The sequence below is a fragment of the Lepus europaeus genome, chromosome 12 (assembly GCF_033115175.1).
Source record: "Lepus europaeus isolate LE1 chromosome 12, mLepTim1.pri, whole genome shotgun sequence".
NCBI lineage: Eukaryota > Metazoa > Chordata > Mammalia > Lagomorpha > Leporidae > Lepus > Lepus europaeus.
Window position 1 is genome coordinate 4244423 of NC_084838.1, and position 219930 is coordinate 4464352.

The 219930-nt window shown below is 56.9% G+C and overlaps 4 protein-coding genes across 5 annotated transcripts; 2 read left to right on the top strand and 2 right to left on the bottom strand.

Annotated features, from left to right (window-relative positions):
* Positions 1–44734: 44734 nt before the first annotated feature.
* FIBCD1 (fibrinogen C domain containing 1) lies at positions 44735–66503 on the top strand. The gene is made up of 7 exons (XM_062206883.1): positions 44735–44806; positions 51212–51691; positions 54450–54609; positions 54936–55072; positions 63248–63344; positions 65845–66024; positions 66244–66503. The coding sequence occupies exons 1-7, from the start codon at positions 44735–44737 to the stop codon at positions 66501–66503; spliced, it is 1386 nt and encodes a 461-aa protein (XP_062062867.1).
* A 1634-nt stretch (positions 66504–68137) lies between these two features.
* On the top strand, positions 68138–72433 carry QRFP (pyroglutamylated RFamide peptide). The gene is made up of 2 exons (XM_062208440.1): positions 68138–68269; positions 72038–72433. The coding sequence occupies exons 1-2, from the start codon at positions 68138–68140 to the stop codon at positions 72431–72433; spliced, it is 528 nt and encodes a 175-aa protein (XP_062064424.1).
* A 5058-nt stretch (positions 72434–77491) lies between these two features.
* ABL1 (ABL proto-oncogene 1, non-receptor tyrosine kinase) lies at positions 77492–216612 on the bottom strand. 2 transcript variants are annotated; one of them, XM_062207366.1, is made up of 11 exons: positions 216374–216612; positions 103258–103431; positions 102783–103078; positions 95912–96184; positions 90686–90770; positions 89019–89196; positions 86897–87081; positions 84202–84354; positions 82372–82461; positions 81932–82096; positions 77492–80508 (listed from the first exon to the last, which is right to left on the bottom strand). In XM_062207366.1, exons 1-11 carry the CDS (start codon positions 216507–216509, stop codon positions 78806–78808), a joined length of 3438 nt encoding a protein of 1145 aa, XP_062063350.1. In that variant the 5' UTR covers positions 216510–216612; the 3' UTR covers positions 77492–78805. The 2 variants fall into 2 exon arrangements, with proteins under 2 accessions (XP_062063350.1, XP_062063351.1); XM_062207367.1 differs by lacking the exon at positions 216374–216612 and adding an exon at positions 120237–120370.
* Positions 216613–216995: 383 nt separating this feature from the next.
* Positions 216996–217449, bottom strand: LOC133771464 (uncharacterized). The gene has a single exon (XM_062207369.1). It carries the CDS (start codon positions 217092–217094, stop codon positions 216996–216998), a length of 99 nt encoding a protein of 32 aa, XP_062063353.1. The 5' UTR covers positions 217095–217449.
* Between the last annotated feature and the right edge of the window lie 2481 nt (positions 217450–219930).

Here is a 219930-nt window from a genome sequence, read left to right on the forward strand (position 1 = left end):
GGAGGGGAGGGGGAGGGGGAGGGGGAGAGGGAGAGGGAGAGGGAGATCTTCCGTCTGCTGGTTCACTCCTAATGGCCACAGCAGCTAGGTCCAGGCTGGGCTGGGAGGCAGGGACTCAAACACTGGAAACACCGGCCCTGCTCCCAGCAGCTTCTGCAGGGAGCCAGGTGGGCTGGGGAGCGGCCAGGGCTGGGACAGGCACTCTGATATGGGTGGGACGCTGACGCCCCCGGAGCACCACCAGGCGGCCCCTGGGGCTTCTTCCTCACAGTTTTCTTTTACAATCAAGGACACAATTACAGGGGGCTGGAGACGTGGCCCAGCAGGGGAAGCTGCCACCTGCAACACCAGCATCCATGTAGTCACAGGGTTCGAGTCCCGGCTGCTCCACTTCTGATCCAGCTCCTTGTTAATGCACCTGGGAAAGCAGTGGAGGATGGCCAAGTCTTTGGGTCCCTGCACCCATGTTGGAGATCTGGATAAAGCTCCTGGCTCCTGGCTCCTGGCTTCTGCCTGGACCAGCCCTGGCCATTTTGGGAGTGAACCCACCGGATGGAAGATCTTGCTCTCTGTGTGTCTCTCTTTCAAATAAATAAATCTTTTTAAAAAGCTTTTAATTAAGTGATTTCATTTATTTGAAAATCAGAGAGAGAGAGAGAGAGAGACTATCTCTCGTCCACTTTTTCACTCCCTAATATTCACAACAGGCAGGGCTGGGCCTGGCTGAAGCCAGGAGCCAGGAACTCCATCCAGGTCTCCTGTGTGAGTGACAGGGACCCAGGCACTTGGGGCACGGCGCGTCAGCAGGAAGCTGGAGTGAGAAGTGGAGCCAGGACTCGGATGCTGGGTCCCAAGTGATGTTTCCTCAATCACGGAGCCAAACACCTGCCCGTAACTTTTTAAAATTTTTTTTAAAAATTCATTTTATTTATTTGAAAGACAGAGTTACAGAAAGAGATAGAGATAGAGAGAGAGACTTCCATCTGCTGGTTCACTCCTCATATGGCCACAATGGCTGGAGCTGCGCTGATCCGAAGCCAGGAGCCAGGAGCTTCTTCCAGGTCTCCCACGCGGGTGCTGGGGCCCAAGCACTTGGGCCATCTTCTACTGCTTTCCCAGGCCACAGCAGAGAGCTAGATCGGAAGTGGAGCAGCTGGGACTAGAACCGGCACCCATATGGGATGCCGGCACTTCAGGCCAGGGCGTTAACCCACTGCACTATGGCGCCAGCCCTCATAATTTATTTTTAAAGTCAGAAGAAAAATAATGAACTGTTAGGTGAGAGGAGATGTCTCACTATATGACGTCAATCTATTTGCTGTATATTTGCCAGTGCCTTGTCCGACATAATTATTTAAAAGTTTTAGTTGTGGCAAGAGACATAAAATGTTCCGTCTTTGCCATTTTTAAGTTACAGCCCAGTAGTAGTCACCACACTCACGCTGTTGGGCAACCCTCACCGCCATCGGTCTCCAAGACCTTTCTGTCTTGCAAAACTGAAGTTCTGTGCCCACTAGGCCATCATTCTCCATACTCCCCCCAGTGAAATGTGATTTTAGTATTTTTATGAATAAAGGGGCCCACTAAGGGGAAAAATGCCTGGGCTCCAGGGAGCTCCTCATCGGCGCTCGACAGGGCCAGCTGGTGTGGCGGGAGCTGGGCAGGTGCCTCCCAGGACGCCTTCACCTGCGGTGAGCTCAGCCCGGGGCCGGGTGGGGGGGCTGTTTGAGAGCAGGGACTGTGGTGCGTGGTGGCTGTGGCTGAGTCGCCTGCTGCTGCGAAGACGGAAAACGAAAAGCACGGGGTGAGCAGCCACCAGGCCGAAGCCCAAGTCCAGAGAGAGACACCTGCAGGTCCTGTAGCCACGGGGATCTGATGGACGGCGCAGCAGGACCCAGGAAGATGCTCCTTGGAGGAGCCCAGGTGGGGCAGGGGTGGCCGTCTGCAAGGCTGTACAGACAACTTTGAATCCCGATTCCTTAAACCCCTAGGGCTGCAGCCAGGGGTCCTCCCCCCGCCCAACCCACCACCAGTGCTGGAAAAGTATGAGGAAGCCACAGATGGGCAGGGCCCGAATCAGACAACACCCACTGCTAAGGGCCCCACCTGCTGTCCCTGGGCCCCACCTGCTGCTCTGGGCCCCACCTGCAGTCCTGGGCCCCACCTGCTGCCCTGGGCCCCACCTGCTGCCCCTGGGCCACACCCGCTGCTCTGGGCCCCACCTGCTGCCCTGGGCCCCACCTGCTGTCCCTGGGCCCCACCTGCTGTCCCTGGGCCCACCTGCTGTCCCTGGGCCCCACCTGTTACCCTGGGCCCCACCTGCTGCCCTGGGCCCCACCTGCTGTCCCTGGGCCCCACCTGCTGCCCTGGGCCCCACCTGTTACCCTGGGCCCCACCTGCTGCCCTAGGCCCCACCTGCTGCCCTGGGCTCCACCTGCTGCCCTGGGTCCCACCTGTTACCCTGGGCCCCACCTGCTGCCCTGGGCCCCACCTGCTGCTCTGGGCCCCACCTGCTGCCCTGGGCCACACCCACTGCCCTGGGCCCCACCTGCTGCCCTGGGCCCCACCTGCTGCTCTGGGCCCCACCCACTGCCCTGGGCCACACCCACTGCCCTGGGCCCCACCTGCTGTCCTTGGGCCCCACCTGCTGCCCTGGGCCCCACCTGATGTCCCTGGGTCCCACCTGTTACCCTGGGCCCCACCTGCTGTCCCTGGGCCCCACCTGCTGTCCCCGGGCCCCACCCGCTGATCTCGGCCCCACCTGCTGCCCTGGGCCCACCTGCTGCCCTGGGCACCCACCTGCTGTCCCTGGGCCCACCTGCTGCCTCTGGGCACCCACCTGCTATCCCTGGGCCCCACCTGCTGCCCCTGGGCCCCACCCGCTGCCCTGGGCCCACCTGCTGTCCCTGGGCCCCACCTGCTGCTCTGGGCCCACCTGCTGCCCTGGGCTCCACCTGCTGCCCTGGGCCCCACCTGCTGCCTCTGGGCACCACCTGCTGTCCTGGCCCCTCCTGCTGTCCCTGGGCCCCACCTGCTGCCCTGGGCCCCACCTGTTACCCTGGACCCCACCTGTTACCCTGGGCTCCACCTGCTGCCCTGGGCCCCACCTGCTGCTCTGGGCCCACCTGCTGTCCCTGGGCCCCACCTGCTGCCCCTGGGCCACACCCGCTGCTCTGGGCCCCACCTGCTGCCCTGGGCCCCACCTGCTGTCCCTGGGCCCCACCTGCTGTCCCTGGGCCCACCTGCTGTCCCTGGGCCCCACCTGTTACCCTGGGCCCCACCTGCTGCCCTGGGCCCCACCTGCTGTCCCTGGGCCCCACCTGCTGCCCTGGGCCCCACCTGTTACCCTGGGCCCCACCTGCTGCCCTAGGCCCCACCTGCTGCCCTGGGCTCCACCTGCTGCCCTGGGTCCCACCTGTTACCCTGGGCCCCACCTGCTGCCCTGGGCCCCACCTGCTGCTCTGGGCCCCACCTGCTGCCCTGGGCCACACCCACTGCCCTGGGCCCCACCTGCTGCCCTGGGCCCCACCTGCTGCTCTGGGCCCCACCCGCTGCCCTGGGCCACACCCACTGCCCTGGGCCCCACCTGCTGTCCTTGGGCCCCACCTGCTGCCCTGGGCCCCACCTGATGTCCCTGGGTCCCACCTGTTACCCTGGGCCCCACCTGCTGTCCCTGGGCCCCACCTGCTGTCCCCGGGCCCCACCCGCTGATCTCGGCCCCACCTGCTGCCCTGGGCCCACCTGCTGCCCTGGGCACCCACCTGCTGTCCCTGGGCCCACCTGCTGCCTCTGGGCACCCACCTGCTATCCCTGGGCCCCACCTGCTGCCCCTGGGCCCCACCCGCTGCCCTGGGCCCACCTGCTGTCCCTGGGCCCCACCTGCTGCTCTGGGCCCACCTGCTGCCCTGGGCTCCACCTGCTGCCCTGGGCCCCACCTGCTGCCTCTGGGCACCACCTGCTGTCCTGGCCCCTCCTGCTGTCCCTGGGCCCCACCTGCTGCCCTGGGCCCCACCTGTTACCCTGGACCCCACCTGTTACCCTGGGCTCCACCTGCTGCCCTGGGCCCCACCTGCTGCTCTGGGCCCACCTGCTGTCCCTGGGCCCCACCTGCTGCCCCTGGGCCACACCCGCTGCTCTGGGCCCCACCTGCTGCCCTGGGCCCCACCTGCTGTCCCTGGGCCCCACCTGCTGTCCCTGGGCCCACCTGCTGTCCCTGGGCCCCACCTGTTACCCTGGGCCCCACCTGCTGCCCTGGGCCCCACCTGCTGTCCCTGGGCCCCACCTGCTGCCCTGGGCCCCACCTGTTACCCTGGGCCCCACCTGCTGCCCTAGGCCCCACCTGCTGCCCTGGGCTCCACCTGCTGCCCTGGGTCCCACCTGTTACCCTGGGCCCCACCTGCTGCCCTGGGCCCCACCTGCTGCTCTGGGCCCCACCTGCTGCCCTGGGCCACACCCACTGCCCTGGGCCCCACCTGCTGCCCTGGGCCCCACCTGCTGCTCTGGGCCCCACCCACTGCCCTGGGCCACACCCACTGCCCTGGGCCCCACCTGCTGTCCTTGGGCCCCACCTGCTGCCCTGGGCCCCACCTGATGTCCCTGGGTCCCACCTGTTACCCTGGGCCCCACCTGCTGTCCCTGGGCCCCACCTGCTGTCCCCGGGCCCCACCCGCTGATCTCGGCCCCACCTGCTGCCCTGGGCCCACCTGCTGCCCTGGGCACCCACCTGCTGTCCCTGGGCCCACCTGCTGCCTCTGGGCACCCACCTGCTATCCCTGGGCCCCACCTGCTGCCCCTGGGCCCCACCCGCTGCCCTGGGCCCACCTGCTGTCCCTGGGCCCCACCTGCTGCTCTGGGCCCACCTGCTGCCTCTGGGCACCACCTGCTGTCCTGGCCCCTCCTGCTGTCCCTGGGCCCCACCTGCTGCCCTGGGCCCCACCTGTTACCCTGGACCCCACCTGTTACCCTGGGCTCCACCTGCTGCCCTGGGCCCCACCTGCTGTCCTGGCCCCCACCTGTTACCCTGGGCCCCATCTGCTATCCCTGGGCCCCATCTGCTGCCCCTGGGCCCCACCTGCTGCCCTGGGCCCCACCTGTTACCCTGGGCCCACATGCTGTCCCTGGGCCCCACCTGCTGTCCCTGGGCCCCACCTGTTACTCTGGACCCCATCTGCTATCCCTGGACCCCACCTGCTGCCCTGGGCCCCACCTGCTGCCCCTAGGATCTGCCCCCTCCTCCCCTTTTGGCCAGAGGTGCACTGACAAGGGCTAATCCAACGTGGCCGGAAGGAGCGAGTGAGTTCCACCCCAGAGAAACGCACAGGCCTGGCTAAAGGTGCCAACTTTAAAGGACTCTGTGGCCAGGGCAGCCAACAAGGGCCCAACAGCTGTCCTCCACCAGGCCAGGCCCGGCACGCCCACCTCCGTCAGCCTGGGTCCTGATGGGAATACGCTCCTGCCAGTCAAGTGTCCTCGCATGAGATTGGCGGAGGCGAGCAGAGGCCGCCCTCCATCCCCCGTGCAGCCCTTGGTGCTGGCGGGAACTGTGCCTGGTGGCCAGCAGACGCTGACTCCTTTCTGGTCCTGGGATGCAGTCATGGCACTGGCATCCCAGAGCCTGCAGGGGTGGCTGGCTCGGGGGCGGTGGCAGCTGCCTGCGGGTCAGTGCTGTGGGGTCCTGGGTGGCAGCCCCCTGCCCCGCAGCCTGGAGCCCAGAGCGGAGTGAGTGCTCTGTGGCTAAGACAGGTCCTGCCTGCCTGCAGAGAGAAAGAAGCCCGCCTGAGGGCGTCACAAGTCTTGTTCTTACTGGGACGCCCCCTCCCAGCCCTCCCGGGGCTCCGGGTCAATGAGGGAGACGCCGCGTGCACGGACCCCAGTGAGCAGGCTGACGAGGTGCCGCAGCGCATGGGGCGGGGGGAGGGTCGGGTGGCTGAGCCCACCTGGAAACGGGCTGTGGACGTTCAGGCTGAACTGGGCAGAGTGAGCAGGGGAACCGGAGACTTAGGAGCACAGCTTGTGTGCAGGCCCAGAGCTGTGTGTGTGTGTGTGTGTGTGCATGCGGCATTGGGTGGGGGATTGGTCCTGGGGGTGCAGCCAGGGCCAGAGGGTGCAGGGTTTCAGGCACTTGGGTCTGTCCTCCTGTAGCGGGGCTGTGAGGGTTGGGGATGGGGACACGGACCCGGTGAGACCCGGTGAGCCTCGCCCAACTGTCCTCATGGCCAGCAGGGTTTAGGGAACGTTTATGGAGTGAGCAGGAGTCCCAGGGCTGCGCGGAGGCACGGCTCTTCCAAAAGGCACCAGCTAGGTGCCGGCCGGCCTCGCCCGGCGCGGGAGCAGCCCTCGAGAGAGGTCTCCACCCAGGCCCCTCTTCTGTCGGCCATCGGGGTTCTCCAACCTGCACTCCACGTCCAGCTGGGCGCCGTCACCCCCGACCCACCACCAGGTGGCGGCATTGGCCGCCACACGGGGACTGGCTCCTTGCGCCCCCTGCTGGCCGAGGTCTGTGCACCCACAAAGTCTAAAGACAACTCCCCAAAGCTGGGCGACAAAGGGACGGTGAGCACGGGGAATGAGACCCCAACGTGGGGTGCCCAGCAGCCCTCCCGGACGTCTCCCCCGACATGCCCTTGTTCCTGGAGTCCATGAGGAGGGCGCTGGCCGGGACCCTCTCCTGGGGGTCCGGCGCCCTCGCCCAGGCACACCGTCACCCGGGTTTCGGGTAGGGGGAGGAGCAGCGACCCCGGAGCTCCAGGCTGTGCGAGTGAGGGGTACGGCATTCGCTCCGGAGGGAGTGGAAAGGGTGCGGCTCGGCTGGCATGGAGCAGGTGTGTCCCGAGTGAGGAGCAACGGGTCGGCTCAGGCGAGGCCCGAGGTCGCCAGCAGGGGGCGCTGGAGAGGGCAGCAGGGCCGGGGTCCCAGGCCAGGATCTGCTGGCCTCGCAGCTGCGGTTGGGAGTCCCAGGCCATGGGCAGGGTGTGGTCAGAGGGGCCCTGGGGGAGTCTGCGCCGAGGACCTGGTGGGGGGGGGGATTGAGGGTATGGGCAGTAGCCCCCTCCCCGAAGCCCACCTCCCGAGGGTTAAATCCTTCCAGGCAGGAGGAGAGGGGAAAAGGCTGTTGTTCTGATTTGCTTAATGAACGTTAATTAAGGAGACAGAAGATAGCCGATCCCTCCAGGACAGAGATGAAAGGGCCATTAATTAAATCTGGGGAGATCCGGACTGGGGCGGCTGATCCCTCCTGACAGCTCTGGCCTGGGGGCGGGGGTGGGGGATGGTGCAAGGGGAGGGAGCAGCAGCCCCCGGCCAAGCCCCCGGCCCTGCCCCTGCAGCCCCGAGGAGCCGTGGGCTGGGCTGTCCCGGCTCCCCCTGTGGATAGCGAGGGTGCTGGTCTGGGGGTTTCTGATGGTGCCCTGGCCAGCTGTGGCCTCGGGCATCCCCTCTGTGAAGTAGGGACAAGTCGCCTGCCCTGGGGACAGGCTTCAAAGACAGGACTGGAGGGGTGGGGGGGCAGCCCCTCCCCCCATCACCCTGCAGCCAGGCCCAAGGCCCCTGCGCACCATCCTGCCACCCTGAGCAGGGACAAGGTGGCCCGTGTGATGCACACCTGCACAGGTAAGCATTACTGTTCTCCCCATACCACAGGTAGGCAAACTGAGGCTCAGCCAGAGCTAGGCCCTCTCCCGGACGGCCCTGCTGATCCACACAGAGCAGGACTGAAAGCCCGGGTGCCTGGGTCCGGAATCTGTGCTTCCCCCTTCACTCTCCACCCACCCACCCACCCACCCGTGCATTCACTCATCCCTCCAGGGGGCGTCCCCTCTGTCCCGCCCCAGGGCCACGGTGGCTCAGGAAGCCGTGAGCTGGCCTTTCTGGGGCTCCCTGGAGAATCTGAGAGACGGACAGTGGACGGACTGGGTGCTGACTCCCCGCAGCGGAAGCCACAGGCCAGGGTTCGAGCAGAACCAGGGGGAGGAGGGGGCACCCGGGCGGCCTCTCAGAGGAGGTGACAGCTGAGAGACGGCGTGGGAGCGGCGGGAGCGGGAGGGCTCAGGCTGATGGGAGCTGACAGGGCCCTCTGCTGTCCCCTCAGGGAGCCTCTCCCACCTGAGAATGATGAGCTCCGACAGCGGACTCAGCATGTCCGCCCGGCCCAGCAGAGGTGTCCAGCCCGAGCCTGGCCCCGGCTGGCCTGGGGGTCGGAGGGGTCGGAGGGGCCGGGGCTGGGCTGCCCAGGAGGTGCGTGGGGGTCTGGGCCCACATCTCCAGGGGGCTGGGGGCAGCTGGGGGCGGCATCCTGGGACGGGGCAGGTGGAACAGGTGGAGCAGGTGGCTGGGGCAGGTGGAAGCCGCGCTGACCAGGTAGAAGCGTGTGCCCCAGAGCACTGCAGGAGCTGGACTCTCCTCCTGGCTGCCCCCTCCCATGCTGTGTGTCCAGGGCCGAGTTCCTTTCCCTCTCTGGGCCACGGAGTCCCCTGGGCATGAGGAGGGCGGCAGAGGATGGCCTCTCTTCCCTGAGCCACTCCTGGGGGCCCCGACTGCCCCAGCCCCGGCCCCTGCTGAGTCCTGCTGCCACTTCCTCTGGGCCCCCCGGGCCGAGTGGGGTCCCCTGCGGGCCTGGCACAGTCCAAGTAATTGCGAGGTGCAGTGGTTGAAGCTGCTGCCGGCAACGCCAGCGTGCCCCAGGAGCCCTGGTTCTACCCCAGCTGCTCCGCTTCCGAGCCGGCGCCCTGCCAATGCGCCTGAGAAACAGCGGAAGATGACCAAGGCTTGGGCCCCTGCACCCACCTGGGAGACCCAGGCGGAGCTCCTGGCTCTTGGCTTTGGCCTGGCCCAGTCTTGGCCTCGGCAGCCATTTGGACAGTGAACCAGCAGGTGGAAGATCTCTCTCTCTCTCTCTCTCTCTCTCTCTCTCTCTCTCTCTCTGCCTTTCAAATAAAGAAAGAAAAGATGTTTTTAAAAGATTTTATTTGTTTTATTTGACAGGTAGAATTACAGACAGTGAGAGAGACAGAGAGAGGTCTTCCCTCCGCTGGTTCACTCCCCAGATGGCCACAACGGCCGGAGCTGCGTTGAGCGAAAGCCAGTCCCGGCTCCACTTCTGACTCCAGCTTCCTGCTGACGCGCCGTGCCCCAAGTGCCTGGGTCCTTGTCACTCACACAGGAGACCTGGATGGGTTCCTGGCTCCTGGCATCAGCCGGGCCCAGCCCTGCCTGTTGTGAATATTAGGGAGTGAAAAAGTGGACGAGAGATAGTCTCTCTCTCTCTCTCTCTCTCTCTCTCTCTCTCTGATTTTCAAATAAATGAAATCACTTAATTAAAAGCTTTTTAAAAAGATTTATTTATTTGAAAGAGAGACACACAGAGAGCAAGATCTTCCATCCGGTGGGTTCACTCCCAAAATGGCCAGGGCTGGTCCAGGCAGAAGCCAGGAGCCAGGAGCTTCTTCCAGGTCTCCCACGTGGGTGCAGGGGCCCAAGGACTTGGGCCATCCTCCACTGCTTTCCCAGGCCACAGCAGAGAGCTGGATCAGAAGAGGAGCAGCTGGGACTAGAACTGGTGCCCATATGGGATGCCGGCACTGCAGGCGGAGGATTAACCTAGTGTGCCAGAGTGCCGGCTCCAGAAAGATTTAAAAAGAAAGAGAGAGAGAGAGAGAGAGAGAGAGAGAGAGAGAAAGAAAGAAGATGCCAGGAGCCAGGTGTGCACAGACATGGCCCATGGTGCCCAGGCACTGCCCACACATGGCTGACAGGCCACGCCCCTGTCCCTCAGACCCAGTGGGGGCTCCAGGGTCACATACCCCACCCTGTGGGGAGGTTAGCACCCCCACAGCTTCCCTGTCTCTGACGGTAGGCAGGAGCAGGTCCGACCCCTCCCCTGGGCAGGTCTCAAATGCATGAAGAATGGGTGATCCGTGGGTGAAGGCATGGGATTTCGAATGAACGAGAAATGAAGGGAGGGCCCCTCCCCCCGGGCTCTCCCAGTGGGAGGCCATAGCTTATCCCCGCCGCCCCATTTCTCGGACCACGCCGGCCACCCTCTCCCCTTGCCCATGCCGTGGGCTCCAGCCACTCAGCCTCCGTCCCAAACACACTGTGCGTCCTCACCCTAGGCCCTGTGCACTGCTCCTCCCCCGTCCCAGTCCGACCGAGGGCCCCAGGTCCTCCCGCCTGGGCGTCTGGTCTGCCTCCGCCCTCAGACTGCGAGCTCCTGGAGGGAGGGGCCGAGCTGGCCTGCTGGGTCCCTCTGCCTCTGCTCTCGCAGACCCGGCCTTTGCCGGCCGCACTCAATTGCAGGAAAGCTTTCTTTAAGCAGTAATTTTGTGTCTGAGGTCTTTAGGCTGAGGACAAGGCAACAGCAACTTACAAGTCACCGCAGAGCCCCCCACGCCGCAGAGCCCCCCACGAAGGCACAGAAAAGCAACAAGGCACTGCAAGCTGCCTGGGGGGGGCGCTCCGGCCCCACCCGCCTCACCCCTGCAGAGACCCGCCCCTCCTACCCCAGCACCTGTGCACCTGCTGATCCCGTCCCTGTCCCCGAAGTGCTCTGCTGCCTCCTCTCCCCAGGCTGACTCCAGTTCCTCCTCTGGGCCTCAGGACAATGTCACTTCCTCCAGGAAGCCCTCCCTGAATGCCGTATCCCCCACGGCACAGGCTGACAGCTCCAGAGGACAAGGATCCTGGCGTTTCCTGCTGTGTCCCCAACATATATCCCAGGCGAGGTATACACTAGGTGCTAAATGAGTACTGGAGGGTGAAGGAGCAAGTGAGTGAGTGCAGGGGGGGTGGGGGACGGAAGCAGGGGCCTCCCCAGGCTGCCCCTTCAAGGGGGAGAAGACCAAGGGCAGGAAGGAGCCGCAAGCCCCTGGGGGAGGGAGGATCAGTGAGCCCCTCGCCCTTCACGTGGCTTTGTTTTGAAAACGTGAACTTTGCAAATGTCAGGGAGAGGCGGGATTCTCGGCCTGGGACCGCCAGGAGCTGATTAGCATGCCCGAGCCAGGCTAATGGGCTTCTGCACAAGCTGGGGAATTGATGCCACCCGCTGGGGCCGGTGCGGAAGGCGGGAGCTGCTCCAGGGTGCCCGGCCTGCTGGACGCACCTGGAGGTGGACGCCTGTGACTCCACGCGTGGCCGGGGGAGAACCATCTCGTTCACCCCGTGATCACGCCGGGAGACCCTTCATCCTGGTGCCCCTCCGGCCAGGCCCTGGTGGTCAGATGCATCCACAAGACAATCTCATCAGGGAGGGGCATTAGCTTCCTGCTACAGATGGGGAAACTGAGGCTCGGGCAGGACCTGAACCCAGCTCTTGGAGCGTCTCAGCCAGCTCCGAGCCCTGCCTCCCCACGTCTCCCAGTTCCCAGGACAAACCCCACTTGGGTCAGTCCCCAGCGCCAGCACCAGGGAGCCTTCCCTGGGCCAGCAGATCGGCAGCTCACCCGCGTCCGTGGCCCGCATGCGCACACGCTGCTCCCGCTGCCTGGCGCCCCCTCCCACTGCACCCCATCTTCCAGCTCTGACGTCAGCTAAGCTATCGTCTCCAGCCCACGGGAAGCGATTGTCTGCAGTGGGGGCGTGCTCTGTGGGTCACTGCCTCCCCCAGGTCTCGCTCAAGGAAGCCGCGGAGCTGCCACCTGTGCGGGCTGTGTGTGTACGCCGGTCGGGGTGTGTGCGCACATACGTGTGATGTGTGCGTGGTATAAAGGGACATGTGCATGCACACAGTGTGCGTGCGTGCGTGTGGCGGGGCGTGCATGTGTATGTGGCATGCATGTGCATGCATGTGGTGCATGTGTGTGGCATGTGTGTGCATGCATGTGGTGCATGTGTGTGGCATGTGTGCCCATGCACAAGTGGGCTGGGCATAGACCCCGCGCCAGCCTGCAGGGGGTGTGGCAGAGGCTGCGGCCTCGGCGTGGAGGGGTGGCCCTAAAGGAAAAGCGCTGTCCTCCTGTGTGGGTCCCCAGAGGCGCGCTGAGCAGAGCTGTGCATTTGCCGGGGGCCCCACAGGGACACGCAGGGTGCAGAGCGCACTCAGGTGGGGAACCCAGAATGGGCGGGGGGAGGCTCCAGGTGGGAGGAGACAGGCCCGTGGGTGCAGGGAGGGGGCCCGGGGTGTCCAGCTGTGTCCTCCCGTAGTCCAGAGTCCTGTTGCCCGCAGGGGCCGGTGCCGGGGGTCAGTGATGAGCTCAGGTGCCCACCGAGCCTTCCGGTCACCCGCAGAATTGGGCCCCGCTGGGGGCAGGGCTGCTGTCCACTGGCTCCCGGGGCACACGGCGCCTCGCCCAGCGAGGGCCAGCCAGCGTCTCCTGCAGCTGGCTGCCCACCAGTGCCCACGGGCCCCTCCCATCTCCAAAGCAGCCCCGGGAAGGACTGCCGCCCCCATTCCCAGGCGAAGGGGTGAGGCCCAGGGGAGGATGGCTCCCCACGGTCCCAGGTGAGTCGACCCGGAAGCAGAACCACTGCACCTGCCGCTGGGCAGGGAGCCAGGCGGGCAGCTGTCGGCCAGGTCTGCCTGTTGCCCACGGCAGAGTGGGGACTCCCTCCTGGGCCTTGGGCAGAGGGAAGCTTCGGGTCTCTGCCAGGGAGCGGCAGACCGGCGCAGGCTCGGGTCCCGAGTGGCGACCCCCCCAGCTCGGCGGCAGGCAGAGGGCGGCCAGGGCAGCCTGCCAAGAGAGGCCCTAAATAACAGGAAGTGACCGGCCCGTCTGCCGCTCGGCCCAGCCGGGGGCCAGGCTCGGGCTTCAGAACGCGTGATCGATGGGCTAATATGGGGCCGGAGACGCCGGGCTGGCAGCCCCAGGCTGGCCCGCCGGCTGCCATTTGCCCATATATTTATTTATTTATGCATTCTCCTCTATGGCCAAGGCCCAAAAACAATAAAAGAAATTGAATTGCATATCAGATGGGACATCAGAGGGAGATACGGCCATAAATCGCGCCGTATTTATTCCATAAATATCAGCACCTCCCGATAGCCAATGTCCGCTCCCACCGCGCTGGCTGCCAGCCCCTCCCCCACCCGACAAGCAGGCTGGGTCCCCAAAGTGAGCAACGGCGTCCTTGGGCCCCCTGCCCCACCGAGGCAGCAGCCGCTGGGTCGAGCCCCCGGCAGGCAAAGACAGCTGGCCTCCCACCTGCCCACCAGCCACACTCAGCCGCCCCGTTCTCTCTCTCTCTCTCTCTCTCTCTCTCTGCCACTTTGGGACAGGGTGGGGGGAGGTATAATTTACACTGAGTAAAATGTTCACTTTGAAAGTGTGCAGCCCAGTGAAATTGTTCATGTTACAAAGGTGTGAAAACACGCCCCGTAGAACAAGGCGAGGGCACCTCACCACCCCGGGAGCTGGCTCAGTCCCTCGCTGCCTTCTACGACCATAGCTCACTCAGGTGAATGACACCGTGTGCTCTGCGCATGTCCAGCGTCCACGTGGGCAAGTGCCCTCCATGTCCTGAGGCTGGGCTCTTTTTTCATGGCTGCATAGTACTCCACTGGGCGCCCGTTACCACTATGTGTAAACCTGTCTGGGAACGGAAGTGGGGGCCGTTTCTAATCCGGGCCGTTGTGGGCGGAGCTGCTGTGAGCGGCCTTGGGTGAGGATTTCCGTGGCAATGGGCACTCATTCCCCTTGAGTGCACACCTGGGAGTGGAGTTTAGACAGATGTCTAACTCCATCAGAAACCGCCACTCCTCCGCCAAGCTGGCTGCCCCCGGTCCACATCAACACGGGACACCATCTCGTACTTTCAGCCATGCCAGGGGCTGTGCACCGAGACCTCTTTGTGGGGGTAATCTACAATCCCGCCATCGGCTCTCACCTAGTGACTGCACGGGCTGCCCGCCTGGTCCCTGTCCCAGCAGCCGAGGGACCCCGCTGGCCCGTCTGTCACCCCAGAGGCTCCAGCCTCTGCGGCTTGCTCTCTGCTCACCCCGACCCCTGCCCACCGCCCGGGGCCTGGCTCCTGGCTCCCGTCCCTGGGATCAGCTCCCGAGCGCAGGGGTTGGATGTGTCCGTGGTGGCATCGCTGGGGCACCAGACTCAAGGCTCCATCACAGCTGAAAGAACAACCTTGTGCTGACAGGGGCTGAGCTTTTAAACGGAGGTGAAATTCACATGACATAAAATTAACCGTTTCAAAGAGCAGAGCGCCTGACATCCACTTCCTGAGTACCGCGCGGCGTCCCCAGTGACAGAGGCATTTTGCCATGGCCTCATCAGCCTCTGGTGTGACCTTCTACTCTCTTCCTCTCCCTCTCCCTCTCGCTCTCCCTTTCTCTCTCTCTCCCCCCTCCCTCTCCCTCTCTCACTCTCTCCTCTCTCTCCCTCTCTCCCTCTCCCTCTCTCCCTCTCCCTCTCTCCCTCCCTCTCTATCTCTCTCTCCCTCTCTCTCTCACTCCCTCTCCCTCTCTATCTCCCCCCTCCCTCTCCCTCTCTCTCTCTCTCCCTCTGTCTCTCCCTCTCTCCTTCTCCCTCTCTCCCTCTCCCTCTCTCCTCTCTCTCCCTCTCTCACTCCCTCTCTGTCTCTCTCTCCCCCCTCCCTCTCCCTCTCTGTCTCTCTCTCCCTCTCTCCTTCTCTCTCTCCCTCTCTCTCTAACAATGAAATATCTCAGAGTCCTTCACCTTCCGTGCAGCCCCAGGCTCACCGTGTCCTGGGCCTCTCTCCTGCAGGACGTTAAGGACAAAGGGACCACATGGAAGTGGAGCAGGGGGCTGGGAGCGGGGCGCTAGCTGGGCGGGCTGTCTGCCCCCTGCCGCTGCTCTGCCCGCACCACAGGGCCCCTGGCGGTGGTCCTGTCCTCAGCCCCTGGTGGTCCCCGGCCTCACCCTCACCCCCCCACCAGAATCTTCCTCTTCCTTGGGCTCCAGACTGGGGGAGGGGAAGACGACCCAAATTTATTTGGCAACAAAGAAAGAGCTGCCCTGATTGGGGGGGGGGGGGGCGGTAAGGAGGAACTCTACCTTGGGTGATGCCATCTCCCGCGTCTTTATATTCCGAAACGGATCGTTCTGGACGCGGGCAGAGGCCTGATTTAATATCCTCATGGAGAAGACTGCACCTGATCCAATTACCACGGGAATTTTGATACAGTCAGCAGTCAAGATGAACGATTCAGGGGCGCGCTCCGCGGGAGTAAACACACAGACTGCATTAGGAGAGTCTGCGGGGAGGAGTTAAGCGGCTCAGGTCGCCGCCAGGGCACCTGGGGCCAGGCCGGGGGTCCTGGGCCCCACCCTCCCACCCCCCTACACACCCAGGCCCCTGGCTCACCAGGGCGTCCTCACACTGTGACGGCGGCCACAGCCCTGCCTGGCCCTGGGATCGATGTCCAAGCCTCCTCCTGCCTCCCCTCCACACCCCTGTCCACGCCACCTCACTCAGTCTCTGTGCCAGGGCCCTCACCTGGGCGCCCGTGGCCCTGCTCTGCCCCCCACCACCCCGGCTCACGCTGTTGCCGCCCAGAGACCAGCGGCCCACGCACACCACGCCATGTCCCTTCCACACTCCGACTCCTTGGTCCCCTCCTGTTGTTCTTAGGATGACGTCCAAGGTCAGGATACACCTGGACGGCGCCTCCCAGCCTGGCCTGCCCACACCTGCCTCTCCCCACGGCACCCACCCAGCCCCTCCCCAGCCCTCCTGCCTCTGCTTTCACGGGGCCATTTTCCCGTCGCCACATTGTGCCCTCACCCCCCGCCTGCCAGACGCACGCACACGGGTGCTCCCGCTGTGGACAGCGGCCACCTCCAGGCCTCCCCAGACCAGGCCAGGCCTGCCGTGTGACCCCGCAAAGCCCCAGACTCCCTAGGCCCCAGGATGTGCGGAGCAGGACAGGCAGGTGGAGGCCCCCTCCCCAGGGGGTGGGAGGGCATGGGGGGAAGCCCGGTGAAGTGCACAGGTTCAGTAGCCACACCCTCTGTGGGCCAGGCCCCAGCTCCGCCCCCGGCAGCCCTGCGGCTCGGAGTTTCCACATCTGTGAAATGGGTCTTCAGGACGGTGACACAGGCGTCCCGGCGTGCAGCAAGTGGCCGGCGGAGCTCAGTCCTGCCTTGCTCTGCACCTTGGACACTTCCCGGAGGGGCTGGGCCTCCGTGTCCACGGGGAGGGCTCAGTGACCTGCGGACCAAAGTCCTCTTCCAAGACCCAGATGCTTCCCGCTGAAGCAGCCGTCAGCCTGTTAACCGTGAACCTGTGCCTGCCACGAGTCTGTGCCGTGGCAGGCTCACCTCTGGGGAGGGGCGTGGCAGGTGCAAGTTTGGTGTGGGGACAGGGATGTCACCTGGCTGCTCATTTGCTGCTCTCTGGGGTGGGCTCTGGTGCACGGAAAATAATTACTCAGTGATTCTGATTTTAAACTTGACATTTGAATCATGAAAGCTGCACTTTCCAGAAAAATGCTGTCCTGGGTGGGAATCGGGCTGGGTAGGTTGCCCGCGCCCCATATCGGAATGTCTGCGGTCAAGTCCCGCCCAGGGCTCCGGACCCCAGCTTCCTGCCAATACGGATCCTGGGAGGCGGCAGCGATGGCTCCGGTAACCGGGCTCCTGCTACCCACATGTTCCTGGCTTCTGGCTTCAGCCCGCCCCAACCCAGCCCCTCCTGTTGCAGGCATTTAGAAAGGACTGGCCTTGTGGTGCAGTGGGTTAAGCCATCGCCTCAGTGCCAGCATCCTATACGGGTGCCAGTTTGTGTCCCGGCTGCTCCACTTTCCGTCCAGCTCCCTGCTGATGGCCCAGGACAGCAGCAGAAGACGGCCCAAGTGCTTGAGCCCCTGCACCCACATGGGAGACCCAAATGGAGTCCCTGGCTCCTGGCTCTGGCCTGGGCCAGCCACAGCTCCTGCAGCCATCTGGGCAGTGAACTAGCAGGTGAAAGATCCCTCTGTCTCTCTATCTCCCTCTCCTCTGCTCTCTTTATGTAACTGCCTTTCAAACAAATAAATACATCTTTGAAAAAGAATGGCCCCAAACTTTACAAATGCTCAAGCCATCCAAAATGCACACACTTGCGACAAAAATATTAATAGTGTTGTTCTGATTCTCTTAAACATCTCCCTGGGGTGTGCATGAGACAGAGCAGCTAAAACAGCAGGTGGGACGCCCAGAGCCCTCACCAGAGCCCCTGGGTTTAGTCCTGGCTCTGCTCCCTGCCCCTGGGCACCCTGGGAGGCAGCAGGTGAGGGCTCATGCACCTGGGTCCCTGCCACCCACGCAGGTGACCCGGATGGAGTTCTAGGCTCCTGTCCTCAGCCTGGCCCAGTCCTGACAGCTGCAGGCCCATGAGAAATTCTCCACCCGCTCCCCCCAGCCTTTCAAATAAGTGAGACAGATAAACACGTCTTTAAAAACGAACCCACACAAATCTATGCTTAATTCTAAACATTCTGGAACTGAGAGGTGAAAACTTCCCGTAGAAGCGACTTGGCCACACCTGGCGGCGGGCCGAGTGGGACCCCCTCCTCCTGCCCACCCACCCCTGCGTGGGATGTGCAGCCCCACGGGGCGGCCAGGACGTGCCCGCAGCCCCCATTCTCCTCTCCGCTCACACCAGCCTGAAGCCCCGCACCAGGCCCGCCCCCATTGGATCCAGCTAATCTGTTTACCCGCACTGTTTCATATTCCCCGGCTCTGGCTCCGCTGGGGGCAGTGCCGCCGAAGGGCACTTAATGACAGGTGATTGCATTCCGTGTGGCACCCAGCGCTTGGTGACAGTGCTGAGGTCAGCCCAAGGACAGGAGGGGGCAGGGAAATGTGGCCCAGAAGGAGCATGCCCTGTCCCCCCCCCCCCCCCCCCCCCCGCCAAGCTCCCCTCTCTGAGCCTCACCCACTGAACAAACCAACCAAGAGCACGGCCTTCAGCGCTCCCCTCACGGCCACCCGTGGTGCAGCAGGCTATGCCGCCGCAGGCATCCCATGTGATCGCAGGTTCGAGTCCCGGTTGCTCCACTTCCCATCCAGCTCCCTGCTAATGCACCTGGGAAAGCCGTGGAAGATGGCCCAAGGGCTTGGGCCCCTGTGCCCACGTGGGAGACACAGATGCATTTGCTATTAGCCCAGCTGTTGCTGCCTTATGGGGAGTGAACCAGCGGATGGAAGATCTCTCTCTCTCTCTCTCCATCACTCTGCCTTTCAAATAAATAAATAGTCTCGGAAAAAGTGCAGTGAGCACTGGGGCAGGGATGGAGCCCTGCCATTCCTTTGCTGAGTGCTTCCTGCCTGTCAGGCTCCCCAGAGGGGCTGTCCCTGGCCACAGCAACCTCACGTTCAGTATCGGGGCTCAGAGAAGCCGAGTAACTCACCCAGAGTCACACAGCTTAGAAACAGCGGCTCCAGGATTTGCGCCGGGCTGATCGGACGCTGCAGCCTGGCATCTCAGCCCCTGAGCCGCCCTTCCCAGGGCCCTGGGCCCCCACCGTGGCCTGGGCCAGAGAAGCAGCCAGAGGCAGAGGCGGCAGTGTGATCGACTTTTCCACAGTGAAGGGGATCCCGTCCAGCTCCGAGTCACCCCCCGTGCAGTTTCCTTACATCAGGAGCCCGAGAGAATGGAACTGACCTGGAAGGTGGCCTCTCCTGACAGCCCACAGGTGCTCCTGGCCCCGAGGGAGGGCGGGGGGCTGGGGTCTCCCCCCAGTCCCCTCCTTTCCTGCCGCTGCAGGGAGGGGACGTTGCCTTAGTAACTGGGCTGAGCTGCCACAGCAGGCAGCATTTTCCTGGGAGTGACAGGTGCACCAAGGAGAGGCAGCGAGAGGGGGAGTGGGAGGCCCCAGCACTCGCCTCCCGTGAGGCCGCTGCGTCCACAGGAACCCTGGCTCTGAGACTCGCACGGCTAAACAGCGGCTCCCCCACAGGCCTGCGCTCCCCAGGGATGGCCCTCAGGGGACAAACCCCATCCCAGGCAGGGGCAGAGGCCTGGAGGGACCCAGCGCCTGACTGCGTCTCTCAGGGGGCCCGGGGAGGCTCCTGGGAGGTGGGCATAGCAGCGCGGTGGTCCACCTCTCCAGGGACCCCTCTGCTCTCTGGGTGGTCACCTCCTCTTCCCCGTCAGGAGCAGGGAGACGGTGAGCACCTTCTAGATGGTTCTCTGAGACTTACTGACAGCCCCAAGGGGCGGTGCTCCTGTGACCGGGGGTGGGGTGGGATGGCTCAGCTGAGAACCCCCAAAGCACCAGGCCGGGGAGGAGAGGGGGAACCTCCTTCCGTGTTTCCTCTGCTTTTTGTAACCTGCTCCCAGAACTGCACAGCCCTCTCCCCTGGCCCGGCCCTGAGCACACGCCCGAGTCCATCTATGGTTCCTTCAACTCGTTCCTCGTTTGCAGAGGTGGGAGCCCTGGGTGGGCGCGGGGCTGCCTGGTGGGCGCGAGCCTGGAGATGGCTTTGTGGTAGGTCAGGCCCGCGTCTCCAAAGTGACCACGTGAAAGCCCAAACCCCAAGGCTCCAAAGTCTGACCTGAGTGTCGAGGGGACCGTGTTGCAAGGCCAGAGCCACAGGCAGGCGTGGGTAGGTGAGCTGGGAGGGGCTGTGATGGCGCCGTCAGCCTCTGTCCCATGCCAAGGCCAGAAGCTGGGCTTTCGTTGCCCACGCTGCTGGCTGCAAAGCCTTTAGAAGCTGGTGGAGAGGTTGCCACGGTTGGAAAGGGATTCAAGGGGACCTAGCCGGGGACACCAAGGTCTCCCCAATACTTGCTCTGAGTTATTCACCTTGCAGGAGGTGGAGCCAGGATTCGAACCCAGCCCTCCCTTCTCCCCCACCCTCTCCCAAGCCCAAGCCGGGTCTCTGCTCTCACACCTGGGAGCCTGCTCTTCTCCATCCCTGCTCCCAACCGGGAGGCTGAGAGGCACAAGCTAGGGGCAGATGGACACATGTGTGCGCTGCGTGCTTTCATGATGCCACACTTCTCAAGCTCTGATGTGTGGTCTCACCATAGAAATACGGTCCGGCGTGTCTCACACGGTAGTGATGCAATGGGGCTTGTGGCTGGGTGCCGTGGGGGCAGCCCGAGGTGCACACAGAGTTCTGCAAACCCAGAGGATTTCCGTGTGCACAGGGAACCCCTGAGTCAGGAGGCACAGTAAACCAACAACCAACGAGTGAGCAGACGGAAAACGATCCCAGGGCCAGCGTGACCCAGGGAGCTAAGCTGCCACCTTCACGTAGCGCTGGCGGATCCCTATCAGGGCACCGGTTCAAGCCCCGGCTGCTCTGCTTCCAATCCAGCTCCCTGCTAATGTGCCTGGGAGGACAGAGGAGGACGGCCCACTCTGCCATCCACCTGAGAGACCCGGCTGGAGTTCCAGGCTCCCGGCTTGGGCTTGGATGAGCCCCAGCCATTGTGGCCATTTGGGGAGTGAACCACAGGACGGAAGTTCTCTTTCTCTCTGTCATTCTACCTATCAAATAAATGAAATTAATCTTTTTTTTTTTTTTTAAAAAGCACCTGTCAAGACAAAATACTGAATTATTAGGTAAATAAGTAAAATGATCCCATAACTGACATTACTGTCGGCAGGGATGTGGCAGGTGACGAGGGTGGGCCAGGGCCCAGATCACACTTCAGGGGCAGGGAGGGGCATGTGGGTCCAGCAGTGGGCGCCTGTCAATCACTGTCATGCCTACCCTGAGCACCAGCTCTACCTCCAGCCCCTCCCTGGCCGCAGCCCTCAGGACACCCCTGGGGCAGGGACACCTGGCGCCCCTCGGGTGGCTGTCACTCCCGGAGGCATGGCCACGTGACTCGCTGCAGCCTTAGCCCCTCTGAAGCTCCTGTTGGAACTTAATCCCAGGTCACGTGCTCATGGTGACTGGGGACAGGGCCAGACAGGGTCGTGAGGCTGGGGATGGTGCTAGTGACCCTTCAAGAAGCCACAGAGAGACCTGAGTGAGCAGGCCTGCTCTGTCTCGTCCGGACGTCCTCCCCAGCAGTCCCCACCAGCAAGAAGCCATCCCCAGAAACCACCCCTCTTCGTGACCTGAGTCTGCGGGTTTAGCGCACAGCGGTGGAACAGCCTCGGGCAGAGAGGAGGCCAGGCCGGCGGTGACCTTTCCAAGGTCACGCTGCTTGGATTGGGGTGGCAGGGACCTGGAGGCGTCTCCTGGCAGTCGTCCCACTTGGGCCACAGACTTGCGTCCACTCTCCTCCCCAGCTCCACACCCTGGCACCCTGCTATCCCGGGGACAATCAGCTTTCATAAAAAGCTAGTCTAGGGGCTGGGCGAAGCCTTCGCCTGAGACACTGGCATTCCATACGCACACCGGTTCAAATCCCAGCTGCTCCACTTCTGATCCAGCTCCCTGCTAATGCACCTGGGAAAGCAGTGGGAGATGGTCCAAGTGCTTGGACCCCTGCACCCACGTGGGAGACCCAGAAGAAGCTCCTGGCTTTGGGTGGGCCCAGCCCCGGCCATTGCAGCCATTTGAGAAGTTAACCAGTGGATGGAAGAGCTTTCTCTCTGTCTCTCTCTGCCTGTAATTCTGCTTCTCAAAGAAATAAATAAAATCTTTAAAAAAAACCAAACCTGTCTTATCTTTCTGCAGAAAGCAGCTGCAGTTTCAAGATCTCTCTCTCTCGGAACTCTGCCTTTAAATAAATAAATCTTTCATATGTGTGTGTACACATACGTACATATGTACATGTACATGTGTACATATGTACACATATGTGTCTGTGTATGTGTATGTGTACATATATGTGTACATATGTACATGTGTGTATTTGCATGTATATGTATGTATTGTGTGTACATATATGTATACATGCTCACATGTATGTAAGTATATGTGTGTGCACAGATATAGATATGTACAAAGACCAGTCCATCAATGAGTGTTTCTAGACCCTTGCTGCCTCTTTGTATTTTTTATTTTCATTTTTTTAAGGATTTATTTTATTTATTTGAAAGGCAGAGTTACATAGAGAGGTAAAGACAAAGAGAGAGGTCTTCCATCTGCTGGCTCACTCACTGGGTGCAGGGGCCCAAGCACTTGGGCCATCTTCAGTTGCTTTCCCGGCATTAGCAGAGGGCTGGATCGGGAGAGGAGCAGCCGGGACTTGAACTGGCGCCCCTATGGGATGCTGGTGCCGCAGGCCGGGGCTTTAACCCACTGAGCCCTGCGCCGGCCCCTTGCTGCGGCTTTCTGTGCCTGCAGGACTCTTGCCACCTTTTCTGCCGAGGGTGAGAAGCCCCTGGGAACTGGAGAGACGCACCTGCGCTGGATCGGGCGGTGGCGAAGCTGGGATCGCGGGGTTCCTGGCTGGGGCGAGCAGGGGAGCGAGGTCTGGCACAGGAAGCGGCTCATGCAAAGGCCTGGAAGGCAAGACACATGTTGTGTTCAGGGAAGGGGAGGGTCAGGCACAGTGGCCCCCAGGGGAGAGCCCGGGCTGTGTCCTGGAGGTGGAGGAGAGGCAGCCGGGTCCTCACTGAGGACCCCCAGCCCAGGTCTTTCCTCGCCCTGTTCCGGGCTGTAGAAGGTAGGAGTGGCCCCCCCCCCAAGTCCCTCAGGGGTCCCCTGCTGGGGCTGCAGCGGGGTGGTGAGGGGATGTTGAAAGCTGCAGGGGGCAGGACCTCCCAGGAGGGTGGGCAGCCAGGCTCTAAATAAAGGCCCCCCCTTTGCCGTGTCCGTCTCCACGGACCCGAAGCTCTGTTGCTTCAGTTTACCCCCGGGTGCACACAGACGCAGGTTACAGCTCCTCTTGCATACAGCACAGCTGAGGGGGGGTCCAGACCCAAGCGATTGCACCCAGGACCCTGGCCCCTCCCACCTCCTCCTGCAGCAAAGGCAAGACCCCCTCCACCCACCGCTGTTCTTACAGGCCGTGGACGCCCGCAGCGGGGCCTCAGGGCAGGCAGGTCTGGTGTGTGGGCAAGGCAGGTGTGGGTGCTGACCGGGCAGGCCCCTCTGGTTGGGCCCCAGCTGGCCGTGTGGCCCGGGCAGCCTGAGGCGCTGGCCACGGCCCCAGCCCATCTGCTGAGATTTCAAAGGCACATGTTCTGAGAAAGAGCGGGGCTTGCTAAGCCAGGCGATCAATATCCCATGGAAGGGGAGGGGGAGAGAGGCCGGGGAGACCCCGAGAGACTCTGGGATGGGCAGAGACAGCAGCACAGAGAGACTGGGAGTGAGGCGCTCGCACGGAGAGATGCACAGCCCAGAGAGAGGAGCGGAGAGATGCAGGCAGAGACACACAGAGGAAGGGGCAGGAGCAAGACAGACACAGAGGCAGGAAGTGCATCCTCCGGACACGCGGTGGGGAGGCAGACCAAGCGCAACCCCAGCCATTCAGAATCCAAGGAATGCTGGGCCGCCTCATTCCAGCTCACAGGGAGCCGTGGGCCTCAGCCCGTCAGGGATACGTGGGGTCCCCGCCACGTCCTCGTGCCCAGGACCCAGAAGAGCAGGCCTGGCCGGCGGCAGCACCAAAACCAGACATGCTGGGAGGGGCCGCACCCCCTGCAACCTGGTCCCTCCAGCCTCCTGCAGCCTGGGGCGGGGCCTCTGTGCAGTGTGTGCAAGGGGGAGGGGGCAGGTGGCCTGGAGGGTTGAAACACAAGAGACAGCAGCAGCTGCTCTTTCCAGAAGCTTCCACGTGCCCAGTCCACTCAGCAGCCCGTGACCACGCCTGCGGCAGGCACAGTCCCCACTTCAACAGGAAACAGCGGCCCACAGTCGTGGTCACACACTCACCACTGTCCTCTGAGATGGGGCTTGGACGTGGGCCTTTTCTATTGCTTCAACTTCATTTTTAAAAATTATTTATTTATTTATTTGAAAGGTGGAGTTACAGGGGCGAGGGTGGGTGGTCGTGGGGAGAGAGAGACAAATCTTCCATCTGCTGGTTCAGCCCCCAGATGGCTGCAAAGGCCAAGGCTGAGCCAGGCTGAAGCCAGGAGCCAGGGATTCCATCCGGGTCTCCCACGTGGGTGCAGGGGCCCAAGCACTGGGCCGTCCTCTGCTGCTTTCCCAGGCGCATCAGCAGGGAGCTGGATGGGAAGTGGAGCAGCCGGGACTCAAACCGGCGCCCATGTGGGAGCGCAATCCCAGCCTCCCACCCAGGTGGCAGGAACCCAGTTGTTTGAGCCGTCACCACTGCCCGCCGGTGCGCACGCTAGCAGGAAGCTGGAGTCAGGACCCTGAGCTGGGAATCAAACCGGGGCCATCGGACGTGGGTCGCACGCATCTTAACCACTGCTCACGCCTACTTCTCTTCAGTTTAGTTTTCGCCATCCTTCTGGGTGTGGGTGGCACCTCTGTGGTTTTCACCTCTAGCGCAAGGGGTCTTTGAAAAGTTCATAAAAATGCATATTAGGAAGAACTCTTCATGGAGGCAAAAAACACCTTTTCATTCCATTTCCTGGGAAGTTTTTATTCTTGAGGACTCGGCACGGTTGGATGGACAGCTGTGGACGCTCCCAGCTGCCCTGATGGTGGCTCCCCACCCCGCCCTCACCAGGTAACCAAGGATACAAGAGTCAGGCAATTTGGGCGAGAGGGGGTCTGGGTACATGGGAGAGGACGAGGAGCACTTTACTCGCTTGAGCTGGTTTTCCAGAGAATGTTCCAGAAAAGCTTGTCTTGCAACATTGTACTCAGAGGGTGCCAGGCAAAGCACAAAATATATTTTGGAGTGGTTGGGAGTGCAGAGGGAAAGAGAGAGAGAGAGAGAGAGAGAGAAATCTTTCATCTGCTGGTTCACTCCCCAAATAGCTGTAACGACCAGGGCTGGGCCAGGCTGAAACCAGGAGCAGGAGTTCCATCCGGGTCCCCCACAGTGTGGCAGGGGCCCACGCCCTTGGGCCATCTTCAGCTGCTTTCTCAGGCATGTCAGCAGGGAGCTGGATGGGAAGCGGAGCAGCCGGGACTCAAACAGGTGCCCACACGGGAGCAGGTGTCTGGGCCGGCAGCTTAGCCCGCTGCAGCCCAGAGCTGGCCCCTGAGTCTCTGTTGTTGAACGTACCGTGTAGGAGGCTGTGGCTCGGCAGGACGGCCGGTCCCGTTTCTGCGCCCAGGACGCGCCCCCGGCCCTGGCGGGGACAGCCCCGGCCATGTGCTTCTCAGGGAAGCAGTCTTTGGGGAATTCTCCCCGCTCGCTGTCGCCTTTGCCTGTGACAAGTAAATAAATCAAGCTCTCCTCTGAGCAACTCCCACTTGAGACTATTTGGCGACACCCCAAGTGAAGGGACTAACATTTAATTCTCACGCTGTCTTTTGAAGCCCTGTTGGTATCTGTTTTAGAAAGAAAACAGATGCCTGGAGCGAGGGCGGCCACCAGCAGCAGAGCCAGAGGGCCCCCAGGCAGTAAGACTGCTCCTCCCGGCCGTGGACACCTCTCACCTGTCACCTGCTCCCCATGGGTGGCGGCCAGAGGTGCACAGGTGTGCCCGGGTGTGTCTCAAGGTCACCACTCCTGGCCCAGGTCTGCGGGTTCCAGAGCTCTCTGCTGCCCTCTGTCAGCACGACACGGTGGCCCAGCAGTGGCCCACCGCGGCCCGCAGGCTGCGCCTCGATCCAGACGGTCCTGGTGCGGTTCAGGACGGAAGCACTGTGAAAAGAAATCCAAGGGGCGTTTGCAACGTCTAAAATGCTTCCTGTCTGGCCTCTCCGGTCCCTGATCCCCGCTTGGTATGGGTGCGGGCGGGGCGGGGGGTGCAGGGGCAGAGTTCCAGCTGTGCCTTGTCCAGGGGGCCTGGACGGGGTGGGGGACACACAGCCAGGCTGCCCCCAGCCCCAGCCCCTGCCATGGTCCCCAGTGCCCTGAGTTGGCTCTCTGCGGCTCAGCCCTCCCCATCCCAGGAGGAGGTGAAAAATACGACACCTCCAAGTGGGACATTAAAGTTTAATGGTGGCCGATGCATATTTAATGGGGCTTAACAAAGCCTCCTAAAAGATGTCCCAGACAGCCCCCGGGGGCGGGGGCAGGCCCGCCACAGCCCCCATCTGTCTGCCACAGCATCCCTGGGACAACTTGGCATTCCAAGCTCCTGCCAGAGCCGAGCGCGGGCCTGTGGTCTCCGAGGGAGCTGCCCTTTCATTATTAATATGACGGGAATGTCTGACGAGCCGGGGGGAGTCGTTGGGGCCGCCTGGCCCCCTGCGAGGAGCCCTCCCTTGGTGGGACGGCATGGGGAGGGTGACCCCAGTCCTGGGTCCCCCTCCAGCCCTCTGATCGCTGCTGGGGTCGGCCAGGGATGGAGGGGCGTGGGGGAGGGCTGGGCTCCTATCTCTCGCGGACTCCAAGACCGCGTCTGAGAACCAGAGCCCATAAATTCTTAGAATCCCGGCGACTTGGAAGGGCTGTCACTGAGTCCCAGTGGCCCAGGCCTGCCAGCTGAGAGCGCTGACAATGTCACATTAGCCACACGGGGCGCGTCTGGCTGCTCCTCCCAGCCGTGTCATCTTGGGGGGCCACTGTCTATTCTCACAGGCACCCTAGGTATTTCCGGGTCTCCCCCGGGGTTCCTCACTCCAGGGGCCACCCACAGAGGAAGCTCTGCAGGCCCCGGATGGCTCACTGTAGTCACCTACTGTGTACAGGTGACACACACCTGTGCCTACAGCCAGGCCATGCACCTGCCTCTCCCCAGCCCCCTGACTACCCTCGGGCCTCCTAGTCCAGTGTGCCCTGTGTGGGGCTTTGGACGTGCCCAAAGCCTGGTCATGGAGACGACACCTGTGCCAGTCCCAGCTGCCCCTCAGCTGTCCCCAGCCAAGGGAGCTGCCCATGTCCCTGGTCACCTCCAGCCCTGCTGGTGGCTTCCGGGCTCCCTCTGCAAAGAACCCAAAGCCCAGCCCCAGGGATCCCTCCTGGAGCAGCCACACCCTCTTCCCCTGCTGGCAGCAAGAGCCCCGCCCACTGGGACTCACAGGGTCTCCAGTGTGGAGCTGGGCTTCTCCGAGGGTCTGGGGTGAGGGATGTGCCCAGAGACTCAAAGCTGAGGGGCCAGCAGGCTCCACCCCCCCCTTCCCTAACCACTCCCAACCCAGAATGGCCCTGACATCAGAGGGGCTTGGTCGTGAGAGCTCCTCTGACCAATGGGGACAGCGGTGTGGTGCGTGCCCCCTTATCCATGGTCACGCCCCAGGCTAGGGGTACCCCGCCGTGGGCGGGGGAGGGGCGCAGTGTGTCACGTCCTGGCCTCAGCCCAGGAAGCAGCAGGTGTCCCAGCAGCCTGGACTACTCCCCAGCCCCCTGCCAGACGCCGCCCACCCACCCTCCGGAGATAAGACAAGGAAGCGTTTCCAAATTCCTTTGCCATTTGTTATCTCTCTCTCAAAAAAAAAAAAAAAAAAAAAAAATCAAGCTCGCACACATCCTGGGGTGCTCACGATGTCGGAGCCCCAGACTGTGGCTGGAGGTTCTCAGAGCTGAGAGTCCCTTCCCGCCTCTGCGGGTGGTGACAGCCCCAGGATCCAGCCCTGGGCACACCAGCCTCAGCCACCTTCCCCCGGGCCTTCCCACGGGTCCTGGGGGCTGGAAGAAGCGTCCAGGGCCAGGTCCCAAGCGCTGGCTTCTGCAGAGAGGGGTCCGAGGGCCCCCACTGCCCTTTCTCCAGCGAAGGCACCCAGGATGCTGGGCCTGGGAACTCTGCTGGGGGCAGGGTCACTGTGGCTGCCACAGCTCGCTCTTCCTCCCCTGGTCTCGGAGCCCCTGCTCCTGGAAGGACCTGGCTGGGCCCCCGGCAGGATGGCAAAGCTGAAGGTCCCTGGCCTCTCTCTCAGACCCCTTCCTCTTGAGCTTGGGCTAAGGACGGACTCTGCTTTCCGGGCACCTAAGCTAACAGGTGAGCCGCTCGTGGGCCACTCTGGCCACATAGGTCTGTTGTTCGGAACCTGATGGTCCTCTCCCCAGAACCCCCCAAAATGGACACAGCCAAGCCCCACTTCCCCTCCCATGCACTGTCATTGCTCCTGGAACCAGTGTCCCTCCCCAGCCCCCCCCCCCACTGCCCCCTGCCGAGCTCAAGGGGCAGGGGGCCCAGGCTCTGGGGCAAGACTGAGTGGGGGGGCTCCAGACCCCCCCCCTTGGGTCCCAGCAGGTGGCCCCTGCCTGGCTGCCTGGAGCCCTGGGGGTGGCATTAGCCGGCTTTTTCTATCCAGCTCCTTTGTGAGCCCTCTGGGCTCTGACGTTGCTAATTTATGGGGAAGGTAGGGAGGGCAGATTGGCAGGTGGGGCTGCCAGCCGCAAATCTGAGCCAAAAATAGGCACCTGCTTCGTAATCAGGCCCCACAGGGTGGGCCTGAGCCGGGTGGCTTTGGGAGCTGGGCCGGGAGTTTTAACTCCCGGCACCACTCAGGCCCTGGGATACGGCCTCATCTTGCTGCAGCTCATGGCCTCCCAAGGAGGCCTGCTTTCCGGCTCTGTCACTGTCCCCCTAGCTCAGAAAGGTGAAGCCAGGTGCCTGGGGTCAGTTAGTGAGCAACCAGGCTGGGGCTGGACCCACGCCGCCCGCCCAGCCAGCACTGTGTTAACCCCTCTGGGCACTGATGCAGGGCTGCCAAGTGGCCACTTCAGTTGGCATTGGTGATGAGGAGCCTGGCACCCCCCAGTCTCCCAGAGGTGACCCCCAGGCCACCCCACGCCCCTGCCCCGCCCGTCAGCACCAGCATCCGAGACACCTCACCTTTGCGAAGTGGCCTCAGGGCCCTTCTCTACTTTGGGGTCCTGAGACGCAGAGAGGGGACATGATGTGACAGAGGTCACCAAGTGCAGGTGAGGGGCCCTGGGCAGAGAGTCTGGGGTGCCCGACTTCCAGCCTGGTCCTCGTCCACCTGCCTGGGGCCGTGGTGCTGCAGGCTGGTGGCAGTGGGCATCGCGAAGAGGGGTGGCACCGTGGTGATGAAGACCCTCCCTGACCGTGACCCCTCAACCTCTCTGAGCCACGGCCAGGCAGTCCCGTGGTGTTGGGGAAGGAGGCCCCTGTCTGGGAGGAGAGGAGGCTGCTCACCCTTCCCCGAGCCCCTTGGAGCAACCACAGCTCTGCCCTCCGTGCCGGCGGGGACCGGACCCTCGGAGTCGGGGGCTGAGCTGCAGACCAGCCCAGCTGCCCAGAGGAGAAAGTGACCCCCACTCGGACCCCGCCGTCAACGTGGCGGCCAGGCCTCTGGGCAGGGGGATTCCGCCCGGGCTGCAGCCCCGCCCCAGCACCCAAGCCGTGGATAATGAGGGAAATCGAGAAAAACAAACCCAGATGCTTCTTGGAACATTTCTGGCACTCGAAAGCTGAGGAGTTTCATTCCAAATGCGCCGACTTCCGCTCCTGCTCTGCCGCCGTCCACTGCCCGCAGCAGGTACCCCCTCCCTGTGGGGGTCTCCATCGGCCAGCCTGGACCGTGGCCCATCACCCCCACCTGCCCGCTGCACACGGCTGCAATTCTCTGGCCAAGACCCAGGCTGCAGTCCCAGCCTCGGGCTCCCCAGGGAGCCATGCTCCTGGCCACTGGCTCTGGTCCAGTTCCCGGGGCCCACAGCCGACGGCCCCCTCTCCTCCGAGAGGCCGTGGCCTTTGCCAGCCCCTGGGGGCCTCCTCCAGAGGAAATGAGGCCCAGCTGTGCTCTGGGGAAGGTGACTCATGACGGGGCTCGCAGCACAGCAGGGAAGGGCTGGGCATTGGCGGGGAGGAGAGTCACTGCACCTGCCAACCAGCGCTGCGGGGGAGGAGGGCGGTGTGCAAAGGCTCAGGCTCCAGACCCCAGAGACCCCGGTGTCCCCGGCCCCCGCAGGCCTTTCCTTGACACCCGCCGGACATGTGCGGGGGCCCCCGTGGGCCTCAGTTTCCCATCTGGGCCCCGGGGAGGGTTGGGCTGGAAGGCCTCTAACAGCTCTCTGGGTCCTGGTGCTGCAGGATGCTAGGCAGCCCATCTCCATCAGGAAGGGGAAATAAAAGGGAAAAATAACACCCACCCCATCTAATCCTTTCCCGGCTTATACCACGCAGCTCAGCTCGCGCCGGCTCCTCTGGGGATGATGGAACTGTGAATTTAAATAGAGTTATGTTGAAAGAACATTAGCTAGTGCCGTCCCAGCAGGGGAAGTCCTGCCGAGCCGCAGAGGCAGGCGGGTGGTCGTGTGTGTGTGTTTGTGTGTGTGTGTGTGTGTGTGTGAGGCCAGCACCTTCGGACAATTACCAAGACGGCTGGGCCGGTCTCCCTCCTCACCCCACCCCTCCCGTGAGCGCCTTCGCAGCGCTGGGGCTGGCTGCGGAATGTCCCCGTGGCACCACTGTGCCAGCCGCAGCGAATGGGGACTCCTAACCAGCTTTCGGGGTGGCTCTCTGCCCCCTCCCCAGCGGGCACAGCCACCAGCCCGGGACAGGATTAGCACGGCTGTCTGCTCTGAGCTGAGGCTCGGATTTGGGGCTTGGGGCGGAACCGAGCTGGTGCTGCGGGCTGGGGCATCGCAGTCCTCAGCTGTTGGGGCCCACACTCCTGTCCCTCTCCAGCCTCAGACAGCTGCTCAGGGCATGGCGGTGTGCAGGGGGTGACTTACGAGGGCCAGCGGGGACTCGCAGGGGGACTGGGCTTAAGGGTGCATCCCCGGGGGCTCCCAACACCCTTACACTCGACAAGGGGGTGTGGTGAGCCCCCAAGGGGAGAGCCAGGAGCTGGGACTCTGTAGTGTTATGTCTGGATGGACAGGCCAGTGGGAGCTGGGCCCTGCCCAGGGCAGCTCCGTGCAGGGCTGTGGGAGGAGACGGGAACCACAGGGCAGGGGTCCAGAGCAGGTGCTCTGAGCCCTGTGCCTGGAGACTGTCATGGGAAGGTGGTGCCCCCGAGCGAAATCCGGGCCCTCCTGCAGCCCGCGGATGGGGAGGAAGGGAGGCTGTGTCCCTCCCAGGGGCTTCCTGGGCACCCACTGAGAGCTCCGCGCCACAGGAGTGCCCGCAATAAGCCTGCTCCTTCAGGGGCACAGCAGCCAGTGGCCTGGGGACAGGCTGGGCTCTCGTCTCCGCTTATCCCCGGGTTCAAACACAGTAGGCCAGCGCAGTGGCATTCGGCCTGATGGTTAAGATGCCTGCGTCCCACGTCGGAGAGCCTGGGTTTGGTTCCTGGCTCCAGGTTCTGACTCCAGCCTCCTGCTAGGGCGGACTTAGGGCGTCACTTAGTGGTGATGGCACAAATGATTGAGTTTTTGCCCACGCCGGGGTCCGGCCTCACTGTTGAGGGCATCTGGGGAGTGAGCCAATGGATGGAAGTGCGCGCACGCTCTCTCTCTCTCTCTCCCTCCCTGAATCTCTGAAAACCCCCCAAATCATAGCAGTAGTACAGTAGCCTCTTGGAGCAGGGGATGAGAGGAGTTGAAGCCTTGGGCAGGAGGCCAGGGGCGAGCAAGGGCATAGCGAACCAGGCCCAGGTCATGGCAGCTGCAGCAAGAACCCAGACATGGAGGAAGGCACTGAGGCATGGGGGGCTGCAGGGCTCCTGGGGAGGAGGCCTTGTGGGTAAGAGCCTGGGTAGGGACGGGAGACATGGCAAGTAGCAGGTGCACAGCAACAGGTATGCTTTGCACAGCACGGGTCTGGTGGGAGGCCAGGCCCTGAAGGGCTTTGCCTGCCGAGCAGAGGGGTTTGGGTTCCATCCTGTTGACAGTGGGGACCCTCTGGCTGCCGGAGAGCCAGGGCTGAACGAGAGAGCGGGAGGTGGGCAGCTGCTGGGGGAGACTGGGTGCTGGGTCCCTGTAATAAAACGACAGCACTCACCACTGATGGACGCCTGCTGGTGCCCAGCCCCAGGCTCTGTGCTTGTCCCTCGCCGCTCCTTGAGTCCTCTCCACACCCACTCTCGCTAGGGCGTCTTGGTCCCCGCCCTGGAATCTGGGCTCGATTCTGACCAACAGGTGCAGCGGGTTCAACCATTGTGCAGGGTGCCGGTGTCCCATGTCAGAGCATGGCTTGGGTCTCAGCAGCTCCACTTGCGATCCAGCTCCCTGCTAACGCACCTGGAAAAGCAACGGAAGCTGGCCCACGTGCTTGGGCCCCTGTCGCCCGCGTGGAGTTCCTGGCTCCTGCTTTCGACCTGGCCCAGGCCCGGTTGTCTCAACCACTTGGGGTGTGGACCAGCGGATGGAAGCTCTCTCTCTGTCTCTGTCTTTCTCTCTTCTGTTTGGCTCACTCTGCCTTTGAACAAAGAGATCCCAGCTGGCTGTCTTCGGGGTCGCTCCCACGGGGGGGCAGGAGCTGCCGAGTTGTTCGGATGCTCAAGCCACCCTAGAGAGGCATCCATGGAGCAGAACGGACGTAATAAGCATTTGCTGTTTCACTGGCTAGGTTTGGGGCGTGGCGTCGGTCGCAATCGTCCCCTTTGTCTCTATGCTCCCGTGGGTTCCGTGCAGCAAACCCGATCTGGGAGCCGTTCCTGGCAGGGGCCCGGCGGCAGCAGAGGAGCCCTGGCTGGAGCACCGGTCCCCAACAGAGGGCTCGGGGGCTGCGTCCACCTCTCCTGCTCCAAGAGCCGGGAGCTCTCCTCTCAGCTTGGGGGGCCGCCTTGTGCACCCAGGGGGCTACTCTGCAACGGGAAGGCCAGGAGTCTCATTCATTCATCCCGAACAAGGTCCTTCTGGGTGCCAGGAGCCACCAAGACCCCTCCAGGAAGAACCCCCAGCCCCGCAGCCTCAGTCCAGGAGCAGACCCCCTCTGCCAGGACTCGGGACTGGACAGGAGCTGCTGTGACCTCTCCTCCCACACACTGGGTGCAGAGACGGGCAGGCGGGGGCAGGGCGGAGGGAGCCAAGGCCGCCTGCTTCCCATGGACACTGGGCTGCAGACAGTGTGGGAAAGGAGGCGGGAGAATCGTGGCAAGGCTGGAGCCGGGCAAGGCAGTCCTGCCCTGCGACCCCGTAATTCTCTGGGAATCCACTCTAAGGAAATAATTAGCGAGGCCAACAGAACCCGGGTGAGGCTGCTCGCTGTGCATCAGCAACCAGACACGAGAAGTAGACATCCAAGAGTAGGGAGGCTTATAACCACCGTGTCCCTCCCTGGAGCTCTGCAGTCAGATGGAGCTCCAGGGGGCAGGTTCGAGTCCCGGCTGCTCCACTTCCGATCCAGCTCTCTGCTGTGGCCTGGGAAAGCAGTGGAAGATGGCCCAGGTGCTTGGGCCCCTGCACCCACATGGGAAACTGGAAAGAAACACCTGGCTCCTGGCTTCAGATTAGCCCAGCTCCAGCCATTGCGGTCATCTGGGGAGTGAACCAGCGAATGGAAGACCTCTCTCTCTCTGCCTCTCCTCTCTGTGTAACTCTGACTTTCAAATAAATAAATAAGTCTTAAAAAAAAAAAAAGACGTAGCTCCATCCCTCAGTTTCCCCACCTGTAACCTGGGCCAGCGCTGGGACCGAGCTGTGGACCACGGCAGGGACTGGACGGGTCAGCAGCCCGGCCCAGCTCCTGCTGAAGACACTGTCGGGTTCTGTCACTTGTATTACATAGGCTCGTGTTGAAAAGGGGTATTAGTGCTTCAAGATGTTTCTCTATTTTTTTAAAAAAAGATTTATTTATTTATTTATTTGAAAATCAGAGTAACATAGAAAGGAGAGGAGAGAAAGAGAGAGAGGGAGAGACAGAGAGACCTTCCATCTGCTGGTTCACTCCTCAGATGGCTACAATTGGCCAGTGCTGGGCCTGACCAAAACCAGGAGCCAGGAACTTCTGGGTCTCCTACGTGGGTCAGGGGCTCAAGCACTCGGGCCATCTTCTGCTGCTTTCCCAGGCCATAGCAGAGAGCTGGATCGGAAGTGGAGCAACCGGGGTCCAGCTGGCACTCATATGGGATGCCAGGGGTCACAGGCTGTGGCTTTACCCACGACGCCACAATGCCAGTCCATTAAAAAAAAGTCAACTTTTTTGTTATTTGAGAGAAAACAGACAGAGCTCTCCTGTGCTGATTCGCTCCCTAAATGCCCCTAAAGGCTGGGCCAGGGCCAGGAGTAGGGAGCACAGTCCAGGCCTCCAGTGTGGGCGGCAGGAACCCAGCTATCGGGGCCCCTCTGCTGCCCCCTAGCAGCATCCGCAGGAAGCTGGAGTCAGGACCAGAGCCGGGAGTGGGGCTCAGGCGCTCTGATGTGGGGGACGGCCATCTCAGCTGTCTCCCCCCAAGTATCTGATTTGTTTAAGGACTTGGGGACATCCCCACGGTCGAGTGACGACGCAAAGGTGTGTGTCGTAGGTGCCCCGTCTGGTGAACATAGCACCTGCCAGAAATCTGGGGAGGGCGGGGGGCAGGCCGCAGGCTCGCTTCCTTGCCACTCGTCCACTGATCAGTAGGTGCTACAAAGCACGGACGTGGGCAGGCTTCGTGTAGCAGGCAAGCTGCCGCCTGCAAGGCCAGCGTCCCACGTGAGCGCTGCTTCCGGTCCCCACTGCCCCGCTTTCCAACCCAGCTCCCTGCTAACGTGCATGGAAAATCAGGGGAAGAGGGCTCAAGTGCTCCGGCCCCTGCACCCACGTGGGAGACCCGGATGGAGTTCCAGGCTCATGGATCAGCCCCAGCCATTGCAGCCGTCTGGAGAGTGAACCGGAGGACGAAGGATCCTCTTTCTCCCTCTCTGTAACTCTGCCTTTCAAATACTGCATCTTAAACAAACAAACAAAGCCACCAAGCACCAGGGATGGGAGTCTGCTGATGGGCTGTGAGAAGGAGCAGGAGGTGGCATAAGCCTCCAGGCCCAGCTCAGGGATGTGAACGCGAGTGGCTGACGTGGAGGTGGCCCAGGAGTGGGGGAGGGCACGGGGGAGGGAGGGCAGCTCTGGGCACCTGCAGCACCCTTGGGGGGGTTCTTGGAAACAGCGTAGGCCCCCCACCCACAAAGGGTGTGAAACAGCTGGGTGTGCGTCCTCCAACTCTCTCAACTTCCGTCTGTCATTAGCCAAGGGCTGTCATTGGACTGCAGGTGTTGGACTGTTCTGGAAGGCTGAGTGCCACGCAGATAGCAATCTGACAGTGCACTGCACAGGTACACGGTACCCAGTGCCTCCCATCCCCAGGTGCCTCCCACAGACACTTCCAGGACCCCTTCCCAGCGCGTTGCCTGGGAAACAGACGATAGAGACAAGCAAATTCCCAAGGATTCACCTGTCCCCCACCCTCACCCACGGTTCCTGGCCGTGACGGGAAAAACCGGCGAGAAGAAGCACCCCAGGGTGGGAGCCACTACTGTTCTGGGCCCGGCAACACCAGGTGGTTTTTATAATTGGGGAAAACTTCCGAAATCTGGAACAGCTCAGCTGTTAGCAGACTGCAGCCGGGTGCTCCTGGCCTCCGCCCTCCCCACTGCCCCAGGAGGCCTGGGCGCTCCTGGCTCCACCCCTCCCTGCTGTCCCTGGAGGCCTGGGCACTCCTGGCTCCGCCCCTCCCTGCTGTCCCTGGAGGCCTGGGCACTCCTGGCTCCGCCCCTCCCCACTGCCCCAGGAGGCCTGGGTGCTCCGCCCCTCCCTACTGTCCCTAGAGGCCTGGGCACTCCTGGCTCCACCCCTCCCTGCTGTCCCTGGAGGCCTGGGCGCTCCTGGCTCCGCCCCTCCCTGCTGTCCCTGGAGGCCTGGGCACTCCTGGCTCCGCCCCTCCCTGCTGTCCCTGGAGGCCTGGGTGCTCCTGGCTCCGCCCCTCCCTGCTGTCCCTGGAGGCCTGGGCGCTCCTGGCTCCGCCCCTCCCCGCTGTCCCTGGAGGCCTGGGCGCTCCTGGCTCCGCCCCTCCCCGCTGTCCCTGGAGGCCTGGGCGCTCCTGGCTCCGCCCCTCCCCGCTGTCCCTGGAGGCCTGGGCGCTCCTGGCTCCGCCCTCCCCGCTGTCCCTGGAGGCCTGGGCGCTCCTGGCTCCGCCCTCCCCGCTGTCCCTGGAGGCCTGGGCACTCCTGGCTCCACCCCCCCCCCCCCACTGCCCCAGGAGGCCTGGGCGCTCTGCCCCTCCCTGCTGTCCCTGGAGGCCTGGGCGCTCTGCCCCTCCCTGCTGTCCCTGGAGGCCTGGGCACTCTGCCCCTCCCTGCTGTCCCTGGAGGCCTGGGCGCTCCTGCCTCTGCTTGTGCCCTGGTCAGCAGGACTGCGCCGCCGCTGTGGCATCCCAAGCCAACACTCAGCACAGGTGACAAATACCCACTCCTCTGGCTTGTGGCTCTGCTGGGACCAGGCCGTGACGCTCTTATCTCAACTTCCTGGGTCCAGTGGCCTCCCAGGGCCGAGCGAGCAGTGCAGGTGGGGCCTCCTCAGGTCTGTGCTCAGAACACCGCTTGGCTTCTGCCGCATTCAATGGGCCAGAGTCACACGGCCAAGTGCACCCCGGATGCCCCCCACCCCCAAGTAAAGGGCTTGGATGTGTGGGGTCTCCAACAGGGAGGGGGGAACAAGGATCCCATCCACCCCAGAGCCCACCACCTGCGCTGACTCCAGCCTGGCATAGTCCACGCCCACTCCCTGCTTCTCCCGGAAGCCCAGCTCTGACAACTCCGCTGGGACAGAACCCCTGGGGCGGCCCCGCCCCCACGCCTGGTCCTTACCTGCCGTTGTCACCACCTACCTGTGGGTCTCAGGCCCCAGCCCCGGGCCCCGGCCTTCTGCTTCCTCTTCACTTCGCTCCCCACCTCTGCCCCCTCCGCCCGGCCGCCCTTTCCGTCTCCCAGCACGTCCCCCAGCCGGCCGCTCCTCTCTGGTTCCACCTCCGCCTCCCCCAGGGCAGCTGCAGCCTCCTCCACCCCCAGACGCCCACAGAGCGCAGCCCCAACACAGCGGCCAGACGGACTCTCCCCCGGGCTTCCCTGTGCCTGGTGGGCCTCCCACGGTGGGCTCGGTCTTGTCCTTCAAATCCATCCCACCTCCCCAGCCACCTGCCTCCCCGGCCACACTCTACACCAGCACCCTGCTTTATTTTCTTAGCATACAATCGTAGGTGCTCAGCTCACGTCTGTGGGAAGACACTGTTCTTGACATCTTGAATGGAAACACTCCCGTGTCCCCGAACAGAAAACTTTAAATTGTGGCCCAGCCCCAAGGCCGAGTACCGGGACACAAAAGGGGGTGAGGGACCAGGAAGCCCACCGTGTGCATGAGCTCACTGTGGGGAGAACAGCGTTAGCTCGAAAGAATACACTCGTGGGTTCCATCTACACCACGTCTAGGAGAACGCAGAAACAGAGCCAGCGTTGGGGCCCGGTGGGTCAGGCCGCCGCCTGCGAGCCAGCATCCCGTATGAGCACCAGTAGGGGTCCCTGCTGCTCCACTCCAACCCAGCGCCCTGCTAATGCTCCCTGGAGAGCAGTGGGAGGTGGCCTGAGTGCTTGGAGACCAGGATGGAGTTCAGCTCAGCCTGGCCCAGCCCTGGCTAGTGTGGCCATGTGGGGAGTGAATCAGTGGATGGAAGATCTGTCTGTCTGTCTGTCTGTCTCTCCCTCCCTGTCACTCTCCCTTTCAAATAAATAGATTGACAGAAGGAAAGGGAGGAAAGAAGGAGTCAGAACAGTGGTTAATTCTGTAGGGGAGGGTGACTGGGAAGGGGCGTGAGGGAACATTCTAGAACGGTGGAAATGTTCTGTAAGTTGATTGATGTGGTGGTCAAAACTCCCCAAACTGTACCCGTAAGATCTTTGCACTTCAGAATATGCAAATCTGATTTTGTTTGCAAAGTTTGAAAACACGCAAAGTTGGCAAGGGAGAAGAAGGGACTTTGCTTTCAACAATTTGGTGACTGGATATACCCACAACAGAGACTCAGATATGAAATCCTACAAGACTTGGGTATGAAATGACAAATATTCTTTTAAATGCTAAACTCTCACACACACACACACAAAAAGAGGGAAGTCAACAGGGGATGGAACAGAAACAGAAACAGGAAACATCCCTGGAGGTGGAGGTGGGCTGAAGCCTCGGCACCCAAGCCCAGGACCTGTGCCCTGGGCTTTTATGGGCCAGGACACAGGCCTTGGACTCTAGCCAGGTGGGGAGCCAGGGCCACACCCCCAGCCAGTGGGCGGATGACACAGTTGCTGTGTATGGAAAAGGCAGAGGACCGGGAACAACTTCCCCACGCACTAATAGCCACAGGCCTGCTCCCGCGAGCATTTCGGACCTGCGTTTTTTCTACAGGCACGCTGGGGCCTGACTCACAGCGCAGCGCCGCCGGCTGGGGGGCATCCGCAGGTGCCTCGGCAAAACCAAACCACAGCCTCCGAGGAAGGCAGACTCGGGCCAGAGCGCGTCGACTCCCACGGATCAACAAAGCCGGGGCTCGCAATCCAGAATCACAAAGCTCAGGCGAAAACCAGCTGCCACGGTAAGAGCTGGGAGAAATCCGAGGGCCTTCCGAGGAGGTGGGGGTAGCCGGGAGCCAAGGATGCCCACGGCCCAAATCCCACCCCCTCCCGCGCCGATTCAGCTGGGCTGAGGGCTCGGCACACGCCCTCCTCACGGTGCGGTTCAGCCTCACTCTCCATCAGACACCTGCCGCCATGACACCTCCCTGGAGACCGGCAGGTGCACAGCAGCCCCACTCCCCCGCCTCCTCTAGGTCTGCCCCGAGCCCCATCCCCACCGTATGAAAGAGACTCCAGGCTGGGGGGGCAATTCTCCCTCCGCCGGTTGCCTGCACTCACGTCAGTAAATCCTGCTCTTCTGTTCACCCCGCAGGCTGGGATGTGGCTGCCGGTCCCATCCAAACTTTTGAGCCAGAATTTTGTTTTCCGCATCCGGCTCTTTTCATTTGTCAACAGACATTTGTAACCCAAGTGCTAGCTGCTCAGGGCTTCCCAGGTCCCACGGCCATGGGTTTTGTTAGAAGGTGGGCTCTGGGCTCACTCTTCAAAGCCCAACCATAGGCAGCAATGTTTGTGATGCGTGCGCGACCTTGAACAAGGTGCTTGTCCTCCACATTCACCTGCAAAATGAGGGAAAGAAATGACAGCACCTGCCCCTTGGGCTCCTGTGAGGATTTCAGTGGGGAAGTTCAAGAAATGTTGGGGCCGGGGCCAGCGCCGTGGTGTAGCGGGTAAAACCGCTGCCTGCAGTGCCCGCATCCCCTATGGGCACCTGTTCGAGTCCCTGCTCCTCCACTTCCGACCCAACTCTCTGCTATGGCCTGGGAAAGCAGTAAAAATGGTCCAAGTCCTTGGGCCCCTGTACCCATGTGGGAGACCTAGAGGAAGCTCCTGGCTCCTGGCTTCAGATCAGTACAGCTCTGGCCATTGTGGCCAACTGGGGAGTGAACCAGCGGATGGAAGACCTCTCTTTCCTTCCTTTTTTTTGACAGGCAGAGTGGACAGTGAGAGAGAGAGAGAGAGACAAGAGAAAGGTCTTCCTTTGCCGCTGGTTCACCCTCCAATGGCCGCTGCAGCCGACGCACTGCGCTGATCTGAAAGCAGGAGCCAGGTGCTTCTCCTGGTCTCCCATGGGATGCAGGGCCCAAGCACTTGGGCCATCCTCCACTGCACTCCCTGGCCACAGCAAAGAGCTGGCCTGGAAAAGGGGCAACCGGGACAGAATCTGACGCCCCGACCGGGACTAGAACCTGGTGTGCTGGCACCGCAAGTTGGAGGATTAGCCTATTGAGCCACGGCGCCGGCCGGAAGACCTCTCTTTCTCTCTCTGTCTCTCCTTCTCTCTCTGTGTAACTCTTTCAAATAAGTAAATAAATCTTAAAAAAAAAAAAAAGTACCAAAAAATAATCGTTGGGGCCGGCGCCTGGCACCGGCTCAGCACTCGGGGCAAAGGCAGATGTCACGACGCCTCCACAGCAGGTGGAAGCGACACCGGCTCGTGGGTCCCAGCTCGCTGCTTGTCTCCTGGCTGGATCTCCTTCGTGGTCAGATTTCTCTCCGGGTCTCTAGAGAAGCCTGCCCCTCCCTTCCTGAGGCTGGACCCCGGGTTCAGGCTTTCCCTGGCTGTCTTTTCCAAAGCATCAAGAACACAGGGCAGAGTTTTCTGTTTGTTTTTCTCTTTTGTATTTAAAGATTTATTTATTTACTTGAAAGTCGAATTACACAGGGAGAGGAGAGGGAGAGAGAGAGAGAGAGAGGTCTTCCATCCACCGATTCACTCCCCAATTGGCTGCATCAGCCGGAGCTGCGCCAATCTGGAGCCAGGAGCCAGGAGCTTCTTCCAGGTCTCCCACGTGGGTGCAGGGGCCCAAGGACTTGGGCCATCTTCTACTGCTTTCCCAGGCCATAGCAGAGAGCTGGGTCGGAAGTGGAGCAGCCGGGACTTGAACTGGCGCCCATATGGGATGTGGGCACTGCAGGCAGCGGTTTTACCCGCTACGCCACAGCACCGGCCGCTGTTTTTCTTTTTGAGAGGTAGAGAGATAGACAGACAGGAGGCTGTGACCTGCTGGTTCACTCCCCAGATGCCTGCAGCAGCCACTGAGGCTGGGCCAGGCTGCAGCCAGGAGCCAGGAGCTCCGCCCAGGTCTCCCACAGGGGTGGCAGGGATCCAATGACTGGAGCCATCACTGGCTGCCTCCCAGGGTCTGCATAGGCGGGAAGCTGGAGTCGGGAGGCGGAGCTGGGTCTCGAACCCAGCGGAATGTGGGTCTCTTAGCTGCCGGGCCAAGCACCCAGCCGGGGCAGCCTTTTCCCCAGCGCCCTGAAATCCATTCTCAAGGCAAGGCTGTTCCTCCCACTGCCCAGCCTCTCCCCAGACCCCACCTGCCGGGCTGAGCGTGGCCCCTGCCTCCCGGCTCTCTCTGCACCTGCCCTCTCCACCCTGCGGGCCTCGTGTATCCGCCTTCCCACTCAAATGGCCCATCAGGATGTTCTGCTGAATAACAAACCAGTTTTCCCCCCAAAAGCAGGTGCCTTCCCCCACCCCTGACGGCCACAGCCCTGACAGCTTGGCCTCGCACGTATTTCTGGTTACGTGTGATGGACACACAGACAGATGCCACACACGGCCTCCTGGAGGACCCGAGGCCCAGACCCCCTGCCCCTGCACAGCGAGCCGACAAAGGCTCACACGGGCTCCCGCACGCACGCTCACTCCCTGCTAATTCTCGCCGCCCATTGCCATCTCCAGTCTGTCATCACCACTCAGTGTTGACAAAGCAAAACAAAAACTAAAAAGGAAGAAAGAAATCTACCCTGTCACTCGGACTCCCCCTACCCTGCCGGCTCGGCAGCCCCCGCCCCGCCCCCGCCTTTGTATTGTGGGTTTATGTCAAGGTATGCTGGATTCTAAATTAAATGTCAGCCCACTGTACATTTCTGGCTGCAGCCTCAGCGAGTGAGGAGCTGGCGCTGGAGACCATCCAGTTGTTCAGCCCCCCGCGCCTAACTGCAAGGAGTGACAAGCCCATTGACGCGCGGCACAGTGCCTTTCCGTGCCACGGGCAGCCAAGATAAATTTATTTTTAATGATAAATGTGACGGTCAGAGTGAAGTTGAAACAGCTTTCTGGTGCGAGCTGGCTGCCCTGGGGCAGTGCAGGTCAGGAGCTGGGTGGGGGTGGGGCCCAGGGGTCCCGACCTGCTGTCCGGCCAGCGCTCCAGGCCCCCAGGGACAGTGGCACGCCACATTTGGCCAGCGCCAGCAAAGCACGGAGTGCCCAGCCATTTGAGATGGGGAGACGGGTTCCTGCAGCGTGCAAACCAGGGTTCCCATCCTGGTCTCTTGGATGGCTGTGTCATCTCGGTCAAGTTATCAACCTCTCTGAGCGTCGGCGGCCTCGTCTGTAGATTTTCTGTGGGATTATCAGGAACATCCACAGGTCTTTGGCAGGGAGACGGCATGGCTAAGGAAAGCTAGGCAACACGTGAGCACGGTTTACCGAAGGGACATTCGGTATGAACCTTGTCATGTATCAGTAGCACGGCTGATGTCACACCACGCTGATCATTTCCTCGTGTGGAAAATCGGGGTAGCGACAGTTCCCACTCAGAGGGTAGCTGGGAGGTGCGAGGGGCGCAGCAAGCTGGCTCGGGGGCCGCCCCGAGAGTTGTCACCCTGCGTCCCCTGCCTCTCACCCTTGCCCCCTCCCTGCCCCGCACCCTCTCCCTGCTGGGGGAGCTGCCCTGTGGGACCCCAGCAGCCACTTCTCCTACCGGCTGGGGTAGGCACGGCCAAGGGCAGATGCACGGGACAGATTCCCACCCTGCTCTGCCTAGATGGGAGCTGCCAGACTGTGGGCCGTCGTCTCCATCAGTCCACGGACAGGAAATGGAGGAGCCTGCAGAATGGGCGCGCCGGACAGAGGAATGGACATGGGCCCCGGGCAGCCTCACGTCCAGTTCATGAGCCTGTGGGTCCCGGGTCCCTGACATGAGCCGAATGCTCAGCCTTGGACTGGCTGGAAGGCCGAGCCCCCCCTGGCCAGTGTGCTGTCCCTTGTCAAAAGTGGCCAGAGTTGGGGGGAGACTGTCAGCTCCGTGGGGCCAGCTGCCCAGAGATCCAGAGCGCTGGGGTCCATTTCCGTTGCATTCCCCCCTCCACCGGGGGCCAATAAACAGCAGTCCTCTCTTCTCTGGGGACACTGGCCCAAGGGAGCAGGTGGGCTCCCTGACATTCTTTCTGGGAGGTGAGCAGAGGCCCCGCCCTGGAGATGGGCACTTCACCGCAAACACTACCTTCCAGCGCCACTAGGTGGCTCCCGCTCACCTGTCCGACCACCCAAGTGCAGGCCTGGAGCAGATGTCGGGGCATCCCGTGTGCACCTGCCGGCTCCCTGGAGGATCCTGCTCCCGGCTTCTCTTCCTGCAGCCCCCAAATGCCTTCTCCTGCCGTGTCCCGGCGCTCCGGGCCAGCTCCTGCCTCTCCATCTCGGGACGCCTGTCCAGACCCCAGAGCACACCCACGGGACTTCCTCCCTCAGATTCTCAGCTTGGGCCTCCCCAGGGCCACTTTCAGACCATCGGTGGCCGTGCAGACTTGCAGTCGCTGCCACCTGCCTGCTTCCTGCAGGCACCCAGACCTCACACTGCCCATCAAGGGGCCAGTCCTTGTTCAAGGGGGAAAGTGGGCGTGCAGAGCGCAGGGAACCTGCCCAACGCCGCCGCAGGGAGGTCTGAGACCTACCCCACATCTCAGGATCTCCCGAGTCCCCTGACCTGGGCGCTGGTACCCTGTGGCGTTCATAGGGAATCTCAGGCTTGGAGAGACCCAGTAGCTCGTCCCAGGTGTGCTGTCACTTCCCTCTGCCCAAGTCCGAAGGGCTCCAGGTCACCCGCCCATCCCCTTGATCGACAGGAGAGTGGGTCAGGGGCACAGGTGCCACTTGGAGAGAGCCAGGGGCCAGAACTGGAACCCCGGGTCTCCAGAGCTCCAGCAGGAGGGGGCTCCGTTCCAGCCCCCAGGAGAGCCGCCTCCTGGGCAGCTGGGGTGAGGCTACAGGGGTGAGGCTGCAGCCACCTGGAAGGACCAACAGCTGGCAGAGCGACAGTCCCCATGCCAGGCGGGGGACAGGGCACCCCTGACCAGAGAGGCACGGGGACAGGGTCGAAGATGGAGCACAGACAGGCAGCCGGTGGGGGAGAAGCTGAAGACGGCGCCGGGGAACACAGCACGGCGGGCCCAGGCGCCCCGGGAGCCGGAAAACAGCTTTGGGGAGAAGCGGGGGGCGGGGAGCTGGAGACAGGCGGCCGCGCAGAGGGGCGGCGGCGGGGGCGCCTCCCGGTCAGAAGCCACAATAGCAGCTCGTTAACGGCGCAGATTAAGGACTTTGTCAATTACCTCCGAAGGCTGCTCGGGGCGGATTAAACGCTTTAAAAAGTGCTGCCGGTGGGAGGGGGCGACTGGGAAGCCCCCTCCCGGCTTACATCCCTCCTCTCGCGGCAGAGGAGGAGGAGGCGGCGGAGGCGGGCGCTGAGACGGCGCGGGGCGCGCCTGGGGAGCGCGGGCGATCGGCCGCGAGCGCGGGCAGAGCCGGAGCGGCTGGTCCTCGCCACCGCAGCGCCCGCGGCTGTCGCGGTGGCCGGGATCCCCGTCCCGCCCCGGGGCGCCCGGGCACCTGTCTGCGGACGCCCGCCGGGGTGGCCTGGGCTGGTAGGTCCCTGGCGGCTGCGGGCTCCCGGGCAGGGCGCACTTGCCCCAGGACCCCGACCGACACCTCGGAGACCCGTGTGTGTGTGTGTGGGGGTGCATCCCGCGGCCCCCACCTCCTGCCCAGCCTAGTTCTCCGTACAAACCCAGCGCCCCGAGCCCAGAGGGAGCCGAGGGAGCGCGGGGCACTCCAGGGAGACGGCCCGGCGGGGGCGCTCCCGGGGCCCGCCCGGCGCCGCGCCCCCGCGCACGGTGAGTTGGCGCGAGTCGGGCCGGGGAGGAAGTTTGTGCCCCGCCCGGGGTTCTCGGACCCCGCCCGGAGCCTGCGAGGGCCGGGCCCCCCAGGCTGTTCGCCGCCCCCCCGGCCCGCCCCAGGGCTCTGGGAGCCGGCTCCGCCTCGTTTCTCTCGGCCTTTGGGGAGGTGGAGTTGCTCATCGAAGTCCGCCGCTGTGCGCGCGTGTGCGCGCGTGTGCGCGCGTGCGGCGGGGAGGCGGAGGGCAGCAGGAAAAGGCAGAGTCCGAGACAAAAAGACGCGGAGACTGGGAAGGAGGGCGGGCGCGGAGAGGAGCGCGCAGGGGAGGCGCGGGAGCGGGGACGGCGCGCAGCGCGAGCGACGGGCGGGCGGGCGGCCGGCGGCTCCGGGCTCCCGCTCCCGCTCTCACCCGCACACGCCCGGCCGCCCCGGCGCCCGGCACCGAGGGGGGACCGGGCGGGCAGAGCGCGCGCCCTGCGCACGCCCGCGCCCACCTCGCCGCCTTTGCGCTCGGCAGCGGCGCGCCCGGCCCGGCGTCCCCGCCAGTCCTGCGGGAAGATGGTCAAGGAGCGGTGGAAGACCACGGGCGGCGCTTCCCAACTTGAGGCCCCGCCGCGCGACAAGCCGCAGGTACGCGCGCTCGGGCACCTGGGGGGCGCCCGCTGGGGCCGGCGGGGCGGGGACCCAGTGCGGGGGCTGGAGTTTGGGGCGCACCCCTGCGAGGCTCTCGCGCCGTCCTCTCCTCCTTCTGAGCGGAGGCCCAAACTCGGGGCTCGGATGGGGCGGCCCCCCGCCTCCCACCGCGCGCTGGCGGCCGAGCCCCGGTGCCGGCGCGTGCAGAGGGAGGAGGGGACCAGTAATTGGCTGTGTGACCACCGACACATCACCTCCCCTGCTGGGCCTCCGTTTCCCCACCTCTGCAATGGGCAGCTTAGCCTTCCACGCAGCCCCCGGCTCTGCCCGCGCCCGGTGCTGGGCACCTGGCGCATCGGCGGGAGCTTCCAGAGTCGGACTTGAACCCCGGGGATCTCGCAGGCACGCTGTCCCTGCAGCCAGGGCTTCGCCGGCAGCAGCAGATTGATCGTGTGCATCTCCTGGAAGAGCCTGGCCGCTGTAACCGGCCGTCCGGCTTTGTCCCTCGGAACCCAGACCTCAGAGAGGGCCAGCTCCGACCTGCGGCAGCGCAGCTCCGTGGGGATTCGAACCCTGGTCCGTGAGCTCCAGGACTGGCTCCTTCCTGCTGTCTTGGCAGGGGTCCTGCAAGGGGGCCTCGGAGGGCGCCCAGGGCTGTGCGCTGGAGGGGGACAAGGGCAGCGCCCCCGGCTGGCCAGCGAGGGGAGCAGAGGCAAGGGGCAGCCGCGGGGCTGCCCCGGGCTGGGCTGCCAAGGGACCGACCAGGCAGGCGAGGACAGGAAATAATGGGGCTGCCCGTTTTAAATTTCAAATTTCTCCCAGACAGATGTCATTGGGGAGGAACAGTTTGTGTTTGCAGCGGCGGGGGGGCGGGGGGGGGCGGGGGGGCGGCCCCTCGATCTCAGGATCTCAGGAGCTGCCGCCTGTGCCTGCCTGTTCTCTCCAGAGTGGCACCGCGTGGCCCCCGGGGGCCCAGCCCTCTCTGTTTGCAAAGCCCCTGTGTGTTTGTTTGCCTTACGAAGTGGCACCTCCCCGAGCAGGCCGGGGGCTGGTCAGGGGTGTGTGCTCCCACTGCAAAGGCTGGGGATCAGAGAGGCTGAGGAACAGGTCCGCGCCACACAGCACGTTAGTGTGTGTGTGAGCACACGTGTGTGTGTGCGTGTGTCAACTCTGACACAATGCCTCGTCTCTTCCACTGCCTCCCCCAGGTGGGTGACCCCCAAGCAAAGGCCCCTGCTGCTGAGATCTGGAATTCCGCCCACAGCGAGCGGCCCTCCCTCGCGGCTGGACTTGCTCTGCTGAGCCATCCCCAGCCTGGCCTGTTCCCCTTCTGCTAGCTCCACTCAGGCCAGTCCTGAGGGCTATGGCCGCCCACCCCGGAGCACCCATCCTCAAACCCCCAGCACGTACCCCAGTCCTCACTCAGAGTCACTCTGTATACTTCAGACTGGCTCACATGCCGCACCTCCTCCAGGAAGCCCTCTGGTGCCCGGTGGCTGTGTCTCTAAGTCCTGGCCGCGTTTCTAGCCCGTGCCGCTCAGTGCCTTCTGCCCCTTAGCCCGAGGCTGTCCTCTCTGGGGAGCCCCTGTGGACGTGTGCTCCTCCTGCCCCCCACCCGCACCCCGTCTCCGGTCTCTCTGTAGGCTTGGGCTGCTTTCCATCCAGGCAGCAGCGTTGAGAACGAGCCGTGTTCGCTGAGCTGAGCTGTGTGCGGGCGCCGCTGTCTAAAGGGGAGGAGGCCGCCGGGGAAGCTGCTGGGAAGCCGGAGCTCTGGGCTGGCTGTCCCGTGGCTCCCCCTCCGCCCCCACAATGGGCGATCCCCCTGCCCGTTCCAGGCCGGTGGGAAGCTTCGGACAAGAGGAAGACCTTGCCTGCACCTGCCGTCCAGGGCAGACAGTCCGCCCCCCAGGCTTCTCTCCCCGCTCCCAGCTTGGCCGTGGACCTGCTGTGTGACTGTGGCCAAGTCCCCTCCTGCTCTCTGGGCCCGGGCTTGGCCATCCGTGCAGTGGGGACAGCGATGCCCACTTGGTCCTCACTTCACGAGGGTGGTTGGCAGGGGCTGAGAGAGGCGGAGCCAGGGCCTGGGTCTCCCTGGCAGCCGGTGAGGGTTGTCGTCTCCTGGCTCCGCTGGCTTAGCCGAATTCTGTCGTCGCCAAGGACAAAGCTCCGGTGCTCCGTTCCCCCTGCAGGGAGGGGCTCGTGTCCCCGTGTGGCCATTTCTGGGGACGCCAGGGTCCTGCTTTGACCCAGCCCCAGGCACCCTGAGCTCCTCGTTTGCTGGGTGACCTTGGACAAGCTGTGGACTGCGACTTCATTAGCGCGTCCTCTCTCCCCCTGACCGACGCAGGGGCTGTCACTCCCGTGGGGCAGGGAGGGGCGGGCAGAGACGGCGGCTGTTTTGCAGGAGTGTGGAGTTACTCAGATGAAAGGACCCACAAATAGACCTGATTCTTGCAGGCTGGAGCGGAGGCCAGCGAGTCACCTCCCGTGTCCCAGCAGTCCGTCCCCAGGCCGCCGCGTGGGGAGGGCGACCTCCTACCCATCCCGAGGGGCTCTCTTGATATTTTCAAAACTTCTAAAAACATTCCAGGAAGGCGGGCCAAAATGCTTGTCGGGAAGATTTTCCTGTTGTCTAACCTGAATCCCTACTGCGGTCGCTTCACTGGAGGGCTATTTATGGAGCCCCCACCTGCTGGAGCAGGTGCAGCAGGGGGCGTGGCCTGGGCCTCAGGCAGGGGGGCCGACAGGTCAGGTGTGTCACCAACCGTGGTGGGCGTGACGCAGGCCAGTGGGCAGGTGGTCCCTGTGGTTTAGGGGCACGTGGTAGGCCCTTGGCCAGAGCAGCTGCTGGGGACAGGGCCAGGTGACCGTGGGGAGCCTGGGGAGGAGGGGGCAGCTGGTGGGATTGAGGCACTTGGGAGGACTCTGGTTGGGGGTGGACAGAGCTGGGTTTAGGCCACCTGGGAAGCCAGGAGCCCGGGGCAGGGAGCAGCCGAGACCCTTACGTGGAAACCACCCACGCCTTCTGCCCCCTTGATCCCAGCAGCCCCTCCCCCGGCCCTGGTTTCAGGAAGAGGTCCCCTGGACAGGGCCTGTGCAGGAGCAAGGGGGGCTTTGCGCAGGACCCAGAGCAGCCTCTCCTAGGTCGTAGGGAGCCCCCGACCCCCGTGAGCAGAGCACCGGCCCCTCGGCTCAGAGCTCCGAGCAGCAGTGAGAGCCGTGGGCTCCTGGGGGCCCTGGGAGGAGGAGCAGCTGGGATCTGGCCTGGAACGGGGTCTGGGCCCCTCCCTCCCGCCGAACTCTGGGGAGAGCTTGGTCCCGAAGAGCAGCCCCCGCCTGGGGCCGCCCCCGCCTGCCCCCACCTGGGGCCGCCCCCCGCCTGCGTCTCCCCATGTTTGCAGAGAGCAGAGCTGAGGCCGGGCGGGCAGGATGCTCTGCAGAGCACTTGGCCATGAGCCCGTGCACCCGAGCCCTGCCCCCATATGCCCCCTGCGGCCACCTCTGGAGCCAGCTGCTGTCTCCCCAGGCACACTGGGGGCTCCTGGCATGAGCCCGTTTTCAGAGGCAGCCCCTGACCCCAGGCTGGCCACATCCTCCAGCGGGGAGGGAGGGCTTGTGGCAAGGGGAGCCTTGAGCCCCATCCGCTGCCTGACCCAGGATCCTGGCTCCTCCACGCCCATCGCCTGGGCACCGAGTTTCTTGAGGGTGGGGGCTCTCGGTGGGGCGCCCCCCAAGGCTGATTAAGAAGCCACAGCCGGAGGCGCTGGTCGGGCTGCAGGGCCCAAAGCCCCCGGTATTTATTTATTTATTTTTTTTAGAGATTTTTTTTTTTTTTGACAGGCAGAGTGGATAGTGAGAGAGAGAGACAGACAGACAGAAAGGTCTTCCTTTTTGCCATTGGTTCACCCTCCAATGGCCGCTGTGGCCGGTGCACCGCGCTGATCCGAAGCCAGGAGCCAGGTGCTTCTCCTGGTCTCCCATGCGGGTGCAGGGCCCAAGCACTTGGGTCATCCTCCACTGCCTTCCCAGGCCATAGCAGAGAGCTGGCCTGGAAGAGGGGCAACCGGGACAGAATCCGGCGCCCCAACCGGGACTAGAACCCGGTGTGCCGGCGCCGCAAGGCGGAGGATTAGCCTGTTAAGCCACGGTGCCGGGCCCAAAGCCCCCGTTATTATCTCGGGCACGGTGGCGGCCGCGTTCGTGGAAGACTCATTCTCTGCCCAGCGCCCTGCGCATCGCCAGGCTCCCATGGCCCCTGCAGCCTCTCCCCGGTGCCGCGGCCTTCCCACCGTGGCTGGGGCCCCCGGACACCCAGCGGGAGTGCTGGCTCTGGCCGGGGTGCCTTCCTGCGGCTGTGCGAGGCAGGGCTCTGAGCCGAGCTGCTCCAGGCAAGGTGTCCCTGGATGGGCTGGGAGCCCCGCACGGGGACCTACTGCTGACACGGCTCCCTCTGCTGTGTCGTCAGAGGTGGGGATGGGGTCCGGGCGGCCCCTCCTCGCGGCCCGGGGCTCAGCAGGCAGGTCCCCGGGCCTCTGATTGCAAGTCCTAGAGAGCTCACCAGCACGGCCCCCTCCTCCCCGGTCAGCCGCGTCCTGGAGACATGACCCAGTCCGTTTCTTCTCCCTTCCATCCATCGGTCCGTCCATCTGCTCGGCACCCAGCCGTCAGGACTGCTGGCAGGCCCCAGCCCCTGTGTCCCCAGCTTTCAGCCCACCCCCAAAGGGACTCTCCCCACTCTCAACACCCAGAGCCTGTCTCCTGGGGAGACCCAGCGCGTGTTGAGTGGGTGTTCCCGTGACCGAGTGAGGGCAGAGGTGAGGACCACCTGCCTCCGTAAGCACCAACCAAGGGAGGCACAGAGGACAAGGAGCCCCTACAGGTTGGGGAGAGGGGTGAGGAAACAGTCAAGGAGGGCTTCCTGGAGGAGGTGACAGCTCACCGAACCCCGGAGGAAGAGAATAAACTGGGCTGGTGCAAGGGGGTGCTCTCCGCTGAGCTGGGGCAGCCCATGTGGAGCTGTGGTTTGAATCCGGCTGGATGGGTGGATCCGGAATAGACACAGAGCAGGGCAGGCGTGCAGCTCTGAGCCCTGTGATGCCAGGGCTCCAGGGACAGGCCAGGGAGCGCTCTCGCCCGCTGCCGGGAACGAAGAGACCACTTCCTCGGGGCTCTGGGTGTCCAGCTGCTGCTCGCGCCCACCCCGTCCCAGGGTGCCACGTGGAGACTCGGGCGTTCCTTGGAATTTAAGTTCCTGGGAAAGAAGCCGCCTGCCCTGGGGCTGCAGTGAGGCGAGAGGCAGGGCCACGGTGTCCCGCTGGGAGAGCCAGCGGCTGCCAGTCACGCCAGGGCCGCCCCTGCCCCGGTCCGCACTGTTGCAATGCGAGGCAGAGACAGGCGGGCAGCGCTGGGAGGACCCCCCGGGCCTCAGTCCCCGCTCCCCGCCCCGTGTCAGATGTGCGTCCCCCCCCCCCCGAGCGCTTTGGTCCAAGGATCTGCGCCCCCAAAGCCTTTGCGGCCGTAGAGTCCCGGCTCCTCCTGGAACTCAGCTGCCCCTTGGCGCTGTCCCCTCCCGGCTCTGTCCTTGCACGAGGTACAAGGCCTGTGCCGCCTCTGAGCTGCCCACCTTGGCCACCTCGCAGGTCCGGGGCATCACGGTGGCCTGAGCCGCAGGCGGCCGTGACCCTGTGTCCTGCCAGCAGTCTGCCCTGTGACGCGGGAGCAGAGGGGCGAGGGGGTGGCCCCTGTGTGCCCAGGGCCACAGAACAGCCCCGGGCAGAGCAGTCTCGGGACTCCAGGGCTGTGCATGCGCCAGGTTGGCAGGGACTTTGAGTGCCAGGCGCCTGTTCCTCGGGGCACTCATGTCCTGGGGACAGCCCGCCCCTTTGTACGGCCATTGTCCTCACCAGCAGAGCCCTCTCTTCCCGAGGGCCCCCAGCAGGTGCCCAGGTGCAGAGAGGTGAGTGTCGCTAGCACACCCATCTCACAGGTGAACAGACCCAGATAGATTCAGATAGAGCCCCGCCCCGTCTGGTGGCACAGCAGGAGGCTCCCCCAGGGAGGGGTCTGCGGGGGGGGGGTGCTGCGTGGCTGCACACGCAAAGGGCCCGGGGCACGGGGCAGGGGGCAGGGCGCTCCTTCTGTCTCCTGGTCTCTCTGCCTCAGTTTCTCCTTTCCGTTCTCTCCGTGTCTCTCCCCTGGGATCCCTCTCGCTCTCCCCCTCGCACTGTGTCTGTGTGTCCATGTCCCTGCCCTGTGGTTTCTCCTCTCTGTCTCTGTACAGCGCCCTCTCCCCGCCCCCACTAGGGGGTCCTCTGAACCTCACACTGCCTGCCTCTAACGCTCGCCCCCTCTCTCCCTGTCCGTGTCTGTGTCCGTGTCCGTTTGTCCTGGGCTGCCCCGCAGCGGCCGAGCTGCGGCTATGCCCTGTGCACCGTGCTGCTGGCCCTGGCCGTGCTGCTGGCCGTGGCCGTCACCGGCACCGTCCTCTTCCTGAACCACGCCCACGCGCCGGGCACGGCGCCCCCGCCCGTGGTCAGCACGGGGCCGGCCGGGGCCAACAGCGCGCTGGTCACCGTGGAGAGGCCGGACAGCTCGCACCTGAGCATCGTCATCGACCCGCGCTGCCCCGACCTTGCCGACGGCTTCGCCCGCCTGGAGGGCGCCCAGGCTTCCGTGCTGCAGGCGCTGAGCCAGCACCAGGCCCAGCCGCGGCGGGCCGGCGAGCAGGAGCAGGAGCTGCTGGACACGCTGGCCGAGCAGCTGCCCCGGCTGCTGGCCCGGGCCTCGGAGCTGCAGGCCGAGTGCACGGGGCTGCGCAAGGGCCACGGCTCCCTGGGCCAGGGGCTCAGCGCCCTGCAGCACGAGCAGGGCCGGCTCATCCAGGTAAGAGGGCTGGGGTCTCTGCTGCCGGGGCTGCCCCTCCCCACCCCCGCCCAGGGTCCGGGCTCAGGGGCCGCTGCTGTTCTCACCCGCAAAGCCGTGAGGCTCAGAGAGGCGAAGCGTCTCATCCCAGGCCACACAGCCCCGGGGAGTCAGGATTCGAACCCAGGGTCCGTCCCACGCTCTCTGCTGCTGGCCCTGGGTGTTTACGTAGCACCTGCGGCCCTATATACATCAGTAGCAAACCAAGCCTGGCGCAGGGAAGTCCCGAGGGTGCTGCTGGGTCTGGGCCAGGGGTCTCTGCCGTGGGCTCCGCAGTCACACCCCACACCCCAGCGACAGGGAGCAGGGATCTGTCCCCACCATTTGCCCAACTGAACGTGGTGGCCCAGGTCACTTGTCCCGGGTCCCAGGGCCATCCCTGCACAGTCTCCAGCCGCTGCCACGTCACCCAAGTGACTCAGATCCTTAGGGGCAGGGGCCAAGGCCCTGCCGCCCCCCACCCCCACCCCAGACACCCAGGATGACCCGGCTGGGGAGCCAGGGGCTTCTCCCCTCTCCGGAGGCTACAGCTGGTGACTGCCGGAAAGGCGCTCCTGCCCCTGCCCGCCCACAGCGGCTGCAGCTTCCTGCGGACTCCCCAGCAGGCCCGGGGGGTCTCTAGATTCCTGGGTGACCAGGGGCCCCCAACTCCGCCCGTGGCCCCGCCCCTGGCAGTGGCCCCGCCCCCACCCCGGGCCCCCGGGACTAATAGATTTGCTGGGCGCAGCGGCCAGCTCGCCTGGTCTATTTCCTCCTGCAAACATGTTGGAGTTGACACAGGTGCCACAGACAGAGTCCAGAGCCCATGTGTCTGTGTCTCGAGCAGAGGCAGCCAGCCGTGGCTCCTCATTCCTCTCCCAGCGTCACAGACCCCAGCCGCCAGCCCGGGGTCTCAGAGCAGTGCCCACAGCACCCTGGGGCGCTGGACGAGAGGCAGGGTCCTGGGCCTCTGGCCGCTGACCCCGGTGCAGGGAGGCAGGGGCGTGTCTGAGGCTGGGCTAGGCTGAGCCAGGCTACCCTGAGACCCGGACTCCTGGCCGGGCCCCGCCCGCAGCAGCTGGGGGACCCTGGGCAGGCAGGAGGAGCCCCCCCCTCACCTGTCAAGAGAGGACAACACAGCCCGGGCCGGGGCTGCTGACCCGGGGCCTCGGCCTGCGGCTCCTGGCACGTGGGAGGTCCTGTGCCACCCTGTGTGCCCAGCTCTTTGCTGACCTGGCAACCTCCCAGGAACCCCAGGAGTCGGGCGAGTCTGTGACCCCATTCTGTGGAGGGGCAGACTGAGGCTTGGTGGCAGAAGCAGCCGCCCTGATTGCGCAGTGCACCGCTCAGCAGGCGGCCCCACGCACCTTAGCTCGTGGCAAGTTTGTGTGGGCGTTTTAAAGACCAAGCCGGGGAGCAGAGGGCAGGGGGCGCTGGGCCCCGGTTTCTCCAGGTCTCAGACGGCTGGGCCGAGCTGGGGAGACTTAACCTGGAGTCTTACTGACCATACCCCCCGCACCCCCGGCGCCCGCTGGGGGCTGCCCCGCCCCCTCCCCTCACCCCAGGCCCAGCCCTCCCTGAACCAAGGGGACCAAGAGCTTTGCCGGGGTGGGGGCCCTGCCTGGCCGAGCGGGAGTCGTTTCCCAGGTGTGCTTCTAGTTCTCTTCCTCCAGGGGGCGCTGGTCTGCCACGCGACAGGCTCAGGCCACGAAGACCCTGGTGCTGGCTGGTGGCCCAGGCTGCCCTGACCCTGCCTCTCCCCGGAGCCCCGGGGTGGGGAGGGGACAGGCCCTAGACGACTGGGGCAGTGGCCAGAGCCAAGAGGCCCCCAGGGGCCCTGACCTGGGGCGCTCCAGACCCAGGCCTGTGATGGGGAGGGGGGTGAACAGTGGACAGAACAGCCGACCCCTCCAGTGTCCAGCCGCACCCCAGCGCTCCCCACTGCAAGCAGACCGGGAGGGGTGGCTCTTGCGGGCTCCTGCAGAGAGGGGCTGGGGTCCCAGCTCAGCCTGGGTGCCCACGGCTGCCCCGCCTCACCCCACCCTGGCCCTAGGGAAGTGGACAGGGGGCCGTTCACCCTCAGGGACCGCTCCTGCTGGGCCTCAGTTTCCCCGTTTGTAACAGGGAAGTGACAACTCCAGTCCTAGCTCTTCTCGGCGGGGTGGGGGTGGGGATTGGGGGACAGTGAGGCGGTGGACGTCCCAGAGCCACAGACACTCAAAGCCCTGAGGGTTTGGGGGTGGGGCAGGGGTGGGGTCCTCGTTCCTGGGGCTCAGCCACTGCCCAGAGCTGCCCAAAGCCTCCCGTGTGCCCCTGAGTAGTGGCCCCTTGCTCACAATCTTCCTTAAGGATCAGGGGACAGTAGCGGGGGACTGTGTGGCTTGGAGGGTGGCAGCCGGGCCTGTGCGGCTTGGCTGGGGGGAGGGGTGACACTAGCCCCGTTTCTCAGATGAGGTGGAGCCTGGGAAAGGCGCTCACCAGACAGAACCGGCCGGCAGGCGAGCGAGGGTGGAACCTAGCACGGCCTCCTCCCCGCCACCCTCGTCTGGCTGAACGCCCAGGACTGTCCACAGACCAGGGCTTGGGGGCGGCAGTGCCTGCGGAGTCCCCCGCCCTCTGAGCCCTGGAGGTCCCCGCCCAGCTGACCCCTCAGATTGCCTGGACAGCAACCTAGGGCCGGGGCGAGGCGGGGCCGCGTGGAGGCCGCCTGCCCCCTGCTGACCCCTGCTGCTCTGTGCAGCTTCTGTCCGAGAGCCAAGGCCACATGGCTCACCTGGTGACCTCGGTCAGCGATGTCCTGGACGCCCTGCAGAGGGACCGGGGGCTGGGCCGGCCCCGCGTCAAGGCCGATCTTCAGAGAGCACCTGCCAGGGCCGCCCGGCCCCGGGGCTGTGCCAGCGGTGAGTGTGCCGGGGGCTTCCTTCCTCCGGTGACTTGGGCGTGCAGGGGGAGCGGGGAGAGCTGGGGCCCAGCCCTGCTCCCGTGGGGCCCGTGCCCCGTCCCTGCACCCTCGCGACCAGCACACAGCGGGGCCTCCTCACCCTGCACTGCGACGGCCAGAGTGCCCATTTTGCAGACGGGGAAAGCGAGGCTCGGGGTGACTGGTGCAGTGAGGGCAGAGTGAAAGCCAGTGCTCTAGCCCAGGTGACCCCTCGTGACGGCGCGGGGCGGGGCGGGGCGGGGTGGGGGCGTGGACTGCAGCCTTGACCGCCCTGCCCTGCCTCAGGCTCTCGGCCCCGGGACTGCCTGGACGTCCTCCTGAGCGGGCAGCAGGACGACGGCGTCTACTCCGTCTTCCCCACGCACTACCCCGCCGGCTTCCAGGTCTACTGCGACATGCGCACGGACGGCGGAGGCTGGACGGTGAGTCTCGGCGCGGGGAGGCCCCTGGGTGGGTGCCCGAGTGGCCCCTCACCCATGGCAGCCTAAAACGGTGGCTGGGGCTTTGTGCCCCGAGGGAGCAGCGCCTGCACCTGCTAGCCCGCCTCTGAGCTGCCTGGGCCGTGGTTCTCTGGGAGGCGCTGGGTGCAGCCTGCTGCTGGTGGGACTCCCGGGGGCCGTGAGGGCAGAGACCCCCTGACTTCCTGGCCAGGAGCCGTCCCATTCCTGTCTTCCAGTTTCTGCCCCGGCTGGGAAACAGTGGCCGTGGAACGTTCTAGCTGCCCCTCCAAGGGCGGGGTGTGGGGGGAGGGGGGCAGCGGCCCCAGTTGGAAGACCCTGGAGCAGGGTGGGTGTGCGGGCGCGTGGGAGGCCGTGCGGGCTTCGGTCTGTGTGGGTCTGTGTGGACTCGGCTGTCTCTGGGCAGGGCCCCACGTCCGCTTTGTAGGGAAATGAAACACAGGAGCCAGAGGCTCGGGCGTGGCTTCCTTCCAAGGCTTTACGTGTAGACGCTGAAATTCGCGTTGCAGGAAATTTGTTGGAGTTCTTCCTCGAGTATTATTTAAAGCGTATTTTAAAAAAGTCTGCGGGAACAGGTGCTGTGGCGCCGTGGGTGAAGCCACTGCTGTGGTGCCCGCGGCCCATATGCGAGGGCCTGGGTTCGAATCCCAGCTCTGCTTCTGACCCAGCTGCCTGCTGAGGCTCCGGCTGGGAGGCAGCAGACAGTACCTGGGCCCCGCCGCCCACCTGGGAGACCGGGGTGGGGCTCCTGGCTCTTGGCTTTGGCCTGGTCCAGCCCTGGCTGTTTCGGGCATTTGGGGAGTGAATGAGATCTCTCTCTGCCTTTGAAACAAATAAGAATAAGTAAACTTAAAGAAATAAATAAGAATTCCTCTTTTTATCTTTTTTAGCCACTTAAGCAGTCCAAGCCATCCTTAGCTCCCGGGCTATGCACACAGCAGCAGCAATGGTCCCGTGGGCGGTGCGGTGCTGACCGCATTCCGCATCCTGGAGCCGGGATTACTGACTGACAGCGGGAAAGGGCTGACCGCCCCCTCCCCAAAATGGACGGCTTCTGACCCTCTGGGGGCTCGGGCTCGATGTTGGGGCTTAGCTGGCCGCTGTTTGATTTTGTGCGGATCTTTGCGTTTGATTTGAGAGGCAGAGACAGAAAGAGAACCTCCCACTGCTGGTCCACTCCCCAAATGCCACTGAGAGCTGGGCCGAAGCCAGGAATCGGGGAGGCGATCAGGGTCTCCCCTGTGGCTGTCGGGACTCAGCTGCTTGCGCCATCACCTGCTGCCTCCGGAGTGCACAGGGAGGCTGGAACCGGAGTGGAGCCGAGACTCAAACCCGGGATGTGGGATGAGGCGGGGGCTCATGGAGGAGGGGTCACCCTAAGTAGAGCCTGGGCGTCAGAGGGCCCGCGGCATGTTCGGGGGACAATCGGCTGGGGTGTGCGGCACGTGAGGGGCCATCCTGTCGGGATCCCAGGCTGCAGAGTTTGGGACAGGCGCTGGGGAGCCATCGAGGGTGTTGGACAGGGGAGAGCGGGAGGGGGGTGTTTCCCGCATCCTCAGCAGGTGTGCGAGGGCGCCCTCTGCTGGCGAGAGGGGAACCACCCGCTTGAGCTCCGTCATCCACACGCAGATCTGCAGGTGGCTCTCGGTCCGTCTGTGTGATGGTGGGCGATTACCTAAGTTCCCTGAGCCTGGGTTTCCCTAGCTGTGAAGTGGGGAGACCCCACCCCACCCTGCACCACTTGGAGCTCTAGCAAACCTCACAGGAGTGTGCCACGGGGAGACTGGGGGACTGGAGACACCAGTGCAGGCCCCCGCAGCCGAGAAAACCCCCAGGCCAGGCTGGGGCGGGGACCCCAATGCCCCAGGGCCACGGCCACGGGGTGTTGGCCATGCAGCTAGACCGGGCCATGGACACGCCCCACCAGGTCGGGTGCAGGCCTGGGGTGCAGCCATGCGGTTGCTTTGCAACTGTGGCTGCTCCTCGGCTCCCCTGGCTGCTCCCTCCATTCGCGGGGCCCCCGAGGGTGGGGCCTGCAGCCCTTACTGTAGGTAGCTGGTGACACGGGGGACACTGGGGCTTCGCAGGATTGACCTCAGCTTCCGCCGCCAGCGTTTGCAAAGTGTTTTGCTCTGTGTCTGGGAGCTGTGTGACCCCCCATTGAGGACAGTGGGGGCCCCACTCTGTGCAAGGCACTGGCAGACACACCGAGACCCCAGATCCTGGAGCTCCACCCCAGGAGGGAGGTCCCGGCACTCCAGAGAGCAGGATCTGGTGGAGGCAGGGGGCGGGGGGATCAGCTGTCTCCAGAGTGCCCACTTGGCAGCATCCCTGGTCCCCGATCTTGGACTTGGTTTCTCATCAAAGGGCAGGCTCTAGACTGTTTCAGTGTGTTGATGTCCAGGCCGGCAAGCGCGCCAGAGAGAAGGGTCCCAGCAGGTAAAGCGAGTGACCAGGCAGGGAGGCGAGAGGCAAGGCTCTGAGAGCCAGCGTGAGTGGGATGCGAGGGTGAGAGCTCCCGGGTCAGTTTGGAGAGGGGTCAGCCTACCCAGCAGAGACAGGATGCGGGCAGCGGTGAGGGGAGGCAGTGGTGGGCCCAAGGCAGCCATTAGGAGGCAGCCAGAGAGCAGGCGAGAATCCCCCCTCCCCGAGGACCCCCAAGGCAGACATCCCCGCGCACCTGCCTCGGCTCCAGAGGGGGCTTTTCCGTGCGCCGGCTCCGTGTGTCTGTGGCTGCAAAGTGCTGTTTCCCTGAGAAGTCTGAGTTATTGCCCCTGCCTCTGGGACGCCCCAGGCGGGCCCAGGAATTGGAGTTCCGGGGGCTTCTCGTGCCTTGCTCGCCAAGGACCTGAGCCGGTCTCCTGGGCGACGAGAGGGGCCTCCAGGAGGAGCGCCCGCACCTGCCGCTGAGGCTCTGGAAGGGAGCCCGGTCTGTCTCGGACGTGCCCGCCCGGCCGACAGCCGTTAATATCCATTTGGGCTTCCGTCAGAAGCAATCTTGGCCCGGCTGCCGGCGGACATCTGTCAGGATCACCTCCCTGCCACCCGGAATCTCGTGGAAACTCCATCGTTGTTTGAGAAGGAGCCGGCCGCCGCCTGTGCAGGCCCCCACGCCATCCATCCTCATTAGGTCCCCCGTCCAAACCACAGGCCTCGGGCACCGGGCCCCAGTGGCCACCCCTGGAGGACGGGGCACCTGCAGCCCGGCGGGCGGTGCCTTCCGGCCAGTGACGGCTTGGCCACCTGCCCACTGAAGGGCCGCTGCCCAGCGTGGAGGCCACGGCCCCTACTGCACTGGAGGCCAGCAGGGCAGGCCCGGACATCGTGGACTCCACGATCAACGCCGTGGCACTCACGGGTTCAGACGCCGAGCCTCAGCGGGCGCCAGGCACGGGGTGTCCACAACAAGCAAGATGGCTCCTAGCCCCACCCGGAGAGGGATGAGTCCAGGGCAGGGCCCCAAGGGCGGCCCGGGAAGGGGTGAGCCAAGTGGGCTCCTACTGCGCGCTCGCAGGATGACCGCTGGGACCCAGCGACCCAGGCCGCCATGGCTGCGGGCTGCTCAGGAAGTGAGAAGCCCCCTGGCCCTGGGTCCTTGGCTCCCTGCGGTGGGAGGCCCCAGCGGGCAGGTGGATGCTTGGCTGAGGTATGGGGCGGCTGCGCAGGCGCTGAGCCAAAGTCCCCCCCCCCCAGCATGCCCAGAGGTCACGTCAAGGTCACTCGCACACCTGAGGCTCCCACCTATACTCCAGAAGAGGAGGAGAAAGGCGGGAAAGGGAAGGGTACCCCCCCCAGCCACCGACTGGCGCCGTGGCCAGGAGCCCCTCCCGGCTGCGCCCGCCTGCTTGGTCATCCTGCGCCTTCCTCGCGCCCATCAAGGGGCCACAGCTGGGCTCGCGCTGCCCGGCTGAGCTCCGGGGCCGGGGACCACACACAGCCCGCGCGCCCGGAGCGCTTGCCATTGAAGCCCTTGGGCAGGGTCGCCTCGCTCTTCTCACCTGCTGAGTGGGGCTATTGTCACATTGTCACAGATGCGGGGGAAGTCAGAATTCTTCCTGGCTGCTCTTGGGGAGGGGGTTCCGGGTGAACAGAGGCGGCGGTCCTGCCCCGTGGGAGCTGAGCTGCATTTGTGAGCGGAGGGAGTTCATAAAAATCGAGGCCCAAGTTCCTCTTGCGGAAGGCAACATCCGTGGACCTGGGCTGGCGGTCCCAGCTCACCTCCGGTGCCCCTGCTGTGTGGGACTGAGCCCTGACCCTGCCTGGAGACCCCCACGCCGGGAGGCGGGGCGCAGCTGCGGAAGGCGTGGCCGTGCCCGGAACCCACTGCGGGTGTGCGTGGGAGGAAGGAGAGGAAGGAGGGGCTCGCTCGCTCGCGCTGCACCCCGCACGGCCTCGCCCCCTGCGGCCTCCCCGGCCGCGGGTGCCCCGCTGAGAGCGGGCGGTGCTGCCTCCCAGGTGCGGCATCTCAGAACTGACCGGCCCCGCGCTGCGCACCTGGAGCCCCGGCGTGGCTGCTTCCCCGGGGGCCTCCAGCGTTTCCCGCGCGTGTCCGCGGGGTCCGCGATCCCTCTAATTGGCTCCGCGGCGAGAGAAGCCGCCCGTGTCCCTCCCTGAGCGGGGAGGAACATCAAAGGATCCCGCTGGTGGATCCGGCTCAGAGAGAGGGCAAAGCTCGCAGCCTGGCCCCTGCGCGGGCCGCAGGACAGCGGGGTCCACCGCGCGGGGTGCGCCCAGCGGCAGTGGGGGCGGGGAGCTGCCGTGACCGTGGCCAGTGTCCCCGCGCCGCGGCCGGCCTGGGCGCTGTGCCCTGGGAGCCTCCCTTCCGGCTCTGGATGGGGACAGCCGTTGGGGTTCCTCCAACTTTGCGTGTAGCGGGCATCTCGCACGTGGAGCGCTCAGCGCGGTGCCCGAGGCGGCTCCGCAGCGAGAAGTGGCATCGCCCAGGGTGCTTTGCCGGGAGCCGGCAGGCGCTGGCTGCCAGCTGGGAAGCAGGGCAGGGCGCCAAGCCCGGGGGTGCCATTTCCAGTCGAAAACAAGGAGTGGGCCCGGTTTCCTTCTGGGCGCGGCAGCTGGCTCTGCAGGGGGAGCGGTGACGTTGGCCAGCCCGCCCAGCCCTGCAGGGGGGAGGGGGAGACAGAGAGGGAAACTGAGGCTCTGGACGTCACAGGGCTGGTGAGTGCCACAGCCTTGTGCCACAGCCCGCGCTGTGGCCAGCAAGCCCGGAGGCCTCCCCATGTACAGCCCAGAGGTGACTAGAAAGGACTGGGGACAGTGGCCCCCCAGGACTGTGCGCAGAGCCCCCCACCCGCCCGTGGCATCTGGCCTGGACTCACTCATCTCCCATTCCTTGGGTCTCAGTTCCTCCTCTGCCCGCCTGGCAAGGCCTTGCCCAATCAGCGCCCGGCAGAGCGGCTCCTCCTCCAGGAAGCCCTCCAGGCAGGGGCACTCTTTCCTCCTGAGCGTCCAGCGGGCCTCAGTACAAGGAGTGCTGTCGTGTGGCTTGAGCGCCCCTCTCTCCTGGGGCCGGAGCTGAGCTCACACAGGGCCCCACGCAGCCATGCCTTAGTGGGTTTTTTTTTTGGGGGGTGTAGCCAAGGGTCAAAGGTCACACACAGGCCCTCAGCCTTTGTGTCCTGTGCCCTGTCACTGCCTCCTCTGGCCCTCTCAGCCCGCGGCACCGGGCTCTGCAGAGGTCGCCCATTCCCCAGCCTCAGTCTTCTCGTCTGCCCAAGGGGCGCACGCCCCGCCTCCATGCAGGGCGGCAGCGGGGGGGGAGGGGGGGCTGGCCTGATGCTCCGGACGCCGTTCTTTGCTCTCAGCACCATGGCAAAGGAGGAGCCGCTTGGACAGGGCCTGGACTGGACCCGCGTGTGCAGAACGCGAGGCTGAAGTTCTGGCCCTCGGCCCCCAGACCCCGCGACACGGGACCGTCAGCCACCTTCCTCTGAAACCACCCGGTGCCATCTGCGCGACCACGTGGGCCCGGGCTCCCTTGGCAGAGCCCCTAAGCGGCGGCGGCGGCGGCGGGCGCTGGCATGGAGCAAAAGCGCGCCGTCTGCCTTCCCACTCGTGGCGCCGGCCCAAGAGGCCTCAGCGGCGGCCGGCGTCTCCCCAGCAGCGGCCTCCCAGTCTGAGCCTGGCGGGGAAGCCGCCGGGGAGCTGAGCCACGAATCCCTTGGCCCGCAGGTGCACCAGTACTGGCTCCTCCTCCCTTTCGGCCTAAGTGGGGGTTCCGGGGGCTGCGTCTCCCCAAGTCCCTCCCGGTGCCCCCTGCCCATCCTTGTCCCGTAATTAGAGGCCTCTCTGCTCGGCAACATCCTCACGTCCCGGTCACTGAAGGCCAGCTCGTTTCTAGAAATCTGTCGGACCAAACGGAAGACCCCAGCCAGTCGGGGCCACGCAGGCTGTCATCAGGCCAGAGGCACGGCCGGGCTCGCCCGACCAGGACCTCAGCACACACAGACTTCCCAGGCCATGGTCTCAGATGCAAGATGGTTAGGCTGAGGGTCAGACTGCTCACTCTGCTGCGCATGTCCCGTGGGTGCTGGGCACATGGAACCCCATCAAGGCCGGGTCTGCGGCTCCGGGCTATCAGCGGTCACCTGCTGTGAGCCAGCCTCCCCCCCACCCAGCTTATTCTCAGTGGACTGACAGCTCACGAGGAAGAGGCTGTTACTGTGCCCGTTCTACAGATGAGGAGTCAGGGCTGCAGGGCCAGGCTCCCCCGCCGCTGGGCCAGGCCATCACGAGTGGCCGGCCCCTCCCGCTGGCAGGTGCAGGCCCGGCTGCCCGCTGCCTCCTCTGGGGAGCGCCTGCATTTCTCCAGGATTAAGCCTTTCAAAGGGCACGTGCTCGGGGTCCCAATCCTCAGCCATCAATACGACTCTCAGATCTCCCGAGCCGGATCGAATTTCCTCCCGCCCCAGCCCCTCCCTCCCGCGAAGACTTTCAACTTGTGGTGGAGAAGGGAGCCGCGTCCTCTCGCTCGGGCTCCCTGACGTCAGCGATGGCCCCGAGGCCGGGACCCACGCGTCCCCACGGGCACAGGCAGGCACGCGGGCGGCTCTGAGCCACGAGCTCGGGCGGCTCCGTAATGAGAGCGGCGGCTGGCGGGCACTGTGGCCAAATCTCAACAACTCAGACGCCGGCACAGATGGAGGCGGGCGCTCCCCCTTGCCAACTGCGGCGACAGCGACGGAGCAGGGAGAGGCTGTGAGACAGAGAGGCTGGGCGGCTCGGGCGGCCGGCGTGCTGCTCCCCAGGGAGCGGTGTGAGCGAGGGGCTCCCGACTCCCGGATCGCGGCTGTTAAAGCGGGGAGCAGAGGCGCCATCCCATCCCCCCCCCCCCCCCGCCGCTGCCAATCCCCGCCGCGGCCAGGCTTCTGGGCTTCTGTTACTTGGGGAGGGGGCTTACGGAGGATGGGGCTGTGGAGGCCAAGCCGGCAGTGCGTGCGGGATGGTGATTCGTTTTTGAAAACTAGAGAGTGGGTTATCAGTATCTTTTTTGTTTGTCTGTTTCTTGTTTTTGAAAGGCAGAGAGAGAGAGAGAGAGAGAGAGAGGGAGAGGGCGCTTCCATCCACCAGTTCACCCTCAAACGCCCATGACAGCTAGAGCTGGGTAGGCCAAAGCCAGGAGCCAGGAGCTCCATCCTGGTCTCCCATGAGGGAGTCCTTGGGCCATCTTCTGCCGCCTCCCAGATAGCAGGAAGCTGGACGAGCAGCAGAGGCAGAATTTGAACCCAGGTTCTCCGATATGGGAGTTGGGGATCCAAGCGGCAGCTTAACTCTCTGCACTGCAGCGCCCGCCCCCCAGTTTTAGTTTTGACCTGGAAAGAGATTGCAGGGCCTTGCCCACCGCTACGCTCTGTGTGGCCAGTGGGGAAACTGAGGCCCAGAGCAAGGACAAGGCCAGCGCAGGTTCCCCACCGGAGGCCGCCAAGCTGCCTCCAGGCTGCCCCAGTCCGCGGGGACATCGCAGGGCCTGTGAATGCGGGGTCAGGCCACCGCACCTGAGCTGCTAGGGCCAGAAGAAGCCCTCGGGGGGCCGGGGAGGCCCAGCCCTGCCCTGCCTGACCCGGAGGGAGCGCACAGGGCAGGCTGGGCGCGGGCTGAGGCTCTCCCTCCTGGTCTCCCTCACAGGTGTTTCAGCGCCGGGAAGACGGCTCCGTGAACTTCTTCCGGGGCTGGGAGGCATACCGGGACGGCTTCGGCAAGCTCACGGGCGAGCACTGGCTAGGTGAGAGGTGCCAGGCATGGTGGGACCCCAGCCCCCTCTACACAGTTCCCCTGACCGCAACACACCGGAGCCAGCTCCCAGATGTCACTCGTGGAGGTGGCCAAGGTGTCGCAATGAACGGGGATGGAGCCAGAGGGAGTGAGGACCACGTGGCTGCTCTGCTGGGGGCGGGGGCTGTCCGGGACCCCCTGCTTCCCGGGACACCGGGCAGGGGGAGGGCTGCAGAGAGCAGGGGACGCCCGGGACCTGTCGGGATCAGCAGGCACCACGAGGACCAAGGATGACCCTGGCACTGCCCTGCCCTTGGGGTCAGCAACAGCTGATGGCTTCGCTGGGGACACCACGCTGGGACCCTCCCGGGAGCGGTCCCCTGCCTGCTGGGCACAGGAGCAGGCTTGAAAGGTTCCGTGGACATGAGCATTCCTTAGGGTTCATCTGTAAGTTCCTTCGTGTTTGGCTCTTTTTGAGTGCTGTATTTGGTTTCATTGCAAACAACACTAGGCGGCGTGGAGAGTATAGGAGGTAGCATCTCGCTCTGCCCACACCTCCCTGTGCGTCTCCGCTCTCCCGGCCACCTGCTCCCTAAGTGCTTTGTCCTTTCCTGTTGAGTTATGGGTGCTCTTTGTATATGAAGGCTATCGACCCTGTGTCCGTAGGAGAGACGGATATTAACAGTGAGCCGACTCTCTTCCAGCTCCCTCCGCGCACCCCCTGCCCCCACCACTCTGGCTTTTGTGGTCACAGTGTCACTCATTTCCTACAAGCTGTAAATGTTTATGTAGTTTTAATTTTTGTTAAAGATTTATTTATTCGAGAGGCAGGGGCAGTGACAGAGGGGTCTTCTATCTGCTGGTTCACTCCCCAGTTGGCCGCAAAGGCTGGAGCTGAGCCGATCCGAAGCCAGGAGCTCCCTCCGGTCTCCCACGCGGGTGCGGGGGCCCGAGCACTTGGGCCACCTTCGGCTGCCTTCCCAGATGCATCAGCAGGGAGCTGGATCGGAAGCGGAGCAGCTCCCTGTTGTCTCCACAAGCTGGCTCCCTGTTGTCTCCGAAGCTTCTTTAATGTTGGGAGCTGGGTTCAGATCTTGCAACCCTCTGTCGCTTACTGGGGTGACCACGTGAGCTCCGGGGTCCAGGGCTTTTCCTCTCCACCAGCTCCTTCTGCCTTGAACTCTGAGGGGCTGCAGGGCTGGATCCTGGTCTCCCTGCAGGGGTGCCCAGGGGCTTAGGAGGAGCAGCTACCGTGGCTGGGGCTGGAGGAGCCCGGGGAGCTGGGGGGGTGAGGAAGGGAGGGAGGAGGCGCTGGCTGCAGGCAGGACAGGGTTGGGGGGCACCCCAGAGGAGCCCAGAGCCCTGACAGCTCCACAGCCCGGAGAGCCGAGTGTGTTAACCCCAGCAGACACATAGAGGTGGGAAGGAGACTCCCGGCGGCCCCACTGGGCGCGTCTCCTCCTGCCCTGTCCCCGTATCCCAGGACTGGTCCTGGGGAGCCAGGGTGCCAATCGCAGCTCCACCCCTGCAGCTGTGTGCCCTGGGCCAGGTGCTCCAGCCTGGGGAGATGCAGGGAGGTGGCCTGTGTCCCCAGGGCCCCCGGGGAGAGGCGGCCGATGCCTGGAGGAGCCCAGTGTGCTCTGGTTGTTGCCAGCATCCGCAGATGCCCCAGAGGCAGGAGCCACACAGCCCTCGTGGTCCAGGAGGCCACACGCGCTGCCACGTGGGCACCGTGGAGCCGGGGCCGGGCAGGCAGCAGGGACAAGCTGATGAAAAGTCACTTGCCGCTGATCACTCGTAAGGCGTTGAATCAAATGTCCTCTTAATCAAGAGGCAGGGGACACCTTGTGTGTGTGGGGGGGACCCAGATGGGCACAGGATTGCGCGGGACCACAGGGGCTGGCACATGGGGGCATGGAGCCAGGCCCTGGGGACCCCTGGGGTGCAGGAAGTGCCTGCTGCGCCCCTCCCTCTCCACAAGCCAGCACCTGCTATGCAGAGGCTGGGGTGGCCCTGCCCATGACAGACCGCGGCTCTCCTGGGGCTCTGAGGCCCACAAGGAGGCAGCGGGGGCTCAGAACGATCAAAACCTGGGGTGGGGGGGCACCAGGGTCAGCAGGGGAATCCTCACCCTGACGGGGGCGGGGCCGCCTTCCCAGGAGGCGGGAGCTGAACGTGAACAGAGGGAGCTTGTAGGGACCAGCACGGGCTCAAGGGCAGACTCAGGGAAGCGTGCGTGCCAGGTCCTGCTGGCCCGCCAGTCCTTCCGTCAGCCGTGTGTGCAGAAGCGTGGCCCAACCTAAAGTGAGCAGAGAAGACCCAACGGGGAAAACCACCGTCTGTTCCCCGCCTGACGCAGGCTGCAGGAAGGAGGAAGTAGCCCTGCTGGCAGCACGCACTTGGTGGCCGCCATCCCCACAGGGGCTCAGCTCGGGTCGCTCCTCCCGTCTCTCTAGCCGGGCCCCCTCCTCAGCCCCGCGGCTTCTCCCACCGCTCTGTCCCCAACTCAGGCCTCAAGAGGATCCACGCCCTGACCACCCAGGCCGCCTACGAGCTGCACGTGGACCTGGAAGACTTCGACAACGGCACGGCCTACGCCCACTACGGGAGCTTTGGCGTGGGCCTGTTCTCCGTGGACCCCGAGGAGGATGGGTACCCGCTCACCGTGGCCGGCTACTCGGGCACCGCAGGTGGGGCTCTGGGGCCGCGGCACGGGTGGGGATGGGGGGGCTGCCAGGTTGAGGCTGCTGGCCCCCACCTCCAGGGCCCTCCTGGTCCTCACCCCTCAGGAGGCAGGGCAGCGAGCCCAGGCTGGCACCAGCCGTGCGTGCCGACGTGTATGGGTGTGGTCGCGACGCACACGGTGTGGGTGACACACACGGGCCCACGCGTGTGCGTGCCCTGGGCAGGCGACTCCCTCCTGAAGCACAGCGGCATGAAGTTCACCACCAAGGACCGCGACAGCGACCACTCGGAGAACAACTGTGCCGCCTTCTACCGTGGCGCCTGGTGGTACCGCAACTGCCACACCTCCAACCTCAACGGGCAGTACCTGCGCGGCGCGCACGCCTCCTATGCCGACGGCGTCGAGTGGTCCTCGTGGACCGGCTGGCAGTACTCGCTCAAGTTCTCCGAGATGAAGATCCGGCCAGTCCGGGAGGACCGCTAGGCGGGCGCACTGTCCAGCCCGCTCACCCCCCGGCCCTGCCCCCACCTCCCTGCCCCCTGCTCCTGTGCATGGCTCACCCGCTCCTGGGGAGGGGGCATGGGCCAGGCCAGCCCACCCTGCCTGGGCAGCTGCCATCATCTCTCGCCTCTGCTGATGGAGGCTGGCGAACCTGACCCCCAAGATTCCACCTGCCCAGACTGTGCCTGCCGCCCAGGACAGGAGACTCCGCTGATGCTGGCCTCTGGCCAGCGCCACCAGGGTGCCCTGCCATTGTGGGGGTGTGGACAGCAGGCAGATGGCAGCCCTGGGTCCACGCAGCAGGCACGGTGCATCTTCCTGAGGCCAGGTCTGGCCCGGCCCTTCTTGCCCTCCCAGCACCCACCCCTCCGCCAGTCTCCAGGGGCCTGATGACCCCTCCCCTCTCCCGTGCCCCGAGGCCAGGCTGGGGCACAGCTCTTGCAGGGACCCATGCCCCAAGGCTGACGCCAGTTCCCCATTGGCTGCACACAGGCCTGGAGGTGGCACCTGCTCAGTGTGTCTCTGCTGAGGTCAGCGGGAGCCTGCACCCCACTTCTCCTGTCTCTGTGGGGGGAGCAGACCCTGTATCACCTGCCTGGCCCAGGCCAGCGGGAACCTCTTGGTATTCTAGGCTGGGGCCAGGGCTGGCCTTGTACCACCCTCTCTCAGCCCCACAGCCAACTTCCAGGGCCACCGGGATCCTGAGGGCCCCTGTGATATTACCCCAGCTCTGTCCAGGCGTTGTCTCTGGGGGGCGGCTGCCCCCTGCTGGTGATTATGGGCACTGCCACCTGAGCCCAGCTCCGACTGAGTGGTCGCAGGGAGAGGCCCTCACTGGACACACAGGCCCCCCGGGCCCCTGAATCTCTCCTTGCTGGCCCCCCCGCCCTGCCCCAGACAAAAATGAGACCTGCAGGCTCCCACTGTGGGGACCTGGAAACAGCCTGGGGGGCTGCCTGATGTCTGCGGGCAGGTAGCCGGGCGGTGTGGGGTTCAGCCCCCTTCCCCTCCCACCGAAGCATGTGCAGAGAGCCTCCGTGCCTGACTGACTGTGCCACCTGGCCATCGGTGTCCAGCCAACATGGGCAGCGCCTCTGTGTGGACAAGCCTGGCTCGCTGCCCCGTGGGCACGCACCTGGGAGCAGGTGAACAGCCCAGGGTGACCAGGGCAGTGTCGGGGGCAGCCCAGGTGCAGGGGAAGGGGTGAGGCCATGTGTGATGAAGGGGGTCCCATTGGGCTCCTCTCCCCGTGTTCAGAGGCCACGGAGCCAGCCTGTCCCATGGCAGGCGCCAGGTGGGACCCTGGATTCTCAGTGGGGACCCTGGCTGGAGTCGGCTTCTGCTGCCAGCCCCGTGGTGCCAGCCTCTGTGAGTGTGATGGTAACAGGCTCGTGGTTGCACGTGGGCTGTGGGTACCACGGGCGCCCTCTCGCCAGGACTTGGCTACAGAACGGACATGCTGGGGCTTGTGCCTACTAGGGGAAAGGGGACAGGTGCAGGCCAGCCTTGCTGGAGACGCCTGTCCCCTTCAGAGCTCTAGTCACCACCCCGAGCAGCAGGGGCTCTCCCCGGCCAGGGCAGGCACCCCTAGGGGACAGGGCCCTCCCCAGCACCAAATGGCAACAGGGCCCATCACGGTGGGGAAGCACCTGCTGCAGCCCGGCCCCGCCTTCCTGACAGGAGCCTTCAACAGCTGCACCGAGTACAAGCGGTTCCTGTGCACCTGCTCTGGGCTGGAGGAACTCCAGGTCTGATGTCATTCAAATGGCTGCCACCTGAGACGGAAGTGGCCACAGGCAGAAGGGGATGCTGGGAGAGCACCCATCGCCAGTGCCCACCTCTCAGCTCCCTGCACCTCACTACCTCCTGCCTGTGTCCACACGGGCCTCCGGCTGGCCTGGCTTCAGCTGGAGCCCAGAGCCAGGAGCCAAAGCAGCAGAGGCCAGGGGGGCGCATCTCTGGGCAGGCGGGGATCTGCAGGTGCAGCCCGAGTCCAGTCTGCGGGAGTGGCCAGCCTGGCCCCGGCAGTGGGGGAGGACACGGGCAGAGCTGAGGTTTGAGGGGCAAGGGGCAGGCAGGAGGCCCCGGCATCGGACTCCCAGTACCCGGATCGGAACAAGGAGGCGGGACACTGCCCCGTGGCCCAGGACCAGGGCCTGTTTGTCCATCTGCTCACAGAGGGAAGCTTGTCCCTAAGGCCCTGCATGCCCAGGACGGGATACTGGCTCACAGGTGTGCCTGGGGGCCACACAGGGCTGAGGCGGCGGCTCTGAGGGCTGGCGCCGCCCCCCATGGACGAAGCAAGGCGGGGGACATTGCTGGTCGGGGGGCCGTGTGCACTCGGTGTCTGAGCATCCCTGTCCCCAATAAAGTCTCGTGGTGACCCAGCTCTGGCCTCGCCTCTCACCCCACTGGACGTCCCTGTGGGAGTCTTGGGTGGAGCAGACACTAGCTCCGCCCCATCCTCCTACGTGGGCGCCTCCCACATGGCTCTGCACCCTGCGGCTGCCGGAGACCCTTGGCAGAGGCGTCGGGAGCTGGGTGGCAGCCGGGGCCGCCTGCTGTGGTCGGGGAAGCATCACGCGTGGACCTGTAGCGGCTCCCTCCGGGCCTCCCCCTGGGCCGCCAGGGTGGGAACGCAGGACAGGTCTCGGGAAGCTGCAGCTGGAGCGCTGAGGGGCCGGGACCTCACTAAGAACAAAGTGTCCCTGGTGCCTGTTTATTCATGAGGCCACTTGAGGCTTAGGGGTGACCCAGTGCCCTGGGCTGACGCGTTGGTGGGCGCCTGCGCGGGCCGTCGCCCAGGGCCAGTGAGGCTGGGCTCTGGGCTGATGCGGGGAGGGGTGGCGGGAGAGGCCCTGAGCAGTGGGCCTTTGCCAGTCCAAGTTCACCGAACACCAGCCCCGCTGCCCTTCCCCTCCACAAAGTGTTCTGCCTGCTCGGGCTGGTCAAATCGGGCTGCAGGGGACAGAGGTGGGGACCCCTGGGGACAGGAGCCCTGAGCCCAGGCCACGGAAGTGACAGGCCATCCGGGCCACCTGCCACAGGTGGGGGCCTCACCCACTTCAGCCCTGCCCTGCTGTGGCTCTAGCTTGCAGGGCCAGTGGGAAAGGCCTGGGGCGCGCACTCCCACAGCGTCCTAGTTTATTCCAGCTGCGAACCATGACGGAGCAGGAGAGGGGTCCCCACGGCAGGAGGGGCGCAGCCAGCACACCCAGAGCTGGGAGAGGGACAGGCGGTTGTGGGAGACCCCAGCCCAGCCTTAGGAATAGCAGTGGCACCCACACCCCCAAGGGGCACCTCCCCGGCTGCTCTCACCCCCACCCCAGCCCTGGCACCGCTGTGATCCTCAGTCAGGCGCAGAATCCGAGGTTCAGAGGGACATGGCTGCCCAACCTCCCAGGCGCCTGAGTCTGTGCCCAGCGTGGACCACAGAGGGAGGGGCCTGGATGGTGGCAGCCGGGCCCTGGTCCCTGACGAGCCCTGCCTGTGCCGAGCCCTGGGCTCCCCACCCTGGAAATGCCAGACATGGCCCTGACCCACTTTGGGGCCCGAGAAGGGGGCCTGGCACCCCTCCCCCCCGACTGCTGCCTGCACACGTGGCCAGCAGCATGGGAACCCTTTGCCGGAAGCTGCCCCAAGTGGATCTCAGCGGTGGGAGCTCCAGGCAGCCCAGACCCTGCCTGCAGCCCACCCTCCCCCACGTCTCCACCAGTAGCAGCGGCAACGGGCGCAGTTGTCACCCCTGCCTGCTCACAGGTGAGGAGAGCCCTGGAGCTTCGAGGAGCCAGCTCCCCTGCCTGCTGTGACGGATCCTGCTGGGCCACGGGGGACACGGGGGTCCCCCGAGCAGACAGAGGCACAGAGAGGGCAAGCACTGGGCCGTGGGCCTCACAGCACACAGACACCAGGCGGTGGGCACGGCGGCCCTTGTGTAGCCCCAGCTACAGGGCTGGCATGGGCTCTGGGTGGTACAGACCCTCTGTGCCCTGAGCTGGTAAAGATTCCAGCCCCTTCCTCAGGCCGCTGGGGAGGTGAACACGGCCCTGGTGCCCCCCAGGGGCAGGGGACAGGCCGGCGGGACCCCTGCTCTGAGCCGCTCCCCCAGGCTGCGGCACCCCTGGCCTTGTGCCAGGCCCTGTGTGCTCCTGAGACGGAGCGGGCCTTCCCCGCCCCAGAGGCCCAGACACAGCTGGCCTGGCCGCACAGCCCCCGCCTGGAGCAGGCCCGGGGCGCTCAGCAGCGGGGAGTCGAGCTGCCCTGGGGAGTCGCAATGGTCTGCGTGGGCAGCAGTGACACCCGGGCAGCCAGGGCCCCAAGAGTCGCCTCCGTGCTTGCTGTGGGGACCCAGGGCATGGAGGGGCAGCAGCCGGCACCGGGCCAGGCAGGGCTGCGGCCGGTGTGTCTAAGGCACAGAGCTACTGGGGGGTCTGACACCACGGTACCAGGGGTCCTGCCGGGCCACATTGCGTTGTCCCTCTGCACATCCTCTGAGGAAGCAGGGCTGCCCCCTGCCCGGCTCGGCTTCTCCTAAAGGCCCAAGACCCCCGCACTCCCCCCACCCTCCCAGCACCACAACACCGGCTCACCTGCGGTGAGAGGGGACCGGTGGGGGCGGGGCCCCGGGCTCTGCAGGTCTCTGGGCAGCAGGTGTGGAAGGCCCGGATGGACACCCACCTGCCAGCCCCGTGCTCCCTCCCCCCGGGGCTGAGGCAGGCCCATTAGACCAGGAAGGTGGGCACCGGCGCCTCGCTGGGAACGCTCTCCTCCAAAGGGCAGCACCCGCCCCCTCGCCCGGCCACATCCGGTCCGAGCCTGCACGGCCCCCGCCTTCCCCACCGGGTCCCCAATGGAATCCCAGGGTAAGGAATGTGCGGCGGTCAGCCTGGGCCTACTTATAGCGTGGAGGACCCAGGCGCCCGCCCGCAGCTCCACACAGCTCCGCGCAGGCCAGCCGCACGGTGAGTAAGGCGCTGCCCCGGGTGGGCGCCCGTGCTCGGAGGGGCTGGCGCGGGGACACACGGGGGCAGGGGAGGCCTCGTCTTGCTGACAGCCAGAGCAGCAGCGGCGGCCGGCCGCAGCCACCTGCTCTGCTGCTGCTGTCCTGAGACCCCGTGCCCTGTGCCGTCTGTCCGCCCGCTCGCCTGTGCAGCTCACAGCTGGCAAGCGCTCCCGTTCAGCTGGGACCAACTCACTCTAGAGACGCTGCTGGGGCCTCCCAGCACCCTGGCTTAGCCAAAGCCCTGTTCTTATCAAGTTGAAAGCAGAGAGGGATGTGTTCGGACTTCCATCCCCGGGGGCTCCAGGACAATCAGCCATCCTGCAGGTGCTGAGCTGCCAGGCGCTGGGGTCCCAGGGACAGCAGGGGACAGCGAGAACCGGCCTAATTGGTGTCAGCGGCTCCAGAGCCTGCTAAGGATGTGCAGGCGAGGCTGCTGGGCACGGGGCAGCACCAGGGGACGGCTCGGGCCAGGGGAAGTGTGGCCTCTAACTCCCCCCTCTCTCTCCTTGGTCAGATGAGAAGCCCTCGCTCGCTGCCCTACCTCCTCCTGCTGCCGCTGGGCGCCTGCTTTCCCCTGCTGGACAGAAGGGCTCCCCTGGACACGGGGGGCGGCGGCGGAGCCGGGAGGAGCTGGGCCCACCTTGCCGAGGGGCCCCGCTCCCACTTGGCCCGGGGCACCCCCCGGGGGCCGAGGGCGCCAGCGCCACCGGCCCTGCTTGTCCTAGCCAGGCAGCTGCAGACGTGGGGCCAGGAGCACACCGGCTTCCACTTCCGCTTCGGGCGGGAGGTCGAGGGCACCGACGCCGACGGCGGCGACAAGGCTGCTGGACTGCTGGGGAGCCTGGCGGAGGAGCTGGGCGGCTACAGCAGGAAGAAGGGCGGCTTCAGCTTCCGCTTCGGCCGGCGGTGAGGGCCGGCGCCCCGGCCTGCTGGCGGTGGGCTGGGGAGGGGGCATCCTGGCTTTTGATTTCCGACTTTGCCAAAACACATATCCAGACGGCATGAAAAAGGCTGCAAGAGCAAACCGTGTCCTGGCCGCCAGACCTCCACTCCCTCGCCGACAGCCCCCGGCCCCAGGGCTGTGCGTGTGCGTGGGCTGCCTGGGTGACCACAGTGGGGTACCCCGAGCTTGGATGGTCTCCACGGGGACGTCTGGAGAATGCGCAGGCTGCGCTGTGTGCAGAGCCCAGCTCCGAAAATGAGAAATAGCCCCAGAAACAGCAGTCTCCTCCACACCATTAGCTCGCAGCCCCCCACCCCCGGCAGCAGCAGGGCCCCCGCAGAGCCCCCGCCCCCGTCCTGCGTGCAGTGCGGGGTCTTGCCCCGCCCAGTCCCGAGTCTCGGGGGAAGCCATTGGGAAGGCGGGCGGCCGCATTCCAAACGTTCACCATATGAATGTGCTGTGTGTGTCTTTTGAAATAAAAGTTGTAACAACCGCAGAACCATAATGGGATGCCGGCCCCTCGCCTCCGGGTCCTCTGGGCCCCAGGCAGGCAGTTTTCCTGAGTGCAGGCGCCTTCGCCTGGGGGAGATGGAAATTGCGGCGGCGGCGGCGGTGGCGGCCGCGCACCTGCACTGCTGTGCCCGAAGCCCGGTAATTGGCAGTCGCTCAAAGGCACAGGAAAACACAATCCAGGCTCACCGGCCGCTGCGGCTGCCTCGCTGGTTTCCTCAGAACGGGAGGATTTGGAAAACAGCTTCGGCAGGAGCGGCTCCAGCGCAGCGGCCTGGGCCGGGGAGGAGCGTCCCTTCCCACAGGGCTCCCTGTCCCCGGCATCCGCCCCGCCCTGTGTCTCCTGTCGCTCACTCCCGTGCCTGCTCCGACGGTGGAGAGGAGAACGTATATTGATGTTACTATGGTAACATCTCCCCTCCTCCCTTCAAGCCGCAGCTTGCTCCTGTTCACAACTGAATAATTTTCCCTTGAGCTGTCACAGTAATTGGTGGATTTTTATTAGCCTTTTAGACCCACACTGGGCCGGGCCCAGCTTGGCGCCGCGGAGTATTTCACAGTGTCCCCCGTCCTGTTAGTGCCTCTCACATTCCTGAGCCCTAGCTCTCACTTCTCAGCTGCCAGGAAGCCACTTCATTAAGGGGTGACAGATCTGAGCCAAGCAGAGCCAGGCTGACTGGGGAGCAGAGAGGAGGCTGCAAAGGCGCAGGGGAGTCAGGTTGTTGTCTGCGCCTTCTCCTGAGGCTCCCCTGGGCCCGGGTCCCTGTGCCCTGGGGCTGCCGTGGCAGGGACAAGACAATGGCACTCAGGATGCCCGCTGCCAAGGGCTGTCTGCCCATCGGCTACCCTGGGGTGACACACCCATGGGCCCCAGGGGCACCAAGGCTCTCCAGGTGCTCGCTCACCCTGGGGTCTGCTCAGAGCACCGGGGGTAGGGGGAAGGGAGGGTAACCTAGATCAGCCTTAGCTCATTTGCTCATCAAGGCCGGAGCAGGTGCAGACGGAAGGCAGAAGGCACAGGGAGGCCCTGGAGCCTGGGCCCTGGCCCACCCCCGCCTGCCGACTTCGTGTTCTTTGAAAGAGGAACACAGTTCCAGGAGCTCCGGACACCCAGGCTGTGCTGCCTGCATATGCACTGCTGTGTTTTTTTTTTTTTTTTTTTAAATGTCTGTTTAAATGACAGACAGATGGACAGACAGACACAATCTCTATCTGCTGGCTCACTCCCCAAATGCCTGCAACAGCCAGGGCTCGGTTAAGCTGAAGCCAGGAGAGCCTGGGGCTCCCACCGGGGCAGCAGCGGGCCACGCACTGAAGCCATCACTCTGCTGCCTCCCAGACACATCAGCAGGGACCTGGATAAAGCGGAGCAGCCAGGGCTCACAGCGGCACTCCGATACGGGACGTGGGCGTCACAGGCGGAGGTTTAGCCCGCTGAGCCCCAAGGCCAGTCCCTGAACTGGCTTTTTTTTTTTTTTTTTAAAGATTTATTTTTTGAAAGAATTACAGAAAGAGAGAGACAGAGAGAGAAGTCTTCCATCTGCTGGTTCACTCCCCAGATGGCCACAATGGCTGGAGCTGAGTTGATCTGAAGCCAGGATCCAGGAGCTTCCTCTGGGTCTCCCATGTGGGTGCAGGGACTCTCCCACTGCTTTCCCAGGCCATAGCAGGGAGTTGGATCGGAAGTGGAGCAGCTGGGACCCGAACTGGCACCCATATGGAATGCCGGCACTGCAGGCAGCAGCTTTACCTGCTATGCCATGGCACTGGGTCCTGACCTGGCTGTTTTTCAATCTGGCAGCATTAGGTTAGCCTTGATGGAGGAACCTGGGTAAGGACAAGGCAGGCTGGGGAGGCCTTCACAGCAGTGGGTACACTGTTCCTGCTGTCACCCTTGACAATCGAGAAAGCTGTTCTTCCCAGTTCACTGTACACCCGAGCTCAGTAACCCGGAACCTCGGAACACCCGTGGTGCTAGGGCACTGACTTGCTCCCACGCCTGCCCCACTGCCAGCCCGCTGCCCTGGGCGGAGTCTCTGGAGCCTCCTCCCCACCCCTGTTTTCTGCTGCTCTGAGCAGGCCGGGTGCATACGCAGCCCTCGGGCCCAGAGCGCCCAAGACACAAGCAATCCCTCATCACGCTGTGCGCACTGAAGGCTGTTACCACGAGGACAGATGGACCATTCTGTATGTTTGAAATGAGAGTAAAACGAGGGGCCAGTGCTGTGGCGCAGTGGGCTAAGCCCCGGCCTGCAATGCTGGCAACCCATATGGGTGCAGGTTCGAGTCCCAGCTGCTCCTCTTCCAATCCAGCCCTCTGCTGTGGCCTGGGAAAGCAGTAGAAGATGGCCCACTTGGGCCCCTGCACCCACGTGGGAGACCCGGAAGAAACTCCTGGCTCTGGATCGGCTCAGCTCAGGCCGTTGCAGCCATCTGGGGAGTGAACCAGCAGATGGAAGACCTTTCTGTCTCTCTCCCTCCATCTGTGACTCTACCTCTCAAATATATAAGATCTTTAAAAAAATAAAACAAGGAATCCCATGCTTCCCCTGTGAACAGGAAGCAGCCACCTGCTCCAGGGCCATGCCTCTGCACCAACAGCATCGGAGACCCTGGCATGGCCACCCGCAGCCCCCGGGAGGGTGCACTATCTCAGAGCCACACCTGTTACAGCAGCATGACCTGGACAGGTCAGGTGGCCACCAGAGGTGAGGGCAGGGGCTGACAGTGGGACCCTGGGCCGTCTTGTCCCCCCCGCCCCCGACTGCTTCCGCACCAAGAAAACTGAGAGCTTGACTCCCAGGAGCACCCCAGGGACGGAGGCCCCTGAGCTGTGGCAGCTCTCCCCGTCTCTATCATCCCCCACGCCGACACAGGACCCCGGCCCCTCCCCGTCTCTATCGTCCCCCACGCCGACACAGGACCCCGGCCCCTCCCCGTCTCTATCGTCCCCCACGCCGACACAGGACCCCGGCCCCTCCCCGTCTGTATCGTCCCCCACGCCAACACAGGACCCCGGTCCCTCCCCGTCTGTCCCCCACGCCGACACAGGACACCCCGCCGGCCTTTCTTCTGGCCATGCACATCTGAGTTGTTTCCAGGTTTTTGATGTCTTTCAAAAAAGAATTTTTTTTTTTTAATTTGAAAGGTAGAAGCAACAAGAGATCGATCAATACTCCATGCACTGGCTCACCCCCAAGTGGCCCGCAGTTGGGACCGGACGTGGCGGGAGCCAGGAGCCAGGACCTCTACCCTGGTGTCCACATGGGTGGCAGGGGCCCAGGGACTCACTGGCTCCCTAGTGCATCAGCAGCGGGGACCCTAGCAGGTACTCCAATATGGGATGCCAGCCTCACAAGCTGCGGCTTATCCTGCTGTCTCCCGACTTCCTGCAACTTAACATGTTAGGCTGGTGTTCCGTGATCCCAGCTCCTCCAGTGGCTTGGTCCCAGACTCGACGAACCCTGCCATGCGTGCTCACATCACACGCGCACTCTGGAGCTGGGACCGACTGCATTACTCTCTCTAGAGGCGAAGAAACCACCGTTTCCCACGAGCCAGCCACGGCCAGGCCACCCTGAGTTCACTCGCTCGTGGGCGGTCACCTGTGAGAGCAGACACCGGACAAGTCACCCGGCTCAGTGTCGGGAACGAAGTGGCCACGGCCACAGCCGAGGCTGAAGGCTCCCCATCAGGCCCTGGACGCAGTGGCCATCTGGTGACCGTGGCTGTCACCAGGATCGCTCTGCGTGTCCCTCCAGACCTGGGAGCAGCCACTCAAGGGGAGAAAAGCCCTGGTCCAGTGATGGCTCCACCACTGAGGGGACATAGGCCTGGCCTTGGCTCTGTCCCCGTGAAACCAGACCAGGAGGCTCCGGGGCCTGGGGTGGGGTGCAGCGCCTCCGAATCCACACCACGCGACCCCACAGTCCTGGTCCCAGCAGCTGCTTCCAGCCCCCGTGCCTGCCACCAGCACATCTCGCGGCCCGGGGACGAGGCTGCGCTGACCCGTGCTCTCCGGCACGCTTTGCTGAGCAGGACGCGCGCCCTGACACGTGTGCCGGCTGCATCAGCATCATTATCAGAGGCGCTGCTGGCTCCCCCCCACTGGGGACGCTGCACCTGACAGTCCCCTGCGGGCTGCAGTGTGCAGCACAAGCCAGGGGCACCCAGGGCTGCAGGCGGGGATGGAAAGTGGGTGCAAAGGCACACGTGGGTGGGAGGGGCAAGGAACCCGGGACACGCCCCCCCCCCCCCGCGCACTTTAAGGATGTGGGGGTGGACAGCGAGGCTGCCATGAGCTGGGCAGCTGGCAGATACGTGCCGAGGGCACACAGGGCCCGGGTGCAGGGCAGCCAGGGCCTGGCAAACAGCCGGGGATGAGCCTGGGCGGCGGCGGGCGGCAGGGGACCCACGGCCACCCTACCCGTGCGGGACTTCAGTCCCAAAGCACTGGGCAGCTCCGCACACCAGAGAGGCACCGCGGACTGGAGCAATCCGCCCGGGAGCCCAATGTTGTAAACAGTTCTTTATTTAAAAAACACAACAGAGTCATATACAGAAACAAAATGTAACTGGACCGAGAGAGGAGGGGGGCACCATAGGCATTCCAGACGGAGGACAGTGGGAAACTATTTATAAAAGAGTGTAATACCAAGGTATAAATGCAAAATATAGTGGCACATGTTAACAGAAGGCGACGCCAGGACCTCGCGCCACGCGGCCTGTTCTGGGTCTGCAAGGCCGCTGTCGGTGTTGGGGCGCCCCCTGGGCACACTGCGACCCCAGGGAGCTAAGACACAGGTTCAGGTGGTCACTGTGCAAACAGGGGCTGTGCAGGGCCACTGGATCCAGGGGCCCACTCCCCGCACCGGCTGCTCTGGGTCAAGGTCAAGGAGGAGTCAGGGTCTCCACACCTCAGCTCAGGCTTTAAGCAGCTCTGGGAAGACACCAAGGCCGGCTCTTTAAAGCACCCCCTGGGGTTTGGTTTGCGGTTTTCCTAAGGCTCCCAGATGACCCCACAGAAACGTCAGGCCAAGTGTCGCTCACGGTAATTAAAGAAGAGACACCCGCCCCGGTCAGGGGTGCGCCAGCTCTGCTCAGAGCCCCCCACCCCCCACCCCCGTGTGCTGGTGCGCAGTGGCAGCTCCTTCCCGGGAGAAGTAGAAAGGGGCCCCACAAAGATCCACTTCGTGTTGGATGAGGAGGGGGAGGGAGGTTGGTCAGCAATGCAGATCCTTCCACGGCACGGGGCCAGGCCTGCCCCAGCCGGTCACCCAGCGAGCCACTGCCTCAGGACAGCGACCCTGTCACCCTCCAGACTCAAGCTTGCTACCCAGGATTCACAGTGCACGTCACATGAGAACAGGAACTGGGCCTGGGGACGCGGCGTGGACAGATGGCGGGGATACCCCCGCCTTCACCCCCCAGCCCCCGCCTGCCCGGGGCCCGCAGGTTGGCTGGCTCTGGCCCTGTGCGCCCCCAATGCAGAGCGGGACCGGCAACAGCGCGCAGCCTGCCCGGGGGTCGTCTGTCGCGGGCTTCACCCGGGAGCTGCGAGGCCGGTGGGCCTGGAGGTGACAAGGCTCCTGTTCGTGAGGGAAACGGCAGTGAAGGCACCGAGTGGAGCGACCTCCCCAGCTGGCCGAGGGCTCAGCGCGATCTGAAGCCACCCCGGCGTGCCAGCCGCAGTCCACGGAGGCCCTCCCCAAGGGCGGGGGTGGCGGGGCTGGCGCAGGGCAGCTGGTGCACAACCTGGGCAGCCAGAGCCAGCTGCTGGCGTGGGAGCAGGCGTGGGCGAGCCCTCGCGGGCTGCAGGCCTGGCTCCTGCTACCTCTGCACGATGTCGCTGATCTCCCTCACGGAGCTGAGCAGCTTGCTGAAGTCCTGCGTGGCCGCCGGGCCGCCGCCCGCCGCCGCCGGGCAGATCTGCAGCTCCCGCAGGTTGCTCTCCAGTTTGTTGATGGCCTCTCGGAAGGCGAACTTGTTCCTCATCTGCTGGATGGAATCCACGTAGCTCACGCAGAACGTGTAGAGGTTTTTGCCGGCCTCCAGCACGGCGCTGTGGCCGGCCATCCGCTCTGAGTTCCTGGAGATGGCCAGGCACAGGGCCTCGGTGCTGTCCAGAACCACGCCCTTGGTGATGGTGCCGCTGGCGATGCGCTCTGGGGGCTGGCGGGTTTTCCTAAGAGACACGCGCGTGGATATGAGCGGGATAAAGGCGGTGGAAGACGGCTGGTCGGCCGCCGATGGCAGCGAGGCAGGGGTGGGGGCCGAGCTGGCGGGGGTCCCCGAGGGCTTGGGGCCCGACTGTGGCTTTGGTACGGACGGGAGCACAGGCCTTTTGAGGCTGTCCCCTGGCTGGCCAGGCTTGGCGGCCTCACAGCTCGCTGCGTCCACAGCCAGGCTTGTGGATTTTGTCTTCGCGCCAGCGGCTGCCTCCCCAGCTGCCTCCTGGCTCGGGCTCTGAGAGGGTTTCCCGGCTTTCCCCACGGGGGCTGGGGGAGGCGGTGGGGCGGGTTTGAGCTTGGACAACTTCCCCTTGTCTCTCCCCGGTGACTCGGAGGCGTGCTTGTGCCTCCTTACTCGGGGCTCCTCGCTGGGGCCCTTGCCGGGGCCCCCAGGTGCGCCTGACGCTGCCCTGCTGGGAGGGGGCCCTGGCTCAGCGGCAGCAGCAGTCCCCAGGGCACCGCCCTTCCCGGCCTCGTCCTTGTGGGGGGCTGCAGAGGCAGCAGCCATCGAGACCTGCCGCCGCTGGAGCTTCGGAGTCAGGCCGGGAGGGCTGGAGCCCGGGCTGCCGTCGGCCGCGGCGTCTCTGAAGACCTCGTCCCCGGCTTCCTCGCTCTTTTTCGCCAGCCTGGGCGGGGGGGTCACGGTGCCTCTGGTCACCTGGTCGCACCTGTTCTCGCTGGCCCGCTTCCGAGGCAAAGCTGGCTTCTCACTTTTGTGCCCTCCAAACGTGGACGAGTCGAACTGCCTCCCGGTGGACTGCAGGTCCCGCGGCAGCGTGACCGACCTCCACTCTGCGTCCTTGGCCCCGTGCGGCACGCAGGAGGCGGAGCAGGAGCGCAGGAAGCGCTTGCTGGAGCCGCCACCGCTCTCCTCTTCGCCGGCTGCTAAGCGGCTGCTGGTCATCGTGCTGGACTTCTGCCACAGGTGTGGGGACCGGAAGCCCGAGCCCCCGGCCTCCCGGCAGGCCCCGTTGGGAACACCGGCGCCGTTGCTGGCCTTGGGAGCCTTGGCTGGCTCGGCTGCGTCCGAGGGGGTGAGGGGCGGCGCCCCGTTGCTGACGTCCCGGCCCTCGTCCTCGCCGGGACCCCTGCGCTCCTGCGGGCCGTCCATCTCCCGGAAGGAGCTGCTGCGCTTCGGGGGCGTCGGAGCCGTCTTCTTCTTCTTCTTGATCAGGGCGCTGAACAGGTTAGTCTTCTTATCTTTGGGGAGCAGGCGCTCGTCCTCATTCAGGCCGCCATCCGGGGGGCCTCGCTCTTTCCGAGGGAGCAGTGGAGACACGGCAGGCTCATGGTCCGGGGCATCTGCAAGGCACGGGAGAGGTGAGTGACCCCGAGCCGCAGCGGCCCCTGCGCTCTCCCGGGGCACCGCCAGCTCGGCCGCCTGCTGCTGCCGGCTCAAACGGAGCACAGCCAAAGCTCGGGCCGCGCTGCAGGAGGAAAGACGCGTGGGGCTGTGGAGCCGAGGGTCGGCCGCTGGCCCGGAACCTCTCACCGCCAGCGGCTGCGGCACTGTCCAGCAAGGGCCCCGGTGCCTCAGTGAAGACAGGAGCTGGCGTGGGCCCGGGCCCGTCCCTGCAGAGCCCTCACAGCGAGGACAAGGCCACACGGCGCGTCGGAACGCTGGCTCCCGGACAGCTGGCCGCGCTGCTTGCAGGGAGTAACCCCGCGGGCAGCCAACACGGCAATGCCCTCTGACCATTTCTGAATGGTTCTTACCCACCGGGAGTGGTGGGTAAGGGATCTTCCTGGAGCTGGATTCGCCCTGCGTGGTGGCTGCGAGGGACTCTGTGTCAGCCCCAGAACTCGAGGCAGCACGGTGCGGGGAGTCAGAGAAGCCGAGGACCCCCACCGTAATCTGCTGGAAGGGGGCGAGCAGAGTGGAATTCCGGCAACTCAGCCCGCGACCTTCCTGGCCTGGGTGAGAACGTGCCTCCGAAGGCCCCACAGAGGGGCTCTGGCGGGCACAGGTGGGCAGGACAGTTCACCACTGGGCTTTCACCAGGTACACGTTCCCATGGGGGCTGCCCCTCTCCCCACAGCTCAACCACCTGGACCCACCAACACAGGGGTGAGGGGCAAAGGTCTAGGGCATCCACAGGCCACGGCTTCCACAACAGGTTGGAAAGAAGGCCTAGCTGGCTGTGGAGTGAAAGTCTTACAATTTGGATTTATTTCTCATGTCATGCGTATTTTGGGGTGCACAGTGCAATGTACACACATTCGCACAGCCACGTATAGCACACACACACACATACACTCTCTCTCTCTCAGGCTGTGCAGACCCCGCTGCCTGGCCCACCCAGGACTGCTGGTTCGGGGCAACCACTAACTCAGGGCAGAGCCTGCACACAGGAGGCCGAGAGGAACCCTGAGGAAGCAGGAGGTCGCGGCGGCCGTGCGCTTCTCCTGCCAGCGCCTCCCCAGAGAAGCTCTCTCTGCTGGGTCAGCAATGCTCCCTGTCCTGAGTGCCTGGGAAGAGCAGCCACATGTGCCGAGGGCCACACGTGACAGGCGGCACCTCTGCCACACATGACAGGCACCCACCATCTGCCGAAGCCAAGGCCAACGGCTCCTCGGCGACTCCCGGGGAGAGCTCTCCCCTTTCCAAGGCTGGCCGCTGCCCTCCGTGCCTGGCCCATCCACAGCCTCCCATCCAGGAGTGGACTCTCCCTGGGCCTCCCGCGGGAGCAGAAGAGGGAAGGGGCGGGGGTGGGTGGGGACGTACCGCTCTCGCCCTGGCCCTTGGAGTGGGGCACATCGGCGGCGTCGGCAGCGTCTCTGTGCTCGGCGGCTCTCCTGGAGGTTCTGGTCTTGGTGGGCAGTTCTGGGGCCTGCAGCAAGGTGCTCGCAGCTCCCCGTGCGCCCCGTCTCCCCAGCTCCTTTTCCACTTCTAAGATCACACACACAACACAAAAACCCAGCAGCGTCAGTCCCGGGCCAGCTCTTCCACTTTTTAAGAGGAGAGTGGTCATCTACGCAGAGCTACAGCAAAGGCACAGGTGCGCAGGAAACAGCTCCTGGCAGTGTTCAGACGCCCGACGCCAACGCCTCTGCCCCGCTGCAAGCCGGAGGCCCTGGGCTGCAGTCCCACACGGGCGCCCCCAAGCCAACCTCCCCCCGCACCGGTGCCCCCACCCACAGGCCCCGTGGGGATGGACATTTTACCATCTGAGATACTGGATTCTTGGAACATCGTTTCAAAAGCTTGGTGGATTTCAGCAAAGGAGGGCCGGTCTGAGGGACTCCACTGCCAACCTAGACAGATGAGACCAGGTCAGGCCACCGTGAGGCCGCGCCAGCAAGCACGGGGGGCCGGGGCCGGGGCCGGCAACCCTCAGGAACAGTCTGGAGACCGAAGCAGCACTCAAGCCCTGCTAACATCGTTTTCTGTGACAAGCTGAAACAGACGATCGCCACTGTGTCCCATCAGAGACGTGAAGACACTGATGGCGCCAGATGCTGGCAGGAACGGGGACTCCAAGCCCCAGAGACGCTGACAGGCGGAGCAGCACCCAAACACATTCTCCCCCTGCGCTCTGGGAGGTGCAGCTAACGACTACACTTCCTGATTGTCCAAGTCGGACACCCGCATCAGTAAAGAATGCTAATTAAAACAAGCCGGCCCTGGGTCATTCACACGAATGACAGACGGGCAGGAAGTCGGTGCAGTGGTTAGGACGCAACATGGGATGCCCACGGCCCACATCACAGGGCCAGGGTTCGAGTCCTGGTTCTGCTTCTGATCCAGTTTCCTGGGAGGCACAGGTGGAGGCTCAAGCACTCGGGCCACTGCCACTCGTGTGGTTGACCCAGAACAAGCGCCGGGATCCTGGCTGCTCTGCTCCCAATGCAGCTTCCTGATCATTTGTGCCTGGGAAGGCAGAGGAAGACGGCCCACGTGCTTGGCCCCTGCACCCACGTGGGAGACCTGGGAGAAGCCAGGCCCAGCCCCAGCTGTTGCGGTCATTTGGGGAGAGAACCAATGGATGCAAGACCTCTCTCTCTGTCTCTTCCCCTCTCTCTGTAACTCTGCCTTTCAAATAAATAAAATAAATCTTTTTTAAAGAAGTTAAAATGCCTGCAGTTATCCGAATCAACAGTTGCACTTTCAAAAGTACCAGAGTAAGAGAGCAGAGAGACAGGTCTAAGAGCCTGTCCACTCCTGTCTTACAATGGAAAAACCAAACACATGTAGAAAACAACCAGTGGCTCATCAAGAGAGAACTGGATGGATGAACTGGACTGCTTAATGGAACGAAACAGAAGGAGGGTGAAGGGGACTTGAAAACCCAGGCATGGAGAGCCCACGCCTGCTGCAAACACACAGGCACGCGCACACACACCCACACGAGCACGAGTGACGCCACGGCACGGAAGTGAGGGGGCAGTCACCCACCGCCCAGAGGGGTGGTCCTCCGAGCCAGCACTCAGGGCTTCAGTCCGGGAACTGAGGAGAAACCCAGGTTTGGGTATGCAGTGTATGTGTGCAATGTATGAACAAATACACAAGCATTAAAGAAAGTGAAAAAGATACACGTCCAGGAGCCGGCGCTGTGGCACAGCGGGAAAGCCACTGCCTGCATCCTATACGGGTGCGGGTTCAAGTCCTGGCTGCTCCACTTCCAATCCAGCTCTCTGCTATGGCCTGGGAAAGCAGTAGAAGATGGCCCAAGTGCTTGGGCCCCTGCACCCACGTGGGAGACCTGGATAGAGCTCCTGGCTTTGGATCAACCCAGCTCCGGCTGTTGCAGCCATCTGGGGAGTAAAATAGCGAATGGAAGACCTCTCTCTCTCTGCCTCTGCCTTTTAAATAAACAAATCAATCTTTTGAATACACAGACACACGTACACACACACACACACACACGTACACACACATAGACACACATGCGTGCGCGTGAAGATGGAAGGAAGCAAGCAGACGGGGCACGTGGGCGCTCCCCGCGGCCTCTGTGCGTCCCTCACACCGCCCCCCAGACCAGCGCCGGGGCTCACATGCTCGCATGAGTTCGTAGACCTTCTCCGGGCAGCCTTCCGGGCGCTCCATGCGGTAGTCCTTCTCCAGCAGCTCATAGACCTGGGACAGGTCGATCCCCGGGTAAGGCGACATGCCGTAGGTGGCAATCTCCCAAAGCAGCACTCCAAACGCTGAAAGGAAGGAGAGGGAGGCTGGAAGGCTCACGCCACTGCGCAGCAGACACGCAAGGGGCACCCGCAGAGGCAGCCCCACTGGCCCCGCACGAACCACCTGCACCCTGGGCAGCGCAGGACAGAAGGAGAGTGCCTGACGCGGACAGAAAACACTGCGGGAGGGAAGACGGAAGTCGTCAGCCCCCGGAGCCTTTCAGCCAATGTGACCACCTCGCTGGGATGTGGGGTGCCAGGAGCCTGGGCCGGCAAACAGGCAGCCACAGCGTACGCACGGCTCTGTGGCCGGCTTGCTGTGCGCCCAGCACAGGCCGCCACTCATTTCTAGGCGTACAGAATTGTCTCCTCTGCCAACTCTAAAAAACTGCCAAACAAATTTCATGGAATCTCTGAAAGTTTTGCAACCCCAGCTTATGGCCTTGAAACTTCCTTCCCTGTTGAAGGAACCGGGGCTCCGCCGAGAAGCAGGGGACTCAGGTGTGAGTGGACCTTGTGCATCCTGCCATTCCAGACAGCATGGGCATCATGGAAGACTCCAAGGGCAACACCAAGAGGACCAGGAGTTACCCTGAAGCTCCCGCTGGCTGACGATGAGATACAGCGGGCTAAGCAGCTCCTGGGATCCCCTCGCCCACACAGGAGCGCCTGGTTCCAGCCCCAAACGCTCCATGCTTCTGATCCAGCTTTCAGTAATGCACCCAGCACAGCGCAGATGACGGCCCAGCGACCTGGGCCCCTGCCGTCCACGCCAGAGGCTGGGACAGCTCCTGGCTCCGGGCTGAGCTCCGGCTGTCCCAGGCATTTGGGGAGAGAACCCGCAGACGGAAGATATACCTTGCTCCGTGTGTGTGTGTGCTTGTCTCCCCCTCTCTATGTGTCAGATAAAGCTCCCCGGTTCATAATGACATCAGCAGTGACAAACAACAAAACGTCGCGGGCACCACGGAAGGGCATCAACAGACCAGCTTATCTCAAACACTGGTAAATAAAGGCAGAGGAGCAGGCACTCACCCTGCCTCTCCTACGCTAGGACTAACACCGAGGGCCCGGGCAGACAAGGGGAGCTGCTTTTCAGAGCAGCCTGCTAATGAGCGAGTGAGGAAAGATGGGTCCAGGGAACCTCCACCTGGCATCCCTTGTCAAACAGCGCGTCCAGGCGCTGGGTGTCGGCACACGCGGACAGGACGCACTGCCGAGGAAAGAGCACACCACCTCCTGAGTCCTGGTGGAAGAGGCCCAGGGCAGGCCCGGATGTGGTGAAGCTGCCTGACTCAGCGACCCAGTGACTGCGACCCCGGAAGCAGCGGTGGCACAGAGAAAACCCACCACGTGGGAAACTCAAGGACAAGCGACGGAGCTTCTTCAGTAAGAGGAAACCAAGGGAAGTGAGGACATGGAGAGGGAGCCGTGGCTGGAGGCGGCTTCGGCAAAGACCAGCCAAGCACTGTGGGAACCACACCTGGATCTCCGTGCAAACTGTGAGAAACAGCCCGAACTTCACGGTCCAGCTAGCTGGGAGCCGAACACCAGACACAAAATAACACGGGGCCTGGGATTCGCTTTTAAAAACATGAGGGTTGGGGGCCAGCACTGTGGCACAGCGGGTTAAAACCTGCAGTGCTGGTATTCCATATGGGCAGCGGTTCGAGCCCCGGCTGCTCCTCTTCCAATCCAGCTCTCTGCTATGGCCTGGGATAGCAGTGGAAGATGGCCCAAGTCCTTGGGTCCCTGCACCCATGTGGGAGACCCAGAGGAAGCTCCTGGCTTCAGATCAGCTCAGATCTGGCTGTTGTGGTCATTTGGAGAGTGAATAAGAGGATGGAAGACCTTTCTCTCTGGCTCTACTTCTCTAACTCTGTCTTTCAAATAAATAAAATAAATCTTTAAAAACAAAATGAGGGTTGGGGAGTGGGCGGAGCCCACAAGAAGCACAGGGGAGACGGCCACACAGGGGCTCATCTATGGCTCTCACTTCTTTCCATGTGCTTACAGTTTGTCACAATAAAAAGTCCCCTCCCGAAACTGTCCCACGAGACTTTGCAGGGTCGTATCCTATTGAAAGCCCAGACCAAACTCCACAGCATCCGTTGCTTGGTGGAAGATCCTGGGTACCTGTAGGGTCAGCCAGCTGTCCGAGCAAACCCAAACAGCCAGCTCACGACGAAGACATGAAGACGCTAAGTTACCGCAAGTTATTCTGGATAACTGAGGGAGAAAAAGCTCACTCTCACTCTATCTTGAAAAGAAAACAAAGGGGAAAGGATTTTAAATGACAAAGAAGCATGTGGTTCCTGTGGTGTAGTGGCTATTACGCTTGCCTAACACGTGAGGGGTCCCTGGTTTGAACAAACACAAACGGCTCTTTCTCTCTCTCTTCCGCTGCCTTTCAAATAAACAAAACGAATCAAAAATAGAGAAATAAAATGAGAAAGGAGGAGAAGTAACGGAGACCAGGGACTGGAAGGGAAAGAGCTGGTGTGCGAGTAGAGAAGAAAGGAGCAAAGCCCCCTGGGAGTGGACTGCGCCGGCCGGCGGCCCTTACCCCACACGTCGGACTTGATGGAGAATTTGTTGTAGGCCAGGCTCTCCGGCGCGGTCCACTTGATGGGAAACTTGGCTCCGGCGTGGGCCGTGTAGGTGTCCCCCGTCATTAGCCTGCTCAGGCCAAAGTCAGCCACCTTCACCAAGTGGTTTTCCCCTACCAGGCAGTTCCGGGCAGCAAGGTCCCTGGGAAGGGAAGGTCACCGTGAGACTCCCAGGTTTCGGCTGCCCAAATCCACCGCCAGCAAGTGAAGGTGCAGAACTGGCGAGGCAAATGGCGTCGGCCCCTGCAGGCATTCACGGCGACAGGGGCAGCCCGGGAGGCACTGGGACCTGCAGCAGGTTAGTTACCCTGGGACTCGGTTACTTCACCCGTGAGGATGATGATAAAGGCACCTACACCCTGGGGCTGCGAGCGCAATGAATGAACGTGTCAGGTGCTTCCAGCGATGCCTTGAGAACAGCGGCGAGTTATGTAAGGGCGCCGTTACTGCTACTGCACGCCAGGCACGGCAACCAGCACTCAGCCCGATCCTCCGTCACAAGGAACTTAGGTACAACAGTTGTCCTACCCAGGCAGGCATGACCAGGACGGAGTAAAATAAAGCCCGGGCGCCTCCACCTAGATTCTGCCTCCTCCCTTTCTTTTTCTTCCTGATGCTCACCCAAATGCCAACTCACAACCCTCTTCCTCCCGCCTCCTGAGCCTCCCGGGGAGGGAGCCGTTTAATCTCTGCTCCATGGAGGTTAACCACAAATGCACAAGGCACACCGGGGTGCAGGAGTGTGAGGAGGCAGCCGCGTACAGCGACGGCTGCGCGAGAGCCTGGGCATCAGCAAGGAGAGAGGCATTAAACACGGAGAGCTGTGCCTAATGGGATTTCGGCAAAGCATTTTAAGTGCCTGAATGAGGAGGGAGCAGACCCGGCCGTGCATGGCAAACCAGGAGTCAGGACATCTCAATGTGCAGCATCAGAGGTTCACCGTCCCGAGTGACGGGAGCATCTGGATCAGGCTCCTGCGGGGCACGGAAAATCTGCGGACGAGGGGCTGCCAGCATCTCCCGCGCGCCGCTCTGCTTCTCTGTGCGGCAACCTCGTGTAGAGGCTTCACACTCGAGTTAATTGGGTAGGAAAGGCCACGCGGCGGCACGGCAAACACTCGTCTGAGACGCGGGCGAAGCCCATCAGGCTGCGCCCTGCACGGGCCGTCACTTTGCTAGGAAGCCATTTCCACCAGCAAAGCATGCAAAGACGGGGGCAACTGGCGCACTTGAAGGTCAAAGCACTCCAGGCTGCAGAGCCAGCAAGACGCTTAATTCAGGCCTCAGACCTACGTTCTGACAATCGTGGAAACACCCGCGAACCAGCTGACAGCAAGTCAAGTGGAGACCAAGATAATAAAGACACGGGAGGAAACACACATGCACACACACGCACACGCAAACACACACACATTGCGTACACAGACATGCGCAGTGTGCACACACACATGCGCAGTGCACACACATGTACACAGTGCACACATGCACACGCAGTGCGTACACACACGTACACACGCGCAGTGCATACACACATGTACACACGCACACACCATGTGTACACACACGCACGCACACAGTGTGTACACACATGCACACACAGTGCATACACACATGCACACACACGCACACATACTGTGTGTACACACACGTGCATGCACACAGTGTACACACATGCACGCACACACACACGTGTGCACACAAGCACACACATCACGAGACCTCTGCAGCGCTGTTACGGCGAGCCTGCAGAAAAGCAGTGCCCACTGCCCCCAGGGGCTGAGGAAGGCCGGCCCCGGGGACAGGAACACTGGGTGCAGAGGAGCTGCGAGGCGAGGAGGGACGCCTTTCACGACCTTCATTTACTGTTCTGCTCAGTCCAAAATGGCTCACAAGCGAAAGGCTCCTTACCCCAGGGACTGACTGCTCCGCCAGTCCAGGGTCCAGGCCTGGCTGGAGTTAGTCCTGGGCGCATGCCCAATGCTGCTACACCAGGAACCTGGCGCCCATCTTTGCTCTGAGGTCCAGCGTGCTGCGGGCCCTGAGGCCGGCACCTGAGCCAGGCTGCCCGGCCGCCCCCTACCTGTGGATGAAGTTCTTCTTCTCCAGGTACTCCATGGCTGACGAGATCTGCGTGGCCATGTAGAGCAGCACCACAGCGTTCACCTCCTGCCGATTACACTCTCGCAAGTAGTCCAGCAGGTTCCCATAGGTCATGAACTCAGTGATTATGTAGAACGGGGGCTCCCGGGTACAGACCCCTGCCAACCACACAGCGAGTGGGCACTGAAGGGGGCTGCTACAGAGATGCTCCTGGGGCCAGTGCCGGGGCGCAGTAGGTTAATTCTGTACCTATGGCGCCGGCATCCCATATGGGCGCCGGTTCTAGTCCCGGCTGCTCCACTTCTGATCCAGCTCTCTACTATGCCCTGGAAAGCAGAAGATGGCCCAAGTGCTTGGGTCCCTGCACCCGTGTGGGAGACCTGGAAGAAGCTCCTGCTCCTGGCTTTAGAGTGGCTCAGCTCCAGCCATTGTGGCCATCTGGGGAGTGAACCAGCAGATGGAAGGCCTCTCTGTCTCATCCTCTCTGTCTGTAACTCTACCTCTCAGGTAAATAAATAAAATCATAAAAAAGAGAGAGAGAGAGAGAGAGAGAGAGAAGCTCCTGAAACATAAACTCTGCACCAATGTCCTGGGCCCAACTTTTATTTATTTATTTTGGGACAGGCAGAGTAGATAGTGAGAGAGAGAGACAGAGAGAAGTCTTCCTTTTTGCCGTTGGTTCACCCTCCAATGGCTGCTGCGGCCAGCGCATCGTGCTGATCCGAAGCCAGGAGCCAGGTGTTTCTCCTGGTTTCCCATGCAGGTGCAGGGCCCAAGCACTTGGGCCATCCTCCACTGCCTTCCCGGGCCACAGCAGAGAGCTGGCCTGGAAGAGGGGCAACCGGGATAGAATCCGGCGCCCCAACCGGGACTAGAACCCGGTGTGCCGGCGCCGCAAGGCAGAGGATTAGCCTGTTAAGCCACGGCGCCGGCCGAACTTCTTTAAAAAAAAAAAAAAAAAAGATTTATTTATTTATTTATTTGAAAGGCAGAGAGAGAGAAACAGAGATCAACTTATCCACTGGTTCAATCCCCAAATGGCTGCAATGGCAGGAGCTGGCTGGGCTGGTCCAAAGCCAGGAGCCAGGAGCCTCCTCCAGGTCTCCCATGTGGGTCAGGGGCCCAAGCACTTGGGTCATCTACTACTGCTTTCCCAGGCCATAGCAGGGAGCTGGATCGGAAGTGGAGCAGCCAGGACTCAAACTGGCACCCCTATGGGATGCCAGCACCATGGGCTGTGGCTTTACTTGCTATGCCACAGCACTGGCCCCTGGGCCCAACTTCTACCATGGTTCCAGGCAGCAGTGGCTTGAGACTCTGCCCCTGTGAGAGCACAGCCTGCTCTCTGCTTCCTCCCAGGCCAGTGGACCAGAACCCACGCAGGCAGAGGCTGCCCCCCAGCAGAGACCCAGCCCCCAGGACCGAGCCCGACAGTGACGTCTGCTGCAGAACCACCTTCGTGAGAGCCCCGCAGCCAGCTTCAGAAGGCAGCCTGAGACCCACACGTGACCGCTTCCAGCAAAGCGCTGTTTAGAGCAGCGCCGTTCTCGTCCCCTCACCCCCCCTCCCACCGCAGCCCTCTTCCCCCGAGAGCTGACGCCGGCAGAGAGCAGGCGTGGAACCCGGGCCCCCGGGAGCCCCACGTACCGAGCAGCTGCACCAGGTTGGGGTGCTTGATCTCCTTCATCACTGCAGCTTCCTTCAGGAACTCTTCCACCTCCATGGTGTCCTCCTGCGGGCGGACACAGGGCTGGGCACCCCGCACGCCGAGCAGGGGCGCGCGCGGAGGGCTCACACGCCCGGGGCCCTCGCCTGACTGCACGGGGCTCCGGAGGCGCCTTTCCCTCTGGTGCTGAACTTGGGAATTCTCACCCGAGGCCAAAGGTCAAAGTCGGCTCACAGAGGCTACTCCTCCAGAGGCTACTCCAGGCTGAAGCCAGGAGTCAGGAGCTTCACCTGGGTCTCCCACATGGTTGGCAGGGGCCAAGCACATGGGCCATCCTCTGCTGCTTTCCCAGGCCATTAGCACAGAGCTGGACGGGAAGGGGAGCAGCCGGGACTCGAACAAGCGCCACGGCGGAGCTTTACCCGCTGCGCCACAACACGGTCCCCCACGGGCAGTTTAATCCTCTGGAGCCCCCTGCTTCTCAGAGCGCTCTGACCAACCAGGTGACACGCTCACGCCAACGCTGAGGCGTGAATGCTGCCAGAACCGGGGTCAGTGCTGCTTGACCAGTAACATGCTCCAAACTAACTCTGGAATCAGCCTTCCTGGGCAAGCGGAGCTTTTCTTTCTCAAAGCACTGCACAGTCAGTCACACACAGGGACGTCATTTCAGATGTCACAGCTGCGGACCCTCCTCTGAAGATGCATGTTCTAGAACCTGGCAGGCGTGAACAGGCAAACAAGAGGGCTTCGGGGCACCCTCTCCTCACCTGTGTTTCTCCCCCATCCCTGCCAGCCTCAGTCCTTGTTTTTTTTCTCAGAAAAATCAGTGTGAGTTTGTCTCCCCCTGCTGGGAGCACAGATCTGTGCTCGCGTGAACTCTCATTCCCATGATGAGATCCTGTACTGCACATTTACTTTTATTTAAAATTTTAAAAAACTTAAAATTAAAAAAAAAATCCATTATGCTTTTGAAGAGAACTTTGCATTGCACAGTGAAATAAAGTAACTCAGACGCAAGTGTAAGCCGGTAATTTTCAGCCGGTCTCGTCCGTGCCTGCTGGGGAGGGGTCCAGACGCGGGTGGGCATCTGGCGGGGCAGCAGTGGGAAGAGGATGACTGACCGCTGTTACGAGCCTACTGCTGCTGCCCCGCGGCCTCTCTGAACACCAGGACCCAGCTCAGGCTGGGAACGCCGGGCGCAGGGCCTGGGCGGTGGCCAGCCACGCTGCCTCTCACGGCTGCTGTCCCCGGGATGTGGACGGCATGTGCGCTCACAGAACAGAAGGGTGCTCTCTGAGGAACACTGGGACTTCTCCCAGATGCGTCCCCTCACCTGTGCCCTCCTGCTCGGCGCGCACCCCCCAATGCAGGCACTGCAGTGTGGTAAGCAGTACTGGGCCTCCCCGCGTTCCTGAACAACGCCTCCGCAGTGGCCACTGGCCTGCAGCGGGGCTCGCCACATCTACGTCCGGTTTCTAATCAACCGCTCGGTGGGCAAGGCGACGCGCACAGTGACGGACATAATGAACGCGCCGCGGGGGCCGGCGGCGTTTCTGGGGCTGACCCAGGAAGGCGGCTAAACCAGGCGTGGGACTGGAAACTCACGGGAAAGCCCGGGGGAAACAAGTTCACCAAGGAACCCCTGGAGCTCCAGTCCCCAAATGGCCCAAGAGCTTGCAGCTCCACAGCCAGACAGCCCACGGCAAGGAACGGTCGCCCTCGCTCTGAGGCCAAGACAGACGGCTGCCCGCACCTGTGCTGTCTGTCTCTGGCTATTTCTGAGCTCCCAGTGAGACCAATTCCCTGGGAGAAAAAATCTAAAAGCAAAACACACACCGTTGTAAAGGCGACTCAGCACTTCCTGTGCCCCCGGGAAGGAGGGTGAATGGGCCGGAGGCCTTAGGAAGGCACCAGGTGGGAGGCTCGGCATCCCTGACCCCGCAGTCCTGAGGAGCTAACCCGGCAGAACGCTCCCCCCCATGTGGCCAACGAGGGCGATCCTGCAGCGTTGTGACAGCAAAATACTGGAGGTAACCAGAGACCCACGGAGGGCTGGGCCACGTCACAGCAGGCCCACCGCACAGCCAGCCGGCCGGCCTCACGTGTCCCGAGACACAGCAGGGGGGCAACAGAGGTACAGAGCAGTGCCCACAACATGCTGCCACACGGCTCAGTCACACACACGGACTCAGCAAAGATGTGAACACGGCGGGGGAGAGGCAGGTACGAGCACACATTACCCATGTGAAAAGCACATAAGGTTGTTTTCCTGTTTGAAAAGCAAATTTGGGCCGGTGCTGTGGCACAGCGGGTTAAGGCCCAGGCTGCAGCGTCGGCATCCCACATGGGTACTGATTTGAGTCCTGGGTGCTCTGCTTCTGATCCAGCACCCTGCTAGTGCACCTGGGAAAGCAGCAGAAGATGGCCCAAGTCCTTGGGCCCTTGTACCCACGTGGGAGACTGGGAAGAAGTTCCTGGCTCTTGGCTTTGGAATGGCCCTGGCTGTTGTAGCCATTGGAGAGTGAACCAGCAGCGGATGGAAGACCTCTCTCTCTCTCTTTCTCTCTAACTCTTTCAAATAAATAAATCTTTAAAAAAATAAAGGAAATTTATCAGTTAGTTCATGAGTCAGTCTTGATGTAAAAACTAACTTTTGGGATACAACTCATTTGAAATTGGGGTGGGCACTGTGGTGCAGGGGGTTAAGCCGCTGCTTGGACACCTGCATCCTACATTGGGTTGCCTGGTTCGAGTCCCAGCTACTCTGCACTTGCAACCCAGCTCCCTCCTAGTGCTCCCTGGAGGCAGCAGATGATGGCCCATGTAACTTGGGCCCCTGCCACCCATGTGGGAACCTGGATGGAGTTCCTGGCTCTCGGCTGTTGCAGGCATTTGGGGAGTGAACCAGCAAATGGATGTTTCTCTCTGCCTCTCTCTCTCCCCCTTTTGAGTAGATGAAAATAAATCAACATTTTTTAAAAGTTGAAAGAACACAAATGTGCTGCCCGGGACACCCACATCCCCTGTCGGGGTACCCGTGCCAGTCCTGCAGCTGCTTCTTGCTAATGTGCATCCTGGGAGGCAAAGAGCTGGGTCCCTGCCACGCCTACGGGAGCCTGGGCTGAGCTCCGGGCTCCTGGCCTTGGCCCGGCCCAGGCAACTGTTGAGGCCATTCGGGGAGTGAACCAGAGACGGCAGAGCTCTGAGTGTGGCTGTCCTCAGACCCCGCGGACAGGAGGTGGGGCTCGGTGCAGAGGCATAGCAAGACCTGTGCAGCAAAAGCAGCTTGGGCTGCAGCGGCAAGAGATTTTCAGGTTTTGAAGAGAAAAGTGGCCATGGCCTCTGAGGGAGGTAAGTGGGAAGGAGGGGAAGGCAGGCTTTTCAGTTGGCTAAGGTGGTGCTCACGGAGTTTGAGGAACTGATCAACCGACCAAGAGGAGCTGGACCCCTGGGTTCACATCGCAGGGCAGGCCTCAGCTCCGCTCACTCCTCGTCCGACGGCTGCAGGCGTTGAGCAGGACTTTGTACGCAACAAGCACTGAACTCCACCAGGCACTGCAAGCGCTCCATAAACGTTAGCCAAGACTGATTCAGAATCTACGAGCTGGGTCTCTATTGTGGAGATAACCATCCGAAATGCTGATACCAATCTTACTTGACAGAGAGGCAACATGTCGCAAGACTGTTTCCGCAGGGCGGGGCGGAAGGAGGAACAGCTCATTTGGTAGTCTGGTGCCACACTTGGAGTTGACCGAGGAAAAGGGATGCACCTCCCCTCTGATTAGATCCCACCTGGGTGACTACCCACAGGAACCATGCAACTAGACCCTGTTCTCTTCCTGTTTGTTAAAGTTGAGAGAGACACACCGCCCCAGAGAACTCCCATCTTCTGGTTCACTCCTCAAATCCCGTAATAGCCAGGGCTGGGCCGAGCTGAAGCAGGGAACTCCATCCAGGCCACCCACGTCGGGTGGTTGGGACCCAACCACTGGAGCTGTCAGCGCTGCCTCCTAGGGTCTGCACTGGGGGAAGCTGGAGTCAGGAGCCAGAGCTGGGAACCAACCCCAGGCACTCGGATGTGGGGCCCAGGCCACGTGAGGTCAAACGGCCGCCCCAGATCCTGTGTCTTTATCAGTTGTGGGACCCTGAGTGAATCCAACTCGGGCAAAGCCCCTGGAGTCCAATAACCCGTCGATAGTAAGCAGATCCTAAAGGCACCCGTTCCCAAACAATTCTGATTCGCTGGTGTAGAAATAAGCTCCACCCCACCAGCGCCCTCCCTGGCATCTCCTCCGACGGCCGACGTGAGACGTTGTGGCATCAACCACAGAGGTGGCCTTGCCTCAGTTACAAACTCCGCAGGCTCTCATCCTTCGGAGTTTTCAAACAAGCCTTTACTGGCTGAAATCCGGTGTACCGCATCTTTACACACCCTGGCCCAGACGAGTGGGGAAGGCCCGGGCCCTCCCCGGTCGAGCACGCTGGGCAAGGCCTGCTCCTCTGGGCCTGTGCTTCCACCCTGCGTCCAACCACGGGGAGCAGAGGGGTGTTCCTTGCACTCGCAGGCCTGGAGGTGCGGGGCGGGGCTGTTTTGCTCTTCCTGTTCTGCGCCACAGCGCCAGCTGCTCCTTGTCTAACGGCTACAAGGGGCTCCCCCAGCGTGTCTGTGCAGGGGCCGACATAATCAGAATTCACTGAAAACCAGTGAGTGACGCGGGCTAACGCTAGGGGACACTCACCACAGGGAAGAGCTCAGGCCGCACCTGAAGAAGGCAGCGGTCTGAACACGGAAATCACCCCCCTGCCCAGCGTCCTAAGGATTTCAAATATTTGAGGAGAAAAAAATGTGCTTGGAACCACAGTGTCCCCTTGTCAGGGAGTGCGCACAGGCGGCGTGCGTCGGCAGGGAGTGCTTGGCCCTCTGCTCGCAGAAGGCCGGGCCCTGACCCGAGGGCAGAGGCCCAGGCGGGCACCTGCCAGCAGAAGAGGCAAGGGCGTTCTGCCTACTGCTCTTTCCAAACCGGGGCCTTTCCCCCGCCGTCTGACTCTCAGGAGGACGCGGCCGCCACGCCCCGCGGCAGGAAGAGTCTCGCCATAGAAAGAGAAAGCTGCCCCCACGGCCTGTGGGGATGCGGCCGTCCTCGCCCCCTGGGAAACACACCGAGAGCACGCAGAGGGTCCCCCGTGCAGAGAGCTCCGCCCACCTTCAAGGTCTTCACGGCCACTGTGAGGCTGTACTTCTTCCACACGCCCTCGTACACCTCCCCGTACTGGCCGCCGCCCAGCCGGTGCCGCATGGCGATGTCGGTGCGCTCCATCTCCCACTTGTCGTAGCTGGGGGACACGCCGTACACCGTGGGCTTGTTGCGCTTGGGGGCCGGGTAGTGCAGGGTGGTGATGAGGCCATCGGCCACGGTGCAGTGATGATGGACCAGCTCGGCCAGGGTGTTGAAGCGGCTCTCCGAGGAGACGTAGAGCTGAGGAAGACAGCGGACAGCCTTCAGTCCACACCGAAGACGCAATCTCAACCCAAATAAAGCCGCCTGAGCTGTCGTCCCACTTTAATGAACAGCAAGGATGTCAAGTAAGCAGCTCCGCACTCAGGACAGCGTTTAGAGAATCACGTGTAGCGTCTTCCTCTACAGGGCGACCCCTTACTCACAGAAGCAGAACCAGACAACAGAAGGCCTCAGGGCCTTCGCACCTGCTGCACCCTCTGCCTAAACTCCCCGTTAAACCGCACATGCCCAGGTCTGGCTTACCATTCTGAGACCACCTGAGCTGTCAGTGGTCTTCCCTGACCACCCAGGCTGAAGTCTCCGCCCACCTCAAGTCTTACTCCTCTGCAGGTACCTGACACTAGCTGGTCACCTCCTGCTCACTGCTTCGTCTCTGTCCCACAGAATAAGAACACAGACTGAGGCCAAGACGTGCAAGTTCCCGTGGCACGCCCCAGTGGGCTGCCTCCATCAGCACTCCCCAGGAGCACAATGGGGGCGTGACGGCCGCACAGGAGGCTGCACGACAATTTCCGGCACGGGGAGGGACAAGGATTTCAGACACACGCACACGCCTGTCTCTGTGTGAGATCTAGAGCAGCAAAGACAGGGCGGGGGGGGGGGGGGGGAGAAGGAGCAGGCCCCCCGAGCAACGGCGTGGGCGGTGCCGGCCACCTCTCTTCTTGTTTGCTCAGTGACTGGTGAGGGAATGCCTCCTTCCCCAAAACACCCGCGCACGGCAACCCACACAGAACGCCTGGGCTCCGGCCTGGACCTGAGCCTGCTGGCATGCTGGGGACAGCTGACCACAGCGGAGACTGGGGAGGCCGGGGGAGGACTTGTATCACAACAAGGTGTTGGGGCACCTGCCCCAAGTGCAAAGACCCAAGGAGAAGGAGGACAGCGAGGACAGCAGTGACACTGGCATGATGACCAGAAAAAGGCCCAGGCTTCTGCTGCCGCTGTAACGTCTTATGGCCTGGGAAGAGAATGAGACCGAGACGCAGGGCAGGGTCAAGGCGGTTCAGGCACCACTGCTCCCTGAAGTTGGCGACACTGGGTAAAGCAGGGAGTGACCCAGCACATAGGCCCACCCACCTGTAAACCCTCAAGACAGTCACAGGATTCAGCAACAGAGACCTCGTTGCCTCGCTCGCTGCCCCCCACCCCTTCTCTCTCTTTTTGCTGGGAGAGGGGACACAAGTGAATTTTTAAAACTCTGGGCTTATAGAAGTCTGTCGGCATCAACCTTGCTGAAACAGAATTCCGAGAAGTCCAGGATCTGTCCGGGACTCCCCTGCTCCGGGCCTGCTCCTCCCGTGAAGGCGGCTCCTGGAGCCTGGCTCATCCCCCTGCAAGATGGGGCCTTCCGGGAGGCCTGCTTCGTCTGCCACAGCACCAAGGAGAAGCCCTGGGGCCGCATGGGGCACACCCACACCCAGGGATGTGTGCACACGAGCCTGTGAGGGAGCCACTGCGCCTGCCCTGAAGACTCACACAGCCACGGCCACGGCCACGGCCACGGCACGCTCCTCAGCCTTAGTCACAGACAGAACTGTTCCCAGCCCTGACCTGTGCTCCCTCTACCCCCCAGCCGGACGGGAGCAGAGTGAGAAGAAGCATTCCAAAAAGACGTTCCCGGAATCCCTACCTCGGACACCACGGGGCGGTACAGGGCAGAAGAGGCTGCTCTGGGCTCCTGGGAGCAAGGCTCACGGCCCATTCCTCCTGCCAGGGCAGGCAGCACGGAGGTGGGCTCCCCAACCCGAAGGTCAAGTTCCTCCAACCATGCACACACGGAATGCTAGTGGCCCCAGCCCCAGGTCATGCAGGATGCACTCCCGGTCCACTCTGCCAGAGACCTGAGTGCTACGGGAGGTCTGACCAAATGCACCAACTTTACCCTTTCTGATAACTAAATTGACAGACGCTGTGACGTGCTCCATCTCTTCAGGGTAAAACGGACGTGCCAGCCCCGGGAGCTCTGACACCCCGGCCCCTAAACGCGCGTCGCGCTTCTCTCGCTCGCGGCCTGGCTGCCGCCTCTCGACCAGTTCCGGCTTTGAGCGGCGTTTTGCCAGTGAACTGGGAGCTCATCAGCAGTGTGCGGCTTGTTCAGAGAAGGCAGCGAGGTTAGGCCACGAGTGCTGTGCCATCACGCCACGCCCTGGACGCCAGCATGCACAGGCCCCCAGCCAGGGCAGGTCACAGCCGCTCCCCACACGCGTCCTCCTGCTGACAGGCACACGCACAGGCAGGGGTTGTGCTCGATGCTGCTGCAGGCTGCTGGCCAGGGAGTGAGCATCCCCCGAGAGCCGCTCGCACACCAGGAAGCCTGGCTGTGCCCAGGACACCTGCACTGGCGGAGTCACTGGGCGACGAGGGAGGGGCTTCCGAAGCTTCCGGCTCAAGCCCACCCTCCACTCCCGTGCCCTTCAGCAGACCAGGGCCCGAACGTCGGCTGGGCATCTCTAGAGAACAGGGCAGACTCTGTCCAGGGCTCTGCGGTACTGGGGAACACGACCAGCGCACTCCACCCAGGAGGACCGAGGTGTGGACACAGATCAGCAGAACTGAGAACGGTTTAGGAAGGGGGCGTGGTGGTGGTGGAGGAATCGATCATTCTCTGCTGCAGTAACGAAGGATCAGCCCTGGAGGAGCCGAGCCGCTCTCCGTGGTAGAACAACAACAGCCGGGTCTCAGGCATCTGAAGGCTCCCAAGGCGTCAAGACCGGCAGGAGGCTCGGGTCGGTACCGGCCCAGCTCCAAAGTCCTGCGGCCCTGGGGCTAACTGATCAGCCCGACAGGGAAGAGGAGCCAGGAGGAGGGGGCTTAGAGAGGATCTTCTAAATTCAGTTTTTTTCTGAAGATCAGCTAATTTGAAAGTAAGAATTGAACTTATTCAATCCTAGCCTGTCCTTCCACCAACCTTACATTTTCCCTTTAGAAATCCAAAAAGGATTACAGCCAAGTTCTGCTGTGTGGCAGGTGGAAGATCTTTTTCTCTCTCTTACTCTTCCAAATGAATAAAAACAAGTAACCAAACATAAAACACAAAAGTTCTACTATGTGAGATGCATCTTCCCACCAGCCACGGTGTCCCACACGAAACTGTCCCACTCTGACGCTGCCCACGCACTCCAGGGACGTGGTCCCACCCTCACAGAGAGGTGGCCCTGTGGGCTGGGAAGGGAGGTCTCCGGCAGGCGGGGGCTGCTGAGGATCTGCCCCACAGTGGGAGCTGCTGCAAGCGAGTCCCCCCCATCCCACCCCCGCGCTCTCCCTGGAAGGAAAGGAACCCGAGAGGCAGGCACTCGGATAGGGGCGGCGGCTGCTTCGGATGCTCTCAAATCCTGCCAGCCAGGTAGGCCACAGCAGGCCTTTCTTCCCTATGCACAGTGTTTCAGCCCAACCCCAGCTGATGAGCTGTCAAATGAGATCACGCCTGCCTGCATCTGGTACAGGCTGCCGATGGAACAGCTCTGGGGAGGAGACACCATTACCCTGCTCAGCACGAACTTCACGTGAGGATCAGGGGCAACGGGGCCTACCCTGGATTAGCAGTGCCAGGGGAGCGAGCTGTCGGCTCCAGAGAATCGCCTCCCCCAGGGAGCGCACCCTGGGGTCCTGACTCACTCAAAAGGCACCCTCGAGGTCTGAGGCTTGCAAGGGCCCAGGGCCCTGGAGCAGCTCCTATGGGACACAAGTACCCAGCTCCACATCTGTGATGAGAAAACAACTAACAGCAAGCCGAGGAGACCACACAGCAGGAGACTACGCTCTGTCCCACCAACCACGGTGCTGCCACCAAGGATACCCGCATGACAGAGAGCGACACTGACGACAGGATTTAGCCAGAACACTAAAAAAAAAAAAGAGTATGTTCATAGGGTACAAATTTGTAAAGACAGCCAGGAAAATGCTACCAAGTCAGAAGAGCAGAACAGTGCTACCCGATGTTAAAATACAGCATACGGTTAGAGTAACGACCAGCCTGGCGCTGGCAATGGACAGGCCAAGGAGGAGAGAGGGCAGCAGCGCAGATACAAACATAAATCTGGTGTATTTCTTTTCTCTTCTTTTTTAAAAGATTTATTGGAGAGGTAGAGTTATAGACAGAGAGGGGGGAGAAGCAGAGAAAGGCCTTTCATCTGCCGCTTCGCTCCCCAGATGGCCACACCAGCGGGAGATGTGCCGATCCAAAGCCAGGAGCCAGGAGCTCCATCTGGGTCTTCTGCGTGGGTGCAGGGGCCCAAGCACTTGGGCCATCTTCCACTGCTTTCCCAGGTGCATTAGCAGGGAGGTGGATTAGAAGTAGAGCAACCAGGACTCGAACCGGTACCCATATGGGATACCAATGCTGCAGGAGACAGCTCTACCTGCTACACCACAGTGCCAGCCCCGCCCCTATACAAATTTTAACATTCATCAGTTCTAGCAATTTGTTTTGCATACAGTTACTATATGCGAATATGCAGTATATTTTCAAACTGCAGGGCACCAGTCATTAATGGTCCTATGAAATATTTAGATTACAACCAGAAGTTTTTAAAATATCAAGTAGAACAAAACGGACGCAAAATATCAGAATGTGTCACAAAGAGTTGGGGTAGGGAAAGTTTCATGAAACTTTTGTTACCAGTGTGAGTACTGGGTGGTGATGTGAGCCCAGATTTAAAAATGATTTGGAAGCCACCTCTTTTTTTAAATTAATTAATTATTTATTTTTGACAGGCAGAGTGGACAGTGAGAGAGAAAGAGAGTAAGGTCTTCCTTTGCCGTTGGTTCACCCTCCAATGGCCGCCACACCACGCTGATCCGAAGGCAGGACCCAGGTGCTTCTCCTGGTCTCCCATGGGGTGCAGGGCCCAAGCACTCGGGCCATCCTCCACTGTACTTCCCGGGCCATAGCAGAGAGCTGGCCTGGAAGAGGGGCAACCGGGACAGAATCCGGCACCCCGACCGGGACTAGAACCCGGTGTGCCGGCACTGCAAGGTGGAGGATTAGCCTATTGAGCCACGACTGGCTCTGGAAGCCACCTCTTAACCAAAGATTGGAAACAACTCAAAAGCCAGCCAGCAGGGGGCGTGTACACAAACGAAGGGCTTTCTGTGCTACAAGGGCCATCAGCAAGAGGGAGGCAGCTCCAGATGTGCGGCCATCAGGACAGGGGAGGGCTGGCATCGGCTATGTGTCCTTAGAGACACACACACTCCGGGTCACTCTACAAGATACTCTAATAGTGGGAGTCTCTGGGCAGTGAACTACTTAGGACACATAATTACTTTCCACTGTAATTCATTTTGTTCTGTCAATTTTTGAAACCATGTGCATACCTTCTGTACTAAAAATTACACCACCTGACCACCCCCCGCAATCCACAGGCTGGTGCAGAGGATCGGATGGTGGGAGCTGGACCTGGCTCCGTCAGTTACTCACCACAAGGCGCTAGCAAGACCGTCCTCCTTCTAAGCCTCCCTTTCTTCAATGCCCAAATGCACCTGTGTCAGGACCCGCCCAGAGGACTGAGGTAGGGTTTCAATGAGATGGCAACTGCCGGGCGTCCCAGCACAAGTAGGGACTCAGCAAATGTTAACTGCTCCCTTCCCTTCAAGGACTCCCAGCTGTTTCCATGAAGACCACAAAATCGCTCTTGCCCACTCCTTTACAAGACCACAACCTGAGCCTACTGTGCGCGCGCACACCTGTATGTAGCCACAAAGGTGAGGTCATCCATGGGAAGAGGGCCACGTGCCAGCCTTATCTGGAAGGAGCGCTGTTAAAGGTGTCTTTTGCTTTAAAAATACCATTTGGATTTTTCTCAGTGAATATTATTGTGAAGAGGTTTTTTGTTTTATTTTGTTTTAAAGGAAGAGTCTTAATCTAAGAGGCAGGTCCAAAGCCCAACAATCTTAAGAAACTGCTGGCTGGCACTGTGGCTCAATAGGCTAATCCTCCGCCTTGCGGCGCCGGCACACCGGGTTCTAGTCCCAGTTGGGGCACCGATCCTGTCCCGGTTGCCCCTCTTCCAGGCCAGCTCTCTGCTATGGCCCGGGAGTGCAGTGGAGGATGGCCCAAGTGCTTGGGCCCTGCACCCCATGGGAGACCAGGAGAAGCACCTGGCTCCTGCCATCGGATCAGCGCGGTGCACCGGCCGCGGCAGCCATTGGAGGGTGAACCAACGGCAAAAGGAAGACCTTTCTCTCTGTCTCTCTCTCTCACTGTCCACTCTGCCTGTCAAAAAAAAAAAAAAAAAAAAAGAAGAAGAAGAAAAAAAAAGAAACTGCTAACGATAGACCTCAAGCAGGACAGTGGGGGAACCACAGCAGCCCAGGACCTTGCACCCTCACGTGAGCCGGCTTCAGCGGAGGGCCTTGCCTAAGGCAGATGGAATGATTTCTGCTGTGTACTTGAAGGAATCCTCAAGCATCTTGGTTGAGCCTCGTCGTGGGTCCACCCCAAAGCAGGACCCTGGGCTCTCAGCCCAGGACAAATCCCAGCTGCACCCCTCCACCCCACGAAGCCGGGGTCCCTCCCCAGCTGCACCCCTCCACCCCACGAAGCCGGCATCCCTACCTTGCCGTCAGAAGCGGTGTTGATCCTGTAGTGGTACACCCTGCCTTCATATCTCAGCGAGATGGACCTCTGGCCAGGACTGCTCTCGCTCTCCCGCACCAGGAAGCTGCCGTTGATCCCGCTGCTCAGCAGGTACTCAGCGGCGTTGCGGGACACGGGCCCGTGGTACCAGGAGTGCTTCTCCAGGCTGTTGACCGGCGTGATGTAGTTGCTCGGGACCCAGCCTTGGCCATTTTTGGTTTGGGCTTCACACCACTCCCCATTGTGATTGTAGCCTAAGACCCGGAGCTTTTCACCTTAGGAGAAAAGAAGCGCGTCAGACAAACCCACCCTAAAGAACACCTCCACTCGCAGATCTAGTCCCCGCCTCCTCCCGACACACCCGGGCACCTATGTGCACCCAGGCACTTCCAGGTGTGTGAGAGCACACGTTCACACACAGGTGGACGTGGCCCCAGCACCCCCGCTGCGTTACCTTTAGTTATGCTTAGAGTGTTATCTCCACTGGCCACAAAATCATACAGTGCAACAAACAGGTTGGGGTCATTTTCACTGGGCCCGGCGAGGAGGTTTTCCTTGGAGTTCCAGCGAGCAGCCTCACTCAGCCCCGGGGGCTCGAAGTCAGACGCTACTGGCCTCTGAAGGGCTTCTGGAAGCGAAACGGGAGCAGCAGACAGACAGCAAGAGGAAGAACGTTAGTTCTGTTCTTAGGAGCAAAAAGAAATGTCTGTGCCTCCCACACTGTACATTCCTAATTTATTTCATTTTTTTTATTTTTTATTTATTTATTTATTTATTTATTTTTTATTTTTGACAGGCAGAGTGGACAGTGAGAGAGAGAGAGACAGAGAGAAAGGTCTTCCTTTTGCCGTTGGTTCACCCTCCAATGGCCGCCGCGGTAGCGCGCTGCGGCCGGCGCACCGCGCTGTTCTGATGGCAGGAGCCAGGTGCTTCTCCTGGTCTCCCATGGGGTGCAGGGCCCAAGGACTTGGGCCATCCTCCACTGCACTCCCGGGCCACAGCAGAGAGCTGGCCTGGAAGAGGGGCAACCGGGACAGGATCGGTGCCCTGACCGGGACTAGAACCCGGTGTGCCGGCGCCGCAAGGCGGAGGATTAGCCTATTGAGCCACGGCGCCGGCCAATTTATTTCATTTTTTTAACAAGTGCACGCACTATGAATTAGCAAGAAACCTTTTTTTTTTTTTTTAAAGGAAAGAACTCTCTACCAAATCTTGTGAACAACACTAGGTATTTATTTATTTATTTTTTGACAGGCAGAGTTAGACAGTGAGAGAGAGAGACAGAGAGAAAGGTCTTCCTTCCGTCGGTTCAACCCCCAAATGGCCGCTACGGCTGGCACTGCGCTGATCCAAAGCCAGGAGCCAGGTGCTTCTCCTGGTCACCCATGCGGGTGCAGGACCCAAGCACTTGGGCCATCCTCCACTGCCTTCCCGGGCCACAGCAGAGAGCTGGCCTGGAAGAGGAGCATCCGGGACTAAAACCCGGGGTGCCGGCGCTGCAGGCGGAGGATTAGCCTAGTGAGCCGCGGCGCCAGCCAACACCAGGTATTTTCATCCCAAGGTGGTAACTGTTGTTCCCAAACAGTTTCAGCTTTTTACATTCATCAACATGGGTTTCATCACACCATCCTCAGATGGTCTTTGCTACTGCTCAAAACACAGAGTGAAAGTTTCCTGTTTAAACTGTTTTTAAGACTATCAGCGTCAATGCACGCACATCATTTAACAGTGCAGAAGGGCTCAGAAGAGACATCTGCTGTCCCCCTTTTTTCCATCCCCAGAGACAACAGCTGGTTTAGCTTTTTTTTTTTTTTTTTTTTAAGGATCTTGGCAGTTGTAGTTTTCTTTTAAAAAGGTTTTTATTTGAGAGGCAGGGACAGAGAGAGAGAGGGAACAGGCTCCATTCACTGGTTCACCCCCCAGATACCCACAATGGCTGGGGGCAGGGCCAGGCCAAAGCCAAGAACTGGGGGAACTCAACTCCAAGTCTCCCACATAGGTGGGTGGGCATGCATTGACTTGAGCCATCACCACTGCTTCCTAAGGTCTGCATTAGCAGGAGGCCGGAGTAGGAGCGGAGCCGAGCACTCCGCTGAACTCAGGCCCTGGGATACGCGACACGGGCCTCCTAGCTGCGAGGCTGAACACTTGTCCCAACAGCTGTGTTTTGACGGCCTGTACCTGGCTAAGCAAACGCTGCATCACTGACGTGCCTCAGCTGTCTCCCTTGGGTGCTGTTCTCTACCCAGCAAGAGACAGCGTCTCCCCGAGACTTCCAGGACAACGAACGCCCTACCCTTCCTTCCAGCTTTCCTCCTAGGCCCACTCAGACACAGCCATCTTCACATTTTTCTTTTCACCGTGTGAACATTGTAAGAGGCTCTTCTATTCTGAAATAACGGGGTCTTCCGTGTTTTGTCTATAACAGACTGGGAGAGCTGGGAGTCAATCAACAGCTGATTTCAGGACTGTGCGATGCTCTTCACTACAGGGTTCACTCATCGCTTCTTGTCTTCCTGCTTTTCGGAAACTGTGCCCCACCTTTCTAGAGCTTCTCTGTGATAATGACAAGATGCAGCGGCTTCTTCCCAACCAGCACGGCTCCTCCAAGTAGCCCTTGCAGTTGATGTGTCCAATACTCACCCAGGAAAACTGACAGACCAAATTCACACAAAAAGGGGGTGGGGTGGGGTGGAGACCTTAACTTGAAAAGACAGCCCTCCCATTCGCTTGAGCTGAATGCAAATGACAACAAAAGAAAACCATGTTTTGAGACTGGTGTTGTGGCATCCCAAACTGGAGTGCTGGTCAGAGTCTCAGGTGCTCAGCTTCCAATCCAGCTCCCTGCTGCTGTGCCTGGAAAGGGAGCAGAAGATGGCCCAAGCACTTGTCACCTGTCACCCACGTGGGAGACCTCGATGGAGTTCGGAGCTCCTGGCTTTGGCCTGGCCCCAAACCTGGCTGTTGTGGCCATTTGGGGAGTGAACCAGAGGATGGGAATCTCTTTCTTTCTGTCTCCCTCTCTCTCATTCTTTCTTTTTATTAATAAAGATTTATTTATTTATTTGAAAGGCACAGTTAGAGTGAGGGAGAGACAGAGAGAAGTCTTCCATCTGCTGGTTCATTCCCCAAATGCCCACAGTGGCTGAAGCTGGGCTGATCTGATCTGTTTCCAGGAGCCAGGAGCTTCTTCCAGGTCTCCCACGTGGGTGCAGGGGCCCAAGCACTTGGGCCATCTTCCACTGCTTTCCCAGGTGCATTAGCAGGGAGGTGGATTAGAAGTGGATCAGCCAGGATGTGAACCGGCACCCATACAGGATGCTGGCACTGCAGGCAGCAGCTTTTCCTGCCACGCCATAGCGCTAGCCTCTCATTCTTTCAAATAAACATAATCTCAAGAAAAAAAGAAAGAAAAGGACAACCATGTTTTAAATTTCCCTTTCTATGGATTCATAGACCCCAAACTTCCTCTGTTGGGCAATGACACCCGACTCAGGGCCTGATTCTACATTCAAGAGAACTCCAGAGACACCTAAGACATGGGGCGGGCTGTGAACTCCAGAGACACGAGCAACCAGGACTTTCAGCAACAGGCCTTCACTAAAGATCTCTGGACCCAGCCAACAGAATGTCAACAAAGGTCTGCCAGTGCTGCTCTTTTATTACTAACTGCATACATTTCAGGAGTTGTTTTGCTAAAAAAGTAAATCTCAAATTACATTATTTAATTAATTTCACCTTAGGAATGGGTGAGGGCAAAGATGACCTCAGGAAAAGGGTCTTGCAGCACAGTTATCTCCTCCTGTGGGCAGGGCTCAGCACCGTGGAGCAGGTGAGGCGCCCACCTCCACACTGGTGTGGGCAGGGCTCAGCGCCGTGTGGAGCAGGTGAGGCGCCCACCTCCACACTGGTGTGGGCAGGCTCAGCGCCGTGTGGAGCAGGTGCGGCGCCCACCTCCACACTGGTGTGGGCAGGCTCAGCGCCGTGGAGCAGGTGAGGCGGCCACCTCCACACTGGTGTGGGCAGGGCTCAGCACCGCGGAGCAGGTGAGGCGGCCACCTCCACACTGGTGTGGGCAGGCTCAGCGCCGTGTGGAGCAGGTGAGGCGGCCACCTCCACACTGGTGTGGGCAGGGCTCAGCGCCGTGGAGCAGGTGAGGCGCCCACCTCCACACTGGTGTGGGCAGGCTCAGCGCCGTGTGGAGCAGGTGAGGCGGCCACCTCCACACTGGTGTGGGCAGGGCTCAGCGCCGCGGAGCAGGTGAGGCGCCCACCTCCACACTGGTGTGGGCAGGCTCAGCGCTGCGTGGAGCAGGTGAGGCGGCCACCTCCACACTGGTGTGGGCAGGCTCAGCGCTGCGTGGAGCAGGTGAGGCGCCCACCTCCACACTGGTGTGGGCAGGCTCAGCGCCGTGGAGCAGGTGAGGCGCCCACCTCCACACTGGTGTGGGCAGGGCTCAGCACCATGGAGCAGGTGAGGTGGCCACCTCCACACTGGTGTGGGCAGGGCTCAGCGCCGCGGAGCAGGTGAGGAGAACCTGGGTCTGACTGTGGGATCCGGTTCCTTACTCCTCTTCCTACTAATGCGGATCCTGAGGACAGCCATGACGGCCCAAGTAACTGGGTCCTGGTCCACACGAGGGAAACCTGGATTTCATGCCAGGTTCCTATCTCAGGTCCCTTCCAGCCCCAGCCACTGAGGGCATTCAGGAGGTGAACCAAGAGAGAGAGAAGAGGGAGAGGGAGTAAAGGAGGGGGAGGGGGGAAGGGGCAAGGGGGGAGAGAGAGAGAGAGAGAAAGAGACAGAAAGAGACAGAAGTACACTTAGCACCATCATGATCAGGACTGACCCACCAAGTTAAAAACATAAAAGCTGGTGAAATAGGGAATTATTTATTTTTTAAAAACCTATGTGATGGCCACCCCTAGCTAGGAGACGCTGGTCTGCGACTCTTGAATGCAGGGTCAAGGACTGCCCTGCTCGGTGTGAGCACGTGAGTGACGTCTTCTCTAAGTCCTACCTATAACGAATCATCTCGCTTCCAGCTTCAATCTCCTGAGGGCAAAGGGAGAAACCGGAGCCATTCGCCATGCAATCCCACTGGGGGCATTTCTAGCTTTCTACAGTCCAACTCCGATTGTTTATGGTTGTTTTACATCTAATTCAGTGGCACTGTCACAGACACAATTCTGTCTTCACACTTGTATTTCACTAGCTTCGTAGTAACCAAGTAATTAAAATCGATGAATATCTGTGACAAACAGGCTTGGAAACCAACACAACTGGCCCTTGGTGGGCAGTGGAAGCTGTCTTGTCTCCTGTGCCTCTGCCAGGGGGGCAGGTTGTTGGCTGGAAGCCGGTCACATCCCATGACACTTCTGGCAAAGGGTTCTTAACATAAAGGGCTCTCCTGCACCAGTAAGAAAAAGGTAAATCCCTCCACTAGGAGGAAAACGGACAAAAACACAAACAAGCAATCCACAGAGAGTAAAAGCTGGCATTAGATGTGGACAGTGTGTGAACCCTTGCTAGTAATCAAATGCAAATTCTTTGTCAAACTGGCAGACACCCGTTCTTGACACTGACAGCCAGAGTAGATCAGACTTTAATGGAACCGACAATGCTGACGGGGGTACATCTGGAATACGAATCAGCACTCTTGAAAGAATTTCATAATCTATGATTTACCTCTAGGAATTTATTCTAAGACAGCAACATACTGATTTGTATACACCGATTTTAAATGACAGCAGAGAAAAGGAAAAGCGCAAAGCACCCATCAATACATGATAAGTAAGTTTACGCTCACTACATAAAATAGAATACATTTAAAAAGCTATTTAAAATACTTTTGGACAAAATATTCAATGACTTAGGGTTGTATTCATGATATATTACAATCCAATATACACAGCATGAATCCAATTTTATAAAAGTTGAAAAAAAGACCAGAAGGAACTATACCAAACTGAACAACAGTTAACTCGGGGCGGTTGGATTATAAGCATTTTTAGTCTTCTTTACACTTTTCTAGACTCCCTCACAATAATTATGAAATATGAGGCCCAACACTTAGCCCAGACGCAGATTAGAACATTCACGCCCTGTTCCTAATTCCAGTTCCAGGCTAATGCAGACCTCAGGAGGCAGCAGGTGATGGCTCCGGCTCCCAGCTCAGCCTGATCCAGCCCTGGCCATTGTGGGCATATGGGAGTGAATCAGTCAACAGGAGATCTGTCTATCTCTATCTTTCAAGTAAATAAAATAAATAATAAAAATTTTAAAAGACCGTGGAATATTTTTAAAATCAGAACACCATCACAAAAATAGAAAGACATCATAAATAGAAGCCAACTGATACTGACATAATTTTTTTTAACAAAATTTATTTATTTGAGAGGCTGATAAATATTATATATTGTATTACATATAAATAAATATTTATTTATTTGAGAGTGGGGGAGAGACAGATATCTTTCATCCACTGGCTCACTCCCCAGCCGGCCACAGCAGCAGGGCTGGGCCAGGCCAAAGCCAGGAGCCTGGAACTCCACCAGCTCCCCTACTTGGGTGGCAGGCACCCAAACACTCTGACCATCTTCTGCTGCTTTGGCAGGGAGCTGGATCGGACATGGAGCAGCCAGGACTTGAACCCATGCCCATACGGGATGCCAGTGTCGAAGGCAGTAGCATAAGTACTATGCCACAATACCAGTCCTCATACTTTTTAAAAAAAGGTTCCTTATTTAGCAGATCAACAGAGAGCGAGCAAGAGAGACAGATCTTCCATCTGTTAGTTCACTCCCCAAATGGCTGTAACAGTGAGGTCTGGACAAGGCCAAAGGCAACAGCCAGGAACTCTGCCTGGGTCTCCCATGTGGGCGATGGGGGTCCAAGCACTTGGGGCATCTACCACTGCCTTCCTGGGTGCATTTGCAGGGAGCTGGACGAGAAGCAGAACAGTCAGGACTCTGGACCTTGGCACTCTGATGTGGGACACCTGTGTGGAAGACGGTGCCTTACCCACTGTGCCACAATACCCACCGGCTCCTGATGCTTACATAATTGATCATTTAACATGCAAAAGTATACTGGGTGGGGCAGGGGGTATTTGCAAAGCTATCTGTGCACTTCCCTCTGCGTCTCAACCTCACGGCTGTGAGTATATAACTTGGCAGACCAGGGGCACACAGGAAATTAAACTCAAGGCATGAATACAGAAAAGCTTTTCTTCTCAAATGCCCTTTGACCTCTTCTATCAAACATTCTGCAGCATCTGGATTTGATCAAAGTTACATAATCCGGGGAAGTGGCCTGGCAAACACCTGGAGTAGGCAGAGCGCGGCTACCCGCCCAGAGGTGACTATCCGTTGGAAGTGTGGGTTAAAGTTGGGGCTGTCCCTAACACCACCGGACAGATGGTGGGAATTTTATGCAAGGGGATAGGCCTTTGTCGGGAAGGAAAGGGCCTCCCACTGCTTTCTGATTCAACAGGACGTGGGGCCATCCAAGGCACTCTCTGGATTTTCCTCCCCAGTTCTTGCTCTGTTGCACAAATTAATGGCCAAAGCCCAAAGGGAAGTATTGCTCATGCGGGCCTCTGGATCGAGACACTGAAATGCAGCCACATCCAACCCAAAACCTCCCAGTCAATTCCCAGTCCAGGCTGATGTCAAAGCTGACTCACGACGCAGACGCCAAGTGACTTGCTTCACTTCATAGTGAACTGTGCTCGTCAGCCTTAGAAGCGGCCCCAGCACACAGGGCCAGAGCTTCAGAGTGCGCGGACACCTTCCTTGTCGACGTCCCACCGTCAGGAAGTTGGACCCCCACGGAGACCCAGAGGCTTTTTCCAGAAAGAACACCCAATACAGCTTCCTTTCTGTTGGGTCATGGGAAACAGACTTGAGGCTGCTACCACACTCACATTTTCTAAGGAGTGTTTCCTGCAGCATCCCCTTCTGAATTATATTTTGAACATATTTAAGGTTTGGATCTTCAGAAGAGCCTCTTGCTTCCCTTTAATCCAGTTTGTTACTCCTCCATCATGCTAACAAAAAGGCTTCTACCCACCAGCCAAACTCAGGGACAGCCTGTGAGTAGCCAGTCGGGCACCAGCTGAGCTCCAACCACAGTGACACCTGAAAAATACCGTCCACACTCCTAGAAGGCCTCGGCCCCAGCTACAGGAGGATCAGATTGTATGAAAATTCGACAAGAACCATGCCACAGAATTCACCGGGTCTGAGTGTGATTAACTTGTTTGGATAGTACTCTAGGAACAGTTTGGGTCTTCAAAACACAATTTAAAGATCGTTTTATATAAAAATATCGCTTCTCAAAGTTGTGAGTCAGTGAGCAAAAATGTTTATGCAAGATCCTCTGATAACAGCCGACCTGGTCGATCTCCAGGGCTGCGGCTGCACTGCACACAGACAGACAGCGAGGACAGACAGGCTCAACCCCGGGGGCCGGCACCGCACAGCCCCCAGGGGCGGGGAGACTTCGCCTGCCGCCTGCCGGCACCTGGGCCCAAGGCAGAGTGCACGGGGCCCAGCCAGGCAGCACTGGAGTGCACTGGGGGCTCTCTGGAGAGTTCTCAGACATTTCAGGGTGGGGGAGGGGCAGGGAGCATGGGGACAGCACTCCTGCCCAGCTCGCGGTCGCTTTCCGCTTACTTCCTTGGTGGCTCCTTCTCCACTGCCCTCCCAGTTAAGGAATCTCTGCCATTTAAAAATCTACAAAACAGATTCCTCTACACAGAGGAAGGGCTCCAGCTGATGAGGTCACACTGGGACCACTCTCAAGACATTTATTACAGTTCCACACAGCTTTTTACAATATGAGCTTGGAGGAAAAGTATTATTTCCCACAACTTGAACTTAATGAAACTTTTTTATCTATATCCTACACAGTCCTTTATTTTGTCATTTACACCTTTAGACACAGTGGTTACAATGATTATTATTAAAAAAAAAAAAAAAGCTTCCCTAAACACAGCCTTTGTGTTAGTTTCCCATGAGGACCAAGATTTCCCCAGCGCCCTGGGGAGCAGGGCGGTAACAAGCAGAGAGCCTTATGGGAGACACAGTTACAACACTACGTGGTCTGTGGATGGGTGGACGTGTTAGGACCCCAGAGACTGAGGGGTAGCTCCCCGGGGTGAGGAAGGGAGGGACCCTGGCAGGACAGTCCACACGAGAGAAGAGGTCTAACCAGGGACCTAAGGCCGACCGGACACACTGAGGACACACGGAGGTGGGCTTCCCTGGACTGCACAGGGACCCCTCCAGGCAGGTAATGCCCAGGGACGCCTCAGGACAAAACTTATGATGCATAAACACCACGCAGAGGATTGCAAAGGAAAGCAATTACACTGAAATTGTCCTCAAAATATTTTTAGCAATGAATCTGTGAGAGTGCTTCTTTATTGACCCTTAAACACGTGCTGCTTTGGGGCAGGCATCTGGCCTGGCAGTGAAGCACCCGTATCCCACACTGGAATGCCGGGAGCAGGGCGACGGCAGGGCGGCTCCCAGGGTGCAGAACCATCAGGCCTCCACGTTGGGAGAAGCAGCCCTGACCTGTACACGGCCGGCTCCAGCTCCTGCTCCTGCAGCCCCTGAGAGGCAGTGACGACGGCTTCAGTGCCGAGTCCCTGCCAGCGACCCGGGGGACCTGGGCTGAGATCCCAACGCCAGGCTTCAGCCTGTCTGGTGTGGCATCTGGGGAGTGCACCTGCCAACGGGAGCTCTCTTAGTCTCTCTCGGGCTCTTTCACTTGCTAAAAAAAAAAAAAAAAATCTGTTTGTTCATGAATATATTAAACAACACGATGCAGTGGTAACTACTGTCATTTCCAAGCTGTGATGAGTATCAGTAATAATCATAGCTGTTATGGGATATAAAAATATCTGATTCCATCCGAAACAATCACAAGTACTACTAATGATACTGTGGTTTGTTACGTGTGTTGAGAAAAAGTAAAATGCCAAATTCTAACTAGGAGTAGGACGTGGAGTTCCTGGATTCTATTGCAGACTCCAAACGTCTTCTAGGTTATCTGCAAGTCCTGCACTAAGGAACTGGTTCTGTAAAACCCCCGCAGTCTAACGGGGACAGGAGCCTAAAAAGGAATCTAAGAGAAATTAGTGAGGAGCCCAAATTACCCAATTTGCTTTTAAAATACAGCTTTATTACTTTCTACTCATGGGCATCATAGGCAGCAAATTAAATTGGCTTCTAGAGAAACACTCTTTTAAAAACAGTTATTGAAATAGGCTTAAGCTTCAAATATTTCCCCAGGAATCTTTTACATAATTCTTCAGCCAGTCAATTTCAAGAAACAGAATCATCTGTCCTAACTCGTGCTCCTGTCCAAACACTAACTTTCTTGATGAGACACAACCTCCACCTCCCTCCCTCAGCCAAAACCCCAAGCAAAACCCCTGTACGCTATCTGGGAGCGGGAGTGTGAGGGCCCCACAGACACACCACCGCCCTCTGACTCCCAGGCCACTGCGGGCGGGGAGTCCTGGCCAGCGGCCCGCACCCCACCTCTTGGCACTTTTCCTCCACTGCTCTCGCTGTTCCTGTCCCCTCCATGCCCTGCCACGCCCCTGGCCGCCTGCTGCCCCTGGCCAGTCCACCCACTCGCCTATCTCAGAGGGGACATTTCTAAAATGCAAATCGGACCAGCTTACTCCCCTGTTTAGAATCCCACTGACATGGGACTGGCGCTGTGGTGTAGTAGGTTAATCCTCCACCTGCAGTGCTGGCATCCCACATGGGCGCCCATTCAAGTGCCGGTTACTTCACTTCCAATCCAGCTTCCTGCTGATGTGTCTGGGAAAGCAGAGGAGGATGGCCCAATGCTTGGGCCCCTGCAACCATGTGGAAGGCCCAGAAGAAGCTCCTGGCTTCGATCTGGTCCAGCCCTGGTCATTGCGATCATTTGGGGAGTGAACCAGTGGATGGAAGATACCTCTCTCTTTCCCTCCTTCTCTCTCTGAATTTCTGCTTTCCAAATAACTAAAATAAAAAAAAAAAAAAAAAAAAAAAAAAAAAAAGCATCCTACTGACACGACCATGGCAGGCCGAGAGGCAGAGCAGTGCTGGTGTGGGAGGCAGCCCTGCTAGTCCCTGGCCAGCACCACTCACGCGCAGAGCTGCCTGGGGCGATGTTCATTTGGGCTGTGATGGGCCTGGCAGGGCAGCTGACTCCTAACCACGCACAAGCCCTCCGAAAACGGCTCTGTTATGCCACCTGCAGGAGAAGCCCACACCTTGAAAGCAGCACACGAAGCCCTTCAGGGTCTGGTTTGGGGGCGTTCGCTCTCTACCCCAGGCTCCCCAAGACGCTTGTAGCTTCCCTCCCCCCACCAGCCCCACTGCAGCCTTACTGCCCACACCTTGACAAGTGCCCTGCATGCCCGCCCTGGTCCACTGCTCTGCAGCCTCATGGCCTCCCCAGCGGACTGCTTCCTCCCCCCACCTGGAGGCTTGGTAACTGTCAGCACCCTGCCATCACACAGTAAGGAATCTGGTCACCTAGCCCTTGTATCACGTGTAAGCCTGGCTCCAGGGTGGACAGGCCTTGTGCAGATCTCAGCACTACATGGTCTGATCAACAGTGTGCCCAGCGAGCCAGGCTGTGCTGAGGGTGCGATGCAGAGAGTGCTGGTGTGTGCACCTGCGGAAGCACCCGGCGCCGAGGCCCTGCACTGCCAGGCCGCTGGCAGCACGGTAACAGAGCGCCCGTGGGGCTCAGAGCAAGCTCTGCCTGTCCCAGAGCTCAGCACCTGCTCAGCGCAGGGCAGCACACAGGGTGGACTCAGGTGCACAGGCCCTGCACTCGGCTGTCGTCAGAAAAGAGGTAAAACGCTGTCATGACTGAAAAAGCGCACTCGAATCATCTCCCAACCTGTCAGAAGAGCAGAAAGACAGCAAACGCACCCTGACCAGCAAAGCCTTCAGAGACGCCTGGGGCTGCAACGATGCATTCCGAAGGAAACACAAACCATGGCCAAGATCCTAAAAGGTGCAACTTAAAAACACACTTCTCAGTACTTTCCAAAGGAACAAGAATTGCTGCAGACTCCTGCCAGGACACAACACTGGGCGTGAGAGCCCCGGTGCAGCACCTCTGGGGCTCCAGGGATCCCTGCCCTGGCCACAGCTCCGAACCATCTGCAGTGAGCCTGCTAACCACACAGCATTTTTATTCTGTCACAGGCCATTTGCAACAGACGGAAAAGCCTCCCCTTCTGCTGCCGGCCACAGGATGGTTTCAAAGTGCTCATTTCGCATTTCCTCCTCTATCTAAACTGCCTGCCAGGTCAGTTTAAACCACAGTTACAGGCCTAACTGGACTGCCCGATGGCAGGCAATTTCCCCAGAATGTCTCCTCGGTCATCAACATTTTTATTGCTAATCTGGGTATCTGAATGTAAACACCTCTCACCCCATGCCCAAGCAAAAAAAAAAAAAAAAAAATTAAGGCATTCTGCCTCCAAAAAGCAATGCTTCAGTCTATTTATGGCCTGGCTTTAAATATCATTATTAGGCATTCAATGTACAATGTTATTAGGCAAATTTGAGGATTAGTCAATAGTAAGAGAAATGAGGTTAGCATTTATGCAATTCAGTGTGATGGAAAAATAGATGGTTCCTGTTGCTCCCTCACCAAGCGCCAGCACTCCGTCCACACTGGGTGCCCAGGACCCTGCAGGAAGAGTGTTACTACTGCACCTGGAGAAAGAGGATGGCCGCAGAGCCGCGGCGTCTCGGACATCTCTCCCACCAGTGACCCAGCCATCAGTCAGATGGTCTCGCTCGCTCTCTCCCCTGGGCCTCCATCCGGCCTTGGCCCCTCCCACCTGTTTTCCTGTTCCAGTCCCATCCTCTCCCTGACTGTCTGCATCTCCTCCCAGCATCGTCTAGCCTTCTTCCTCTGTGCAGGTGTTTCTGTCTCTCCCTATCTGTCTTCCCTATCACCACCCTGCTATATACAGTGTAACAAAGTATTCATGGCGAGTATAACAAAGTATCCGTGGGGAATAAGAAGGAAGGATTTGAAAACCAATTTCAGAGCGAGTTAACCACTCTCCTCATCTGAGGACAAAGCTGTGCTCTTCAAAGGAGGGAAGAAGCAGCTCTTCTTCCTGAGGGCTTTGAAAGAGAAGCCTCACTAAGCTGGAAACAAGACTGACCCTAAACCGGGCACTGTTACAGCTGGGTAGGGGAAGCCATTACCGGGCCTGCTTTTAAACATTTCCATTAAAAAAGAGGGACTCTAAGAACTTACTGTGTAAATTGTTCTGAGTTATGATCCAATGTGAGAAAAAGTTAACTCTTTCAAATATCCCATTTGATTTTTAGTTCTTTTTAATAATATATTTTAAAAACCTTGTGATGCTTTTTCCTGTTTCTACTTTAGACCGGTAATTACACTGCCAACATGACATTCGCTTGGTTTTATCACAAGGTAACGAGGAGTGCGTGAGATTTTCGGTTTCCACATGTCTGGGGCTCTGGAAACAGGGCCTCTAGAGAGGAGAAACAAAATGCCAACCATGAACCCATGGGACTTTTTCTTGCAAAATTAAAATATTCACCAGGTCAGGGGAAGGGAAGATATGTTTCAGCTTAAAACAAAGGACAGAAAAGTGTTAGTTGTGTTCATCAAAACAAGCTTGGGAACAAACTGCTTCATTAACAACAACAACAACAACAACAACGACCCAGGGGTAGGTTCAGCTCCACTCCATCAGCACTTCAGCCATTCCAGGGATGGGCAGGGCCCCCAGGGAGACTGCTAAGTGCTTGTTTAAAGTAACAACAGCTTACACAGGCTGGGCTCTTGCTGGTGCCAGGCTCTGCGCTAAACAGTTTACAGGAAATCTCTCAACAACTCAGTGAGGCAGGGACTCCAGCGAGTCTGAGTTTGGAAGTGAGGACGCCGAGGCTCAGAGATGCCGTGCTCGAGACCACCTTGGAGCATCAGGGGCTGCGGGGCCCAGGTAGCTGGCGCCGGAGCTGTGACCAGCACAGGAGAAGGGGGCTCTAGCCAGCCAGCAGCCACCGAGCCGGCACGAGGGCCCTCTATAGGAGCTGGAACAAACCTGGGAGGCTCCCGTGGCTCCCAAGCTTCCCTTGAACCTGTGCAGATGACTCCTCAGGACAGTCCTTGAAGGTGAGGCACAGAGGGGGGGTGACCTCCCTACTCCGAATTCAAAGGGTCTGGGGCCCTTCTTCCCCCTCCTCTGGGAACTTCAGAGCGAGGGTCTGAGAATTCACCGGAGATGTGTGCCCCGTGCGCTTAGGGCCAAGGCCTGTCACGTCCCAGAAACTCAACAGCAGCTCTGACACGGCCCCAACGACAACGACGAGGTCTGGCCTGTTCGGTGACAGAGCCTCAGACCTCCTCCATGACTGAACAAGGGCGTTGTGCGACGGCTCCGGGGTGCACACTGGGAAAAAGGGCTCATGCATCCCCAAAGTGCAAGCTGCGAGGCTGGCATGGCGGGGCCACTCGCTGCGAAGAAGCCTCTCCAAGGAGGCCCTTAAAGTACATTCTGAGAGGTCAAGGCGAGTTCACTTCACAGGCGTTAGTTGTTGATTGCACGGCACGGAACGATCGCGTCCATGCACGACCCTCGGGCACAGTGCACGGAAATCCAACACACGGACAAACAGAAGCAAAATGGAAGAACCTGCTTTTGTTCACATGTCTGGGGAGAAGGAATAATCAGACAATTCGGGGCTCGGCGTGGGCTAAACGTGGCGGACATTCCTGCTGTAAACACACGTCTTCACAAAGCAGGAGAGCAAGACTCGAACGCCACGGCTGTTTATCTCCACACAAAATACTTCCAGGAAGACACAGACGTTCCTGAGCGACCGCCTCTGGGTGGGGAAGTGGCACGGAGAGAGGGTTTTCTCTAAAGTATCCTTTTAGGCTTTTTTTATGTACAGGAATTTTTATATTCATTTAAACTGTGGTGCAGCAGGTTAAGCCGTAGCCTGCAGCGACGGCACCCCAGACGGATGACAGTTCGAGTCCCAGCTGCTCCACTTCTGATCCAGCTCCCTGCTAACATGCCTGGGAAAGCAGCGGAAAATGATCCAAGCCCCTGGGCCCTTGCACCCACATGGGAGAGCCAGAAGAAGCTCCTGGCTCTGGCCTTGCCTGGCCTGGCCCCGGCCATTACTGCCATCTGGGGAGTGAACCAGCGGATGGGAGCTCTCTCTAAATCTTAAAAACAAAAACTCTGTCGATAAGCAATCATCTCACCAGCACTAGGTCTCTAGAGGAGCAGGCCACCCGCATTTCAGGCATCAGCCAGGGAGTTTCTGAAGACACAGTATAAAAACCCTCGGGGGATCCTAGGAGACGGGTCTCTACAGGGCACAGGCGAGCCCGTGTGGGAGTGGGCTCGAGTCTGTACCCAGCAGCACCGTGTGCCAGCTACTTCCTCTCTGGCGAAGTGCGAATCCGCACAGGGCTGCTGTGAGATGTAAGCAGGTTACATTACACAGGGCTGAAATCAGCAGACATACAGTAGGCATTTAATAATTGCTAGCCACCCATTTACCACCGTTACTTTGAAAGCTAGGCCTGAGTAGCAGGGAGCACGCATGGCTGGGCCTTGTTTGAGAGAACAATGTTAAAACCTGATTTTACTCAATGCTCCCCGCCCCAGGATGCCTGGGCCTCAGGGTGGATGTCAATAAACACTGATTGCTAGGGCGTCAGGAAAGACAGAAAGCCCGGATCCCTTCTCCAGACGCTAGCAAGAGCCAAACAGCACTTCCAGCCTATAAGTAGCAATCACCAGGTCTGTTCAATCTCACCTACAGAAAATCATTCTTTATCCTCGCTAATTAAATCTAACAATGCAGTAAGAGGAGTTCCTGGATGAAGCCCTCGCCCACGGCAGCCTGGATCAGACCTTCTATTTTTTGAGTCACCATTATAGTCCATCTGAAGACACAGTGGAGTAAGACTCTTTAGATTAGTTTCGTTTTTTTTTTTTCCCCTTTCCCCCAAATAATCAATCCAGCCAGGTCCGTACTGAGTCTCGGCCAAACAAAACAATGCCCAGGGAGAGCCGTGCCCTAATCTCCCCTAGTTTGGGGCCCCAGAAGCCCCTCCACGCTGGCCGCCGGCACTCGTGTGCGAAGTGCAGACGCCGCAGACGCGCACAGATGGGAATGGCAATGTGCTCGGAATTCTGAGCAATTTGGAAAAAATAAGCCACGCACCGCCTGAGGATGATCTGGGCGGCTCAGACGCCAGCATGCGGCAACAAACAGGCCATCTCCCGCCTCCCAACGCAGACTGCACGAGCTCACTGCACAGGCAGGACCCTAGGACACAGGGAGCTCCTGCAAGGCCCAGAAAGGCAAAGTGGGGAGGAGGAGGAGTGGGCTTCCCGTGGGGCCCTGGTGTGTGACTCCAGACAGGCCCTCGAGTCTAGGGCTGACAAGGAGGTGGGGGCAGGCCCGTTTATTTCTCCTTCATTTCTAAAAAGAAGAACTCAGAGCTCCTGGCACAACAGCAGGAATCCGACTTGTTCTAGAATGGGCTAAGTTGCACATGAAGGCGGCGGAAAGCCCCAGTGCGACGAGCGCGCCTCTGCTAAGAGCCCGGTGGGACGACCAGGCCCAGGCAGGCCAGCCTCTCGGCCATCGACCAGGCGGCAGAAAAGGCCGCGCTTCAGCCTCAGCTCCCCTCTTCCCTGCCGTCATCTCACTACGACAGAAAACTAAAGGCAGATAATGGGAAAGAAAAAAGAACCCTCCAATGGAACCAGGGCAGAGGAGGCGGGAGAAGCACTCGGCTGCGGCTCCGAGCCTTCCCGAGGGCCTAGCGCGCACGAGGTCCCCAAGCGCCAGCGCCTCCCGAAATCCGGCGGAACTGCTCCTTCCTCCTCGGGAAGGAGGGCGGATTCCTACGGCCTGCCTACAGATAAGATGGGGGGGGGGGGGGGGGGTAGGGCTTCGCTTGGAACTCCGTATCCATAAATGGCAGAGCCGCACTCCCTTTGTACGGTCCTCAACGGAAATCGCGCCTTCACAAAACAGGCGACCTTCGGGACACACAATTCCCAGCTAACGGTGCAAGTCCACGACGCGGGCTCACAGGACGCAGGAGCCTGCGGGGCGCGCGTTCCCAAACTTTCTCGAGCAGAGCTCTGGGGCGGCCCGTGTCACCGAGACGGGGGGCGTCCCGGGCTGGCGCGCTCTGGCTGGGGGCCTGCACTCGCCCCCCGCGGCGGGAAGAAAGAAATAGGGAGGGCGAGGGGCGGGAAGGCGGAGTTGGGGAGGAGGGCGGGCGCGCGCGCGGCCCGCGGGCGAGGCCCAGGAAGGGCCCCTGGAGGGCGGCCGCGCCGCCGCCCCGGGCCCGCTGCGCGCGCCGCCGCCAACTTACCTTCCAGGTAACAGCTGGAGGACGAGGACAGCCCCTTCTTGGACTTGCATCCCACCAACTTTAGGCAGATCTCCAACATCTTTCTGCGCCGCGGCGGCGGGCCCGGCGCCCCCCTCCCGCCTCGGTCCGCGACCCGGCTCAGGCCCGGCTCGGCCCGCGCGTCCCCGGGCCCCCAGCGCCGCCAGGCCGCTCGCCCATGGCCGCGGCCGCGTCTGCGCTCGCCGGGACGCGCCAGTTAACAAAGGGCCCCGGCCGGCGCCCGCCAGACCCGCCCCGTCCCGCCCCGCCGCCGCTTTAACCCCCTCCTGGCCGCGCTCGTGCGCACCCCGAGGTCCCCGACGTGCCCGAGCCCCAGCCCGGGCCTCAGCTGTCGCGGCTCGCAGACACCTATGGGGTCCGTTGGTGCGTAAGCGGGCAAGTGCAAGCGCAGTCCTCACACCTGGCGCCCGCCGGGGCAGCGCAGGCCCGCTCGTCCCGGCCAGAAAACGTGCGCATTTCCACGGAGGCCTGGGACTCCCCGGACCGCACCGCCGAGTCCCGAGAGGGCTGGCCAAAACGCAGAGTCCCGCGGAGCGGTGCGCCTGCGAGACTGTAAGGCTCAGGCAGCCTGCGGACAGAAAACCCAGCAAGCTGGAACCCACAGAGGACAAACACACACGGGTCAAGGCCCATCCAGTCCAGACCGGGCGCGGGTGGCCACAGGCAAGGGAGGCAGCGTGGTCGCCACCAGGAGACCTCTTCAGGGGCAGGGGGCGCCCCTTCTCTGCCTCCTCTTCTGTAGAAAAGGCCCAGTGCCAGGGTGCCCTGGGGCACCACTGCAGTGTGCAGCTCCGATGGGCTGCCGCTGGGCGGGATGGACGGCCCTGGACAGTATTACAACCTGTCAGAAGGCAGCAGCAACGCTCATGGTGGGTGATGCACAACCCCAAGGACCCAGTCTCAGCAACTGATTTCATAGGAATCAGACAAGTTCCAGTAACAACAGGACAAGAATTTATTTAACAAATGGTGCCAGAGAATTACATGGCCGGGGGAGAAAAACCCAGTCCGCAGCCTGTGCTGGCCCGAGGGCCTCTGCTGAGACGCGTGTCACGCTCAGTACTGCTAGGGCAGCTGCCCAGTGAGCCTGGGAGAGCTGAATTGCTGCCCTGGGTCTTCAGGTGGAAAACATGCTCAGAGAAATCACCTCGTCCAAGGTCCCACAGCTGGAATCGGGCAGACAGACTCGGCCCGGGGCTGACTGGCTTCAAGGACCAAGCCGCTCCTTCACACCAAGACTAAATCACACGTGGATGGAAGCGCGGGGCATCTGTCCCTGGCCAGATGGCTAAGTGGTCATGGGTGAGGAAGGCCCTGGCTGCCCTGCAGTCCGTCCTGTAGTGGTGAAACCCTGCGTGGGCACACAGCTGGGAGGGGCATCAGGACCTCACTCAGCTTTGCCATCAGGACTGGCCTGGCTGTGACCACCGCATGTCACAGAATCTCAGCCAGGACGCCACTCACTGTGGAGGCGTCCTTGCCAGACTCTGACCAATACATAACAAGGTGTTGTTAACAGCAGCCAGTGGACCTGCTGCTGGGATGGTGGCCGCGAAGCAGGCCTCACGGGCGGGCAGGAAGGCACTGCCCGGGAAGGCCCCAGCTCCCGGCACCTGGAGCCCCGGGTCCAGGGCCGCCAGATGAGGGTGCGGCGACGCTGGGTGCTCCTCATTCTGCTGCAGAGCCCGAGTTCAGTGACCGCTGCCTCGCGGAGTGCTGTCGCGAACCTTTCAACCTCCGTGTGGAACGCCAAAAACAGCATTCAAAAGGGCGCCACCAATACAGACCAGCTAGAAAATACAGCCTCTGTGTCGCTGCCATTTGGAAAGTTCAAGGACCTTGGATCAGGCTGTAAGAAAGTCTGTCATTATATAGCATTTCAGATTAAAGGGTTATATTCAGGCTGTTAGCTTAATGCCAAGAATTACACATTAATAGGCATTTCTGAAATTCTAACCACATCCTTGAATACTACCCATTAATATGGGCCCAGATATGTGTTCACATGTGCTGATCTTTATGCTAGGATATAAGTTTATTTTAAAAAGCTAATGGCCATTACTAATATTCTGCTTTTGAGCCTAAAATGACCTTATCCTTTTAAATCCTCTTAAAATGAGTAATGCTTATAAACTGCCCAAATGTTTTTAAAATTTAGTTATAAAACCATGCATCCACAGGGCTGGCAAAACACTCTGAATTAATGGCAATGAGTACTGGAAACTGCCAGACTGTACACGGCCCTATCAAACCTGGGCTGTCCTTCCCAGTGCACTCGGAGGAAGGCAAGGCACCCACTGCAAGGGAACAGAAGACAGCCCAGCTCTCACTGCCGGGAGAAAGGCCCTCAAACCTGAAAGCCAGCGACTTCCCAGGATAAAAGAAAAAGAGAGAAATTAAAAACACTGTGAACTCTTTTTAATTTCTTTTAAAGATTTATTTAGGGGCCAGCGCTGTGGCATAGCAGGTAAAGCTGCCACCTGCAGTTGCTGGCATCCCATATGGATGCCGGTTCAAATCCACTTCAGCTGCTCCACTTCTGATCCAGCTCTCTGCTATGGCCTGGGAAAGCAGTGGAAGATGGCCCGAGTGCTTGGGTCCCTGCACCCACGTGGGAGACCCGGAAGAAGCTCCTGGCTCCTGGCTTTGGATCTGTGCAACTCCAACTATTGTGGCCATTTGGTGAGTGAACCAGCAGATGGAAGACCTTTCTTTCTCTCTCTCACTCTCTTCCTGCCTCTGCCTCTCTGTAACTCTGCCTTTCAAATAAAATAAATCAATCTTAAAAAAAAAAAAAGAGAGAAGTAGAGGTAGAGAGAAACAGAGGTCTTCCATCCACTGGTTCACTCCCCAAATGGCCACAATGGCCAGAGCTAGGCTGATCTGAAGCCAGGAGCCAGGAGCTTCTTCCAGGTCTCCCACACAGGTGCAGGGGCCCAAGCACTTGTGCCATCTTCCACTGCTTTCCCAGGCCACAGCACAGAGCTGGATTGGAAGTGGAGCAGCCGGGATTCGAACCGGTGCCCATATGGGATGCTGGCACTGTAAGTGGTGGCTTTGCCCGCTATGCCACAGCGCCACCTCCTGTGAACTCACTCTTGAGCCTCACTGTAACCTCATACTGTGCGTGTCCAGCTTAAAAGAGCACAGCGGTCACACCTGCTCTTGCCACCACAGGACACGAATACATCCCTCTGAGTCGTACGGTTTTTCAAACATTCGATAGGTGGGTGTGATTCTGGCCTGGCAAACCAGGCGACTAGGGGAGGTCAGGCAGCAGAGGCTAACAGCTGCGGCATCACCGACACTTGCCTTGGCACCTCAGATCTGCCACTTGCTGTCACGGCTTGGGCAAGTCTTTGCCTCTCAGAGCCCCGGTTTTCTCCTCTGTGCAGTGGTAAGTCCTGTGAGACGGACAAGAAAGAGCACGCGCACAGCAGGGGCTCCGTTCAGCGCAGCCGCTGTTACTTCCAGAATTCACCGTGGCCCGTGTTCCTGCCGGGGTCTTGTTGGACTAAGTCAAGAGCTCAAATGAACACACATGATGTGTGAACGTCACAGTGAGGGAGCAGAAGCAGTCTGGAGGTTTCCCAAGGGACAAGAAAATCCATGTGTTTTCTCAAGGGAAAGAAACACTAGCTATGGAGTAGGAGTAGCAGTATGAGTCAGATGTCAGAGAGAGTCCCCTACCTTTCTTTAAAAAAAAAAAAAAAAAAAAAAGATTTATTTATTTGAAAGTCAGAGTTACAGAGAAAGAGGAGAGTCAGAGAGAGAGGTCTTCTATCCGCTGGGTCACTCCCCAGTTGGCTGCAGTGGCCGGAGCTGTGCTGATTCAAAGCCAGGAGCCAGATTTTTCTAGGTCTCCCATGCAGATGCAGGGGCCCAAGGAATTAGGCCATCTTCCACTGCCTTCCCAGGCCATAGCAGAGACCTGGATCGGAAGTAGAGCAGCCGGGTCTCACACAGGCGCCGATATGGGATGCCGGCGCTTCAGACCAGGGCGTTAACCCACTGTGCCACAGCGCTGGCCCCACCTTTATTTCTAAAATCAGGGTTTGCCACGGAGGCGTTGTGGTGACACTCCAGCTGCCCAGCTCCAGGTCTTTAAGGAGGGCCGATTTCAGGCCCAGGGCGCGGTGTGCAGGCTGCGTCTGTGCCTGTCTTCTGGGCCACACTGCTTTTTCTGCTGGTCCTCGCTAAGCCACCAGGTGATCATTCTCGGCTGCGGGCCTCATCGGAACTGCCTTTCTGGAAAACTGCATTTATTAAGACTTCACTGTGTTTTTGTAATTAACAAATCTAGATGTAGCTGTTAAACAGTATTTTTCTCTGCAAAGAAAAACTGAGTTTTCCTATGACCATTTTAACTTTTAATTCAAGTAATATCCACATACGGTTAACAATTAAACAGTACTAAAAGTCACACAGGCATCTTGTAAAAAGACTAAAAATAGTCTTGTAAGAGCCCCCTACTTCCCCCAGGCGGCTTCCTTCAGATCTCTGGCTGCGATGCCCATCTCACTGTCTCTGGACTCATTAGCTGCCAGCTTATTACAACAGTGTTATGCTGCCATCACCCCCACCTCCCAAATCAGTACCATCACAGCTTTTGCTCCATTTGGTAGTCAGTGTTATACTACTGCGACTATGCAGAGGTTGTTCATTACTCAGTCATCACACACTATGGATGATTCCTTTATTACACAACTGTTTGTTCTGCCTTTTGTTTTTTTTCCTTTGATTATATTGATTTTCTCCCTAATACCTGAAAGATGTCAAACACGTAGAGATATTTTTCCTAATACTGAAACACTTCAAATATTTTCAGTTCCACTTATTGACTTAATTCTTCATCTGGTTGGACTTCCTGGGGGCAGAAAGGCATGGATCTAAAAAAATGCTACTCTTCTACCTGCACAGTTTAGCTGGGTATAGAATTCTAGATTGAAAATAATTTCCTCAATTGCATTTTGAAGGCTGTCTCTATCAGTTTCTAGTTTTCAGTACTGTTGCTTAGAAATACAGTCCCTGGACCCGGTGCTATGGCATAGTGGGTAAAGTTGCCACCACCCCCTGCAGTACCAGCACCCCATATGAGCACCAGTTCAAGTCCCAGCTGCTCCACTTCTGATCCAGCTCTCTGCTATGGCTTGGGAAATCAGTAGAAGGCCCAAGTCCTTGGGCACCTGCATCTGCGTGGGAGAAGAAGCTCCTGGCTTCTGATCGGCACAGCTCCAGCTGTTGTGGCCAACTGGGGGAGTGAACCGGTGGATGGAAGACCTCTCTTTCTCTCTGCCTCTGCTTCTCTCCCTGTGTAATTCTGACTTGCAAATAAATAAATATTTTTAAAAAGAAAAATAAATTTAGTTCCATTCTACATTTTGATCCCTCATTTTTAAAAAAATGGTTTTTCTCTTTGGAAAATTCTAGGATCTTCTAATATTCTTAGTGTTCTAGAATGTCACAATGATAAGACTTGGAGTGAGTCTTAGTCATAAATCAGGCTGGTGTTCAGGGAGCCTTCTAACTCAGAGATTTAAGGCATTTTGCTTAGGAAAACACCAAACTTAAACATTTCTCTTACATTTCCTGTCTCTTAACATCTCCTCTTTTAAAAAAAATTTTAAGTTCTTTTGAGAAATCCTACCAGATAGATATTGAAACTCTAGGATTGGGCTTCTAATTTCTTACCTGTTCTCTCTTATTGTTCATAGCCCCTTCTGGTCTCCCACATGGGTACTAGGGTCCAAGCACTTGGGCCGTCCACCACTGCTTTCCCAGGCCACAAAAGAGAGCTGGATCGGAAGTGGAGCAGCTGGCTTAGCTGGCAGAGGCTTAGCCCAACTGTGCCACAGCGCTGGCCCCTCTGCTACTGTTTTCAATAGCACCGTGTTGTTTGATGTTTACAATCTCTACAAGGATATTATAGAACAGTTCTTTGAAACTCCTCTTCAGTTTCCCCACTGTCTATTTCCACCAAGTTCGTGCTCTGTCTACCACGTCAGACTTCCCTAATGTCCAGGAAAACTGGCTTTCCAGTCCTTACTTATGAGAGAGGAACTAGAGCTGCCTTGGTTCTGTAGACAGGAACATGATGACTCTGGCCTTCAACGAAGGAGACCGTGAGCTCACTTCTTCATCAAGAGGATCTCCAAATGTTGTGGTTTATAGGGCTTTTCTCTAGGGCCATTCAGTTTTTTTCTGGAAAACATATTTCCATCTGCTCCATCTCCTGTGCGCCCTGGCTTCCAAGTATCTGAAGAGTGTTGAGAACCTCGATATTAGGCATACAGTGTCTAAAACAAGTCTGCTCTTGGGGAGGGCGCTGTGGTGTACCAGGTTAAGCCCCCCTGGAAGGCCCGCATCCCATATCTGAGTGCTGGTCTGAGTCCCCAGCTGTTTGGCTTCTTTGAATCCAGCTCCCTGCTAATGCTCCTGGGAGGCAGCAGCTGATGGCCCACGTGCCTGGGTCCCTGCCACCCATGTGGGAGACCTGGATGGAGTTCCTGTCTCCTGGCTTTGGCCTGGCCCAACCCCAGCTGTGCAGCCAACTGAGAAGCGAACCAGCAGATGGAAGATCCACCACTGCCTTCACTCTGCTTTTCCAATGGAACACATCTTAAAACGTGGCCTCTTTGCCCACCCCTGTATTTTCAGCCAATGATTTACCTGGGCCCAGGCTGGGGAGGACGTTCTCTGTGTGACACCTCTGGTCCCCTATAGGTAGGGAGCAGGGGCGGCTGGCTGGCTGCACAGGGCTGGGGAGAGTTTGAAGAACCTATATTCCTGCTCTCACAGACTCTGAACGAATACCCCTTATTGCAGCTCCTGTGCCCTCACCCACAGCCCCGCTTCCTGTGGCACCATGGTATGGGGCCAGTGATTCTGGAGTTCTCCTCAAGTCCTCACAAGCAAAGGGCTTTTGATCACCGTTTCTCTCCCAGAAGAGCCGAGGCTGCAGCACCGCTGCTCTCTGTCCATCAACACGCCTCTGACTGCCCTCCATTTCCCACTACTCTCTTGTCCACCACCGTCTCCGTCTGTCTTTGTGCAGGTTCCCTTAAAAAACAAAAGTCTGTTTGTTGTCATTTCAGTGGGGCTTGGAGAAAGAACAGAGATAATGACAGGTGTTCTCTCTTGAATCAACATTTATGTGGCCCATTTTCCAGATGAGACGGTCGTGGCAGTACCAGGCCATAAAGTGAGTCAGCGGAAGAAGCAGGAAAGGACTCCAGGCCTCCAGACTTCCTGGTTACAGCGGTTCCCCATCACAGGGCTGACAGACCAGTGCTATGCCAGCAGGCTGGAAAACTATTCAAAACGAGTTGCAAACTATAGGCCTCAAATCTTACTTTTGCTGGTAGAGAAGAAACAAAGAACCACACCCCAAGTTTTATGTACAGTATAACTGAACCTTAAAGTTTAATTATGAGTATAAACTGAAACATTATTAACAAAAATAGTACAGGGGCTGGTATTGTGAGTTAAGCCACTGTTTGTGACGCCTGGATCCCCTGTCAGAGTGTGGATTCGAGTCTTGGCTGCTATGCTCCCAATCCAGCGCCCTGCTAATGTTCTTGGAAGGCAGTGGAAGATGGCCCAAGTGCTTTGACCCCTGCCATCTACATGGGAGACCCAGATGGAGGTCCTTGCTACTGGCTTCCGTCTGGCCCAGCCCCAGATGCTGTGGCCATTTGGGGAGTGAACTCTGTTCTGTCACTCTGCTTTTCAAATAAATAAATAAATGCATCTTAAAAAATTTTTTTGAGGGCCGGTGCCGCGGCTCAATAGGCTAATCCTCCACCTGTGTCACTGGCACCCCAGCTTCTAGTCCCTATTGGGGCGCCAGATTCTGTCCCAATTGCTCCTCTTCCAGTCCAGTTCTCTGCCGTGGCCCGAGAGTACAGTGGAGGATGGCCCAACTGCTTGGGCCCTGCACCCACATGGGAGACCAGGAGAAGCACCTGGCTCCTGGCTTTGGATCAGCTCGTGCGCCGGCCACAGCGCACCAGCCGCAGCGGCCATTGGGGGGTGAACTAATGGAAAAGGAAGACCTTTGTCTCTCTCTCTCTCTCACTGTCCACTCTGCCTGTCAAAAAAAAATTTTGGGGGGGATATTTTTACTAAACTCAGTGCTCTTATTCAACTTAAAGAGATTTTACATGTTTTTATGAAATGTGTCCTTTTACTTTGGTTTACTTTTGAAATAAATGCTGAAGAATTTTATTTTAAACCACTGAAATGTTTGTTTGCTTTTCATGTGAATATTGAAGGAAGATTAACATATCTACAAACCAAATAACCTGGTTGCAATAAATACAGTATTGCAAAAATCCCAATGGCTGGGGCTGGCACTGTGGCTCAGCAAATTAAAAGCATGGCCCATATGGGCACTGGTCCACTTCTAATCCAGCGCCTTACTAACGCTCCTGGGAAAGCAGCAGAAGATGGCCTGAGTGCTTGGACCCCTGCATCTATGTGGGAGAACTGGAAGAAGCTTCTGGCTCTGGCCTGGCTCAGTGCTGGCTGTTGAGGCCATATGGGGAGTGAACCAGTGGATGGCAGGTCTCTCTCTCTTTCTCTCTTTGTCTCTCCCTCTCTCTCTTTCTCGGTAACTCTGCCTTTCAAATAAATAAACAAATCTTAAAAAAAAAAATCCCAATTGCTTCAAACTATTAATCTGTGTGATAAGACTTATAAAAAGATAAACTCAAGTATACTAGAAGCAGATAAGAGAAGCCCGCTCACTGGCTATTAACAAGCAGTACAGAAAGCAACACTGCATTTGGCTTTTAAAGTTTTGCTGGCTTTTAGTTGGTAAACCAATGGTTAATTTTTTTCCCCTCTTTCTCTCAGACTAAAAGAATCTGCGAGAGCAGCAGAGCAGGCCTAAGAGATCACATTACGTTTGGGGGTGGGGAAGACGGCAGCTGGAGGGGAGTGCAGAGAGGACTGGAAAGAAAGAAAACAAGTTGTCCAAACTCCCCAGGGTGCGAAACCCAGCAGGGCCTAGGAGGCTGGCAGAGGGAGCCCCCACTTATCTCTGGGGACACTCAGTGGACTGGGAAGGACAGGCTGCCCCCCAAGAAAGCAAAGTTCTTGGTAACTGATACCAAGGCTTGCAGTCCTAGAAATGAAACAAACACTAAAGGAGAGTTCATGTTTGCTTCTTCAGAGTTCAGTCCCAATTTGTTTTGTTGTCAAGGCTTTAAACACACACAAGGGACAAACGGACCGGAAGCTCCCTCCCTCCACTTGTTAGAAATCATGCTGTCCTCAGAGAAGCACGGGCACCCCTAGATGAAGCATCCTGCTCTTTTACTTCCTTAAAGCGACAGATCACACGTTAATCCAGAATTACATGTTAGCTGGAAAAGAACAGCTTGGTTAACCTTGGAGGGACTGCTGGCTGAGAGGCTCCACGGGCAGGGCAAGGAAGAAAAGGACCGGGTCAGCGGCCACGCAGCCACTTGAAAAGAAAACAACAAAACCACACCATGCTTTCAAAGTCAACCTGGCAAAAACTGCTCCTGTGCCACCTCCCACCAGCCGGCAGACAAGGCTCTCTATCCCACCCGGCAGCTCCAAATTCCAACTTCCTCTCTGAGTTATTTTCACATTCCCTAAGTGTGGTGGTTAATCTTATGTGTCGACTGGACAGAGGTGCCCAGACATCTGTCAACTGTCACGCCTGGGTGTGTCTGGAAGACAGCAGTCCTCCCTAGCTTCCACTCTGAAGGCAGAGGAGGGGAGGTTAGATTTGCTTGCACTGGGACACCCACCTCCTGCCTCGGTGCACCTGGCGCTCAGGCCTTCAGACTGACCAGGCTCCACACCACTGGCCCTCAGCGATCAGGTCTCCAAGCTCCACTAACACTGCTGGCCTGCCTGGGTCTCTAACTTGCAGACTGTGGGATGCCTGGGCCTCCAATCCTTTATTATTTTTTTTTCTTTCTTCTTTTCCCTGTTTATTTGAGAGGGAGGGAGAGGGAAAAAGAGACAAAGAAATTTTATCTGCTGGTTCACTCCTCAAATGCAGCAACAGAAGGGGCTGGGCCGAGGCTGAAGATGGGAACTGGGAATAGAATCCAGATCTCCCACATGGGTGGCAGGAACCCAACTAGTTGAGCGGGCACCGCTTCCTCCCAGGGTCTGTGTACTGGGAAACTGGAATCCGAGGCTGGATTGGATAGAGGAATGGAACCCAGGTACTCTAATGTGGGGTCTTAACTGCTTGGCTAAATGCCTACCCCAGCCTCCACAGTCTTGTAATCTAATACTTTATAATACGTCTCTGCATGGAACATGTATTTATAGCTTATATTAGAGCCTCTTGGTTCTGCTTCTCTGGCAAATTCTAATACACTAAGAAATACGAACTCATATTTGTGATACTTTCAATTGAGGAACATTGTGATACAATTCTTTTCTCTTTCCTTTTTTTTTTTTTTTGGCAGGCAGAGTTAGACAATGAGAGAGACAGGACGGTCTTCCTTCGGTTGGTTCACCCCCCAAATGGCTGCTATGGCCAGGACACAGCACCGTTCCGAAGCCAGGAGCCAGGTGCTTCTCCTGGTCTCCCATGTGGGTGCAGGGCCCAAACACTTAGGCCATCCTCCACTGCCTTCCCGGGCCACAGCAGAGAGCTGGACTGGAAGAGGAGCAACTGGGACAGAATCTGGAGCCCCAATAGGGACTAGAACCTGGGGTGCCGGTGCTGCAGGTGGAGGATTAGCCTAGTGAGGCGCGGCGCCGGCCCAATTCTTTTTTTTTTTTTTTTTTTTAAGATTTGAAAGTCAGAGTTACATAGAGAGAGGAGAGGCAGAGAGAGGTCTTCCATCCACTAGTTCACTCCCTAGTTGGCTACAACGGCTAGAGCTGTGCTGATCTGAAACCAGGAGCCAGGAGCTTCTTCCAGGTCTCCCATGTGGGTGCAGGGCCCCAAGCACTTGGGCCATCTTCTACTGCTTCCCAAGGCCATAGCAGAGAGCTGAATGGGAAGAGGAGCAGCCGGGACTTGAACTGGCGCCCATATGAGATTCTGGCACTGCAGGCGGAGGCTTAACCTACTATGCCACAACGCTGGCCCCTGTGATACAATTCTATAACAACAGTTAAATTAATTCCTCAATGAGGTTTTGAGCAAGAATTACACATCCTGTAGACTTGCTCTGATGAAAATGGCTGGAATCCCACACAGAGTAGCTACAGGGACCCCTAGTTCAACAATGCCCTTACCATCTGTTCTCCTCTCTTGCCTTCAACTCCTACATTGTAGGCCTCAACACATCACTCAGAATAAAGACTACGTGGCCCAGCTTGGCACCACCGCCTGACTAGCCAGAGGCACTGAGGACACGTGGTGCACATACCTTCTAGGTCAGGTTCTTAAAGGAATAGCCCATGCTCCTGGTCTTCTTTCCAAGTCTCACAGCCTGTGAGGGCCCTGACAGCTACAGCAATCATTCCAGACCCTTAGACAGAAGCTGTATCTCCAAGAGTAATAAGAAAATTATACCCAGAATACAGAATAATAAGATGATGCACGCACACACACACACACAGCTAAAGGCTGAGGACGTGTTGCAGTGCCAAGCTGCTGGTTGGGGTGCCTGCGTTCTGCATCGGGTGCCTGTGTTCTGTCCTGGTTCTGCTCCAGTTCTACCTTTCAGCTGATGTACTCCCTGAGAGGCAGCAGGCAATGGCGCAAGTATGTGGGTCCCTGCCATTCACATGGGCCCCGCAGACTGAGCTGCAAGCTCCGGGCGTGGGCCTGGCTCAGCCCTGACTGCTGCACCATCTGGGGAGTGAGCAGAGGATCACAGGTTTCTGTCTGTCTCTGTTTCTTTGCCTCTGCCTCTCAAGTTAAAGTAATAACTAATCATAATAAATAAACAGGCAAAAGATCTTAACTGCCACGTCACCAAGGGGAAACAGGAGCGGCTAGTAAGCAAGTGAAATGATGTCCAGCACTATTCGTCATTCAAGAAATGAGAGCCAGGGCCAGCGCTGTGGCGCCCAGGGTGAGCTGCCACTCACAACGCTCGCCCCGCATCCGAGTGCCGGTTCAAGTGCGGCTGCTCGGCTTCACCTCAGCTTCCTGCTAATGTACCCAAGAGGCAGCAGAGCAGTTGAGACCCTGCCACCCATGTGGGAGACCAGGACGGAGTTCCTGGCTCTGGCTTCAGCCTCGCCCAGACCCGGCTGGCACAGCTACTTGGGGAGGGAACCAGCAGATGAAAATGACGGTTCTGTCTTTCAAGCAAATGAATCTTGAAAGAGAAAAATGGAAACTAAAACCAATGAGACACCACTTCACAGCACTCCAGAGCCTATAATAAAAAAGACAAAACCAAGTGTTGGCAAGAATGTGGAGAAACTGGAGCACTCACACTTTGCGGGTGGGAATGCAAAACTGCATAGCCACTTTAAGAGATATTCTAATAGTTTATTAAAAAGGTAAGGAAAAACTCACTGTAAGACCCAGCAGTTCTACCCTGCCGAAGTGAAGACACATCCACACAAGACCTGCATGTGCCGCTCACAGCAGCATCACACACAATGGCCCCAACTGTGAATGAATTCACGAAGCGTTCAGCTGAACAATGGGCCATTCAAGAAGGAACAGAGCACTGACAATGCGCTGCAACAGAGAGCCCAACAACATGCTAAGAGAAAGGAGCCAGCCACGGAAGACCAGATACTGTCTAGAAGCTCCATTTATCTGAAATGTGTACACAGACAAATCTATAGGGACAGAAAGCCAATCAATGGCTGCCTGGGGCTGGGAGCAGAGCTCACTGCAAAGGGGCAGAGGGTTCTTCTAAAGGTGCAGGAAGTATTCTAGAACTGGATCGTGGTTACGGCACACGCTGTTGTGTGTGCGTAAGGTGTACACTGCAAATGGAAATGTTATAGCACGTAAATTATGCCTCAGTAAAACTGCTAATGAGAAAGGGACATGAGCAACGAATTCTGTGATTCTGACCCCTTCGTCCAGTTGGCCATTGTGCACAGGAGGGGAGGGTCAGGGACGCACTTCCTGTGGCTGCCTGGCTCCCTGCAGTGCGTGTGGAAAGGCTGTGCTGTGTGTGTGGCTGCGCTCAGCTGTAGAGATGCTTCTAACAACACCACATTCCCAGGGCCAGCAGGAAACCACCCACTCACCTGACATGACAGGTGTCGCATGAGGGCAGGAAACGGGAGAGGGGAGACGGAGCCCCGACTGATGAAAATAAACACTTCTGAGAAAGTCAGCAGTTTGGCACAGAGAAGACCGAAAGGTACAGAAATGCATCTCTCCATCACAGGAAACACGTGAATCCACACTAAGCACCTGTGGCCTTCACGGACGTACAAAGTGCTGCCACTCTGAGTCCCAAAGACACACTGTGGCCTCACCTGCATCTCAGGAGAGCACAGCCCAGCAGTTAAACCTCCAACGGGAACCAAGTGTCAGGGAGAATTAGTTGAGAGCAAAATGCTAACAAGAGTTTAAGATCTACTATAGGAAATTTTCTACATAGTAAATACTCACCCATGTTCGTTTCCAAAGTGTTGGGAAGGAGAAGCAATCAATTAAATATTGGGATTCATGAACAATAAATATTTCATGAGTCCGGGGCTTGTGATAATAAAGGAATTGCATAATCAACCAATAATTCTTAATGCTGTCCGGTCTTTTCCCTTCTGTTTTCTCATCTGATCTCCAAAGCAACCCAGAGAAGCAGGGAGGAACGACTCCTCTCCCCAGCAAAGCTGCAGGGACTGAGGCCAGCAAGAAGGAGTCACAAGAGACAGGGCCTGGGAAGCCAGGCACCCACCCAGGGCCCGATGTGCCCAGGATCCCGGCGCACAAATCACACCACAAAGCACACGTGGGGACAGTTCCTGCTTCACAGAGAGGTGGGAGCTCCAAGGAGAACACAGCTCTCCAGAAACCCTCGCCTGGCGTCGGCCTCGGACAGCTCCATTCATTCAACAGGCACCTGAGGGCCCGCGTGACCAAGATGACGGTGAAAAGGAAAGACACTCACTTCCTGTGCAGTCCTGAGAGAAACGGGGAGGGAGAGCAGACACCAAGAGAGTCACCAAGGTGAGACACTCTGTGATGAATGTATGTGGCAGAGTTCCAGGAGCCATCAGTGGCTTTAAGATGTATTTCTGTATTTGAAGTCAAAGTGATACGGAGAGAGGTCTTCCATCCACTGGTTCATTCCCCAGATGGCCACTTAGCCAGGCCAAAGCTAAGAGCCAGGAGCTTCACCCAGGTCTTCCCCCTGAGTGGCAGGGGCCCAAACATGTGGGCCATCTTCCACTGCTTTTGCCAGACCGTTAGTAGAAAGTGGGATCAGGCCGGCGCCGCGGCTCACTAGGCTAATCCTCGCCTTGCGGCGCCGGCACACCAGGTTCTAGTCCTGGTCAGGGCACCAGATTCTGTCCCGGTTGCCCCTCTTCCAGGCCAGCTCTCTGCTGTGGCCAGGGAGTGCAGTGGAGGATGGCCCAAGTCCTTGGGCCCTGCACCCACATGGGAGACCAGGAGAAGCACCTGGCTCCTGGCTTCGGATCAGCACGATGTGCCGGCTGCAGCGTGCCGGCCACGGCAGCCATTGGAGGGTGAACCAATGGCAAAGGAAGACCTTTCTCTCTCTCTCTCTCTCTCACTGTCCACTCTGCCTGTCAAAAAAATTAAAAAAAGAAAAAAAGAAAGAAAGAAAAAAGAAAGAAAGAAAGTGGGATCAGAAGTGGAGCAGCTGGAATGCTGGGGTAGCACAAGCTGGCTTCACTCTGCACCCCAACCCCAGCCCAGAAAAGGCCAGTTCTGACTGCACACGACAGAAGAGGCCTCCTGCGGGGACAACCCAGTGATGCACAAATATGGAAGAACCGTTCTTCTCACTGATTTCTTCTCCGAAATTAGAAATCAATTGAAGGCACGCAGGTGACCCACGCATACGTGCTGACCTGATTTTCGCATTGGAACATCAGACATCTGGGTGCAAAATAATGACTCTGGACCAGTACCTTGCAATACATACAAAACATAATAAAATTTTAACTTATAAAACTTCTAGAAGAAAATCTGTGTGATCTGTAGGACGCACAATTTAATCTTTAGACCTTATAAAAGAGATGGCTAACATTTTTCTGTAATAGCATAGCCAAAATAAGAGCTTACATAATAATCTCATAGCTAGATTTACTTCGCCATCAGCGACGTATACAGTAAGTAGAAAAAACCTCCCTTTCAGACCAAAGGGAAAGAAAGTTTTAAAGTGAGAATATAATTTTCCTCATGGGCATTGTCTACCTTAGAAAAACTACTACAGAACATGCCTGTGACTATAGACTTGTAGTTCAAGCCACCGAAGATTAGAGATGGGACTTGGGCACTCCCTTGACTTGCATCCTCTGGTCTGCTTTAACACAAACCAGGAGGAAAAGAAAGCTAGGCATCAGAAGCAATGGGTGGCAGACCTATTAATGGCTGATCTGTACAGTGATCTGCCCTCAAGGAGACCCAACAGGCCAGTCCACTGCAGTGGCTTTCAATGTGGTAAGCCTGGGCTTCAGCAGAAGTCAACTTGTGAAGAGCCCTGGCAGCTATGCCAAGAGTTGGATCACTGGAAATGGACCTGCCCTGGAGTCGAAGGATGCCCAGGTCAGAGCCACAGATCTTATTGGTTCTAAGCTGAAAAGCCCTTCACTCAGCCCAACTTCCAAAGTGACCACTGCAGCTGAGGGGACGGCCAAGTAGGGTCAGCAACATTGCAGGCAGAACTGTAAATTTCTTGTTAGAGATGCCACCTGCCTTTACCTGGGCAGCTCTCCTCCCAGGCCAGCTAAGTAATGAAAGTCAACAGAGTGCCTTCCCCTAGGAGGTTCATACCTCCCTTAGGATGTACCCCATGTGGAGAGATAGATAGGTCTGGGCCTCTTAACTTACAAGGCCTAAAGCCCAACAGATTATTATCAAGCCCCTTCTGTTAGGTTCTATTTGCCTCTCAATCAGAAAACTTAATTGTAGCTTAGACAGCACCTTTCTTAGCTCCTCTAATAATGACTCTGTCCTTTGTTCTAGACCCTGTCTAGCGCACTTGGGCCTCATTCCTTCGTAATCATAACCTCTACTCTACCACCAATGGCTCTACTCCCAACCTGTGTGTACTGCTGGTCCTCTTCCCCACTTAATGCTGTATAATTGTTCAGACCTGGTTAATGCCACTCTTAGGATCACTGGTTACTATCCTCACCCTTTTATGACCTTGTCTAAATATGATCAGAGTCGGCGAACTTGGAAGGCTTCCATAGCCTTGGCAACTCATGACGACAGCCTAGGGTGGTTACTGGTGCCATAAACTAGAGTGTCAATTTGTTGGGTCAACAACAGGAGTCACTGTGCACTTGCTCCTCATGTGGGATCTCTGTCCTTAATGTGCTGTACATTTTGATTTAATGCTATAACTAGTACTCAAACAGTATGTTTCACTTTGCGTTTCTATGTGGGTGCAAACTGTTGAAATCTTTACTTAATGTATACTAAATTGATCTTCTGTATATAAAGAGAATTGAAAATGAATCTTGATGTGAATGGAAAGGGAGAAGGGGTGGGAGAGGGGAGGGTTGCGGGTGGGAGGGAAGTTATGGGAGGGGGAAGCCATTGTAATCCATAAGCTGTACATTGGAAATTTATATTCATTAAATAAAAGTTAAAAAAAAAATCTGGGTGATTTTCGGTTGGGCAAAGAATTCTTAGGTACAATATCAAAAGCCTAAGCCTCGGGGCCAGCGCTGTGGTGCAGAGGGTGAGGCTGCTGCTTGCGACACCGGCACCGGCACCGCCATTCCACATCCACTCCTGGCTGCTCCCTTCTGATCCAGCTCTCTGAGAACGCACGTGGGAAAGCAGCTGAAGATGGCCCAAGTCCTTGGGCCCCAGTCACCCAAGTGGGAGACCTGGATGGAGTTCCTGGCTCCTGGCTTCGGCCTGGAGCGTTGCAACAACCTGAGGAGAGAACCAGTCAATGAAAGATTTCTCTCTCTCTCCCTCTTTGTCACTCTGTCCTTTCAAATAAATACGTAAATAAATAATTACATCTTATTTAAAAACACAGCCTTAGGGGCCTACCACTTAACAACTGGTTTGATTCCAGTTTTGCTTATGCTAATTAACAAAATTATGTTTCAGAATTCAATAACTTCTGGGAATTACTGACCATTGACGGTGACTGAAATTGCTGCAGCTCATAAAGTGAACATGTTAGATGAGACAGGCGGAGACTTCCGGACCCAGGACAGGCAGGGCCCACACTGCGGCCCTCATAAGCAGGAAGCTGGTACAGAGGACATGATGTTTCTACATCCATCAGCATCCCTTAGGATTAAGGGCTGGAATTTCTCTGAGGGGGGAGTGCAGCAGGCAGGCAGATGGGATCAAACTGATCAGGTTTGTGAGCTGGAAGACCATACCTTCACCATGCCCTCTGTGGGATCGCAAACCCTTACCTGACCCCACCTGTATGCCCACCTGCCAAGCAGGCTATGTGACCACTCCCCTTTGGAAGTGGATAAAAGGCCTGGGACATGGAGGGCCCGGCCCTTTTCCCCATTTCTCGCCACTACTGCCCTTTGTTGCCCTTGCTGCCCCACACCTTCGGGGCATGTGGCCTTTGGGCCGCCTGCTCTCCTACCTGTGATAAGCTGTTCCTAACCAAACACTTGCTGCATGTGGACCCTGGCCTGCTCTCTGCTTGATATGGATCCCTACTTAATTTCTACACTTTTCTTTCTCCTTTAGATAGAGCCCTCACTCTCCTATGCATTTCTCTCACTGAATAAAATCCTTAAAACTTAAAAAAAAAAAAATAGCCTTGAAAAAAAATAATGAGTAAACTAGACTTCATCAAAGTTAAACACTTCTGCTCCTCTAAGGATACTGTTGAGAGAATGGGGGCACGAATCACAAAACGGGAGAGAAGCGCACATGTGTGTAAGTGGGAGGGGTGACTGGCATGGAGACAAGCCGGTGCGAAGTGCTGGCGGGAATGGCAAGCGGTACACTCAGTTTATAAAACAGTGTGGTCACTTACCATGTGACCTGGCAATCCATTCCTAATTATTCCTCCAAAAGAAATGGAAACATGTGCACAGCAAAGCCCACCGTGAACGTTACAGCTCACTCGTGATCACAGAAGGTAGAAGCAGCTCAGCTTGTCTGTCAGCGGACAAGGAGGACAGCGACACAAGGGTGCCCGGCTCAGCTCTGACAAGGGAAGAGCCACTGACCCCAGGCAACAGCCCGGTGTCTCCTCAGCGCATCACACACTTCTCTTTACAGGATATTCTGTAACAGGCAAAATTCTAAGGACAGTAACCGGGCAGCAGGTGTGAGGGCTGGGAGGACAGGGTGTCAACAGAAGAACGAGGGGAATGGGGAGACCACGGAGCAGTGGTGGACACCGGACTGTGTGCTCTACGGAGACAGGGCTGTCCTCAGAGTGTGCGCGTTCACTGTGTAAGATCGCCCCTCAACAGAAACACGACTTCCCAAGGGGACAGGACTCTGGGAAGAGGGCAGACAGGGTGCACCAAGTCGACAATGGCACCGCAGGATCAGATGCAACCTGGTGGAATTCTAGTTGGCTGAGGGTTTTTGGGGAAGGCCTGGATGGGAAATGGGGGTTCATGTCAGTCAGTAGCCTCCCCTCCTGGGAACCTGTGCTCTGGACGTGACTTCTGGTCACACAGGGACGGTGACCATCCTTGCCACCTCCTCCCCACTGCTGTAAACCCTTCCCCTCCACCCCGAGTGACTTCCAGGACACGTAAAGGGCTGGCGCTCATTCCCTCCCACCCCCTCTATGTCTCTTTTCCCCTTTTGTGACCCAGGTACAGGGAAATCAGAGAGTCACTATGCGTGTTCAGGACAAGGTCAAGACCCAGAAAAGACGGAAGAAGATCTACCGTTTACACTTCAGTCTGATCCTTGCCTTAGACACAGCCTGAACAACAAAACACACGTATAATACCAGACTATTAGATTCAAACGGCCAGTACTCAGCAAGAAGTCACGAGGCAAAAAATAAATAAATAAATAAATAAGTAACAGGCAAGTATGGCCCCTTCAAATGAAAAATATAAACCAACATATAGTGTCTCTGACAAAGACTCGATGAGAAAATAACAAAGACTTTATAAAACTACTTTCTTGGGGGCCAGCGCTGTGGCACAGTGGGTAAAGCCGCAGCCTACAGTGCTGGCATCCCATATGGGCATCAGTTCTAGTCCCAGCTGCTCCACTTCCAATCCAGCTCTCTGCTGTGGCCTGGGAAAGCAGTAGAAGATGGCCCAAGTGCGTGCGTCCCTGCACCCGTGTGGGAGACCCGAAAGAGGCTCCTGGCTTCAGATTGGCCCAGCTCCAGCCATTGCAGTCATCTGGGGAGTGAACCAGCAGATGGAAGACCCCTCTGCTTCCGCCACTCTGTAACTCTGCCTTTCAAATAAATCACTCGATCTAAACAAACAAACAAACGAACAAACAAAACTACTTCCTTGGGACCAGCATTGCGCCACAGGGTTAAAACTCCAGGTGCAACGCCTGCATCCCATATCAGAGTAACGACTGGAGCCCTGGTTGCTTTGCTTCCAATCTAGCCTCCTGCTAATGCACCTAAGAAAACAGTGGCAGATGACCCAAGTCCTTGGCCTCAGAGGTACCTGAGATGCTCTGGGGTCATTCTCCCACAGTGCTGATGAAGACCACCCTGTTCCCATCTGTCCATGCCGGTCCCTTTCTCCAGGGGACGCTGGGCTGTCCCTCACATGCTTTTTCATTCTTTACCTGGACAAGCTGAGGATGTTCCAAATCTTCACATCTCTGCTTCTTTTTTAATTATAAATTAATTCTATTAGTTAATTATAAATTATACCTTCAAATCATTTCTCTCCTCTCTGTTACTGTATGCAGTTCAAAGAGGCAGCAGCTTGAGACACCAGTTACCATTGTGTGTATCCAACACTGGGGAACACAGGCTTGAGTCCTGGCTGCTCTGCTTCCAATCCAGTTCCCTGTTAATGCACCTGGGAAAGCAACGGAAGATGGCCTGGGCCCCTGCCACTCCCATGGGAGACCTGGATGGAGTTCCGGGCTCCTGGCTTTGGTCTGGTCCAGTCTCAGCCATGGAGGGCATTTGGGCAGTGAGCCAGTAGATGGAAGATCTATCTATCTGTTTATCTATCTATCCATCCATCCTTTCAAATAAATCAACCTTTTTTTTTTTTTTTTTTAAAGAAGCCATGCCACTCCTTCAATATTTTGGTTAGAAATTTCTTCTACTAGGGGCCGGTGCTGTGGCATAGTGAACTAAGCCTCCACCCTCCCCTATGGGTGCCGGTTGGAGTCCCGGCTGCTCCTCTTCTCATCCAGCTTTCTGCTGTGGCCTGGGAAAGCAGTGGAAAATGGTCCAAGTCCTTGGGCCCCTGTACCTGCATGGGAGACCCGGAAGAAGCTCCTTGCTCCTGGCTTCGGATTGGCCCAGCTCCAGCTGTTGTGGCCATGGCGGGAGTAAACCAGCAGATGGAAGAACACTCTCTCTCCCTTTCACTGTCTGTACTTCTGCCTCTCAAATAAATAAATCATTTAAAAAAAAAGAAAAGAAAAGAAAAGAAAAGAAAAGAAAAGAAAAGAAAAGAAAAGAAAAGAAAAGAAATTTCTTCCACTGAAGCCCTCAGGCACAGACACAATTCAGCCAAGTTCTTTGCAGCTTTTTAACAAGGATAGCCTTCATTCCAGTTTTTGGTAATGACGTCTACTGTCCATATTTCTACCAACATCCTGGTTGTGACCACGTACATTACCTCGCAAGGTCCACATGTCCTCAGGGTTCTTTCTGTCTCGCGAGCCCCACAGAGCCCTGTGTGCTCCGTTCACAGCAGCACAGGCCCTCTTTCCACCTGCTCCTCCAAACCCTCCCAGGGATCTGAAGGTATCTGTAACAGCAACCTCTGTTACTGACTCTGTCTTAGCTCATTCTGTGCTACTAGAACTGCATACTACAGACCGGGCGATTTATAATACCCAGACAGGGATTTCTCACAGCTCTGGAGGCTGGTAAGTCTAAGACACTTGGGCTGGCATCTGGCAAGGGCCTTCTCCCTAGTCATCCATGGCACACAGGCAGAGAGAGGGCGAGACTCAGAAAAGGGGACCAAACCTGGTGTTTGACAAGGGACCCACTCCCCCACGAACAACCCTACCCCACAGTACCGGCACTCATCCATTCACATAGGTGCCCCCGTGATGCACACCTCCCAACATGGCCATACTGGGACAAAATTCCCAACATATGCACTTGGGGGCCGCACCCAAACCACAGCACCATGGTCATCACAAAGAAAACAGCTACATGGCAGGACCCAACAAATGAGAACGGAACGGAAGTGCATCATTGCAAAAAAAGCAAATGGGACACAAGAGGTCAACACTGAGAAAGTAAGGAACCAAGATGTAAGGCGTGTAGCAAACAGACAGCAAAGGAACAGAAACTAAGTCCGTCCTTGTCAGTCGGCCTTAAATTCTGTGCACAGCGTGGACTAACCCGCAGGCCCCTGTGCCAAGTGAAATCAGCAAATCATAAACAGACAAATGCTGCCTGATTGCACTTTCAGGAGGTACTCAGCACAGTCAAAGTCAGAGACAAACTGAAGGCCGGCGCTGTGGCAGAGTGGGCTAAGCCTCCGCCTGAGGTATGGGCGCTGGTTCAAGTCCCGGATGCTGCTCTTCTGATCCAGGCTCTCAGCTATGGCCTGAGAAAGCAGCACAGGATGGCCCAAGTGCTTGGCCCCTTGCACCTGTGTGAGAGACTCAGAAGAAGCTCCTGGCTCCTGGCTTTGAATTGGCCCAGCTCTGGCTGTTGTGGCCATTTGGGGAGTGAACCAACAGATGAAAGAACTTTTTCTCTGTCTGTAACTCTATAAATAAATAAATAAAAAATAAATAAATAAAATCGTTAACAAGAACAACAACAACAAAAAGACAGTGCTTGTCAGGGAGGGGAACGGAGAGTTACTGCTTCAAGGGTACAGAGATTCAATGGCACGAGATGAGTGACGTCCCAGAGAGAATGGTGATGGCCGCTCCAGCAGGAATGTATGTAACCAGCTAGACCGTCCCCAAAACGGCTAAGAGGGTAAATTTATATGTAAATTGTGCCTTTTTCAAAACTGCGGGGAAATGACACCCTTATTTTCCTTCCTCATGGCCCCATTCCTTGGGAAAATCCATTGCTAGGGCCGGCCCTGGTCCTGCCCTGGGAATGCCCCTGTGGGAGCTGGGAGAAGGGACAGCATTGCTGGACTCTGAGTGACTTGGCTCATGGGGAAGGACATCGATGGTCCTAAAGAGGGCTCCGGGTCTATGTCCCATATTCTTGCTGCCCTACAAGACCCAAACGGGGATACAGACCACAAGTACGCAGTAGCCCTACCCACTCTCACACCAGGCGAGATACAAACTGCCCTCCTGTTGGCAGGGGGCACTGATGGCTATGGACAACAGATAGCTATGCTAGAAGAGCAGGGCCCTGGGTCCAGGAGAGGCTTTTTTGGTTTTTGCTTGTTTTCTGAAAGGCAGAGTGATGGAGAGAGATCTTCCATCTGGTGGTTCAGTCTCCAAATGGCTACAACAGCAGAGTGAGCCAGGCTGGAGCCGGAAACTTCATTTGCTTCTCCCACGTAGGTGACAGGGACTCAGTAACGGAGCCATCACCTGCTGCTCCCGAGTCATATCAGTAGAGAACCGGGACAGGATCAGGGCGGAGGAGCCAGGACGCGACCCAGCGCTCTGATGTGGGATGCAGGCATGCCAAGTGGCGGCTTGCCCAGCTGCGCCACATTTGCCCAGGTTGGCTCTGTGAGGCAGGTGAGGCACTTCCTCCCCTGGGCCTCCCTGCACACAGAAGGTGAACACACGGCTGTCGTCCTCTCTCCTGGATTTCTCTCTGTGGCCTGAAGGAATGGCCAAAGGTAAATTTTCCTCAGTTTCTTCTTGTCAAAGGCTTTTACAAAAGTGGAGCACTGCCGTTGTCTTGAGTAAAAAGATGCCAGTGCCCGCCAGCACTGTGCCCGCGTCAAATCTGAACCCACAGCCACGCAACACTGCACAAAGGACTCAGGAGGCCGGGGGCCGCGGTGGACGACAGGCAGGTCCCCACGAGCCGCACGAAGACACTGGCTGGCTGTGACAGGCGCCCTGTCTCAGATCTCACTCCTTCCAGAGCCGCATGAAAAACAGTGTCCAGAGCGCTGGGGACTCCTTGTCCCTCGGAGCTGCGCGGAGAAGGGGTGGGGCCGGCAAGCTCTGCAGGGGCTCCCAAGGACTGGACGCGCGCTGTAATGAATTCCTCCAGGATGTACAACGACAAAATCATCTTTCATCTGCCCTGTGGCTGTGCATCACCAAAGGATCGGCAAGTGCCGCCCCTGCTTGCATTTCTGCTTTCCTGCTTTCAAAAAGCCCCTGGGGGATGTGGCAACACTCAGTATCTATCAGAATCGCAAATGCATTTGCCCTTTGACCCAGCAACTGTACTTGTGCAGTCTCACTCTACAAGCTTATCAACGTGCACACAAATGATAAGGGAGTATGCACAGACTTCAAAGCTTTTCGGCATAAAAATAAATGTGTTTTCATTCTATTTTCCACAAACCTTCTGGATTACCCCCATTTAGACGTGTATCTCACACACACGTGTCTGGGTTTTCACTGCAGCGCTGTCTAAGTAGCACAAGTCTCCATCATTAAGTTCACCTCTGAGTCAGCCTTCAAAGCGGGGGTCCACTTACGACCACCCAGTGGCACGGGAGGCTTCCCCAGGAGTAGATGGACAAACAACTTGCAGATACTCCGTTTCATCTAGAACTGCCCAACCTGAGGCTGTCCCAGCCAGTTCTTTCCTGATGCTGCTCTGTGTCATCCTCTCCCGCACACAAAGGGGAGAGAGCCTCTCCCTCATCCCCTCGGCTTAAGCTCCAAGCGGCTGGGAAGACAGCACTTCAGAGGGAAAGTCATGTTTGTGGGAAACACAGTGAAACTGTCGTGAAGGAATGTGGCGCAGTGGGCTGGGCCTTCGTCCGTCCTGCTGGCACCCCATATGGTGCCGGTGTGAGTCTCAGCTGCTCTTCTGATCCTGCTCCCTGCTAGTGGCCCAGGAAGCAACAGAAGACGGCCCAAGTCCCTGGGCCCCCGCCACCTACATGGGAGACCTAGAAGCTCCTGGCTCCTGGCTCGGGCCTGGCCCAGCCTAGGTCGTTGTGGCCATTTGGGGAGTGAATCAGCAGGAGGAAGGCAAATGGGATCACGCAGTCTGTCCTCTCACTGCCCAGTGTCCTTTTCTCCATAAACTCATCGGGACCCTGGTTCAATGTGTCGGTGGCTCAGAGCTTCCGCTCGCTGAACACTAAGCACTCCATCATAGAGCAGGTTCAGTGTGCTTCATCCACTCACTGAGATGGTTGCCAGACTTGGGCTCATATGAATAAAGCTGCTACAAACGCTGGTAAGGAAACGTACGCTTCCCTTCTTTGGCACACACCCAGGAAGAGAAGGCTGGTCTCAGGTGACGACAGGTCGACCTCTCAGTGACCTACGCCCTGTTCTCAGAGCAGTCCTGGGAGCTTATGTCCTGACCAGCAGTGCCCCACATCCTCACCAATACCCGACAGGGTCAGTCCTCTGACTCGGCACGTTCTAACGTCTCGCTGAGGGCAATGGCGGTGAGCCTGCTTCCCCACTCATCCTTGCCAGCCATGTCTCTTCTTTTCATGGGTGCCGGTTCATGTCCTGGCTGCTCCTCTTCTGATCCAGCTCTCTGCTATGGCCTGGGAAAGCAGTGGAAGATGGCCCGAGTGCTTGGGCCCCTGCACCCACGTGGGAGACCCAGAAGAAGCTCCTGGCTTCAGAATGACTCAGCTCTGGCCACTGTAGCCATTTGGGGAGTGAACCAGCAGATGGAAGACCGCTCTCTGTCTCTCCCTGTCTGTAACTCTAGCTCTCAAGCAAATAAATAAATCTTTTTAAAAAATGTATTTGAAAGACAGGGAGAGGGAGAGGGGGGGGGGAGGGGGAAGGGGAAGGGGGGATGGAGAGGGAGCCCTCCACTCACTGGTTCACTCCTCCAGGTGGCCAGGTCTGGGTGAGGATGAAGCTGGCAGCCAGTACCTCCATTCTGGCCTCTCACACAGGAGGCAGGGAACCAGTTCCCTGAGCCGCCTTGTGTGCCTTCTCAGGCATCAGCTGGAAGCTGCACCAGAAAGGGAGCAACCAGAACCTGAACTGGCCTTCCAACGATATGCCAGCGCAGGCTTGACCTGTGGCGCCACACCAGCTTCTCCGCTTTCCAGCTTGATGTCTCTGTTCTTTTGTGCAGCCCTCCTGGGTCCCTGGGCCTCCAATGCAATGCTGTACAGACCCGGCAAGAGCGACATCTTTGTCTTGCTTCTGATCTGGGTGGAGGTGCTCAGTCTTTTATCATCGAGGGTGACCTAGGAGGGTTTTCCATGGGCACCCCGATCAGGCTGAGAAAGTTCCCTTCCACTCTTACTGTCTCTCAAAAACGGATTCTGAATTTTCCAAATGCTTTTTTTGCATATATTGAGATAATTACAGGGATCTGTTACTGATTTCTTTGATTCAGAAAGACTTTGGTAGGACTATGCAGGATGTCACTCTAGGTTTTCTCCTTGTTCCTTGTGATGTCTGCCCTAGGCGGGGATGGTGGCAGTGCTGACTTCACGGAATAAGCTGAGTGCTCAGGTCCTGCCGTTCTATCTTCTGGAAAGGCTGTAGAGAGTTAGATTACGTCTTCCACACAGACTTGGTAGAACTCGCCAGTGAAGCAATCCGGCCCTCACATTTTCTTTTGGGAAGGTTTGACTGCAAACTCAACTTCCTTAATAGATTTGGGCTATTAATAGATTCTGGTTCTTGGTCTAACTTGTTGATTAATATTCATTTACTGCATTTTTTAAAGATTTATTTATTTGAAAGTCAGAGTTACACAGAGAGAGGAGAGGCAAAGAGAGACAGAGAGAGAGGTCTTCTACCCACTGGTTCACTCCCCAATTGGCTGCAACAGCTGAGCTGCGCTGATCTGAAGCCAGGAGCCAAGAGCTTTTTCTGGGTCTCCCATGTGGGTGCAGGGGCCCAAGCACTTGGGCCATCTTCCACTGCTTTCCCAGGCCATAGCAGACAGCTGGAACCAAAGTGGAGCATCCAGGACCCGAACCAGCATCTATATGAGATGTTGGCACTGCAGGCGGCGGCTTTACCCATTACACTACAGCGCCAGCCCCTGCATTTTTTAAAAAAAGACTTATTTATTTGAAAGCCAGAGTTATAGAGAGAGAGAAAGAGAGAGAGACAGAGAGACATCTTCCATCCTCTGGTTCACTCTCCAAATGGCTACAATAGCCAGGGTTGGACCAGGAGCCTGGAACTCTATCTGGGTCTCCCGCGTAGATGGCGGGGCCCAACGGCTTGGGCTGTCTTCTGCTGCTTTCCCAGGTGCATTAACAGGCAGCCAGATCGGAAGTGCAAACGGTGCACATATGGCACGCTGGCATCGCAGGCAGCGGCTTGACCCGCTAAGCCACAGCGCCAGCCCCCACTTGCCACATTTTCAATATTGCAGAATCTGTGTGGTGCCATCCCTTCGTTCCTGATACTCCACTTTTTGTGTTTCCCCTAGGAGTTTGGCTGGTGGTTCATCAGTTGCTCTCCTTGCTCTTCTCTATGAGTTTGATGACTTCTATATTTTCTGTTTTCTATTTATAGACTTTCACATTGGCTTTCTCTCCTGCTTAACTGGGGTTTTACTGGCCCTCAGTTTTTTCTATTTTTAACTGATTTGGGACCTTTACTCACAGTTGTATAGGCATTTAACACTATAGAAATCTCCCTTTAAGTCCATCCCACAAATTTTATGTTGCATGTTCACCTTCATTCAGTTCTAAATACTAAGTTCACTTTTGGTTTTTCTCTTTGACCCATGGCTTATTTAAAAGTGTGCTGTTTATTTTTTAAATATTAGATTTTCTGATTCCTCTTTAATTCCATTGTAGTCAGACATCATACTTCCTAGGAACTGAATAGGTTTACACTTACTGAGGCTTTTTTAATGACCCAGAAAATTATTTATCTTGGGAATAGTTCCATATGCACTCAAAAAGATTGTGTATTCTGTTGTTTTTGCATAATATTCTATAAACATGAAGTCAAGTCTGTTGACCATAGTGTCCAAATCTTTTTTTTTTTTTTTGACAGGCAGAGTGGACAGTGAGAGAGAGACAGAGAGAAAGGTCTTCCTTTTGCCGTTGGTTCACCCTCCAATGGCCGCCGCGGTAGGCGTGCTGTGGCCGGCGCACCGCGCTGATCCGAAGCCAGGAACCAGGTGCTTCTCCTGGTCTCCCATGGGGTACAGGGCCCAAGCACTTGGGCCATCCTCCACTGCCTTCCCGGGCCACAGCAGAGAGCTGGCCTGGAAGAGGGGCAACCGGGACAGGATCGGTGCCCCGACTGGGACTAGAACCTGGTGTGCCGGCGCCGCAAGGCGGAGGATTAGCCTAGTGAGCCGCGGCGCCGGCCATAGTGTCCAAATCTTCTATGACCTTACTGGGTTTTTTGGTCTACCTGTCCTATCGATGACTGACAGCAGCTGTCGGTCTCCAGCTATCTCAGAGTCGTTTTCTTCCTGAAGTTACCAGCATTCCTTTGTGTGCTGTGAACTTGGCATTGTACTCGTCTGTCCTCCTGAGGAGCTCACTGCTTCGTCATTAGGAAATCACTCTGTATCCTTGCCAACACATTTTGTTTCAAAATAAACTTTGATACACTAAGGTTTTTAGTATTACTATTATTAATGTTAACATCATTTTCTGCCTGCCTCCCTTAAAAATTGTGACTGTATCTGAGAAGCAGAGAGGGGTAGGCAGGGATGCAGAGCAAGAGCTAGCTCTCTGCTCCACTGGCTTACGCCGCAGTGGTGGGGCTGGGCAGGACCAACGCCAGGAGCTGGGAACTCAACCTTGGTCTCCCATCTGAGTGGCAGGAACTCCTGAGTCACCATCGTCGCCTCCAAGAATCAGAATTAGCAGGAAGCTGGAGGCAGGAACTGGAGGATACTGAACCCACGCACTCTGACGTGTGATGACGGGCACCTTAAATGCTAAGCCAAATGCCCTCCCCTCTCTGGCTTTAAGCACTGATTTTAAGCAATTTGATTGCAAAGCACTTAATATCATTATTCTTCATGCTTCCTATGCTTGGAGTTTCTTAGATTCTTGGATCTGTGAATTCATTGCTTTCATGACACGTGGAACATTTTCAGCCACTTCTTTGTAGTTATTCATTTATGATCCTCTGCACTCCCTGCCTCCCCTCAGGGACTCCAAACACACAACAACTGGCCACGTACGGTTGCCCCATCCCCTGCTGACCCCCTGTGCTGTTGTCAGTCTTTTCCCCGTCTGTTTCATTTTGGATCGTTTCTACTGTTACGTCTTCAGAGTAACTAATCTTCACTCCTGCAATGTTAATTCTGACATCAGTCTCACCCAATGCAGTCTCTTCAGCTCTGCAAGTTGGTTTTTCTTTTCTGACACACACCATACTTCCTGAATACACGGGACACAATTAAAATAACTACTCACATTTGGATGTAATTGCTGGTTTTGTCGTCTGTGTGAAGGGCGGTCAGTTGTTGTGCCTTACAGTTTCTTTGTGATATGGTTGTTCACACTGTGAAGCTACAGGCTGGGTCCTCGGTCTCCCTGCATTGCTAACAATGTCCTTCAGCTTTTGTTCGGAGACACAACTGGAGACGCTGTATGCCTCTTGGGCCTTGCAGGGCCGGAGCATCTGCTGGGATTATTCACCCCCTGTGATGATTAATTTCATGGGTCAACTTGACTGGGCCATGAGGTGCTCAGCTATTTGGTCAGACGTTATTGTGGGAGTTTCTGTGAGGGTATTTTTGGATGAGATTAACACTGGTCGATCTGAAGTACATCCGCTTCCTCCCCCAGATATGGGTTCAAGACTTGAACGGAGCGAAGGTCTGGCCGTTCCCCAAGTGGAGGAAACATTTTCTGCCTGAGTCTTCACACTGGGACATCAGCTGCCCTCAGACTGGAACCTACCGATGGCTCTGCTGGGTCTCCATCTCGCTGCCTCCCCCTGCTGGGTCTCCATCTCGCTGCCTCCCCCTGCAGGGTCTCCATCTCGTGGCCTCCCCCTGCTGGGTCTCCATCTCGCTGCCTCCCCCTGCAGGGTCTCCATCTCGCTGCCTCCCCCTGCAGGGTCTCCATCTCGCTGCCTCCCCCTGCTGGGTCTCCATCTCGCTGCCTCCCCCTGCAGGGTCTCCATCTCGCTGCCTCCCCCTGCTGGGTCTCCATCTCGTGGCCTCCCCCTGCTGGGTCTCCATCTCGCTGCCTCCCCCTGCAGGGTCTCCATCTCGTGGCCTCCCCCTGCTGGGTCTCCATCTCGCTGCCTCCCCCTGCAGGGTCTTCATCTCGCTGCCTCCCCCTGCAGGGTCTCCATCTCGCTGCCTCCCCCTGCAGATCCTGGGAGCTGTCAGCCTCCATAATCACATGAGCCTACTCCTCACAACGAGCCTTCACACACACACACACACACACACACTTCTTGCTTCAGATCTTTCTGATTCTGAATCTGGCCACTATAAATAAGTTTAAATTATTTTCCCTCCTTAGGTTTACATAGAATACCTATAGATTACCAATGTGCAAATTTCTCTAAATGATGTTACATTCATGCTTTTAACATAAAATATACACTCATGGAAAAAAACTGCTAGATAATCCTTGGTTTTATCTTGTAGTTAGAAACTTTAAAGTTAGTTGAGTGACATAAATGGTTACAGAAGAATAGGAATACATATTTAAGATAACAAATACGGGGGCAGCCATCTGGCTCAGGGGTTGACACCTGCGTCCCACATCCCAGTGCATGGGTTCAAGGGCCCACTCTGCTGCCAACCCAGCTTCCTGCTGACACAGCTGAGAGGCGCAGGCTCTTGGGTCTCTGTCAGCCTCACAGGGGACCCGGATGTCTGAGCTCCAGGCCTTGGCCTGGCCCAGCCCTGGCTGTTGAGGGCATCTGGCGAGTGAACCAATAGGTGGAAGACCTCTCTCCCTCTCTCTCTCTCTGTCACTGTCTTTCAAATAAAATAAGCCACAAATGTGGCTTGTCTGCTTTTTTCCTTAAGGAAAATTTGAGATAATTAAATGAATATAATACATAGTGTTTTATCTAATATGCTAATATAATTGATTCTACTTTAAAACTACTTAAAAGTGTGACTCTTATCTGTTCACAGAATTATATATTTTTATATATCTAAGCACATAGGTTAAAACAAAAATCTATAAATGATAGTAGGTAAACTACTAACGGCAAATGAGCAGTTCGGAGGAAAAGGAACTCTGCCTCCCTGGATTTATAACGTCTGCAGATGACACAGCATTTGAAGAAAACAGTGCACGCTGTCTGGAAATTCTGAGAAGGTTGGCTTAATGTTAATAAATGTATCCATGACGAAAAGGACATAGAAACCTTTTATTTCAAATTGTTAAAAGGTTGATAAACAAAAATTAAAATTAGAATTTGAGTTTCCTTTTTGTAAAATGACCAAATTATTCCACTCCCAGATAACAGATTCCTTTCCTTTTCGTCATCAAAACATTTTGTTAACTCTGAATTTTCTAGTGTGTTCAGGAATCATTTTCACAAAAGGCTCTATATTTTTAAAGGTTAAATCCCCATAGTAATTTTATTGATTGCCATGTTTCCAATTGCCTTTAACAGTTTGTGTCTTTGGATACTGCGATTTATATCATGCACAGACGTGGCAAGAAGTGACAGAAAAAGTCAGCAATTCTGGCTTGGAGGAGGGGAAAGTAAAGCCAGGAAACCATGAATGCCTGAGAGGGTGAAGGACTCCTCGATTCTGCAGTCACCTCCCATCGACTACTGAACCATCGCGCAGCTCAGCCAAGGACAAACGCTCTAAGACACGGGAGCTGCCCTCCAGAAACAAGTTCGCGGCTCGAACTCAGCCAAGAAATTTACCTGGTAAATGAAGAAAGTATGTCAGAGAAAAACGAGGGAATCTAGAATTTACTTATTTTTTAAAGATTTATTTATTTATTTGAAAGTCAGAGTTACACAGAGAGAGGAGAGGCAGAGAGAGAGAGAGAGAGAGAGAGAGAGAGTCTTCCACCCGATGGTTCACTCCCCAATTGGCCACAATGGCCAGAGCTGTGCCAATCTGAAGCCAGGAGCCAGGAGTCTATTCTGGGTCTCCCACGTGGGTGCAGGAGCCTAAGGACTTGGGCCATCTTCTACTGCTTTCCCAGGCCATAGCAGAGAGCTGGATCGGAAGTGGGGCAGCCAGGTCTCAAACCGGCACCCATATGGGATGCCGGCGCTTCAGGCCAGGGTGTCAACCTGCTGTGCCACAGTGCTGGCCCCAGAATCTAGAATTTATATAGTTTAACATTCAAGGCATCCCAGAATTACCCATCATACAAAGAATCCAGAAAATGGGACACATTTTAGTTCAACCAAAAGTCTAACCCGCTGATGAATCAAAGGTAGCAGATGAAGATGTTAAATCACCCATTCAACAATCTCAACGAAGTGCAACAACACACCCTTTGGATGAATGAACAGCTCAGCAAGGAGACAGGACATCTTTAACAGGGGAACAGAAACCACAAAGCAGACAGACGCAGGCGCTGTGCTGCCGCAGGCTGACACTGCCAGGGGATCCCTGGGGCTCCTGTCCCCGTGCTGTGACTCTTCCTTCTTCCACATGTGACCCAGCCTCCTGCTAAGGCCCCCTGAGAGGCAGCAGAGGATGGCTCGCGTGCCGAGGCCCCTGACATCCACGCACGAGACCCAGATGGAGCTCCAGGCTCCTGCCTTTGGCCTGGCCCAGCTCTGGCTGCTGTGGGCATTTGGAGAGTGAACCAGCAGATGGAAGCTCGTTCTCTCTGTTTCTGTGTGTCACTCTTTCAAATAAATTAACGTTAAAGATAGGTGATTCCCTAAGAAACAAAATTTATAAATAAAATTTTTAAAATATTTATTTCATTTATTTGAAAAGCAGGGTTACAGAGAGGGAGAGGGAAGAGGAAGAGGAAGAGAGAGAGGGAGGGAGGGAGAGAGAAAGAGACAGACAGACAAGAATCTTCCATCTGTTGGTTCACTCCCCAGATGGCTGCAGCGGCCAGGGCTGAGCCAGGAACTCCATGTGCATCTCCCACGTGGGTAGTAAGTATCCAACACTTGGGCCATCTTCCACTACTTCCCAGGTGCATTAGCAGGGAGCTGGATTGGAAATGGAGTGGTCAGGACTCAAACTGGCACTCATATGGGATGCCAGCATTGTAGGCAGTAGCTTAACCTGCTGTGCCACAACACAGGCCCCAAAATAAAATTTCTGAAATGAAAAGTTCAAGAGAGGGGTCAGCATTGTGACAAAGCAAGTTGGGTTTCCTGTGATGCTGGCATTCCATATAGGCACCAGTTAGAGACCTGGTGCTCCGCTTCTGATGCAGCTCCCTGCTAGTGCACCTGGGAAAGCAGCACCAGATGGCCCAAGTGCTTGGGCCCCAGTACTCACATGGGAGAGCAGCTCCGGCCCCAGCTGCTGTGGGCTTTTGGGGAGTAAACCAGCGAATGGAAGATCTCTCTCTCTCTCTCTCTCTCCATCTCTCTCTCTCTCTCTCCTTAACTCTGTCTTTCAAAAAAAAAAAAAAAAAGGTTAGGGGATATACTTAACATACTTAACAGTTTAACAGACGAGAACGAGGGAAGAGTATGTGAATTTCGAGATGACTAACACAGACCGAGGTGAAGAACAGAGAGAAAACGTCTGAAAGGAGAAAACGAACAGACTCAGACACCGATGAGATGGTATCAGGAAGTCCAGCTTGGGGGACAAGAACACCAAAAGAACAGGAGAGAACGGGTAGAAATAAAGACCCTCAGGCCGGCGCCGCGGCTCACAGGCTAATCCTCTGCCTAGCGGCGCCGGCACACCGGGTTCTAGTCCCGGTCGGGGCGCCGGATTCTGTCCCGGTTGCCCCTCTTCCAGGCCAGCTCTCTGCTGTGGCCAGGGAGTGCAGTGGAGGATGGCCCAAGTACTTGGGCCCTGCACCCCATGGGAGACCAGGATTAGCACCTGGCTCCTGCCATCGAATCAACACGGTGCGCCGGCCACAGCGCGCCTACCGCGGCAGCCATTGGAGGGTGAACCAACGGCAAAGGGAAGACCTTTCTCTCTGTCTCTCTCTCACTGTCCACTCTGCCTGTCAAAAAAAAAAAAAAAAAAAAAAAAAAAAGAACCCGGTGTGCCGGCGCCGCAAGGCTGAGGATTAGCCTAGTGAGCCGTGGTGCCGGCCATGAGTGAACTTTTAATGGTCAGGAAACTGCTTTATAATCTTGACCATGAAGGCACACCAAAGTGCACATTTAGAAATGGGTGGATTTGGGGTCTGGCACTGTGGCATAGTGGATAAAGCTGCCACCTATAGTGCTGGCATCCCATATGTGTGCTGGTTCCTTGTCCTGGCTGCTCCACTTCTGATCCAGCTCCCTGCAACTGCCCCTAGGAAAGCAGTAGAAGATGGTTGGAGCGCTTGGGCCCCTGCACCCATGTGGGAGCCCTGAAGAAGCTCCTGGCTCCTGGCTTCAGCCTGGCCCAGCCCCAGCCATTGTGGCCATTTGGGGAGTGAGCCAGCACATGGATGATCTGTGTGTGTGTGTGTGTGTGTAACTCTGATTCTCACGTGGTGAATAAATAGGGAAAAGAAAAGAGAGGGATGGATTTTATAATGTATAAAAATTATTTTATTTTAATTTTTTAAAAAGTACTTAAAAAATAACTACCCAACCCCAAGTCCTAAAATCCCATAAATGCCCTCCCCTGAGGACATTCAGCGTTGACAGTTTCCTGAAAGCCTTGGAGGAGACAGTGCTGACAGAGACACACCCAGCCACCCGCTGTACCACCAGGACGCCAGTGATGGCCAGGCATTTCTCTGCATGTGCCACTGAGTACCCTCAGATCTGTGCCGGAGGCGCCATTGCCGCCCGAAAGAGGGAACTGAGGCCACAGAGTCAAGTCAGGCATCCAGGGTCACAGCTGACACGGGGGAGGGCCTCGCCTGGCTGAGCGCCCCCCTCCCCGGAAGCACAGCAACGCCTTCCGTGGGTTACAGGACGTGGATTACGTTACGGCAGGAGTGGGGAGCAGCCTGACATGGCCCACATAAGGCCCCCAAAACCATCTGCCTGCCAAGGCAACCACAGGCAGGACTTGAAATTCCATAAACCGACAGCACGCTGATTTTTAAGCTGATCATTTTGTATGGCCCTTGGCAGTGAGGAAGGCTCCCCACCCCTACTTTAAGGGAATTTATTTCCAAACTTCCAGCCCCGTGTGCTCCTTCTTATAGCCAGTCTGCCCGAGACGACGCACCTGCTCTGCCCTCTCAGGGTCAGTCTTTGTGCCCTTTACAAAAGCAGAGCTGAGGCCGGCGCCGTGGCTCAACAGGCTAATCCTCCGCCTAGTGGCGCCAGCACACCGGGTTCTAGTCCTGGTTGGGGCCCCGGATTCTGTCCCGGTTGCCCCTCTTCCAGGCCAGCTCTCTGCTGTGGCCCGGGAAGGCAGTGGAGGATGGCCCAAGTGCTTGGGCCCTGCACCCACATGGGAGACCAGGAGAAGCACCTGGCTCCTGCCTTCGGATCAGCGAGATGCGCCGGCCGCAGCGGCCATTGGAGGGTGAGCCAACGGCAAAGGAAGACCTTTCTCTCTGTCTCTCTCTCACTATCCACTCTGCCTGTCAAAAAAAAAAAAAAAAGCAGAGCTGACCCCTGCACTGCACCCGGCTGGAAGCTCATGACAGAGCACGGCCCACGGGTGTGAACGCCTCTGGGATGCAAAGCCTCCTCCCTCGAGGCACCAGCAGCCCACAGTGTTCCGACTCCCAGACTCCCAGACTCCAGGGTGACGGCTGGGCAGCTGTTCAAGTACTTCACCGAGTGGGGTGGCACAGGCAATTTTTGTTCTGCCATCTTGCCTCTTCCACCTCCTCCTATTCTTTTTTTTTTTTTTTTGAAGATATATTTATTTATTTGAAAGAGTTACACAGAGAGAGGAGAGGCAGAGAGAGAGAGAGAGAGGTCTTCCATCCGATGGTTCACTCCCCAACTGGCTGCAACAGCTGGACCTGCGCCGAATCGAAGCCAGGAGCAAGGAGCTTCTTCATGGTCTCCCACACAGGTACAGATGCCAAAGGACTTGGGCCATCTTCTACTGCTTTCCCGGGCCATAGCAGAGAGCTGGATCGGAAGTGGAGCAGCCGGGTCCCAATTGTGCCCATATGGGATGCCAGTGCCTCAGGCCTGGGCGTTAACCCACTGCGACACAGTGCCAGCCCCCCTCCTCCTATTCTTAAAGGATTAATTGGCTGGCGCCGTGGCTTAACAGGCTAATCCTCCTCCTTGCGGTGCCGGCACACTGGGTTCTAGTCCCGGTTGGGGCGCCAGATTCTATCCCGGTTGCCCCTCTTCCAGGCCAGCTCTCTGCTATGGCCCAGGAAGGCAGTGGAGGATGGCCCAAGTCCCTGGGCCCTGCACCCTATGGGAGACCAGGAGAAGCACCTGGCTCCTGGCTTCGGATCAGCGAGATGCGCCGGCCGCAGCGGCCATTGAAGGGTGAACCAACGGCAAAAAGGAAGACCTTTCTCTCTGTCTCTCTCTCTCTCACTATCCACTCTGCCTGTCAAAAAAAAAAAAAAAAAAAAACAAACAAAAAAAGGATTAATTGTTCCTGTGAGAAGAGGCCCTGGAGAACAAAGCCAAGAAAACTGGGAGGAAACACTAAAGGCACAGGCGCCTGTTCTCAGGCAGGTGACAAACCAGGGCAAAGTGTTGATGAAGTTTAAGAAATGGAAAAAGCAAGCTGGGTAACACCACTCAACCTCACAGCACTGTTCTCAGCAATGCGGCGACCACTCTGAATTTTCCAAGATTCTTAGATATCCTAAGTCCAAGTTTATTTTTAACTTGGGCACAAGTGCCTGCTCCATGTCACTTATCTACCTGACCTACTGATTCCTGTTCTGTACTGAGCAGCTGTAGACTAACTCCAAGGGAATGTGTTACAGATCCCACTGCAGGCAAGAAGTTACTAACAATCAATACTACGTCTTTGGTGAGCGCAGTACTATATGAGTATGTCCCAACGCCATCTCATTAGCAATCCCCACGAAGTCAACTCAGCAGAACCTGACTCTTCTGTGAAGGCACAGGAGTGGGCATTCGGCACGGCAGTTAGTCACCACTGATCTCAATTCCAGCTTTCCGCTAACTCACATCCGGGGAGGCAGAAGGTAACGGTTCAAGTACTTGGGTTCCTGCTAGCCACACAGGAGTCCTAGAAAGAGCCCCTGGCTCCGACTTCAGCCTGGCACAGCCCAGCTATTGTGGGCATTCGGGGCATGAGCCAGCTGATGACGATCTCTTACTCTCTCTGCCTTTCAAATAAAATACATAAATAAATTTATATAAGGACATAGGATAGTATGTTGCCAAAACGCAATCTAGAAAGAACTGTCTCATTCAAAAAGCCAAGACACAAAAAGAGTAAGAGAACTTACTCAGCAACTTAGTTGCTATGGGTAAGATGAGTCATCAAAACAAAGTGGCTTTTACTTATTTTGTTTTTCAATAAGCAACTACTATCTTTGTCATAAAAACAGTCTCATCGGAACAAGAAGTAACACCTAACCATCTGCTACTATCACTGTTTCTTCTGGCAGTGGTATCAAAGCTGACCTGCTGAACACAGTCAGGAGGGGAAGGAGGCAGAGAGGAGAAGGCACGGGCACGGTCAGGAGGGGAAGGAGGCAGAGAGGAAAAGGCACGGGCACGGTCAGGAGGGGAAGGAGGCAGAGAGGAAAAGGCACGGGCACGGTCTCTTGCTGCAGTCTGAGCCTGAGAACAGGTTCACGTTCCTGGCGCTGGAATCACGCACGCACTAACCCTGGGAGAAAAATATCTTGGGGTGGCACTGTGGCATAGTAGGTAAAGCCACCTGGGCCTGCAGTGCTAGCATCTCATATGGGCGCCGGTTCGAGTCCCGGCTGCTTCACTTCTGATCCAGCTCTTTGCTATGGCCTGGGAAGGCAGTGGAGGATGGCCCAAGTCCTTGGGTCCCTGCACCTGCGTCAGAGACCCAGAAGAAGCTCCTGGCTTCAGATCGGCACAACTCTGGCCATTATGGAAAACTGGGGAGTGAACCAGTGGATGGAAGACCTCTTTCTCTCTGCCTTTCCTTCTCTCTCTGTATAACTCTGACTTTCAAATAAATAAATGGAGAAAGGGAGGGAGGGAGGGAGGGAGGGAGGAAGAAAAAAGAAAAGTATCTTGTGTTCATGTATTTGACAAAATATTCTTATATGGAAAATGCCTGGCTACCTGTCAAACGCAGACAATGATGATCTTGGCAACACAGATTTGAGGGTCAAGGGCAAGTTGTTGATGGTTTACGGCAGTCACAACCCGACTTAGCAAACATGGAGTTAACATGTGTAAGGCACTCACAAGCGTCCTGTAAGAGGCTACGAGTTTATCATCAGCCCGAAGGTGAACATTCCCTGTGCTCACTCAAGGTTTCACTGGTCCCCTGCGCCAGGAACTGTGACTGTGTACTGACACCTGACAGAGCACAGAGGGAGCACGGTCCCTGCCCTGAGGGAGCGTAGAGAAACCAAAGAGGCAAGAGGTGGTGAACAAGTCATCACATTAGTTAATCATAAACAGGTAAGTTCTCCAACCACAACCACAGACTCTGTGAGAGAATACACCAGAATAAATGGTTATACAAAAAGTTCTCAGTGAGTTGCATGTATGTATTATAAATGCCAACTTTAATATAAAGTACTGTCATAAATATATATATTTTTTTTGACAGGCAGAGTGGACAGTGAGAGAGAGACAGAGAGAAAGGTCTTCCTTTGCCATTGGTTCACCCTCCAATGGCCACCGCGGCCAGCGTGCTGTGAGCGTGCTGCGGCAGGCGCACCGCGCTGATCCGAAGCCAGGAACCAGGTGCTTCTCCTGGTCTCCCATGGGGTGCAGGGCCCAAGCACTTGGGCCATCCTCCACTGCACTCCCTGGCCACAGCAGAGAGCTGGGCTGGAAGAGGGGCAACTGGGATAAATATTTTTAATAATACAAGTTTGTTTAAGAAAAGTCAGGGCGGCTGGTGCCATGGTGTAGTGGGTAAAGCCACCACCTGTGGCGTTGGCATCCCATAGGAGCACCAGTTCAAGTCCTGGCTGCTCCACTTCTGATCCTGCTCCCTGCTGATGTGCCTGAAGGCAGAGGAAGACCTCCCAAGTGGGAGACCTGGAAGAAGCTCCTGGCTCCGGCTTTGACCTGGCTACTGCAGTCATCTGGGGAGTGAACCTGTTGGACGGAAGACTGCTCTGTTTCTGAATCTCCCTCCGTTTCTCTGTAACTCTGTCTTCAAATAAGTAAATCTTTAAAAAACAAAGAAAGAAAAGTTAGAATATTTTATATTTCTATCTAGTCTTTTTTTAAAAAAGATAGATTTATTTATTTATTTATTTATTATTTGAAAGGCAGTGAGAGAGACAGAGAGATTGATCTTCCATACTCTGGTTCACTCCCCAAATGTCCATGATGGCCAGGGCTGAAGATGAAGTCAGGAACTCCATCTGGGTCTTCTATGAGGGTGGCAGAGGCCCAAGTACCTGGGCCCCCTTCTGCTGCTTTCCCAGGTGCATTAGCAGGGAGCTGGATCATAAGTGGAGCAGCCAGGACTCGAACCTGCACTCTGATATAGGATGCCAATGTCACGGGTGGTGGCTTAACCTGTAGAACCATAACACTAGCCCCTTTCCAGTCTTGAGATTTATTTTATTCTGATACTATACTTAAATAGAAATTCATATAGCACCTTAAAAATACTTAAGTAGTCCAGCCCTGGCATTTTTGTTAAGAAATTTTCATGTTTACAAAGTGAAAAATCCTCATTCTGGGGCTGGAACTGTGGCATAGCCGGTAAAGCTGTTGCCAGCGGCGCTGGGATCCCATATGGGTGCTGGTTTGAGTACAGGCTCCACTTCCGATCCAACCCTCTGCTATAGCCTGGGAAAGCGTAGAAGATGGCTCAAGTCCTTGGGTCCCTGCACCTGCGTGGGAGACCTGGAAGAAGCTCCAGGCTCCTGGCTTTGGATCGGTGCAACTCCAGTCACTGTGGGGAGTGAACCAGCGGATGGAAGACCGTTCTCTCTCTCTCTCTCTCTCTCTCTGCAACTCTGCCTTTAAAATAAAACAAGAAAAAAGAAAGAAAAATACTCATTCTTTAATTTATCTGTTTTGTCCACTAACAAGCTTCTACACATCAGAGTCCCTTAAAGCGTGATATATCTAGACAAGAAAAGACCTTGGTTAGTCTTGCTAAATATAGGTACCACTTGAATGTTTTCTTTTAAAGATTAGTTATTTATTTGAAAGGCAGAACAATAGAGAGAGAGACACACACAGATCTTTCATCCATTGGTTCACTTCACAAATGGCCACAACAGCCATGTCTGGGCCAGGCTGAAGCCAGGAACCAGGACTCCATCCTTGTACTCTACATGGGTAGCATGGGCCCAAGCACCTGTGCCATCATCTGTTGCCTTCCAAGGCACATTAGCTGGAAGCCGGATCGGAAGCAGAGCAGCCAGGACTAGCATCATCACTCTGAGAGGCCGGCGTCACTAGAGGCGACTTAACCCACTGCACCAAAACACTGGCTCTTCACTTAGATCTTCAAGCTACTGAACATGACAACCAGCACATATACGCACCTGGGCACAGTTCAATTCTCAAGCACAGTAACTTGAAGCAGAATTTTTTGATCTGCTGTGCTCAGGCGCTTATGATATCGCTGGGCAAACACTTTCAAAAATAAGAGCAAAGGAACAGCTACAAGGAACAGACTATTCTGAAACCACTTCCAGGAACAGGGTTTGTTTAAACAAAACGTATTAAGTGAAAGCAGCTGTATGAAGGGTCAGTGCCGTCTGAAGGGGAACTCTGAAAACAGCCACTTCACGCTGTCAGGGTAAGGATTCCTTGCTGGTGCTATAAAGGAAAAGTGGCGACCAGCGACAGGCCTGCAGGGCAAGGAGCAGTTCCCCAGGACAAGAGACCCATGCATACGGGAAACCATGCAGGCCAAGCTCTGCTTCCACACCCCACCTGCCAAAGCGCTGGAGAAAGCAGGGGAGCCCACACGGAGAGGGCTGTTCACCTGCGCCCGCAGGCAGGAGTCACATACACGCTGCCTGGAGGTCAGCAGGCAGGCCTTTCACACCGCTGTGGCCAAGAACTCCGCTCCAAGGGAAGAGCTTTTCCACATCGCAAACCAGCACACATCCCAAGGAAGGCGGAGTCCAGATCCTAACTAGTTGCAGTACTTCTAGTCATTTTCCTCAACTCGGTGACAAAGGCACGAGGGAGAGCCCACTGCTCTGAAGACATCCTGGTAGCAAGGCATCTATGTCGCCCGTCCTGAGGCTGGCTGACCCGGTTAGCAGAGATCACCAGCTATGACAGGATTTCCCCACGGTCGCCCAGGACAGCGGGTACGACTGTAATCAAAACAACGCAGTGGAGAAACGCAGCCATTAATCACTTCATTTTGGAAACCAATTAGGGGATGATGAAGGAAGAAAAAACAGTGATTCATTTGTTTTGATGAAATCTGGCCTTCGAATGATAGAACTGGCCAGGAAATACACATATTTCTACAGTCTAAGGTGTCTTTACTCGGCTTTGGGGAAACGATTCTACCCAAGCCTGTGAGCAGAATATGTGAACAGCCAGCTCATCAGGCACCAGTCTCGTCCACAACATACTCTGCCAGCTCTAGGGAGGTGAGCTCACAGGTTGAGGAACTTGGATCTGTGAGCAATTACAGACCTTACAGCTGGCAGCATGCGAATCGACAGGGACCAGCTTTTGGCCTGCAGGGAGAACCACTGATTAGGACACCTGCGACCCAGTCAGGGTGCCTGGGTTGGATGCCCACCTCTGGCTTCCTGCAGACCCTGGGAGGCAGTGGGAACGCCGGAGGCAGCTGTGTTCTGGCCATGCCTGTAGCAGACTGGAGTTCCTGGCTCCTGGCTTTTCCACCCTACCCTGAGGTGCTGCGGGTGAAGTGGAGTGAAGCAGGAAACAGGAGCATTCTCTCTCTTAAATCAATAAATAAAGGCAGGTGAAAAGCAGGTTGGCACTGCCCTGCCAGGGCTCCTGGTGTGCTATGGCAGAACTAGAGGTGTGAGCTGGCCAGAAGCCTGTCCCTGGCAGCACTGGGGAGGCTGCCAGGAAGGCGGAGCGCGGCGTCCTGAGGGCAGAAGGTCAAGTGCTGGTCTAAGCAGAAAGGAAAACCGACACCTTAGCAGCTCAGGGGTGGCGGTGGTCCTGCAAGCACGCAGCCCTGCAGTCTGGCACGAAGAGACGACTGGGCTTTAAGTCCGGGCTCGGTTCTGAACCACGTGTGATCTTCAGGCAAATTAATGCATCTCTCTGGATCTACTTCATGCCTTCTTACATTTTAGGCCTTCCTTCTTGGGTCATCGCCTTTCTTGAAATACAAAGAACTTTGGAAATATCCTTTAGTGCTGAGTTCTCAGTGGTGAATTCCTTTATTTTATTGCTAACGTCTTTATTTCATTCTCGCTCTTGACAGGTACAATTTTAGGTTAACGGTTATCTTCTCTGCCTACTCTGAAACTATCAGTCTAGTGTTTCGGAGCCTCCGTCTGGCTGCAGAAAAGCCAGCCATCCTTCTCACTGTTGTTCCTTTGCAGGTAATATGTTTTTCTCTCTAGCTATTTTAAAGAATGTTCAGAATACTATATTTCAACATAGATTTTTTTTTTTTAATGTTTTGGAATTGGATGGGCTCTTTGAACTCAGAATCTCTGTTTCTCACTAACACCCTTAAGACCTGGGCCAAGATCAGGCCCTGCCCTAGGGACCCTAATTGGAAAGACTCCACATGACAGGGTTCCGAAGGCCCAAGGAGAAGTGCCCACCCAGAGCCTCACTGCTGCATTCTAGGGACCCCTGGAACTCCCTGCTTCTCAGACCCAAGCCCACATCCGGGTTGCACGGTCCTCCTCCCCAGGTCTGTTACACAGTGCAATGTGTCAATAGCGTGGGCTCAAGCCACAGGTGTCACCTGGAGGCATGCTCGTGAGGGCCGTGAGCAGGCTGCAGTGTCCACACATGTGCGTGGGTCACTCAGGGAGAAAAGATAGGAGAGCTGGACAGTGAGCCAGGGTCTGGCTCTGAGCTACTCTCCATGGGGGTTCAAGAACTCTAAATTTATACCTGGTCTTCTGGGTTATTATGAGGGTAAATTTACCAAGGTAGGAGGATAGACATGGGGCCAGCGCTGTGGTGCAGCAGGTTAAAGCCCACCCTGCAGCACCGGCATCCCATATGGGCGCCGGTTTGAGTCCCGGCTGCTCCTCTTCTGATCCAGCTCTCTGCTCTGCTAGGGACTGGGAAAGCAGCAGAAGACCCAGAAGAAGCTCCTGGCTCCTGGCTTCGGATCGGTGTAGCTCCAGCCATTGCGGTCATTTGGGGAGTGAACCAGTGGAATGGAAGACCTCTCTCTCTTTCTGTGTAACTCTGATTTTCAAATAAATAAAATAATTCTTTAAAAAAAAAAAAAAGAATATGGATAGACTCATTTTACATCACAGGTTATTACATTTGTAACTTTTGTTTCCAATTTTTAATTTATTTTTTAGAAGTTATTTTATTTCAAAGGCAGAGAGAGAGAGACAAAGAAATCCTCCACTTGCAGATTCACTCCTCAAAGGCCTGCAGCAGCCAGGGCCGGGCCAGGCCAAAGCCTGGAGCCTGGAGCTCCATCCAGGTCTCCCCTGCAGGTGGCAGGGCCCAAGCACTTCAGCCACCCCTGCTGCCTCCCCAGGTGTGCATTGGCAGGAAGATGGAATCAGAATAGTGACAGGACCTGAACCAGGCACTCTGATGGGGCATGTAGGCACCCCAAGTAGCATCTGAACCACTGGGGCAAATGCCTACCCCACACTTGTGACTTTAAATATTTGCACATAGGGTTTGTGGGCCTCCCTGTGGACTGTTGGGCTGGCCTCCACAAATGACTAGGAGAAGCGTGTTGTTCATAAATTATGAAGATTTTTTTAAAAGATTTATTTACTTGAGGCCGGCACCGTGGCTCAATAGGCTAATCCTCTGCTTGCGGCGCCGGCACACCAGGTTCTAGTCCCGGTCGGGGCGCCGGATTCTGTCCCGGTTGCCCCTCTTCCAGGCCAGCTCTCTGCTGTGGCCAGGGAGTGCAGTGGAGGATGGCCCAAGTGCTTGGGCCCTGCACCCTCATGGGAGACCAGGAGAAGCACCTGGCTCCTGCCTTCGGATCAGCGCGGTGCGCCAGCTGCAGCGGCCATTGGAGGGTGAACCAACGGCAAAGGAAGACCTTTCTCTCTCTCTCTCTCACTGTCCACTCTGCCTGTCAAAAAAAAAAAAAAAAAAAGATTTATTTATTTGAAAGAGTTAAACAGAGAGAGGAGAAGAGGGGGAGGGGGAGGGGGAGGGGAGGAAGAGGGAGAGGGGGAGGGGGAGGGAGAGGGAGAGGTATCTTCCATCCTCTGGTTCACTTCCCAATTGGCTGCAATGGCCAGAGCTGAGCCAATCTGAAGCAGGAGCCAGGATCCTCCTCCAGGTCTCCCATGTGGGTGCAGGGGCCCAAGCACTTGGGCCATCTTCCACTGCTTTCCCAGGCCATAGCAGAGAGCTGGATTGGAAGAGGAGCAGCTTGGACTAGAACCGCGCCCATCTGGGATGCCGGCACTGCAGGCTGCGGCTTTACCCACTATGACACAGCGCCAGCCCCTATGAAGATTGTTATCCATTATCTATTTCAATATTGTCTTTACCATTCCCTGTAGCAACCTTCTATTTATATTATATATATTAATACATAGAAACATGTATTTAGTATATATTCTGTCTCTTACCTTCCCTATTTCCCATCATTTTCTCTCTCTAAACTGAAGCTTATGTTATTTCTTCAGACTTAACTTCCAATTCACTAATTCTTCCTTCTGCTCTATCTAGTCTCATATTTAACCCCTCCTTGAATTTTTTATTTCAATTACTCGGCTGTTTTTAATTTCCAGGCATTGTACCTTTTTTTTTTTTTTTTTTTTTTTTTTTTTTTAATTTTTGACAGGCAGAGTGGACAGTGAGAGAGAGACAGAGAGAAAGGTCTTCCTTTTGCCGTTGGTTCACCCTCCAATGGCCGCCGCGGTAGCGCGCTGCGGCCGGCGCACCGCGCTGTTCCGATGGCAGGAGCCAGGTGCTTCTCCTGGTCTCCCATGGGGTGCAGGGCCCAAGCACTTGGGCCATCCTCCACTGCACTCCCTGGCCACAGCAGAGAGCTGGCCTGGAAGAGGGGCAACCGGGACAGGATCGGTGCCCCGACCGGGACTACAACCCGGTGTGCCGGCGCCGCAAGGCGGAGGTGTACCTGTTCTTTTTTAAAAGATGTTTTTTTGAAAGGCAGAGTTATGTATAGAGAGAGGTACAGAGAGAGAGTTCTTCCATCCATTGGTTTACTCTCCAAATGGCCACAATGGCTAGGCTAAAGCCAGCAACCTGGAGCTCCAATTGAGTCTCCCATGTGGGTACAGGGGCCCAGGCACTCGGGCCATCTTCTGTTTCTCTGCCACGTGCATTAGCAGGGAGCTGGATGTGAAGTTGCGCAGCCAGGATTAGAACCTGTGTCCATATGGAATGCCAGTATTGCAGGCTGTGGCTTAATTCACTACACCACAATGCCAGCCCCTACATCTGTTTGGTTTTTTTTTATTTCCCTAGTTATTCTGGGGAATTTTAAATTCTTTTAAAAATTTATTTGAGAGTTGAAAGGACAAAGGAAGCTCCCTCCTGTGGTTCAGTCCCTAAATGCCCATGACAAGCAGGGGCAAAGCCAAGAACTCAATCCAGGTCTTTCACATGGGTGGCGAGGACTCAATCACTTGAGCCATCATTGCTGCCTCCCAGGATCTGCAATGGCAAGAAACTGGGTCAGGAGCCAGAGTCCGGGGGGGGGGGGGGGGGGGCCGCATCTTACTGCTAGGTTAAATGCCCACTCACCACTCAGTTATTTTTGATGGTACCTTTCCTTGCTTATATTTTCAGTTTCTCCTTTGTCTCCCCCAAAGTTCTAAATTATTTTATAATCTACATTTCCAATAACTGAAATATCCAGAGGTCAGGGTTTACTACTGCTTCTTCTCTTACTCATGATGCCTTGCTTCTGTATGTGTGTACGTGTACGTGTATGTGTGTGTGTGTGTGTGTGTTTACGTTGTTAGAAAGATCTACAGGAGCTCTAGTCTACAGAAGACTTCAGTTTGTTTCTGTTGGCTACCCAGGATTCGAACAACCTAAGTCCACTTGAAATCAACATTCCCTGTTTGTTGCTGTTGAGGATCACACAAATAGTACAAATCAGCTTCCAAACCTATGTAGGAGCTGGTCAGTGGCCACAAGTTTTCATGTGATTTTTGTACAGGCTAGCGCAACAGTCCACAGGGAGGCCCACAAACCTCACGTCTAGACACGTAAAAGTCATAAATGTGAGGCAGGCATCTGACTCAGGGGTTAAGATGTTACTTGGGACTCCCACATCCCACATCAGAATGCCTACGTTCTGCTCCTGTCTTTGTTCCCACCTCCAGCTTCCTGCTAATGTGCACCTTGGAGGCAGCAGGTGACAGATGGCTCAAGTACATAAGTCCCTGCCAGCCACAGGAGAGACCCACACTGAGTTCCGGACTTCTGGCTTTGGTGTGGTCCAGCCCGGGCTGGACACTTGGGGAGTGAACCAGTGGATGGAAGATCTGTTGCTGATGAGGGACAGATAATAGAGAGTTCTATCTGCTTAATATGTAGGAAGCAGTAAGAAAACATCACCCCCACCCTGACAACAAGAAAAAGCCAGATCATCTGTAACGTGCTCTTTCATTCTTTCTTTTTTTATTTTATTTTATTTTATTTTATTTGAGAGGTAGACTTACAGACAGAAAGAGGCAGAGCCAGAGAGAGAGGTCATCCATCCTCTGGTTCACTCCTCAAATGGCCACAATTGCCGGAGCTGAGCCAATCCAAAGCCAGGAGGCAGGAACTTCTTCCAATTCTTCCACGTGAGTACAGAGGCCCAAGCACTCAGGCCATCTTCTACTGCTTTCTCAGGTCATACCAGAGAGCTGGATTGGAAGAGAAGCAGCTGGGGCTTGAGCTGACACCGCAGCAGCACCCACAGTAGGCTTAGCCTACTATGCCACAGCACTGGTCGCCATCTTAACTTAACTTGAGCTAATCAGAGAGCTGGAGTCAGAAGGCGACCAGATGAACTGAATTTGAATGAATGGCAAATCCCTCCAAGGAGAGACCAGGCTTTCAAACAATGTGACCTTCCACAGAGCACAGGAGGAAGCGGTGGCTGCCATAAAAACACGCGAGAGGCAAACAGGTTACATTTCAATGAATCCTTACACAGGTGAGTGTGGGCTTGTATAACACTACTGAAGTCCTGGAGCTCCAGACATGAGGCAATCCCAGCTCATTTGCAAGCTCTGTTCCACTGGGCCATTACCAGGTACTCATGAGAAATGGGAAAAGAACAGGAAACTGCAGAGAACTCCCCTTAGGACTGGACAGTGATAATATATTGCCCACTTCCTGGACTGTTCTCAAATACAAAAGCCTCACTCCATGGGAAAATGACCAGACTCTCCCTGTCCCCTGGGCCCCTGGCAAAGATTCAGCACTTCTGAGGTGGGACAGCAGCAAAAGTCATCTGTCGGCTCCTGTGATGACACAGCACAAGTCAGCTACTCTGGGGCAGGAGGGAGGCAGGAGAAATCCTAGTCCACCCGACCCCACCCCAACACACACAGAAGGTGGAGTTTATGTGCCACGGAGGGTCAAAGTGCATGACGCTCACTGACACAGCCTCACCTGTGTAGCCAGGCACACAGGACTGAGTAAGGACAAGAAAGTCCTTGTCCCTCCCAGGAGCGGCTGCAAGTAAGGGCAACAGCCGCTCACGACGAGGACAATGCTCTTAGCAAGCTGAACCTCTAGGGATGCCCAGAAACTCACTGTGCAAGCCTGACCAGAGGGAGTGGACGGGACTGGCATAGATTTTCAAAGAATGCAAAAAAAGTAGTAATTCAGTCTTTTGATTCTGACTAGTCATTTCTTCGGTTTACTTTCATCCCTATTGGTCCAAGTAGCATACTGGCTTATTAAATTATCACAGGATAACAAGCTTTTAAAGCTAATGATTAATTTCAAAAACACGGCAATTGCATTGCAGCACTGTCTGCGTTGGTGAAATGAGTTAAATGCCCTCCTAGGATGAGCTGAGAGACTTTTCCTGCGCAGGGAAGAAGGAAGAAATGACACAGAAGCAGAGGGTCCCTGCCCTCCAGTCGGCATGGAAGAGGCAGCAGAGTAGAACACACGTCTCACTGCGGCCTCTTCCTGCACGTTCCCGGGAGGCGGGGCTGCAGGAGGCAGAAACAGTTTCCACAGGGATTTAACACACAGAGCTGTTACTGACAGACAGTGCTAACCTCTAAAAGGCGGTCTGTGTTCCCTGATTTTTAAAGACAGATTCTTTATTTCTTTCTTTATTTGAAAGTTGGAGTTAAAGAGAGAGAGGGAGAGATGCCAAGAGACAGATCTTCCATCTGTTGGTTCACTCCTCAGATGGCTGCATGGTCAGGGCTGGGCCAGGCTAAAGCCAGGAGCCAGGAGCTTTTTTTTTTTTTTTTTTTTTTGAAATATCTATTTATTTACTTGAAAGTCAGAGTTACACAGCAAGAAGAAGAGGCAGAAAGAGAGGTCCTCCATCCACTGGTTCACTCCCCAACAGGCCGCAACAGCTGGAGCTGCACAGATCTGAAGCCAGGAGTCAGGAGTCTCCGCCGGGTCTCCCACACAGGTGCAAGGACTTGGGCCACCTTCTACTGCTTTCCCAGGCCATAGCAGAGAGCTGGATCAGAAGTGGAGCAGCTGGGACACCAATTGGCACCCATATGGGATGCTGGCACTGCAGGTGGCGGCTTTACCTGCTACATCACAGTGCCAGCCCCGAGCCAGGAGCTTTATCTGGGTCTCCCACATGGGTGGCAGGGGCCCAAATACTTGGGCAATCTTTGGCTACTGTTCCCAGGCCATCAGCAGGGAAGGGGATCAGAAGTGGAGCAGCTGGGACGAGAACCAGTGCCCATATGGGATGCAGGCATCACAGGTGGTGGCTTTACCTGCTACACAATGCCAGCCCATCTCTTTCCCTACTCTGCGGGTGTGTGTTACTGGTCTGTGCATCTCGCAGGTGCGGCCGTCGGGCTTCAGGGGGGTAGATAACACGGTAACCGATGAACCGCCCTGAGTTAAGGGAGAGTCAGGGTTTAACACTGGGCAGACACACACCTCACCACCACCAGACTCTTCAAACGTGGGTCAGGACCCAGGCTCCTTCATGAAATCCACTCATGAGTCACAGCCAGCATTTTTCAAAGTGAAAGAAAAATAGAAAAATCACTGTGCTCCATGGTAAGGAAAAGTATCAATTCTTTGGATATGTGGGGGGGAGGGTAGGTGTACAGGATTCTCATGTGTGGGTACAGAAACAGAGTATGAATTCCTCACACAGAGCACCAGGACTGCGAGCCACAGCATTACTCTTCTTTCTTTTCCTGCTCAAAAGAAGAATCACTGCTTAGGAGAGTACAGAGTTTAAAAAAAAAAAAAAAAAAAAAAAAAAAGCAATACAGAGTTAAACGGTTACAGGAAAAATTCCATTGGGACTCTCTAATCTCAAAATAAGCCAAAATAATATATAGTTTTAGTAACTCGAATGGATGATAATGCAGCTGGCAAATCTGCTAATATAAAATGTTGTTTTCAAAGTAGGAATCTGGATAATCCCCTTGGTGTTTGGTATAGTAAGATGTTATCTGCACTTCTATTAAAAGACGAAGTTAAAATTCAGGCTGAAAAAGTATATATAAATATGGTCAGTGGTTAAAATTAGATGAAAAGACTCTTTGCTGGCAATTCTTCTCCACTGAAAATCCAAATGTATGTCAACATGACTGAGGGTCAGGTGTGGCCCAGGGAAAGTCCAAAGGCAGCTACAAAGTGCAAGTGCAAGGGAGGACCGTGCACCCGCGAGGTGGAGGATTATCTTAACAGTGACCTCCAAAACCCAACTGGATGTCCTGTTTTTAAACGTCACGTGTGGAAAGTGAAGGAAGAAGATCAGTCCCCGCGTCTGAGGTCTGCCGTTAAAGCGGGTTCCTGTGAATTAATCTTACCATTACCAGATGAAGTCATAGGAAGAAAGTGCTATATCTTTAAATCCACGGCTATTTTTCATTCCAAGTTTCTGTGTGAGGCCATTACTGCTCCCTTGGGACTGTGTTGACTCACTGCATCTTCGGAATGACGCAAGTGAGGCTCTCTGCACAACTTCAAAACAGACCGTGAATCCGTGCAAAGGCTGGCTGTGGAGCCAGTCAGGCACCCATGGCACGGCCAGGGCTGGCTGCGGAGCCAGATCAGTCGGGCACCCACGGCACGGCCAGGGCTGGCTGCGGAGCCAGATCAGTCGGGCACCCACGGCACGGCCAGGGCTGGCTGCGGAGCCAGATCAGTCGGGCACCCGTGGCACGGCCAGGGCTGGCTGCGGAGCCAGATCAGTCGGGCACCCGTGGCACGGCCAGGGCTGGCTGCGGAGCCAGATCAGTCGGGCACCCGTGGCACGGCCAGGGCTGGCTGCGGAGCCAGATCAGTCGGGCACCCGTGGCACGGCCAGGGCTGGCTGCGGAGCCAGATCAGTCGGGCACCCGTGGCACGGCCAGGGCTGGCTGCGGAGCCAGATCAGTCGGGCACCCACGGCACGGCCAGGGCTGGCTGCGGAGCCAGTCAGGCACCATGGCACGGCCAGGGCTGGCTGTGGAGCCAGTCGGGCACCCATGGCACAGCCAGGGCTGGCTGTGGAGCCAGATCAGTCAGGCACCATGGCACGGCCAGGGCTGGCTGCGGAGCCATGAGCACCAGGTGAGGAGAATGCCCTGGTCTTCTTCGACAGGTAAAACACTTGATCGTTCTAGGAAAAAACCTTTTCCTAACTTGCTGATTCTATTGCTGACCTCATCTCCACCTTCATGGCCCACTCAGCGTCAAATCTGCTGGTATGGCCATGTGGTAAGAAAAGAACAGAGACAAGAAATCCAGCCCAAATGTTGCCGGTGCTGGAGTTCCCTCTACATTCTGTCTTACCTAAATAAAGAAAATCCCTGCCTGTGTCAGCCAGGAAGAAGAAGGGGCGGGGTGAGGGCAGTGGGGGAAGGAGGACACAACTCACCTAGAAACAGCAGGTGCGAGTCCAGAGGAGAGGGAACCCAAGAAAGGTTTCATGTGGGGAGTGGTCAGATGGGCCGGCCCCCCGGTCACCACCACCGTGAAGGAAGTGAACGAGGCTGCACCCGCACGCCTGGGCTCAGCTACCTCCAGCCTCGGCCAGTTCAGCGCCCCACCTTCCTACCATGGACAACCCAAAGCCAGAGGGTGAGCCAACATAAGATGTGTTTGCTTTTGGAAAAGTGATTCGCCTTTAGGGTTGGCCCCTTTCTCAGGATGCTCCTCCCGAGAAAAGGCACCTGTGGCAGCCACGAGGCAGAGTGGCTCTACCCACACAAGGGCAGGGCAGCTGTCAGCGACCCCTCCAGCATTCAAGCTGGGTGCCAGGCCCGGCCAGCAGTACCCCTCCAGATAATGAAACCACGCGGGGTCTGGGTTCATCCTTACCAAGACACTGGCCACCTCAGGGCATCAAGAGTGCGACATCGTTTTGAACTCAAAGTAATTCCCCACCTAACAGGCTCCCTGCATGGTCTACACATTTGGCCTGGTTGCTCCAGTGACCTTGTTTGTTTGGTCAAGGAAGGCATATAACAGTCCAACGCGCCACGGCTAATCAACTTCTCTACAGATGTATATGCTCTCCCTCTCCAAGCACCAGGCTAAGAGCACAAAGGGCTAACAGCATAGGGGCCTTTCGCGGCTCACTGCTGGGAACTCAAGTCCATCACACATCTCAAGGCTTCAGGCCTCATCCCATAGCTCAGCAAGCCCCCACCACATAAAGGTAACAGAGGGCAGCAAAGAGGCCTTGACAGTGAGCTTGGCCGCTGTGGACAACACGCTGCTGCTATTCCAGGCCCTCTGGCTCCTTGTGTTGATCCCGGTTGCCGTAACTACCGTTTGAATCATCTCAACATGCTGCACACACATCTCCGGGCCAGTCACTGCCGCGCTGGGTGAGCGGCTGTCACACCTCATGACAACAGGAGCTTCACAAACACACAGTCAGAATCCATTCTGGGGCCTGTGCTGTGGCGTAATGTGTAAAGCCGCTGCCTGAAGCGCCGGCATCCCGTTTGGGCACCGGTTCATGTTTTGGCTGCTCCACTTCCAATCCAGCTCCCTGCTAATGCTCCAGGGAAGGTAGTGGGAGATGGCCAAGAGCTTTGGCCCCTGCACCCACATGAGAAACCTGGGAGAAGCTCATGGTTCCTGGCTTTGGCCCGGCCTAGCCTCAGCTACTGCAGCCATCTGGGGAGTGAACCAGTATATGGAAGATCTGTCTTTTTCTCTTCCTTTCTCTCTATAACTCTGCCTTTCAAATAAATAAATAAATCTCAAAAAAAAATACACTCTAAGATGAAATTTTTAAAAATTAGTCATCATTCTCATCAGTCTCTGGTATTTAAATATCAGTCATAATTTTTTTTTTAAGATTTATTTATTTATCTGAAAGTCAGAGTTATACAGAGAGGAGAGAGGGCAGAGAGAGAGAGAGAGAGAGAGAAGTTTTCCATCCGCCGTTTCACTCTCCAATTGGCCGCAATGGCCAGAGCTGTGCCAATCCGAAGCCAGGAGCCAGGGGCTTCTTCCAGGTCTCCTACGCGGGTGCAGGGGCCCAAGGACTTGGGCCATCTTCCACTGCTCTCTCAGGCCATAGCAGAGAGCTGGATTGGAAGAGCAGCAGCTGGGTCTCGAACCGGCGCGCCCATGTGGGATGCCAGTGCTTCAGGCCAAGGTGTTAACCCATTGCGCCACAGCGCTGGCCCCAGTCACAATTCTTTATGTTAAAAGATTTTATTTATTTATTTGAGAGGTAGAGTTACAGACAGAGAGGGAAAGAAAGAGAGAAAGGTCTTCCTTGGTTCTCTCCCCAAATGGCTGCAATGGCTGGAGCTGAGCCAATCTAAAGCCAGGAGCCAGGAGCTTCTTCCGGGTCTCCCACGCGGGTGCAGGGGCCCAAGGACTTGGGCCATCTCCCACTGCTTTCCCAGGCCATAGCAGGGAGCTGGATTAGCGCCCATATGGGATGCTGGTGCCGCAGGCTGAGGCTTGGCCCACTATGCCACAGCACCGGCCCCAGTCATAAATTCTTAATTTACTAGAAAGGGTTTTCTTCTCCCAAATTTACCACAAACATTTAAAAAACACTTTAAGGATAAAATGACAAATTTTCCAAATACAAGGAACTTTTAAAGCAACTGTAAACGAGCTCCTGACTGTCCTCTGGAGGTCACGGTCACCTGCTCAGCGGCTGTGTTCTCCCATCTGCAGTAATCCACAACTGTCAAGCACTCTGGTCCTGAGCACACGAACTCGTCCCTTCCTGTCTGTGACGCCGGTGTCAGTGAGGAACACAGAGGGCATTCACCACACAACGGCAGCAGAATGGGGTTGTCGTTGCCCAAGAAAGTTCCTCCAACCTGAGGCTCTGAAAACGGCTGGGAGCGCTACTCAGCACAGCAGCAGAGGGTAACCTGAGGGGGCAGACACAGGGAGACCACCTGTCCCCAAGAACCCAGGCATGAGGTCGGGGTGGGGGTGGAGGATGGAGGTCAGACACGGGAGTCAACCTGGGGACCACAAAGCTTTGCCTGACCTGAAGACAGCACGACACCTGGACATAACCCCCGGTAAGAAGGAACCTCCTCTGAAGACACCGCAGGGACCTCTGGCAAGTTACAGGGCAGACAGGGCTCTGAGGCAAAGCCCTCCGGGGCTCCTGAATTCGCTGGGTCATTAACGCCAACGATGTAAGCAGCCATCCCACTCCCACACCGGACTCCCAAGCCACCTTCATGTGCCCTGTTCCTAAATAGAAGAGCAGTTCAAAAATGTGGAAAATATTTGTGCAAAAAAATTTAATATCTACACATCATTTGTTCATAACATATAACACATCACCTTCAGAGGGTTCTGGAAGACTTCTCACATGCATGGATTTCAATATATTTTGCGCTAAAATAAACTGAACTTTTAATTCCATTTTCATGAATTTTTTTGAAGTCCCTGCCTATGAATGGACAACCAGGGTCACTATGGAAAGCCTGGAGCCCACAGAACAAGACTGAGACAAACAGATTAACCTGAAAGAAACACAGACAATTCTGGAAACTGGAGAGAATCCAATAAACAAATAAAAACCCTACAGTTCTTCTCTAATTCATAATCTCAACAGACTGACTCATAAAGATTATATGCCCAGGGCCAGTGCTGTGAAGCAGTGGGGTTAAGTCACCACTAGTAACGCTGGCGTCCTATATTAGAGCACCAGTTCAAGTCCCAGCTGCTCCACTTCTGGGCCAGCTCCCTGCTACCGCACCGGGAAAGCAGCCGAAGACAGCCAAGTCCTTGGGCCCCTATCACCATCTGAGAGACCCAGATGGAGTCCCAGCTCTGGTTTTGGCCTGGCCCAGCCCTGGTCAGTTGTTGTAGCCACCTGGGGAGTGAATCAGCCAATAGAAGATGCCTTTCTCTCTCTGCATCTCCTCCTCTATCTCAGTAATTCTGTTTTGCAGATAAATAAATAAATCTGCTTTAAAAAAGATGTTTATTTGTCTGAAAGGCAGTTACAGAGAGGTAGAAAGAGAGTGAGAGGTTGTCCATCAGCTGGTTCACTCCCCAAATGGCTGCAATGGCCGGAGCTGCGCCGAAACCAGGAGATTTTTCCAGGTCTCCCACACGTGTGCAGGAGCCCAAAGACTTGGGCCATCTTCTGCTGCTTTCCCATGCCACAGCAGAGAGCTGGATCAGAAGTGGAGCAGCTGGGACGTGACTCGGCTCCCATATGCAATGCTGGCACTGCAGGCAGTGGCTTTACCAGCTATGCCATAGTGCTGGCCCCAATAAATCTATTTTTTAAAAAAAGATTATATGCCCAGAAATCAAGAATATGATATGCTGGAAAAGGTTTTTTAAAAACCTTTGGTAGGGGCCAGCGCTGTGGCTCACTTGGTTAATCCTCTGCCTGCAGCACCAGCATCCCATATGGGCGCCAGGTTCTAGTCCTGGTTGCTCCTCTTTCAGTCCAGCTCTCTGCTGTGGTCCAGGAAGTCAGTGGAGGATGGCCCAAGTGCTTGGGCCCTGCACCTGCATGGGAGACCAGGAAGAAGCTCTTGGCTCCTGGCTTTGGATTGGCACAGCGCCGGCCGTGGCAGCCATTCGGGAGTGAACCAACGGAAGGAAGACATTTCTCTCTCTCTCTCTCACTGTCTAACTCTATCTGTCAAATAAAAATAAAAAATAAAATTAAAAACCTTTGGTAGCTAAAAATTATGACTGCCATAATTTAAAATTAATTAAAAAAAGAAGAAATGAAAAATAGTAAAGGAAAGCTCCCCAGACCTAGAATTAAGACAAAGCTCAGGAGGCAACACTGATAAGAATGAAGAGTCCTTCCTAAGGACTGGCCCGGTCTGGTCACTCTGTGACAGCCTGTGCCGCCCCCGCTCCTTGCAGCTCCCCCAGGCCATCTGTTGCACACCAACGCGTCCACCAATGGGCAGCCTCTCCACTCAGGTTAAGTCAAAACTCATTTCCCTGAGAGTCCACCTGCAACTGCCCTCTGACAGCTTCCGACTGTGAGCTGAGTGTAGGGAGGCTCCACCCTTGGGAATCACATGCTCACGCTGGGATAAAGGTGGCTGTGGTCCCAGAGGACTCCCGGACTGCTGGTGGCTGACGGGAGACCCCAGCAACCTGGGATCTCCCTACCAAAACAGGTCGGGTAAATTCAAACAAAGGTCAAAGGGCAGCAGACCCAGAATAAAATTATCCAGGGGGTATTTCTGTTTCCTCCCAAAGCACAGGACAAGTCAGGCAGATTTCTGTTTTTAATATTCTGCCAATGGGCTTAGTTTTTTATAGTCTGCCATTTTGCTAGAGGTATAGCCTTTCACTGACCCCAGCTTTACATGGTAGTCTTGTTTTTCCTTCTGCTCCCGAATAGCCTTAAACCCATCTTATAGACACCCACCTTATAATCCAGTCATTCCATGCCTAACAAATTACCCAAAGGAAATAAAAGTACATGTCCGCACAAAGGTTTGCTTATAAATGTCCCAGCGGCATTATCTGTAACAGTCCAAAAAGCGGAACAAGCCAAACGCCCATCACCAGGTGCATAAACACAGTCCATCCATACCAGGACTGGCACTTAGCAGTGAGAAGGAATTAGCAAATGACTGAGACAGACAACAACAGGGCTGAATTTCAAATTAAGTTATGTCAGGCAAAGACGTATTTTCTAGAATTTTTATATGAATGAAAATAACCCATAGTGAACAGAAAACAGCAGTGGACTGGGAACTGGGAGCTGGGAGAGGTGACCAGGAAGAATCGCGCAGGGGCGTAAGACACTTCTGAAGACCATGGTGGTCTTTAACACCTTGACTGTGAGGACGGCGCCGTGGCTACAAACACGAATAATTCAGCGACCTGTACGCCTGCAATCAGTCGATGATCCTCAGACGGCTGCGGTTTTCGCTGTCCCGCTTAGTTTCAGCTCCTCTCTAGAGCTTGAGGACTGTCCTCTTTTCTTGCAAGCTCATGAAAATGGTGTCTGCTGAGGGGCAGGTGCTGTGAGGCAGTGGGCTAAGCTACCACTTGGGATGCCCACACATCATACTGGAGCGCCAGTCTGAATCCCAGCTCCTCTACCTCCAACCGAGCTTCCTGCTAATGTACCTGGGCAGACAGTGGAAGATGGCCTGAGTACTTCCACTCCTGCCACCCGTGTGGGAGATGATGAGTTTGTAGCTCCTGGCTTTGGCCTGGCCTAGCCCTGGCTGTTGCAGGCATCTGAGGGAGTGAACAAACAGATGAAAGATATATCTGCCTGTCCCTCACTTTGTGTCACTCTACCTTTCAAATAAATACATTTTTTAAAACATTAGAAGATGTTTGTAGGGGCTACATTGTGGCACAGTGGGTTAAGCCATGGATTGGGACACCTGCATCTCACGTTGGAGTGCCTGGTTCCAGTCCTGGCTACTCCACACTTCCAATCCAGCTTCCTGCTAATGTGCTGGGAGGCAACAGATCAGGGCCCAGGTGCTCAGGTCCCTGCCACCCACGTGGGAGATCTGGATGGAGTTTCAGGCCCCTGGCTGGCTTCAGGATTTGGGGAGTGAATCAGGAGATGGAAGTTCTCTCTCTTTCTGTGTCTCCCGTTCTTTGCCATTCTGCCTTTCAAATAAATAAAACATTTAAAAAAAAAAGATTTATTTATTTGAAAGGCAGAGTTACAGAGAGATAAAGGGAGAGAGAGAGAGAGAGAGAGAGAGATCGATCTTCCATCTGCTGGTCTCTCCTCAAATGGCCACAACAGCCAGGGCTGCGCCAAGCCAAAGCCAGGAGCCAGAAACTCCATCCGGGTCTCCTGTATGGTTGTAGCAGCCCAAGGACTTCCGTCTTCCACTGCCTTCCCAGGTGCATTAGCAGGTACTGGATCAGAAGCAGAGCAGCCGGGACTCAAAATGGTGCCCATGTGGGACCAGCACTGCAGGCAGCAGCTTAATGCATCACGCCACAATCCTGGCTCCACAAGGAAAAAAAATTTTTTTTTAAGATTTATTTATTTATTTGAAAGTCAGAGTTACACAGAGAGAAAAGGAGAGGCAGAGAGAGAGGTCTTCCATCCGCTGGTTCACTCCCCAGTTGGCCACAATGGCTGGAGCTGTGCCGATCTCGGGCCAGGAGCCAGGAGATTCTTCTGGGTCTCCCACGTGGGTGCAGGGGCCCAAGGACTTGGGCCATCCTCCACTGCTTTCCCAGGCCACAGCAGAGAGCTGGATTGGAAGTGGAGCAGCCGAGACTCGAACTGGCGCCCATATGGGATGTTAGCACTACAGGCGGCGGCTTTCCCAGCTACGCCACAGGGCCAGCCCCCACAAATAAAACTTTTAAAAATAAATTTAAAAAAGATTCTTGTTACCTGAAGGCATTTCAAAAAATTCATAGGAAATAGTATTAAGAGATAAGCTTATTTCAGCACACAAAAAAATACTAGAATCCCATGCATGCTAATATTTTAGGGATTGTGTCTAGTGTTTATCAGGTGGATTTTTAGAGTAGCAAATGTGTCCTATCACCTGCAAGCCTGCCTCCTGTGTTTGAGGATGATGCTAAATTTTCTGAAAGTCCATCTACCATGTTGCCCCATCCCTCAAAACACCTTGCCAAGACAGCCGCTCAGGCGAGCACTGAGTCGGACCCTAACCAGATCCCAGGCCCTGGCGCTCTCCCCTCCAGCCTTGCCCAGGACGCCCCCTGTCTTGAGCCTGCCTCCTGCCTGGGCCTTCGTCACTGCAGTCATGGGCTACAGCTGAAAGCCCACCTCAGCCGCATGCCCTGGTGCACCTTCCTCGTAGCCACTGTCATTCTTCCTGCCCAGACTGCCAATGGAAATCCCACAATGCCTGGCATTTGAATTCGTTCACCTCCTCCACTCAGTTCCTGGACACCAGACCACCTGTGAATGACTGGTGGCTTCAGTACTCAGATAGACGCCTGGCAAGTGACGGGGAGGCGTCAGCCCCAGAGAGTGCCTGGGTCTGAGTCCCAGCTCTGACTCGATTTTGGTTTCCTGTTGATGAACACCACCCAGGGAGACAGCAGGTGCTCCGGTTCCATCCCTGCCGCCCACGGTGGGGACCTGAATTGAGTTCCAGACTCCCGACCCTGGCTTGGCCCAGCAGCAGCACGTGATGGCACCTGGGGAGCGAACTACACAGTGCTCTCTTTGTCTGACTGTCAAATGAAGAAGAGAGAAAGGAAAGAGAGGTGTAGGAGCAGGAGGAGGAGAGAAAGGAAGGCAGGGAGGAGAGGACTGGAGAGGAGGAAGGGGAAGGGGAGAGGGAGGAGAGTCCCTCAGGGGGTTCCCATGAGTGGGAGACCTCCCTCTCCCACGACGTAGCAGGGCCGCTCAGCGCAGCGTTCTGATGTCCATGACTGAAACACCGCGGGTCTCGGAAGGATCCACTCCAAATCTAAAACACAAGCAGACCTTGCTGCAGGGAAGCCCCAGTGAAATGTTAGAACTGGTCTCCCTATAGCAGTTAAAAGGCAGCATTAAAAACAAACAAACAAACAAACAAACAAAAACTTTTAAAGGAAAGATGGCCAGGACGTCTTCACAGACTGCAGGAAGCGATCTGGGTCACGAGAAAGCACAACAGCACCGGTCGTCCGTCTTGGGCACATGGACATGCCACAGTGACTAAGAAAGAACAAATGTCCCTATATTCTGACATCTGCATATCTAATTGGGCCAATTAAATGATGAGCCCCTATTTCCCAATTTCCCCAAAAAACTTGAAGCCCAAAGTAGAGAACACACACTGGCCATCCAGCTTCCCTAGTCATTCCACGCCTGATACTCAATGCTAGCCTTTTCAAGTCTGTGTTCTCGGCACTGCCACCATGTGGTCAATCTTTTTAGCACACTTATTAGTACACATACCAATAGGACGTGTTATGCTTGAAAACCAGGGAAGGAAAAAGTATTCAGACCCAATATGATATAAGCCAAATACATATAGCCACACTGAATAGAATATTCTAGACATTACTGTTGTAGTGATCGGAGTCTAACGTGCACACATTAGAGCTGACGGCTGTCCTCTCCAGGGGGGTCCAGGTTGTGAACTATCTCACGCCAGCGCTGAGCTCCGGAAAGAGCTGACTGACCCTCCAAGGGGCGGCGGCCTGCGGCTGGGGCAGGGTAGGTGAGGAAGCAGCGCCATCAGCACTGCAGCTCCTCTCTCCCCATGAGCCCTTGTACAGAGGACCTGGAGACTAACACTGTATTCATTTAACAACTACTGTGAGCCTATGTTCAAGCACATTGTGTCTGTAGAGCAACACTTGGCACAGTGCTCGGGGCCGGTGTTGCAGTACAGTGGGTTAAGCCACTGCTCATGAACCTGGCATCCCATATCAGAACTCCAGCTCAAGTCCCTGCTGCTCCACTTCTGATCCAGCTTCCTGCTAATGTGCCTGGGGAAGCAGTGGAAGATGGCCCAAGTATCTGAGCCCTTGCAACCAACATGGGAGACCCAGATGGAGTTCCTGGGTCTTGGTTTCAACCTGGCCCTGCCCTGGCCATTTGGAGAGTGAACAGCAGACAGAAGATCTCTCTTGGGGCTGGCATTGTGGCATACTGGGTTGAACCACTGTCTGCAATGCCAGCATCCTATATGGGTGCTGGTTCATGTCCCAGTTGCTCCAATTCTGATCCAGCACCCTGCTAATGTGCCTAGGAAGGCAATGGAAGATGGCCCAAGTGCTTGGGCCCCTGAACTCATGTGGGAAACCCAGAAGCTACTGCCTCCTGGCTTTGGCTTGGCCCAGCCCCAGCTGTTGCAGCCATCTGGGAAGTGAACCAGTGGATGGAAGATCTCTATCTCTCCTTTTCTCCCTCTCTAACTATGTCTTTCAAGTAAAAAAATAAATCTTTAAAAGAATAACAATCTCAAAAAGAAAAACAAGAAAAAAAAAAGATCTCTGTCATTGCCTTTCAGAGCACTGTATGCATCAAATAAATAAAAATTTAAAACTTGCAAATAATTTATAACTAATACAGCTTCTTTCACATGAGGATTCTGAAATAATAAACCACATTTACAATCTGAATCATCCAGGGCTTAAAAAGATAAAGCAGCACAACTGGCAGAAATAAAGGTAGGGGCAAAGCCAAGAGCCCGGCCGTGCTCTGAAAGCCAGAGCGAGGTCCTTCACCATGGCGTGTCTCTGCAAGGAGAACCAGCTCAACACAGGGAAGAAAGGCAGGAACCGCTGACAACAGGAGACACGGATGACCCTCAATCCAGCGTGCTGAGCAAAACAAGCCAGACTCAAAAGGCCACACACCGTACGAGTCCACAGATAGCACGGGCTGGAAAAGGCAAAAGCTACAGGATGGGAGCAAGCCAGTGGCCGCCAAGAGCTGGTGTGAGGGAAGGGAAGCCCACGAAGGAGCCGCACGGCACAGGGTGGGGGTGGAACTGCTGGTGTCCTGCCCGGGGCAGCAAGTTCACAGATCCATACACTAAAGAGCCTGAGTTTTACTATATGTAAATTATACCTGGATAAGCCTGTTAATAAAATATTAATAAAACAAAACACACACACAAAAAAAACACTAAGGACCACAGCCTGGCTGCCAAATTAGAGACTGCTGATGCTTTCAGAAACTAAGGATGGTGCCCTGCACAAGTTAAACAACAGCTCATTAGATGGCTTCCTGTGGAACCCGCCCACTCCACCTACTTAGACCTTTGGCCTTCACTCACTTATATCAGTTACACAGCGTTGACCTAACCGGGTAACAAGCACTATTCTGTTTCTTTAGATTTATGGCTTGATCTCCAGGCCAAAGTACGTAACACAGAGGGAAGGATGCCTCACCCCCCTCCGCTCCCGCTCCCACCCCAGCCACGCCACTCCCAGGAGATAACCACGGGCAGCAGACCTTCCCCGCACCTCTCAGCCAGCTCCCTCCAGGCTACTAACAGGACTACAGTACCTCGCTTTTTCACTGAACACTTGGACACCTTTCCACGTCAACGCCACGTAGTGTGGCACAGAATGATGGCACAATTTATGGAGCTATCCTAATTAATGACTACTTAAGTTATTTGCAGTTGTAGGTTCTAATTTAATTCTCACAAAGACCCTAGAAGTAGCGCTATTATAGATAAGTCCCCAAGGTTCACAAGCACGTACTAACTTATTCCTTCAACAAGGACTGCTCCCAGCGGGAGCCCTGCAGGCCACGGGCTGCAGAGGCTCGTGTCACTCACTACCTGTCTTCACTGGCACTCAAAGCCCTTCGACCAGTGCAAGTCAGGCTCTGCGGGCTGCACAGCCCAGGGTGCTCAGCCCAGGCTAGGGGCGGGGTGGTCCGTGATGGAAGTTTCTGCTCCCTCGCGCTGCCTCCTTCCACCTCCATCAGACTGAGGACACACAGGACTCGGCTCTCGCAGTGAGAACCTCCCAGCAGCTCTTAAATGCCAGCGCACACCAAGTGCTGTTCACACTCAGCAAAGCGTGAACTATTTCAGGTGTTCACAAATGTAGCCGCCCAGTCAGTCCTGCCACCAGTGTCTCCATCGGGAAGGAGACAGAAGAGGCTGCAGCTCCAAGGCAGGTGAGGCCAGGCGGCCGCACACAGGTGGGGCGCAGGGCGGGGGCTCCTGTTTGAGGAGATGCAGCTCAGGAGAACAGCGGCTGCTGGGCTCCAAAAGACAGCTGCCAGGTACACACGCAGGCCTTGGCACGTAAGCGCTCTGAGAAAGAATTATCAGGTCTTCAGGCTCCACTTCATCCGTTTTCCTGATGACTGAGTTTAACACGCCAGGAGCTGCATTTTAATGTTTTCTTCTGTGTGAAAATTTTCCTTGCTCAAATGCAGGTGGGTGTTTCTGTTTCAAAAGGATGTCCTGGGGTGGGCATTGCAGCACAGGATGCCTGGGATTGAGTCTCACCTCCTTCTGCTAATGTACACTCTGGGTGATGGTACAGTATGTGTGTCTGTGTCCTTGTCACACACGAGAGACCTGGATGGAGCTCCTGGCTTCAGCCTGGCCCAGCCCTGTGTGAGTGAGCACAGGCACACACATGTGTACTTTGCTTCTGGAGAGTTGGGCTGTGGCTGGTGTGAGGACTAGGAATCAAACGTGCGTCTTTCTCATACAAGCTGTGGCTCTTTTAGAACTAAAAGTTAGTATCAAATCCAAGGTCGATCCACAGCATTCCGAGGCCTTAAAAGCCTCTGAAGGAAGGCATCTTCACGTTCTAGGAGGGGAGACAAAACCCAGTAGCAATAACCGAAAGAGGGTGATTTCAGACGGCATATGGTGCACACAGAGACGGAGAGCTGACGCAGCCAAGGGTGCCACTGGGCTGGGACCTGTGGGGTTTGAAAACCCAGGCACCAGATCTGGTGGGCATGACCAGCAGAGTGAAAGGCAGAGCCCAGGATGGCACTAATGGGGAAAAGCGCCCACGGTGACCAGAGGGAAACCGGCCCAGCTGTGTGGGGCCCACGGGCTGCGGAAAAGGCTGGAATCCCACTCCACTCACGATGAGAACGCATTAGGACACAGAAGACCGGAGAGTGGAGAGACGCGATGTATGTTTCTGGGGGAAGGTCTCCCTGCAGGCCGAAGGAGAGCAGACCCGCTGGGGACAGGAGACAGGCGGTGGCAGGGTGGGCCAGGGCAGTGGCAGCGCCTGCAGGGCGGGTGGCTGTGGGGCTTATTCAGCAGTTGCTGGCTGCTGCACTGGGTGTGGGAGTGAGAGGAAGGAAGGACAAGGACAGCACCGGGGAGATGATGCCAGGGTCTCCAGCCACTTCCCTCTCCCCAGGCCCTCAGCCATCAAAACCAGCCCAGGACCAGGATGTGAAGAGAGCTTTGGGGAGGACCCAGTAACCTGGCCCCGCACAACCACAGGGTGCACTTTCACCCACATCCCAACCAGCTTCTAACTCCCGGTCACAGGCCACCCTCGGCCGGGCCACCCCTCACTGCATGCTGCCCATTCCCTCCTCAGGGTGCTGCTCAGAAGTCTGTCTGCAATGACTGGGTCAGTCTCTCCCTGAGCCAACACGGAGGGACCTAAGCTGCCCCCAAGGCTGCTGGGCACCCTGCAGCGGTCATTCTGCATGAGCTGAGCTCGCCAGCAGGGCGGGGGCACGGCCACATTCTTCAGAGCCCACCAAAGCCCGTCACGTCCACAGCCCTGACACAAAGTGTCCGAGCGGCCATTCCTGTGTGACCCTGGCCGTGGGCCGTGACCTGCACCCACCTGGAGCCCCTTCTGCCAAACACAAGCTGATGAGTTCTCCCAGTTCTTTGCTTTATCTTTTCTCTCCTCAGGAAAGCTCTCAAGAAGAGACCAACACCCTGCCCTCGTGGGGGCTTCCTTTCCGAATCCTGCTGACGAGCAGTTTGTCTACAAAGCCACCAGACAGGTGGTTAGTGTGCTCCATGCCAGGACCACGAAAACCTGCCAGACGATCATGCCCCATCCATTGGCTGCACCTGCCCAAAATGCCTTCATCCGTGAAAAGCATTTAAAAAAAAAAAAAAAAAAGTAGCCGGCACCGCAGCTCAATAGGCTAATCTTCCGCCTGCGGTGCCGGCACCCCTGGTTCTAGTCCCGGTTGGGGCACCAGATTCTGTCCCGGTTGCCCCTCTTCCAGTCCAGCTCTCTGCTGCGGCCCGGGAGTGCAGTGGAGGATGGCCCAAGTCCTTGGGCCCTGCACCCGCATGGGAGACCAGGAGGAAGCACCTGGCTCCTGGCTTCGGATTGGTGCAGCGCCGGCCACAGCATGCTGGCCACAGCGGCCATTGGAGGGTTAACCAATGGTAAAGGAAGACCTTTCTCTCTGTCTCTGTCTCTCTCTCTCACTGTCCACTCTGTCAAAAATAAAAATAAAAAAAAATTTAAAAAGGTTTATTTATTTATTTGAAAGAGTTACAGAGATGCAGAGGCAGAGAGAGAGAGAGAGAGAGGCAGAGACAGAAAGCGAGGTCTTCCATCCCCTGGTTCACTCCCCAGATGGCCACAATAGCCAGAGCTGCACCGATCCAAAGCCAGAAGCCAGGGGCTTCTTCCAGGTCTCCCACGCAGGTGCAGGGACCCAAGGACTAGAGCCATCTTCTACTGCTTTCCCAGGCCATAGCAGAGAGCTGGATCAGAAGTGGAACAGCTGGGACTTGAACTGGCACCCATATGGGATGCTGGCACTGCAGGCAGCAACCGTACCCACCATGCCACAGCGCCGGCCCCATGTTATAAGCATTCTGTGGCACAAGGAAGAAAGCAGAGATGCACCTTGGGGGGCAGGGGGTCTAAGGAACAGACTAGAAACACAGGTGCTGTCAGGTCCAATGTGGCTCTGTATCACCAAATGACTCTCACTTCTCCCTAGGAAGAGAAATATATACTGATCTGTCATTGTTACTAGACAGGTACAAACATACACTTAACACTATACCCTCCAAGGCGCAGTTAGCACGATGGATCAAATGCCTTTAGAAGTATCTGTTCTTCTGGGGCCTGTGTGTGGCACAGTGGCTTAAGCTGCCCTACCAGAGTGCCTGGGACGCAGTCCCAGCTCTACTTTGGATTCAGCTTCCTACTAGTGCAACCTGGGAAAGCAGAAGATGGCCCAAGTACGTGGGTCCCTGCCACCCATGTGGGAGATCTGGACGGGGTTCCTGGCTCCTGGCATCAGCCTGGCCCAGTCCTGGCTGTTGTGGGCATTTGGGGAATGAACTGGCAAATGGAAGACTGACCTCTTGACTATAACCTCACGGAAGATCACAAGCTGGAGCCACCCAGCCAATCCACTTCTGAATCCCTGATTCAGACACTGTGAAGTAATGCAGGCTTCTTGCTTTAAGCCACTCTACTGAGTGATTTGTTATGGGACTCAGAGTATGAATAAGGAGCTGTAATCATACAACTTGATAATGGTAGCACCATCCAGCGCTCCCATGAGTGGCAGGGACTCAACTGCTTGAGCCACTATCATTGCCACCTCCCAGGGATGCACTACCAGAAAGCTGGGAGTGGAGGAGAGGCAGCGCTGAGACCTGAACCCAGGCACTCCAACACGGGATGCAGGTGTCCCAAATGCCTACTCCAAGAAATAGGACTTTTGAATCCTACTGGTCTTATTCTACAGCCTGAGCTTGCCACCATCACACCATGCAGGCTCCTCCAAAGAAGGAAAATGCCCAAGAGACCTCACAAGGGCAAGCATCATGGCTGTCTAAAGCTGCACCCACCTGAAACACCAGCACCATATACCTGGCCTCCTGCAGGCATTATGTCAAAGAATGAATAAATGGAGTGAATGAAAAGAATCACAGGAGTCGGCGCTGTGGTGGAGTGGGTTAAAGGGCCAGCCTGCAGCACCAGCATCCCACATGGGTGCAGTTCAAGTCCCGGCTGCTCCTCTTCCAATCCAGATCGCCACTGTGGCCTGGGAAAGCAGTGGATACACCTGCGTGGGAGACCTGTAAGAAGCTCCTTGGCTTCAGATCAGCTCAGCTCGGGCCGCTATGGTCATCTGGGGAGTGAACCAGCGGATGGAAGACCTCTCTCTCCCTCTCCCTCTCTCTCTCTGGCTCTATCACTTTCTGTAACTCTTTCAAATAAATAAAATTAATTCTTTTTTTTTTTTTAAAGAATTTAAAGTTATGGTGACATGATCTACATTTTACTAAATTTGCATTTCCCAATAATATACATGTATTAAAGGGTTTGTGTCACTTGAATTCTATTTGAATTGGGACCTGAGTGAAAAGAAATTTAGTCATCGCAATGTCCAGGGCAGGGGAACTGGAAAGAAGGTCCTGAGGCTGAAACGAGCGTTCCCTGTATGGGGTGGAAGGGAAAGACGGGTCGGTGTGGCTGTGCAGTGACGCTCGCACACATGCCAGAGCTCGGCTAGGCATTTGGCTTTCGGCGGCCGTGGGATGAGCCGCTACTGAAGGGTTTTAAGCTGAGGAGCAAAATGATCTCATTTGCATTCCTGAAAGCTTATTCGTCTTTCTGTATGAAAAATCAGAGGAAGCATCGGCAGGGAGGAAATTGCGCAAGTGCGGAGGAAGGATGGATGCGATCAGCGCACCCTGCAAAGTGCCCAACTGGATGCGCCCACAGCTGCTGCTGCTCCTCTGTAAACGCTGTTTGAAAATCACTACAAACAAATTTTCCCAAATTGCACATTCATGCACACCACGGCAAATTTCAAAATTACCCAAATTTATATTTATTGTCATGGAAGAAATTTTCGATGTATTCTTAAGTGTTTTTAAAAAGACAAATGGGGGCAGGTGTTGTGACACAGCAGATTAGGCCGCTGCCAGGGACACACACATCCCAGCTACGCCACTTCTGATCCAGCTCCTGCTAATGCATCCTGGGAGGCAGCAGATGACGGCTCAAGTACCTGGATCCCAGCCACCCACATGGGAGATCCAAATGGAGTTCGGGGATCCTGGCTTCAACCTGGCTCAGCCCTGGCTGCTATGGGCAACTGGGGAGTAAACCAGCGGACGGAACGTCTTCCCCTTTCTCTCTCTCACTCTCCCTGTCACTGCCTTTCAAGCAGATGAAAAGAAATAAAAAAAAAAAATTTAAGGAGAAAAATGAGCAACAGTAAATTTACTAGGAACCATCCGTGTAAGAGAAGTGTGGGTGAAAACAGAAATCTGGGTCCAGTGCTATGGCACAGTGGGTAAAGCTGCCGCCTGCAGTGCTGGCATCCCACACGATTGCTGGCTCAGGTCCCGGCTGCTGCACTTCCAACCCAGCTCCCTCCTGATGCACCTGGGAAAGCAGCGGAGGGTGGCCCAAGTGTTTGGGCCCCTGCACCCATGTGGGAGACCCAGATGAAACTTCTGGCTTCAGCCTGGTCCAGCCCCAACTATTGTAGCCATTTGGGGACTGAACCAGTGGGTGTAAGATATCTCTTTCTGTCTCTCCCTCTCTCTGTCTGTAATTCTTTCAAATAAATAAAATAATCTTAAAAAAATTTTTTTTGAGCCACTGCTGGGGGCTGGGCCCAGGTGGCGTGTACTTCCTCCATCAGCCCTTTCTCTACTTCTGAATTTTCTTTTTACTAATGAGAGCATTTTTTTCTTTCTTAAAAAAGAGTATTTATTTGAAAGGCAGAGTAACAGAGGGAGGAGGGACAGAAAGAGAGAGAGACTGACTATCACCTGGTTTACTCCCCAAATAGTCCCAATAGCCAGGGATGGGCCAGGCCACAGCAGGAGCCCGGAATTCCATCCTGGTCTCTCACATGGGCGCAGAGGCCCAAGTACTTGAGCCACCTTCTGCTGCTAGACCAGAAGTGGAAGGGGCTGGAACTGGAGCTCTAATTTGCGATGCTGGTATCACAAGTGGCAGCTAAACCCCCTATACCATGCCAACCCCAATTTTTTTTTTTTTTTCATTTTATTTGAAACAGAGACACAAACACAAAGACAGACAGACAGAGAGAGAGAGAGAGAGAGAAAAAGAAACAGATCCTCCATCCACCAACTCGCTCCCCAAATGCCTGCCACAGCCAGAAGCCAGGAACTCCATCCAGGTCTCCTTCATGGGTGGCAGGGATCCAAGTACTTGTACACTGGAAGCAGAGCTGGGACTTGAACCTAGGCACTCTGACATGGAATGCAGGCATCCCATGCAGTGTCTTAACCACTGCACCAAACTCCTGGCAGCTATGAGATACACATAAAAGCACGTTCATTTGTGGAAAACAATAGAAAAAATAATAATTCTATATATTAAAGAACAAAATCTGGGGGCCAGCATTGTGGTATAGTGGGTATAGCCACTGGCATCCCACATGGGTGGCAGCTCAAGTCCTGGCTGCTCCACTTCCAATCCAGCTCCCTTCTAACAGCCTGGGAAAGGAGGGAGGATGGCCCAAGTCCCTGGGCCCCTGCCACCCACAGGGGAGACACAGAAGAAGTTCCTGGCTTCTAGCTTTGGCCTGGACCAGCTCTGGTCATTGTGGCCACCTGGGTAGTAAACCAAAGGATGGAAGGTATCTCTTGCTCTCTGTCTCTCCCTCTCTCTAACTCTGACTTCCAAATAATAAATAAATATTTAATGAAAAAAATTTGAAGAAATGGCCAGCTAGTCCACTGCGTCAGGATGAAAGCGGTTTCTGAAAGGAACTCCACTCACTAACAACGAGTCTGTGACCACCGCACAAGCGCACCGACGCTGGGGCAGAGATGTGGCTCTCTGAGCTCAATCATGGTGCAAGGCTTCTGGCTTGGTAATGTTTCACTTTTTCTTTTTCTTTTTCTTTTTTTTTTTTTATTTGACAGGTAGAGTTATAGACAGTGAGAGGGAGAGACAGAGAGAAAGGTCTTCCTTCCGCTGGTTCACCCCCCAAATGGCTGCCACAGCTGGCGCTGTGCTGATCCGAAGCCAGGAGCCAGGTGCTTCTTCCTGGCCTCCCATGCAGGTGCAGGGCCCAAGCACTTGGGCCATCCTCCACTGCACTCCCTGGCCACAATAGAGAGCTGGACTGGAAGAGGAGCAATCGGGACAGAATCCGGTGCCCATATGGGATGCCCAAGTGAGCCATGGCGCCAGCCCCATAACATTTCACTTTTTAATTTTTATTTATTTTTATTTATTTTTTTAGACAGGCAGAGTGGACAGTGAGAGAGAGAGACAGAGAGAAAGGTCTTCCTTTTGCCGTTGGTTCACCCTCCAATGGCCGCCGCGGCCGGCGCACTGCAGCCGGCACACCGCGCTGACCCAATGGCAGCAGCCAGGTGCTTCTCCTGGTCTCCCATGCGGGTGCAGGGCCCAAGCACCTGGGCCATCCTCCACTGTACTCCCTGGCCACAGCAGAGAGCTGGCCTGGAAGAGGGGCAACCGGGACAGAATCCAGTGCCCCGACCGGGACTAGAACCTGGTGTGCCGGCGCCACAAGGCGGAGGATTAGCCTATTGAGCCGCGACGCCGGCAACATTTCACTTTTAAAAAACATAAAAAGGGGGCCGGTGCTATGGTGCAGCAGGTTAAACCACGGCCTGTAGTGGTGGCATACTATATAGGCGGCGGTTTGAGTTCCAGCTGCTCCTGGGAAAGCAGCAGATGGCCCATGTCCCTGGGTCCCTGCGGCCATTTGGGGAGTGAACCAGTGGATTGATGATCTCTTTCTCTCTCTGTCTCTCTGTGTAACTCTACCTTTCAAATCAATCAATCAATCAATCAATCTTTAAAAAAACAAACATAAAGGGGCCAGCACTGTGGTGCAATAGGTTAATCCTCTGCCTGCGGCGCCGGGATCCCATATGGGCGCTGGTTCTAGTCCCAGCTGCTCCTCTTCCAATCCAGCTCTCTGCTATGGCCTGGGAAAGCGGTGGAAGATGGCTGGGATCCTTGGGCCCCTGCGCCCGTGTGGGAGACAGGAGGAAGCTCCTGACTCCTGGCTTCAGACTGGCGCAGCTCCAGCCGTTGCGGCCATTTGGGGAGTGAACCCCCAAATGGACAGAAGACCTTTCTGTCTGTCCCTCTCACTGTCTGTAACTCATCTCTCTCAAATAAATAAATAAAATCTTAAAAAAAAAAAAACATAAAAGGAGAGTTAATGAAAGCAGGTATTTCAGAGTTCCTCGCTCGTACTCTGCTTCTTGCCCTAATAATGCTCCAGAACAAACCTTTCACACCTGGAGGCAAGGCTGTGGGCGGCTCTGGGGCAGGGGAGGACGGACAGGTTCACAAGCTGTCTTAACTCTGACCAGGACAGACGCTTCCCAACCAGAAGTCAACGATGAGGCATTCATGGTGTGCCAGATCGTGAATGGCCACCAAAAAGGGCAGAACCTAAACCAAGCCCCTACAAAAAATTTCCAAGAGAAACTTTCTTAAGAACGAGGGAAGCATTCTGCTAAGGATTTACTACCCTAACATTTAAGCAGAGAAGTCATCGGCTAAGACTCTCAGGTCTTCTTGTGAGAACTGTTACACAGCCACTTCAAAAAGGCAAGAATCCCTTGGGGCCGGCGCTGTGGCACAGTGGGTAAAGGCGCCACCTGAAGTGCTGGCATCCCATATGAGCACTGGTTTGAATCCTGGCTGCTCCACCTCCCATCCAACTCTCTGCTACAGCCTGGGAAAGCAGTGAAAGATAGCCCAAGTCCTTGGACCCCTGCACCTGCATGGGAGACCCAGAAAAAACTCCTGGCTGCTGGCTTCAGATTGGCCCATCTCCAGTCATTGCAGCCTTTTGGGAAGTGAACCAGCAGATGGAAGATCTCTCTCTCTCTCTCTCTCTCTCTCTCCCTCTCCCTCTCCCTCTGCTTCTGCCTCTCTGTAACTCTTTCAAATAATAAATAAATAAATCTTTAAAAAAAAAAAAAAGAATAGAATCCCTGATTTTGGGGCAGGTCTTGTGGCGTAGCGGGTTAAGCTGCCACCTGCAATGCAGGCATCCTATATGGGTGATGTGGGCATTGGTTTGGCTCCCACCTGTTCCATTTCTATCCCAGCTCCCTGCTAATGTGGGATGGTCCAGGTCCTTGAGCCCTGCACCCACATGGGAGACCTGGAAGAAGCTCTTGGCTCCTGGCTTCAATCTAGCCTTTGCTGTTGTAGCCAACTGGGGAGTGAACCAGTGGTTGGAGGATCTCTCTCCTCTCTCTGACTCTCCCTCTCTCACTGTAACTCTGCCTTTCAAATAGAATAAAGCTTTAAAAAACAAAAAACAACAACAAAAAGAGTCCCTGATGTTTGTGACTTGGAAGGGTCTACATTAAGAAGAAACAGTCCAGGAACAACTTTGTGGCCACAAGTAATTAGCAAGACAGATAGGAATCATAGTTGATAAGCCTGTTCCAGAGCTTGGTCTGTCCCGGGAGTGGCTGTTCAGCCTGGTGGTTAGGATGGCCAAGATCCACACTGCAGGGCCTGGGTCTGAGTCCAGTTCTCCTCACTCCAGCTTCCTGCTGCTGTGCACCTGGGGAGGCAGCGGTGACCTCCCGAGTGACTGAGCTCCTGCTCCCCACGGAGGACACCTAGATGGAGTTCTTGGCTCCTGGCCAGCTCCAGCCCAGCCGCCGCTGCTGCAGGCATTTGAGGAGTGAACCACTGGATGAGAACGCTGTCTCTCAAATAAATAAAATATTTTTAAAAAGTAGCTAAGCCTTGCACTAAAGGACTGAGTCAAGGTGAAAGTAAAGGACCAGCCCCACTGCTGTACCGCAACATGATATCCCAACAGCCCACGGCCCAAGCACAAGGCGCTGGTCTGCACATCGACCAGGGTAAGTGTTTAAAAGCAAACAAGCACAGTGTGTCCTGGGCGAAGGAACAGGAGGCACCCTGTGAGACAGGAGCCCGGGCTCTAAGCTCACCCCACCAGCAGGACAGGAGATGAGGAGTGTAGCACTGGCCCCATGGGCCGTTGTACCATTAGCAGAGACTGCGTGCAAATCCCAGGAGAATCCCAGACACACGACACAGCATCGAACTACCCTGTGAGACGCTCTCACCGTGCTCCACTGGAGTCTACAGCCTGTGGTGGCTGCCAGGGCCCACAGAACCCTCAGAGGCATCGTGCCTGGTCTCTCTGAATCTGGCGAATGGGACGATGCACGCTGTTAGTTAAGCCCCCAAACCTACTAAACTCAGCGTGACTTTGGCTGAAATAACCAGCCCAATCTTACAGCTGATAAAGAGTCAGAACCGGGACCGGCACGGTGGCATAGCAGGTAAAGCCGCCGCCTGCAGTGCCAGCATCCCATATGGGCGCCAGTTCGAGTCCCGGCTGCTCCACTTCTAATCCAGCTCTCTGCTATGGCCTGGGAAAGCAGTAGAAGACGGCCCAAGTCCTTGGGCCCCTGCACCCGTGTGGGAGACCCAGAAGAAGCTTCTGGCTTCAGATTGGCACAGCTTTAGCGGTCGCGGTCATCTGGGGAGTAAACCAGCAGATGGAAGACCTCTCTCTCTCTCTCTCTCTCTCTCTCTCTCTCCCCCTCTCTCTCTCTCTGCCTCTCCTCTCTCTCTGCCTCTCCTCTCTCTCTGTGTAACTCTGACTTTCAGATAAATAAATCTTGGGGGAAAAAAAAAAAAAAAGGAGTCAGAACCCCATCCCGGGTCTAACTCATGGCCTCAAACTCTTAACACCCTGCAAAACCAGATGGAGCCCCCAGTACAGGGCCTACCCCAATGCTTAATATAAATTAGCAAACCATCTAAGTTCCAGTAACACCCTTCCAAGGCAAGTCTTCTTAGCCCAGCGTGTAGCTGCAGAGACAGGTAAAACCGTGGCAGAATGGATGTCCCTGCGGTGCCAGAGAGGCCACGGCTTTCTCAAAACCTTCCCAAGCTCCTCCAGTCTTGCGTATGAAATTTAGGTGTACAGCAGGAGGGGGTGGGGGGCGCTGACCTCGCTGGTCTCAGCTCTGAGGATGTGACTGCTTCCCAAAGGGGCCCCCACTGCCTTCTCTCCGAGGACCAAAAGCCGAGTCTGCAGAGTGGACGGGCCCCTCCCTGCAGCACCACGGGGGAGCGGAGACAGCAGCAGCCTGGAAGAGGAGGCCTGCTCTGCCCGTTAGGACTCGAGGATTCCAGACACCCTAATTCCACAACCCCAAGTGCTAGGCCAAAGGTGCCTTGTTTTCGTTTTAAACCACCCGACGCACGCACTCCAGGAGCTTCTTACAGACAAGTCAAAGCGGACAGATGGGTTAGCCCCTGTTGGAATGCAGCCTGCGTGCTGACGGCAAAGGCTAGCAGCAGGCTGGCACCACCGTACAAATTCCTCTTGGACATCCCAAGGTAATTCTGCAAGTAGCAGCCAGTGAAACATCCCCTTCCCCTCAACCCCACAGCCCTAACTTCTCTTTTTTGGCAAAACACTACTTAAAACACTGTTGGGATAATTTTGAGGGTGAAGAGAAAACTCCTGGGTGAAGTGTATTTCAATGGCTGGGACCAACAATGCTAAAAAAGGCCCCAACTATGTTGTGCAGAAAGATGGAACATGTTTTAAAAGTTGTGAAGAATAAAGTGGCCACTGACCTAGCTCACCTGACACGTGACGATGGCTCCGAGAGAGTGAGGGCTATCTCACCGCAAGGGAACACTCATCAGACCTCCAGCCAGTGCAGACAGTAGGAGACAGCTCTCCAGACGGGAATGGGACAGCCTCGAGGAGGCTGCACCAGGAACCGACTTGTGGATCCTCGCACTTTCAATCCTGCTCTTTGTACTAACAGTGGCTTGCCCCTTTTCTCAGAGACTGGCTTCCTCTGAAATAATACCAAGTGGCTTATACAATGGGCCATATACTATGTTTATAAGTTGGTTTTTTAAAATATTGATTGATTTATTTATTTGAAAGTCAAAGTTACAGAGAGAGAGAAAGAGAGAGAGAGAGGGAGAGGGAGGGAGGGAGGGAGATATCTTCCATCCACTGCTTCACTCCCCAAATGGCCACAATGGCCAGTGCTGGACCAAGCCGAAGCCAAGAGATTCTTTTGGGTCTCTCACATGGGTGCAGGGGCCCAAGCACTTGTGCCATCCTCTACTGCAGGCTCATTAGCAGGGAGCTGGACTGGAAGTGGAGCAGCCAGGACTCAAACCAGTGCCCATATGGGATGCCAGAGTCATAGGCAGTGGCTTAGCTCGCTGGCTACATGACAAGGCCAGTACCACAAGTTGTTTTTTGATAAATGGGAAGTATAATCAACTCCTTTCTTTGTTCTAACAAAAACCCATCCACAATTCTAAAGAGTGCGACAGCCACGCGGGGAAGCTCTTGTGGCACGGTGAACACACAGGTCCTGGGCTGAGTGTTCTCGGGCAGCACCCTTACAGCAGAACTGGCTCCCGCAGAGCGAAGACAGCACACCCCGTCTCGGGGGTCCAAGGAGAGCAGATGCCATTATTCCTACAACCCCCAACCAGGAAAAGGAGCTGCAGGACCGACAACAAAGTCATTTTCTGAAGGAAACAGAGTTTTGGTTTCCAAGATGGAAAACACAGAGCTGGTCACGGGTCTCCTTATTCACACACTGCTACACCTTCTGAACCGAAGGCTCACCTGTGAAGGGGTGTGCCTTGTGAGCCCAAGTGCTACCAGGAATTACTCTGAGCACTACAGATGATTCTCCCAAGAGACCAAGCCCTTAAGTGATGGTGAGAACCACAGACCATGCACAGATGAGCGGTGAGTGAGCAACACACCTGCACAAACCGCTGGAGGAAGGAGTGCACACAGAGGACAGCCGACTCTGCCACTCCCATTTCTAGGCAACCGAGTGAAATCACAGAAGCACCTTGACCTTCTCCCATTTAACCAGCCAAATCAATCCCACACCCAAGATGGCTCGGGCTGTCATCGCCTCTTCTGCAGGCGTTTACTCTGTACTTAAGCGTCCTCCCACCCATTCCCAACCTAAACTCAGGGTGCAGATTCTTTTTTTATTTTTTAATTAATTTATTTATTTGAAAGCCAGAGTTACATACAGAGAGAAGGTAAGGCAGAGAGAGGGAGAGGGCTTCCATCTGCTGGTTCATTCCCCAACCGGCTGCAAGGGCCGGAACTGCGCCAATCCGAAGCCAGGAGTCAGGAGCTTCTTCCAGGTCTCCCACATGGGTGCAGGGGCCCAAGGACTTGGGCCATCTTCTACTGCTTTCCCAGGCCATAGCAGAGAGCTGGATCAGAAGTGGAGCAGGGCCGGCACCACGGCTCACTTGGCTAATCCTCTGCCTGCAGCGCTGGCACCCCGGGTTCTAGTCCCGGTTGCTCCTCTTCCAGTCCGGCTCTCTGCTGTGGCCCAAGTGCTTGGGCCCTGCACCCGCATGGGAGACCAGGAGGAAGCACCTGGCTCCTGGCTTCAGATCGGCGCAGAGCGCCGGCCATAGCGGCCATTTTGGGGGTAAACCAACGGAAAGGAAGACCTTTCTCTCTGTCTCTCTCTCTCACTAACTCTGCCTGTCAAAAAAAAAAAAAAAGAAGAAGAAGAAGTTCGGCTGGCGCCCTGGCTTAACAGGCTAATCCTCTGCCTTGCGGCGCCGGCAGACTGGGTTCTAGTCCCGGTTGGGGCGCCGGATTCTGTCCCGGTTGCCAGCTCTCTGCTATGGCCCGGGAAGGCAGTGGAGGATGGCCCAAGTCCTTGGGCCCTGCACCCGCATGGGGGACCAGGAGAGGCACCTGGCTCCTGGCTTCGGATCAGCGTGATGCACTGGCCACAGTGGCCATTGGAGGGTGAACCAATGGCAAAAAAGGAAGACCTTTCTGTCTGTCTCTCTCTCTCACTATCCACTCTGCCTGTCAAAAAAAAAAAAAAAAAGAAGAAGTGGAGCAACCGACACTCGAACTGACACCCATATGGGATGCCAGCACTGCAGGCGGAAGCTTTGCCCGCTTTGCCACAGTGCTGGCTCCACAGATTAACTGCTAACTCAAAGCTCCGATCTTTTAACAAATGTACTCACTAAACATTTATTGAACATCTTACCTAGTGTGCCAACACTGTTCCAGTGGCTGAGAACACTTTTTGGAGCTATAGATAGGTCCTCCTATCGCTAACTCCCACTGTCTGCAAAATACCTCACGGTCACCCTGATGGAGCCCTTGCAACCCTATCCCACTAGTCCTCTGACTTTCCCAGGCTAACCACTGCCTTCCAAGCCAGCAGGTCTTCTGTTCCTGATCAGATAAGAACCTCCCCCAGGGCAAAGTTTTAGAAGAATGAAGAAGCCCTGCAGAGTTCCAATCTCACCTCCCACCTCCTGTCTCTTTGAAAACCTGGAATAAGTGAATCACGGCACTATCCTATTGCTTGACTGCACTCTGGTCTGAAAACTGTTTTCTTTTCCTTTTTTAATATTTATTTATTTATTTATTTGAAAGCAGAGATACAGAGAGGAGAGAAAGAGAGAGATACTCCATCTGCTGGTTCATTCCCCACATGGTTACATGAGCCAAGGCTGAGCCAGACCAAAGCCAGGAGCTGGGAGTTTCTTCCAGGTCTCCCACATGGGTGCAGGGGTTCAAGCACTTGGGCCATTTTCCACTGTTTTCCCAGGCCATTAGCAGAGAGCTGGGTTAGAAGCGGAGCAGCCAGGACTTGAATCGGCGCCCATATGGGATCCTGCACTGCAGGCGGGTTACCAGCTACACCACAGTGCCAGCCCCACCTCATTCTGTTTTGTGGCTCACATCAAATAAGGATCACAGATAGTACTCAAGCCCTATCTGACTTCAACATCTGAGTGCTTTTTTTTTTTTTTAAAGAAGGCATTTTTTAAAAATTTATTTTTTGGGGCCAGCGCTGTGGCATAGTGGGCTAAGCCTCCACCTATGGCGCCGGCATCCCATATGGGCGCCAGTTCTAGTCCCGGCTGCTCCTCTTCCCATTCAGCTCTCCGCTATGGCCTTGGAAAGCAGTAGAAGATGACCCAAGTGCTTGGGGCCCTGCACCCATCTAGGAGACTTGGAAGAGGCTCCTGGCTCCTGGCTTCGGATCGGTACAGCTCAGCCATTGCAGCCATTTGGGCTGTGAACCAACGGATGGAAGACCTTCCTCTCTGTCTCTCCCTTTCACTGTCTGTAACTCTGCCTCTCAAATAAATAAAATCTTTTTTTTTTTTTTTCCTAAAAAAGGGCAGGGAAGGGGCAGGCATTGTGGCACAGTGGATTAGGCCACTGCTTGGGACCCCTCATGGCATGCCGAGTGCCTGGGACTAAGTACTGCCTCTGCTTCTGGTCAGCTCCCTGCCGGTGCACCGGGGAGTCAGCAGGCAATGGCTCACTCTGGGTTCCCGCCCCCTTGCTGGAGACCTGGATGGAGTTCCTGGCTCCTGGCTTTAGTCTGTCCCAGCCCCAGCTGTGGTGCGTATTGGGGAGTGAACCAGCAGATGGAAGACCTTTCTCTCCTTTTCTATCTTTCTTTCTCTCTGTCACTCTACCTTTCAAGTAAATAAGCATAAATAAATTTTTTAAAAGATTTATTTATTTGAAAGAGTTACACAGAGAAGGAGAGGCAGAGAGAGAGAGGTCTTCCATCTGCTAGTTCATTCCCCAAATGGCCACAAGCTCCTTCCCTGCCTTTAAAAAAAAAAAAATAAGATTTTATTTATTTATTTAAAAGGATTACTGAAACAGCAGAAGTGACACACAGAGAGGGGGGTCTTCCATCTGCTAGTCACTCTCCAAGCGGCTTGAGCCAGGTGGAAGTCAGGAGCTAGGAGATTCATGCAGGTCTCCCAGGTGGGTGGCAGGGGCCCGAACACGCAGGCCATGCTCTGCTGCCATGCCCAGGCCGTTAGCAGGGAGCTGGGTCAGATATGGAGCAGATGGGACACGAATCGGTGCCTGTACGGTATGCCAGCATTGCATGCAGCAGCTTTATCCGGTACGCCACAACACCAGCCTCCCTCCCTTTTTTAATTAAGGTTTTTTAAGCATTTGGGTGCTTAATCACCTATCTGGTTAATGGTACTTACCGTTTGTTGAGTTATGTTTCCTTGAGAATCTAATGAAAGTATAGTCTCCTTTCAAAGAAAAATGCTCTTGTGTACATTCACGAAAGTGTACAAGGAATCCCAGGGGTCCGACTCCCCCAGGTCTACCCACGTCTTCCTGCCAGGTTAAGAACTTGGGGTGAATATGGCGGACGGGAGCTCAGCACACACTCCCTCTTCCTCACGCTCTTGTCGGGTGGCAGAGGCTAGAAAGTGAGACACTGCCCGTCAGGTGCATCGGCAGGAGCTGCATCAGAGCCTGAGTAGCTGGGACCCGAGCCGGCATTCCGACATGGGACGGGCGCACCACGAGTGCCTGTCCCTGGAGTCTGCCTTTGCAGCACCCACTAATGGGAGCTCTACCGTACTCCACAAAATCCCCCTGGGCAGGCGTTGTGGACGCCCACATTTCAGGTTCACGTCCAGTAAAGCTTCCTGCTGGTGCACACCCCGGAGCCCAACTATCCACGGGGGAGACCCAAACTAAGTCCCGGCCCAACCTGGCTGTTGTGGCCATCTGGGGAATGAACCAGTAGATGGAAGAGCTGTCACTCTACCTTTCAAATAAAATAAACAAATCTTTTTCTAAAAATCCATAAAACTGCACAGCAAAAAAGCCAATTTTACTATTTATAATTTAAAATATTTCAGGGAAGGAAAAAAGCTAAATTAGGAAAACATACCAGAAAAATAAAGGACAAAAAGGTTTTGAAGCTTTTAATCTATGAGGAAGAAAGAATTTATCCTGACCAGAAATCTACCAGAAGGACTGGGACTCTGCCTCAGGGGACACTCATCAGAAACAAACTCCAGCTCCCACTAGGAGGTCTCGGTGAAGCCAGGCACGCACCAGGCACACACCGCACCCTCAGCAGAACCCCACCCAAGCACCGAATAGAGAGAAAACACAAATGACTCTGGCAGCCTCTGGGTCATAAAATCAATCTGACCAGGGAAGAGTAAGTCTGCTTTGGAGGCTGGGCAGACGGCCACACAGATCACACACCTCGGGACTCGCCTCCATCAAGCCAACCATGCCTGTGACCACCAAACCGTGCCTCAGGAACCCTCTCCTTCCAGAAAACCTACAAGGACTCAGAGAGAGCAGGTGCTAAACCAGACACAACAGGTTTAGGGATTAGAGAACTGTCCTGAAAAGCATTGAAGTCCTGGAGGGCAGGAGGAAGAGCAGACCTGGAGGAAACCCCCAGGGAGACCAGAAGCCACACCTGCAGCAGGGAGGTCCCAGCGGCTCACCCGCTCCAGTCACCCTAGGAAGAGCTTTTTTTTTTTTTTTTTTTTTTTTACAGGCAGAGTGGATAGTGAGAGAGAGACAGAGAGAAAGGTCTTCCTTTTTGCCGTTGGTTCACCCCTCAATGGCCTCTGCGCCTGGCGCGCTGTGGCCGGCGCACCGCGCTGATCCGAAGGCAGGAGCCAGGTGCTTCTCCTGGTCTCCCATGCGGGTGCAGGGCCCAAGCACTTGGGCCATCCTCCACTGCACTCCAGGGCCACAGCAGAGAGCTGGCCTGGAAGAGGGGCAACCGGGACAGAATCCGGCGCCCCGACCGGGACTAGAACCCGGTGTGCAGGTGCCGCAAGGCAGAGGATTAGCCTGTTGAGCCACTGCACCGGCCTTTTTTTTTTTTTTTAAGATTTATTTATTTATTTGAAAGTCAGAGTTACAGAGAGAGGAGAGGCAGAGAAAGAGAAAGAGAGAGAGAGAGAGAGAAAGTCTTCCATCCGATGGTTCACTCCCCAGTTGGCCACAATGGCCAGGCTGTGCCGATCTGAAGCCAGGAGCCAGGAGCTTCTTTTGGGTCTTCCACGCGAGTGCAGGGGCCCCAGGACTTTGGCCATCCTCCACTGCTTTCCCAGGCCATAGCAGAGAGCTAGTTTGGAAGTGGAACAGCTGGGTCTTAAACTGGTGCCCATTTGGGATGCTGGTGCTTCAGGCCAGGGTATTAACCCGCTGCACCACAGCGCCAGCCCCGATCACTCTGACTTGTAAGATGGCATTGGTACATGCCACCTCGATGGGATTGATTTGGAATCCCAGCTCTACCATTAGGGATAAGTCCGAGTGAGCATGTGCCAAACTATACACCTATTCTCTCTCTTATTCCCACTCTTATATTTAACAGGGATCACTTTTTCAGTTAAATTTAAACACCTAAGAATAACTGTGTGTTAATTAAAGAGTTCAACCAGTGGTATTAAGTAGAACAAAAAAAAATGCTAAAAGGAATAAAATAGTAGACAGTCAGGACAAGGGCTGATCAAGTCATTGTTTCTCACAGTGTCGGTTTCCCTCCTACAGGTTTCCTTTTAAGTCCACATGCATTTTGAAGCACAAGCCCTGAGGGCTGTTATCAAAAGAAATTGTGCTGAAATCCGGAGGACCGAACTTCAAAATGAGTCCGTAAATACAACGTCATTGTCCCCTGGCTCCAGCAGTCTCTGTTTCCTATCACAGGCCAGAATACGTAGCAGAAGGGAGGAAGAGAGACAAGGAGGTATCGAGTGCTCTGTTACTGCTGTTGGTATTTTTGCCTTCCACAGAAAACTGCAAAGCCAAGCAGCAGGGCCGGCATACAGCCATCCACACACCAGCCAGACAATGAACAGGTTCCGAGGAAGCCACTGGGCCCTTCATACACCCTGCTTCCGTTGCCCACTTTGTCGCAGGTGAAAGCAAACAGGTGGAAAAGATTCAGCCCCACCTGTGGCAGCTCTAACACTAGGCCGCCTCCACCTGTGGCAGCTCTAACACTAGGCCGCCTCCACCTGACAGCTCTAACACTAGGCCGCCTCCACCTGACGGTAGTGTTGCTCTTGAAGGGAACAGCAGAGGGACAGGGAGAAGAGCCAGCTGCACCTTTCTGTCTGCTGGGAACTCTGCTTCATGAAAGCAAACTATTACTCAAAGTCTTGGTCTCCCCCGGGGCAAAAGTCATTCATCGTTTGGTGAGACAAGCTACACAAACAGGAAGAGTTGTGATAGCAACTTTGATGAAAAGCTGGCAAATAAGAGAACAGGGGGAAAATGTTAATACAAGTTACCAACACTGGCTTGGAGTACAAAACTTTCCCATATAATTTAAATGCATCATAATAGCATGCAGCAAGCAGGCTGTTCCTAAAAATAAACTCACCGCAATTCAAGGGGGCACAGAACACACATCTCCCCATCTTCCCTGTCATCCTTCCGTGCGGTCAGACTGTCTGCCTGACACCACCACCTCGCAGGGACCGCTCCCACCTCTAGGGGTCAGCTGTTACAACCTCTTGTTCCCCACACCCGCAGGGCTTGCATGGACATGCTGTAATGACCACCGCTCAGTCACACGACCCCCCAGAACCTAGGTCTGCTTGCTCTGGCTGCAGAAGGCCCTCAACCCCACCAAGGCTTTCTGGCTCAGGGGTCTCTCGCCACCGTCCCAAGCGACTCCCCCTTTCCTCCCCTGTGCTGATTCTTTGTGCGCCCTGCGGTATCTCACCTGACAGACACGTCAGAGGTGGAAGTCACAGCCATTCCCAAGAGACATGTCAAGACCAAACAGGAAAGGCCAGTGCTGCGGCACAGCGGGTAAAGCCGCCGCCTGCAGTGCTGGCGTCCAGGTGGGCGCCAGGTCAAGTCCAGGCTGCTCCACTTCTGATCCAGCTCTCTGCTATGGCCTGGGGAAAACAGTAGAAGATGGCCCAAGTCACTGGGCGCCTGCACCCCTGTGGGAAACCCGGAGGAAGCTCCTGGCTCCTGGCTTTGGCCTGGCCCAGCCCTGACTGTTGCAGCCATTTGGGGAGTGAACTAGCAGATGGAAGATCTCCCTCTCTGCCTCTCTGTAACTCTGCCTTTCAAATAAATAAATAAATATTTTAAAAAATAAATAGAAAAGACCAAACAGGAAAGAGAAAGTTCTCAAAACAACCCAGGACACCAGGAGGCAGGAATCACTGGTGTCCAGGACACCTACCTCAAGCACCGCTAAAATTAAAGCGGGGCCAGTGCTGTGGCGCAGCAGGTGGAGCTGCCGCCTGCAGTGCCAGCATCCCGTATGGGCACCGGTTCTAGTCCCAGCTGTTCCTCTTCCCATCCAGCTCTCTGCTGTGGCCTGGGAAAGCAGCAGAAGATGGCCCACGCCCTTAGGCCCCTGCACCCACGTGGGAGACCCAGAAGAAGCTCCTGACTCCTGACCTTGGATCGGCTCAGCTCCAGCCGTTGTAGCCATTTGGGGAGCGGGCCAACAGATGGAAGACCTCTCTCTCTCTCTGTGTCTACCTCTCTCGGTAACTGTCTTCCAAATAAATAAAAATAAATCTTTTTTTTTGACAGGCAGAGCTAGACAGTGAGAGAGAGATTGGTGCTGCACCGATCTGAAGCCAGGAGCCAGGTGCTTCCTCCTGGTCTTCCATGAGGGTGCAGGGCCCAAGTACTTAGGCCATTCTCCACTGCCTTTCTGCCACAGCAGAGAGCTGGATTGGAAGAGGAGCAACCAGGACAGAATAAGGTGCCCCGACCGGGACTAGAACCCGGGGTGCTGGCGCTGCAGGAGGAGGATTAGCCTAGTGAGCCACAGCACCGGCCAAAATAAATCTTTTTTAAAAAATTAAAGTGGGAAAAGAAAAATGAAAAAAAAACAAAACAAAAAAAACCCTGAAGTGGAGGGGAGGGGAGGGGAGGGGGGCGCTGTGGCGCAGCAGGGTAAGCCCCTGCTCAGGATGCCTGTGTCCGTATCAGAGTGCCTGGTTCGAGCCCAGACTCTATTTCCTATCCAGTTTCCTGCTTATGTACACTCCAGGAAGCAGCAGATGGTGGCTTAAATACTTGGGTTCTTACCACCCCTGTGGAACGCCTGGATGGAATTCCAGGTTTCCGTGGGCATTTGGAGTGAACCAAAAGATGGAAGATCTGTTTTCCTGTGTCTTTCAAATAGGAAAATTAAACTTTTAAAAAAAAATTTTTTTTTTTTTTGGACAGGCAGAGTGGACAGCGAGAGAGAGAGAGAAAGGTCTTCCTTTTTGCCGTTGGTTCACCCTCCAATGGCCGCTGCGGCCGGCGTGCTGCGGCCGGCTGGGTGAAGCTCCAGGCTCCTGGCTTGGCATGCTACGCCCTGGCTGTGGTGGCCATTCAGGGAGTGAATCAGCTGATGAATGATTTCTCTTTCTCTGACATTTTGCTTTTCAAATAAATAAATAAATCTTTTACAAAAAAGAGAATAATATTCAGGAATATTGCTCTCATTATTAACAGCTTTTCAAAAGCAAGTTTTGTACTATAAATCATAAAGTTTAAATATTTAAAATGTACTATTTGTATTTTATGAATGTTTCATAATATACAAAGTACCTTAATAGCATATGATAATAACTATATATACACATACACGGTCCATATATATTGAGATTTGCTTGCTCAACCCCCACAGGAGTAAGCGCTTGGCCTGGCGGTTAAGACGCTGGTTAGGACGCCTGGCTCTGGCTCCTCCTTCCAGCTTCTTGCTAACGCAGATACAGGAGGCAGCAGGTGACGTCAGAGTCCCCGCTCGTGCGGTGCGGGAGGCCCAGGCTGAATCCCGAGCGCCCAGCTTCAGTCAGGCTCAGTCTCCACCACTGCAGGCATCTGAGGATCAAACAGCAGGGGAGAGCTTGCTCTGTCTCTTGAATTAATAAATAAATACACTTTTTTAATGAGCAAGTCTTTTCAGGCCGGTGCTGTGGCATAGAAGGCTAAGTTGCCGCCTGCAGGGCTGGCATCCCATATTGGAGCCATTTCAAGTCCTGGCTGCTGCATTTCCCATCCAGCTCCCGGCTAATGAGCCTGGGAAGGCAGTGGAGGATGGCCCTTGTCCTTGGGCCCCTGCCACCCACATGGGAGACCCAGAAGCAGCTCCTGGATTCGGCCTGGCCCAGCCCTGGCTGTTGCGGCCATCTGGGGAGTGAACCAGCAGATGGAGAATCTCTCTCTCTCTCTCTCTCTCTCCTCCCTCTCTGGATCTCTGCCTCTCAAATAAATAAAATAAATCTTTTTTTAAAAATGAGCAGGTCTTTCTTTTAAAAAATTCTAAGGTTAAGAGTCCACGATTAAAAAAAAAAGTCAGGTGCTCTAAGAAGCACCAGAGGGGCTTATTCTAAGATCGATTTTAAAGCCCAGACTTAAGATTTGCACTTTAGAGTATGCTCTGGCGTTATCTGGTGCCTGTTAAAATATATCAAGAGCCCTGCAGCTGTCCAGCACAGAGAAAGCACTCTGAGGCATATGTCAGCGTACAGCGCGTGTGATGACCCCTGCCGTCCATCAGGGTGGCTCACTGTCCCACAACCCAGGAACCGGAGGTAAGCAGTGGCCTCTGGTTTTCCTCACGCCACACGAGGGGTGGAAATACTTTGTCAGAACCGGCCGCAGCTCCCAGCCAGCAGCGAAGGTTTCAGGGTAGTCAGCAAAGTGCTGGATGGGGTCAGTAACCAAAGTGCTAGGTGGCCTCTCCTCTGACTCACGGCTGAGCACACACCCTCAAAATGACGTCACAGCAGTCAGCACACAGAGGAAGGGGCAGAGGACCAGCGCTCCTCTCCTCGCCATCCTCCCAGCTCAGCCAAACCTGGGGCAATCAGACACACATGATAGCCCTGCAGGTCAAAAACATCCCCAGGTGCAAGCATGCTACTCCTAAAACTTACTGATAGCCCCTTCCCACATCAATTTCAATTACAAAATCTCATTTCAACTAAGGGATCATACTTTACCAACCCTCCTGACGCAGCGTTAACCTAACTACACACTCTCACAGAGCAACGTGAGATCACACTCGCGCTCAGAAAACCAAAGCCATGCCGGGGCTTGACTAACTCCACAGCCCGCCCAGAGACCATGGCTTCCTGATTCGGAAGAGCGGAACCCAAATGCCCTGAGAAAGGCTCTTAGGAGGCCTCTATTCTCCCCCCGAGGACGACGAAAGAAATAATTTTCCTGGGAACACCAGTTAAAGTACTAACAATCATGCCGATCGAGCCTCAAATGACTTTCTGAATCAAATCTTCCTTGACCAGATTCACAAATAGGTATGTTGCTTTTGCAGTGAATAATAGTTATTAAAAAAAAAAAAACCTTTCTGTGTATTTATATTTCCCAAAGGCTTTTCTCTACTGTACCCATGTAAATTAAATTTACAAAGAAAAATCCTCAAAACTCGGGAAACAGGATGCATTATTTAACAATGACCTGATCCTGAGAAGACAAGGCCAGGGGGAATGCTACTGTCACCTGTCCTGTCCCAGCCAGAGCAGAACTATGCCAGCTGCTTACCACTAACAGGTAACACAAACAAAACGTTGCACTGCATTTCAATAGCACTAACTTCACTGCCACATATCACAATCACATATCACACACAAAAAAGACATTTATCCAAGGAAAAACATTTCTTCCCTTACATCCACTGAACAATACTTTTACAGGGTGGGCATCTGGCCTGGTAGCTCAGGCACCTGCGTCCCACACGGCGTCTCCCACATGGGATGCCGGCACTGCAGACGGTGGCCCCACCTGCCAGCACCTGCCATGCCACAGCGCCGGCCCCAAGAAAAACATTCTCTGGATGTGCTAACAATGAGAGATTCTTAGTTTTATCTCCTTGCTGTTATGAACCTTACATAACTTAATATGCAAAGTGATTAGACTGGCACCTGAATACAGTAAGCCTCAACAAAAGTCACCTGTTATGATCAGGTAAGTCAGGAAAGGTAACCAAAATACAAACACTATCCTGTGACATTCTCCACTTCAGCCATGTTCTGATCGTCTCAATGGGCCGTAAGAATCTTTGCATTGGGACAATCCTCTTAGCAGACGGTCCTTCCTCAAAGACACTAAGGGCCGGCATTGTGGTGTAGCGGGTAAAACCTGCACCCGCGTGGGAGATCTGGAAGAAGCTCCTGGCTCCTGGCTTCGGCGCAACTCCAGCCGTTGCGGCCATTTGGGAATGAACCAGCAAATGGAAGACCTTTCTCTCTGTCTCTCCCTCTCACTATCTGTAACTCGACTGTTCAAATAAATAAATTTTTAAAATATTAAAAAAAAAAAAAAAGAGCCGGCGCCGTGGCTCACTAGGCTAATCCTCCGCCTTGCAGCGCCAGCACATCAGGTTCTAGTCCTGGTTGGGACACCGGATTCTGTCCCGGTTGCCCCTCTTCCAGGCCAGCTCTCTGCTGTGGCCCGGGAAGGCAGTGGAGGATGGCCCAAGTGCTTGGGCCCTGCACCCGCATGGGAGACCAGGAGAAGCACCTGGCTCCTGCCTTCGGATCAGCGCGGTGCACCGGCCGCAGCCGGCCGCGGCGGCCATTGGAGGGTGAACCAACGGAAAAGGAAGACCTTTCTCTCTGTCTCTCTCTCTCACTGTCCACTCTGCCTGTCAAAAAGAAAGAAAAGAAAAGAAAAGAAAAGAAAAGAAAAGAAAGAAAGAAAGAAAGAAAGAAAGAAAGAAAGAAAGAAAGAAAGAGAAAGAAAGAAAGAGAAAGAAAGAAAGAAAGAAAGAAAGAAAGAAAGAAAGAAAGAAAGAAAGAAAGAAAGAAAGAAAGAAAGAAAGAAAGAAAACCACAGAAGGGGGCTGGCGTGGTGGCACAGCAGGTTAAGCCTCCACCTGCAGCGCCAGCATCCCATAAGGGTGCCAGTTCCTGCCCTGGCTGTCCCTCTTTTTTTTTTTTTTGACAGGCAGAGTTAGACAGTGAGAGACAGAGAGCAAGGTCTTCCTTTCGTTGGTTCACCCCCAAATGGCCGTTATGGCCAGCAAGCTGCGGCCGGTGCACCGCGCCAATCCAAAGCCAGGAGACAGGTGCTTCTCCTGGTCTCCCACGTGGGTGCAGGGCCCAAGCACTTGAGCCATCCTCCACTGCCTTCCCAGGCCACAGCAGAGAGCTGGACTGGAAGAGGAGCAACCGGGACAGAATCCAGCGCCCTAACTGAGACTAGAACCGGGGGTGCCGGCGCTGCAGGCAGAGGACTAGCCTAGTGAGCCGCAGCGCTGGCCCCCCTTTTTTTTTTTAAAGATTTATTTATTTATTTGAAAGGCAGAGTTACAGAAAGGCAGAGGCAGAGAGAGAGAGATGTCTTCCATTCGCTGGTTCACTCCCCAAATAACTGCAACAGCTGAAGCTGAGCTGAGCTGAAGCCAGGAGCCAGGAGCTTCTCTGGGTCTCCCCCATGGTGCAGGGGCCCAAGCACTTGGGCCATCTTCCACTGCTTTCCCAGGCGACAGTAGAGAGCTGCATCGGATATAGAGCAGCTGGGACTCCAATCAGTGCCCATACAGAGTGCCACAGGTGGAGACTTTACCCACTATGCCACAGTGCTGGCCCCCTGCCCCTCTTCTGATTCTTGGTTTTGAATCAGCTCAGCTTTGGCCATTGAGGCCATTTGGGGTGAACCAGCAGATGGAAGAACTTTGTCTCTCTGTCTCTGTTTCTAACTCTACCTCTCAAATAAATAAATAAAATCTTGAGGCCGGCGCCGTGGCTTAACAGGCTAATCCTCTGCCTTGCGGCGCCGGCACACCGGGTTCTAGTCCCGGTCGGGGCACCGGATTCTATCCCGGTTGCCCCTCTTCCAGGCCAGCTCTCTGCTGTGGCCCGGGAAGGCAGTGGAGGATGGCCCAAGTTCTTGGGCCCTGCACCCGCATGGGAGACCAGGAGAAGCACCTGGCTCCTGGCTTTGGATCAGCGCGATGCGCCGGCCGCAGCGGCCATTGGAGGGTGAACCAACGGCAAAGGAAGACCTTTCTCTCTGTCTCTCTCTCTCACTATCCACTCTGCCTGTCAAAAAAAAAAAAAAAAAAAAAAAAAAAACTTGAAGAAAAAACACAGAAAGATGAATCCATAAGAAACAATGTATATTATAAAAATTGAAAAATTTACAAGAATCATTTCACTTTTATCACTAACAGGGAAAAAGAGTCTTCTGGAATAGCCTGCTTTCATCACTAAGAATTCTTTGTATTCCATTACTTATCCCTAGGATCAAACTAGTCTATAGATTTAGTGCAATCTTAGAAGAAAATCCTCATGAGTATTTTTGTTTGGCTAGGGAAATCTATAAAACAGATTGTAAATTATGTAATAGAAACACAAAGGAGTGAGCTAAGACAATCTTGAAGAACAAAACCGAAGTCTTACGCTACCAGATTTCAAGATTTCAAGGTTACAATGCTGGCAGCAAGGACGGACAAATGCAACAGCTGAACAGAGTGAGGAGTTCGCCAACAGACCAAGCACAACGGACGGGCACCTGGTCTACACAGCAGGGAACACCAGTTCCAAGTGAAAGAAGAATAAGCCAGTGTTGTGGCATGCTGAGTTGAGCCAGCGCTTAAAATACTCCCATCTCATACTGGAGTGCTGGTTCACATCCCAGCCGCTTGGCTTCTGACCCCGATCCCTGCTAATGTACATGGGAAGGCAATGGATGACGGCCTGAGTACGTGTTGAAGGATTAGAGGAGGAGGGGAAGGAGGAAGAAAGGAGATGGAGATGGAGATGATGGAGATGATGGAGATGATGGAGATGATGGAGATGATGGATGATGGAGATGATGGAGATGGAGATGGGGAGAGAGAATTTTACACCTGCTGGTTCACTCCTCAAATGGCCACAATGGTTGGGGCTGGGTCAGGTGGAAGCCAGGAACTCCGTCTGGGTCTCCCACATGGGTGCAGGGACCCAAGCACTTGGACCATCTTCCACTGCTTTCCCAAGTGCATTAGCAGGGAACTGGATCAGAAGTGGAACAGCAAGGACTCTAACCAGCGCCCATATGGATGTCACCACTGCAGATGGCAGCTTAACCAGCTATACCACAGTGCCAACCCCAATAAATAAAAATCTTAAAAAATATATAAGTCTTAATTTGTGACCTACTGAATGTCACTTTACACACATGAACGGCACATGTGTGAAGAGGCCTCCCTTGGCCAGCACACAACAGTACAACCTTAAAGGTCATCCCAAACCTGATGACTCCCAGTTTCTCTCTCCAGCCTGGACCGCTTTCCTGAATTCAAGTTCACAGACCCGACTACCTATCTGACATACACACTTAACAAGTATATCAGACTCACGCTCAAAAGAAGCCCCCAACAGCCTGCTCCTCTAGTCTACATTTCATTAAGAGGCACCTCCAGGGGCCAGTGTTACGGTGCAGCGGGTTAAACTGCTGCCTGCAATGCCGGCATCCCGCATCAGGGGGCAGGACTGAGTCCCAGCTACTCCGTTTCTGATCCAGCTTTCTGCTAATAATGTGCCCGGGAGGGCAGCAGAGAATGGCCCAAGTACCTGGGCCCCTGCTACCATGTGTGAGACCAGAATGGAGTACCTGGTTCCCGATTCATTCTGGCCCAGGCCTGGCTGTTACAGCCATTCAGGGAGTGAACCAGTGGACGGAAGATATTCTGTCACTGCCTTTTGAATGAATGAATGAATGAATGAATGAAAGGCAGCTCCATTCTTCCAGTTCCTCAGTCCTGAAGCCTGGGAGTCACGGCTGATTTCTCCCATGCCCCACATCCCACATCTAATCAAGAGGAAATCCAGTCGGCTCTGCCTTCAGATTCTTAAGAACTGGACCCTCGTCTGCTGCCACGGCCCTGAACTTACAGACCTGGACCCTCGTCTGCTGCCACGGCCCTGGCCCCGGCACCATCACGCTCATTAGAGCCAAGCAATCCGTGCCCACATGGAATCCCACTTCCTCCCTTGCTCTCCTGACCACAGCAGAGAGGTTCTACTCAAACATGAATCAGGTGCCATTACTCCCCTCCCAAATTCTCCAAGAACTTTCCGAACCACGTGAGTAAAAGCCCAAATACCTGAACCAGTCAACAGGGCTCTTCTCCAGCCACTCCCTCCCTACCCCCCCACCCCCGTTGCCTCCCCCAACTCTCCTGCTCTCTCTGTCCGAGCTGCCTGGCCTCTGGGAGTTCCTGGGCCTGCTAAGCTCTGCTGGGGCTTCTGCGTGAAATACTGTACCCCAACCTTCCACACCTATGCCCCCACACTCAGGGTCTTGTCCCAAAGCCACCTTCCTCACACCGACATCCCTAGTGCCCTTCTCCTCAGCGCTCAGCAGCACGAGACACATCTGTACTGCATCACCGGATGGCGGGTGGTCTGTCGCCCTCCTAGGGCGTGAGTTCTGGCGTGGCAGCGCTATCCACTGTGGCTGTTTGCTAACGTACTACCACCGCCTAAAACACAACCCGCCACATGGCGTGTGCTCAGTGGCTGCTAAATAAAAAAGGAAACTCTAAGAAAAACGCACTTACCAGGGAATGCTTTCAATTTTGTTTTTACCAAGTGACTCTGCGAGTCAAGCCAGCGAAACCCAAAAGGAACGCATGGCGCATAAATGACATCCTAGCTCCCTCGTTCCCTCTGCATACGGCCGGACCTTCCGACCTGGGCAAGAAGCTACCATCTGCCCACCCCTCTCAGCTCACCACCACCAGCACCACCACAGCACCAGCACCAGCACCAGCCAGTGTTATTCTTGGCTTCCAGGTTCACGTCTGGTCCAAGAGTGTATGCTTCTGACTTCAAGTGTATGAGTCGAACCCACAAGCATATTAGTCAACTCTACAAAGATCAGCCTAGGAAAGAACAATTTATCAGATAAAACAAGACTACATTCCCAAACTGACACCTTTGCATTTGACTACTGCTTCAAGCCCTTGCCTATGCTCCTGTTGAACTATGGTCTTTTCACTTTTACTTGTTGAATTCTTTACTTGATGGAGCATTAAGCCTTGGACTATCAAGCAGGCTAAACATGTTTTCTCAAAAAGAAAAGAAAAAGGAGGGAGAAGGGAGGGGAGTCAAAGAGGGAGGAAGGGAAATATCATTATATTCTTAGAATTGTATCTATGAACTGGCCGGCGCCGTGGCTTAACAGGCTAATCCTCCAGCATGCAGCGCTGGCACACCGGGTTCTAGTCCCAGTCGGGGCACCGGATTCTGTCCCGGTTGCTCCTCTTCCAGGCCAGCTCTCTGCTGTGGCCAGGGAAGGCAGTGGAGGATGGCCCAAGTGCTTGGGCCCTGCACTTGCATGGGAGACCAGGAGAAGCACCTGGCTCCTGCCTTCGGATCAGCGTGGTGCGCCAGCCGCAGCGGCCATTGGAGGGTGAACCAACAGCAAAGGAAGACCTTTCTCTCTGTCTCTCTCTCTCACTATCCACTCTGCCTGTCAAAAAATTAAAGAAATTAAAAATTAAAATTAAAAAAAAGTTTTAAAAAGTGGGCTCATCACTTTTGTCCTCCACTGACAAGGGACACCCCAGCGCCCTGTGCTGTCTGCTGACTTTGTGCAGTGCTGGGTCCAGGCCCTCTGCACACCCTGGAGACCCACGGAGGGTCCCAACAGCTGTGATTTATGTGCACCATCTCCTCAATATTCACCGTACTAGAAATTAAACTCAGAGTTTAAGAAACACTCATGGGGCTGGTGCTGTGGCATAGGGAGTAAAGCCGCCACCTGCAATACCTGCATCCCATATAGGCACCAGTTCGAGTCCTGGCTGCTCCACTTCCCATCTGGCTCTCTGCTAACAGCCTGGGAAAAGTATCAGAAGATGGTCCAAGTGCTTGGGCCCTGCCACCAATGTAGGAACCCGGATGGAGATCCTGGCTCTTGGCTTCGGCCTGGCTTATGCAGTCATTAGGGGAGTGAACCAGCAGATGGAAGAGCTCCATCTCTCACTCTTTCTCTCTCTGTAACTCTTTTAAAAATAAATAAATCTTTAAAAAAAAAAAAAAAAAGAGAGAAGAGTTGGCACTGTGGTGCCGCTGGTTAAGCCACAGTCTGCAGTGCCGGCATCCCATATGGGTGCCAGTTTGGGTCCCGGCTGCTCCACTTCCGATCCAGCTCTCTGCTGTGGCCTGGGAAAGCAGCAGAAGATGGCCCACGTGCTTGGGCCCCTGCACCCACGTGGGAGACCCGGAAGAAGCGCCTGGCTCCTGGCTGCAGCCAGGCGCAGCTGCAGCGGTCACAGCCCTTTGGGGAGTGAACCAGCAGATGGAAGACGTCTCTCTCTCTGTCTCTTCTCCTCTCTCTGTAACTCTGCCTTTCAAATAAATAAATCTTGGGAAAAAAAAAAAAAAGAGAGAGAGAAACATTTATTCATCCTTCTAAAAATGAACATTACTGTTTTCCCCCAAAAAGCAGACTGTGTGGATAACAGTGTTCTTTCATGCTACACCAAAACTCAGTGAGCAGTAACTTCTGAGAGGCTGGCTACCACTGAGAATGTGGTCCCCTAGCAATGAACTCCTACACTCTGTGGTATTGGCCAGCGCCGCAGCTCACTAGGCTAATCCTCCACCTGCGTCGCCAGCACCCCGGGTTCTAGTCCTGGTTGGGGTGCCGGATTCTGTCCGGGTTGCTCCTCCTCCAGGCCAGCTCTCTGCTATGGCCCAGGAAGGCAGTGGAGGATGGCCCAAGTGCTTGGGCCCTACACACCCTCATGGAAGACCAGGAGGAAGCACCTGGCTCCTGGCTTCGGATCAGCACAGTGCACCTGCTGCAGCAGCCATTTGGGGGGTGAACCAACGGAAAAGGAAGACCTTTCTCTCTGTCTCTCTCACTAACTCTGTTGTATTAAAATCTATCGTTCCACCTTCCACTAGGAATGGATCTTTTCCTTGTGCATGGTTTTACATCACACACTGATCCTTCAAGACACTGGTTCTGGGACGGCTGCTTGGTGCAGCTGCTCAGTCACCGGCTGGGACGCTGGCGTCCGCCTCAGATCGCCTGGTTCGTCCCCAGCTGCTCTGCTGACCCGGCCTCCTGCTGATGCACACCTTGGGCCTCAGCAGACGGTGGCTCACATGCGTGGGTCCCTCCTCAAAGGAGATTCGGATGGAATTCCAGGCACCTGCTTTTGGCTTGGCCCAGCCCTGAATGCAAGTGTATGGATCACTGGGGGAGTGAGCCAGTGGACAAAGCTCTCTCTCCCTCTGCGTTTCAAATACAATTTTAAAAGTACCGGTTCACATATTTATGAAGATGTTTTAAATCACACATTTCCTTGTAAGATAATCAAGAAAACATTTGTAAATATTATCACCAATCTCTGTATCACAACAGCAGATACAAATTTCCAAAATCCTAATTTTCACCAGAAAACTAAAATTTTATTATTGGCAAAAAATACCGCCAGTATTTTCCTTGAAAGGACTCTTTCAGACATTCTTAAGTCTGAATAACGAGTTTGTCAGCAGCAGTTTCAAGTAAAAAATGGTTGTCCGTGAACAAAGCAGTTAGCTCAGTCTACAACTCAAACAACCGCCCAAGGTGCTGTTCCGAGATAATCATCAGACCCCAGGATACAGCATAAGTGTTTTATGCATGCTTTTTTTTTTCTCTAAGATTTATTTACTTATTTGAAAGTCAGAGTAACACAGAGAGAGAAGGAGGCAGAGAGAGAGAGAGAGAGGTCGTCCATCTGCTGGTTCACTTCCCAGTTGGCTGCAATGGCCAGAGTTGCAATGATCCAAAGCCAGGAGCCAGGAGCTTCTTCTGGGTCTCCCACATGGGTGCAGGGCCCAAGCACTCGGGCCATCTTCTACTGCCTTCCCAGGCCACAGCAGAGAGCTGGATCAGAACAGCCAGGACACGAACTCGTACCCATATGGGATGCTGGCACTGTAGACAGCAGCTTTACCTGCTACGTCACAGCGCCAGCCCATTACGCCTACTTTTATCCCGCAAAGTATTAAAACACACAAAAGATTTCATAAAATTAACATCTGCCGCTTCATCAAGGGCATTCTTCAGTGAAAACTGTTGTGGGGGTTGTTTTGTTTCGAGGCAAGTACGTGTCAAGAAAACCTAAGAGCCGTGAGCGTCCACGGGGACGCCTGCGTTACTTCTGCAGAGGCCAACACAAGGCAAGAGGCCAGAAAGAGCTCAGGACTCTATCAACACCAAAGATCTTAACCTCCCACCCCCTGAGGCAGCACTGGCCCCTAGGAAACCACCTGTTCTAGTTCTAGGAAACTAGCGAGATTCCTGGATCCCAGGCTTTCAGTTCAGCCAGAACGCTCTCTATCAACTTCTTCTAAGGCTGCGTGATCGTCATTATTTAAAAGTGTAGGGGACGGCGCTGCAGCAGGACCCACGCTGTGGTGAAGCGGGTTAACGCCCTGGCCTGCAGCGCCAGCATCCCATATGGGTGCTGGTTCGAGACCCAGCTGCTCCACTTCTGATCCAGCTCTCTGCTATGGGCTGGGAAAGCAGTAGAAGATGGCTCACCGGCACCATGGCTCAACAGGCTAATCCTCTGCCTTGCAGCGCCGGCACCCCGAGTTCTAGTCCCAGTCGGGGCACCGGATTCTGTCCCGGTTGCCCCTCTTCCAGGCCAGCTCTCTGCTGTGGCCAGGGAGTGCAGTGGAGGATGGCCCAAGTGCTTGGGCCCTGCACCCGCATGGGAGACCAGGAGAAGCACCTGGCTCCTGCCTTCGGATCAGCGCGGTGCGCCGGCCGCAGCGGCCATTGGAGGGTGAACCAACAGCAAAGGAAGACCTTTCTCTCTGTCTCTCTCTCTCACTGTCCACTCTGCCTGTCAAAAATTAAAAAAAAAAAAAAAAAAAAAAAAAGATGGCTCAAGTCCTTGGATTCCTGCACCAATGTGGGAGAGACCTGGACGAAGCTCCTGGCTCCTGGCTTCGGATCAGCGCAGCTGCAGCGGTCACAGCCCTTTGTGGAGTGAACCAGCAGATGGAAGACCTCTCTTTCTCTCTCCTTCTCTCTCTCTCTTCTGTGTAACTCTGACTTTCAAATAAAAATGAATAAATCTTAAAAAAAAAAAAAAGTGCAAGGGATGGCGCTGCTGCAGCCTTTGCCTGTGGCACCGGCGTCCCATACGGGCACCGGCTCCTCTTCCGGTCCAGCTCTCTGCTGTGGCCTGGGAAAGCAGAAGATGGCCCAGGTCCTTGGGCCCTGCACCCACGTGGGAGACCCGAAAGAGGCTCCTGGCTCCTGGCTTCTGATCAGCGCAGTTTCGGCTGTTGTGGCCATCTGGGGAGTGAACCAGAGGATGGAAGACCTCTCTCTCTGTCTCTACCTGTCCCTGTAGCTCTTTCTTTCAAATAAATCTTAAAAAAAAAAAAAAAGGGCGGTAAAATCTCAACTGCCAGCGCAAGTCCATGCGACAGAGCCGCTTGTTCACTGCAGTCACATGCTGTTAGATCTTTTGTGAGTGAAATTCAAGATCCGTGCCGCCCACACACACCTTACACCTGCTCACTGGGCCAACAGGCTCAACTGCTATTTTTAAAAATATATTTATTTTACTTGACGGGCAGAACAACAGAGAGATAGAAAGAATCTTCCACCCTCTGGTTCATTCCCCAAATGCCCGCCACAGGCAACAGTCCCAGGCTGGGCCAGGCCAAAGCCAGGAGCTGGGACTGCATCTGGATCTCCCAAATGGGTGCAGGTGCCCAAGCACCTGGGCCGTCGTCTCCCAGGATACACCCATCAGCAGCAAAAACCTGGAACCTGGAGACAGAGCTGGGACTCAAACCTGAGTATTCCAATACAGATGTGGGCATCCCAAGTGGCGCTTAACTCACTGGGCCACAACACCTGCCCCCAGTTAATGTATTTTTTTTTTTAAAGATTTCTTTATTTTGAAAGAGTAACAGAGAGAGGGAGCTTCCAGCTGTTGGCTCACTCCCCAGATGGCCACAAGGCCAGCACTGGGCCAGGCTGAAGCCAGGAGCCGGGAGCTTCATCCGGGTCTTCCACACGGGTGGCAGGGGCCCTGGGGGTCGTCCTCTGCTGCTTTTCCCAGGCCATTAGCAGGGAGTTGGATGAGAAGCGGAGCAGCCAGGAACCCATGCTGCACCCACAGGGGATGCTGGCGTCCCAGGTGGCGCCCCTCCCGCCCAGGATAATATTTAAGGGAAAGGACACGGCCTGAACCAAGCCGATTCGAAGGTCTGATCTCTGTTCCGGACGGCGGCCAGGCGACCCCTGGCTCCATGCCCACAGAAACGTCGGAGCGCCCCATGTCACCCTGCACCGGGAGAGAAGCGGGCGCGGACCGGCCGCGGGGACCAGCCGGCCCGCCGGAACGCTGCCTTCTCCCACAGAGCCGCGGAGCGTCTGCGAGCCCCACTGCCAGGGGCATCCGTGTCAACTGAGACCTGAGGTGCCAGCACCGTGAGAACAGACGCGGGCTCGCTAAGGGCCCACGCGAGTCGGGGAGCAGCCGCGAAGAAGCCACCTAACTGCCACTGGTCGGAAACGGAGGCCCCGGGTCAGCACAACGGCTCGCCCGAGGCCACCAGTCCAGGGGACGCGGCGCACGGCTCGGTGTGCAGGAGCCACGCGAGGCTCCGGGACCACCGCGAGCGCCTAGCGGACCCGGAAGGGACGGGCACCGCGGAGCCGCCCGGAACCGCCCGCGACACTCACCGTGCTCCACGAAGACGTTGCAGTGCGGGCCCCCATGGCGCGCCGAGTCCTTCTTCCCGGCTCCCTTGATGAAGTGCAGGGCGGGCAGGCTTGGCCTCCTCTGGTCCCCCAGAACTTTTCCAGGCTGCTGCCCCATAAAGTTGGCGCGGGGCTCCCCCTCCCAGAAGAGGGTCCAGGAGCTTCGGGAACGCTCGGGGGCCTCGCAGGCGGCCTTCCACACTCAGCGCATGCCCGCCGCGCCACGGCGGCCCGCGCGGCCGGTCACGGGCAGGCACCTGCCGGGGGGTCCACGCGTGGACTGCTCCCAGCCGAGGGCTTTGGGGAGTAAGGTGATTCCCACGCTCCCCAAAGGTTTCGCCGTCTTTAAGGCTATTTCACTGAATGAACCACGCCTTTTCCTTTTTGGGAAGACAAACCTAAGCAGAACTATGCCCGGAGCGGTGGGGCGCGGGGCGACAGCCGCTTAGTCCTTCCGGCAGCGTCGCGGGCCCCGGGGTGCCCGCCTGCCCCCAGCCAAGCTCCCGCCGGGCCGGCTGCCGCTCCGGCCCCTCGCTCTGCCCGGCCCTCCGGAACAGGACGCGGGTCAGCCGGATCTCGGCGCGGAATGCATGGCCAGCAACTTTTAAGTCCGCTTTTTAAAAGGCCTGTGGAACCAATCCAGGCTTTTCCTTTGCATTAAGGTTTCTGGCTGGGCTGAGACCCAGGCGGCCGGAGGTGACATTGGGGGGTCAGGGCCTCAGAGGCTGGCGGGGGCACCCCGGCGGGCCATGGGAGGCCACCTGACGGCGCGCAGCGGGTCTGAGGGGGGTCTCCGGGGCCGGGGGCGCGGGGCGGCTCCGGGGCGGGCACGGGCGGCTTACTCGGGGGCGACGCTTCTCCACGCCTCAGGAAACGGGGCGTCCCACGTCCGGAGCGAGCAGACCACCCCGGGGGGGGGGGGGGGTCCCACAGCCGCGGCGGGGCCGCCAGAGACGAAAGACAGGAGGAAAGGCGGCAGGCGGGCCGAGCAGAGAGGAGGCCCGGCCGCCTCAGCTGCCCCCAGCCCGGGGGTCTCTGCCCGAGACGCCCCCGTCCCGCGGCCCCGGACGCCGCCGCCAAGCAGTCACATCCCCCGAACTCCGCCGAGGGACCCCGCCTGCCCCCCGCCGACAGCGGCCGTGGGCCACGAAGGGGCTCCTCAACCGCAGCACCCAGGAGCCGGCTCCGACCTCGGCGCTGCTCAGGGACAGACGCCGACCCCCGCGGCCGCCATGATGGATTACGGGCCGCTCCACAACGAGGCCAGGCCCCGCCCCCGGCCCCGCCCCCCGGCGCCGTCCGGAGCCTGCCTCGCGTGGACTGGGGTGCCCCCGGCGCCGCTTTCCTGGGACCCCGTCGCACCTTCCGGCTCTGGCCTCAGTGCCTCGCAGGAGCCCGGCCCGGGACGACCTTTTAACGGCGACTTTTCAGAGCGCAAGGTGAGTGGTAAGGAAGCGCCCGCCTCCTCTGTACTGCGATTGGCCTCCGAGGATCCTGGCCAGTCCTCTCTCCTCCATCCCATTGGTCGACGCGGGCTGGAAGGCTGGAGGCTTCGGCCAATGGCAGTCGGCGCAGCCCGCGAGGCGTGCCGGGAGTTGTAGTCCCGCGGCGCCGAGGCGTCCTGCGCGCTGCTCCCGGCTGAAGCGCCTCAGGCCGTCGCTCTCGGGAGCCGGTGCTCTCGCCGGCCTCGCGTCGGGCTGGCCGGCGGGGCGCCAAAGCAGGGGCCAAGCTGTGGATCGGATTCTCCGAGAACCGGAGTCGGATTCCTTCCTGGCAACCGGGGAATTTGGTGCGCTTCGCCCCTGCGCTGGAGAAGACAGGGCCGCAGGGGCTGCACCGGGCAGGAGCAGCGTTCGCTCGGGGCCCCAGGCCGGCCCCCGCCCAGTGCCCGCCGCCCCGCGCGCCCCGGGGCCGGCCCCCGCCCGGTGCCCGTCGCCCCGCGCGCCCCCGGGCCGGCCCCCGTCCAGTGCCCGGCGCCCCAGGGCCGGCCCCCGCCCGGTGCCCGTCGCCTCGCGCGCCCCGGGGCCGGCCCCCGTGCAGTGCGCCGCCGCCCCGCGCGCCCCGGGGCCGGCCCCCGTCCAGTGCCCGGCGCCCCAGGCCGGCCCCCGCCCGGTGCCCGCCGCCCCGCGCGCCCCGGGGCCGGCCCCCGGGTGCGGACGCCGGCTGGGATTTCCTCCCACGCGGACCGCGCTGCTCCTCCCTGCCGTGCGCCCCAGGCCTCTGGACGCTGCCCCGACGCGGGGGCGTCAGGGGTCTCGCAGGGGCTTCCGCTGGGCTGGGGACCGGCACCGGCTTCGCGAGGAGAGGCCCCTGGGGCCCCTGGACGCGCAGCAGGTGGAGCCCCGAGGGTCTTCGGGGCTGATCGCTTGGGCTTTGCGCGGGCGGCCCTGACCGGCGGCCTCGGTCCCTCCCATCACTGACCCTGCTCAGCGCCCTCACTTTCCTTCAGTGGGTGGGGGGCGTTTGCTTTTCCTTTGCGCCCATACACGCTTCACTCACTCCTCCACGTCTTCGTCCTCCAGTTTGGCTAAAATCCGGGCAATCGAACAGGCGTTTCTCGAAGCAACGACGCACCCGGCAGGCGGCCGGCGGGGTGCTGGGTGCTGGGTGCCGCGGTGGACACGCTGCCCTCGCGTGTTGGGAGGGGCGGCGGCCATCTGGACGCTGGGAGCCTCATTTCTGGACCCGGCACCTTTGCCAGCCGCCCCCACCTGCCCGCCGACACCTTCCCAGGAAACCACCTGCTCCTTCATCTGCTCGCGGGGCTCGGGCTGCTCATGAGGTCATCATGAGGTCCAAATGAGACCCGGCGTGGGTCTCCACGGCGACGGAGAGGGACGTCACTGCCCGCTGCACCTGACCTGAAGACTTGTCCTGGTCTCCATTCCCAGGGCCAGGAGAGCCCGCGCCCTGACCGGACCTCTCTCCCTGGAGATGCACTCTGCTTTATAACCCCCCCTCCCCCCATAACACCACAGAATGATGTCTTTGAGGGCTTGTACCTAGAACCCAGAGCCGAGCAAATGTGACTGTCACAAGTAACTAAATGTTGCCAAAGGCTGAGTCAGACCCTGTAGGCTCACGCCTTCCCATTAAAAGTTCAGTTTAGACAAAGCAGCTCACCAGGTTACACCAGTGTGAAGAAAAAAAATCTCAGTTTATTCCATTTTTTAAAAAACACCCGCTGGAATTACATTTAACAAGGGCGCCCTCTACTGAGACAGAGAAGGAATGCAGGCATGGGAAGGTCCTGGCCGGCGTAGTTCAATGTCGGGGTCCATCCTCGGCAGATACTGACGGACCAGCCGGGCTGGCAGTCTGGGACAGACCCCAGGAGCAGGGTAAAGGCGCTTATATGTACAGCCCTGGTCAAGTCCGAGTGTCCCAACCCCCTCTCTCAAAGGCATCCAGCGTGGGCCTTTCTCTGAAAAAACAGGGCAGCCGGCCCATCTAAAGTCGCACCATGGTCTATGGAACATTGTCTGCACACAGCTCAAAGCAGGTGACGCCACAAACACCAGGGGACAGGTGACCTGTGA

Excerpts from the sequence above, each read along its gene's own strand:
- QRFP (XM_062208440.1), top strand. The coding sequence starts at position 68,138 with ATGGCAACAGGGCCCATCACGGTGGGGAAGCACCTGCTGCAGCCCGGC. Across the intron at positions 68,270-72,037 it reads CTGGGCTGGAGGAACTCCAG|ATGAGAAGCCCTCGCTCGCT; the intron begins GTCTGATGTCAT and ends CTCCTTGGTCAG.
- ABL1 (XM_062207366.1), bottom strand. The coding sequence starts at position 216,509 with ATGGGGCAGCAGCCTGGAAAAGTTCTGGGGGACCAGAGGAGGCCAAGC. Across the intron at positions 103,432-216,373 it reads CAACGTCTTCGTGGAGCACG|AAGCCCTTCAGAGGCCAGTA; the intron begins GTGAGTGTCGCG and ends TTTCGCTTCCAG. Across the intron at positions 80,509-81,931 it reads CAAGGGCCAGGGCGAGAGCG|ATGCCCCGGACCATGAGCCT; the intron begins GTACGTCCCCAC and ends CGTGCCTTGCAG.
- FIBCD1 (XM_062206883.1), top strand. The coding sequence starts at position 44,735 with ATGGTCAAGGAGCGGTGGAAGACCACGGGCGGCGCTTCCCAACTTGAG. Across the intron at positions 44,807-51,211 it reads CGCCGCGCGACAAGCCGCAG|CGGCCGAGCTGCGGCTATGC; the intron begins GTACGCGCGCTC and ends GCTGCCCCGCAG. Across the intron at positions 55,073-63,247 it reads CGGACGGCGGAGGCTGGACG|GTGTTTCAGCGCCGGGAAGA; the intron begins GTGAGTCTCGGC and ends TCTCCCTCACAG.
- LOC133771464 (XM_062207369.1), bottom strand. The coding sequence starts at position 217,094 with ATGTCACCTCCGGCCGCCTGGGTCTCAGCCCAGCCAGAAACCTTAATG.